This window comes from Panthera pardus, unplaced genomic scaffold, assembly GCF_024362965.1.
Source record: "Panthera pardus isolate Hobbes unplaced genomic scaffold, ASM2436296v1 HiC_scaffold_17, whole genome shotgun sequence".
NCBI lineage: Eukaryota > Metazoa > Chordata > Mammalia > Carnivora > Felidae > Panthera > Panthera pardus.
Window position 1 is genome coordinate 27,217,618 of NW_026526732.1, and position 288,358 is coordinate 27,505,975.

At 43.1% G+C, this 288,358-nt stretch overlaps 2 protein-coding genes across 7 annotated transcripts; one reads left to right on the forward strand and one right to left on the reverse strand.

Moving 5' to 3' along the window:
• Window positions 1–6,264: 6,264 nt before the first annotated feature.
• Window positions 6,265–190,003, reverse strand: ARFGEF3 (ARFGEF family member 3). Of its 6 annotated transcripts, none has more exons than XM_019420454.2 (34): window positions 189,796–190,003; window positions 180,995–181,046; window positions 145,497–145,578; window positions 141,604–141,735; window positions 123,404–123,472; window positions 110,685–110,807; window positions 106,946–106,988; window positions 104,519–104,597; window positions 97,631–97,735; window positions 96,414–96,747; window positions 84,904–85,016; window positions 83,211–84,121; window positions 68,536–68,702; window positions 67,066–67,231; window positions 62,924–63,031; window positions 62,362–62,577; window positions 62,091–62,201; window positions 60,437–60,587; window positions 58,807–59,127; window positions 56,449–56,582; window positions 54,070–54,215; window positions 52,129–52,308; window positions 43,748–43,892; window positions 42,077–42,199; window positions 37,626–37,729; window positions 35,847–35,991; window positions 30,786–30,914; window positions 28,716–28,892; window positions 26,709–26,823; window positions 25,662–25,764; window positions 25,292–25,423; window positions 22,707–22,828; window positions 17,899–19,117; window positions 6,265–13,978 (listed from the first exon to the last, which is right to left on the reverse strand). In XM_019420454.2, the coding sequence occupies exons 1-34, from the start codon at window positions 189,878–189,880 to the stop codon at window positions 13,787–13,789; spliced, it is 6,534 nt and encodes a 2,177-aa protein (XP_019275999.2). In that variant the 5' UTR covers window positions 189,881–190,003; the 3' UTR covers window positions 6,265–13,786. The 6 variants fall into 6 exon arrangements, with proteins under 6 accessions (XP_019275999.2, XP_053760412.1, XP_019276001.2 ...); XM_053904437.1 differs by lacking the exon at window positions 110,685–110,807 and adding an exon at window positions 113,564–113,695; XM_019420456.2 differs by lacking the exon at window positions 141,604–141,735.
• A 53,921-nt stretch (window positions 190,004–243,924) lies between these two features.
• PERP (p53 apoptosis effector related to PMP22) lies at window positions 243,925–259,674 on the forward strand. Its single transcript, XM_019420459.2, has 3 exons — window positions 243,925–244,291; window positions 254,386–254,526; window positions 258,195–259,674. The coding sequence occupies exons 1-3, from the start codon at window positions 244,078–244,080 to the stop codon at window positions 258,419–258,421; spliced, it is 582 nt and encodes a 193-aa protein (XP_019276004.2). The 5' UTR covers window positions 243,925–244,077; the 3' UTR covers window positions 258,422–259,674.
• Window positions 259,675–288,358: the final 28,684 nt, after the last annotated feature.

Here is a 288,358-nt window from a genome sequence, read left to right on the forward strand (position 1 = left end):
CAAACCTTTGATGAGTTTACCCCAGATTTACAGCCATCTTCCCTTATGATAAGCCTGGACAGAATTTCTTTAACTGATTATTATGGCACAGACTCTTGCACTTTGGGGGAAGTCTGTGAATCCTTTTTCAGGATAATTTAAGATATTTTAAACACCTTTAAATGCATGTGGTAAGATGCACTTTATTACAAAGAAAACAAAACCACCGTAGGTATCGAAATATGCAACTTTGAAACCGTAATACACATGTATTCTTCTCCATTAACACATTCAATGACGAGATCGAATAGCAGCTTTAGTGCTTTCCAAGTATGGGAATTTTGAGCGGTCTGCAATCGGGAAGGATCCGTGACCTCTGGAGGCCTGCGGTTATCACGGTGGTTTCATGCCTGTGTTCAAAATGGAAGGACGCGTTAAATTTCATCCAGAAGTCAGTGAAAATAAGGACGTAATTTTTCCCTTCCTTGTTCACAGACCCCTTAATTCTTTGTGAGTCTCAAGTTACAAACCTCTGACCTAAAGTGAAGCTATTGGGGCGCTTGGGTGGCTCAGTTGGTTAAGTATCTGATTCTTGATTTCGGCTCAGGTCATGGTCTCAAGGTTTGTGGGACGGAGCCCTGTGATGGACGCCGCGCGGAGACTGCTTGGGATTCTCTCCCCCTCGCTCGCTGCCCCTCCCCTCCTTGCGTGCATGCTCTTTCTCTCTCAAAATAACCTAAAGTGAAGTGAAGCTCCCTGGAAGATGGAGTCTTGAACAACTGCAGTATTTCTGGGCTTCTGCCTCAACTCTTGTATGTATGTATGTATGTATGTATGTATGTATGTATTTATTTTTTTTTTTAATTTTTTTTAATGTTTATTGATTTTTGAGACAGAGAGAGACAGAGCATGAACAGGGGAGGGTCAGAGAGAGAGGGAGACACAGAATATGAAACAGGCTCCAGACTCCGAGCTGTCAGCACAGAGCCCGACGCGGGGCTCGAACCCACGGACCGCGAGATCATGACCTGGGCCGAAGTCGGACGTTCAACCGACTGAGCCACCCAGGCGCCCCACAACTCTTGTATTTAGAGACCAGACTTGCAGCTTTTAATTTTAGGTCAGGCTGATTATACATCAGATTCTTAGAACCAGATTCTTCAAATAAGGGTCTTAGAAGAAGACTGAGCTTCTTAGAATAGTTTTCAAAGAGTGATCCCCCGGTTGCATCACAGTACTTTGGGAAGCTTGTCGCGATGCAGATTCCTGAGCCCAGCTCCTTCTTTCTCTCCGGGTCGCAGTTTCTGAGGCAAGGCCTGGACACCTGCAAGTTCACCACTCAATCAAATGGGTCTTATAGACATTACAGCTTGTGACTATCTAGGGTAGCTGAGCTACTTCAGGGGCATAAGGGCACTGGGTAGGAGGACTGGCGGTAGGTGGGGGAGATGTGTTTTTGATAGAGACTGAAGTCACTCTGTCAACGGTTGTCCTGTTACACTTCTTATCACGATTACATAACGAAGCTAGTTCTAAGCCTGCACTTGTCTATAATCCACACGGAACAGGTGGTGTCTTTTGCTGGTTAGGTAAAACATGAAGTGGGACTATTGCAGCTGCTGGCAGAAGAGGGGGTGAGGTACTTAAGTTCACCCAGAAACCAGCAGGGGAAAGGCTGTAGAATCAGGTAGAGGACATTGGGTTTAGCTGTAGCAACTGAAGCCCTGCCCATTGGGAGGAATGAAATTGCACTTTGTCAAAACAGCTCAAACATCCAAGGGGAGAGAGTTTGGGAGCCTGACGGAAAATGATCTTATGAGGCGGACTTGCTTCCAAAGGGGGCAGACAACTTTTTGACATCGAGGGCCACTGGTATTGAACTTGGGCGGGGGGGGGGGGGGGTGTCTCGTCAATTGTCAGCTCAGTTGGCCCTTCCTTGGAAATAGCTTTGCATTTGTAGGGGCAACTGTTTCCATCCCCCTCCCGCTATTCCATTGCCTTACAAAACTACACATACCTTGATTTTTAGATTATTCACTACAAAAGCAGGTATAAATCTCAGCCTGCAACTTCATGTATCAAATTGTGATTTTCTTTATTTTTCTCTGACCCCATGAAGAAGTATTCTGAGCCTCCATTCTGTCACGTGACTGCTTGCTGTGCTGCTTCCACACCATGAGGTGCGGAGATCTTTCTGCTACCCCGTGCAAGGATTGGGACTTTTCCCCAGGTTAGCTGGTCAACCTGCAGCCAAGGAACACCATGCATGCGTGTCTTGTCTGGGTTCTTACAGTCTTGTCATTGCAAGACTCCTCCCTGACCTGCAGACTTTCTGCTGTGGGACCTCTTCTCTCTCTTTCTGATAGCCCTGGGAATTCACTTCAACTCAAAGACAAAGGACTTCTTTCCCCTTATATTTCTACCCTAGAGAGTTTGTCTACACTCTCTCTTTCTATGGCACTCTTCCCTCATTTAAAAAAAAACACCCACAACCGTGTGTGTAGACACACGTGTACGTACGTGTATGTGTATGGCTTACGCTTTGGGAATACAAGAGCCAGAGAATGTCACAGGCAGTTCATTGTCATTCTGCCCCATTATATACCTCCCTTGAAACAATGAATCCCTGGCCAAGTTTGTACTTGAACAGAAAGGAATAGGGAAGATACTGGGAGAAAAGAACATAGATTAATATCTCAAATACGGTTTTAGTCACAGGATTCTACTTAATGCTTTTGAGGAAAACTTGTACTGAAGAAACGTAGCCTGGTAGCATTCATCTATGATCTTTGGATCAGAGATCTGTTCCTATAAATCCAGCTCTGTGCCCATTCCCAAATGTTGGGCAATCAGCAGTTCCTGAAAGACACAATCCCAGTTGTTCTGGTAAGTAAGGAATCCTGTGTGCATCCTATGATTATGTTAACTTCTTAGAATTGAAGGAATCGAATGGCAAGAAGTTAACATAATCATAGGATGCACACAGGATTCCTTACTTGCCAGAACAACTGGATTCCTTGGAGTGGCGTGAGAGGGAAGGAGGTGTTCACAGGTATGCTCAGAGGGGTGTGTGGAGATGGGACAGAGCAGCTCCCCTGCCCCCAGCCCCCAGCCACACATAGCAGGGGGCTGAGACCTGCTGAGAGGATATGTTCTTATCTCTATGCCATGCTCTAATCCCCAAAGTTTTTACTCAGGTTTCCTAAGTTTTTACTTAGGCTTCCCTCCCTACCCCAGCCATAGGAATAAGAACTAGTTAAATTTTTTTCAATGTTTATTTATTTATTTTGAGAGAGAGAGAGAACGAGCAGGGGAGGGGCAGAGAGAGAGGGAGACAGAATCCCAAGCAGGCTCTGCACCATCAGTATGGAGCCCGATGCGGGGCTTGAACCCACAAACAGGGAGATCATGACCTGAGCTGAAATCAAGAGTCGATCGCTTAACCGACTGAGCCACCCAGGTGCCCCAGAGCTAGTTAAATTTACCAATTTAATAATGTAAAATTTAACTCCCTAAATTTGTACTAAGGTGAACACTGCCAGTGTTTTCAGTTGGTAGGGCTTAGAACGATGCTTTTTCCAAGTACTCCATTTCCAAATGGTTTTTATCTGACAGGTCTGTAATAATATATATTCCTCCCACTTGAAAAGCAAATCTTTTCTAGGCTTTTAGAATAGCGTGACTTTTATAACCCACCGTTGTATTGGAAAACCCATTGGGTTATCCGTAACTGATTTGATGCAATATTGAATTTTTAACTATAATATAGCCAACAGCATCTTCTCCTTTATAATTGGTAAATTAGCTTGAATACTCATTTTTTTTCAAGTTGAGTTCTAATGGAGTCTTCTGCATCAAAGCATTTACCTTCTAATTTATCTTCCTGAAGGTTATTCTCTGCAAGAGACACTGGCAGAGAATGCTGTTACTTCCTCTTGTCATTTACATTTACTTGTCTGTTACAGTAGTTCAATATAGCAAATAATTAGTATCCTGCTATAAAGATGACTAGGAAACCATGTCAGTGTCAACTGAAGTTCAATTATTTGAGTTCCCAGATCTAAACTGTTGTGAATTTGATCCCTTTTCTTGAAATAGCCCCCCGCTTTTTTTTTTTTAAGAGATGATTTAGAAATTGCTTATAAACTTCTCTGGGATTTAATTATGCTGTTACTCTCTCCCAGTGTGCATGAGATCATTAAGCCAGACAGTTTGTTTCGTGGACAACAAAACATCTTGGGCAACCAGGTTAAGTCAGCAGGGCAGGCTTAGGGCACTGATGACTCAATGCCATAACTAGGGATCTATAAATAAAAGCAAACAAGGAGGTGATAAAAAGCATGCTTAGAATATTCTTTCAAAGGCTTGAGATAATAGGAATGTCGGTCAGGATGTGAAAGCCACAATATTGCATTATGCTTCAATTTTATTTTCACTTGTTTATTGAACCTACCTTTAGGCCAGATGGGAAAGTGAACTTTCTAATGAGTGAGATGAAAGAGTTATCAAAGCTAAATTATGCAAGTTTTGAGCATGAGCCAAAGAGTTGAAGCATATTAAGTCTCTACTTTTACAGAAACATCTATAAATTTATGCATGTATCATATTCGTTACTAGACATTAACAATAGAAGAACTGGCCATTGACGTAGAATTTATTTCCCAACGTTCGGTTAAAGAGAGATGCATCCGGGGCGCCTGGGTGGCTCAGTCGGTTAAGCGGTCGACTTCGGCTCAGGTCATGATCTTGTGGTTTGTGGGTTCGAGCCCCGCGTCGGGCTCTGTGCTGACAGCTCAGAGCCTGGAGCCTGTTTCGGATTCTGTGTCTCCCTCTCTCTCTCTGACCCTCCCCCGTTCATGCTCTGTCTCTCTCTGTCTCAAAAATAAATCAACATTTAAAAAAATTTAAAAAAAGAGAGATGCATCTGAGTGGCCAACCACCTCGTACAAGATTGGCACAAAATGCTTAGCTTTCTGTATTATAGTGCATGTATGGCTATGAATGTCAAGGATAGGTACGCACGAGGTCTCAAGTATAAATTCTCTTGCAAAATAGTGGGGCCGTTGATGAGATGGTTCCCCGCCCCAGCACATAGCAGTACTGCGTTTATTAATCATTAGCGTGTACAGAGCACTGCAGCACTGGGGCTTTCGTGTGCTCTTGAAGCAACCCCGAGGTTAGAATTTATATTCATTTTCTGGAGTGGGAACCTTGAGCTCGGTACTCAAGTGTTGTCTGTTTTTCCCACTCCCAGGAAGAGGCAAAGCTCGAGATGTGAATTCTGCTTTGCTGGCTAAAGCCCAAGGCCACCTCGGCTGTTCTTCTCCATCCGTGAACACAGTTGGTCACTTATGTTTGTGATGTCCTTGTGTAAAATATGTTAGTATCTATTTTAGTTTTATTTCATCCATAAGAGGGAAGTGCCTGGTGACTTAGTAGTGCAACTGTCAGATTACCAGAGTGTATGATAGAATGATAGAATCATGGTTTAAGGTCATGTGCACAGATTTCGTCTCTTTGGCAACTTGTACTTCTTTTGCCCCTCCTTTGGCCAGTTTTCCATGATTTGGGCATGATGATTCCTAGGGTTATACTGTTGTAGGCTTTTGAAACAGTTCAGAAAAAAATTTTTTAACGTTTATTCATTTTTGAGAGACAGACAGAGAGCCTGAGTGGGGAAGGGGCAGAGAGAGCGGGAGACACAGAATCTGAAGCAGGCTCCAGGCTCTGAGCTGTCAGCACAGAGCCCGACACAGGGCTCGAAGCGGTCAACTGCGAGATCATGACCTGAGCTGAGGCTCGAACTCGTCAACTGCTAGATCATGACCTGAGCTGAAGTCGGGTGCTCAACCGACTGAGCCACCCAGGCGCCCCTGAAACAGTTTTAAAGCTGCAATCTAATAAGACCATGACATTAAAGGGGTTGTATTTTCTTTTCAATATTACCTTCTAATAATAATATACCTATTGAGGGATTTGTTATGAACAAAAGGTAGTGATTTTTGTAATGGACAAATTCCATCAATATCTACAGATAATATGAATTTATTTTAGAGAAGAAAAAATATATGTAATATATATGTATCTCTTCAGATATACTTTCTAGGTATGTACCAGATTGTCAACAGTGACCTTGTCTGTGTTATGGAACTGGAAGGGGCCTCTTCAGTTATGAAATGCCATGGAAAAAGAAACCTGGTTCTTGTGGTAGTATTCTGTAAACATAAGATATTTACACAAATTATTTTGATAGGTTTTTTAGATAAGAAAATTGTTCCACATAGATTTTTTTTAATGCATTTGAATTTTTATTCTACAACACAAGCAACATAAATACAATATCTTTTAAAATATTTTCTCTTTAGAATTTTCATTTTCACCTCCGATAAAATGTACACAAAATACACTTGCAAGCTTGCTTACAGGGACCTGATAAACAATGAACAGACAGATTCTATCAAATCAAACAGTTTATCAACATATAAAGGAGGGTAGTCTCGTGTGTGTGTGTGTGTGTGTGTGTGTGTGTGTCTTTTAATAAATATGACCAAACTGACTAAATAAGAAGGCAAAATAAAAACTGTACTTCTAGACAAGTCCTTTGGAGTAAACAAAATGCTTCAAGGCTCCTGGTGAATGGGATTGCGAGGATGAATTCTGCATTTTATAGATAAAATGGTACACTGACTCAAATCATTATGGCTATACCAAGCTTCATTTGTTTATAATTTTTAATGAAAACAAGTCGATTCTTTGGCATAATATAAGAAGGGATAAAAGAACCCTTACCACCCACTGGCTTTATTTAGAGTGGGAAATGATAACAGGGAAACTGTTTATAATGTAATTTATTTTATTTCTCTTAGAAAAGCAGGAAAATAATCTCGAATAATAGTCTTTTGGCATGATTAGGGCAATAAATGTCTTCTTCTTGGCCACCCCCACCCACCCATTGAAAACAAATTAACAAGCAAAAATAACTGAAAGCAGCCTTTCCCTCTGGGCACCTGCTCCTGCCCCTATCATGCCATACCTGGATATCCTATCACATGGCTTCAACTGAAGTGAAACCCACAATCCTTGCAATCAAAAGCACTAATCCTTGTCCATTTTTTGCCTATTCAGCAGGGAACCGATTTTTATTATAGAGAACCACTTCCAACAAAATACAGATGGAAGAACTTCCATGGGAGGAATGCAAAGTAGCCTGCACATGACCATGAGGTAGCCCTGGATGACTGTTGTGGCTGGTAATGTCAGGGCTTGAGATTCCCTAGCTTGAAGAGAAAACATTTTGTGTGGTAGTTCAAAAGGTTGGCTTTTAGCTTCCCCCCCCCACCCCCGCTCCCTTTTTTGGCACCAGTTGGTAAAATAAGTTGGAACTAAATTATTCCTAGAGATTAATATTTTAAATTTAATTTGAAAACCAATGACTATTAAAAGAACTAAATGCACACAGAGTTTCCAAAACAGATTATGGAAAACAAACGTGAACTGAAACAATCATTTCCATCCACAGAGGCAAGAACTTGACTCCTTAATACCATCAACCCTTTGATATGCTTTCTGATCTCACTAACTCTCGTAAATGTAGTCATTTCTATTCATACAACAATCTAAAGTAATTTAAATGATGTCAGCGTATTTAAGCAGAAGGCTTTAGAGAATATGAAATCAATAAGAATGATATAATTAATATAATTTATACATGGATGATAATTTTAAGGTACTTAATTTTTTTCTCTTGAATTATTCCCTGATTATTCTTTTTTTGGTGGAAAAAAGAATTTCCAAAGTGAACTAATCAGACGAAGTGTTAAGAAACATAGGCCCCACCTATATTTAAGTTAACATAATTTCACTGTAGTCCCAAAGCCTGCTGATGCCCGTGAACATTTCTCCCATCACTGGAAGATGAGATAATGAATACGGTCTCCACTGTGCAGGTATGAACACAAACACACTTACCAAAAAGTCCTTCAAACAGGCACATGTACTGCTCAAAAGGGAGTTGTTCAGTTTGCAAATTTCCATGAAGCCACTTGGTAGACTCTTCACAGGTACATAAGAATTAAAATATTAATTTACACCAGACAGTTAAGAAGAAGGTACATCTAACGGTGTAATACCATTTTGAAGTGTTGATATTTGGGTGACTAATGAGAGAGAGAAACCTACTGGCAAGCAAGCAACGACTCAAAACTTCTGGAAGCCAGGAGCCAAAGTTGTGATGGAGTTGAGATGGAAATGTCTCATTAAAGCTGTAATGACAGAAGAAACTCAAACACTACATATTTAAATTTAAAATCACCTCAGTACAAGTCAAAGGGTCAACATGATACAAATGATCATCCATAACCAGTGTTTCTAAATACAAAGACGAGAAGCTTACACAGAATTCACTGTTTCATTGAACTTATACATTCATTGTCTTCTAGCTTGTAAAAAAAAAAAAAAACACCTAATTGTTGGCATAATAAACCTAGAAACTGGGAAGATTGAGTAGGAATGCTGTAGAGAATCCAATCCCAAGGTGTCTGCCCAAGATTCAGTTCGATGTTTCAATAGAGCTTGATAAGTCAGGCTGATCTCATAGGCAGTGGTTGGAAATTTTTTCAAGCCAGTTCTCAAAATGTGGTCCCCAGACCAGCAGCACTGACCTCACCTGGGTACTTATTAGAAATGGAAATTTCCAGACCTACTGAATCTGAAACCGTGGGCATAGGCCCAACGACCTGCGTTTTAACAAGCCCTCCAGGTGATCCTGATGTGTGCCAAAGTTTGAGAACCACCTAAGAGCAAAGTCAAAAGATACTAGACGACGACCACTGAAAACTTTAGGATAGGAACTAATAATACGCAGCAATTCTTGGTGGTTGACAAGCTGGAAGGACCATACCTGGATGGGATGCACCAGTAGCTGACTGTAATTTTGTTACTAAGATGGTCAGCCAGTCTCTCCTCCCTGGAACCCCCACGCATTATTACACAAAGATACAGGGGAAAGGTTTTATATGATGCCAGTGGTATTGTATTGCATTTTCCTCAACTAGTAAGAGGTGCCATTGTTTATAAGGAAATTGAATCTTGTTCTCAACTGAGTTTCTCATAAATTATCCCCCGGGATAATTTTTTTTTTTTTTGGTCTGTTTTCCCTGAAGCAATGATTGTATTTTGGAAATCTAAATGGTGTTCTAGTCCAAAACTCTGTATTAAAATTTTAGTTACTTCCACATCAAATATAAACATTATAAGCAGAGGAAGAGGATCTCCTAAAAGGAGAGAGACAATTTTCTAGATTGTTCCACTATGAATGAACATAGTTTTTTTTTTTTTTTTGATGAAGCATAATTATGAGTTCTTTACTGATTTCATTAAATCTTGCCCCATAACAAGCTCATATTTCCAATAAAAAGTGCTTAAAAAGAGTATCTTGCTTTTTCTAAGGCCACACTAAATGTCACCAGGATCACCTAAGTGGTACCCATGCATATCCAAGTTCTGTCACCCGCTTAATGTCATATGTTGGGTTTTCCTTACGTCTGTTTCCTTGTCTGCAGAGTATGTAGAAATATTGAGGCATATGGCACGTGGTGGATATTGACCTGATGCCCTCAGTACCTGGATCTTTAAACAATCTTGTCCTACCTGTCGCTTCCTTTTCAGAGAGTGCAGTGGAAAACTGGTTGGAACTGATTCTGCATATTCTCAAACTTTGATGATGACTTTTACTACCATCTACTTCCCAGGGAAGCAAGTAGAGAGGCACTGTTGGCTACAGGGCACTTGATTCTGAGTGATTAAACGGCAATTGAGAAAAGTTTACCAGTCGTGCGTGTCCTTCCGGACACAGACTGCCATGCACACCTGCAGAACGGCTGGCCCCAAATAGTAATATTCCATCACTTCCGGCTAATTTGGCAAGTTTTCTAAATTACCACTGAGGGTCTGCTTTAAGACTAAAGTTCAGACCTTATTTTATTTTCAAACACCCCAAAAACATTATATTATGTATGATCTTTCTATGAACGAACACGTTTTTAAAACCCTATTTGAAAAAATCCTCCTAGGATTGCAGATATGGGACATCAATTAAATACTTTCAACTCATTTTCACTGTTTGATTCCTGGCAACACTCATGTATTCACTCTGTGTCCTGAGAGCATTGTATTGTAGACAGAGCATGGCCTTTGAATTCAGGAACACCTCTTTTGCAACCAACGTTGCCATTTACTGGTGATCTTGGGCAAATATCTTAACCTCTCTGGGTCTGTGTCCTCATCTGAAAAAAATGAGGAAAACAAAACCTGTTTGACAAGGTTATCGTGAGAGCTAAAGGGTGATGTAGGTTCAGGTCTACGGTCACAGTGGCATTCAACAAATGTCACCTCCTCCCTGTCGTCTGTAACCTCTTGCGATTGTTACCGGCTCCAAACTCAGGTCTTCACTCTGCTTAGTCTGATAGGGCGGACACAGATGGATTTTCTTTTCTGAGAAAGAAAACCTTCCTGCAGAAGCAGCCCTGTGATGTATTTGGGGAAAGTCAGGGATCTCTGTCATATAATTGCATTACGTTCTTACAGTGAAGGCTACTTGATGGTCTCAACGGGCTCTGTATAAACCTTGAAACAACAAGAACTAAAAGCCTGGTGACACTGTACCAAGAAGTTTCCATTTAGAGGTGCTTTTGAATTATGTTAATATTCTGTCATGTTTGTTTGAAAATAATTTAGTCTGAGCCATTATATATGTTAGCATCTGCCTTGGTCATTACATAGCGTAAAGACGGTAGAAAGTGCCCTAGTTGTATATTGATGGAGGAGGCTAGAAAATAATCATAAGGGGAGAGATGGCAACATGGTGTAAAGAGGCAGCCTAAGCATTTTTAAAAGCTAATCAGGAGAGGCAAGAGCTAGGCGAGACGCTGGCCCTCCATCAAACCTATGTCCTCATGGCAAGGAGAAATCTGATGATGCGTGTGGTCTACTTGGCTGTCAGGAATTCCTAAACACTTTGAAATTCTCTAGGTATTTTCATGATGCACACTTTACCAAAATATTAGAAAAAGAGAGTACGTCTCAGTCGTAGGGTAACACACTTTTGGCAGTAAATACAGGCAACTGAAAGTGACGTGCAAAATCTTATTCTGCTTAGATCAGTAAATATATGGTCATGACTGTTTTCGCCACAAAGGCTGTCTTGACCTTGGTCTTTCAGAGACCTTGGGAGAGATGGAGTGAAGGAAGAGAGGGAGAGAGGCAGAAACCCAGACACTGGAAGTGTGTGAGGGGCCAAACAGGGAAGGGACCACTCGTCTACCGAGGGTCCCTAATTATTTCCCTTTCCTCTCCACTCCTGGAGAAGACGGACGTCATTGTGACCTGAAGTCCTATTTGTTAGAGATTATTTGTCTCCGGCGATGTCCTCTTGACAACAGCAAATACCTCTGGGAAGTATCAAGGTGAGCTGAGACCAATATGGGCCTCGGGGTAGGCTATAGAATAGATGATGGGAAAGGGCTAAAACCCTCTTACAAAATTGTGGGTAAAGAGCTATGCACGTTTTCTCACTTTTTCATTCTTCGAACCTATAATGAGTCATAGTCTCAGAGCAGTGTTTGCACACAGTACGTGGGAAATTTATTTTCATAAACTAGCCTTGGATCTCATGAGAGAGAGTCTATGGGAGAATGAATTCTGATTTCCAAACAACTAACATATTCTGGGATGTGACATTCTAAATTGAGACTGGCTTTGAATTTTTATGCTATATAAAAAGTTGCTACGTGTAAACATGTTATAATCATGGATTTGACACTCTGCTTCTCTGAAGCTTCCTCCCTACCCCACCCCATGGCCCTCACCCCCACCAAGTTAATTTTGTAGTCCTCATGGGTTCACAAAGGGGAAGTAAACCTCAGAGAAGCAGTATATCATGGTGGTTCTGTTTCTTTTTGTGGTAATTGTGAAAACAAAGGAAAAGTATCTGACTTTCCATTCTACTTCCAAAACATAAAAAGTTTAAAAGTATAGAATACTCCTAAATACATTGCTGTTCCAACAATTCACTGCTTAAGATCAAATAGTTGATCTGTGTTTACACTTGAAGTGTTGTCTAATGAGTAAAACCTGAAGGCAAAGAGAGGGTTTTGTGGAACTGGAAAAATGCCTTCTGGATTTTGCTGTGATCTCTGGATGGCATACGAAATGATGGGGTTCTTTGAGATTGCCTAAATAAGTCAGGGAACTCTGTCTTCCTTGAGAAATATGTAAATATCTACAAGGTTAAGATGAGGTTTACAAATACTAGCACTGAGCAAAGTTGTTGGTTTGAAATCCTTACTTCTGTACTGAAGAGTTGCTGTTTTATTTTTCAATGACATTCCATTGTGAACACGTTTTTAGGGGCTGGGAAAATGATAATGTATCTTAGCAACGAACTCTACTTTCTAGAATGTACACGAGTGGGCTTGATGAGTTTCAATCATTATAACTGAAGAACTATTAAGTGTACTGTAAATATGATAAAGTTTCCAAATTGATTTCCTAGTGATATCTAAAAGAAATATTCATGTAAAACAACAGCCTGGAAAGACACCAGACATAAGTAAATTTACTTGCCAGAGAGGAGAAGTGTTTGAAATTGAAAAACTTAATTTCCTAAATTTCATTATGTGTCCCCTTCTCCTTTAGTTCTATTTTCTTCTGAGACCAGAGCTTGTATGCCTGACACCCTCATTTTATGTGATGCTTGTATAATATTTTAAGATTTAAAATGACTTCGTCACAATCTCTTTTCTCACCCCTTCCAGCTGTCTCCCTACCCCACACTTCCTGCCCCGTTCCCTGAGAAGTCTGCTCACTGGATGGAGAACTGAGTCCTTTCCTCCGAAGGTGCGGATACAAAATGAGTTGCGTTTTAACGTTTTGTTTCCTTAAAAACCCAAGGTTCTGCCCTATGTTCAGATAACTGTGGAGCATAGAAATGTCTGTGCAACAAAAAACTAAGGCACCATTTTTTCTTTCCCTTTCCTGTTTTGCCTTGGGAGCAAAAGCAAAGACTAATGGGAAGCCAGGGTGGCTGGTCAGTCTGTCTCTTGGCAACATCTGTGTCAGCCAATCTGTGTGTCAAAGGCTGCCAGCCCGTAGACTTAAAACCCTGCCAGGACAGCATTTTCTTCCTTTAGAAATAGGGAAATAAAGGCACAAACGTACCTTAGAAGAAGTTGGTGAATACCAACTGGAAAATCTTGACAGTTTGGGACGACTTTGAAATGTTCTGGGGTATTTTACAAAGGAAGCCATCCCTTTCTTGATTGTGACCCCCAAGAATGTTTTTCCAGCTGCTAATCAGCCCATAATCATAATAGAAAATCTTCCTCCAGTGAATGTCTTTACTAGATGCCTGAGTGCTTACACATCAGCTTGACTTACCAGCAGATATTTCCTTAACATTTCCATTAAAAAAAAAAAAATCAAATAGGTCAATGTAGTGTTTTCAAAGGGGTAGTCCTGGAAAGGGATCCTTTTGGGAATAACATCGCAAGCAGAAGCACTGGGAAATAAACATCAAGATTTAGAAACGTATCAAGGAATGGAGACTTTTCTGCAATAATGTGCAAAATCAGAGTATCATTTGTGTCATCCAGATACAAGGTTAGTGTCCAGGTTGGCCCCAGTGTTAGGGAGCGACAGATTGTTCTCTGAGACACTTGTTTTGGTGGGGCTGGTGGTGGGGATAACGCGATCAGTCAGACTGGCAGGCACTCTCTAACCCTTGCTACTGAACTTCCTCAAACTGAGTGGTCTACACGATGATGTCGTAGACCCGGCCCACTCTGCCCAGCCATTCTCTCACGGCCTGGCGCACACGGATGTCGGTCACGTGACAGGTCAGCTGGCTGATGCACGGGAACACTGCAGGCTGGAGAGCCGTGAAGGTCTGGTCTGGAAGGATCTGAATCTGGTTGAGAACTGTTAGCATCATGTTGGTCCATGCCTAAGAGAAAGGATTTAGGGGAATTAGCGGCTTTCTCCTCTGGGTTCAGCTGAACTCTCAGGTGTGGCTAAGCCCTGCCAGTGTGCGAATGAGTTTTCTGTCTTTGGGCTGCAATAAGTCTGTCTTTACTAATTGAATGTAGCGACTAGAAATTGTCATTTTGAGTTCATCCATACAAGGAATAGCAGAAACTCCTCTGACATTAGGAATATCTGATTTTCAGCTTTTGTAGGCTAGAGGCATAACTCGTTTTATTGCAGTTTGCTTTTACTGTGCTTCCCAGATAGTGGGTTTTTTGTTTGTGTTTTCATTTGCTTACTTTGTGTCTCTGTGTCACATTTTGGTAATTCTCACAATGTTTCAAACTTTTGAATTATTATATTTGTTTGGGTGATCCGTGATATTACTATTATAACTGTTTTGGGTGCCATGAATTGTGCCTATATAAGATGGTGAACTTAATTGATAAAACGTGTGTGCTCTGACTGCCCCACTGATCAGCCCTTCGCCCGTCCCTCTCCTTGGGCCTCCCTATTCCCTGAGACCCAACAATATTGAAGTTAGGCCAATGAATAAGCCTACATTGACCTTTAAGCGTTCAAGTGAAAGGAAGAGTCACAGGTCTCTCACTTTCAATCAAAAGCCAGAAATGATCATGCTTAGTGAGGGAGGTGTGTTGGAAGCCGAGACTGGCACAAAAGCCTAGCTTCCAGCCTAAGTTAGCCAAGCTGTGAACGCAAAGGGAAAGTTCCTGAAGGAAATTAAAAGTGTGACTCCAGTGAACACACACATGATAAGAAAGAAAAACAACCTTAGTGCTGACAAGCAGAAAGTTCGAGTGGTCTGGATAGAAGATCAAACCAGCCCCAACATTCCCTTCAGCCAAAGCCTAATCCAGAGCGAGACCCTAACTCTCTTCCATTCTGTGAAGGCTGAGAGCGGTGAGGAAGCTGGAGAAGAAAAGTTTGAAGCTCGCAGAGGTGGGTTCATGGGGTTTAAGGAAAGAAGCCGTTTCCCTAATCGAAAGTATTGACTGGAAGCTGCAGCAAGTTTTCCAGAAGATCTGCTGAGATAAGTGATGAAGGCGGTTACACTAAACAGATTTTCAATGCAGATGAAACAGCCTTCTGTTGGAAAAAGATGCCATCTAGGACTTTCATAGCCAGAGGGAAGTCAGTACCTGGGTTCAAAGGGCCGGCTGACTCTCTAGTTAGGGGCTAATGCAGCTGGTGACTTTAAAGTTAAAGCCACTGCTCATTTACTATTCTCAAAATCCTAGAACCCTTAAGAATTATGCCGTATCTACTCCGTGCTCCATAAATGAAACAGGAAAACCTGGGTGACAGCACATGTTTACCCATGGCTCACTGAATATTTTAAACCTACTATTGAGAACTGCTACTCAGAGAAAAGGATTCCTTTCAAAATATTACTGCCTGTTGACAATGCACCTGGTCACCCACGAGCTCTGACGCAGATGTCCGATGAGATTCACGCTGTTCTCGTGCCTGCTAACACGACAGCCATTCTGCAGTCCATTTCTACTTTCAAGTCATTATTTAAGAAATACATTTCGGGGCGCCTGGGTGGCGCAGTCGGTTAAGCGTCCGACTTCAGCCAGGTCACGATCTCGCGGTCTGTGAGTTTGAGCCCCGCGTCAGGCTCCGGGCTGATGGCTCGGAGCCTGGAGCCTGTTTCCCATTCTGTGTCTCCCTCTCTCTCTGCCCCTCCCCCGTTCATGCTCTGTCTCTCTCTGTCCCAAAAATAAATAAAAAACGTTGAAAAAAAATTAAAAAAAAAAAGAAATACATTTCATAAGGCTCGAGGTGTTACAGTGATTCCTCTGCTGGATCTGGGCAAAGTAGACTGAAGACCTGGAAAGTATTCACTGTTCTAGATACTGTTAACAACATTCATGACTCATGGGAAGAGGTCAGAACATCGACATGAACGGGAGCGTGCAAGAACTTGATTCCAACACTCGTGCAGGACTCTGAGGGGTTCAGGACTCCGTGGAGGAAGTAACTGCGGTGTGGGGGAAACAGCGGAAGAATTAGAAGCAGAGCCGGAAAATGGGCCTGGAATCCCGCCATCTCATGATCGAACTTCAATGGATGAAGGGTTGCTTCTTATGGATGAGCAAAGGAAGTGGTTGCTTGAGATGGAATCTACTCCTGGTGAAGACTATTGAAATGACAACAGAGGATTTAGAAGATTACATACACTCAGTGGATGGAGCAGTGGCAGGGTTTGAGTGGATGGATTCCCATTTTGAAAGCGGTTCTAGTGTGGGTCCAATGCTATCAAACAGCATTGCACGCTACAGAGAAATAATATGTCAAAGAGTCAATGCAGCGACCTTTATTGTCGCCTTATTTTAAGAAAGTGCCACAGCCACCCCAGCCTTCAGCAGCCACCGCCCTGGTGAGTCAGCAGCCACCAACATGGAGGCAAGACCCTCCACCAGCAAAAAGATTATGACGTGTTAAAAACTCAGATGAGTTTTAGCAATGAAGTATTTTTAAAATTAAGGTATATGTATATATATTTTTAGATATAATGCTATTGTACACTTCATAGTATAGTGTGAACATAACTTTTATATGCTCTGGGAGATAAAAAAATTCATCTGACGTGCTTTGATATTTGCTTTATTGCGGTGGTCTGGAGCCAAACCTGCAATATCTCCAAGGTATGCCTGTACCAAAATCTTATTTATTCCTCATATTTTTAAAAACTCTCCTGCCTTCTCATAATGAAGAAACTTTATTTATTTTTGTGAGGAGGAAGAGAGAGAGAGAGAGAGAGAGAAGGGAGGAGAGGGGCAGAGAGGGAGACAGAATCTGAAGCGGGCTCCAGGCTCTGAGCTGTCAGCGCAGAGCCCGATGTGGGGCTCGAGCCCATGAACCGTGAGATCATGACCTGAGCCAAAGTCGGATGCTTAACCAACTGAGTCACCGGGGCGCCCCTTATGAAGACACGTTGAATTATCAGTCTCTATAATGCCTAGAAAACTGGAATAGGACTACCATACATCTCTGTTAGACTAGATTAGCAAAAGTCCAGTCAAAGATGATTTTTGTGGGTTCTAAAGTTTAGTACTATGTTCAAAATACTTTAGAGGAAAAAGAGGCATCTTGCAAGATTCATGCTAAGTCCAAATTTATGTTCGTCCTAAGAATACGGTTATGTGTAGGTTCATAGAATCCTAGGATCGAAGATCTAACTTATGCCTGCAACAGGGGCCCGCAATCTAAGCGCCCAGAGTATTTTGAAAGGGCTCCTGCTCACTCTAGATTCCATTTCTCTTTTCCCATCTCATCAGTTCCTAAACTGAACAAACGCTCCTGCCACCGTTTTCTTCTCAGGCTGGGTTGTTGATGCCCCCACGGGATTACAAACATTAACTATATAAAGGAACAGGAACGCTCAGAGCCCTCTAAGGAATGAGAAGATTTTGGTGCTCGGAAGGGGCTAGCGAAACTTGGGACCAAAACAGTTCATTGGTAGGACCACATAATAATGCGTCCTTTGCCTGTGTCCTGTACATATTTCCTCAGGGCATCTTCAGACACACTCAGGACTCCATGCCAGAGAAGGTATGTTCACTTTAGAAGCCTTAGCTTCATCTCATTTATCCGAGTGAGCTCCAGATTCTCAATAATATCTCTTGGAACCCATAAAACCATCCCTGAAATTATCTAAGAATCAAATTTCAGTTTCACACAGATGGAGTGAGGCAGACAGATGCTGCGTCTCAGGCTCAGGCCGTCCTCTGACTTTGGAGGGAAACGGTCAACTCTCAGAATGCGTATGAGTGTTCTGTAAGGGGGACGTGTCTGCGCTGTCACGGGGGACCCAGCCTCCCTCTTGCGCTGCCAGGCGCGCCTCCCCGCAGCCTGGGGCTGGCAGGAACCCACCTGGATCTGTGCCTCGGCGTCCCTCCCGGACACACTCAGGGAGCTCCCGGTGGAGCCAGAGCGGGGCCTCTTCTCCTGTCGCAGGAGCTCAGGGCCCGCGCTGAAGGAATGCCGCATCTGCCCTTGGTCTACCAAGTGCTGGGGACGCTGAAGCAGCGGGGAGTCCTGGCCCCGCGGACCCAGCGGCTCGCCCTTCTTCTCCGCTTTGCCCTCTTTGGGGAACGTGGGCAGGTTATGCTGCTGTCTCCTCTTTTTGTATTCAGTCATCAACTTGGAAATGGTTTTGTCGGCCGCCATGGTGTAGATTCTGTTCCCCGCGTTCTCCCACCATTCTTTCTTCCGGCTGGGATCCTTCTTCTCCACCTTGGGGCTGGGGGGCGGCAGCACGTCCCCGCTGCCGGCCCGCAGGCTCCCCGGCTCGCCGGCGTGATCCCGCGTCTGGCTCCGGTCGTCCTCCGAAGGCGTGTCTTTCCCCGAGAACCCCCCGGTGGATGGGGTGGAGGACTCCGACTGGAAGGACGGAAGGATGAAGAACGGGTCACTCTTGAAGATGGGAGCCTCCTCCACGCTGTTCTCCAGGTCCAGGTGCATCTGGATGTAGTTGGTGGACAGCTCCATGCACAGCTGGTGCAGCCTCTTGACCAGCCACACCCAGTCCGCGTTGCTGATGGGCTGCACACTTAGCGACGGCATCCGGGCCCTCCACTGCCTCTTCTCCTTGCCTCTCGGGGGGCTCACCTGGGCCGTCTCCTCAAAAATGTCTTCGTCTTCTGAAGAGCACTGCTGGGAGGAGTCCGTGCTCCTCTCGTCGTCCTCGAAAAGGACTTTCTTCACTTGCTCGGCCGTGATGGTTTCTTGGTTGGTGAGGACCGCGCAGACGAGCGCGTGGAAGTAAATGTTAAAACTCATTGCGGACTGGCGGTAGAGGTTGGCGGCGCCTCCGATCCCAGACACCTTCTTCAGCAGGCACTTCAGCCCAGGGCTGGTGTCGAACTCTCTCGCCGTCCTGTACGAGTCCAGCAGCAGGTCGAAGATGACCGCCAAGTTCTGCATGGAGATGTACCTGAGGAAGCCGGCCAGCTTGGCCTCGGGCACCTGGACCGTCTTCTCCTCCCCGGGGGAGGGGCCCTTGACGAACTCTTCTAACAAGATGTCGTACAAGTTCTGGAGCAACACTTGATGCGAGAGCAGGCTCACCACAATTTCCCTGAAAGAAACGCTTCAAACGAAAAGAAAGGGATTGATCAGTAGTCTGCGTTAGGCCGGACGTGAGGTTCGTTAAAGCGATTCGGATGTTGCACGTTTTGGAACGACGCGGGTGAAATGATAAACTTACTTGTAGTTTAATGCCTTCCTTTAAGAAGGGGCATTACGTGGTAACCATTTTCACCATCATTAATGGGATTGCTGATACTTTTTTAAAAACCTAGGAGCTATAATATTAATGTATTATAAAAACTATTAAATACAGGCATTTTATTTCCTTCATAGCTATGAGTCATGAAGTGTCAAACCAGAAAGTAACAATTTCTGGTCAATTCTCTGCATTTTAATCGGCTTTCTCCTCTGCCCTTTGGCTTTTTTTCTCAAACTCCAAGATGGCAGCAATCTCACTGAAGTCTGGCTTTCTAGGGACCGCACTTGCTTACCAGGATTAACTGTTAATGCTCTAGGTGCCTATGTGTAAAAACTCCAGTGCTGCCAACACGTGAGATGAAGAAGAACCAAACATGTGCAGCATGAAGAAAGAGGTACTTTAACTCAAGCTTTGTAAGCCAAATTGAGGAGAGAAAGCAGTATTCACTCAACACACGCAATTCTCTTTTGTGTCCTCTCCCACCAGCATGGCCAGGGGACTCCTTTGCGGGCCCCGAATGCTCTTTTGGGTCCACGGAGATACCCCTCGTGTCAGCTATGTGGGATGGGGCGAATCCTCCCTAGACATCTAGCCAGGCCTCCTGGTTGAGAAGCGGGCACCACCCATCAGTCACGAGGACAACTTCCTCCTCGTCCTTATCAGGGCACAGCCCACATATAAGGAAGCCTTAGAAATGCCCTTTGGTGATGTGGCCTCTTCTGTTTGGTTGCATTCTTATACTAAGAAAACAATTTCAATTCCAGGTACTACCTTCAGCTGAAAATTTTAATTCCCCCACGTGGCTTGTGGTTTCACATTCTTTTCATTGCTCTTAAGAACTCCACGCAAATAGCTTATGCCATTATGTTGCAAACTGATTCCCGTGATAGGATAATTATAGCAAGATGGCAACTCTTATTAATAATGTTTATTTCAAAAATCCAACCATTACGTTAGTATGTCTAGTTATGACCTTGCATGTAAAAATTACTTTTTTTTTTTTGTAACAGAAAGGAACACAAGTGCTTGTGTACATTGAAAGGCTGACCCTGCCCTTTGTGCAGTGGTACACTGTATATGCTCAGCAAAGATGGAATGAATGAGCAGCGAAGAACTGTCACCCTTTCTAACGAGTCACTTAATTGTTTTGGTGGTTAAGCGCACATGACACAAAGTTGCTATTTTGGCCATCTTAAAAAGTACAATTTGGTGGCATTAAGTACGTGCACAATGTTGGGTAACCATCACCGCTATTTCTAGAACTTTTTCATCTCAAACTCAATACTTACTGCACAGTAACTCTCCATTCCCCCTTTTGATAAGTTAGCTAATTAATTTTTAATTTTTTGTCCTCCGCCTGATAATTTATTGAAGGTATAGGAACCCTGAATATGCATTTTTCTGAAGAAGAAGGCTCGAAAAGCCACCAAATTGGTCTAATACTTTGTGTCTACAACTACAGGACACGAACTATAAGGGAAGTCCTGTCACCAATTACTCAAGTCTATACCCTTGTCTGTCGTCTTCACCACACTCTAAAGTCCCTAAGGTCCAGGGCAGTATTTGATTCAGCTGTGTCCCCAGGGCCTGGGAAAATGTCTGGTGAGAGGAGCACTCAGTAAGCATCCAAGACGAACCGAGTAACCAAAACTTATCGGTTCTAGGTGCAGGTGCCTGAACACATCCCTGCCTGGACAAAATGTTCTCCCTGAGAAATGGCTCTGACGCTCCAACCCCAGGGCCCTGGCAGCCTGGACTCCTGAAGCAGGAACCACAACCAGAGGGGTGAGTTTGATCAACCTTCTGAAGGTATAAACACCATAGCCCAGAGGACATGATCTATCACCTTCCCTGAGAACTGGAAAACCCCTCACCAGCAAACACTTAAAAAGAGGGTTGAGGCAAGGCCACGTTTGAATTCTGGAGGATCTTTACCAACCGAGATCCCCCTTTCGATGCTTTAGGATATAAAATGGCTAAGTGTGCGTGTAAAAAGAACAGAAAATCCCTTTTAGGTTCCAGCTGACTGACGTAGCAATAAGAAAACAAAGTGGCAGCAGCAATACTGAGGAGATCAAAATTTCAGAAAGATATCAAAAAAGTGACATAACTGTATAGATATGCAACTCTTAATCATCTTTTAAAAAAGACCCAGAGCAAACCAAAACCCATAGATGATTTTTCAATTTGTCGTACCCAAGCGTTTCAACCTTTTGCTCAGCACATAGCATACCCTTTAAAGGAGGGGACCGTGAAGTGTTCAGATGCCAAGTGCAAAGGAAAGTCCTCCTCCTCGAGTTAATTGCATAACAAGTGGCTGACTTAAGACACGCTAATGTCAGTATCAGCGATAAACAGATTCATGAAGTACTACTTCTTAAAGCTCTCACATTAGGTGGGTTGTGTAAAGTTCAGGGACTATCAGTGCCAAAGCGATTTAAAAACTGCACCCAGATTTCTCTTTATTCAGTTTATAATCTGAATTTGATTTAGGGCTTTTTTTTTTTAAATTTATTTCCATGGGTGATTTCACTATGGACCTCTGAGGATGCACTGGACGGCATATAAATGAACTTTCTTTAGGTCTAACTCCTCTTGCTCTCCGTCCTGTGCTAAGTTAAGGTCTGTGCTAACAGTCAAATCCAAGAATGCAAAGTGGCTCCACCCTTTTGCTATGTCCCTGGGTAGGTGGCCCAGCCGCTCTGAATGTTTCCTCGTGGATGAAACGGGAGTGGAAATACCTAGCCACTGTATTCCACATATAGTGCTCAAACACTTATCATCATTACCATTCCTGTGTCGGAAGTTTAAAAATGGAAATTTCAGTCATGGCTATTCTCCTTCAAGTCTAGGAACAATAGTTTTCAGGCAAAATGATAGCATTTAAAAAAGGCAAGGTTCTTGGGGCAGGGCAGAGATCTTTCTGTCTCCTGACAGCTGTCTTGCTCTTAAGAAGTTGACGTATTTCTCCCTGAAATAATATAAATCATGCCTCACGTTACAATTTTCTTTAAAAAAAAAAAAAAGGGTGTAATATAGTCCTAAAAACACACTGAATTGTGTCCCCCCACCAACACCACTCATATGTTGACGTCTGAACCCACAGTGTGACTGTATTTGGAGATAAGGTCTTGAAAATTAATCAGGTAGACCCTAATCCACTATGACTGGTGTCCTTATAAGAAGAGATTAGGACACAGACATACACAGAAGAAAGACCATGTGAAGACACAGGGAGAAGGCATCCATCCAGAAGCCAAGAAGAGAGGGCTCAGAAGAAACCGACCCTGCCCACACCTTGATCTTGGGCTTCTAGGCCCCAGAACTGTGAGCAAATACAGTTCTGTTATTCTGTTATCTGTTATCTGTTATTCTGTTATCCCAGAACGGGAAATAAACGAGCTCTGCTCGTCCTAAGTTCCCCACATGTTTAGGCTGGTTAGCTGCTTACCTTTTCTTGGTATGTCCATTTGGCTTCTCATCGGGAGGCAGCTCAATAATGAGCTGACAGGACTGAGCGTGGTCGAAGTTGTTTGGAGTCTTTGGTGAGCACTGGGTGTCCAACATAAACACCTGAGAAGACATGCAAAGGTACAGTTCAGAGCCCCATCATCCTCGACCTGACTCCACCAGGGATTAGCTGGGTGGCCCTGGGTAAGTGGCTTATTCTTTCTACTCATTTTCTCACCTATAAAATAAGGTTGATACTGAGGTTTCCTACCTGGTGTGTTTGCTGAGAGAATTAATATGTGTATATTACATACACATAATGTTGGAACAGTAAATATTCAGCAGAAGTTAGCGGCTGACGCTAACACTACTCACTACCTTTATCATGTGACAGTTCATTACACTCCAAACAGCAAGTGCTGCTATTCAAGGTGAATTACGAGCGCGTAAAGAGGGGCGGTGTTTGTGAAAAAAAAAAAAAAAATCTGATTTTGATGTCAGTTATATTCTATCCAACACAGGAATAAGAAATTAATCAGGACCTCCTGTCGGGACTACTAACGTGGACCTGCAATTCTACCAGACGGTGGGAGAAGTGACCAAGAAGATAGCAACTGCTTCCCAGTCCAGACCTCCGTGATCTCATTTCACATGACTTCACAGACCTTCGCTACCTGCCTTTGGAAATAGAAATAGTCTTAAGAAACTTTTCCTTTGTTGACACAATTTAGAAGGGAAAAGTTTCTTATCAGATTCTCTGGGTTCTCTGAAGGGTGGACACAGGAGGCACGTGGGAAACATCTGTATCTAGCGGTGTAATGGTGTCCCGTTAGACAAGTTATCCCATCAGAGGACCACCTTCTTGGCTTCTCTGTTACAGTGCCTTAATGCCGCAGCTGTCCACAACAGCCACGTGGATGTTAGTGGTTCTTTGCTGCAGCCTTATGACCTTTCTTCTGTTCCAGCCTCTGCGGACCGGCCATGGATGCTTCAGAGGGATGTGCTTTCTCCCTTCAGAACAGTACAACTCTCATGTACTGAGATAACACGAGTGTTGATGGCAGATGATGGGAGAAGCGGGAGGGAGGTGGAAGGTGGTCCCACTCTGTGAGGAGTGCTGGGGAAAGCCCTTTAGAAACCAGGCCTAGCCTGGAAACTTCTCAACTGATAATCCCGGTATCCTGGATTATTAATGTACTAAGGGGAGATTTTATTAAGAATTTGAACAGATCTTATAGAGAATGAGAGCCTCTGAATAAAACCCCTAATTCACTTTATTTTTCTAAGTAATTAAACGTATTTATTCAATGATTGAATCTGACATTGCATATACATTTATAAAAATTGCTTAATTTTATTTTTTATTTGAGACAGAGAGTATGTGCGGGGCAGAGGGATAAAGAGAGAGAATCTTAAGCAGGCTCCATACTCAGCGTGGAGCCCGACATGGGGCTTGATTCCGTGACACTGGGATCATGACCTGAGACGAGATCAAGAGTCAGACCCTCAACCTACTGAGCCACCCAGGTGCCCCATAACTGCTTAATATTTCAAACATACCACACACGTATATGCAAAATACCTTCTGTATATGAAGGCATATTCATATATGTCTGTTGCCATTACATAAGACACATTCCCCATAACCACTCACTATTATGAATAGATGTAAATTTAGGAACAGTGCTTAATTACTGCTGGAAGCCCATGCAGGGTTTCTTGGAGGCAGACTGACGTGTTGCTCAAGTGTTTGGGGGCATATCTGCAGCCGGTGCTAATGCGGAAGGCCTTCTGTGATTCAGTAACTCCCTGAGTCAGCAGACATTTACTAAGTGCCTTCTATATGCCCTGCTCTAGGGCCACCAAGGTGAATACACAGAACGTGCTCTCTGCTCCTCGGGAGCTCACAACCAACTTTCGTGAGTTCTCTGACGTCTGCCAGAAGAAAAAGTCATTGGTACATGGGGATCCCCGCATGAGTAAGTGTATTTTTTTTTTTTTAATGTTTATTTATTTTTGAGACAGAGAGAGACAGAGCATGAACGGGGGAGGGTCACAGAGAGAAGGAGACACAGAATCTGAAACAGGCTCCAGGCTCTGAGCTGTCAGCACAGAGCCTGACGCGGGGCTTGAACCCATGAGTAAGTGTATTTTAATTTCACTTCTCAGTGACAGTCAACTGAACTGTGAGTCTGCAAATTATGCAACTTGTAAGTGTGCCATCCTTAGGCACTCGTAGTCTGGCAGTAACATCAATATTTAAGCAAATACGGATAATCTAAGCAGTCCAAGCAAGGCAAGTAGTGTATGAAGTGGAAGTGGCCCGTCAGAAAAAGGACTCTATCTGATCTGGGCACTGGAGGACGCAACAAGCAAGAGACGGTACAGACGATCATAATGCCGTTGACTGGGTTAGTCATTCCTCTTAAAGGGTGGTATGGACCAGGCGCAGAGGAACGACGTGCACGTCCCCAAGGGAGTGGAAAGCAGTGTGGTGATGTGAGACCATCAGGAAGAGGCTTCTAGGATCACAAGCCCTAGTCCCAGCATCTAGCAGCCCCTGGGATCACAAGCCCCAGTCCTTACCTGCTGAGCCATGGCTCGAATGCGCCAGTACTCGGCCTCCGCACTGGGGGAGGAGGAGGGGGCCGCCACCCTCACCTGGCAGCCTTCCCCACTGAAGCTCTCCGTGCCATTGTGGAAGCAGCCCAGCAGATCCTAGGGAGAAACACAGCAGGCGTTCCCTGGGTGCGTCCAGGCCCCGTCCCCGAGCTGACACTGTCCCTGCGTCCGGGACGGAAGCACTGATCCGACAACTTCTCTCTCCCCCTCTGCAGGATTGCGGGTGAGACAGCCTGCTAAGGGGAGGAGGGCAGAATCCGGGTGCCCGACCTGACAGGGGGAGGGGGCAAAGGAAGGCTGGACCCTGCTCGGGCTCCTCCTGCCCGCACTTTACCTTCACCGGCTTGAGCGTGGCGGAGAACGCGTCCTGCAGGGCACAGCACGCGAGCCTCCACATCTCCTCGGTGAACACGGGGCCCGCCGTGACGAGGACATACCTGCCCAGGGAGACAAGGAGATCCTGAATCTGTATGTTTGCCGTCACACGGTGTAAGGACTTACAGACGCGTGCACAGATTTATTCCATAGCTTCCATAGCAGGTCTCACTGCCTCTCATCACTCCCGGCTTCCGCCTGTGACGTTCCATCGTCCTAACACTGTTCCTAAAGCATTTGACTTTAGAAATGTCAATGGGTCCCCAGTGTAAATAGGGCAATGTTTAGGCTTGCATGCAAGACTGTATATATTCTGTGCTAGGTTTTCCATTCTAGCTCCATTTTCCGCCACTCCTCTACAAAGGACAACCGAACTCACCCCCCTCTCCCCCCGCCCCTGTCATTGGTAACTCTGATCTCCGTGCTTATGTTTGTGATGCTCTGCTTGTGAGTCCCCACCGATCAAAAGCTTACCGACCTTGGGGATCTGACCAAGTGTCATTAATACGAAAAGCCCTTGCTGACCACCCTGCTCCCCGGCCCTCCTGTCCCTTCTTGGCATGGAGGATAAGTCTTTACTATTATCATTTTTCATGGGTCTCTCTTTGTTATGTCCTTTAGAAAAGGCTATAAGCCTCTTGAGGGTAGGGATCTTGACTTCTTACCCAGCAGAATACCTCGTACAATGCCTAAGATGATAAATGTTTGCTGATTAAACACGAAATGAGGAATTATTAGCATATATAGGTGTGTGTGTATGTATGTATGTGTATATATATATACACACATACCTATATATGCTAATAATATATATATACACACACACCTATATATGCTAATAATATATATATATACATATATATATATATACACACACACACACATACACACACACACACACACACATCTATATAGTCATTTTTACCTACAGAAAGCAATCTAATTTCCTTGGATTTTATAATAAAAACTCTTAATTTTGTGGAGTGCCAGGGAATCTTTTTCTCACCTAATACAGGAGCAGCCCACCCTGGAGATGGTCTCTGTGGGCTTGGCCACACACGCCACCAGTAACTCAAACAGGTCCTTCAGCATCGTGTTGATCATGCTCTCATACCTGATGTCTACGGGGAAAAGTAAGACCACAATTTCACTCAGTAAAGGAGGGGGTTGAAATGGCATCTGCAGCGAAAGGAGGAAGTCCTATAAACATCTGTGAGAAAAGTAATTTTCTTGGATTTTTTTAAACTCAATTTTAGCTTGTATTATCCATTTCAAGATGAAATATATGTGGTTTGCTTTCATGTGTCGGTGTGCATTCAAAGTTAAGCGTATAATTCACCTACTTTACGAATTTATTACTATTAGGCGGAATATAGCATCTACAGCCTGAAGAGTAGCTAGCAAAAAATTTAAATTCTTAAAAAAACAAAAAAGAGAAAAATGAAACGTATACATTCCTTATTGCTGATAGACTAAATTGAATTCAATGATCTCAGCAAACAAGACCTCTCTTGTCTTACCACTTCTTGAACTTCTCAGTCTGGCACACTATCCCCAGACCAAAAGTGAGACTTCCCCAAGTCATTCTATTTGTCTAATTCAAGGGAATACATCTGCATTCTTTTCCCTCAGAGTCCTTGTGATGCCACAGATTCCATTTTCAGGAGGATCATCAAAGGTTCTGGGCCGTGCAAAAACAATGATCTAGATGAGAACATCTACCCCTAGGGACAGTTATCGCTTACACGTGGAAAAATCCACTGGTTTTCTTTCGCGATTGACGTTCTTTTTTGTGGGGCAAATTGTCCTTCAACTTAGTGCAGCTACCCACTTCTTATCTTTGCTTTTAGACTCTCCCTTGGGGTGACTGTCTCAGCAGATTTTCTAATGTCTCTAACAAGGGAGTCTCTTACCTCACCTCTCCCTTTATAAAGAAAAGAGAAAGGCCTGTAGAATTATTATTTTTTAATGCTTATTTTGAGGTGGGGAGGGGCTGGGAGAGAAGGAGAGAGAGAATCCTGAGCAGGTTCCACACTGTCAGTGCAGAGCTGGATGCGGGGCTCGATCTCATGAACCTTGAGATCGTGACCTGAGCTGAGATCAAGAGTTGGACACTTAACCGACTGAGCCACTTAGGCGCCCCGGCATACAGAATGAAAACTTCTAGAGTTAACAGCGATTTTTCTTCTGTTCTCAAACTTCCAACTCTTCCTATGAAGAACCATGAGCAAGAATGTAGATTTTACAAATGGTGCTCCACTGGTACCACAGCTGACCTATTTCCCTTCAATAGCTGAACTATTTCCTAGTTCCTGCTTCAATATATTATCTACCACATACTTTGAGATCTTTTTCAAAGTGCCAGAGATATGAAGACACTTTACCCCCTACCCTCTTAAACAACTTCTTGCCTATAATTTAGGCCGGTTCTAAAATCTTATCTCCTCCATTTAGCCTCCCCAGATGAAGCAGGAAGATATACACCCGTCACTTTTTTAATGTATTCATTATATACTTGAACTTGCCTCCCCTCTCCTCATGCATACACATACTAGATGGAATTTTATTTTTAGTCACATATGTACTGCAAGTATCAATTTTCATTTTCATCATCTACTACGAGAAGGTTGGCCCTGACCACATAATTCTATTTTCGTCATTTCTGGACAAAAATCATACACTGGGGGGGGGGGGGGGGGGCACCTGGGTGGTTCAGTTGGTTAAGCAACTGTGACTCAGGTCATGATCTCGCGGTTCGTGAGTTCGAGCCCCACATCGGGCTCCGTGCTGACATCTCAGAGCCTGAAGCCTGCTTTGGATTCTGTGTCCCCCTCTCCCTTTGCCCCGCCCTTGCTTGCACTGTCTCTCTCTCTCTCTCTCTCTCTCTCAGTAAATGAATAAACATTAAAGAAATTAAAAAAAATCATACCCTGGTATTTATAAGTACATTTAAATGGTGACGCTTGCCACGAAAAGAAATCCTCAGCATGGACTGCTGTGGCACCATAGATACCTGAGTGTATAAAGCTTTGAATGTGTTCCACCACCAGCTCACAGGACAGGCCAATGGCATGCTTGAAATTAGCAGAAGCCACATCCCAGTACGAATGGTCTTTATGGCTACGACGGAGCCAAAGGGACATCACAGGGAGGAGAAGGTGAACCACCGCATAGATCCCAAACCCGGGTCCTGGAAGAGAAAAGTCAGCATGAGAACTGGGACCGCAGAGCTCTCCTGTAGTGCAAGGGAAGCTCCTGCCATCGCTTGGCATTGCCCGTCTCTTTCCCGGGCATCCCCTACCCTCTGAGAAGCTGCAAGGAAAAAGAACTTCCTCCCGATTGGGGAATATATGGTCTTCGGTGGCATTTTTCTTCTTTGTTTCTGATGATTTTACTTATGGAAGTGACACATGAATAAATTCATAAAAAAAATTCAAACACCAATAAAGCTATAAAGGATCACCTGATTGACTCCAGTCCCCAGATATGTGTGCATGTATCTGTCGGTTTATAAGAAAATACCCTCTAAAGTGTAAGTACATATGTCTACATGAAACACTGAGAAGCACATTAACATGTGTTAGAGACCATTCGTTGTTAGCAAATTTAGGTATTCCTCATTTTGACTGCCACCTTCCATGGTATGTGTATACCCAGCAGTTATTTATCCGGTCCCTTACTGATGGACATTTAAGGTGTTCCTAATTTTTTGCTTTATAAACAATGCTCTAATGAAAATCCTTGTGAAAGTGATGGATTTTTAAAGTCTGATTACAAAAGTAAGGCATCCTATTTTTTCCCCTTTTCCTAATAAACAGAAAACACATGGGAATACAAAGAAGAAAAAAACCTCACCCACAGAGATAATCACATTTTGATGTTTGGCTTCTAGTCTTTTTGAATGTACACGTATATTTATAAATGCATAACATTTCATGAATTTGAGATTGGACTCCGTAGTATATAGATTTTAAATATTCACACTCATTTTAATGTCTGCAGAATATTTATATGCTCTTACTAGAATTCACTTAACCCATGTAGGGTGTTCATAATTTTTTTGCTATTCAATATATTTCACCAAGCATCATTGTCAAAATTAATAGCGAGACAAAATGTATATAGGATTATCAAGTCTTCATCAGTTTATGATAAATATGAAACTCCTCTTACTACTAAGGAATTAACTAGTGGGTTCATTTGTGGTTCTGGTTCTGTTTGTGAAAACCAAAATTTCTAGTTTCTTGGATCTTGGGAAAATTTGCATGTCTAAGCGTACATGCTAAATTTGATTAATTCAAAAGAAGAAATAAATGCCCTCAGGGCCATTCTTTTCCTGTATTACTAAGGTACCAGGTGACCACTAAATGTCTTTTTCTAAATCTAATCACCTCTGACCTTTATACATTTAAGATCTTGCTGTCTTGGGGCACCTGGGTGGCTCAGTTACTTGAACGCCAACTCTTGATTTTGGCTCAGGTCATGATCCCAGGGTTGTGGGATTGAGCCCTGCCTTGGCCTCCGCACTGAGCATGGAGTCTGCTTAAGATTCTCTTTCTTTCTCTGCCCCTTTCTTTCCCCTGCTCATGTGCTATCTCTAAAATAAAAATATCTTGCAGTCTTAATATTGCATCTATATGTATGTATATGTGTGTATATATGTATATGTATTTGTATATATCATGGTTTGTTTATGTCACTGGAGACCCAATGAGTCCCACTGACAGCTCTGGGCCAAGAGCATGTAAGATCCAGTCAAAGAGGAAGACTGTAATCCTGGAAAAGAGCAAAGCCAATACCCTTGGCCTGATTATTGTGGGAATCCAACATATCCAACTAACTGGATAGCACACATTATTTATAAAGGGACTGCTGGGAAGACATGGAAACAATAACAGGACATATCTTAAACATCACTGCATCATAGCCATTCAACAAGTATTTACTGAGCATCTATTTTGCACGGAGCTCTGCACCGAGTCCAGGGATATAGCTGTGAAACAAGCAGACCCACAGAAATACCCTCCTAAAAAAGTTACATGCATAAGAACTCCCCCCAAAAGACAGACGTAGAAATTCTTACCAGGCGTTTTGGTAACATCTCTCAACAGCTCAAAGAGTAAATCCAGGGTTGGTGGCTGATGCTGACGTGGACAGTTGGACACAGCTGCTGTTAGCTGCTCCAGCAGGATGATCCAGACTTCTATCAGCCCTGGAAACCAGAAAGCAGATCTCTGTGAAATCCATAATACAGAATCATCATAAGACCAAACTAAACATTGTTAGTTTAGCAATGTGCCGTACGGATGTGAGGCATTGCCTGGTGGGGTAGCCCGCATTGTCCACAAGCAAGGACAGATTATGATTTACACGTTCTAACAAAGTCAAAGGGCAGAAACCCGCCAAATTTCTTCTTATTCCCCTACAGGAAGAAGGTGATATGGTAAATTCTACTATATTGAAAAAACTGTCAGATTTCTTGGGAGCTGAGAGTACCAAAACACTAAAATATCCTTTTGTATCACCCAAGTATATCTTTAAAAAAATTTGTTTTTAATGTTTATTTCTTTTTGAGAGAGACAGAGAGACAGAGCATGAGTGGGAGAGGGGCAGAGAGAGAGAGGGGGAGACACAAGGTCTGAAGCAAGCTCCAGGCTCTGAGCTGTCAGAACAGATCTTGACATGGGGCTCGAAATCATGGACCTGAGCTGAAGTCAGACACATAACCGACTGAGCCACCCAGGTACCCTTAAGTATATCTTTTTTTAAAAAAATTATTTAATTATAAATATATAACAAAAATTTGCCACCTTAACCCTATACATAATTATGCATACAATTCAGTGGTATTAATTAAATGCACGGTTTTGTGCAACCGTCTCCACTGCCTATTTCCAAAACTTTTTCATCATCTCAGGAAACCTACACCCATCACACGGTAACTTTCCATTCTCCCCTCACTCTAGCCTCTGGTGTGGCCTTTATGGAAAAACGGTTTGGTACTTCTTCAAAAGGCTAAACAGAAGGATCAGATGACCCAGAAATTTCTCTCCTGGGTCTACACCCTAAGCAATTGAGAGACGGTAGACTGAAAAGTCTACTCTACTTTCTGTCTGTATGAATGTGCCTATTCTGGATATTTCACATAAGCGGAATCACACAGTATTTGTTTCTGTGTCTGGCTTATCTCACTTAGCATAATGTGTTCAGGGTCCGTCCACGTTGTCCTGTGTGTTGTGTCATGTTTTGTTTGTCTATCTGTCGAGAGACAAGGTGAGGTTTCCACCTTTGGCTATGGTGAATAAGGCTTCAGTGAGCACGGGAGTGTAAGCATCTGTTTCAGTCTCTCAATTCCTTAGGGTCTAGACCCAGGAGAGAAATTCCTGGATCACCTGGTCATTCTGTTTAGCTTTTTGAAGAAGTACCAAACTGTTTTCCATAAAGGCCACAGCATTTTACACTCCCGTGAAGGTTCCAATTTTTCTATGTCCCTGCCAATGCTTATTTTATCTTTTAACTGTAGCCGTTCTAATGGGTGTGAACTTGTACTTCACTGTGGTTTTGATTTAGATTTCCCTAATGACGAATGACGTTGAGCATCTTTTCATGCGCTGATCGGCCATTTGTTACATAGTTTGAGAAATTCGTGTCCTTTGCCCATTTTTAACTTGTGTTGTCTTGTTGGGTTGTAGGAATTCTTTATAGAGTCTCGATATTAAAACCTTATCAGAAATAGGACTTACAAATATGTTCTATTCTTTCGACTGTCCTTTCACTTTCTGGATCATGTCCTTTGATGCACAAAAGTCTTCAATTTTGGTGAAGTCTGAGCCATCCATGTTTTTCTTTTGTTGCGTATGTGTGCTAGTCTATTTTCTTTGCTTTTCTCTCATTCAGCCCCAGTGTCTCCTTTTTTTCTTTTTTTTGCAATCTATACATCATTTTGAATTTACGGGTCCACATTGCACTTGGTGCTGCTTGCACTCTTTCGTCCTGCGTCCACGCAAATCACTGCCTGTATCGCTCACAGGCAGGGAACGGTGCTCACGGCATCAACAGAATCGTAAGCCCAGGCAGCACACTTCTCGGTACACAACTCTTCTTTCTCCTCTTCAGATTTCATTTTTATTTTTTTATTTTTAAAAAATGTTTATTTATTTGGAGAAAGAACATGTGCATGCACGAGAGTGGGGGAGGGGCAGAGAAAGAGGGAGACAGAGCGTCCCAAGCAGGCTCTGTGCTGTCAGCTTAGAGCCCGACGCAGGGCTCAGTCTCACAAACCCGGAGATCACGACCTGAGTTGAAAGCAAAAGTCAGAGGCTTAAGGGACTGTGCCACCCAGGAGCCCCTGAAGTTTCATTTTTAAAATAAGATATTTTTAGTGTTGCGCACTACTAGGCAAGGGAAAAAGCATGAGATTCTTTTTATTAGATGTAAATAATTTTAGTTTTGCCATTTACATAAGCACTACCTGAGCCAACACTCCAGTTCACCACTGCCTTTGGAAATACGTCAACCTGCAGATCAGATAACTGATACAGAGAAAGGACTCAGTTTCTCTAGCTTAATCCAAAAGGACCTAAAATAGAATACAAAAAAAGCCCACTCTCCATTTTATTTTTAATACTTCTAATTTTCCTGTGAAATGTGACTGTATCAGAAGATGGTAGCTTTTAAATACGCCCATTAAATTGGCGCATCTGGGTGACTCGGTCAGTTGAGAATCTGACTCTTGATTTTGGCTCAGGTCATGATCTCACAGTTTGTGGGATTGAGCCCTTTGTCGGGCTTGTGATTCTCTCTCTCCCTCTCTCTCTCTCTGCCCCTCCCCTGCTCATGCTTACACGCTCTCTCATAATAAATAAACTTTAAAAAATTCCCATTGAAAAAATTACTTCCAAAGTTTTGAATATGCCTATTAATAGGAAGCAAAACCAAACCCATGGCCAATAAATAAAATCAGATGACAAATGCTTATGAACCTCAAAATGTAAGCAGGTGTGAACAAGCTAACTTGCAGGAAGTTTAGAGGACAGAATCACATGTTATGCACCACTAGAAGGGGTATAACCAATAAAGTCCACATGGAAAACTCCATGGGACACTGGACCATACCTCTTTAACAAATGAATTGCAAAGGAGTGAAAAAGAGCTGAAGAGGAAAATCTAGAGATTGAAAGGGATGTAATAGACCTATCAGCCAAACATGTAGTGTGGATCTTATGTGAATCCTGAAAATTAACTGACATAAGAAAATAGGAAATGGTAACACTGAATGGATATTTGATGTTCAAGAATTATTATTTTTAGGTGTGGTCATGGAATTAATGGTTATGTTTGTTATCTGTGAAGAACACATACTGAAACATTTTCAGATGAAATGCTATAATGATTTGATCTAAGACAGAGGAAGCGGAGGGAACGGAGGGAGGGTGTGTGTGTGTGTGTGTGTGTGTGCGTGTGTGTGTAAATATACAGTAGATGAAGGTGGATGATGGGTAGATGAAGGTTCATTATACCATTCTGTCTAGTTTTAGCCATGTCTGAAATCTCCATAGGCAAAAAAAAAAAAAAAAAAAAAAAAAAGAAAAGAAATTATTGGCTCTTGGAAACCAAAGGAATAGCATCTAAGAATGCATTAATTTTTAAGACTAACTTAAAGCCTTTGCCTTTCTTTTCTCTGGTCTAGCTATATTTAGCTATAGCTACATAGCTATATGTAGTTTAAAGGCCTAATGAATTGATAACGTGGAAAACTTTAGAGAGGTGGTTGGTGGTAACTTATCCATACAAAGATGGGCTGCCTAGGAAAAACAATGGATTAATGGTTTGCACAAATGGAAAGGGGATTCCTGACAGCGACCCTACACAAACCATGTACAACTGTTTTAAAGACTATATTATAGATAAACAATGTTAGTTTCTGTTTATAATGGTCTGGACTGGAGGTTTAAGAGGCTAAGTACAAATTATTCTTAACTAATCATTAAATGAAACCTCTATTAGGCAACACCCAGCCTATTTCCACTATTTTCACTGTCCTCTCCATTATTCTTTCCTATGGTTCTTCCTTACACCTATTCTAAACTAGTGAGGTTTTAGTGTCTATAATCCCTATGGAAGACTGTCAATCCTCTCACTGCTCTCATAAGTGGATTTATAATAGAAAAAGAAAACAAAAATGAAAAACAAATAAAAAAGCAAATGTAAAAAACCTCCCCCCGAAAGTCCTTCTGCAAGGGTTTGAAACAACCTGTGATGCATAATAGACTCCTTTAAGGACATAATTTCTATTTCTAGATCTAGAACAGGGCAGGGTCGACGGACTCAGAAGACAAGTGTGAGCATGAGTTAACCCATCTGAAAATGTCCCCAAGTTACTAGACTGAACTCCAATCCTCGGGAAATTACATGGGAACTAATTTGAAACACATTCTTTGAAATTATTCTTTTAATGAGCCTTCAGTTCCACCAGCCACAAATAGATTCTCTCTTCAGTAGTGGCTTAATTTCCCCAGTCTCTAACCAAAGAGTCCTGCAGGAAGTAATTATATAATGATTGTGTTTCCTAGAAGGTATTAAAGACAATTACCAGCCAATTTAAGTACCAATGCAACCACATCCCAATTTACTAAATTATAGAGAATTCAGAGTTAGAAACTATATTTAGTGGAAGCTGCACTCTGTTCACACTGAGTTTCGATGGAAACTAAAAAGGATGGGTTTGGAGACAAGACATCAAATGATGTGTTTTTTTTTTGTTTTTTTTTTTAACGTTTATTTATTTTTGAGACAGAGAGAGACAGAGCATGAACGGGGGAGGGTCAGAGAGAGGGAGACACAGCATCTGAAACAGGCTCCAGGCTCTGAGCCATCAGCCCAGAGCCCGACGCGGGGCTCGAACTCACGGACCACGAGATCGTGACCTGAGCCGAAGTCGGACGCTTAACCGACTGAGCCACCCAGGCGCCCCTCAAATGATGTTTTTAAAGAGTCCATGGAAACTTTAGGTAGCCGTGTTCTATTAGAATTAAAAACAATAGCAACAGAAACAGATGATCATTCTTATGATCTGTAAGTTACTGAACTCATGACTTAAGCTTCTGGGAATATGAAAGTATTTCGGTCCAGTCAACTAACTTACCAGTGTCGTCATCAAAATCAGACAGGACTGACTCAATGCCATCCTCACTGCTCGCCGACTGCTCCTGAAGTCTTCGAGGCAAGCTAGCGAGTCGCCCGCTAAGGAATATTGGCTTCAACGGCATTTTGTAGATTTTGGCCAGTAACTAAAGAATGAAATATCAAATGCAATTATATATTGGAAAAAGCTGCACTCTGGGTGTTAATGAAGAATAAAATTATACACCAGCCATATTCATGTTAGGGAAAACCAGAAAAGCTCTCAACGTATGAAGGTTCTAAGGTTGGTTGGGATTTGGAGGCATCTCTCCCATGGAGGGGGTGAGACGGCATTCAGTACAAACCACAAGGTGGAGAAAAAGACTCTAGGGATACTTGCTCAGCATCTCAATTGCCTATGAATCTTATAGGCTTTTGTAAACCTTCCCAGGGAACCACAAAACAGGTCAAGAGTTTTTGCCTATGGGGGGAGTATTCTATGGGGATCACTGAGGAGAGAGTCTATAGGTAAATGGGATACTAGACTTTGATTTCCCCTTCCCTTCAGTCGACACCAAGGCACTGAGGCCAACAGTAAGTGGGGGAACGAAGGATTGTGTGGGCCAGGTGGGAGAGATGAAGGGAGAGGAAGCAGAACTGACAGACTGCCCTGGGTTCCACATTCCCCTCTCACTGCTGTGGAGCCTGTCGCCCAGGAATCCGCATTCCTGGGCCAAACTCCCCTGGAGCCTCATGAATTAGAATTGTGCCTGCTGGGCCTGTCCTGTTCCAGAAGCCAGGAAAACAGCTGTGAGGGAGACAGAAAAAATTCCTGTCCGGGGGCGGGGGGGGGGGGGGGTGTCTTACAATAATAATTTCGGACATAAAGGCTATAGAAACAATTAGGTGATACTAGAATGACCGGGGTATGTGGGAATGTTGGCAGGGAGTTGGTTCATAGCTCTGGTCTCTCTGAGGAGGTGATGTTCCTGATGAGATCAAGAGAAGGAGCATCCCACAGAGATCCAGGGAGGGGAAATTCTAGGCAGAGGAGAGGGCAGTAGCCCTGAGCGGTAAGGCACCGTGTATCTGAGGGGCAAAAAGTCCGTGTGGTTGGAGCCCAGAGCGAGAAGGAACGATCTGAGGGTGAAAAGGTGGCTGCGGTTCTGTTGTGAGTGGGGCCTGGTGGAGGCAGCTGGGGGAAGAGGCGGGGGCTGGGTATCCTTTCTAAAGTCCTGGGGCTTCATGCTATACCTGCTATCACCATGGGAGAGGTTCCACAGTCCAGAAGAGGCCTGGGGACAGAACCCGCAAAGACAGGACTACAACTACTGAGACAGGGTTTCACTGAAGCCTGTGGGGGGGGGGGGGGGCAAGAAAGGGCTTCAGGAGGGACCATCCTCTGGTCCGGCGGCGTTGGACGCAGATATTGGCAGTGACTGGATTTTGCACAATGAAGGTCGCTGTTGACTTGGATGAGCGCTGTTGCATGGGATTTCTTCACTAGATCTTGGCCGACTGCATTCCTCTTTTGTTTCTGTCTCCACTGGCCGCATCCCCACCGTCCACGTTCTGGTCCTATCGTGAGGACTTCCCGAGACCTCATGACTCCCTTCCTTACAGCCTGACTCAAACATAGAGATTAGGATGGTTCCTGCGTCTGAGTGTAAATGAGAAGTTTGAGAGATTGCAGTTCAGTTGTGCGTTCTAGTATATTTCCATTACTTTCTTCCTTTCCTTCCTGGAAGGGGTGGGGACAAAAATTTATACTAGAGCTGCGTGCAAGCACCGCCCCCGGTACCTGAGAGCAGCGCCGGAGGTAATCCAGGGCAGGCAGGCACAGGTCCGGGGACGTGGCTCCCGGTCCCGGGACACAGTCTCCTATTTCTTTACAGTCCACTTCCCCTGGCGGACAGAGATCGACAAAATTACTCTCGCCTTCCTCCTTCAACAGGAGACCTGTTGAGCCACACGGCCTTGGCTCAATAAATGTCTACTGAAATAAGAAGAAAAAGTTACCCCAAGCTCTGCAACCCCGGAGACAGTCCTTTCTCCCCTCTGCACGTGTGCATCTTAAACACAGTTGGGATCACAGCGTGCATCTTATTTTGTTGGGAACATTCCATTTTGTGAGTCTCCTTTTCAGTAAGCAATGGACTTTTTTCTGGGTTCTACCACAGTACCCACGGTGGCTGGACGCTGTTGTTTTGTACCTGGACAGCCTGTAACTCACTTCACTGTGCCCCTGCTGCTGTCGGTATGACTCTGAAGCTTGATGATTAAGGAGAATCCTGGCGACAAGCCACATGTTGGGCTGGAATGAAGCGCCAGGCCTCTCTCTGTTTGGAAAAGAACCCATCGGCTACCAGTGCTCAGCACTAAATAGTGATGATAAATAAAGGCTCTGGGATGATCTAAACATCTGGGGTTTGGGGACTGAGACGACTGAATTGAGTTGAAATGATTTTTCTTTCTTTTTATTTTTTTGGTGGTATATATCTAGAGATTTCACAGATCTGTAGAGGGCATCTAGATTTTCTATAGGTAAATACTAGTCGAGGATTATCATTCTTCTCATGCAATGAATCTATTCACATAGTTTTAGTAACTTTGTTCCACTGATACCGTAATTGTTTCCCATTGTCTACAAGGGTAGCAACTAGCACCCTCGCCCAGGGGTAAAGAGACCTAGTTACTAGGCATTAGTTAAAATTCAGACAAAAAGGCATGTTTCTCCTTTAAAAAGAAGAGATAAACACTTGTATTTTAGATCAAGGATCACCTTTTTCTGTACAGGTTAGACAGGAAATACTTCAGGCTTTGCAGGTTCCCTTGTTTTTGTAACACCTTCTCAAATCTACTGTCCAAGCACAAAAATAGCTACAGACAAATGATCATGGCTGTGTTCCGATAAACTTTATAAAATAATTTTTTTTTTTTTTGTGCCAATTGTTTGCCAACCCTCGGTTTGGATCAGCACACTTCACAACGTGAAAACACAGCATAGATCAAATTCATGTTGAATAAGCCAAGCAGGAATTAAAAATACGTTCCTTTCTTAGCCTGTTGATCACAGTGAGCCTTCCCAAAGTTTTTTTGTTGGTTTTAACCAAGGCCGCCTCGGTACACATCAAAGTCTATGCAAGTGGCGCCCCCTGGAGTCCGGGGCCGTCCACAGCCAGCAGGGCTGTACTGGAGGCCCCTGAGTACCCCCGGGGCTCCATGCTCCATGCTCCGTACAAATAACTCCACCTTATAATTCACAGAAAAAACCATCCTCCTTGTGCATCCCGATAATTCTGCATCTCCATTTGCTGCCCTTAACTCCCTCCTTAAGAGAAAATCTCACATTTGTCACACGCTGTTAGGCATCTCCCCTCGAGTGGAGTTTCACAGAAGTTCAACAGGTCCAAAGGTCCAACGTCGATACCTTCTCCTCTCCTCCACACCTAACCTGCTCTCCTTTTGAATGTCCTAACTCTGGGCAGCACCAGCCTTTGTATGAAACGTGGGGAACGGGAGCCATCCTCGGTTCCCCCTCCCCGAGCCCCCATTCGGTGACAAGCCCTACAGACCCACCTCTGCCATGTGCTAGAGCATTCTCTCCACAGTCCTCCTGCCCGCAGCTTCTCGCACCCACGTATGGGGAGATGTGCCTGCCAGAGTTTAGTGTCTAAGTGTGCATGTGACTGGAGTACTCTTTACTTAATAACCCTCCCCGCACATTCTGGATTCCTTGACTTGGCACGTGGCACCCTTTGCAACTGCCCCCTTCCTTTCTTTCCAACTGATCACCCACCATCCCTCTTATGTGGGCACCTTCAGTGTACTTTGTCTTTAGGAAAGTAAACCCACGGCTTACCCCACCAAGTTCAAATGTCACTTCCCCTTTGAAGCTTGCACCTAGCCCCCGCTACCAAACATCTGTCTCAGCGGCTTATTCATTTCAGCTTACGTGTCTTTTTTTTTTTTTTTTTTTTTTTACTAGCCTCCATGAAAATATTCATCTTACTGAATTGTAACAATCGATTTATATGTGTTTCCTAGAAGAGCCTGTGAGCGTCTCACAGGCAGGAACCTCTCCCATGTTTTATTCATCTTTCTATCTTCACATAGATGTGCCCACATAGCAGGCACATAATGAAGACATTATGACTCTTCAATGAAATATAAGACTGTGATATAATAGCAAACACATATACTGGTCTCTGCTCCCAGTTCCTGGCACATCGCTCCTAAAACCTTTGTCACTTCCCAAGTGACAAGAGTACTAGAAGCATCTTTTGTTCTGATATTTGGTCTTTGGCTCCAATTCCTGACACAGAGCTCCTACAGCCTTGGAATTTCCTGGATGGTAGGAATATCTATTGTTCTGATTGAGGCAACAGCCGGTGGGCTCCTGGGTGTGGACTGGTCACCAGAAAGATCAAGCCATGACTAGAACATCCCCTTCCTAACTCCTAAACAGAGTTAAAGATCTATCATGCCTATGTGATGAAGCCTCCGTAAAAATCCCCAAAGCATGGGGTTCCGAGATCTTCTGGGTTCGTGAGCACATCTACATGCTGGGAGGGGAGCACACCTCAACTCCGTGAGGACAGAAGCTCCTGTGTTTGGGACCCTTGTGGACCTTGCCATATGTATCTCCTTTGGCCGTTCACCTGTATCTTTTATTATATCCATCATATGATAAACTGGTACACGAGTTCCCCTGAGTTCGGTGAGTTGTTCTAACAAATAACCAAATCCAAGGGGCAGGGGTTATGGGAAGCTCGTGTTTGTAGCCGAGTCAGAGTTGTGGGTAACCTGGGGACCTACTTGTGCTTGGCATGTGAAGTGGGGGGCAGCCTTGGGAGGACTGAGCCCCTAACCTGTGGAGTCTGCGCTAACTCTGGGTAGTGTCAGAATTGAGTTGGATTGTAGGACACCCAGCTGGTGTCGCAGAGTATCACATGCTGTGAGGGCCGCCCCCTTCCCCCATCCAGTATTGGGAGTGTGGTAGTCATATGGGAACAAAGGAGATACGCAGGAGTGAGTTTTTCTCAAACAAAAACTGAATTTTCTACTACCTAATACAAAGATGCATACTTTAAGTTCTTCTTATGATTAAGATTATTTGGCTTCTATTTAACATACAGCAGAATTAAAAAATCGTATGCTGTGCTTCAGAAGAAATCTTCCTCTGAAGCCCAATTTGTAACATCAAGAAGCGAGCGGCTGCGATGGTTACCCTTCCGCTCAGTCCTCTGTTTCCCAGGGTGTACGTAATAATAGAATAAAGCATATATGATAAATAATAGACTACAACAACAATGGTCTACAGATCAGACTTGTTGCCTTCAGGCGCTATCCTGAAACTTGCATTTTGTTCCTGGTCCCTAAAAAAAAAGGGAGCGTGAGTGAAGTCACCTCGTTTCTCTGTGTCCAGTTTTCTTTTGCAAAGGAATTGTCAATTATTTAGCAAAAATTAAAAAAATATATATATTATGAACTTTATATTGCCCTTATTTAAATTGTTCTTAGCCTCCATGTCTCAGAGCACTCCAGGGCGAAGTTCTCAAAACTTTAAGATTTAAGTTCCTTCTAAAATTTCTGGTTTTAGGAACTGCTGGCAGAAACTAACTGCCCTCCCCTCTCATCCCAGGTAGCTTGCGCTTTATAGAAACCTGCTACAGCAGGTCGTGTGGTATAGCAGGACTCTACTTTGTTAAAGTATTGCTAAATTAAGCAGAAAATCAACGTAGTAGACTCTGACACCCACAAGGCCTCAGAGAAGGGGGACTTTGACATTCCAGAGAAATTTTATGATTAACAAGGCCTAGGGGAAGGCATGCTTGATTATTTTTTTTTTTTTTTTTTTTTTAGGAGGAGCTGGGAACTCAGGCGGAGGCCGCCAATTATGGGACATCGAGGATCGTAGTTCCCGCATCGGGGCAGTTACTGAATACAGTACCGAATATTCTGAGACTCAAAAAGAAGCTGGCGCAAAATAACACATAGATTGAAAACGTGCTACAAGAGTGTCCCGTGAACACGATGAATGACAGCAACCCTGGACAGAATCCAAGCTGCTTTCACAGTAAGCTTTCTGCTCCTGAGTAGACAGCACACTGCCATCTGCATCTCGCCCAGGCTTGCTTGCTTGCTTGTTGCCAAGCTTGTTCTTGGGCCTGTCTCCGGGCCCTTCCACACAAAGTCATCCAGGACGGGGCCCCCAGCTGTCACGAGGCATGGAAAGAAGACCCCACTTACCCAGTCCTTTGACAAACTTCATAAGGCACATGATGTAACTCGTGGCTGCATTGGCGAAGACCTGGATGTTGTCGGTATTGAGAAAAGCTTCAAATACATCAAACACTGGAGCTTGGCCTTTTCCTGAGGGGAGGAGGTGGTAGAATTGTAAGAAAATGAAGTCTACCCTTCAGGCTGTCCATACTCTCAGCATCTTCCATGGGGTCTTGGAAAAGACCTATTGGAGGAAATCCCTGGCCTTTTGACGGAGCGCACAGTACTGTCTTTCTCAGCTTTGCCTGCAGGGGGAGCTGCAGGAAGGCTACAAACACCAAGACCTCGGTAGACCAGAGATGAGGGCAAACAGCTGAATGCAGGGCTGAGGCAATGTGTGAGTCTACAGGGCAGTGAAACATGCGGGCCTCTGGGATTCTCCTGCACACACAATTATAGGGAAGGGAAGGTTTTAGAAAAGCCCTGATGGCGTATTCTGATTGACTCATAACTGTGCAGAAAAGAGTTCACAGGCTTGAGACTGCTATTCTTAGAAGGCCTGCTTTGCAAGATTTTTCCTTCTCAGAATATTCCCGGGCAACAGTTAACTGATAAGGGTGGTTCACGGTGCCTAGACTGTGCAAACAACATGGTTTATTCCGAATACTTGCTTTCCTTTGGGGAATCTGGGATTTTGGTGGGTGCTAGGTAGAGGGTACCCATGTGGCCAGCTCTTAGCTGGGTCTCTAATGGGCTCTGCTGGGAAGAAACAGCCTCATGTTACTGCATTTTCACTACTGGGGAAGAGTATGCTCTGTGGGACCCTCATGGGAGGCAGAGAGCACACGAAACCTGCACAGGGATGTCCCAAGATTCTCTGATTTTTTTGCTCTGATCCTCTGGCCTGTCCTTAGTACGTTGCCATGATAAATCTCGGCTGTGAGCCACGTAATAAATCTGAGCCATGCAACAAGACTTAGTATAACTATAGGCTGAGTCCCATGAACCCCTCTGGTTGGTTTCTGAACGTATCAGTAGTCTTGGGGACCACGCACTGACAGAATACCCATGGTTGCTGGGCATGCTCTATGGGTCCCCATCCATTTCCAGCCAAAGCCAATTTCCTTAACTGGGATTCTACTACATGATGATGCTTTCCTGCTTCTTACTAGCAAGTGAATAATGTTTTCCTTTTTGGCTTTAGGAATGAACTCAACACGGATAGGTGTAACTGAAACAACAAACGGGAGTGTCAGTCTTCTGTCTAATCTGTCCATAAGAGCAGGGCCTGATTCATCATGCTCAGGGTTCTTGGCCTGCTGGCAGAACTCAGGACGTGTGTCCCTGCTCTACCAGATTGTTCCCTGCTGGAAAAACATGGCTGCATGGCAGTCTTCCCTATTGCTCTGTTTCTTTAGGTAGCATGAAAACTGACATCAAGAACTAATGCTTTATAACAAGAATCATCCACATATACTTCCCTCTCACTACCCTCACTTAACAGAGGACTGGAAATGCTACCCAGAGCAACTAGGCAGGAAAAGATAAAATAAAATGCATCCAAATCAGAAAGGAAGAAGTACCATTGCCTGTTTGCAGATTACGTGGTATGTTTTATTTAGAAACTCCTCCCAAACTTTAGAACTCATCAAAGCGTTCAGTAAAGTTTCGGGATACGAGACGAACACACGTTCTTACCCATGGAGTAATCACCGACCAGATACTCCTTCACTTCAGACTTGTTCCCACTGTGCACCGTTTCCAGGGCACTGAACAAGGACCTCCATCCTGACTGGATCTGGGTGGAACACACTTCAACCAGCTCGCCGATGGATGTGACGACCTGGCGGAGGCAAAGGAAGTAGCACTTAAAACTTCTTCCTTACAAGCAGCAGGAGAATTTCTGGAAAGGGGGATACGCTTCTCTGGTCCCTATATCTGGATCAGTGCCAGTGAAAAAGAAACACCAGAATTCAGCCAAACTCACTCAAAAATCTACATGAGCAGCCACATTGCATTAATTTGCATTCTGCTAAAGACTTCCATTGTTGAGCAACTGTTCACACGCCTGTTAGCCATCCATAAATGTTCTGCTGGGTTTTTTTTTTTTTTAAATTGGGTTTTTGTCTTCTCATTATTGACTTTTTATTAATGAGTTATTAGAGTTCTTTATGTATTCTAGATTCAGGTCTTTCCTGGGGCGCCTGGGTGGCTCAGTCAGTTGAGCACCCGGCTTCGGCTCAGGTCATGAGCTCGTAGTTTGTGAGTTCAAGCCCTGTGTCAGGCTCTGTGTTGACAGCTCAGAGCCTGGAGCCTGCTTTGGTTCTGTGTCCCCCCCCCCCCCCCCCCCCGTCTCTGCCCTCCCCCTGCCCCCCGGCTCATGCTCTGTCTCTCTCCCTCTCTCAAAAATAAACACACATCCAAAAAAAAAAAAAGACTATTAGATTCAGGTCTTTCCTGAGATATAGGATTTATACATATTTGGAAATAGTTTGGCCTTGTCTTTTTATTTTTTAATGGTGTCTTTTGAAAAACACGTTTTTAATTTTGATGAAACCTAATTCATCAATTTCTCTTCTTATGGATCATGTTGGTGTCATTTCTTTTTTCAAAAATTTTTATTTTTGAGAGAGAGAGAGAGAGAGAGAGAGAGAGAGAGAGAGAGAGACAGCATAAGCAGGGGAGAGGCAGGGAGAGAGAATCCCAAGCAGGCTCTGCGCTGTCAGTACAAAGCCTGATGTGGGGCTTGAACTCACAAACCGTGAGATCATGACGTAAGCCTAAGTCAGACGCTCAACCGACTGAACCACCAGGTGCCTTCATGTTGGTGTCACTTCTGAGAAATCTTTGCCTAACGCAAGGTCCCAAAGATTATTTCTAGTAATATTCACCATATTAGTGTGCATTTTGCCTGACATCAATACAGCCACCCCAACTCCTTCATGGTTACTATCTGCATGGCATATCATTTCCAATATTTTACTTGCAATCTGTTTGTGCCTTTGAATCTAAAATCTGTCTCTTGTCACCTGCATATTATAATATCTTCTTGCTTTGTCCAGTCTTAGAATCTCTGCCTTTTGATACTTTTAGTCAATTCGTGTTTTCTAACATCTTTGAGACATAAATCACATACCATAAGATCGACCCGTTTATACTGTATAACTTTTTTTTTTTTTTTTTAGCATATTCAAGGAGTTGTGCAGCAATCTAATCAGTAGTCTAGTTTTAGAGCATTTTCATTACCTGCCTGTGTCCACCAAAGCCAGCACCTGGGGACAGTCATCCTTCCCACCCAACCCTACCCTCCACTCCAGGCAATCCTTGGCCTACTTTGTATCTCTACTGATTTGCTTATTATCGATGGACATTTTACATAAATGCAATCATACAAAATGTGGCCTTCTGTGACTGGCCTTTTTCACTTAGTGTCAGGTTTCTAAGGTTCATCCATGTTGTAGCACAAATCAGAACTCATTTTTTTTTTATTGCCAAATAATATTTTATTATATGGAAATACCACATTTATCCATTTATTAGCAGATGGAATTTACGTTGTTTCCAACTCTCTGGCTATTATGAATAACATTACTATGAATGCTTGTGTCTAGATTTATACGGATATATATTTTCATTTTTCTTGGGTATGTACCTTTGGAGGAACTGCCAGACTGTTTTCCATGGTGGTGCATTTAACCTTTCTGTCAGTGGCACATGGGAGTTTTGACTTCTCATCAAAACTTAGTATCTTTTATCTCGGAGTCATTCTAGTGGGTTTGAAGTGATATCCCATTGTGGTTTTGATTTGCATTTCCTTAATGACTAATGACATTGAGCATCTTTTTGCCAACACATATTGAATGCTATTATTAACGATGTCTTATTTAGGTCTGTCATTTTATTATTTGTTTTCCACATATAATGTGATTTTTGTTCCTCTGTTCCTCCTTTACTGCCTTCTTTTGTGTTAAACATATTTTTAATATGAAATTTATCGTCAAATTGTATGGAATCCTTTATCTACTTTTAATTTATTATGTTATTCTCTTGACTGTTGCCCTAGGGATAATATACATCCTTAATTCATCACGATATTCTTCAAGTTAATACTGACGTAATTCTGGCAAAATATAGCAAATTTGCTTCTAAATAGTTTCGTTTTCTCCCCCTTTGTTCTGTTATGGTTATTTATATTTTTATATTTAATAAATCCAAAAATACAGTGTCAGAGTTAGCGCTCTAAACATATTTTTAAAACAAAAAGAAAAAATACATAAATCTTTTTATATTTACTCACATAAGAACCATTTCTTCTTGTAAAACTGATTTACTATCTTGTTACCTCCTTTTAGTCTGAAGGAATTCATTTAGTATTTCCTTTTTTAAACCCTTTATTTTTGAGAAAAAGAGCGCACAAGCGAGGGAGGGGCAGAGAGGGAGGGGGACAGAGGATCCAAAGGGGGCTTTGTGCTGACAGCGGTAAGCCTGATGCGGGGCTCAAACTCACGAACCATGAGCTCACAACCTGAGCTGAAGTCGGATGCTTAACCGACTGAGGCACATTTAGTATTTCTTATAGGTCTGTTAGCAAGAAATTCTTTCAATTTTTGTTTATCTGAGAATGCTTTTACTTCATCGTTATCTTTGAAGGGTAATTACTCTAAATTATTCACTGACTTTTTTTTTTTTTCTTCCAGCACTTTCAATAGATCATTGCATTATCTTCTGGCTTTCATTCTCTCTGGAAAAGCAGCAATTAATCTTATTGTAGTAATGAACTATTTTTCTCTTGCTGCTCTCAAGGTTTTGTCTTTGAGCAGTTTAACTCTAATGTATCTACTGTGGATCTCTATGTATTGATGCTAATTGGGGTTCCATTATTTTTTGAAATATGTTTTCTCACCCTTTGTCTTTCTCATCTATCTCTGAACTCCCATGCCTTGTAAGCTTGATATTTTCCCACAGGTCTTCAAGGTTTTGTTTCTGGTCAAACAATCCTCTCCAATCTTTAGAATGGATGATTTCTACCAATCTACCTTCAAAGTTCACGAATTCTTCTGCCGTTCCAAATAGTTTTCATTTCTTTAGACTATTTTTGAGTCATTGTCATCATATTTTCCTTTCATTCTTTGAACATATTTATAATAGCTATTCTAAAGACTGTCCCTCACCACCAATATCTGGGCTCATTCTAAGTCACTTTCTGTTTGTTTGTTTGTTTGTTTGCCTCCCCTCTCAATGTGTCACTCTTTTTTTGTCTCTTTGCATGTTTTTTTCTTTTTTTTCCTGTAAATTTGACATTTTATATAATAGAGTGTAGGAATGCTGAATTCTGATTAATTTTTCTGATTTTTTTTTAATAAAGGGTTGGACTTACACTGTGCAACATCTCTTCCTATGTATGAGAAGCCAAAGTCTGGCTCAGTTTTTTTTTTTTTTAAATTTGTCATGTCTTAGCTTTACTATCTCGTATTCATCCCCATGTCTGCATAGGTTAGTGGTCAGCTGATGAAGCGGGAAGAAGTTGTGCTCAGATAGCTTGAGTCTTTAAAGCTCCCATTCTCTTCAACCAATCCATGTGTGTAGATTGAGGAAAATATTCCAAGGTTAACCAGTTTTCAAGTTTCCCTGGTTTTTACCTACTGATGGTGGTATTTGTATGGTCTATCTTACACCATGTTTCAGTCAGCCAGAGATGTGCAAGGAACTTATCTCGTCTTTCTATTAAGTCTCTGGTTTTCAGAGACTCATGTTACATTTCCTTTCTTTAATTTTTTTTTAATGTTTATTTATTTCTGAAAGAGAGAGATAGAGCATGAGTGGTGAGGGCGGTGCAGAGAAGAGAGGGAGACATAGAATCAGAAGCAGGCTTCAGGCTCTGAGCTGTCAGCACGGAGCCCGATGTGGGGCTCAAACTCATGAACTGCTAGGTCATGACCTAAGCTGAAGCCGGATGCTTAACTGACTGAGCCACCAGGTGCCCCCAAGACTCACGTTACGTTTCTTACCGGTTCACTGCTCGCTGCAACCTTAGGCTAGCAAAGTTGCGGGGTTCCCCTGTTCACTTCCTAATGAATTCACCACGTTTAGTTGCCAAACCAATGGTCTTTTTTCATCTTCGTCAAACCAAGTCCATCATTTATAGGAGAAACACTGATGATTTTCCAGGTTAGCTCCACACTGGTCAAACTCCTATTTTCTTGCCAATATCTTGAGAGCAAGGGTGATGGGTATGGTCTTTGCCAGGAAGTCAGGCACTTCCACTGTTCCCAACCAAAGTTGTATCAGAAACTATTTCTACACACAAATGCTACTCAATTTGTTGTCTGTCCTTGGTCAGTCTCTAGAAACCTGAAAGTGTTGCTTTTGACAATTTTGTCCTGTTTAATACTTGATTTTTGTGAGGAAGATCCGTTAACTTTTTCATGCCACCGTTGCCCAAATCCCTCCTGTCCTAAATCTTCCTCAACATATTTAAGCATAGTTATTTTTTTTTTATTTTTAAAATAATTTACTTATTTTTTAATTTACATCCAAGTTAGCGTATAGTGCAACAATGATTTCAGGAATAGATTCCTTAATGCCCCTTACCCATTTAGCCCATCCCCACCCCCCACAACCCCTCCAGCAACCCTCTGTTCTCTATATTTAAGAGTCCCTTATGTTTTGTCCCCCTCCCTGTTTTTATATTATTTTTGCTTCCCTTCCCTTATGTTCTTCTGTTTTGTATCTTAAGGTCCTCATATGAGTGAAGTTATATATTTGTCTTTCTCCGATTAACTTCACTTAGCATAATACCCTTTAGTTCCATCCATGTAGTTCCAAATGGCAAGATTTCATTCCTTTTGATTGTCGAGTAATACTCCATTGTGTGTGTATGTATGTATGTATGTATGTATACACACACACACACATACATACCACATGTATGTATATACATACATACATACATACCATATCTTCTTTACCCATTCATCTCTCAGTGAACATTTGGGCTCTTTCCGCATTTTAGCTATTGTTGATAGAGCTGCTATAAACATTGGGGAGCATGTGCCCCTTTAAAAGAGCACACCTGTATCCCTTGGATAAATATCTTGTAGTTCAATTGCTGGGTCCTAGGATATTTCTGTTTTTAATTTCTTGAGGAACCTCCATACTGTTTTCCAGAGTGGTTGCACCAGTTTTCCATTTCCACCAACAGGACAAAAGAGATGCTCTCTCTCTGCATTCTCGCCAACATCTGTTGTTGCCTGAGTTGTTAATGTTTGTCATTCTGACAGGTGCGAGGTGGTATCTCACTGTGGTTTTGATTTGCATTTCCCTGATGATGAGTGATGTTGAGCATTTCTTCATGTGTCGGTTGGCCATCTGGATGTCTTCTTTGGAGAAGTGTCTATTCATGTCTTTTGCCCATTTCTTCACTGGATTGTTTTTTGGTTGTTGAGTTTGATAAGTTCTTTATAGATTTTGGATACTAACCCTTTATCTGATATGTTGTTTGCAAATACCTTCTCCCATTCCGTTGGTTGCCTTTCAGTTTTGCTGATTGTTTCTTTGCTGTGCAGAAATTTTTATTTTGATGAGGTCCCAATAGTTCATTTTTGCTTTTGTTTTCCTTACCTCCAGAGACATGTTGAGTAAGAAGCTGCTGTGGCCGAAGTCAAAGAGGTTTTTGCCTGCTTTCTCCTCGAGGATTTTGATGTCTTACATTTAGGTCTTTCATCCATTTTGAGTTTATTTTTGTGTATGTTGTAAGAAAGTGGTCCAGGCTCATTTTTCTGCATGTTGCTGTCCAGTTTTCCCAGCACCATTTGCTGAAGAGACGGTCTTTATTCCATTGGATATTCTTTCCTGTTTTGTCAAAGATTGGTTGGCCATACGTTTCTGGGTCCATTTCTGGGTTCTCTATTCTGTTCCATTGATATGAGTGTCTGTTTTTATGCCAGTACCATACTGTCTTGATGATTACAGCTTTGTAATAGAGCTTGAAGTCCAGGATTCTGAGGCCTCCAGCTTCGGTTTTCTTTTTCAAGATTGCTTTGGCTATTCGGGGTCTTTTCTGGTTCCATACAAATTTTAGGACTGTTTGTTCTAGCTCTGTGAAGAATGCTGGTGTTATTTTGATAGGGATTGCTAAGCATAGTTATTTTAAAGTCTGTCTCTGGTAACTAAGATGTCTGGATCCCTGGCTGAGCATGCACGCATGTGTGTGTATTTTTATTGTTTTTTTTTTTTTGTTTTCAATGACATGTTATTTCCTTTTTAAAAACATTTCATTTTTATTTTTGAGAGAGAGAGAGAAAGAGAGAGAGGCAGGCAGAGAGAGAGGGAAACACAGAATCTGAAGCACGCTCCAGGCTCTGAGGTGTAAGCACAGAGCCTGATGCAGGGCTCGAACTCACGGGTCGCGAGATCATGACCTGAGAGCCAAAGTTGGACACTTACCCGAATGAGCCACCCAGGTGCCTCAACATATTATTTCCTAATGAGCCTGATTAGTTTTTGATTGAATGTAGACACTGCACATGCAAATCAAGAAGTAATCTGAATCCTTGGGACGACGTCATCTTCTAGCAGAGAGGTATTCTGCACTATGGCTGACACTAGAACTCTCAGTCATTCATCTTGTGTTAGGAATTGGGATTATTCCCCGTTATGACTAGTCTGTTTAAGTTTCACTCCTCCTCCTAATACGTCCCCCTTTTCTCTTCATGGTTCTGCCCCGAGAGATCAGTGTTTCATTAAACACTCTAATCTTGCTTAGTTTGTCAATCTTTTAGCTTCCTCTTCTGAGATTAGGGGATTCCAGTTCACGGAAAGTAGTCTCAGGCACCAGGTACAGACTCTGGGTATTCTTTTTCTCCTAGATACTGGCCTCATAGCTATCGAATACATAGTTGTATTCCAATGCCTTCCAGTGATTGAACAAAAAAATTTTTTATCCAACTTTTTCTGGTTGATCCCTGTGGGAAGTTGATCTGAACTATTTAATTCACTATTATTGAACCCTCCCCCACCCCCCACAATTTAGAGTTTAGGTATTAACTTGCATTTTCCTTGCTTTCATTTCCTTAAGCTTATTAGGCATTCTCATTTAATATTTTGCAGGCCAAGATCCCAATATTTCAATGCTCTTTAGTCCTGATGGTACCACCTGTTCCTTCGGCAGTTTCCTCTGACTGCTGCCTTGTTTCCCTGTGTGTTTTGTAATATTTTGTAAATGCTGTGAACTCACATATGCTGGAACTTTATTTGTGGGATTCTTTTGTGGCCCGATTTGAGAAGAGTTCCTCTGGAGGAATTTCTGTTGCTTCTGTCACGTGCCTGTACAAGGCTTCTCAGTCCACCAGCGTGGTCTAATTTCATATGCTGACCGTATAGGAAGCCTAGCTTGTAATTTTAAATCCTACAGAGTTTTGTTTTTTTTTTTTTTTTTTAATCTTTATCAAGAGCCAATGTTAGGGAGAGGCTGCCAGTATCCTCAGGGACGGTGATACTTGGATTTATTATTCATTTAACTTTGGCCTGAGTGAACCCCAGTTTTGTAAGGTTTGCATCGAGATCTGTCTCCCATTCCCGTGGCCTCAAGAATGTGATAAGCAGAACTCAGCTCCAGCTGATGGCAAATCCCCTCGTGGCAAAGCCAGCCTTCCCGTTGTTACTTAGTTCTGGACATCTTAGTATTCTTTACTTTCTTGCCAGAAAGCGTCAACGTGCTTCAAAGGGATTTATAAACCTTTACTTAACATTGTTGGTAGGTTTCAGAGCGTGGGTCTGTGTTCCTAGCCCACCGTCACGCTAGGCATGAAGTGTCCAGAGGGTACTGTAGTGATCAAGAGTAGGGGAGAGGTATGTGAAAGTGTAGACCGCTACAGCCAGATTGCCCCGTTTCGAACCCCGGTGCCACCCATCACTAGCCGTGTATCTAGTTAGCTAAAGCGCTTCCCCTCTCCGTCACAGATTCCACGGCGGGTTAGTAGAAAAACGGAATCTGCAAAGGCCGCAGAGCAGTGGCAGCCAGCGTAGTCAAGAAGAGCCCGCGGTGGGGCTGGCGACGCCGACTTGAACGGCACCCTGACCTGGTCCTGGACGTCCTCGTCGCACAACTCCAGTTGCATGATGCGCTCAAAAGGCCGGAAGAGGGCTTCGTTGAAGTGAAAATGGGGCGGCTCGTTCCAGTCGGTGAGGACCTCCGTCAGTATGTCGTGGATGAAGGAAACAGCCTTCTGAGACACATGTCTTTCCTTATGGCAGGCAGCCTGCGAAATTCGTGAGAGAGAAGAACACCGTCAGGACTTCGGGAAAATGGTTTCTGAGGTTCCTAACCCCCCCCCCCCCCCCCACTGTAGGGAGGTAAAGGCAGCAATTCTGTTAAAGTAAAAGAGAAAAAAAAAATCCAAGGAACAAGTATAGATAAACAGGACACTAAAATTGAATGTTTAATCATTTAACCGAAGACCAGGCACAACTCCAGTTTTACTTTAATATTTCGGGAAAAATAAGAGCTTCTAGTAATTTATTTTTTTTCCCCCCTTATAACGTTTCAGTTTTCTTGGGCGTAGAGAACACATGGACCATCGAGACACCAGAACCTAGTTCGGGGAGTTGCCCATGCTCTCATTTTTAGCCATGCCCCAGGTATGAAGATCAGATGAGACATCATCCCTCAGAGAGGCGGGCCACCTGCACCGATAGTGCTCTGATTGGGTCACATCTTTGGATCTTTAGCAGTCCTCTCTCACACGGACCCTGGGCTTGGATGTCCGACCTGCTCTGGAAAATGGGACAATACCAAACATCGCATGAGTAGAGAACTGAAAAGTGGTTCTGATTCGGGGTCTGCCCTCTTGCTTTCCTCGGGAATCCTAAGAATGCCACGTCAATGAGCCAGGGCTGGTCCGCTGAAGGGAGAAAGACCATGGAGAGAGGCCCACTTGTCCAGCCCACCTAGCCAAGGCCACCGGGAGCCAGCCGACCACAGATGTACAAGCGAGGCGAGCTGAGATCAGCCAAGCCTGGTTCAGACCAGAAGGGCCCCCCTGAGCCCAGCTCAGATTTCTGACGGACAGAATCATAAGCTAAGTAAATGGTTATTGTTTTAAATGGCTAGGTTTTCGGGGTGATTTATTATAGTGTAACAGGTAACTGATACACGGTTCTTCCATGACCAAGTTGTTATTTCCTTGCTAGAATGTTCTCAGTTTAGTGAATTAAGCTCCAAAAAAAAACCACCTTTATTTTATGACATAGCTCTACCAGATGAGCACTAAAGAAGGAGTAAGAATAGTTTTTAATGAAAAACAAGGCAACAGTTTTCCCATCAACTGAGAAGTAGCCAGTCGTCATGTGTTGAAATGCTTAGTTTGTATGACAGAATTTATCCTATGAACTGCTTTGTGGGAGAGTGAAAGGGGCCCCGGTATTAATTTTGTTGAGAACACTAGGAAGTATGGTTAGTTGCAGGGTGCTTCCCAGATTATATATAATCAGCTATCAGAAAAGGGAGGCTGGCAGGAGCAAAAGGCATTGGTGTAATCACGCATAAAACTGAAGCCTTGGGGCGCCTGCGTGGCTCAGTAGGTTGAGCATCTGACTCTTGATTTCGGCTCAGGACATCATCTCACGATTCGTGAGACTGAGCCCCACGACGGGGGATTCTCTCTCCCTCGCTTTCTGCCTCTCCTCTCCCTGTGCCCATACATGCTCTCTTTCTCTCTAAATAAATACACTTAAAAAAAAAAAAAAAAAGCGAAGCTCCAGCCTTGGTTAAAACCGGAGCATGAAGAATGAAAAACCGGCTGTGGGAGGTACCTAGCCAAGTCGCGTAACTGTAAAGAAAGAGGGTCAGGGTGACACCGTGGTGGGACCGCCCTTTGCGGTGACTCTCTAGGTGCCGTGACGGATAGAGAACCGTGATGCTTGTGCCCAGGCGCTGCTCTCGGGCCACAGTGCTCTTTGTCCGCACACTGGCTGGAACCCCCTGCACTGGCTCTGCTTTCCAGGTGCTCACAGGTGCTCACCTCCACCAGGTGCGGGGCCACCAGGCTCCAGCAGCGCATTACGTGGAGCAGCGGGCGCGATTTGCTCCGCACGATCCTCAGCATGGCATCCCCAAGGCGGAACAGGTGCAGGGCACTTTTCCGGTCTTGGGTGGATTTAACTTCTCCTGTAAGAAGGCAAGACCAGAACACCCAAACACACAACTAGCTGGACCCATTCGAGCGCAGAGAGAGGCTAAAAATACCCAGAGCGGTAGGATTAGTCAGCGGGGGGCCAAGCAAGAGGAGAGAGGACCCTGGATTCAAGACAGGGTGGCTCACTCAACAAGGCCAGACCCCACCCCTCCGAGTCACCAGCAGATGCCCAATGCCTGCTGTGACAAGTGTGAGCAAGGCTGTGGATGAGGAGGAATGATGCGGTGGTTAAGGAGGAGGGCGGGGGAGTCCGGCTGCCTGGACTCAAATCCTGGCTGAGCCACTTAGAAGCCGGGTTCCGTTGGACCAGAGACTTCCCTCTCCAAGCCACGTTTCTGGTTGTGCAAGTGGGGATAACAGCACTCACCTCTTCAAGTTACTTTAAGGATGGTGCTCATCGCGGGGCTTGGCACATACGTACCGACCCCCCCCCTCCTAGCTCGTTGCTGTCGTCACTCATGCTCTACTTTGATAGCCCTTAGTGGCACCTCTGAAGCCCCTGCCAAGCAGGTCAGGCCCCTGCCCACTCAATAACATGCTTGTTTAACCTGCTCTGTCTGGTTCCGTGCAGTCCTTGCCTACTCTGACCTTTTGCAATTTCTTTGCCCCATCACCTTGGTCTTCTCCCTTCTTGTCACTTTCTTCTCACTCATGTCTGGCTTCTCTCATGCCGCCTACAAAATGCTGATCATTATCACGCTCCTCCTTTCTAATTAATCTTGCCATATCAAATAAACTTCAAAATGACAGTAAGAATAATCGCTGACATTCACCGAATGTTTACTCGCCATCGAATGCTGTGCTGGTTCTTTAGGTGTCGTCAGTCACGTTATTTTTTTTTTTTAATTTTTTTTTTAACGTTTATTTATTTTTGAGACAGAGAGAGACAGAGCATGAATGGGGGAGGGGCAGAGAGAGGGAGACACAGAATCTGAAACAGGCTCCAGGCTCTGAGCCATCAGCCCAGAGCCCGACGTGGGGCTCGAACTCACGGACCGTGAGATCGTGACCTGGGCTGAAGTCGGACGCTTAACCGACTGAGCCACCCAGGCGCCCCACGTTATTTTTTTTTAAAGCAAGCTTTAAACAAACGTAATTATTGCCATTAAGAACAATGAAATGTCAGGAAGGTAGACTGACTCGCCCAAGACAACGCAGCTGGTAAATGGTGAAGGCAGCATTTTAACTCCCGTGTGATTCATTCCGAAGCAAATGCTGCCTTCTCCTCCTAGGTGTGCTGCCTCCTTCTGACCCTGCTTGTTGCTTTTTGTAAGCTGAGAGCTTGCTGATTTCTCCAATGCAAAACACTCTGAAGGCTGCCCCTGGGCTCAGGGATGCTCTGGACGTCTGATGGGTCTGGAGGTTAGCTTTATATAGCTAGGGTTTTAAAGTCTATTAAAAACGAGCGGGGAATGAGTTGTACTTCTCAAATCAGAATCTGCAGTAAGGATCAAAAGGCCAAACATATACACTTAGAACTTCAGATTCCTCAAGATGGAAAGGACTTCAGATGTTGCGCAATCCAACCTTGCCACCACAGCGCGTGCCCAGCCTGAACCCATCAGGACAGAGGCTCTCTGTTTCCGCACGACAACTGTGGCTGTTGACGGACAGTTGCATTTGTGAGCAACCTGCCACCCATTTGGGACCCACGGGCAGCTCAGTCCAACTCTGCTCCCTTCAGGAGGACCTTTCCTTTTCCCTTGGCCTCATCAGTGAAGACGGTGATATTGACTGATCGCTAACGAGACATGCCTTGATGGCAGGAGACTTCTGACCCTTCCGCTTTCCTCTCCCACCAGTCCCTTGTGGAATTAGGCACCGCTGAGCTGAACGAAGAGACACGGTTTGTGATATGGAGATGGGGTCCCACCCTCATGTGAAGCTATCTGCACCCTGAGTAGCCACGCCATTTTCTACATCACAAGCACAAAACTTAGTAGAGCAACTCAGCACCTGCTGTAGGTATAGTGACACCTACGGTGCCGGCAGCAGCGACATTTCCATTCATGGAGAATACTACTGTCACTCCACCCCCGCCCCTGCCACACTTCACAGCTGGAAGACAGATCGGCACCAGAACTCAGCCAGGGTACCGTGTGCAAAGGGAATGTGGATTCAAGTCTTCAGAGGGGCTGTTGCTATCAGGGATCTGGGCCGTTTCCCGCTACTCTCACAGCACAGTCTCTCCCGGGAAAGAATTACCTGGCATTGCCAGAGAGTAATCGACTGTGTCCGTGACAGAATGGAAGAGCTGGGACTGCGATGCTTTCTTCAGCTGATAAAGGAACCCTCCCAAAGCTGTGAGGTTCAACTTATCCGTAGCATCTTCAAAGAGCCTGGATGAAATAAACAGACTTGTTATCTGGAGACGATCTAGCCAAGTCTTTGCGGTAGAATCATTAGGACGGTTTTGTCAAATGGGATTAATGAAAATGTGTCAACACTGAAAATAAATCTATGTTATATACGTATTACTGCTGGGCACGAGTCTGCTCTAACTATGAGGTTTTAATCTAAGGGGCACAGATGATTAAAAAAAAAATCTGTGTATCCCCATGGCTTAGCACAGCCATGCTAGACAGTAAACATGTTTGGCAAGACGTTGAAAACTGACAAAGCGTCGCTCCCTGAAACTGAGTAATGGGGAATAGAATCCTTAGAAGTAGCTTCAGGGTCCTAAGCTGTATTATAGGAAAGCCCACTGAGTGAATCAAGGCATTTGCTGGGCTACAACTGATGAGTCTAATGCTGGGCTTGGCCTCGAGAAGGACACAAAACCCAAGTAAACCCAAGCCTGTAAGCCCCCTCAGGGTGGGGCTAGCTTTGATGTTGCCTCTGACACACACCCAGAGCCTTGGACTTGGTGGGAACTCAAGCATCAGCCAAAAGAACAAACATCCCTAACCTAATGGGCCTTGCAGGTTCCTTTTGTTTTCTACTCAGCTGGGTGCAGACATTTCTGGCAGAAGGAGCTGGGAAGGAAGAGGGGAGCACAGGCAGCAGGGCTTAGAGAAGGATCGGAGGCTCACTGGAGTTCAGAAGGTTGGCATTAAATGTGCGTTTATATGGCCAGCCTTCCACTGCTCTTGGGTCACCTGCTGCCGGCCCTCCCAGTCTGTGCTCATACCAGAAGGACAAACAGCCCGTGGGGTGTCACGTGCTGGGAAAGGGAGAGTGTCGCCAACAGAAATGGAACAAGGAGCCTCTTTTGAAGAGGTTATAGGACACGTACGGGTTTTAAGACGGCAATTAGTGGATTAAACATTCGCAAACTATTAAAACAAAGACACTTTTCCTTGCTATTTTGAAATGCCTATTTTAATATTATTGAGTTTCTGCGTCCTATTAACCATTTCTTCTCTCTCGTTCCTAGTAAAAAAAAATCAGTGGTGGATATTATGCACCACCTGGCACTCGTATACTGCTTTCCAGATGCCGAAACACTTTTACAGCCATCTTGTTGGATAAACAGGAAAAAGGGATTGCTGTACTGAGTTAGTAGATGGAGAAACTGAGTCTCAGCATAACTATTTATACAGACGTAGGGGCACCTGGTGGCCCAGCTGATTGAGCGCCTGACTCTTGATTTTGGCTCAAGTCAATCCTACTTGGGATTCTCTCTCTCCTCCCCCACCTGCCCCTCTCCCCTACTCTATCTCGCTAATACATACATGCATACATATATATATATATAACATATTTATATATATAAATTACATACCAAAATAAATAAATATTATATATATACACACACACATATATATATATACATATACATATATGTATATATATAACACACACACACACACATTACACACATACAACCAAAAACTATACAGATGTGACCTTGCAGTTAGCATCAAGGCCAGGAAAGAACTCTCCTGAGCATCAGTGATTGCTATTCTGCTCTCCTACTCCCTGGCTGTCTGGCCCCCGGTACAAACTTCACTGCACCTGTGCTGGGGGCACAATGACCCAGCGTGGAGCCTGAAGTGAGGCAGGACTACATGTGACTGGTGACCAACAGCACTTTCAACATCAGAAAGCGTCACTGCTTGGGGTTATTGTTGAGTTTTTCCTCTCGACCGTAACGTGGTCAAATAATATATCACACTCTTGGATGTGGGACTGTAATTTTCATCCAAATAATGGATTTCTCCTATTTAGCAAGCTCTCTCCTAACTGCTTCATAGTTAGTTCAACCTCACGGCTACCCTGTGAGAGAGTGACTTCGTGACCCTACTTTACGATGAGGCAATCAGGGCCAGGGGAGGTGAACCTGCCCAAGGTCACAGGGTACGTGCAGACTTCTAGGCCCAGGGAGCCTGCCTCCCGAGCCTCCGGTCTTAGTCGTCAGACGGCAAGCGGTTCATTCTAAGTGCAGGGCATGCTGGGAGACAGAAGTATGTTTGGACAAAACAAAAAATCAAAAGAGGCTTAAATGACCGGCCAGCGAATCAAATTGCCCTGGGAGTGATTTTGAGCCCAGAGAGACGGACGTGGCGCTGCCCTCCGGCGAGCAGCCGTCTGGGGTGTGGGGACCATGGCGTGCACTCATACCTGTCGGCCTGGGTGGACAGTGTGAGCACGGCCTTGGCGGCACTGCTCCCTGTCATGAGGCCGCCCCCGCGGAAGTCGGAGGCCCGGCCTCGGCTGCCTTCCCTGACCAGCTCTTGGATGGAGAGGGGCTGGATGACAGGGGCCGCGCTCAGGGAGCTCTCGGGCTCCAGGTTCTGCTCCGCAGCCGAGTCCTCACGCTCTGGGTCGCCAAGGAGTCCAGAGTCCCCTGGTGCCCTCTGGGGTTGGCTGATGGTCAGAGGGGGCTGAGGGGTGCCGGCGCTGAAATGGGTGTGTTCTAACGTGCCCACGTACTCGCAGACCCTGGACAGAGTCACAGACAAGCAGCTGTTAGGCCTTGCCGCTCAGCAGGACAGCTCCGTAAATCCCACAGTGAGAGAAAGGAAGTCCGGCCAGCTTCATAGTCCTCCCCGATCTCCCTCCTTCCTCTGGTGAGGGCCACCTCTCCCTCTCCCTGCCCCCCCCCCCACTATCCACATTCTTTTTTTTTTGAGTTGGACCAGATGGGTTGGAAGTGGGGTAAGGATTCCTCAGACTCTCACCCCATGCTGGGAGGAAGGTGGGTAACAAAAGCCCTCTTCATCCTGTTGTGCCCTGTCCAGCTTACTGGCTTATTTGGACTTCAGTTGTTGGAGGGAGTTTTCCCAAGGAGCCCTCTCCCCCTCCCTCTAGCGCTCTGATTAGGACCCAGGAAGCGCTTCTGTAGGATCCCAGAACGAGCATCCATGTGGCTGGCAGGACCTCTAGCCATAATGGGCCCTCTCGCAAGGGCTCTGTCCAGCCGTGTCCTGCCTCGCCCCGACAGCCCCATATCACTAATGCCGGGGTGGTGCCCTGATCACAGTAAACACAGAGAAGTGTCACCACGTAGAGTATAAGTGCCAACTTCCAAATTGTTCCTGCCCAACAGACCCCGGAACTAGGACGGTTCATAAGAGGCCCAGTATCACAGAGTAAGTCCAGTTACCGGTAAGGACCATCCCGGATAGTTCACTCTCGTGTTCTGTAACTGGGCAATTTTTTGACTGCGTGTAAAACGCTCTGGTACGATGTAAGTCATTTTCCTGCCCTGATGTGCTTGTGAGAGCCAGGAAGAACAGGGGGTCTCCAGCCTCCACATTAAAACCCATTTTGCTCCAGCCTGATTCACCCTGGCTTTTTCATACCCTAGTTCCTCCCAAGATGGGTTTTGGGTTTTTCGATCCTTGGATGATCTGACGGATTCTCTCTTTCCGACTCAACAGACATTTGCTGTTGGCTGCATCTGCTTTGGGGGCATCAAACTGAACCCAGATCTGGCTGGTGCTCTGGCTGGCGAGATCCAGGTGCCTGAGCCCTGCCCCTGACTCCCCTTTGCTGCTCTGCCAGAACGGAGCTTGGTGCGAGGCTCTGGGCAGGTGCTGAGGAGAAGGAGAAGAAACAGCCTGGCGCCTGGCACCTGTCCCCTGCCTTGCCCCCCCGGGCAGTGCCTCATTGTCCCAGGTCTGCCCAAATGCCTGGGAGACGGGCTTTTTGTCTTTGTCTCATGAGGACTGCGGAGCTAGTGCCGTTTGCATCTTACAGGTGCTGTGAACTCGGTCACTGACCGGGGTTTGGGGATCCTGTCATGCACCTGAACACGTGTGGCCAGCAGTCCGGGTTGTGGCTCCCCATCTCCAGGCCTACGCTGAGGATGGCATCCATGCACAAGACGTGGGCTGTGTGCAGCCAGACCCCCTGCAGCTTCCCGATCTGCTCCAGCTTCTGCTCCACTTTGAGTTTCACTGTGCCAGAGAGACAGTCATTACCATAATGGTCCAAGGAGGAGACAGAAAGGGAGAGAGAAAGGATGGAAAGGAAAGAATGGGTCGTTGTGCAAGGGCAAGAGGCAAACAGTAGATGTCACTCGATGTCACTGGCAGCAAGCTCCTCGACAGCAGGTCCCCGTGGTTCATCATGCAAGCCACCCAGCCCAGAGGCCCCACAGACCCTGGCGAGCTCAGCTCTCTGCAGTTCAGGAGTAGGGTGGGTCCTCGGCTGGTGGTTACAGTCCTTCCAGACCCATCTGTGGGCTCTAGGTCAGTCACAGCAGTGAGGATGGGCTTCATGTGCTGACCCCAGCGGAAGACCCTTGTGCCCAAGCCCTTCTCCCACCCGTGTACTCAAACCGATAAGACAGAATTCCTGGCAATGTGTAAGTTCTCTGAGGTTTATTTAATGTCACAGGTTCATGACGATGATCATCTAAACCAGGTGTATGTATGCTCTGGGCCCATGGCTACGTTATAACTGAAGATTACTGAATTGTTTCACTCCCTTTTACATTTATATTTGTGATCTTCAAATAATACTTTTTTAATTGCAGAGGACTAATGAGAAAGGATGCACAAGGTAACTTGATATGTCAGTTATAGCAAATGCCAAGGCAAGGCCAAATGACAATATCATGGACAATAGCCATGAATCAAGGTTCCAAGTCATTGGAAGATGGGTCTGATGGGATAACTGGGTGATGGTCCGGAACGCAGGAACACAGCATGCTTACATCAGAGGAAGCCGAACCATATTCCTGTTGTAACAGGCAAACTGAGTTTTAGCAAAGCATCGTCTTTCATGGATGTGATACCGACTTTAGTTTTCATTTGTGTAGCATTTGAACATCAATTCTGGTTTTATAATTTTTTAAGAACCTTGAATTTGTAAGGATTTTTATGTAACTTACGGTTGTGCACATTAAGTATATACCCTAGATGATCATCTGCTTCATTGGCTAATGGATTTTAACCAGGTAAAAGTCAACTCTTTCTGGAGTTCACAAAGCTCAGGTTTTTCTCTTATAAGAACAAAGGTTCTCTGAAGCTCCTCTCCAGGATTGCCTCCATTTCATTTCCCTACTCAGAAAACTGGCCATTCTGCCTTGCCCCACTACAACCTGAGCGATCTTCAAATGTGTACTCTGTGCAGCACCAACGCAAGCGGCTGGGTGATGACAGAAGTGTGAATAGCTCAGCCAGGGGGCCTCTGGTGTCCTACCGGACTTCTGTGAGCAGCCAAGTCGCCGGGGCCGGAATGGTATGTGTCTTGCCTTCACAGGGATCTACGATAGGCACTCTGCAGGGTCAGCCATGTAAAAGAGCCAGGCCTGTGATCCAGGCTGGGATCTTGTGATCAGCAGTAAATACATGCTGTGCATCACACAAGGAACAGGGACAGGTGTCTGTCACATGTGCAGGGGTGTGCAGACCGCACATAAGGCACCAGGCGGATTCTGGCTCTTTAGCTGTTACCTTGTGCTATGGCATCACTGGGCTCCTGGACTTCCTTCTCCTCTTTTTCTTCCTGGACACAGGAGGCAGCTGCCATCTGGGCAAGGGCCGAGGCGCAGTTAGCTGCAACTCCTTTGGAGAAAAGAAACAATTACCCCTCACGGAGTCCACCGTCTAGCCTTTTACCCAGCAGCCCTTCTAAAAGATTCGTTTTCCACGAGGGCCATTCCCACGGCGCTCCTCGGGGACACCCCGCGGGCCACGGGTCCGGGAACGTTACTCCCTCCTGTACCTAGAGCACAGCTCAGCCGTGCTGCTTTCCGCAGCCCGTCGAGGCTCATGCAGATGGCATCACGTTCCTTTTGGTTCTGCTCTTTGACGCCTTCAGCTCCCAGAATGAAGGCCAACCCTTTGGAGCTTCCTGCCATTCGGCCAGTCAGGGGAGTTGACAAAGTATCGATCAAGTTCTTCCAGCAGCCCACCAGAATATAGCGAGCAAACGCCACACCTAGGACGTGAAGGAGCAAGGATCATTCTCCGGAGACAAAATAAACCACCGGCGGTGAATGGATTGGAAGCTTCTGACAATCGAGTTAGCAATACTGAGGTGTATGCAATTCTACTACAGGAAATCAAATTTAATGGATATTGGATTGTGTTATACTTTGTGTTTATAAATAATGAATGTTGCGTCATCAGCTAGATGTTGCTAAGTAACCTCCTTCAGGCACTTTTCTGCCAAGATGAGATGTTAATTCATTTATGTCAGCACAGAAAGCTGCCACTTAATGGTTTAATTGCTGGTAACATATGGGATGTATGTATATTCATAAACTCAAGACCCAAGTCATTACCTGCCACTGTGGAGTCATCAATTCTCCTGCCCTGGGTGAAAGGAGACTCCGTAGAAGCTGAAGCCATCAGCTGGCCCCCAATCGCACTGCTCTCTAAGCCATCAATGTCTGTCAAGGAAAAGGAGGAAGGTTTTCCCAGATTGGAACACTCCAGGAAAAACCAAAACCAAAAACCAAAAACCAAAAAAACCCAAATGGCCAACACAATATTCATTTTTTTTCCCACAACAAACATCCATTGGATCTATTATGTACCAGGTATGTAAGAATTTTTTATCAGAATATTAAAATTTTTGTTTTATTCTTTTAGTCTAGTTTTCTTTCATTGCCAGAACATTCTTCATATTTTTTACTAAAAACATAAACTCTGCCCTCTCTGTTGTCAGAAAATCTATTGACTTCGAATATTTTGACGTTTGACTATTCCTTTTATCCAAAACGGTGGCATCGTTCCTACATTTTATATGCGCAGTTTGCCCCAACGTGGATTTCTCTTTCAGAATTTCCTCATAGGAATGAAGAAGAGAATAAGAATAATATCTCCTTGGTCAGATAATCACATCATCTGATTCCAATGTACAACAATAACTTGATAATCATATCTTACAATTCACAAAGTGTTTTCACATAACGTTGTTTTCATCAGATCTTCCAGATAACTCCAAGCGGGTAGGCCGGGTAGGTATTATTTTTCCCATTTCACAGAGAAGGAAATAAATGTTCAAGGCAGGTGAACTGCACAAGGCCACGAGGCCGGTAAAAGAAGGGATCAGGCTTAGGATGCAAGTCTTCTGACTCCCATCTGGGCCTCTTCCCAATGACACCACACACTTCGTGCAGCGTGATACAGGACCTTCATTCTCCATTTAAATTCTTGTTAAAACCAACTCTCATCTCTGGAATTAGCTCAACGAACCACTTCTTAATACACTGGCAAGAAGAGCCTGGGATTGAGAAGATTTAACTCTGAATTAAGTAGCCTTGGGGCGCCTGGCTGGCGCAGTCGGTTAAGCGGCCGACTTCAGCTCAGGTCACCATCTCGCGGTCCGTGAGTTCGAGCCCCACGTCAGGCTCTGGGCTGATGGCTCGGAGCCTGGAGCCTGTTTCCGATTCTGTGTCTCCCTCTCTCTCTGCCCCTCCCCCGTTCATGCTCTGTCTCTCTCTGTCCCAAAAATAAAATAAAAAACGTTGAAAAAAAAAAAATTAAAAAAAAAAAAAAGCCTTATAGCCCTGGGCTACACTGCATCTCCTGGCTTTGAATGTCTAAGTGGAAAGGAAGGAACCACTGGAGAAGTAACCATGGAATTGAAGCATATATCCTGAAGGCAACTAATATAGTTGAATACAACACAGAGAGGGATTGGGAAAAGAGGGTAGCTTAAGTTTATTCCTTGACTTTAGAACTTGACTTTCACCAACAGGATGAGAGTCCTCTGCATGGTGTTTGAATACTATTTCATTATAGCTTTGATTCTTACAGTAAGTCCATGAAGCCTAGACATTTCTGGTAACACATCTCTTTTTTCCCCCCTCACGTTTTATGTACTTCTATTTGCATATTAAAAATGGTGCATTCCAGTAATTAAAATCATACAAAGAAAAAAATGGCGCTTGATTAAACTGCATTTTACAGCCCGCAGAGTGCCTTAGACCAACTTAGGCTTTATTGGTCACCCCCAACCAGCTTCTTCCTTCACCAACATGCAAGTTCTTTTCCTTCCCCGCCAGCCAGACAAGCAGAGGGAAGAGGAGGGTTGGTGTTCCTGAGCAACATATCTCTTTGAAAAAAGTTGCTAAGATAGGTTTTAAAATTTCTCACCACAAGAAAAAAAAAACGTGACCATGTAAGGTGACTGACATTAACTAAACTTAGTGAGGTGATCATTTTGCAATGTACACATATATCAAATCATCATTTTGTGCACGTTGGGCTAATATAATGTTATATGTCAATTATTTCTCAACAAAATTGGGGAACCGAGGCAGGGAGAAATCTCAATGACTGCTCAAGTTGGAACAGGCCAGTTTCACTGAAATGAATTTGACCCAGAGTCAAATGATCTTATGACATTCCCCCAAAATTTCCAGTTACGAAAGTTATGTTTCCTATATGCTAGGTAGAGGGCTAATGGATTCAAGTAATACAAAGTTTATCTGAGTGCTAAAATTCCTCGGTTCTAGACAACACTTTTCTATGACATCAGGAACGGCCACAGTTAGTACAACGTTGATGGTAAGATCGTGGCTATTGCTTTTAGCTGCACAGGATGAAAAGATCCGATGGAAGTTTCCAAGCTCCAGGTTAACTACTGCTCAAATTCACTTGCCATCTCATACTGGGAATTTGCTACAAAGAATCGCAGAACTTTATTTTGTAGAATTCTGTGTGAAAAAGCCTATGTTTTTCTCTCAATTTTCTAGCTACAGTTAGAGAACTCTCCCGTGGATGTGGCCCACTGAGCTTACAGTTCCGTGACAAAGGGGTGGCTGAGCCACAGCAATGACTGATGAATGTGGCTACTGTGAATGACCTGTTGTTTGTTCATTTTTATGACTGCTGAATGACTCCTTTTGTTAAGGCCCAGGTAAGAGTCACAGAGATTAATTTTGGCAGAAACTACGGTATTTGAAAATTAGAGCTGGCACATTTAGGATCCTTATCCAGGTTCCGAGGCGCTTTAAGCGCTGGCCAGTACTTTCAATCCCTATTGGACGGACTTGGCAAAGACAGGTGGAAACGAAGCACTGCTTACAGGCAACTGAGTAAATGTCCCACACGTGTATGCATTCCTAGATTTCGAATGGATGTAAGTGTGACCATGGTTAACCAAATGCAAATTGGTCACCTGTCCAGTGATCCGGATCCCCAAAGTTTGGGACCTAAGCCTCGCTTCTCTCAGTTGCACCCTAGTTCGAGAACTAGGACTCCAAACACCTGCCATTGGCCGAGACTCTGCTGGCTGTGGACAGACTATGTGTCTTGACTCCCTGCCTGGTTCCTAAATAGCACCTCACCCTACATTCCTCATTGTTGGGTTCTGCTTGTCAGCAGTCTACTCTGCCTCCTTTGTAAGAGCCCCCCAGTACTAACCGAAGGTAATATAACGTTCATTTTGGACAACAGAAACGGCAGGGAAGGCATAGGGCCATGCCCCACACATCGTGTTAGCCAGAGCCAGGAGATGATTCAGATCAGAAACCAGTCTGGGAACTCAGCTCAAACATAAGATGAGCCTGGAGATCTAACATATGAAGGCTACTGATGACAAGTCTTGAGTCCTCTCTGGTCTTTACCTGACATCATGGTGAAGCCATGAAAAGCCAGGAATGACTGTGTTTGCCCACCCCCACCCAAATTCCTTCATGACCACATCCCATACTGCTCTCTATGCTCTCATGTAAAAAATCTTTTTCTTTTGGAGAGAGAGAGAGACAGAGAGAGTGCGAGTAGGGGAGAGACAGGGAGAAAACGAGAGAGAGAATCCCAAACCAGTCCTATGCTCAGTGCGGAGCCCATCGTGGAGCTCGATCTCATGGCGGTGAGATCATGACTTGAGCCGCAATCCAAAGTCGGATGCCCAACTGAGCCACCCAGGTGCCCCATGTGAAATTTCTAATGGACAGGATTTTAAAAACTCAGGGCACTGAAGACAAAGAGGCCAGGCAACTGTTTGGCATTATTTTTAACTCTTGTGCAGCTGGGAAGGGAAGAGAGGACCTCCGATATGGATAGGAAATGGGAAGGGAGCCAAGTTGAAAGTCAAGCGTTTTAACGTGTCTGGCAGCTCAGGAGCACTGAAGGATTAGGGTCACCTACTAGCACGTGAGAGCTTCCAGGAACAATTCTGGGCTTCGTGCCCAGAAAGCACTTCATATCCCTAGCAGAGGCCTGTAGCTCTCCCCTGACAGACGTGGGTGCTAAGTAGTCCTCATCCGAGGGGGCACAGTGAGTCCTCCAGGGTCCCGCGTGAAAAATGGACGGAACATTCCTGTGAGGTGGCTTCGCGACACCTCCCTGGCACCGTCACCAGCTGCCAGAGGGGGGGTTTTGCCGAGGTTGTTTCAAGGCTGCTTCTCTGAAAGGGGCTCTCGGGCACTCTCTCCCCACCGAGCGCCACACGGCTGCGTGAGGAGCCACTGACCGGTCAGCATGGTGATGAGGGGAAGGCTGTTATCCTCTGGGCTGCCCCAGTAGCCAGCTTCTCCGAGCATGTTCCTGTCGAGCACCTGATGGTAGAGTTCCTCGATCCAGGCCTGGGAGAAAACCATCAGCACCCCGCTGGTCTGCACCTGCTTCATGAACTCCTTCTGCAGAGAGGACCACACGAGAAGGTGACCAGATAGGACCCCCCCGCAAACGAACAGGCCCCTCCTCTGCCTCTTTCTCTCACTGGGGCCCTACCTGAGTCGAGGCTTCGAGAAACAACAAAACCTGTCGATTGGGAGTGGGGGGGGGGGGGTGGCAAGGGAAAGGGGAACCAAAATGGAGAAGTCCCAAACTTCATGAAGTTCCTTTTACTTATGAGATCTTAAAAAAATTTTTTTTAACAGTTAGTTATTTTTGAAAGAGAGAGAGAGAGAGACAGAGCGTGAGCAGGGGAGGGGCAGAGAGAGAAGGAGACACAGAATCCGAAGCAGGCTCCCGGGCTCTGAGCTGTCAGCACAGGGCCTGACGCGGGGCTCGAACTCACGAACCCGGAGGTCACGACCTGAGCGGAAGTCGGACGCTTAATTGACTGAACCACCCAGGCGCCCTACTTATGACATCTTTCTAAGAAACCCACATAAGGATAAAGAACGCTGCACTTCCTCTCTTTACTCTTTGATGTGTGGGGGGATTAGAAACAGCACAGAAAAAGGAACGCAGCAGCTCCCTCTCACTGCCCCAACCGCCGCAGAGATGGAGTGTGTCCCCTGAAACAGCACGTGTGCCTCGACAGATACCTGACTTACACCCACGAAGCTGCCAGTTCCCCTCGGGAGTTTACAATTTATCAAGCGAACGAATGATTGCGGATCCCCTTCCAGCAGCTCTGTGGACTGAGGCTCGTGAACCAGGATCAGGGCTATACCAGGGGGTGGCTCGCTCCGGCGAGGGAGCCAAGCACAGCGTAATCACCATCGTGCTCATTCCACAGCTCCCAGCAGGTGCTAGTAAGCTTAGCTCTGGGTCACAAGTAGGTCCGGGTACCTTCTGGAGGACAACGAAGAGGTTTCGCAACACAGCAAGCCTTGCTTTTCGGGAAAGGGGGCCATACCCTGTACGTCGTCTGATGCTACTGAACATTCTGATCACCTGTTTTGGAAGGTGGCTTACACTTGAGTGTGTGCAGCAATGCCACCGGCTGACATTACTAGGCCACCGGCAGGCGGCCGCTTCTAGGGACTGGGGGCCCTTCCCTCTCTGGAGCAAGGTGGGTAGCTGTGTGCCCCGCAGCACGATGCAAACTGTACGGCACCCCCTTCCACCCTCCACACAGCCCCGCAGGGACTGCCCAGTCCAGAGTAGCAGGGGACATCCCTGCTATCCCTCCCAGGGATCCCTCCCAGGACAGCGATGCTCGGCTTTGCAGCCACTTCTGGCCAGGTCCGAGCGGAGACCACGCACTCACTATCATGCCCGGTGCCAGGGTGGGCCGCTTCCGGTAGTAGTCGCCGTGGGAGAGCTTCAGGTTGAGCAGCAGGGCGCAGTGTGCGGCTGTGTACAGGCTGTCGGCGTTCATCAGCATCTGCAAGCTGAGGCTGCCGCTCCCATCGAATCCGGGAGAGTGCATCATGCCTGTGGGAGAGAGTCAAGAAACCTTTGGGCTTGTGAGCAAGGCACCTGGCAAGACCGGCCTGTGGACAGCCGTGGGCCAACCCTAGCAACAGGAACAGGCACCTTGTAGGACGCTCCCGGAAAGAAACTAGAGCCAGCCAGGGGTATCGTGAGGGCCGGACACATGCCTTAGCCTGGTGGGGAGGGGCATGCACTCTGGAGGGAATCTACTGGGCAAATCTTGAGGAGTTACCCACCAAATACTTCGGTAAAACCACTCAGACCCCCTAAGTCTCAGCTTCTTCACCGACGAATGGGCAGAAAAATCGACTGCATCTGTCTCTTGCTCAGAGTCTCTAACGACTTCCCATCACAATACAAATAAAACCTGGACTCCCCCTCCTCTCTCCTCACTCCCCACAGCCACCCGGACCAGCGCTGCTCCTAGACCAACACCGAGACTGGGCCTGCCTCAGGGCCTTTGCATTTGCTCTTGCCACACTCCCCAGAATGATTTCTCAGGATCTCTGGAGGATGTGCTCCCTTCTTTCAGGTTCCTGCTCAAGCATCAGCTTTACAGAGACCTTCCCTTTCAATTCCATCTGAGAGAGCCTCCCCAATACTACCACCCCTGCAATATTCCTCCTCCCCACTCTGCATTGTTTTCATTGCCTCCATGTCATTTATTCTACCCAGCATTATACTAACATGTATTTATTGTCTGCTGTCACTACTATTATCTACTTTTACGTAAGATCTATGAGAGGGTGGGGCTGTGTTCGTTTCGTCCCCTACGGAATCCCCAGTGCCTGGAGAAATGCCTGGTATAAAGAAGACCCTTGAAAACTATTTGCTCAATGAATAAAAATGAACGGACACGTTTGTTACGAGAACTAGATGTGATAAGGCATGTAAAACGCTTAATGCAGTAACTGATACATACTTTTCTAAAAGCAACAATGTTCCTCAAAAAGCAAAACCAGAATTACCACATGACCCAGTAATTACACTCTCTGGTACGCAGCATGCTCAAAAGAATTACAAGCAGGGATTTGAGCAGACACTTGTACGCCAATTTCACTGCAGCATGATTCACAATTGCCCAAAGACAGAGCCAACTGAAGAGTCCATCGATAGATGAATGGATAAACGGAATATGGTAGATACGGACCACGGAGTTCTAATGCATGCTACACCATGGATGAACCTTGCAAACATGCTAAGTAAAATGAGCCAGGCACAAAATGACAAATGTAAGATCCATGTAAATGAGGTACAGGCAAGGACAGACAAATTTATGGAGACAGAAAGTAGATTAGACGTGACCACGGGCTGGGGAAGAAGACTTTCTCTTTGGGATGATTAAAAAAAAAAAAGTTCTGAAAACAGTGGTGATGGTTTTACAACATTGTGGATACAGTGAGTGCCATTGAACCGCACACATAAAAATGGTGAAAATGGCAAATTGTAAGTTATATATATATTTTTTATCACAATTAAATAATAATGTAATATACCAAAACCGTTGAACTGTGCCCTCTAAATGGGTGAATTGTATGCTACATGAATTTTATCTAAATAAATTTTATTTCAATCAATCTTTTAAATGAGGAAACAGAGTTTCAAAAATATATGTAAATGAAGAGCTATTGGTTTTTCCCTCATTATTTTTTCTAAACATCGTTTTATGTTTAATAAGGTTTTCCTTTTGAAGGGCTCCTTGTGCTTTATACAAATTAACTGAAAGAAAACAAACAAACAAACAACTATATCCCCTGCTTTAAAGGTGGGCTCACTCAGGGGCACCTAGGTGGCTCAGTTGGTTAAGTGTCCAGCTTTGGCTCAGGTCACGATCTCATGGTTCACAAGTTTGAGCCCCACCTGCGCTGACAGTGAGGAGCCTGCTTGGAATTCTCTCTTTCCCTCTCTCTCCCTTTCTCCCTGCCCCTCCCCAGCTCATGCTATCAAAATAAATAAATAAACTTAAAAAAAAAGTGCCTCATTTTTCTCAAAGCTAGAACAAACAATCCTAAAATTTGTATGGAACCACAAAAGACCCCGAAGAGCCAAAGTTATGTTGAAAAAGAAAACCAAAGCAGGAGGCATCACGATCTCAGACTTTAGCCTCTACTACAAAGCTGTAATCATCAAGACAGTATGGTATTCGCACAAAAACAGACACATAGACCAATGGAATAGAATAGAGACCCCAGAATTGGACCCACAAATGTATGGCCAACTAATCTTTGAAAAAGCAGGAAAGAGTATCCAATGGAATAAAGACAGTCTCTTTAGCAAATGGTGCTGGGAGAACTGGACAGCAACATGCAGAAGAATGAAACTGGACCACCTTCCTATACCATACACAAAAATAAACTCAAAATGGATGAAACACTTGAATGTGAGACAGGTAACTATCAAAACCCTAGAGGAGGAAGCAGGCAACAACCTCTTTGACCTCAGCCATAGCAATTTCTTGACACGTCTCCAAAGGCAAGGGAATTAAAAGCAAAAATGAACTATTGGGATCTCATCAAGATAAAAAACCTCTGCACTGCAAAGGAAACAATCAACAAAACTAAAAGGCAACCGACGGAATGGGAAAAGATATTTGCAAATGACATATCGGATAAAGGGTTAGTATCCAAAATCTATGAAGAACTTACCAAACTCAACACCCGGAAAACAAATAATCCAGTGAAGAAATGGGCAGAAGACATGAATAGACACTTTTCCAAAGAAGACATCCAGATGGCCAACAGACACATGAAAAGTTGCTCAACATCACTCATCATCAGAGAAATATAAATCAAAATCACAATGAGATACCACCTCACACCAGAGTGGCTAAAATTAACAATTCAGGAAACAACAGATGCTGGCGAGGATGTGGAGAAATGGGAACCCTCCTGCACTGTTGGTGGAAAGCAAACTGGTGCAGCTGCTCTGGAAAACAGTATTTAATTTAAAAAATGAAAAGTAGAACCACCCTACGACACAGCAACAGCACTACTAGGAATTTACCCAAGGGCTACAGCAATGCTGATGCATAGGGGCACATGTACCCCAATGCTTATAGCAGCACTTTCAACAATAGCCAAATTATAGAAAGAGCCTAAATGTCCATCAACTGATGAATGGATAAAGAAGATGTGGTTTATAAATACAATGGAATACTACTTGGCAATGAGAAAGAATGAAATCTTGCCATTTGCAGCAACGTGGATAGAACTGGAGGGTATGATGCTAATGAAATAAGTCAGTCAGAGAAAGACAGGTATCAAATATTTTCACTTATATGTGGAACCTGGCAAATTTAACAGAAGACATGGGGGAAGGGAAGGGGGAAAAAAACAGTTACAAACAGAGAGGGAAGGAGGCAAACCATAAGAGAACAAACTGAATACAGAGAACAAACTGAAGGCTGAGTGGGGAGGGAGGCGGAGGAGAGGGGAAGATGGGTGATGGGCATTGAGGAGGGCACTTGTTGGGATGAGTACCGGGTATTGGATGTAAGTGATGAATCATGGGACTATGCCCCCCAAAACCAAGAGCACATGTATACACTGTATGTTAGCCAACTTGATAATAAATTATTTTTTAAAAAAGTGTCTCTTCTATGAAATGTAAGTTTTCAAAACTAACAAGTACATTGGAAACATAAATTTGTAACTGGAATGGTTACTTCTATCCTTGTGAATTTCTTAATGAATATGCTAGCAAGAGGATATGGACCAGAAGAAGCTTTTAAAGTTGAAAAATCTTCAAGACCTTTGCTTATTTGAGAACTGTATAAACACTTTTTTGTTCGGAGTAGGTATATATGTTCTTCCAATAAAACTACTTTATGCAAATGTTAGGCATCACCTCTTCCTTCAAGAATTTTACAGCTGCCTTCTGAAAAAAAAAAAAAAAAAGAATTTTACAGCTGCCGTAAGAGATTTTTTACTGAGGGCACTTTGTGATCAGAGGCAGAGGTGAATTTATAAAAGAAGGGTTGAGAGCAGGATTTAAAAATGACATCCTTGCTCAGGATACGAACACTGTGTTCCTACCCCTGATGGTCCAGAGGAAAACTCCATACTCTTAAGCTCCTGGTGATCTTGGTTCTAGTCTCTGGTAAATTGAAAGCAGAATTCAGTGTTGCTGGGTGTTTATTCTGGATAGAAATGAATATTCGAGTTTTTCAGGAAAACAGAATTTGCAAGTGGCTCTGATCTTAGGCACGAGTAATAATTTCTTTAAAAAACTTAAAACCAACTACTATTTACCTCGGAATATGTCTTGGAAAACCCAGTACATGTTCAGATGCTGAAAAGGAAGAAGGCAGCTGATGCGTCTGCTGACCCAGAGACGCAAATCATTGGCGGAGGGGTGACAATGTCCCGGAGGGCACTGCTAACGGGTATGCGGAGTTCTGAAATAATCTGTCAGACCTGTTAGAAACAATCCGTTGGTACTGCCCTCTCTCTCGAGGTTGGCTAAATTTCCTACATTACACGGAGCTGGCAAATTTGAGCATAAAACAAAAGGATGTATTATCTATCAGTCATTTTCTTACCGTACCAAATACAGTTCACTGGTGATGTTAAGAAGGAAAATAACACAATGGCCATTACTTTATTAAGTGATTTCTAATTTTTAGAACAAGTCTCTTCTCATACATTGTTTCATTTGACATATAAAGTATGGATCAGTTGCCTTCCTTTATTTTACCAGTAAGGAAAGTGCCTCAGAGATATTAAAGGAATTTACCTGAAGTTATATAGCTAGAAATTGGCAAAAGGCTTTTGGTCACAAACTCCAGGCACTTTGCACCATGCCATGCCATACTCGCTTCCAATGTCGTGAAGAGACTCCACTCCATCATTTCCCTCTTTAATAGATACTTTATTTTACATTCATCCTGACTGGGTTCATTGAAGTGTTCTAGATTTGGAGTGACAAACTATAGGAACTATGACCTTTGACACATTCTGGCCACTTGCTTTTTCCAGTGTTCTGTAACATTCTCTCCCTCTATAATTAAGATGTTCTTTACTGTCAGGAACGGGAGGGTGGGTCCCCTGCTTGATTGGTTACCAGCAAAAAACTGGATACAAGATTAGCATAAATGACCTTGAAATATCTCCTCCATGTCTTAGACAATTTAATGTGCCTTTTCAAATACAAATTAGATACTTATGCAAAACATTTAACAGAACAGAAAAATTTAAAAAATAAGAATAATAGTCCCTGCTTCTCCCAAGTCCCAGTGATACCCATCCCAGATCATACTACATACATTGTAGTGAAACTTGGTATTTTCTTAGTAATCTACGTTAGACCTCTCTTGATAGGAGCACTTCTAGATCTGCCTCATTCTTTTCAAATAACTGGGCATATAGCACTGCATGTTTGGACTATGATTTATTTAAGTAATGCTCTATTGGTAGACATTTATGTAGTTTCAATTACGAAAATAGCTGAAATGATGTAATAGCTTTTAGCACTTATGCAAGTGTATCTGTGGGCTAAGTACCCTAAAGCAGAATAAAGACATACATTAGGTTTGATAGATATAGCCCAGGTATCTTCCAAATAGTTTTATACCAAATGTTCTTCCTGCCAATGGTGCATAAGAATAATGTTGTACCCACTCAGCAATACTGGGCATTATCAATTTTCTAAACCTTTATAATGATGTTATGTGATTTTTGGTTGCATTTCTATACACTAATAACAAAGTAGCAGAAAGAGAAATTAAGAGAACAATTCCATTTATAACTGTCCCCCCAAAGAACGAAATACCCAGAAATAAACTAATCAAGGAGGTGAAAGACCTATACTATGAAACCTATAAAACATTGATAAAGAAACTGAAGACGACACAAATAAACGGAAAGATATCCTGTGCTCATGGGCTGGAAGCATTAATATTGTTAAAATGTCCATACTACCCAAAGCAATTCTCTATCAAAATACTAACAGCACTTTTCACAGAACTAGAATAATCCTAAAATTTGCATGGAACCTGAAAAGATCCCCAAATATCCAAAGCAATCTTCAGAAAGGTATCACAGTCTCAGATTTCAAGATACACTACAAAGCTGTAGTAATCGAAACACTATGGTACCGGCACAGAAATACACACATAGGTCAGTAGAACAGAATGGAGAGCCCAGAAATAAACCCATGCTTATATAGTCAATTAATCTGCAACAAATGAGGCAAGAGTATACAATGGGGAAAAGACAGTCTCTTCAGTAAATGGTGCTGGGAAAACTAGACAGCTACTTGCAAAGTAAAACGGGATCGCTTTCTTATACTATACACAAAAATTAACTCCAAATGGATTGAGGACCTAAATTTGAGACACAAAACCATAAAACGCCTAGAAGAAAAAGAAGCAGTAATCTCTTGGACATTGGCCTTAGCAACATTTTCTACATATGTCTCCTCACGCAAGGGAAACAAAAGCAAAAATAAACTATTGGGACTACACCAAAATAAAAAACTTTTGCCCAGCAAGGGAAACCATCAATAAAACAAAAAAGGCAACCTGCTAAATAGAAGAAGATATTTGCAAGTAATATATCCGACAAGGGGATGAAATCCAAATATATAAAGAACTTACACAACTCAACACCAAAATCCAAATAATCTGATGAAAAATGGACAGAGGGCCTAAACAGACATTTTTTTTTTCCAAAGAAGGCACACGGATGACCACCAGACACAAAAAGATGATCCCTATCACTAATCATCAGAGAAATGCAAACCAAAACCATAACAAAATATCATCTACACCTGTCAGAATTGCTAGAATCAAAAAGACAAGAAATAACAAGTGTTCATGAGGATGTAGAGAAAAAGGAACCCTCATGCACTGTTGGTAGCAAAGTAAATTGGTGCAGCTACTGTGGAAAACAGTATGGAGGTCCCTCAAAAAATTAAAAAGAGAACTACCATATGATTTAATAATTCTACCACTGAGTATTTACCTAAAGGAAATGAAAGGGGTGAAAAACACGCACCTCCATGGTTGCTTATTGTAGCATTATTTATAACAGCCAAGTATGGAAGTGTCCATCCATAGATCAATGGATAAAGAAGATGCGGTATACACACACACACACACACACACACGCACACACTGGATTATTATTCAGCCCTAAGGAGAATGAGATCCTGCCTTTTGTGACAACATGGATGCATCTAGAGGGTATGCTAAGTGAAGTAAGTCAGAAAGACAAACACCTTATGATTTCACTGATACGTGGAATCCAAAACACAAAACACGCAAAAAGCAGAAACACACTTGTAAACCCAGAGAACAAACTGATGGTGGCCAGAGGGAAGGTGTAGGCATAAGCAAAACGGGCCAAGGGGAGTGGGAGACACAGCTTGCAGCTACGGAATAAGTCATGGGAATAAAAGCCCCAGCACAGCATAGCCACAGAATGTCATCAGTGGTACTACGATATGTTGTATGGTGACAGCGGGTAGGTACACTTGCCATGAGCACAGTATAATGTATAGATGTGTCCAATCACTAGGTTGTACACCTGTAGCTAATGTAACAGGCTATATCTCAATTAAGATAAAAAGATTACGCTATTTTATGTGGTAACATATTTCTTTATTGAAGTCTCCGGTTCTAATTTTTATATAACGTTACTGCTTTATTTTCTGATGATAGAAGTTACGAGAAAAAAAATTTTTAAGAGGTTTGGAAAAAGGTCCCAACAAGCAAATGAAAATAAAGATAGTCTGTAATTACACCATTCTAAGTACTAACATTTGATGTTAATTTTGGATCCTTTTAAAAATTACATTATGACCATTAACCACGTCCTTATATGTTACTGGAAAGCATCATTTTAAATAGCTACATAATTTCACAAATGGAGGTATCGTAACTCAGTTAGCTTTTCCCTTATTTAGGGGCATTTAGGTTGTTTCTGGTATTTTTGCTGTGAAATACTGCTATCATATATATTTTGATACATAAATCTCTGCTTGAGTTTCTGTTCCCTTAGTATAAGTTCCTGAGATTCTCTCAGGAGCCAGTGCGGTGACAGGGTTCCATGGGTGTCTGTCTGTCAGGACTTGGAAAACTTGTCACACATTTGCTGGGCTACAGTCTGTGACTGTGCTTTTTTCTTTAAAAAAATTTTTTTTAATGTTTATTTATTATTGAGAGACAGAGCATGATCATGGGAGGGGCAGAGAGAGGAGGAGACACAGAATCCAAAGCAGGCTTCAGGCTCTGAGCTGTCAGCACAGAGCCCGACGTGGGGCTCAAACTCGCGAACCGCGAGATCATGACCTGAGCCGAAGTTGGACTCTAAGCTGACTGAGTCACCCAGGCGCCCCTGTGATTGTGCTTTTAATCCCAGCAAATCAACTTCCGAGGGTTCTGTGTTCTCGAACAGTGTCTCTGATTTGCCCATCCACTCAGCTCTCCTCCATTACCCCGCCCGCCCACCCTAGTAGATAGAGTGCGATACTAAGAACGGATCTCTGGACCCACACTTTGCAGATTTGTACCCTGGCATCACCACTTTGTAGCTGTGCGCCTTGTGTGACTTATGACTTGACCACTCTGTGCCTCAGTTTTCTCGCCTATAAAATGAGGAGAATAATACTGCCTATCCTATGGGATTATTATGAGTATTAAATGAATCAATATATGTAAAACCCTTCATCAATGCAGGGCATAAGGGAAGTGCTATGTTCATACTAGCTATTATTATTCTCAAGGATACATAGAAATGCTAAAGAATAACTTCAAGAAAAGACACCAAGATCCAAGATATTTCAGAGGCGATTTCTGGGTGGTATATAATTACGCCTTTTTGTCTTCATATTATTACATTCTCTCGATTTCACATTTCACAAATGCCAGGGTATTGGAGGAAGATTTTGTTAGACTACTTACTCCCTAACCCTGCTTCCAGAATACTTTTCTTCCTCCCCTTACTAAATTTTTTTTTAATGTTTATTCATTTTTTGGGAGGGAGACAAAGAGAGAGAAAGGGAGAGACGGTGCAAGCGGGGGAGGGGCAGAGACAGCCGGAGACACGATCCGAAGCAGGCTCCAGGCTCCGAGCTGTCAGCACAGGGCCCGACGTGGGACTTGAACCCGTGAACCGTGAGATCGTGACCTGAGCCGAACCTCAGACGCTTAACTGACTGAGCCACCCAGGTGCCCTGTTCCTCCCCTTATTAAAGCAAACCAATCAACCAACTCCACCAGTCATCGTGGTAAATGAGGAAACGTTAGGCGAAAGTCACACGTTCACAACGGGTAGGGCAGAGAGACAGGAGAAGCCATCACGGAGCGCACAGGACAGCCTACCTCGGACGTAATTTAGGGGAAACAAATGGACTCTTTTTCTTAAAGTAAACACTTGAGGTTTCCACTCACTGCAAACAAACCTAATCCTAAGCGACACGGAGGCAGGATAACACATTCACTTGTTCGCTGGAGGTCTTCTGCCTGTATTTTACCTCTCGTGTTCCACAAAGACACTGAGTTCCGTTCGTATCACCATCTCCTGGGCTGTTTAAATCCCAGGGCCCAAAACTGAAGCCGGAAAGGGCATACTTGACTTCCTGGCTTTGGATCCACAGGGCTCCTTCCGGAGACTGTGGGCCGTTCCCAGAAGGCAATGAGAGGAGGGAGGAAGCAGTGGGGCAGAGGAAGGAGACCCTTAAACGGGCAGCAGATGGAGGTCTGTCTGTGGCTTTCTGCTGCCTGGCAGTGCCAGAGGGCCTGGGCAGGGCCCCAGAGGATAACAGGCAACGGTGCCCGGCCTTGCCAGAGCAGCCCAGGCCCCACGCTACCTCCCGGGTGCCAAGGAGTCTGTGAAGCAGATAACGGGGGATCCCTGGCCATGTGAGAGGTGAGCGGCCTCCCTGTGAAGATCCCACCTAAGCCCCAGCTTCTGGTTTTACCCTGGAATGGACAGCTGAGGGAGAGCATCAAATGCCCGGCCAGCCAGGCTGGCTGGGGGCGGGGGGGTGGGGGGGGGGTGGGGGGGTGGGTCTGGAGTCAGACCTGTTGTAACGTAAAGAAACAGATATTTCTTGTATAATGGAGATTCATGATCGCTGTACTATCTTTTATGAAATCGGGTGCTTTATAAATATCAAATCGCTTGCAATGAGCCTCACATGTGGTCACGGTGAATCTCAAGATCGTAACTGGACACCGCTAATCAAAGGAACGGCAATCCCGAAGCCACACGCCCGTGTGCCTCTATTCATTGCTGTGTGAGGCTGGCTCCTGCTGTCTCGTCCCCGAGGAGCCACCTCGCACAGATGCACTCTGTTCTATGCAGGAAGAGGAAGGCGTTTCTGCAGCTGTCCCGGCTCGCGTCCACTAATCATCTTTATAAAACCCATTTTGTCTGAAGGTTTTCGAGCGCCCCCACCGTAGGAAACTAATAGCTTTCAAAGGAAAGGCTCCCTTGAATCACGTGCGATTAAGGGGGCTCATTTTAACTGTATGTTAGCTGTCTGAGGACAGGAGTCTCTGAGAAATGCCGAGCGAGTCTGATCTCAGCCAGCAGGGCAGACCCTGATAACAGGTCAGGGACAAATGCCCAGTGGGAGTTGTTGGCGCAATAAGGTTTAAAGCTTTTGACACAAAAGTAAATAATGAGCAAAATATCTGGGTTATCACTCAGGGAGACTGTCTCTTCTCCCCTTCTCCGGTTGTTACTCTCTAAACTTTGCTTTGGGTGGACAAAGGCCATCTGTCCTCTCCCGGGTCACTGCAGGGTACAGATGTTTCTTTTTTACTAATCTTCCATATTGAAGGTGATGCTCGCACGAGCACTGGTTCGGTGCAGAAGTGAAGTGGACCCAAGCCAGCATCCGGCAGCTTCGGCTGACCCACAGCGATGGTCACTGTGACCCATTAAACCACAGTGGTCACTGAGGAGAACGAGCTTATTGGTAGGGGGACCACAGAGTGATGGGGCTGTGATTTGGAAAGACAGACCAACTCCTGATTGGTAAAAGCATGGTGGAAGTCACTAGGACTAAAAAGACAAACGACTAAATCAGTTACAGGCCATTACTAAAAATTATATTCGGAAACAATGAAAGGATTTTGAAGTCTCTTTTTGATGTATGGATTCCTATGTGTAAAACTTAAGGTGACAACATACTGGGTCCGATGGGACATTTTCCTGACCTCTAGAATTTGAGGAAGTTTGCAACCTCCAAGGGGCCACATTCTGGCCAAATAAAACATTCACTCAAGCTCTGTTTAGCATGTACTGTAAATGTCCAATGTACAAGATGTCCAATGTACAAATGTACAAATGTCAATAAGCATTGATCTGAAAGGCACAAAAACACAAATGATAAAATTTGCTTTAGCGTCAAACTTGACAAAAGACTTTGCTAGGATTATATTTCCTAATTCTCATAGGAAATGAAGCAGCGCCCTTGGGAGGCCATCTTTGCTGCTATGACAACTCACTTATCTGGCACTACTTGGGGATGCTGTTTGTAAACAGGAAGTTATCTGAATGTTAGATCTTACGTTATTTAAACGCTGAAATTTCTGCAGCTGAGTTATTTTGTAACGATTATTTTCATTGTAAATAGAAGGCCCTAAATATGCTTTTACTATTTCTTGACGATTCAAGGCCATCGTTCGTGCAACCAGTGGCGATGCCGTGATCTGATCCACAGCTGTTCTTTGGGACCACTGATGTTTGCTGGCCGGTCTGCCTTGGTGCCACAGACGCCAAGCTGGTCAGGGCAGGCTGCTGGGCTCCCTCTCCCCATGAATATATTCAGCTGAGAAGAAGTCCAGGCTCAGAGGCCCTGCCAAACCCCATCCAAAGGGGAGTGAACATTCCTTCCAACTCAGGCTTTACCCATGACTCTTTCATACCATAAGGTATTTCACATGTTAAGGGACCAGAGTGCAAGCTCATGAGTCTACAGTCAATGAATATTTATTAAGAATAAGCATTAAAAAAAAACAAAAATAAAAAGGGGCGCCTGGGTGGCTCAGTCAGTTGGGCGTCCGACTTCGGCTCAGGTCGTGATCTCGCGGTTCGTGAGTTCGAGTCCCACATCGGGCTCTGTGCTGACAGCTCAGAGCCTGGAGCCTGCTTCGGATTCTGTGTCTCCCTCTCTCTCTGCCCCTCCCCTGCTCATGCTCTGTCTCTCTCTGTCTCAAAAATAAATGAAAACATTAAAAAAATTAAAAAAAAATAAGGCATGCCTGTCTTATGGCCCCTGGTTCAGAGCACAGTGAAGCTTCTCTATAAATGTTGACTGATGAAACGTGTGTGTGTGTGTGTGTGTGTGTGTGTGTGTGTGAGAGAGAGAGTGAGACAGTGAGTGAGAGAGAGACAGAGGAAGAGACAGACACACAAAACACATACTAGCAATGTTCAACAAAACAGTGTCAAATTTAGTAATGGTGGCATAAAAGATCTTAGGGAAAAATATAGTTTTTAAGAGAGTATTTATACATTGTCTTAGTCTTTCAATGGAAGATGAATTTGCATATGTGTGTGTGCTCCTTCACACAAATCAAATATCTTGAGAAAAATGTTGGATAGCCTCAAAAATAGGTATTTTCACGTCTTAAAAGAATCACAGTGCAGTTAGGAAACCTCAGAAATCATATGTGTCTCTTTCCACCCTCTAGATAGGTTGAGAAATCCAGAAGCAGTGGTCTAGGATTACAAGTTCTATATTCCTGTGGGTGCTTCCAACTTTGGATCATTCTTATATTAAAAAGTGTCCTTCCTCAGATACACCTGGATTAAAGTGTCTTTTTTGTGTCCTTTTGACAAAGGACACTCTAGTCAGTTTCTTAAAGATACTTATTAAGCTACCTCTTAACGACACAGCAGTCAGCTTCTACCAAGTTCCAGTAACTGGGCTAGAATTTGTGTGTGTGTGTGTGTGTGTGTGTGTGTGTGTGTGTGTGTGTGTGTGTATGTGATATGTTCTTTGTTGGAAGATCAAAATGAGTTAGACATGGTTGGAGGGCTCAAGGAGCTGAAAGTTCAGAGAGGGAAAGGTGGATGCATTCACAAATAACTCTGATAAATGTGGTAAGGGCAATGACAAACACATGCTCAAGGCTCAGTGATGGAAGCACAAATGGTGATCTTGATTTGTAGCAGTTCTGGGTTTGTTCTCAGGGTTAGTCCTTTCTATGTGAGCACAAGCCCAGCAGGGTCCAGCCACCTCAGTCGTCTGTGGTCAAGAGACCCTTGAATGTCAGGGGAAGACACAGCTGACCACCCAGGAGTCAGGCACTCAGTTATTCCTCCCATAAATGTTTTGCACCCATTACTTTCTTTCTGTAGTACTGTGAGAGGATAGAAAATATATATACTGGTCTGTGCCTGTTTCCTGGCACAAAGCTCCTGAAATCCTTACAATTTCCTAAGTGACATGAACACTCGATGCATCTCTTATTCTGATATTTGTCTTTCATCCCATCCTGATTCCTAAAACACTTGTAAATGGCTAAGTGACAAGAGCACTAGGGATGTCTTTTGTCCCAAGGAGGTGACTCTGGGTGGACTCCTCGATGGGGGCTGGTCTCCAGAAAGACCACGCCATGATCAGATGCTGGAAGTTCAGGGGAATTCAGACTATATTGGGAGGACAGCCTGCATCTGATCCAAGGCCTCTTTTAAATTAGTTTACAGGGGCGCCTGCGTGGCTCAGTCAGTTAAGTGTCTGACTATTGATTTCAGCTCAGGTCATGATGTCACTGTTTGTGAAGACTGAGCCCCCTGAGGGGCTCTGTGCTGACAGCAAGGAATCTGCTTGGGATTCTCTCTCTCTCTCTCTCTCTCTCTCTCTGTCCCTCTCCCGCTTGCACTCTTGCTCTTTCAAAATAAATAAATAATAAATTTACAAATTGATATACCAAAAGTGCATTGCTTTGTGATTTTTAAATGTTTGTTTATTTTTGAGAGAGAGACAGAGAGAGACAGAGAGACAGGGAAAGAGCATAAGCAGGGGAGGGGCAGAGAGAGAGAGAGGGAGACACAGAGTCTGAAGCAGGTTCCAGGTTCCAGGTTCCGAGCTGTCAGAACAGAGCTTGACGCGGGGCTTGAACTCACAAACCATGAGACGGTGACCTGAGCTGAAGTCGGATGCTTACCCCACTGAGCCACCCAGGTGCCCCACTTCGTGATTTTTAGACACTAAGGTGTAGAAGCATGCTAAGAACTCAATGTTCTGAGAGTCAGAGATTGTCATTTTGTCTCAGTCAGCAGCAGCTTTCTAGAATGCAGTCACCTCTTATTCGTTGCTCTGCACCACGTACATCTATCAACCTCCGAATATTCCAGCCATCCACTGCCTAGATTCAAACAAACCACCACCCGTGCGTCTTACGTTCCTTTGCTCTCTTCCAATACAAGAAACCCCAAGAGCCGTTAAGACGCTCTGGGCACCTGAACCTAAGGCAGGATGGCAATTTCCCAGCCAGGCCGAACGCTCTGAATACGCTTACCCACTGTGGCAGGAGCCTGTTGCACGAACCTGAGCAGAAGGTGGAGGCGAAGTTCTGGAGGGCCGAGTCCACCTCCTCCACGCTGGGCAGAGCCAGCAGGCGGGGCAGGAGGCTCTCCAGGGCCTGCAGGAACAGCCTGGCGCTGTGCTGGTCCGCCTCCTGGTTCTTCAACAGTTTCAGGGACAGAGCGGCAGTCCGCAGGGACCTGTGGCCCAGGCAGTCCCGAGGGGTCTGCTCTTCGTCGGCCAGGGAGCCGTTGTCCGACCCGATGTCCGACACGTCGGACCTGCCCGAGTCCTTCTCTGCCGCCATCGAGTACTGGTCGCAGGAGTCGAACTCGGTCCGCGAGAGGTCTTGGTCATCTACGCTGAAATTGCTCTCGCTGTACCGGGAGCCGTAGGACCTCATCCTGCAGTCCACCGACAGGAAGTTCGTTATGTCGGGGTAAGCCACCGTGTGGCTCCTCTGGACCACGTCTGGTTGGTCGACCGCCTCGGGCTCCGGCACCTTGCTCAGCGTCTCCCTGCTCTCCGGCTGCGCCGGCGACCTGAGGCTGTGCTTGTGGTTGTCGGAGCGGTCCTCGGGCGTGGTCTGGCCCAGCTCGCCCTCCAGGGTGGTCTGGCCCGTGTCCGTGGTCACACTGATGCTGATGTCCGGGCTCCTCTCGTTCCCCGCCTCCCACGGCGTGTGCTCGGAGGACAGGACGCGCCGCTGCCAGCGGAAGTCGGCCTCGTTGATCTCCATGGAGTCCCGGCTCCACTCGGCCCCGTCCTTGAGCTCCTCCAGGCGCAGCAGGAGCAGCTGCACCTGGCCTTCGCTCAAGCCCTTGCCCTGGCTCAGCTCGTCCAAGGCCCCGAGCAAGGTGCAGACGCAGGACACGGCCGCATAGCACGCCTCGATGCCGCCCTTGATGCACGCTTCGGTCATGCCATCCATGATGCTAAGGGTTCGAGGGAGAAAACAACATCAGCATAGGCAACGTGGGAGAATGCTCCAGAAGGAACAAGGCGGGTGAAGTCTGGTGAGCAGGGCAGTATGCAAAACAGATCCTCTGCTCTACATGAAGTGAAATGGTCTGGGCAAAAAGTAAAATGAAACAAACATGCTCCGGCTGGCAGAGGAAAACCTCCAGGTGAAGTGGCCCACCTTGAATCACACTGACTCTTGGTTGGCTGGTTTATCTGGAGACGCACAAAAATTCCGGATGGGAGTTTGTGATCTCCACAAGGACAGGCACTGCATAATCTCACCTTTGAATTATGTTCTTTTTTTTTTTCCCCCCGAAAGCAAACAGTTATAATGGCTCTATGATAATGAGGACATCCTCTATAAGACCAATATATTCCGGAACAGGTGCAGGTGAATACAACAACTGCAAATTAGATGATGTTCAGTTTTCTAGGGAAGCGATAAGTAAAGGAATCTTATAGCTATAGTGCTAGAATTCAAAACGTTTTTCCCCAACGTAACCCCAATGGATAATTTTTGTACATTTCATTCTGTACATTGCGTTTACTTTAAGTATGACAATATGGAAAGCTACGGGATTGTAATACATTGAGATAAGACTTCCCATATAGCTTGCGGGGACATTATTGAACAATAACATTCCACGTAAGGCAGATTCATAAAAATTTCAGGGACTTAAAAGCAAGGTCAAGTGTATTCAGAGAAGCATGGCTCGCCAAGCAATAGTAGGTGGAAAAGGGGAATGTATCATACAGTTTGAGAAGATCCAGATGAGACTTTCGTTTTGAAATTGATCTTTTTCTGGATTCTGGTTCAGTGGAGCCGGGTCCTGCCAAATCACAGAGGCGCTGTGGGCTCCCAAGTAGCTTTAAGAAAAGGGGGAAAAAAATAACAGTAAAGTGAACACCGTAAAAAAGCACAAGGTCTTAAAATTGTGAGTTCAAAGAGACATGTACGCTCTCTATTGATTGACACACTCGAAAAAAAGCCCACAACTGTTTGGAACTACAAATCTTAATAGAACTGATCTAAGTATCCATCTTGTCACAGAACACACATAGGGTTCCCAGGTCCTCAGTTCAGGACTGGCTTAGACAAAGCAAATTCTCTAAGGGGTCGTTTCAAAAACTTTTATAGCACAGAACAATAAAGCACTTGTGTCTACGTTCTTTAGTGAGAATGGCCTCTAATTTAACTTCCCTCTACTCTATTTGTCTCACTTTGCTATCGGAGCCGGCTAGCTGCAAACTGGATTGATCAAGCATACCCGGAACATTCTCCAGAATAGATCATATGGGAGGGCACAAAACGAGTCTTAAATTTAAGAGAACTGAAATCATATCAGGAGTCTTTTCTGACCACATTGGCACGAAACTAGAAATTAATTACATGAGGAAAACTGGGAAATTCACAAATATGTGAATTTTAAACAACATGCTACCAAACAACTAACGGGTCAAAGAAGAAACGAAAAGAGAAATTAAAAAAGACCTTGAGACAAGCAAAAATGGAAATATAACACCCCCACATTTATGGGATGCAGAAAAAGCAGTTTCAAGAGAAAAATTTAAAGCAGTAAATGCCTACCTCAAGAAAATAAGAAGAGTCTCAAACAAATAATGTAACGTTACACTTTAAGGAACTAGAAAAAGAACAGGTGAAGCCTAAAGTTAGTAGAAGGAAGTAAATAAGAAAGATTACAGCAGACATAAATGAAATAGAGACTAAAAAACAACAGAAAAGATCAATGAAACTAAGAGTCGATTCTTTGGAAAGATAAAATTGACACACTTTTATTAGACTCGCCAGGAAAAAAAAACTGGAAGATTTAAATAAAATCAGAAATGAAAGAGGTGTACAACTGATACACAGAAATACAAAAGACCCCAAGAGACTCTTATAAAAATGATAAGTCAGGGGCGCCTGGGTGGCTCGGTTGGTTAAGCGTCCGACTTCGGCTCGGGTCATGATCTCACGGTCCGTGGGTTCGAGCCCCGTGTCAGGCTCTGTGCTGACCGCTCAGAGCCTGGAGCCTGTTTCAGATTCTGTGTCTCCCTCTCTCTCTGCCCCTCCCCTGTTCATGCTCTGTCTCTCTCTGTCTCAAAAATAAATAAACGCTAAAAAAAAATTTAAAAAAAATGATATGTCAACAAATTGGACAACCTAGAAGAAAAGAATACATTTCTAGAAATATATGACCTACCAAGACTGAACCATGAAGGAATAGAATATCTGAATAGATCAATTACTGGTAAGGAGATTGAATCAGTAATCAAAAACCTCCCAACTAACAAAAGTCCAAGACCAGATGACTTAACCAGTGAATCCTACCAAACATTCAAGGGATTAATATCAATCCTTCTCAAACTCTTCCAAAAAGCAGAAAAGGAGGGGATTCTTTTCTAATTTTTTTTTTTTTTTTTTTTTTTTTTTTTAGTGTTTATGTATTTTTGAGAGAGCATGAGCAGGAGAGGAGCAGGGAGGGAGGAAGACACAGAATCCAAAGCAGGCTCCAGGCTCCTAGCTGTCAGCACATAGCCCAATGCAGGGCTCGAACTCACTAGCTATGAGACCGTGACCTGAACTGAAGTTGGACGCTTAACCGACTAAGCCACCCAGGCGCCCCAGGAGGGGACTCTTTCAAACTCATTTTATGAGGCTACCATTACCCTGATACTAAAACTTGACAAGGACACCACAAGAAGAGAAAATGAGAGGCCAACATCTCTGATGAACATAGATGCAAAAATTCTCAATAAAATGTGATCAAACTAAATTCAACAACGTATTAAGAGGATCATATACCATAATCAAGTGGGATTTATTCTAGGGATGCAAAGACGGTTCAAGTGACTGAGCCACAAATTAGTCAAGTGATTCACAACGTTAACAAAATGAAGGACAAAATGAGAAGATAATTTCAATTGATGCAGAAAAAGCATTTGACAAAATTCCACATCCACTTATGATAAAAACTCTCAAAAAGGTGGGTGGAGACAGAATGTATCTCAACATAATAAAGGCCATATATTACAAATAGCATCCTATTCAACAGTAAAAAGCCAAAAGTTTTCCCTCTAAGATCAGGAACAAGACAAGGATGCCAATCTTGCCACTTTTATTCAACATAGTATCGTCAGTCCCAGCTACAGCAATCAGGCAAGAAAAAGAAGTAAAAGGCATCCAAACTGGAAAGGAAGAAATAAAACTGTCACTATTTGCAGATGGCATGATATTATATATAGAAAACCCTACAGACTCTTTTAAAAAACTGTTAGAACTAACAAATGAATTCAGAGAATTTGCAGGATACAAAATCAGCATATAAAAAAAATCTGTTGCATTTCCATACACTAATGAACTATCAGAAAGAGAAATCAAGAAAATACTCCTATTTACGAGGCATCAAAAAATAAGGAAATGCCTAAGAATAAATTTAACCAAGGAGGTGAAAGACCAGTATACTGAAAACTATAAGACATTAATAAAATAAATTGAAGATGACACAAATAAATGGAAGGATGTTCTGTGCTCATGGATTCAAAGAATTAATATTGTTAAAATGCCCTTACTACCCAAAGCAATCTACAGATTCAATGCAATCTCTACCAAATTTCCAATGGCATTTTTCATGGAAACAGAACAAACAATCCTGAAATTTGTATGGAACCATAGAAGACCTGGAATAGCCAAAGCAATCTTGAGAAAGAGAAAAACAGGAGCCATCACACTCCCTGATTCAAACTTTATTACAAAGCTACGGTAATTAAAACATTATGGCACTGGCATAAAAACGGACGCATAGATCAAAAAGAACAGAATAGAAAGCCTAGAAATAAGTCTATACGTATATGTCAATTAATATATAACAAAGGAGGCAAGAATATACAATAGGAAAAGGACAATCCCTTCAACAAATGGTGCTTGGAATGCTGGACAGCCACAAGCAAAAGAATGAAAATAGACAACTGTCTTCCACCATACACAAAAATTAACTCAAGATGGATTGAAGGCTTGGATGTAGGCCTTGAGACCATAAAACTCTTAGAAGAAAACATAGGCAGTAAGCTCCTTGACATGAGTCTTGCAGATGATTTTTAAAATCTGATACCAGGGGCGCCTGGGTGGCTCAGTCGGTTAAGCGGCCGACTTCAGCTCAGGTCATGAGCTTGCAGTCCGTGAGTTCGAGCCCCGTGTCGGGCTCTGTGCTGACAGCTCAGAGCCTGAAGCCTGTTTCAGATTCTGTGTCTCCCTCTCTCTGACACTCCCCCGTTCATGCTCTGTCTCTCTCTGTCTCAAAAATGAATAAACGTTAAAAAAAAAATAAAAAAAAAAAAAATAAATAAATAAATAAAATCTGATACCAAGAAAAAACAACAAAAGCAAAAATAATCATGTGGGACCACAACACACTGAAAATCTTCTGCACAGCAAAGGAAACCATCAACAAAATGAAAAGGCCACATACTGAAAGTATTTGCAAGTCACGTATCTGATAAGGGGTTAATATCCAAAATACAGAAAGAACTCCTATCACTCAATAAAAAGATAAAAAAAAACCCCCAAACAATCCAATTTTAAAACTGGGTAAAGGACTTGAGTAGACATTTCTCCAAAGAAGACATACAGATGGCCAATGGACACATGAAAAGATATTCAACATCAATCATCACCTGGGAAATACAAATCAAAACCTCAATGAGATACTACCTCAGACCTGTTAAATGGCTATTATCAAAAAGACTAGGGGTGCCTAGGTGGCTCAATCAGTTAAGTATCTGAGTCTTGGTTTTAGTTCAGGTCATGATCTCATGGTTCACAGGATCAAACCCCTCATCGGGATCTGTGCTGATAGCATGGAGCCTGCTTGGGATTCTCTCTCTCCCTCTCTCTCTCTCTCTCTCTGCCTCTCTCCCACTCATGCATGTGTTCTCTCACTCAATAAATAAACTTTAAAAAAAAAGACTAGAAAAAACAAGTGTTGGCAAGGATGTGGAGAAAAAAGAATCCTTGTGCATAGCTGGTGGGAATGTAAATTGGTACAGCCCCTATGGTAAACAGTATGGAAGTTCCTCAAAAAATTAAAATAGACTGCCATACAATCCATCGATTACTATTTATCTGAAGAAAATGAAAACACAAATTCAAAAAAGATACATGTACCCCCATGGTTATTGCAGCATTATTTACAATAGCCAAAATATGGAAACAACCTAAGTATCTCTCAAAGGATAAGTGGATAATCCAAAGAAGATGTCGCATACCCGCCCCCCGACACAGAGAAATACTACTCAGCCATAAAAAAGAATGAAATCTTGCCATTTGTGGTAACACTGATGAAACTAGAGGGTATTATGCTAAGTGAAACAAGTCAGACAAAGAAAGACAAATACTGTATAATATCTCGTATAGGTAGAATCCTGAAAAACAAACAAAAAAATAAACAAAAGATCATGCTCATAGTTACAGAAAATTGATTGGTGGTTGTCAGAGGTGAGGGGTGGGGGATGGAAAAAATGGATGAAGGGGATCAAAAGGTAAAACAACTTTTAAAAAATTAAAAAATCACATGGGTTGAGGAGTATTCCCTCATTCTATTCCTTGGAAAAGTTCACATATTATTGGAACTATCCATTCCTTAACTGTTGGTATAACTTGTTTTTAAAGTTGTATGGGGCCAGTGGTTTTTTTTTTTAAATTTTTTAAAATTTATTTTTATTTTTATTTTTTTTTTATGGAACGATTTTTAACTACTGATTCAATTTCTTAAAAGTTTCTAGAACTATTTAGGTCCTCAATTTCTCAGCTTGTTAAAGGCTATGTTATTTCCCAGGGATTTATCTATTTTATCTAAATTTTCAAATTTACTGGCATCAGTGGCCTTATTAGACCTTGATTTCTTTAACGTTCCTAACATTTATAGTTCCAAGTGTGTTTTCATTCTTATTTCTATTTAGTTGTTTTTACCTATTCTGGGATTTTGTGATTGCTTTTATCAAGAGTTTTTCAATTTCCTCAGTTTTTTTAGAGCCCTGATATTTTTCACTTTAGTGATCCACTATATTTGCTTTTTATCACATTACTTTCTGCTTTTATCTTCTTTATTTTTCCTCTTTTCTACTTTCTTTGAATTAAATCTGCTCTTCTTTTCCCAACTCTCTAACTTGGAGAATTAGAATATTAATTGTAGGCTTCCTAACTTTCAATATAAGCATTTTAAGCTATCAATGCCCTTGTATATAGTGCTTTGGCTACATCCTACAAGTTTTCACATATAGAATTTTCATTACTGTTCAGTTTAATTAGTTATTATTTCCATGTGTTAGATGTCTTTAAACAAAATTTTATTTTGAGGCTAATTCAGGAAAAGATTGGGTTAAGTGCATTGGAAAAGACTTTCAATCACTATGTCCATTATTTTCAAAGTGATTTACACTCATGGGAAAAGGTATATTAAGTAGAAAAAATTGTATCTTAAGGGGCACTTCTCTTTCCCTCTCCCCTTCTACATTTCTTTTGGACCCCAGAAATTGGGAACTTCTACTCTCTTGGAAGCAAAGAAATGAAGCTTCCAATTTTCTCTACACATTTTATTTTTTTAAAATCAAAATATATTTACCTTTTTTCAGGAACAGAATTTAATGATTCATCACTTACAAAAAATACCCAGTGCTCATCCCAACCAGGGTCCTCCTTAATGTCCCTCGCCCATTTAGCCTTTCCCCCAACCCTGCCAGCAACCCTCAGTTTGTTCTTTCTTATGGTTTGTTCCCTCTCCGTTTTGTATTATTTTTGCTTCCCTTTCCTTATGTTCATCTGTTTGGTATCTTAAATTCCACATATGAGTGAAATCATATGATATTTGTCTTTCTCTGACTTATTTCACTTAGCATAATACACTCTAGTTCCACCCACATTGTTGCAAATGGCAAGATCTCATTCTTTTTGATCGAGTAATATTCCATTAAATATATGTACCACATCTTTATCCATTCATCAGTCGATGGACATTTGGGCTCTTTCCATACTTTGGCTATTGTTGATAGTGCTGCTATAAACATTGGGATGCACATGTCCCTTCAAATCAGCATTTTGGTATCCTTTGGATAAATACCTAGTAGTGCAATTGCTGGGTCACAGGGTAGTTCTATCTTTAATTTTTTGAGGAACCTCCATACTGTTTTCCAGAGCGGCTGCACCAGTCTGCTCTCCCACCAACAGTGCAAAAGGGTTCCCCTTTCTCTGCATCCTCACCAACATCTGTCATTGCCTGAGTTGTTAATTTTAGCCATTCTGATAGGTGTGAGGTGGCATCTCCTTGTGGTTTTGATTTGTATTTCCCTGATGATGAGGGATGTTGAGCATTTTTTCAGGTGTCTGTTAGCCATCTGGATGTCTTCTTTGGAAAACTGTTTATGTCTTTTGCCCATTTCTTCCCTGGATTATTTGTTTTTTGGGTGTTGAGTTCGGTAAGTTCTTTATAGATTTTGGATACTAACCCTTTATCTGATACGTCATTTGCAAATATCTTCTGCCATTGCCTTTTAGTTTTGTTGTTTCCTTTGCTGTGCAGAAGCTTTTTGTCTTGATGTAAGTCCCAATAGTTCATTTTTGCTTTTGTTTCCCTTGCCTCTGGAGACATGTCAAGTAAGAAGTTTCTGTGGTCAAGATCAAAGAGGTTGTTGCCTGTTTTCTCCTCTAGGATTTTGATGGCTTCCTGTCTTACATTTAGGTCTTTCATCCATTTTGAGTTTATTTTTGTGTGTGGTGTAAGAGAGTGGTCTAGGTTCATTCTTCTGCATGTCGCTGTCCAGTTTTCCCAACACCATTTGCTGAGAAGACTGTCCTTATCCCATTGGATATTCTTTCCCACTTTGTCAAAGATTAGTTGGCCATATGTTTGTGGGTCCATTTCTGAGTTCTCTATTCTGTTCCATTGATCTGAGTCTGTTTTTGTGCCAGTACCATACTGTCTTGATGATGACAGCTTTGTAATACAGCTTGAAGTCTGGAATTGTGATGCCTCCTGTTTTGGTTTTCTTTTTCAAGATTGCTTTGGTTATTCGGGGTCTTTTCTGGTTCCATATAAAGTTTAGGATTGTTTGTTCTAGTTCTGTGAAGAATGCTGGTATTATTTTGATAGGGATTGCATTGAATATGTAGATTGTTTTGGGGAGTACTGACATTTTATTTTTTTGAAAAATTTTTTTAATGTTTATTTTTGAGAGAGAGAGAGAGTCAGAGCACCAGTGGGGGAAGGACAGAGAAAGAGAGGGAGACACACAATCTGAAGCAGATTCCAGGCTCTGAACTGTCAGCACAGAGCCCAACATGGGGCTCAAACCCAGGAGCTGAGCTATGAGATCATGACCTGAGCCCAACTCCAATACTAAACTGAGCCACCCAAGCGTCCCTTATTTTTTTGACATTGAAAGAGTCAAGTTTCCCTCCCCCCTTTCCCTCCCTTTCCTTTCCTCTCCCTTTTTTTTCCTTCCTCTCCCACTCTTCTCCCTCTCCTACCTGCCTAGTCTCCTTCCTCTTCTCCCCCACTGCCCCCACTCTCTCTCATGCTACCTGCCAGGCCTGCATCCAAGTGAAGCTGGTGGGGTCTAAGTGCCTCTAGCTGTCCCATCCCTTGATACAAAGGTAAGTGCATTTCAGGGGCATGGCTGTGGGGAATCTCACTTTCTTTTTGGATCTTATTACATTCTTGAATCTAACCTTACCAGTAACAAATTAGATGACAATATTTAATTCCCACATTAATCTTGTGTTTATTTCTCAGTTGTTTCCAAATCTGGAGGGAAAGGGCACTGAGTGATTACGCTTCTAAAGAACCCTCAACAACTGCTTGAAGAAAGGCAAGACACGTTTAATCCCAGCTTCTTGCGGTGGGAATGAGGGATGTGATGTCAAGTGGCTGGGATGTCAAAGGTCTGATTAAAGATTAGGGAACTCCTTCTGAAGCCCGACCATGGGAGAGAGAAAAGGAAGCAAGGTGTACTATTGATCATTGTTCATTCTGGGGGAAAGCGGAAACAGGAAAGAGAATGTGCTTCGAAAAACAAAATGTCCTGTCTTTGATTAATGGGCGCACAGCGCATATGGCAGAGTGACAAATTACAAAGAGAACAGGGAAATAACACACCAAGCATTCAAACTCCGATAGGCTAAGCAAACATTCTGGGTGCCCAGTGGTTTTCTTTGGGTGCACAGACCGCACATTTTGGTTTCCAGGTTACCAACCTCCCCCAATTATTGGTTGTCATAGCGAGCGGAGGTCCCACTTGTCACAATAACCTGGCCCACGTCAGTCTGCTGTGCTCCATGGGGCAGCACCGTCTGGACATGCTATTTAGGCGCTGGTGTCTAATTCCAGCCTTGCCCTGTAAGATAATCTCGGGAAGCTAGAAAATCTATGAGAAGGGGAAAACATACTTCCTCTGCAGTCGTCAAGAAATGATCACGTAAAATACATGTAGACACCTCCAGACCCCGTATGCAATGTATTTACTTAGCATTCACTCATCAAGTGGATCCACCATAAGCAGCCACAACCCCAGTGCCGGTCAACCCTGAGTGGGAAAGAAAGGTTGCTGCTGCTTACAAAACGCTGTCTTTGAAGATAGTCTGTCTTCAGGGCCATCTGTCGTTCAGCCAAAATTTATCGAGCACTTATTCGGATTCAAGCACTGCAGTGTTGGATACCGGGTTGGGGGTGGGGAGAGGGAACACAGGAGAGCAACGGATACAAAAACGTATTTGAGAAGAAGTTTGCACCATGTGGAAACGTTCAGTGGGATGGGACGTACAATTAATTGCTAAATGAGGGAATTTAGAGAAGAGCGAAAGTAGTGGTTTTGGGGAGGCAGCAGTGTGAAGGAGGAGGGTTTTGACGGCAGAGAGAGCTGTTCTTCGGACATCCCGGTTCATGGGGCGGCCCTGCTACTCACAAGGACTTTGGGCAAGTAACTTCGACTCATGGAGGCCCAGCCTCCCCACCGAGAAACTGGGAGTAATGTTACCTTCCTAAGAAAGTTTGTAAATCAACTAACATGCAGTACCAGCTGCGCCTGGCACATTTCAATCAAGAGGAATGGCCCGTGGGGAGACGGGAGGGGAGTCTGAATGGAAGCAGGAGCCTGGGAGCTGAACGGAGCAAGGTCGGTCAGGTGGAACGAGGGTGATGACGGGAAATGAGGACGACGACAGAAGGGTCTAGCAACGGGGCAGAGGAATTCAGACTTGATGGAAGAGGCAACAGGAGCCATGAGAGCCCGAAAAGAAACTGTTAACAGTGGTGACTGGGAAGTCTAAGTCCAGAAGGACAAAAGGAAGGAAACAGGCAGCCGGCGGAGAGCAGAGCTACAATTAGAGCCCCACTCTAGGCAGGAGGTCATGAGGAAGAGTGAGTTCCAGCCTCCACATGTGTTTGCTTTTCCTTAGGAAAGCAATAAGCATGCCAAATGTCTGTCTGGCCCTTTATGCTTGCAGAGTACCGATGCAAACCGTATGGCATTTTGAACCTTTGGAATATTACTACTAGGCACGGATACAAAACTGTAGGCTCAGAGTTAAACGCTTTAGCTACTATAACCTAGCTGGGGAGTGGCAGAGAGAGGATCCAAACTCTGACTCTTCAACTGAGGCTTAAGAAGAGGGTAGCTGAGCCAGCAGGGGAAGGGGGGCTCCTAGAATCATTTGCATTGCAGTATCAAAGTCAAGTACGGCAGTAAGTGCGCTGTAGGAAAAGACCTTGGGTTTCATTCAGGTCAGACAGACCGGGGTGTATACCCTTTCTCTTTCCTTGGGACCTTGTGCAAATCATTTGACTCTGAAGCCTCAGTTTCTTTGCGGGAGGGAAAATTCATTTTTTCTGGCATCGTGTCTCTACGGGGAGGAACATTCAGTGGAATAAAATTCTGGACCTCTATCCTCTCTCTCTCACTTCCTCCTAATTGAGGAGGGGGAGTCTGATCTCACTGGTGAATGTAGCGGGAGCTGAACATGAGTAGCCAGCCTCTTCCTCTCTCTTCCCCTTGAAGATCTGCCTATTCAGAGAAAGCCCATTCTGCTCCCCTGTTTATAAACTTAACAAGGGTAGGGCTGGGTCCCCAAGGAAGCTGGTGGTGAGAAACTAGTCTAGTCTCACTTGCCTCCAAAGCTGTATTGTGTTCGTCAACCTGGGACTGATCAGTTATTAAAGCTGACCCTTTGTTTGTATTGCCTGAAGCTGTGATAGGGAAAAGAAAAAACATTTTTCACTAGTAAAGTTGATATACAACATCCAAAAGTTATCAAGAGTATTAGAGATAATATATATGAAGTGCTGGGCCTAGAGAAGGTAAGGATTAAAAGGTTATTATTGTGTGCTCATAGATTTTCGTAACCACAATTAGATCTGAATCACTCCTTCATTTCTAGAAATATTAAGAACTTTCCATTGTTCATTACAATCAAATCTTGTTAAAGCAACACCAAGAGGCTTTTTAAATTAAGCTTTTGAGAAACTGATGAGTAGCAAATATTACTTTAAATAAATGAATCATCAACAAGGGAAATTTGCTACTCTGGGTTTCTTGTTGTTTTGGTGTAGGTACCAAAAGCAAAGGCAACGAACACGTTCACAAATACAAAAATGTGGATCTCTTTTCTTTTTGGTTGAGAGACAGCAGAGAAATTCTTATTTGAAGTAACCTTCACAATAACCCTCATTCCTCCTCAAAACCATGAAGGAGCACATGGGGATGGCTGTTACAAACTGGACAATCTTTACCTTCTCACAGGGGTCATGATGTTTGGGATATGAGGCCTAAGAAGGAATGAGGCAAAGGGATTCCTTTTAATAGTCAGAGATTAGTAATGGTTTTGTTTTGTTTTTGGATAATATACAACATGAGTAGAAAATCACTTGGAAATCCAATTTTGGCAAAAGGGAATAAACACGTATAGCTGCACAAACAGCACCTAAGGGAACGGGATGAAATCAGCCTGGGGCCCGGTCAGATGCCTGCAGCTTGAGTTATCAATGGCTTTGCATCGGTCAGCACCCATCGACCCCTCCTTCCCCGGGCTCCCAACACATGGATACACGCCCCCGTCCTAAAGATGCTGCCCGTTACTGGATACCACGTAGTAACAAGTAAGTTTGAGCAGGTGCCTGGCAAACATTTTCCGAGTGCTTTCTGCGTATAAGACACAACGTGCAGATAATGCCTCCCGCCATCTGGCCAGCACGGTGGCGTTCTTCGGGGCCTCCTTACCTCTTTCATGATTTTGATGGCTTCCACCCGGTGCTGGGGTGGCGGATAGAGCAGCACCCGGTGATACAGGGACTGGAGCACGGGCTTCATGGAGTCCACCGACCCCACCAGCCGGACCAGCTCGGCCGCGATGTAGTAAATGGTCCGAGCCACCGGCCCGCTCAGGGCTGGCGCCGTGGAGGAGCAGCCCGACCCCCGGCCGTGGTCGGAAACTCCCGGAGATGCAGAGTCCGACTCGATGCCCGCGCCGGCGCTGCTGCTGTGAGCGGAGGTGATGGTTTTGTCATGAATTGGATTCCCCAGGATCACGATGAGAGCAGGGCAAAGGTTCTTCCTGGGAAGACACAGGAGGAAACATCCGTTCCGCGACAAGCCAAAATGATAAACTGTGAATTTTACCCCTGATGCCACAAAAATGGCTAGTACGAGTTGGGTTCTTTACTGCCCCTCTTTTTGGCTAATGTCCTGCCTCAGTTTTCCGTGCGTCTCCGTCACTTCTAGGTAATACGAAGAGAATACTTTTTCTCGGAACTCCAGGCAGAATTGACTAAAGAAAATCCCAGGAGAAGTATTAAGAAACTGTCTTACGTAAAGAAACAGACTCAAAATGCTAAATGGCTTCGTCAGAGTGACTCATTTTACTATAAATAACAAAATTATTTCTACTTCTAATTTCAGAAGTTAATTTGAAATTCTGACACATGGTACTGTCACATCATTCGATTTCCTCCCTGTGGAAAAGCCCCGGAACCCACAGTAACTAGCTGGCTGCCTGCGGGCCCTGTCACTTGTGTGTACCTCTGGCTATAATTAAGTGACTCGTCTGCACGTTGAGATGGAGAATGTACCACGGAAGGGCTAAGAATAACACTCAGTCGCTCTTGCCCCCCTGTGCAACCTTCTGGTGCCTTCGCATACTTTTAGGATAGACCGGTAACCTCGAAAACAATCCCCTCCTTCCTGAGTCTCATGATCCCGTGGTGTCAACAAAATGCAAGAGGGCCCTGGAGACCTATTTTGTTAAAAAAAAAAATCATAAGCTTCTCTCTATCCTGGTCTAGTGCATGCAAGCGAAACAATTTCCCTGCTTTCTAAAGCACGTGCCCACGGGCGAGATGACCAGTAGGTCACGGATGCCATGGGAGGGGACCCACACGCACGGCTAGAAGGGGAGAACGCTCGAGTTGGGGTTGGGGGGTGCGAGGACGGGTGCTCACCAGATCAGGTCTGTGAAACCTCTGTGCAGGTGCATGGAGGGGGAGGAGCTGCTGAGCACGGACAGGATGCACTCGGAGTACAGGAGCTGTAGCTGCTGCTGGTCGCTACGGAAGAACAAAATCAGCGTGCAGACGCATGCCAGGTAAGGGCAAAATTGAAAAGGTGATGCGTGGGAAACGATTGGAAAAAATAGCAGGCGTTAGAGAAGTCTTAATTTGGGGGGGGGCAGTTGGCATTATGGGTTGAATTGTATCCCCCTCCAAAGTTATATGTTGGGAGTCCAAACCCCTGGTACGTCAGAACATACATCAGAACCGGAATCAGGAAGAATTTAATGTTCAAGCACATATTTACTACAGACATATGATACTTTGAAGAGAATTCATTTAAGAATCCTAGAATCCTGGAAGGGAATGGTCAGAAAAAAAGGAGGAACTTGCTTTGAAAAATCTTTTGGTTGTGTCTCTTTTCTCATAACATAAAGTAAATAAATGCCAAAAGGAAGCTTTGTGCCCTCAGTTCATATAACTCCCAGGACGGTGGCGGGGGGGGGGGGGGGTGGGCTGGTGGTGGCAGGGAAAGGCAAGACCAGGGACAGGCAGACTAGAACCCTGAGACAGGAAGGAAGAGAAGTTAGCACCAGTCGCAAACTCCAGAAGGTCACATACACACACAACTGTCAAAGGGAGAAAGGTTGCACAGATCCAAGAGCAAGGATTGCAAGAGAGGGGCCCGTGGGTCCCTGGTTTAAGGGCTGTGTTAGATACCTTGGCGATCGGTCTCTGCAAAATTGATATCAACCTGGCTGGCGAGCTATACGCCAAAGGCAAAATCCTGCCCATGGCGGCCTCATGAACCAGACATGATTTTCATGTTTTTAAAGGTTATAAAACAGTAACAGAAATGAACAGTGAGCAGAGGCAGAGGCAGTATGCGGCCCTTTACAGCAAACTCTGATCATCTCCTTGTCCAAAGAGAACTGTGCAATGATTCAGATAGTGAGTAATCCGAATACTAATGCCATTATCCTGAAGAAGGGAACTCCGCTCATGTTTGGATGTACTCTACCACACCCCCTAAGCGGGGAAGAAGAGATGGGTAAAGGCTGAGTTTCCACGAAACTTATTACCATTTGCCAAGAGGAAGGTGGTGGTTGGAGGAAGAATAAGAAAGGCAACACATACTTAGCCATTTTGGGGCCAGGTCAGGACTTTCGGTTTCCATACTCCTACACCCACACGCTTCCCGACCCTTCTGAGCAAGACCTCGTTCCTGGCAGGAAGAGCGCATTCTTCATTAGAAGAGACTAGAGACTCTCTAGAGTCTAGACTAGACTAGAGAGACAAGAGACTAGAGAGACAAGTACACAAGTGGGTAAAGCACTGTGGAGGAAGTGCTACAGGTGAATGATTTAAACACAAGGTTCTAACGAGAGCACAGGAGTGGCATCGAATCCTTAGAAAGATCCAGAAAGAATTTCTAAAGGAAGTGGTATCTTCACGGAGACCTGAAGTTCAAGGAGGAGTCTTGCCTGGCAGCGTGGGGGAGACGGTGTGTGTAGAGCACAGGGGAGAGGGTGGTGGTAGTCTGTGGTTGGAGCGAAGTATGAAGATACCATCAGCAAGAGGCAGGACGCGAGTGGTGGCAGGGGTCAGATCAGAAAGGGTCTTGGAGGACTTGTCTGGACAGTCAAGGCTCCTGTGAGCATCTACAGACTGTGCCACAGCAATATCGCAAGCTCAAGTAATCAGACCCCATGACAGACAGGATGCGTTGCCAAGGTAACTGGCCTGGGAGTCTCCTTGGAGACCGAACGCGGCAGCTTTTCTGTGGGCTGCGACAGTCTGGAAAAACGGGTGCCCGTGCCTCACGTGAGTCACGTCATTAAAGGAGCTGTCTGAAATGTAAGCAAATTCCACACGCGCCCCTTGCTAGATACACATATGCGTGTGCACAGTGTGTGCGTTTCTTATTTGTCTGACCGTAGACACACAAATATGTGAAAAGCACAAGGCAGAGAGAAGCCCAGAAACCAGCCCACTCTTTCAAAACACACAGGAACAATCTGCCCACTTAGGAGGGTGGTGGGTCCCTTGGCCTGGTCTTCTGTTTGAGCATTTCATGGCTGGCAGGTTGAGTGTTGGCTGGGTTTCATTTGCTGCTCATCTCTGAATTTCTTCCCAGGCTCAAGATCCATGGGGAGCAACTCCTGTGAGTGGGCCAGTGGGCCGTGAAGGCTGAGCAACCACCCTTCCCGGCAAGGCGGCTGCAAGGGTAATCTGACGGCATGTTCTGATCTCCGGAGTTCTTAATTTTTTTTTTTTTTTTTTTTTTAATTATCAGTCATTTTGACCTTCCCTCCCTTTGAGGTGGTTCAAATTTAGTTAGAAAAAGGAGAGAGGGAATTAAGTAATTGTGTGAGAAGTAGAATGGAATTAAATGCATGATACGAACACTTGGCCTTGCCTCAATGGTTCTGAGAATGCTTTGGTGTAGAGCCCTCTCTGACACTCGGTACTGGGAAGAGAGGGGGGTAGGGAGAGGTTGGTCGGAGACCAACAGGCAAAGAATGAATACATATCTTTATGAGCCCAATTATCCTTCCAAAAACTCTTGGATTTAAAAAGCACCATGTAACTCGACGTGCCTAATACAGAATTCTATGAATAACGCATCTCCAAGACATGTGAGTTGTTCTGTGTACCTGGACGCGTTTTGTGAATCCTCCCCCGAGACTGAACATATCATGAATACATACCCTGACAGAGCGAAAGCCCTGCAAGGTATTCGGGCGTTGATTTTGGAAATGGTCGTTGAGGGGAAGTGGTGGCCATAGTGTGATTTCGGAGGAAGAGGATATTTAGAAGGTGGGAGAATAAGAAGTTTAGCTAGTAGAAATAAGAGGAGTTGAGGGAGAAAAATCAGAAGAAATTGTAAAAGGCGTGAAAACTTGACAAGGAGAATAAACAGAACCACCAGACTGAAAGCAGCCAAGAGCATGGTCCTATCTGACCAGGTGGCCTTACAGGTCTTCCGTTTACACGGCACTGAGCGTGCGGCACCCCAGCGTCCTTGGCAACAGAACCCTCATCTTGGGGTAATGGAATCATGAGGCGAAAGACTATACTCAAACACGGTTAACAGGCTCCAGACGCAGAATGATAACTGGGGAAATGCATTGAAAAACCAAGCAAGACTATGAGAATCCTATAAAAACTGTTAGGCTTCATAATGACATGCCTAAAGCCATCTTTAAGCCAATGACTAATGAGAAATCCTAGAAAAAACATGTATGTGTCACATGAATTACTTTTCCCAATGAAAGTCCACTTTAAGTCATGGAATGTTATAAATATTGCAAATATTTATCCATAAAAAATTTCATTTGTCCCAATACTTCCTAGAAAATACCAATATTGAATCTCTATAATAATTACAGCAGATAAAACCTAGGACTCCCCCAGATAAACTAGGTCATATGGTCACTCTACAGATGGAGGTCCCTAGGGCTGATGTTAGAGACATCCAGGTTTTTTAAAAAAATTTTTAATGTTTTATTTATTTTTGAGAGAGAGACAGAGTATGAGTGGGAGAGGGACAGAGAGAGAGGGAGACACAGAATCTGAAGTAGGCTCCAGGCACTGAGCTGTCAGCACAGAGCCCAGTGCGGGGCCCGAACCCATGAACCATGAGATCATGACCTGAACTAAAGTTGGATGCTTAATTTACGGAGCCACCCAGGCGCCCCTAGACATCCAGGTTTTAAAGAACCATGAACTTCAAGCCCTTACTGGACTCAGCTGAAGACTCTTTGCTGACCAGTGAACAATGGTATGTTTTAAAGCTATCATTTATAGATCTACAGATTTGTTCTGATTTTTCTTGGTGGTTACTTTTTAATTATTAATGACATAACTACCTCGAGCTTTTCTAGCACTTAAAACCTTAGTCTTCCCTTAGCAAACCACTCAGGGAAAAAATGCTGAGCTTATTTGTTTTTCCTTGCCTGCAAAGTAATGAACACAGTCTTTAAATTTTTCAAAGTTTTGATGGCCTTTGTTTTATTTCCTGCTAAGACCTAAGTGGGTGGGATAGGAGAAGCAGCATCTTTGACAGCGGGAAACCACCTGGTTGCTGTCAGTGAGCTGCGGTGTTCCCCTGGTGAACATAAACAACTTCATAGGATGTTAATATCAGATGAAGATTCTCCACGATGGTGACAGAATAAGATGAGAGCCAATCTACAAACAGGCTTGAATGAAGATTTAAAAAGAAGTCTGTACAAACACAGAAAAGACCAAATATCATCCTCCCCTAGGAGTGACTCTTGCTTCTTCTACAGTGAGGGCATTGGCCGGCTCCAATCTGCCCCCCTCCGCCAACAGCTTGATAAAAACTAAGATGCCCCATACCAGGATTGCCCCTACTTTCTGACAGCACTCAATCCTTGAACAGACCCTCATTTCCTTTACCCTACTCCAAATCACCTAACTCTGATTCCGATCCTATAGCAATCTCTCCTAAAATCCTTTGACTGGATACCATTGGCTCCCCAAAGTATACAGACTCCCTTATTATTACAGGTAATAAACCTAATTCTGCTAACCTCAGGTAATTTTTGGCTACTGGGCATCAACTCTCTTTTAAGCAAATATTCTCATTTGATCATTACAAAAACCCTAATATAGTTTATATTACTAATATTATATTACATAAAAGAAAATAATAAATGATATATTAATTAATAGTAAATAATATATGAACTATTTTATAGGATACATAAGCTTATGGTAGTTGAGAGCTCTGCCCAGGAGCTAGTAAAGAGGAGAACAGGGTTTTATCCAGCTAAACCACCAAAGATAACGTAGTTCAGCCAATAGTGGCTAAACACCATACGTGATTGTATTTTAGGAGAAAACAAGCCAATGAGAAACATATCCCAGCTCTGATATAACAGCTGGCTCTGCTATGGGGGAGAGGAGCTAGGCAGGGGTGGGGAGGAGTGAGCACTAGAAGAAATCTAAACCCTGGTCACAAACAGGTAGAGTGAATATATAACCTATCCCAGCCAGGACCGTTAAGAGTGAAGGAGGGTGATTAAAATCATAAAGGATAGGCATAACGTGAAACTCTCCCAAGGTGATCGGGTCACATGGGGACTTCACAGATGGGGTTACGGTAGTTGGTGTTAGAGCCTTCAGGTTAGGGTAACAATCCGAGCCTCAGGCCTCCTGCCCCAACTCTCCGTGGTTAGGAAAGATGGGGACCTGAGCAGAGTACAGGAGAAGCCATCTACACATGCCATCTGCTGTTAGACCCATCCCTTCTGAGGAAAAATAATGTGCTATCTAGAGTCCAGGGTGAGAGAGGCTTGAGGGTGGGGCTCTGGAAGAAGTGCTTTGCTTTTTGGCTTGTATTACCTATGGATTAAATAGATCTCTTCATTGTTTAAGTGCCTAACATGAAGAGAGCTTAATTTGGTCAAAATGTGCAGGTACAGGGGCGCCTGGGTGGCTCAGTCAGCTAAGCATCTGACTTCGGCTCAGGTCATGAACTTGTGGTTCGTGAGCTTGAGCCCCGCATTGCATTAGGCTGTCTGCCGTCAGCAAAGAGCCTGCTTCAGATCCTCTGTCAAAAATAAATTAACATTGGGGTGCCTGGGTGGCTCAGTCAGTTAGGCATCTGACTTCAGTTCAGGTCACGATCTCACAGTTTGTGAGTTTGAGCCCCGTGTCGGGCTCTGTGCTGACAGCTCAGAGCCTGGAGCCTGCTTCGGATTCTGTGTCTCCTTCTGTCTCTGCCCCTCCCCTGCTCATGCTCTCTTGCTCTCTCTCAAAAATAAAGATTTAAAAAAATTTAAAAAAATAAATTAATTAACATTAAAATACGTGCAGGCCCAGGTGACCTAGAGGAACGATGGACACACTGATGTAGAGACCACTAGGCAAAAACCTCAACGGGTCATTCTAAGTTTAGCTTTTAAAAATCCCGAGTTTATTAGAAAAGAAACAAAAATGAACAAATCAAGTTTCTGCAGTTTTTCCAGCAAAGTGAGAGACCTCATTAATATTTCAAGTAGACTATATCTCCCAACTTTTTACTATATACAAAAATTTTGAAGTAAAAGTTCTTTGAATTCTCCAGTATTCTAGTTACTAGTAAGTGAAAGTGTCTTTCATAACTCAAAGGGCATTTTAGAATCTTACTGTGTTGTGGGAGTTTGCAATTAACTATGTATGTAGCTGGTAGAGACTTTTCATCTCATCTTGGAAAGTCTAATCCTTTTACAATTTGGCTTTACTAGAAATGTATAAATTAACTTATTAACCTACTGCCTGGAGAGTTGGAGCCGTGGATACCGTCTATATGACCTAATATCAATGATTAAACTGGCATGCAAAAAAAGATGAGAGCAATGTGTTCTTTTCAGAGATATGCAGGTGAGCTCACAGGCTCAGGAAATGTTAGAAGAAATACAGAAAGACCATACAGGGCACCCTTGCCCTTTAACAGAGGAGAAAAGCATAGCGCAGGGTGATGAGAAGACTATTTAGAGTCACACAACCGGGTTACGTCAACTAGCTTTGTCACATCAACTACCTGTCAGCCAACATTCTTCTCACTCAGCTCCTTGCTCGAGAGATCAACTCTTCTTTGCAAGCTATTGTTTGCCCATTTCTCACGAGAAAATGATATCCTTCAGTCATGGTCTTTGGTAATGCGGGCTTGCCCAAAGTCACTGAATAGATTTCTCAGGAATGACAGGTGACAACCAATGGGGGGAACCATCGTCCCTATAATCTGCAATCTGAAGTGATTCTGTAGACCAAAGTTACCTCAGAAACGGACCACCGATGAATAAGAACACCAGTGTTGAAGGCACTTACTTGATGGCGGCTTGTAGCTTCTCACACAGAACGGTGAGCACAGAGACAAGGTCATCACAAAGGGACTCAACTGTTGACCCTTCAAACAGAAGAGGTTATAAGCATTAGACATTGGCAGAGGGCACTAGAAGCTTCCCCAACAGTCCTTCCCATCCTCGGCTTTTGATGTGTTTGGGAACAAAAAGGTGGTGTTCAGATGCTGAGCCTGCCTTAGGTCACCAGAATCATCATAGAAAATACAAGTATTCATTTCTGAAGTAGAATACTGAAAATACAGTTAAGAAAATGATAGATGTTTCTTATCATACATAAGACTCATTCGCACTTAACAAAAGATACTTTGATTAAGAAACAACACAACTGACCACGATTTTCTCAATATTTAGGCCAGCAGACTACCCATGTATCGCTTATTCTGACCTTTGGAATTTCTGGGTCATTTGACCACACTTGAGTGGTATCAAAGAGAGAAACGTGGCCGCACGGAAGAAACTAAGGAACCGGGGAAAGAGGGCACAATAACTTAGTCATCACCTTCACTACTTTTCCTATTTGTCTAGCATCCTCAGGGCACAGGGTTGTTAATGGAGCAACCAACGTCAGAAGAAATGATTTTCCCTCCAAACATATTCATGTCCAGAAACCAGCAACCAACTCCCACAGAAGCACCGAATGTACTGGAAAAAAGGCTGACATTTAGAGTCTGCTCAAGTACTGGTCCACAACTTGCTGACCGCGTGAGCTCAGGTAAGCTCCCGTTTTCCCTTTGGCAGAATGGGGACAAACAATCCCAACCTCACAGAATTGTTGGGCCAAGTGCAGTAACAAATGGAAGCATTTGCTTTGCCTATAACAGACACCTTTAAAGAGCTATCCAAATGCAGCTAGGTATTTGATGAACGTATAGAGGAAACAATGACCACGAGGTCAAGGAAAATGGAGGAAAATGGCAAGAGCATAAGAGAGGAAAAGACCATAAAGTTGGAGGAGGACATGGAAGAGAAATGGCTAATCGTCAGAATTCATGACCTTCGATGCAGGAAGAAAACCTGAGAAATGACAAGGTACAGTGGTAAGACACAGTTACAAACAAATAAAACCATAAGTAGCCCCAAAACTCAGGTTTAGGTGAATGTCAGTGAGTCCGTTCATTTTTCACTGATGTGTATTTTTAAAGATCTGTCTTTGACCAAGAGGACTTGAACCTCTTTTTTTGGCTTAGGAAACCAAAGTGAAGATTTTATGGGAGCTGCAATTGCCCAAAGAGGGGAAAAGTTGGGTGGGGCCTGTCACTGGGAGCTTCCACAGGTGGCAAGATGCTGACGCACATTCCGGTGGGTCTGTGGCCTGAGAAGGGAGCAAGGGGCGATTAAAACAACACGCTCGGGGCGCCTGGGTGGCTCAGTGGGTTGAGCGTCCACTTGAGCTCAGCTCGTCTGTGCCCTGCATTGGGCTCTCTGATGTCAGCACAGAGCCTGCTTCCGATCCTCTGTCCTCTTCTCTCTCTGCCCCTCCCCCACTCTCTCTCTCTCTCAAAAAAGAAAAAAACAAACAAACATGAAAATAAATAAACAACATGATGCTCAAGCAATGCCTTCAGAGATGGCTTGACATCTTTCTCATTTCCTTCCTTCACTGTTTCTCTTAATTGTGGCTGCTTGGCTGTTTCTCTCTGTCCCTTTCGTTCCCCTTTTCATCCTCTCCTCCCCTTTTCTTATTATGAACAAGCGAAAATATCAAAGAAAAGAAGATTTTCTAGTAGTTTTTAAATTACTGAATAAAATCTGAAACAAAATATAGCTCAATTTTTTTTAATGAGGTAATTTGGATATTCCATACCTCTTTCAGAAAATAATACCACCAAACTAAAAACAAAAACAAAAAACCAACTGCTTGGCAATTTTATGTAGACCTTTGTTTTTCCTTTTCCTCTGGGTCAGAAGGAAATTCCCTACCTTGATTTCGTCTGTTATTTAAACTGAGCTGTCTGTCCTGTAAGACTCCCTGTGTGGTTCCTTTCTATATATATTTAAAAAAATGGCACTTCATAAACTTACTTCTGGTGCAATAACCCTGTGCCAATCAGGTTTCCATAACCTTCCATCCAATTCTCATTTTACCAATGAATAAACCCGACTTCAAGGAGAACAGCAACAACAAAAAAACCCTAGGCTCCAACAGGAAGATGTATGAAGAATTAATATCCTTTGGATAGTTGGTACAGAAAGAGGTGTAGCTGGCATGGGGTGCAGGGACAGAAGGGAGATTAAGTAACAGCTAATGAATTGCCAGTAAGGCAGAGGTAAGCCGAACCTCCGAGAACGGTGAACCAACCTGGGAGCTCCCACTCATCTTTACACCCCCAGTGCCAAGCACACAGTTGGCACCCGCTTCTTAAATTGAACTAGCAAAAATCGAATCCAATACCTTGATTCCTGAGTTCCTGTGGGACGTCCGGGTTTTCAATAATCTAGTGAGGGAGACACACAGAACAATTAGGAGATTCAGGCGTGACAATTTCTGACTCTTAGGCAACGGAAAATTTTAGGAAACAAATGTCATTCTGAGCGCTCTGGGGCTCAACTAACTTACCTAAGTGCACCCTCCAGGTCTTGATAGGATTACTCATGGTATTTGTGAAAAGACTCTGATGTCTGGAACCGAGCTCATCAGTTCCAAAAATAGTTCATTCGAGAGTCCACAGTCTTCACAGAAATTTAAGCCCGTTATGCACTTTATTTATGATTCCAGGGTGCTGAGCTGGGACTTAGAGCCATACCTATGTAAACAGGTTACCTTTGTACAGACAGTTTGTCCCAAGGTCACAGATTACACTTTGATTGGCACCTAATGAATACAGGCTCTTAATAATAAGAAGGATCAGGTTTCTGAACTTTAAAATACAGGTTCAAAGATGACTGCTGGTCAGAAGCACTTACTTCCTATTTGATGGGGGATCATATTAACTTCCAACTGTCTGACCAGACCAACCGCTCTGGGCTGTGGCTAGGCAGGTGTAGAACTATCGGGGTAGAGACAGAACCTTGGGGGAGGGGAGAACAGGAAGGGAAAGACGTTTACTATTAATTAGGCTCACTTCCTATTGCAAAGAGAATTTAGTGACTACTAAAAGGAGAGTAGAAGCCTCTTAGGTCTCCCCACATCTGAGCACTGGAAAAGAAGAGAGCATTTTCAGGCTAATCAACTACCAGACTTGTAAATCATCCCAGGGCACTGTTTTGTTTTTTAAACTTGTTACAGGCACGCATCTTTCCTATTCTTTGTTCCTCAATTTGAAAGCTCAGCTGCTTCCATAGCATTCATTGTGAAATGCCATGTCAATGTCTACAGCTCAGTAAATGGCTAAATACAAGTGTACAACAGCATTTTCTGGAGGAAATACATCTGAATCGTTTTTAAAGGACAAGAGAAACACTACCACCTACCCCTTAAGAATTTACGTGAGGCATTTTTGCTTTTTGAAATTAGTAACTTGAAATTTCACAATGGCTTTCGTCATCTAAATAATTCAATAACAAGGCTTGATAATAACTCCGGGATCCTGACGATACAAAATCAAACTGCATAATCTTTCCTGGGAGTGGGGATAGACATTAGGTTGAAGATACATTTGGACCCTTGAACAATATGGCGGTTGGGAGTACCAATCACCCCTTATGGCTGAAAATGTGTGTGTAACTTTTGACTTCCCCCAAACATGACCACTAACAGCCTATTATTGGCCAGAAGCCTTACCAATAACAAAAATAAGTCAATTAACACATATTTTCTATCTTATATGTATTGTATTCTGTATTCTTATATTAAAGTAAGATAGAAAAAAAGTGTTATTAAGAAAATCATAATGAAGAGAAAATGCAGTACTGTATTTGGAAAAAATCTGTATATTAGTAGACCCAGGCAGTTCAAACCCATGTTGTTCATGAGTTAACTGTACATTTCATGCTAATGCTTTTGGCAGTCTAGATTTATTTTCTTTTCATTGTATTTAAGTCTTCCTACTTCTGATATGGCCCATGATGTCTTCCTGTGATGGGTCATGCTACATATCTTCCCCAGGTAATGTGAGGTTCCCATGGGAGAACATAAACTCTCCTTTGAATGAACCTCACTGTGCCTATAGACCTCTTCCCTTTAATCGCCATTCTTAGCTGACAAAACTTATATCTCTCTCTAGTTGACATCACAAATGCTACAAATATTAGGATCCTGAGAATTGTTTTTCTGGGACATGGACACATCTCCGGGGACTGCATGAGTAATAGAAAGGAAATAACAGGAAACACCAATTTTCCACCTAATTTGGGATCTTGCTTCAGGCTGGGTAAGTCCAGATGGTCAGTGATGAGCAGGACCAGAGGGCTGGTTAGACATACAATACCAGGGACAGAGGCAGATAACCCTGTCAGTTTTTATTTTCTTAAAGATTTTACTTTTAGGCAATCTCTACACCCAACATGGGGCTCACACTCATAACCCTGTGATCAAGAGTCCCACACTCCACCAACTGAGCCGGCCAGACACCTCACCATCTAAGTTTTATCCAGACCTCTACAGCTTTACCTGTTACCGTTCTTATAGAAGAACAACATGAGCTAACAGGCTAAGTCATTTTACTTGAAACCAAATACCTTCCTACTTAAAAATTTAAAAATAAGATTAAGTGAACTAACATAATTGAAATCACTTTGAAATTACAAAGTTTCATTTAACGGTTCCTCTTAAGACATTCAGATATCATTTCTATTATAGTATTTCGTCATGTTGCCATTTAGCAAGGATGAACTATGTATGATTAATATAAGATTCTCAACATCTTAGGTTTATCTCTAGTAAGATGTGTTTTTAACAATTTTTTTCTTAAATGTTTTTTCCCTTAGCATGTTTTCCATTTACAATTTGAATTTCTTCTAAACTACTATTCCCACATTATCATACTCAAAATCCTAGTATAAATGAAGTAGTTTTTAACAAAAGGTAAGCTAATGTCATGTCAAGATAAAACAATTTTTTAAAATAGAAACTTAGGCTTCGGACACAGCAAACATCGAAAAAAAATCAGTATTTGCTTTTTCAGATTAGTGTGGTATTTTCAACACTGGCTGTTGCAGTCACAGTTAGGAGCCTAGGGGTTCAGTGATGGTTCTTTCACTGATAAGCTCATTCATTTTAGATTTCAATTTCACCTCTCTGGGCTTCATCTTCCTCATCTGTAAAATGAGGGCTAAAAGAATTTGACTAGGTAAGCTGGAAGGTTCCACTCAACTCTATAAATTAGAAAATAACTGAAGGTAAAAATTAGAAATGATTTTAAGTGAAACATGAGACCTTAATTTCTATAAAGTTAATTCATGAGATGTTTCAGGCTGCCACTGAGATTCCTTATTCTAAAAAATAATAAAGTGTTCAATTCAGAATACTTCTTGCAGATTTCAAAAGAAGTTTAACCTGAATTCTTCAGAGGCAGATTTAAAAAACCAACCACACACCTATTTTGAACAGGAATCATCTCTTCATTAACATTCCCAAAAGACAGGATATACAAGAAGCCAGTTACGTTTATATTTTTCCCGGGAATGCTCATTTTAGACAATCTGTTCAAGTTTGGATCAATAAGCTCTAACCGGCTTTGATGACAGAGAGAAGTCAAATCCAGCTTCTCCCCCCACCCCACCCCAATCCCCCCATGGTACCAGCAGGTGAAGGAAGACCCCCCTCCCCCCGCACAATCTTTTAGTTAACAGAGAGAAACACAGACACCAAACCTTAAAGCATGTAATTGACTGCTATTAACTTTTCCTAATTTTGAATTCACGTCTGATACTTCTTAATGTATCAGTCCAGTGTTTTTATATAAAAGCTTTCAATCTGAGTTTTAAAAAAATGATTTAAAAAGACAAGTGAATTATAAAAGAACGACTGAAAAAAGAGTAGAAACCATAAAGAGAAACGACTCTCAAAGCTTTAAACAGGCAAAAATATACTTAAAGAGCTTAATTTATATGAATCGATGCTCTTCTAAACCAAGCAAGCCCTTCCTACTGTTTCAGTAGGAAGCAGCCCCGGCAGGGGGTGAGGGAGGGAGCGTCTAGGATGTGGAACACACAGCATGCAGTTACACAGAGACACCGGCAACATTGCTCACCGTATTTTCCTGCCTTTGTCGTAACTGTAAAGCCAAGTCACCCAGCATTTGACTGAGAGTTGCCCGCACAGCCGTGTTTATACTACGCTGGTGACAGCTACATATGTATGTTTCAATGCACACCTGGTAAAGAAATAAGATAGCAACACACACGCTCTGTAGATAACAGTTCATTACCAACATGCTTTGGAATTAACCGGAGAAGCTATTAAATCCTCCTCAAATAGAAAGTCAGCCTGATTTAGGACTAATTATCCATGAGTGCTATAAATATTTACAATCCCGGAAAATCGGTTTTTAAGCCTATAGGAAAACTAACATTTTCCTAAATATTACCACTCTTAGAAGCTTATTATTCTGAGCATCATAGGAAGATGCAAATTAGTGAGTTTTAGATATGCCAGATAATGCTATCTAGGGCAAACTCAGGTGGCTGGAAATTAATCAGGAAAAGCTCCTTCCATGGCAAAACAGGAACGGAATGTATGAGCTTCTGAGGTATGAAAGGTGGGAAATGGGTTAGTGAATCCCTTTCTCCTGCACTGTAAACAAGCTTGATCTTGGATTCACTCTCTAGCTGTGTCCTTCTGCAAACTTGGTAAAGGTGGACCGTCGGCTACGTGACTGGGCAGCATGGCTTGGGGTGAAGGTGTCTCTTAATTACTAAGCTGCATCTGAATTGGGAAAGCTGTGGATGAACTTCACAAACCTGTGAAAAGCCACAGGTTTGTGTCCCCTGGGTGAACCCTGTCATTGCTCACAGCCTCTGAGGGACATTTCCCAGCTCTGTTCATGGGGTTTTTACAGAAATTCTGGTTCTGACATAGTTGCAACATGGGAGCTCCTAAGCCAACGTGACTGCACCCATCAAGGTGGCTCTCATCTTCTTGCTCCAAGGCTGACATTTGAGAGCACAGACTAGCCTCTGGACTGTTCCAAGGACTCCTGTGAGACAGAAATGCCGGCCAGTGTCCTGCTTCTACTCCCTGTCCTGTATCTGCGAAGCAGATTGGGTTGTGCGAGTCTGAATGTCTAGTTGGACCTGAGAAGATTCCCTGGTGGCTGCAGCTTGGAGGAATCCCAATTTGAAAAAACAATATCCCTCATGTGATGATGATGATGTTTAATGTCATGACTTTTCAGGTTTTACTCCCTGTAATTCTTCCGGAAGCTATAGGAATGGGTGTCACAATAAATACATGCTTTTAATTTATCCACTTTTTTCTCTATTTAAGGTATGTCATCCTTTTCAGTCTACTAAGTTTAGACCCACAAAAAGACAAAGGAGGGATTTAACGTACCTAAATTATTTTTCTACGAATAGCTCCAAGATTATCTACAATGAAAATAAAGTGTTCTCACCTAAATGGCAAATTTAATTCGATGGATGATAAGCGAGATGGGAGAGAGACTAAGTGTTAACTTTTGTTGCCTCTACTGCTTAAGCTGGAGCTTTCTGCCGGGTGTCACTGTCATAACCTTCTGGGTAAAATTAATGATGTAAAAGTAAATACTTTCTAACAATTTATCTCTCATGAAATGCTTGATAGTCCGGTGAGCATTTAAAATTCATAAATTTATAAAAAAAATAAAACTCATATATTTATTTGGAATTTGGGTCAGATTAATTCATTTTTAGCTAAAACACAAAAGCAGATTCCAAAATATTTATTTTTCAAATTACCACTGAAGGGCATGTCAATGTTACATTCATTTTCTCAAATGATCATGGATCATAATGTACTTGAAGGCACAAGTTATACATACTTAGAAAAAAAATGGGTCTTAATCTCAGGGGGCTTTTACGTTGCATGTGATGAAAAGACACACAAACCTTGCAAAAACATCCAAGCGGGTGGTGTTTCACTTCGACGAACCAAATTCTCTGTGGTGTACGTAGGCACAGCAGTACGAGTCGTGCCTCAGAATTTAAGTTTTCTTTAAATCCTACATTCTCCCCAGAAATCTTTATAGCTGTAGATCTTTAAGATCTCTGAGCTCTGACATACGTTTAAGGGGAATTTTGAAGTTGTGGAAACAGTACAGATAAAAGAGTAGCTATTTTGAGAGCTGACCTCCTGCTCAATAGAAGCACGATTCTTTTTAATACCGAGAGCCTTACCCCCCATGCGACCTCCCCGCAAAAAATTGTATCAGTCACTTTAGACGCGTGAAGGAAAGCACAAGTGAGGAATGGGGTTTATGTAACATAAACAGTACAGGATATGGACAAGAACCTCCTAGAAACCAAATGCGTTTGAGTTTTAGCGTCTCCACCATTTCTAGTGTTTTATAGTTGCTACTATCAGGGGTACAATACTGGGAATGACTCATTGCATGTTTGCTCTGCTTTGAGACGTATTAATCCAAGAAGCTCGTTTTGCTAAAGTTGGAGGTATAAATACTTTGATAAAAGAGTATCCTTTTAAATATAACAAGACCATGTACCTGATAATATCACTACCTTTAAGTCCACCGAAGGAAACGCTCTATCAGCTACCTTGACATCTTCAGAGAAGCTTCTCTCACTTGCTTCGTGATAATAATAAACTGGTAAACCAGTAAGGTTCTTCAAACTAGGGTTTCCATGATAAACCTGACCACTATATTCAAGGCCAATGATTTTTCACTTTGTGCATGTTTTTCTGCTCTACCTTGAGGTAGTGCTAAAATGAGCACATTGAATCAGAGAAGTTAAGAGAATACCAAGTCCAAAGGCAGGCTGAGTTTCCGGGAAAGGACTCATCAATTTCTTCTTGCAGTGTCTCCAATATCATTTCTACCTCCCCCCTGCCCTTTGCTTTCGTAGTGCAGAACTGACATTCAAAAAGGCCCGGTCCTGTATCTCTGCCAGAGGCTCAAAGGGCCAAGTCAAATACCTTGTGAAAAGCCACAGGCCCCTGCTCGCCAGGGAACGCACGAAGACACAGGGCAGTGAGGAGTTCCGTAACGCACATTTTGACCATTTCATGCATTTGTGGACATCCAGCTTTACGGCATGCTAAACACAACTGAGAGCAAGACCACAAAGAGTTAATGAAGCAAAACAGACCCCCACAGGCAGAAGGGAAAAAGAACAAGAGGATGCCAGTCTGCAAGCCATACGTAAGCAATAGAAGTTTTATGCCATCAAGTAAGCGGACTGATAAATAACAGTACTAGGTTAAACCCGGGGTAGTATCACTATTATGAAATATGAAGCAGCACAGTAGAACGGAGTAGACATTCAACACCGGCCAAAGTGATAACAAATTTTAAAGAAGCTGCCACAAGAGACATTTGTTTAGCTTTGCAAAATACATGTGATATGATCTTTGGGTCCTATCTGAATGGGGTTCGTGGCACAGCTTTGTCAAAACAGGGCTTGCTACTGAGTAACAAGTTCCATAAACAGAAGAGCTAGTGTGTTTTCAACTGGAAAATTTTTGTGGAGACGGAAAATAATTTACAGTGATAAGAAACACCGAGATCAAAAGATTAAGCTACAAGAAAGCAGAAGAAATGTCTTTTTGTATAGACTATGAAAGCTTATCGATCACATTCAAAGTCTAAACTCTACATTGAATCATCATGACAACTCAGTGGCCAACCCGTTTCCAGGTCAACAGCTGTAACAGGTGGGTATGTGACAGAAGTCACTTCATCATATGGTTCCTGCTGATGCAAACACACACACACACACACATACTCACGCACACTCACAAAGCGAACTAAGATTATTTTATGATTCCTAAGAAATGCGTGTGCCAGTAAGTCCGATCGTCATGTTGGGTATGGAAATTTCCTTTTGGAAAAGCATACGCAGACAACTCTGATTGTGACTTCCCTCTTCCGCCTCCCTATTCTTCTTGGCTTAAGCTGGCATATAAAAACAGCTTAAGACATCCCAGACCTTTAATTCGTGCACCTTGATCTATAGAAGGTCTACTGAACTCTAGCCTCTGGCCTGTGAACCCATCCAAAATGAAGTACAGAGGACGTCTGCAGTGTTGTGTGTGGCTTCTAACTCCAAGTTTTTTCAAGCTATGTAAATCCGAGGTTACAGGCAAGTGTGGAAATGTGTTGCAAGAAGACTAGTTTGCTCAAATCCCATCTGGCAACAAATAACCAAAGAACAGACACCTCAAAGGAGTCAAATCAGAGTCAGTAAAGAGACGGGCCCACAAGGAAGAAAAGGGTTTCCAGAAGGAAAAGTGGAGACGTTCCTTAGAACAGGATTTCCTTCCTTCAGTGGCCTCAGCCACCCTGAGACAATGGTCTGGGCTCCCTTGACTGGTTTTCTTGCCAGGAGGTGGGGTTACTTCTCCCAGTTTTAGAGAGAACGTGACAAATAAGATGCTTCCAAGATAAACTGGCCAGATCGCCTGTGTACTTTTCTCCTGGATTATACCTGCAGACTAATCTGGTCCTTAACTGTAGAATATTTTATTTGTTGTAGGTCTTGCAAATAATGCTACCACATTAGGCTTAAAAAGAAAAAAGTATCACTGAACATTTCAGGAGTTATAAGTCAGCCCATTCTAAAAAAAAAAAAAGATATTTTAATGACAACTAGTAGCATTAAATCAGAATCTTTGGTAGCAGGTCTTCAGTCTCAATGTTTTTAAACTCCCCGGGGTAAGAAGTGGCAATAAACTAAACTATAAACATACAAACATAAACATATAAACATCCTCAAATGCTAACATAATGCTCAGAAAAGATAAATGGAGTATCACTACATAAAGATACCCAAGAAATGGCATATGCCTAACAGTCACTTGAATCTGTGGTCACACACACAAAAAGTAAAATTCATCAATACTTTTGCTTCACATATGAAAACACCATACCGCCATTTTCTAACAAAGCACCTTCGTAAAGACCCAAGGTGGGTAAGGCTCCTAAAAATTTCAGTTGGCTGCCGACATGACAATGGCAAGATTCTACTAACATTTTCTAAGACTGACAGTAGTGATGAAGCAATATAACATGGTGGTTAAACAGCCCATATTTGAAATATAAAAAGTCTGAATTGGAATGTCTCGCTGTAGAAACTTGGGCAAGCAAATGACCCTCACTTTTCTTGGGATTCTTTATCTATCTTGGTTGTGGCAAAGATTAGAGGGGAATGTACAAAGAAACCATTTTATTGACACGCCCTAGGGACTCAACAGCTAGTAGCTAGGGTTGTTAGATGTTCTGATTAACCAGTGTTTTGCAGTTGAGGGATAGATGGATAGATGGAGTGAAAGAGGAAGTTCCCTGGAACTAAGAATCTTAAAGAAAAGAAACAATGGTCTTTGAGACAGACTTTGCTTGAACTTAACAGGATCAAAAACTGGAAGTTTCCCGTGAGTCAGTAATCAAACCAGCAAATACACACTTAGGAACAAGGCTTTCTCACTTTGAAAAATCCCACAGAGGAGCCGTTAGCATGCCTGAGAATATTCTCCGAATCTTTGTAATGGAAGAACACTAACCATTTTCAAATTCGCTCCCCAGAGCTCCTGGCTATGGTTCCTCTTCTTCCTTTACCCAAAGACCTTGGCAATTTTTACTCCCACAGCTTTTTCCAATATTAAGGTAACTACCCTTGGAAAACTCAACCTATCTGCTAATTTAGGCCTCATACTAAAAGAAATCTTGGTCTAGCTTTCAACCAATGAAGAGAAGGACCATGTATCCATAGGGAGTTTTATTTCTGACTGTATTAAGAAATTGACCAGAAAATACATGTTGCATTTTTCATAATTACCCATTTTTAGATTTGATGATATTTCTTCTTCCTCCTGTATCATGGAAAACCATGTTCTGAAAAGCTTTCATTATTACAGTTTAATTAAGCAAGTTAAAGTTAGACATACAAAGGAAGGCTGCCCTCTTATTTACATTTTAAGTGCTTAATAATCCTTTGATAGTTTCAACAGTGCCTTGGGGAAATGGCCTCATTTTTCATACTGAAGTACACACCTCCATTTCCTGATCAACAGGTTTCAGGGTAAACACTATTCTTGAGTAAAAGTCAATGTACGTCAGAGTAAGAAAGAAGAGAATGTCCGGATTCTTAACATTTCCACAGGAGTTGTAAATGGTTGGTTTGAAGGTGTTTTCATAAATTGCTTTCCTAGCTGTATCAAAAGTGACAACAGGAGAAAAACTTTTTCATTCAATTAAAGACTTATTTTTATGAAAAATCCAGAGACGACTAAGAAAGCTTCCAGCAGCTAAGTGGTAGTTTTAGGCTAAAATGTCCTGCTTACTTGCTTGTTTTGTTTCTTTTTTTGAAGGAGGGAGGGTGCAAGTGAGCTAGGGGGCAGAAAGAGAGAGAATCCCACAAGATGCACAGAGAGAGAGAGACAGAGAGAGACAGAGCTCACCCAGTGGGGCTCAAACTCACGAACTGTGAGATCATGACCTGAGCCGAAGTCAGATGCTTAACTAACTGAGCCACCCAGGTGTCCCCGTCCTGCTTTCAAAACAGAGATGCAGATTATTAAAGGCTCAATGAACAAGTACAAAGCACTTTGAGAGCCTGCAGAATCACCATTTGAATAAGTCTACTGAATACTATTTTTTGTGGCAATATAACTTTCTTACATAGTTAATTCTTTTTGATGATGAAAAAGCATTTCTTTTTTTTTTTTTTTGAGGCAGTTTTTTTTTTTTTTCAAGCAGAGGTAGGCACATAGTTAGAAAAAACTCATATGGTACAGAAAGGTCAAGCAACCGCTCCCTTCCCTATCTGGTGACCCTTCCCAGTCTGCCGGTTCTGTCGGGGTTTATGCCTCACTTCCTAGCACAGTTCTTTTTTTTCTTTTTTTTTCTTTTGAAAAAGCATTTCTTAAGTGATTTCTATAGTGAAAACTGAAAGGCCGTGAGCTGTTGTTACGGCAAATTTGAGGAAATATAAAGTCTGGTGAGAAAAACGTTTATCCCTCTCTTGTGCAGCTAAATTAAACAATGATTTCAGATGACTGTACTATTATTCTTTCTTAAATTAGCCTTTGTATTATTCGCCTAATAATCTAATATTTGTCGCTACCGATCCATATGCTTATATTTATAAATTGTTGCTATGTTCTTCATATAAATAGGTGTGCTCATCCTGTGCCAGATTACATAAGTATGGGTGGGGGTGGGGGCATGCCCCTCCTTTCAAAGGCTGACAGTGGGCCTTAAGGTGAAAACACAAGGGGACAGCTCTGTAGCAGATTAAACTGTTAAAGCCTAAGAAATATATTTGATATTTATCAAGCACTGACAAATGGGAAGGGAAAAGTGGAGGTGATCTGGGGGGAGAGAATGGAAGATAAAGGGACAGGAGAACCAAAGTTGGTACTTATCGAGGGCATGCTGCTGCTGGTGGGATTCCATACATGGGGGCCGGGGCAGGGGGGTTTGAATGGCCACGCAGAGGTAAGGCAGCTCTCCCTGGGTTTTAAACCGTTTAAAATGAGAGTATACTGACATTTACGTGGGGCACTGCTTCTCAAACGTGAATATGCACATGGACCTCAAGAGGGCTCTAATTAGAAAACAGATTCTTATTCACGGGTCTGGGGTGGGGCCTGAGGTTTGGCATTTCTAACACGTTCCCAGGTGCTGCTGATGCCTCTGGTCAGCACACCTCGCTCTGAGGTTTTAGAGGACAACAGCTCATGTCATCACGGCTTGACAGAAAAGCTTGGTGGGAGGGGCACCTGAGTGGCTCAGTCGGTTAAGCGTCTGACTTCGTCATGATCGCACGGTTTGCGAGTTCGAGCCTCGCATCGGGCTCTGTGCTGACAGCTCAGAGCCTGGAGCCTGCTTCTGATTCTGTGTCTCCCTCTCTCTCTGCCCCTCCCCGACTCATGCTCTGTCTCTGTCTCGGAAATAAATTTAAGGAAAAAAAAGAAAAAAAAAAAAAGAAAAGCTCGGTAGGAGACAAGAGGGGCCATGATGGCCGTTGCTCTCTACTTGACTTCTACAGCACAATCACTGGGGAGCTGTTACAGAATGTGTATGCTCAGGTCTGCCCAAGACCAAAATACTCAATTTCTGGGACAGCCCTAGCCATCATTTTTTTTTTTTTTAAGGTTTCATCATTTTATTTATTTTTGAGAGACAGAGCCTCAGCAGGGCAGGGGCAGAGAGAGAGACACTGAATCCGAAGCAGGCTCCAGGCTCCGAGCTGTCCTCACAAGAGCCCAACACAGGGCTCAAACCCACAAACTGTGAGATCATGACCTGAGTCGGACACTTAACCTTCTGAGCCACCTAGGCACCCCTAGGCATCTTATTTTTGCTAACACTTCCCAGGTGATTCTAACGGGCAGCCTTTTGATGAGAATCACCAACATAAAAGCAAGTCCTCCAAAGCTTTGTGACTGTAAGTGTCCCATATGTGACAGTTAGTTTGGGGAGTGTAAAGAGGAAAAGCCAAAATTTACTTAAGCAACTACTGAAAATGGCTGACCTTCTAATGGCAACCTTTTGTAAGCCTGTCCCTCGTTCTGATCTTTGATCACTGTTAGCAGTCAAATGGTGATACTACTCTTTTCATCAAGACACATTTTGAAGACAAAAGGCAAGATTAGTTTAACTCCAACACTGTGTCTGCACGGTATTCATGCCTGAGCCTAGTTTGGGATGAAGCGGGGGTAGCCTCGTTGAGGGTTCCTCCCTTCACAGAGGACAGCAGCAGGGCCTCCGTGAGGTGGCCCTTCCACAGCCAAGATGGCGGTCGTGCGTGCTACACAGTGCGAGGGGACGAAGCGCAGTCATCCTGACTGGTCTCGCATCCCGGTTCCACCCCTTCCTAGCGGTCTGACTTTTGGGAAGTTGGCGAACCTCTATGTGCCCGTGTCCTTATCTGTCAAAAATGGACAACAATATTCCCTGCTTCACGGTACTGTCGTGTGGATTATAGGATTTGCTATAGAGAAAGCTCTTAAAACAGAGTCTGGCACAGAGTAAGCACGGAATAAATATTTGGGACAGCTAGATGACGTGGCCTTTGAGTTTACAAACTTGTCTCTTGCCCTAGCAGGTGCCATGATAGGTTTTCATGCGTCCGCAGACTGACCGGTTGTGAGAAAGAATGGCCACAGATGAGCCCAGAACTAGAACTTAGGCTGGTGGAACTACGTTGAGTTGGAGCCAGGCCTCGTGGATACACGTCCGCTATTCTCCGCATGGGCTGCACTCTCCAGAGTGTGTCTATTGTTGGCTTTTCGATTGGCGCAGCCGGGCAGAGTGCAGCTCGGGCCCTAGATCGGCGATGCTCATTCATGCTCGGGGGTCACCCTGCCTCTCTCAGCGGACTGGCTTGTCCTTCCCAAGGACTGGCCACACAGAAGAGTGGATTCCCACTCTCTGGAAGCTGATGTCTATGTCAGGTCTATACTAGCAATTCTGCAGGCTGCCATTTATCAAAAGCGCTTCGAAATGGCGACTCTTGTGGCTGTTACAAAGCAGCCTCCATACCCCTGCTATGCCGGAGGACGTTCCAACGTGTCCAGTCCCCAGTGCAGAGTGGCAGATCTAGTGAGGCACTGGCAGGGTCAACCATGTCCTGCTGGGAACGGGGCGGTGGAAGAATCCGCTTGTGGGTCTGCGGGAGAGGCGGGACCTAAAATGTCATCTGGGGGCCTGAACACCGTGAGGGAAGGCACCCGCCGTCAAATTCAGAATGGAAAGTTTATTTTTAAGATCTCCACCAAGCCCTTCCTTCAAAGGAATGTAGGCTCAAGCCTTGATCGTGAGTTATAAAGTCCGAGCCAGCGTGGGAAGCGACACACTTTTCTGTGATGGGCTGAAGCCTACTTTGCTACCCTCACGCTGCTGTTGTGCCAGGTGGGGGACTCTTCCCCAGCAACGGGATCGCAGAGGACATGGAAGAGGAAGCAAACTAGTTACTGTTGTCACAGGAGGCTGGCCCGATCGATGCTCCATCCTTTCAGGGTCCTGGCCGGGCCAACATGATTCAGTGGCACTTGGCCATCATCATCAACCTGCAGTTCCCTAAGGGCCACGGCATGTCCTGTGTGGCTGGACCTGCGCGAACAGCTTCTTACGTGGATTCTATCTTCCTTGCCTAAAGGGCACACCCACACCACGAGGCAGGTACTGCCATGTGCACTGCTTTCACAGGGAACAAACACCGGGTCCAGGGAGGTAGCCAAGGCAACGCGGCAGGTGGGTGGGAGGTGGGAGAGCCGGGATTGACATCCAAACACTGCTACTCCAGAGCTCGGCTTCTTGCCACTGAGCTGGAATGCCTTTATCTTTATATTGCTTTTGGGCTGAGATTTTTTTTTTTTTTTTAAAGCAAAGAGTTTTGTTTTTCCCGTATAGGTTTTGGTAGAGACCACTGTGTTTTGACCTGTTATTCCATTTGGAAAGGCCTGCTGAATCTTTACACTGGTTTCTAGATGCCCTCAGCATAAACACCCTTAACCTGGCTGGTTCATGGCCGTGTGTGTGTCCACTGTTCAGGAATGACATCTTGAATCTTTCAGATTCCCATTCACAAACTGGTTCCCGTGAGGAATGATAAAGGCAGCCTACTCTCCTTCTTGCGAGCAGCTTGGGGACCCCTGGTAGCCCCTCTCCCCTCTTGAGGGTCCCGCAACAACCTGTGCCTCCTCCCCAAGCTCCATCAGCAGGACAAGCTGCTTCTCCCTTCTTGCCCTTCACATGGCAAAGGGCTAACTAACACAGGGCTCTTACATGCCGGTACTATTTCTTGCTCTAATCAGAAACTGTCATTTTATTTTTTTAAGTATATTTATTTATTTTGAGAGAGAGAAAGACACACACACACACACACACACACACACACACACACGTGCCTGAGTTGGGGAAAGGCAGAGAGACAGAGACAGAGGGAGAGAGACGGAGAGAGAGGGAAAGAGAGAGACAGACTCCCAAGCACTGTCTGCCCAGAGCCCAATGTGGGGCTTGAACTCATGAACTGTGAGAGGGAAGGAGGGAGAGAAAGAGAAAGAGAGAGAGAGAGAGAGAGAGAGAGAGAAAGAGAGATTGATTCTGCACTGTCTGCATAGAGCCTGATGTGGGGCTCAAACTTGAACTGAGATCATGACCTGAGCCGAAATCAAGACTCAGAGGCTTAACCAACTGGGCCACCCAGGCACCCCAGCATTTGTCATTTTAAAAGGGAAGCTACATGGGGTACTTAAAATAGATTCATACAAACAAAGGGTAGGTTGGTAATTGCCAGGGGCTGTGGGGAGGGGAGAATGGGTAGTTCATTGGGTATAAAGTTTCAGTTACACAAGACGATGAGTAAGTTCTAGACATCTGCTGAGCAACATAGAGCCTGTAGTTAACATTACCACATCAGACACTTAGAAATTTGTTAAGGTAGATTTCATCTTAACTGTTCTCACCACATGCGCAACGAAAAAATGAACTTGAAAATAATAAGAACACTCACAGGTGTCCCTTAAAAATCAACTGAAAAAAACGACTGATATTCTATTTCTTTACTTACATAGAGTAAAACATATAAATATGTTAAAGAGAAGTGTTCTATCTATATAAATATACACATTTGGGAATTTATATTGTAGTGCAAGGTCAGCTAATTGCTTCTTTTTCTTTTGATAGATACATAAAAATGTTCAGTGTGCTCAAAAATAATTTTCTCCTTTCACTCTTTGATACCACACAGTACCATAAAAAGCACATGTATAGGCCAATATAAATAATACTCGTGATAATGGTAACTATGTGAGTTGATGGATATTTTATGCAGTTGCATTGTGGTAGGTTCTTTCACAATGTACATGTCTATCAAAACAGTGAGTTGTAGACTTAACATATGTATAATTTTTGTTTGTCTATTACCTCAATAATGAGAAAAAGAAAAAAGAAGCCATGTCCAAAGTGCTCAATATCAACTTGGTATCCTCAAGAAATGGTAATCATTACTGTAAAAAAAAAAAACAAAAAAAAAAACCACCCACTGATCGTTAAGCTTTTTCTTCATAATTTCAGAATTCAGAATATCACTGCCTCTTTGAGGTCTGCATGTGTACTCTTGTCAAAACACATGAATCCTGAAGATACTCGTTTCAAGAAATGGTAGGAAAAGTAGTCTAAGTGTATTAAAGTATAGCTTTGGGATGCTGACGTTTCCAAAAGCCAAAGGCATGTGCCAGGCATTCAAGAAGCCAAGATTTGTGTTGGACATACTCTTGGAAGTGCTGGAAGGTACAAAGGACTCAGTCTGCAACACAGATGGAAAAGAGAAGGCTTTCCAATGATAGTCACAGAATGTGTTCATCGGGGCTTGGGGGATGGGGATGGAATTTCATTGGTAAACATGTCTCTCACTTTTGTACCTGGTTTCTTAAAAACCATTTTTTAAAATCAATTGCTTCTCAATTACCCTTACGAAAAACGAACTGGGAAGGCAGTGCTAGGTGTGATACCTGGGTGTGGCAGTGGTGGGAGAACCAGTACTGTTATTTCCATTTTAAAGCCTCCAGTTAAGCAAACCAAAGCATGCAGAGCACGACGATCGAGCATGATGGCGCCCACAGCCCGCTTCCTATAGATCGATTCCTTAGTGGAAATTCCCCCATGGTAATGATCAGAAAAGGGCTCCCCCCACTGCCGGACCGCAGCTCCAGCCCGGTGCTTAAGCAGGCTGGGAGGTAAGGCAGCTAGCTGTGCGCATGCACCAACGGAGCAGAGCAGCCGGTGGGGGCTGGGAGCAGTGGGGCACTCACCTCTGCGATCTTCAGCACTGCGCTCCCATTCAGGTCAAAGGTCGGGGTGTAGGTTATGCAGAGTAAAACCTTGAGCAACCGGGAGGTGGAGGAGGAAGGGAGAGAGAAGGGGTTAATTTCAGAAATAAACAGAAATACGGTTTCACATATCATTTGTGCAGCCCCGCTGTTTTACGATTCCTTTGTTCTTTGCTTTATCTAATGTTTCTTCCCGGGCCGCCTCACTGCTCCCTAATTAGTGGCCACACGTCGCCGGATAAGAGAGAGACTAAATACCGTAAAAAGCAAACGCAGAGACCCTGTCCTCCCAGGGAAGGGCCACTGCAAGACTGGCCAGCAACCACATTCCTCAGCAACTCTAGGAAGTCCGTCCAGTAAGAGCAGGCTCAGTGCTAGGCACAGTGTGCAAATTATCTAGGTTGATAATTTTGAAAAAGATATTTATTTATTTTGAGTGAGTGAGAGAGAGAGAGAGAGAGAACAAGCAGGGGAGGGGCAGACAGAGAGAGAGAGTCGCAAGCAGACTCCATGCTCAGCCCGATGAGAGGGGCTAGATCTCATGACCAAGAGATCATGACCCGAGCTGAAATCAAGAGTCAGATGCTCAACTGACTAAGCCACCCAGGCACCAACTGCCTTTTTTTTTTTTTTAAGTTTATTTGTTTTGAGAGAGAGAGAGAGAGAGAGAGAGAGAGAGAGAGAGAGAATGTATGTGTGTGTGTGCACGTGCCCATGAGCGGGAATGCAGAAAAGAGAGAGGGAGACAGAGAATCTTAGGCAGGCAAGCAGGCTCCGCACTGTTAGCATGGAGCCCAATGTGGGGCTTGAACTCATGAACCATGAGACCATGACCTGAGACGAAATCAAGAGTCGGACGCTTAACCACTGAGCCACCCAAGCGCCCCTAGGTTGATACTTTTAATAAGTGTGATGACTACTGTCCTTGTTGCCCTGATAAGGAAACTGATGCTCAGAAAGATTAAATAAGCCTCCCAAGACCATACAAGTAACAAACTGTACAGTTGAGATTTGAACCCAAGTAATCTGACTCCATGCCCTGAACCACCATGTAATCTGTCTGGTCCTCCTCCTAGACCCAGGCCTCATTGTAACTTTTCTGTTCCTGTCCCCTTCCCAAATCCACAAGGGATTAGAAATTCTTTACCAGGCACTTTCCTCTTCCCTGTAACCTCCCCCCAGATGCTGCCCAGAGTTTACCTATTTATTAGTCTCAGGTTCCCCTTATTCTACAAGATATATAGACAGTGAATCGCTGACGTTTGCAAGATCTTCAAGGACCATTAAAAATTTCACTTTCTGCTTGAAGAGCTGTCAGATAACAGATTGATAAAAGCCTGTGCCATTTGAAAAATCATTTCTAACTTTATAGATAAGAGTAGATAAGAGGCCAGACTCTCCCTGTCCTTTGGCTTCTGACGCTGTGACTTTTCTCGCTGATAGCCTGAGGGACAACAGTGCTGGCTGGTATCCGCTCCTTAATCTTGAACCCAACACCCGTGTTCCGTGCCCTGCCTGCAGCTTGGCCCTGTCAGTGGGGATTGCCTGAGGATGTTTCTCATCGGGTTCTGCACACTTCATGAAAGAAGGCTGAAGCCTAGCAAATTTACCTAGTGCAGGATATGCCCCCAATCAGCACCCCAAAAAGTGCAATTGCCAGATGGGATAAGGAATCCCTCCTAACCCCTCGGTCTTCGTTACTGGCCCATCCACCCTAGGAACAGCTGCTCCTTCAAAGAAAGCAAATATGTATGCGATTAAAGAAGGAAGAGGGGATTTTTGCCCATTTTCGTTACCAGATTAGATAGGTTCATTGTGGATCGGTTCGTTAGTCTTTTGATCCTTAAGGTGCCTGCCACTCAAGAGTCAACTCCAGATAAAAATCGTCCCATGCCAGGCAGGCTGACAGAGAGAGACTGTGGGAGCAGCTGCCCTCAGGCCTACTGGGAAAAGGCCTCCTTCTGTCCAATGACTATCTTTGGGGGTTGGGGGTTGGTAGACAAGTAGTGAAAGCTGAGGACAGCAGTGTCACCACGACGTAAATTGGCCCGGGGTGGGGGAGGGGCTGGGGGGGGGGAGAGGCCACGTCTTCTAATGCCTCTGTACTTGGTGGTACCCTTGCCCGAAACCCTCCCACGCTGGCTCCTCATATGGCTTATTTGACTGGTTTCTTTCAGGTTTCCACTTAAATGTAAATCCCTCAGAGAGACATGTAGCCTCCTCGGACCACCCTCTCTAAAATGGCTGGTCACATCTTGTTTCAGGACTTTAGAGCATATACCAGTCTCATGAACAACTGGCTTGTTTACTTATTTATAATCTTTCCATTAGATTATAACATTCGTTGGGCCTCTGAAAGGCCCTCAAGGCTTTCTCATAGGGTGCTTTCTTACTTTGAGTTTTTGCTATCTCACAGTTTCCTTTCTTTGGTTCCTTCTGTTCCCCCACCTCCCCCCACCCCCCGCCGTGATTCATGGCAGGTGGGGGGGAGGTTATGAGAGACTGGCTGGTGGCGGTGGTGGTCTGTGGAGATGGGAGAGGACTTGTCCATCTGGGCTCTTGGATTTGTAAGTATTTACAATAAAGACCGGTGACTGGCAATACTTTACAATATGGAAATAATAATGGCAAGTGCTTGTCTAAACTGGCTAATTATTAATGTTACTTGTGAGACCGGTGATCGACTTTCTGCCTTGCGTTACTCTGTGCTTTCATACAAGGTACACAAGAGTAGATGTGCAATAGTCTGAGGGAAGTTCAGGATCCCCGTACCCAGCAAATGCTGACAGAGTTCAAAAGGTCTTTGAAAAAAGGCTCTGGCCATTATATCCAAAGACCCCCTGAGCTGACTGCAAAAACTAAAAGCAACTGAAAATAACGAAACGGACGTGAAGCGCGTTAACGAAGCCAGCTCCTCAAGCTCACGCACGGTTTGTTGTGTTGGGAGCACAGCAGGTTTTAATTACGGGGAGGGCAACGCTCGTGGCCCCCGTGACTCGCACAATATAGACAGAGGGCACGGTGTCCAGCGAGGATGATGCGGTAGACAGAAATGACGTACCCAAACCATCAGTGGAGAAATGGTTGGTGTGCCCAATGCCTAGCCACGTGAATTCACTGGATCAAAACACAGATTGGGTGTAGGAAATTTAGGGGGCGGCAAAGAAATGTAAAGCACGACGAGAGGGCAGAAAGCTCAGATTCACATTCTGAGCACGCTGGCCCTCCGGGAAAACAAGAGCAACTAAACACTGAGGGCAATTCCATTAAAAATCCATCCCTCACGGGGTCATTAAAGTATATTGACCACATCATCACTGAACAGCAGGAACTTGAGTGATCGGCAGCATGTTGCAATCCAGCTTGCTTGCACAGCCTCCATAAATGAGCTACGAGGATAGGAAAACAGGCACAAAGTGTTCCATGAAATGGGAAAAATCATTGCAAAGGCTAATAAAAATTCCAATCATTAAAAAACAATAATCGAATAGCTACTATGTGCAAAAAAGCAACCCCTCGATTTCAAATGTGTATACAGGGGCGCCTGGGTGGCTCGGTCGGTTAAGTGTCCGACTTCGGCTCAGGTCATGATCTCGCGGTCTGTGAGTTCGAGCCCCGCATCGGGCTCTGTGCTGACAGCTCAGAGCCTGGAGCCTGTTTCGGATTCTCTGTCTCCCTCTCTCTCTGCCCCTCCCCTGTTCACACTCTGTCTCTCTCTGTCTCAAAAATAAATAAACGTTAAAAAAAAAAAATTTAAAATGTGTATATAAACTCTGGATAAAAAAAAAGATTGGGCCAGAAAGGAGAAAGTGAAGCTGATTTATCGTAAGAACTGGGCCTAAGTGACAAGAAGCGGGGAAACGTGATCACCTTGGGAACAGAGGGGACAGATGTGGACAAATAATGATGATGAGCATAAGGTCAGAGGTATGTTCTTCTGATCATGAATACCCTGGATTAACCCTCTCCCAAGGGCTTCTCATGGCCACGATTGGGGTCTCTCCATCAGCAGACCTGGCCCTGGACCGTATCATGACACAGCAGGTGCTGTGATAATCAGAGCTAAAACACAGTGTTTTAGTAACACGACTGTGGCATTTGATTCAGTGCCTAACTGCTGGGTGACTACATTCTCTATCCCCTTATCTGTAAAATCCACCCCCCCCCCCACCTCGGAAGGATATTTAAGGAACGAATACATTAAATGATGGCGTAAAACAATAGTGTACATGATGCATCTATGTCCAGGGCTGTCTTCTCACAGGGGTGAAACAAGTCTCCATTTGATGTAACTCATCGTGGCCATTCTAACAAACGATTGGGTGCATTTTAAGTTAAAAAAACCAATCGTGTTCAAAAACATAAATCTTTTGGAGTCGGCATTCTACTAATTGTTTAGGTAGTTTTTTGGTTTTTTTTAGTTTATTTACTTATTTTGAGAGAGTGCGCACCCGTGCGTGTGCAAGCAGGAGAGGAGCAGAGAAGAAAAAGAGAGAGAGAGAGAGAGAGAGTCCCAAGCAGGCTCCAAGCTGTCAGTGCGGGGCCTTAGGCAGGGCTCAAACTCACAAACCTTGAGATCATGACCTGAGCCAAAATCAAGAGTCGGGCACTTAATTGACTGAGCCACCCTGGTGCCCCTGCATTCTGCTATTTATCACTGCCCCAGATTCCTACTACCCAAAGTCCTTGTCATTCTCATGTGGCTTCCCTTTCTCCCTCCTTTATAGGCTCCCTTCAAGTCAGTTCAAGTCATTATTCACTAAGAGTCTAACTGCTGTGGAGTCACAAATATAAAAAGCAAGCACAGTCTTCGACATCAAGGAAGCTCATCTACCGGAGAAACTCACACCTGCATACTGTCCTTCAGGGCTGGCTGCGGTAAACGCTGCTTCCGTTTTGGAGGCGAGAAGACATCGTAACTCGGAGAAGAGAGACTTTGAGGAGGAGAGTACACATGGGCAGAGCACCGATGCAGGACAGAACAGGGAGGGAAAGACGTATCGAGCCAAGGAAATGCCACGAGTAAAGGCACGGACATGCGACGGTAGAGGCCAGAGATGGTGCTGGAGCCGTAGGCTGGGACCTTGTTGCGTGTCAATTTACGTGCCCAAGGTTAAGCGTTTTATGCGTATTGTTTCAGGGCTGGCCAGTCCAACGAATCACAAATAAAAGCAGAGGTGCTGAGCCAAGCTATAAACCGGAGTGATAAAAGGAGACGCTTAACGAGGTGGAGATAAGGTTGAAGACAGAGCCTAGTCATTCCAGTAACAACGGAGCGACTGGGGTGCATTTGGCAAAGGGAGGCGAGAAATTCCCGCAGTAAAAGGCAACAGTCACCCACATGTGAAACCTGAGGATCGTCCTACCCCTGCTCTCCCCACCTACCACCTAGTCTATCTGACCGGTATCTCTCCTGTCTCCCCTGCTCTTGTATTTTTTTTTTTTTTTTTTACAAAGCTTTATATTTAGGTATTAATATAGTAGCCTATTACAGAGAACATATTAAAATACCAGAAAAATGATAATACTTTGTTCAAAATGCACAATACCAGATATCACTATTACAGACGTGATGATCCCAGAATGGGCAGGAAATGCAAACAGCATTTATACGGAGCAGCTGAGACATACTACTTAAATCTGTGTGCCCTCTCGATGCCTCATGAGATCGATAAGCTCCTTAGTAGTAAGATCGGATTTTTTGATGCCCACCACGTTTATGGTACCTCGCTGGGCCCTGGGAGCTGGTCTGTCCTGACCCATGCTCAGTCCCTCAGATACACTGTCCTCGTGAGTGATCAACCTCACAGAGTTTCAGTGAGCCTGGGCACCTACGTGCCTAGTCATTATTGTAAAACGTGCAGGTAACACGCTAAGACAGCCCAGTTGTACAGAAGAAAACTATCCTGGGAATTCGAGTGTTGGAATCAGTTGGTGCGACTGGCTAGAGGCAGATTTTGCAACCACACAAAGTAGTCACACGGGAGTTTCCCATGACTTGGTTAGAGCAATCAGAATTCAGTAAGCCTCCTTTCGGGGTGGCCAGCCGCCTGGCAGGACCTCACTCTGGGCGGGGAGAAAATCATCTCCACCAACCAGAGGGCATCTCCCGAGAGACTTGTGGAAGGAGTTGCCCTTTCTGAGATCTGCCATGCTTTGCTGAGAACCCGCCTTTTGTACTCAACGTCGTAAATGGTAAGTGGCCTAAAATTTAGGACTCAAAGATCTCACTTCTGCCAAGGTTTCACACGAGTCCTCCACAGGACCGTTTCTGCGAAGACAGGAGTGAAGAAGTGATTCTTGAACTTAGTGGGTAGCAACTACGTGTCTGCTTTGCATTGAACCGCGTGCTGTGTTACTTGGGCTCCCGTTTGTGTATTCAACAAATATTTATTGGTGTGTTACTAGGGATCTGATGTAGTGCAGGTGTTGGGCATACAGTTCTGAACCAAAAAGATACCATGACCCCTGATCTCGCAGGGCTAACAACACCTGGTGTTGAAGACCGTCATAAAGTAAGGAATTGCAGTAAGTTGTGATGGGCACGGAGACTGGGAAAATACACTGAGTTCTGGGAAAGCCTCTCTGGGTCTAACACATAGCACACGAGTTGTAATGCTGTTTTCATCTTTTTGTGGATCTTTAAATTTAACATTTTGGAACACAATTAATAAATTAAACCAAGGGAAGGAGACACGGGTTCCATCAAGAAGTGAGCTGATTTGGGGGAGTCCAGGCATATCGAGGGCATGGGGGCATATTGAACGAACAAGGAATTCTTCTTTTCCTCTTTCTAAAACTATTAAACTTGTCTTATTTACATTGAGGGGCATCTTGAGGTGACTGTAGTTTCATTTTTCCAAGTACCAGATGTTATTTATAAATCAAAGCAAACAAAATCTACTAGAGCTCAAAAAAGTAACTAAAAACTTGAGCACAGCCCACAGAAGGCCTTGCCTTTCCCGGTGCATGGAGAGGAGCAGGACTCTCTTCAAATTCTTAATGCCAAGTGCATTTCCAACCCCAGCTCTGGTTCTGGCTGAAAATCTAGCTTTGTTACTTAATGCACATTTCCTTCTGGCCTTTCATGTATCTTGGCATGAAATTTCGGAAAATTAAAAATAATTGCATAATTTCTTCTTTTCAGAAACATCCCAGTTCTTTTTTTACTCTGTCAAGTATGGCAAGAACAAGGACAGAAAATTCCGTGTTGAGCACGGAGATTCTGAGCCACCAAACGCCTTTCCCTCGGGTGCAGGGCCTGTCCCACTTCTGCACGTTCAGACTTATGCAGTGGGAACGGCTGAAGGTACCTTGACCATGAGATAGAAACAGATTCTTTCCCTCAGGGTCTGCACACGAACAACAAAGCAGACTCAGCCTCCTGAAGACAGCAGAACGGCGGAATGTGTATCTTCAGAGTGGGGCTGGGGGCGGTCACAAAGTGCATACGGAATGTCAGGGGACATTTTCTTATCATCTAAATTTAAAATGGGGCTACCCACAAGAAGCATTTTTTTTTTCTTCTTATTTTGATTAAAGTTTCTCAACCTCAATATTGTGGACATTCGGGTCAAATAATTCTTGCTGTGGGGGACTGTCCTGTGTATTGCAAAATGTTTAGCAACATTCCTGGCCTTCACCCTCCAGAGGACAGTGGCATTCCCCGTTGTGACAACAAGAAATGTCTTCAGACATTGCCAAAGGTCCTCTGGGGGACAAAATGGCCCCCAGTTGAGAACCACTGTTTGGGATCACTTACACCCCATGTGCCTTGTGAACAGAGCTAAGAACCCCTACAACATTGCTCTGCTTCCAAAGGCCTTGGAGCCAGAATCCAGGACTTTCAAAGGTGATCTGGGATGACCCATTGATCCTTCACCATGCTTCAGAGATCCTGGACTGAAGGCAACAAGAGGTAGTTGAGATATAGCCCCGAGGCATGAAACTTTCCCCCTTAGGACTTAAATGGACTTATCTTAGGCTGAGGTGACAGGTTAATTTGAGAAATCACTTTCTGGCTCAACTTGCCCACATTCTGGCAAATGGCTACTTTGAGAGATTATTCTTTTAAGTCCATAGAATATGTTGCTAGAGTTCTTGAGTACTCAGTTTGGAAAACACTTCTAATGACTCACTGGCATACGGTCATGTCTCAGGTTCTTTTCTGGCCTTGACTTGTTGCCACCAGTAGTAAGTCTGATATTCACTGATATTCATCAATACACCCTTGGCACCTAATTCTAGGAAGTACTGTACCAGTGATATCTGTAGAAAAATATGTACATATAAATTATAACGAACTTGGCTAATTCACTTGAACAAATAAATAAACCGTTCTTATTCTTCCCTCCAAACTCTCTCCCTTGGCAAATTCTCCTAACTCTTCCCTCTAGAGTTAGGAGAGCCTCACAAATCTATCACTAGAGCCAATATCGCTTCCAAGTTTCAGTCCCTAATTTCGACTTCTAAACATCACCAACAAATATACGCAATTCCATGAAAACCATGTTAACCTCATTAACTCTCTAATATGATAAACAGCTAACACTTCCCCTGCCTCTAAAATTCTAATTATGCAACCATTAAAATTATACTTGAAAGAATAAATACAGCCATGTGGGAATGTTTATAATCTAACGCAAAAAGAAATAAAATCCTATATACACAATGAATATAACTGTGAACATATAAATAGATATGATTAGAAAGAAACACAAAACTCAGTCATGTTTATGGGATTTACAACAAACTATTTTCTATTGTGGAAAGACTATAGTGGGATATTACTTGTATTTCTTTAAATTGTCCTTTTAAGACATTTACAATTCTTGGGGCGCCTGGGTGGCTCAATCGGTTAAGCGTCCGGCTTCGGCTCAGGTCATGATCTTGTGGATTGTGAGTTCGAGCCCCGCGTCGGGCTCTGTGCTGACAGCTCAGAGCCTGGAGCCTGCTTGGGATTCTGTGTCTCCCTCTCTCTCTGCCTCTCCCCTGCTCATTCTCTGTCTCTCTCTCTCAAAAATAAACATTAAAAAAAAATTTACAATTCTTTAATATCTGACAATGTGAAGTCACTGTCCCTCTCCTAAACTGGCCCCTTAAAACCCATCATTCAGTCAGAAACGTTGGCTCCTAGACCTGTAATCATCTTGGATCTTTCCTTCCCCACCTACTTACCACCTACAACACTGCCAGTGACCACCGCTCCTGATTCTCTCTCTGCAGATCAGCTCGGTGCAGCTGGGGTGAGCCTTTCTGCACTTAGTTGCATTGGACCCTTCCTGTCGCCACCAATCTGATTCAAGTTCTCAGGACCTCTTGCTTAGGCTCTTCCAATAAATCGTTTCACCAGTGCCTCTGACTTGGTTTTGCTGATTCCAGACCATCCTGCAAAACCCCGCCCCACTTTAACATCTAATACCCAGCTCTGGAATTGTCCCTTGTCTGCTTGGTCTGACCAGGCCCTAGAGAACCTCTCTCAACTAGGCTCATTGCTCACTAGGCTTCACTAATCCCACTTTCCACCCCGTGCTTTCCCTTCTGCAGGGCTTTTCTTCTCTACCGAGAATGCCCTCCCTCCTTATAGAATTATCTGAGTTCCATACACCTTTCAACGTCCAACTCAAGTACCATCCCCTCCTTGAAATGCTGATCTACCCAGCTCAACGTGGTCTCTCCTTCTGAAGTTTTCCATCTGTACTTCTGCTTACAACATACACAACTACCTTGGATTATGGTAAATGTGTACATCGTTACCTCTTTCCTGGTAGGTTAGGAACTCTCGTCTTTGAACATTTTGCTTTTAATCCTACAAAGTTTTATGTATTGCTGGTAATGAAAATATAGTCGCCGGACAAGCCAATGAAAATAAGTCTAAAAGAAAAAAAATTAAAAAGCTCAATGAATTGTCCTTTCTGGTTTAATTTGTAAGACACTTATTTTGACCTACTCTCACAGCCGAATTTTTAAGAAGTAAATTCTTAACAGACAACACCTTTACTTCTTCCTTCTCTCTTTCCCTCTCAGACTCTTCCCGGAATGGACACCTCATTTCAGACAGTGTTTGCTCATATGCATATGAAGCTTTTGATAATTTTATAATCAATACCTATAGACATGACCAAGCAAGCCCCTTGAGATAGTTTTTAAAGGGCTAAAGCCAGGGTGCCTGGGTGGCTCAGTCAGTTAAGCATCTGATACCGGCTCAGGTCATGATCTCATGGTTCATGGATTTGAGCCCCATGTTGGGCTCTGTGCTGACAGTTCAGTTTGGATTCTGTGTCTCCTTCTCTCTCTGCTCCTCCCCTGCCCAAGCTCTGTCTCTCTCTCTCTCTCTCAAAAACAATAAATAAAACATTAAGAAAAATTTTTTTAAAGGGCCAAAGCCAACTTGATTCTCTCTATGTCAAACATTTAATAATTGTAAAGCTCTTCTAGAATATCCAAATCATATGAATTCTGCCTAGTAGGGTGGAACAGAAATTTACTGGCATAAATGGTGGGGTGTTCTCTGTAGACTGTGGAATCATAGCTAATGATTAGAACCCTAAATATACCTAGGTGGACAACTGACAAATAACAATTTACAAAGCTTTTTAAAGCTACAATTCAACGACAGTAAATATGTTGAAGTCCTTTTGTAGGAATCAGAAATATATATGATGAAACACACACTCTTCCTTTCCATTACTACAGAAGAAAATTACCATTATAAGCTGCATAGAGGGAGGCTATAGAGGAAGACGAGATAGGAAGGAGACACTCTTAAAGCAAAGGTGTTTCTAATGTTCTGGTTCAAATTTGAATGAGTTTAGAGGTATTCATTTTATTATCATGCTGCACATACCCTTTTCTAGTAACTGTAACAAAAATGAAATCTAACACCAACCTTATGCCATGCATTGTAAGAACTTCTTTTATATTAACTCATTTAAGACACAACAACTCTAGGACGCATGCATCACCATTATTCCCATTTTACAGATCAGAAAATTGAGCCACAGGTAAGTGACTTTCCCAAGGTCGCCAGGCATTCTAGCTCCAGAAGCTATGCCCTTACCACTCTGCTACCAGATATTTGAAAAGAAAAACTATCAAGAAGCTTAAAAACAACAGAATCCGAAGATTGTTTCATAGGACAGTTACCCTACATGATTTCCTCCTTTTCCCGGCCATTGAAAGTTTCCTCAGTGAGTTCCTATCTACTGCAAAAGATTTCTCTTCTCTCATTAGGTTTCATTATTTTTCAGAAGCCACATTATTCACATTAACCTTGCAGTGAACTTAAACACGGGCCTGAAATGTTATCTTCTCCACCTAGTCAATATCACATATCTGGAGACCAGGGCCTTGCTACAAAGCCTTTCCAGAAACAGAAATAGTTGAAAAAGTTACTCTGCTACCAACCACTGTGTAAGTGCAGCTGAGTAACTGGACCATTATAGCTTCAATTCACCTACGAAAAGAGGGATCTGGTGATACAGGAGGTAATTTCAATTCGAAAGTGTGAACCTGGGTTGATTTTTCTCATTTTTGAACGCACGCAGATTATTATCTGTAATCGCAAGTTTAGTGTCTTTTGCTTGTCATTTACCCTGGCGGTCCACTGAACCTTCTCCTCTCCATGAGTCAATAACCATGTTAACAAGCAATTAGTAAGCCCTGTGCCAAATGCTCTGGATCGTGCTAAAGGGACACAAACAATACTAACAATATGTGATTACTTTTCACCTCCTAACTAAATTGTCTAGTCATGCCTGGGCCGATAGTTAAGGACTACCCATCTGGAGAGATTACAATGTGCGCCTTCCCTAAAGAGTCCATTGCAGGCCATTCACTGGGTCTTAAACTCCTCCCTCTCTGGACGCAAGGCCACCCCTGCCCTCCGGGGAAAGTGAAGTAAGAAAGGTAGTGGAGGGGACGATGAGCCAGCTGCCTCTAGCGGGAGGCGGGGGGGGGGGGGGGGGGGGGAATACGCCAGCCTATAATTCTCATGTGATAAGTGACTGTGGAAGACTGCCAGTCATCTTTCAACACTATCCCCTCTGTTTTTCAAGAATAGAACTCTGGCAGACAGCTGCCCGAATAAAGACTACACTTCCCATCCTTCCTTGCGATGAAACGTTGCCATACAGCCGAATTCTGGCCAATGGGATGTACTCAGAAGTGTCTCCCAGGTGGTTGCTAGGTGAACTGTTGGCTGGGGATGGGGCACCATCATGGACCACAAGATGGAGAAACAAAATCCTGGAAACAAGGATCTCAGCTCATGTGGTTCAACCAATACTGACTTAAGTTTATGAAAAAGGAAAATAAACTTCTGCCCTGTATCAACTGCAATGAATTCTAATTAATAAAGCAATCTTTTCTTTCCTTTATCTAACCCTATCCCCTTGCCCATCTGATTCTTATGCTTTAGATCGTATTTATTTTAAATGTCACTTCTTAAGAATTGCCTTCTCTGTCTTCCTCTTCATCTGCCCTCCATCAGGCCCCGTTATAAATATACTTTTAGGTCCCTAGATTTTTCTTTCCTTGTATTCATCACAATTTATGTGTATTTATGTATTTCATTAATTTATACCTCCATCATTAGTCTCCAAACAGACTCTGTTTTTGTTTGGTTTTGGTTTCATTTTCTTCACCACAGGATCTTCTGTGGCTTGCACAGTGCCTGGCACACAGGAAGTAATCAAATATTTGAAGAATAGGGGTGCCTGGGTGGTTTAGTCAGTTAAGTGTCTGACTCTTGGTTTTGGCTCAAGTCACGATCTCACAGTTTGTGGGTTCCAGCCCCGCATCGCACTCTGCACTATTGGTGCGGAGCCTGCTTAGGATTCTCTCTCTCTGCCCCTCCCCCCACCTCCCTCTCTCTGTGTCTCTCTCAATAAACAAACAAACAAACAAACTTTAAAACACAACTGAGAGGGGTTTAGAAACAGTCCTTCCATTTGGCCCATTTCTTCCTCCCCGGCCAAGGCACTGAATGCAATGCTGGTACATAAAAGCACTCTCTCCTCCTCACTAGAAGACCAGAATTCTAAATGGACATCCTGAAGCTTTGGTCTCCCAGATTTTCAGCCCTATAGCCATCAGCTCTTTTTCATCAGTTGCTCATCTTTGTATTTTCTGTAGATGTTTGGTTGGCTTTTGTTAAAAAATATAAAAATGCTTCAACAGCAAATGGCATTCTCCTTCCCTTCCCCCAACCTGATCTCTATCCTTCTCTCTTTCCCATTCTGTCTCTCTCATTCTGTCTCTCTCTCTGTCTCTCTCTAACACACACACACACACACACACACACACACACAGAACTAATCTAGTGGGAAAGAGACATCGATTCTCCCTTTGTATTTGAATCTAAGTCTTGAAACTAGTGACAGAACGCGCTGTCATGAAAGATACAGAAAACACACAGGACTCTGAACCACTGTTAGTTTTGCTCCTTATCAGCCTGTGACTTAATTTTTCTGTTCAATCATCTTTGGAATGAGAATGGTAATGGCTACCGCCTACAACCCTTTTAGAATAGGCTTAGACGGCAAGCAAGAAAACGCACTGGTTTTTTTTGTTTTTGTTTTTTTAAAATTTTTTTAACGTTTTTTATTTATTTTTGAGACAGAGAGAGACAGAGCATGAACAGGGCAGGGGCAGAGAGAGGGAGACACAGAACTGGAAGCAGGCTCCAGGCTCTGAGCCATCAGCCCAGAGCCCGATGCGGGGCTCGAACTCACGGACCCTGAGATCGTGACCTGAGCCGAAGTCGGATGCTCAACCGACTGAGCCACCCAGGCGCCCCGAAAACGCACTGTTTAAGAGCACACGCGCGGCCTCCAGCTGAATTACAGTTCAAATCCTGGCCCTGCCACTTTCCTTGATGTATGATCTGAGTATGAATGCAGAGTACTTACCAGAGTGTCTGATGCAGAATAAATGTTAATTAATTAGCCCCTGTCATTTCTCCTTTAATAATTGTAAAGCATCCCACCAGTATTCATTTCTATTACCCCAAGGTGCATGCAAAGTAGAACGGCCAATAACAGAACATTCATCAAATGCTTTCTCAGTATTCAGTATCACATCCTTCCTTCTCCACAAAGCCGGTTGCCCTCCCCAGACAGAATGCTCCCTTCTGCAACATACTTACGTGAGAAAAGGCCAGCCGCACAATTCCCTTCAGTTTTAAAGACTCAGCTGGCTCTATGAGTTAATAACCTCACTAAAGGTTATCTACCAGCAAGAAGGGTGAGGAAAAAAGTCCTAATTGCTCTAGTTGGAGATGTCATTAGTTTGTACCTGACTCCTATCAAGTCTGCATGGCATTTATAGATAGGGCAGATACCATGGGAAAATATTACCAAAGAGGACAAGTGTTGAACCTAAATATTAAATAGCTCCCTGCCGTCCACTAATCCATTTCTAAGGTAATCTATCTACAGAAAAACCTTTCTGATTCCACGGTCCTGATACTCGATTTGCTCAAGCTATAAAATTTTTATTTAGATCCCAGGGCCATTTCGATAAATCAAAATTGCCTTTTCTCCCCCTGCTGTTAGATAGTAAAATCCTGTAGAACAGGTCTTAGACTAAGTGATCTAACCTAATTTAATTTGTCAGAAGCAAGCACCACGGATTTTTTTCTTAACCCTCCAATTGCAAGTCTAGGGCCTTCTTTCTAAATGGGGACACTGCCATCGGAATCTTGAGTTCCATTATTAGTTAGTTAGTTTAATCTTAGGGAAACCTCTAAAAGAGCAAACCATATTATTTTCTCTTCAGGAATTTAATACAACTGCTACATACCTACTCTGAAGAGTGTGACACAGTTCAATTTCTCATGTTTACAAACACTAGCAGATAGCAATATGTGAGCAAAATGCATGGCGTAGCTTTTTAAAATAGAGCACCTGGGGTTTGTCATAAAAATGTGCTATGCTGTGTTTAGACAGACATGAATAAAAACTGCATGGTGTGGCTTTATCGCTCCTGAAGAGCATACCAACATTTGAAAATGCCTACCGTATTTCATGTTAAAACATTTTCTAGTACCTACAAAATATTTATCTCAAATGACTAGAAGAGTTTTACAGGAAAGGCCCGGTTTAGATAATTTATCACGAGAACGAGCTATGTAGAAGCATCAAGGATAAATATACCTTTCACATGTATTGGGAATCCAGCCTTTCTTTGAGGACTCATCCAATTCTCTTTGTTCCATGTAATTTTAGGGAGAACAAGGGGCAAGAACATTTTAATATGGTAATGGTATTGGCAAAACAAGGGTTTATTTGAGAGTTTTTACAGGGCCATCATAAGTATTATAGAATCACAAGATAAAAGGGTACATGCTTTGAAGAGTACTAAAGTGACCACAGAAATTCTTCCAGTGTAGAGACAGGGTATGAACATTATTATTATTTCTAAGCGAGAAATGCTATAATTTGGATAGGTCTTCATACACAAATAATCTAAATGTCAGAAGTAAATGACCATGGAGCCCTCCCTTGTGGGCCAAAGCAGTCAGACCGCTATCTCTAAAGTTCCATTTGGTATGAATAATAATAATATCACTCTAAAGCATGGTTACCTCATCATTTATGTTTTAGCTGCTTGGCTCAAAATGTTTATCTAAAATAAAAGTATACTATAAGAAAATTAGCTTAGGGGCAGCTGGGGTGGCTCAGTGGGTTAAGCGTCTGACTTCGGCTCAGGTCATGATCTCACGATTCATGGGTTCATGCCCCGCGTCACGTTCTGTGCTGACAGCTCAGAGCCTGGAGCCTGCTTCGGATTCTGTGTCTCCCTCTCTCTCTGCCCCTCCCTGTTCATACTCTGTCTCTCTCAAAAATAAACATAGAAAAGAAAAGAGAAGAAAATTAGCTTAAATCTAGGTTTGTTGTGAGCTGAAATTTTTTTCCCCCAAATTCCTATGTTTAAATGGTTAAAAATAACAGCATCGAGCAAAGGCCCTTATATTTTTAAGCATTTTGGAAATCTAATTATAAAGAACGGCAGGTCTGATTATGGCCTTATTTCTTCTGACAATGCCTTATTTCTTCCCAGACATTAACAACGAGTACCAACGGCCTATTATGGTGTCACTAGAAAGTCGATTAAGATAGATTTTCCAGCATTTCCAGGAGAGTTAACATGTGTCAACTCCTGTCCCCAGCAAGGCTAGCAGAAGGCACTGCTGGGCTGCAGGTAGGGAGCAAGCGTAAGTTTTCAAAACAGGTGTTACTGTTGACACAACCATTAGACATTCTGCTTCTCCAAGGCTTTAAGAAGAATACGTACTTTTAATTTTTAAGACAAATTTGTGGATTCCATAAAAAGGTATATTCCTGGGAGAATATCCAGAATAATGGGAAATCTGTGAGATATGTCTCTCAGCATGATACCACAGTTCACCCTCCAGTATATGGAGACTAAGAATAGGACGACTCAACAGACTGGACTTGGACGCCACAAAAGTGATTAATTAACACGGCAGCTGGCCTGGCCTCTCAGTGGCAGCACGGAGGAAGTGGAAAAGTAAAATAAGCCTAGAAGTGGTTACTTTTCAGTTCCTATGACTCCAGAGCTGCCGAACGTGTGTCAGAGGACAAGGCAAAACTGTACATTTTACAGAATCAAAGAGAGTTAAAGACGATTAAGATCTTAAGGATCAGTTAGCTCAGAGATTTTCAACGTTTCGGTGTTTAAGGATATTTCTAGATTAGAGCTCCTGGGTGGCTCAGCGGGGTGAGCGTCCGACTCTTGATTTCGGCTCAGGTCACGATCTCGCGGTTCGTGAGTTCGAGCCCTGTGTTGGGCTGTGCTCTGATAGTGCAGAGCCTGCTTGGGATCCTCTCTCTCCCTTTCTCTGCCCCTCCCCTGCTTGCACACACATGTTCTCTCTCAAAATAAATAAACTTTAAAAAAAAAAAAAGAATATTCCTAGATGCACCCACTGAGATTATGACTCAGCCGCAGCAGGCAGGAAGTAGTGGGAATATGTAACACTTCTAAAGCACCTGCTTTATGCCAGATACTGTGCTAAGTCCTTTACAAATATCACTTATTTAATTCTTGCAACAATCCTACTGGGTAGATGCTATTATATCCTCCATTTTATATATGAGGAAACGAAGGCACAGAGTGATGAAGGAATCTGCCTGAGGACGTCCCAATAGAAAGTGAGTAAGTGTAAGTATTCAAACCCAGACAGGCTAGCTTCAGAGTCTCAGCTCTTTGTCACTCCACTAAATCACCCATGGACTACGGGCTATGGTGAGGCCCAAGGCATTAACAAAATGTCATCACTGAAATCATCTTTTCTTTTCTGAATGGAGAAACTCACACCCAGAAGAGTGAAATCTCTTATCTAAGACAAAAATCCTTCAGTGCATTTTCGGGAAGAAATCGACCATTATACAACACCCAACTGTTCTTAAATATTTCTCTATGCTTATTCCTCTAGGGAGGAAATGAACAGATGGCATTATTAAAAGCCAGCCCAGGGGTTTCAGCTGTGATTTTCTGACCAAGGTGCTGTTCTGGACACAGACTTCCATCCTCTTCTGCCCAACTCACCGTTCATTCACAGGAAATGACACGTTCCAGAGTCAGCATTAAGGGTTCCAAATCATGGTGATTCTCAAGGGAGGGAAAAGGGCGAGGGGAAGGAGAGATACCATCCCCCAAAATGGTAAGTGAAGATACGGTTCATGTAATTTGAGGATGGAAAAGAAAGATGTGATCGTGATATGGTTCCTAAGGATGGTGTTCCTGTCCCTAAAGTGTCTATTCCAAAGCCTTAGTATGTGGGAAAACATCATTAGGTCCTCGCTGTGTTTTAACATAAACAGGCGGCCGAATATCTGGAATGATCAGGTCTACCCTAAGCTGGACCAACTCACGTACATTCTCGCAAAAAGTGATAAACACATCACCTACCAACATTAGACACGCAGGATCAGGCCCAAAATCATATGTGTCACTGAAAAGTTACCTTTTTACTCAGTTGTCATTTCTGTTCAGCAATCCAGGTAATTCTGGGGGACCATAAGCAAGGAGAACCATGCATTCCAGATGAAGGGGGTGCAAGCATGACCACAGCACAGAGACATTTTCAAGGTAACAATGAGGGGGGGGGGGCCGGAGGGGTTAGCTCGTTCCTGTTCTAATGACGTCAAACCAACCTTCATCACTTCCACCTGCAGGTCTTCATGGAGGGAAGGCGTCACTTTCACGGCATTCAGGATCTGATTGAGCAGCTGCTTCTCATCAGAATCTGTTTCCATGGATACAAACCTCTCTTCTGACAGAAGCTTCTGTAAAGAGGCACAAGGCAGTGATCACAGATAGGCTTCCCCCCCCTGCTGCCTCATTCTGTTGTATCTTAGTATGTACTGAGGGTAATTGTACTTGGGAGCCACGTAGGTGGAGGCTGGTAGGGCAGAACTCATGCCATGTGCCAGTGAAAAAGAGAAACGCATCGAACCCTTGGTCAACAGTTTGGGCAAAGACCTTTTGCTGCTACTAGGTAAGTCATTCTAAATAACACGGCAACCATTCAGGTCACGTGGTTGGTGGGGGCGGAGGATGAATGTGCCCGGGGGTGGGGGGTGGGGGGTGGGGGGTGGGGGGGGGGATCCGGCGCCTTACAAAGGTCACATTCACGCACACCCTTTCTGAATGTGGCTTTGTCACAGGAAAGGAGAAGGTCTTGTGGTCGACAAGTTCACTTTTCAGAAAAAAGTTTACCTTTTTACTTTACCAAAGAAGCGCTCGCGAATTCACACATCGTCATGCATTTTCAGCAGAAAACGAATCCCACAAAAACCGAACGAGAGGACATTCGCTTTCACGAGGTCTCTCAGGAAACGTTACACCTCACAGCTCTTTTGTATTTGGGGACAACTCTTATTTTCTATAAAATTCTATCTTCGGTTGTACCACAACCCGCCTCCCTACAACTTCTAAATCCTTCAACTTTCTCTGGAGCCACGAGGACTAAGCTAAAATATCTGAAGTCAGCTATGAAGTCCACTTCAGTCTTTTCTTCTCTATACGAGACCTCCTGAGGCATCTTTCAATGTTCGTGGTGTGATATGGTTTCATAAATACTCTCCTGCTTGAAATGCGGCCTCCAGAGTGAATGTCACACATTAAGGGTGGTCCGACATTAAAGAATAATGCAACCAAGAGTGCCCCCTAAGGTCAACTGTGAACTTTGGGTGATTGTGTGTCACTGTTAAGTGGATCGTTGGCCAAAGTGTACCATTTGGGGCACCTGGGTGGCTCAGTCTGTTAAGCATCTGACTCTTGATATCGGCTCAAGTCATGATTACATGGTCATGGGATGGAGCCCCATGTTGGGCTCCGCACTGAATGTGGAGCCTCCTCGGGATTCTCTCTCTCTCTCTGCCCGCCCCCCCCCCCCCAACTTGTGCTTTTTCTCTCTCTCTCAAAATAAATAAATAAACTTAAAAAAAAATGTACCATTCTGGTGAGTGATGCTGTTCATGGAGGAGGTTATGAATGGGTAGGGTAAGGAGTATATGGGAAAGCTCTGCACTTCTTATCAATGTCACTGTAAATCTGACATTGCTCTTAAAAAAAGGGAAAAAAAGTCTTAAAAATGTTTAAGGTGGCAGAAGGGAAAGGCAAAAAGAAATGGGGTCTTCGGTGGCACCACTGAGCCGTTGAATCAGACCTAGAACTGACCACCAGCAGAATTCTCGTTATGTGAGATGACTAAATGGGTTTATTGCCTAAAACCAAAAACTGAAAAACGCCAATGTATAATTTTAATTATAGTCTCGGATCAAATGAGCTTAGCTGCAAGTCATGGTACATTCTATGCTGACTTGCCCTGAAATCCTTAATTCTCATTCACCAGGGCTCCAATTAAGCTATTCTTCCCATTCTGTCCCGAGGCAGTCCATTTTTGAGACCCTGGTGAAAGATTCTGTATTTATCCCTTTTAAATTTGTCCTCGTCCCGTTCAGGATAGAGCCGCAGCAGTGAAGAACTTTTGGAATTCCGATTCACCTTGGGTAAGGACTCCCTCTCGTAGCAGAATGTCACTGCAGATCCAGAACACAAGTATTTCGAACCTTCTTAGGACTGCCTGACCTTCTGGCCATATCCTTTCCAAAGAGGTTTTTTCACGACCACACAGTGCATGCCAGGTACCCCAGAGTTAAAGTTTACATTCAAACCTGTTTTTACTTCAAGTGATAAAGACTGCAAAGGCCTACAAAAGTGCCTACACTTGACAGTAGGTGACAGACGGTGGTAAGAATACCCAGTGCCCACTCATTAGAATTAACAGATAAAGCAAGACCTTAAGAACGTGGTTCTGTAAGCTTAGAGTGTCTGGGGGTTAAGAAATAACTACATGGGAAATCCATACAATATTAGAGAAAAGGAAACACACAGGTTAACACAAACTCCCATTCATATTCATGGCTGGCCCAAGGAGAAAACACAAGGAGTATTTAATAACATTGACGGTGTTTAACAATGTTTAATACTGGGGCGCCTGGGTGGCTCGGTCGATTGAGTGGGCAACTCTTGATTTCAGCTCAGGTCATGATCCCGAGGTCATGGGATTGAGCCCTGAGGTGGGATCCTCACTGAGCATGGAGCCTGCTTGGGATTCTCTCTCTCTCTCTCTCTCTCTCTCTCTCTCTCTCTCTCTCTCTCCCTCCCTCCCTCCCTCCCTCCCTCCCTCCCTCTGCCCCTCTCCACGTACATGCATGCTCTCTTTCTCTCTCAAAAAAAACATCTAATATTAACATGTACATTATCTAATTCCAATCCACTGGAAAAAGAAGAGTCTTAGTTTTCTCATTCATATGTATTGACTCTTTTTTTTTTTTAATGTTTACTTATTTATTTGACAGAGGAAGAGACAGAGAGACGGGGAGAGAGAATGCCAAGCAGGCTCTGTGCTCTCAGCCCAGCGCCAGATGCTGGGCTTCAACTCACGAGCCGTGAGATCATGATCTGAACCTAAATCAAGAGTCGGACACTTAACCAACTGAACCACCCAGGCGCCCCATCAGAGGTATTAACTCTTAAGAGGCATTAGGGACTTCTCTAGACTTAAAGGATGAAATAATACATACTAATGTGAAAAGACATCTGACAAATGCTACTCATCCATGGCCACACTGCATAAACCCCATAGGCTTGAACTACACAGTGCTTTGTCACTTAGAAACCAAACTGCTTCAAAGTCAATGCATTTATATAGCCATGACCTTTGCACTGTTCAAATTAGACCTATTACATATGGTGTAAAATATACAGGAGCAAATGCTCAGAGAAGGAAAGTGTTCAAGCAATCTGACTTTTATTGTCTTCTTTTCTTTTTTTTTTTTTTCATTTTAGAGAGAGAGAGAGAGAGCATGTGAGCAGGGGAGAGGGGCACAGGAAAAGAGAGAGAGAATCCTAAGCAGGCTCCACATCTAGCATGGAGCCCAGTGTGGGGTTTGATCCCATGACCCAGGCATCATGACCTGAGCTGAATCAAGAGTCAGACTCTCAATGGACTGAGCCACCCAGGCACCCCTGGCTTTTCTGATTAGACAAAATTTCTTTTCGGCCCTCCAAGTTTGCTCTGGAAACAAAACACATGAGTTCATTCACTAACCTAACTGTAAAATGGAAAAAAGATAAAATCTTTCCAGTTTACTATTAATTCTCCTTACACAGAACCACAGATGTTGAATTTATATAAGATTTTACTTGGTATAGAACTTGAGATGTTTCTCGGGGGATCAAGAGATCCTGGGCTCTCCTAAAGCTGGCCATCCTCCAAAACATTTCATTTCTATGCGAGCCTAGCTGGGTCCCCAGGAATCAGTATCAGATGACAAAGGCTCAACAAGATAATGCGATCCACAGAGAAACGCTGGTAAATGTAAGAAAATCCTCTGTCCTCTGTGGTTATTACCTAGTTCAATCAAATTGTGGTCTGGGTCTTTGACGGCTAGTATTCAACATGTTAAGTATTTGTTCTTTCAACGCCAAAGTAGCCTGTCAATTTCTGTCACCTGACTGCACCCAGTGAGAGCCTTACCTGTATTCCTGCCAAGGCATGTTGGGCCAGTTTCACATTCTTGGATTCCAAAGCCAACTGGAGAGGTAGCAAGCATTTCTCCCTGGCAAACACATAAATAAGGACAACAAAACACATGAGCTCAGCAAAGCTGGCAGTCAAATGATTGAAGCCCTATGTACACCCACTCCCAGATGCTGTGACACACATACATAAAAACTATAACCACGTTAAAAATGCACAGGGACCTAAAAAAGCCACAGCTAAAGAAATATGAACAGAAATGATAGCATATCAGCACTTGCCTTGGCTACAGGAAGAGCCAACACAAGGACTCTCAAACAATTGTTTTGACGCACAAATTATTACATGGTGGGATTCTTACCAGTCCATGAACATGCCTTGTTCTTTCCTAAATATACTTGCTTATACCCGGTACATCTGGGGTGAACAAGTCTAGAAAGCACCATTAGAATAGATTTCTATGCCTTGCTCATGCCTCTCTCTTACCTACAAAGAGAATGCATCACCACCACTACTGTGCCTCATCAATATAAACTGAAAGTCTATTTTGTCAGTTTCTCTCCCATTCAAAATGTTGCACAATCATTTACAATTTGTAAATTTGCTTTTTAGCCTCCATCAGGCAGATTGGAATTCTGTGATGAGTTCCTAATAAACATGTTTCCAAGACAGAATGATCAACAAAATAGCAACAGCTGTGACCAATGAGAAGTACCTAGTGCCATGGGAGAGATGAAAAAGACCTATGTGGAGAGGTACTTGGGGTATTTTTAAAATATTTATTTATTTATTTTGAGACAGAGTTAGAGAGCAAGCAGGGGAGAGGCAGAGAGAGAGAGAGAGAGAGAGAGAGAGAGAGAGAGGGACAGAGAATCTCAAGCAGGTCAGCACAGAGCCTGATGTGGGGTTTGAACTCATGACCTGAGCCAAAATCCAGAGTCAGACACTTAACCGACTGAGCCACCCAAGTGCCCTGGATATTTTAAAGCTTAAAAACAAATAAATGGGGACTAAAATACGTTAGGAATAAACCAAAAGGGCTACCAAAAAAAAAATCTTTCTGTTAGAACATTCACTCTAAATAATTAAACAACTGCCCAAGAATTTTAATCAACCTGTTATTTCCCCATGGAGCTCTACTGGCATAACCAATGAAATGTTCCTTAATTTTACCAGGTTCCTCCACCCCCACTTTAACTGCAGCAATATCATTTTTATCTATTCAGCATAAACCGAAAGATTGATTGACTTTAGGGAGTATAAAAGCTATAGGGTAAGACTATAAGAGTTCATCTTTGGAGAAATAAGGGCCACTGTTGTAGAACCCAATGAAACACGAAGTTAATTATAGCTTTGATTCCTTCCTATCTGTCCGGCAGCTCTACTGCTTTTCTATGGAACCTTCCATCAGCAGAACAAAGACAGACTCCGCCACAAAGAACATCCACCTTCCCAATCCTTCTCCCCTCTCCCCTCACCAACCCAATGCTGCAATAGCCTCTTTTACGTGACAATCGATGAACTCTACAACCATTTTTCATTAGACACATCCCGTGACAGATGGGTAAGTTACCCAACTGTGTTACTTCCAGCGGGGTGGCTGGAATTTTGTCACCGTACTGTTATTACCAGCTTCACTACCATTACAAGACACACGCGTCTGTACCCTCCGTTAAAGCAGGAGTAGTTGATTTTTCCAAATTCGTTTTTTTCTTTTGTTTAATCGTAACCAGTTTATAAGCTGGAAAAATTAACCGGAAGGGTGAAAGTTGAGAAGTAGGAATGAGAGGCAGATGGAGTATGAGCCAGAATAACCACAGAATTTTCACCTATAAACCCTTGAAACAATCAAATTTCCATCAGGATTCATTCACCGTGAAAGAACTTTCACATTCGGAGTGAGATCTGCCAGTGAAGGCGCAGGACCAATGAGCGAGCATGAAGGCCCGTAACTCTTACAGCCTCGCAGCTTGGGGAAGGGCAAGTCTCTGTCGAGTGGCCGTGTGCTGAAAATCCGTAAGTATCACACAGTACTCACTAAGGGCAGCAAACAAGAGTGGAGACCACATTCAGCAAATAGGGCACACCTGGAAATGCCGAACCTTCTGACCTTGGGAAGCAGCATTATGTTTGCATACAAACAGTTGCAGACTCTGTTGTAGGTAATTGATGAATCATGGGAATCTACCCCCCAGACCAAGAGCACATTGTATACACTGTATGTTAGCCAACTTGACCATAAGTTATACTAAAACAACAACAACAAGAAACAAAACACTGCAGACTCCTATTGCTTTGCCACCTTCAGAAATAGTCCGTGAAATCCACATTCTACCTTCTCATCTAGTTATACATTCACATGATTTATCTTCAGACCTCAGCCAGGTTACAGACAAATGTGAGGGCCACCAGGTTGTACCCCGATTCTAGAGGACATCACTGATTGGCTTGCTCCCTGTGCTAGTCTTCTTGGTCACCAGACAGGACTGAAAGATATAGGTGGTTCCGCTAGGCTTTGGTTGACTTGAAAGGTATCAGAATTTGGTGGAAAGAACGTGGGCTATGGAATCACACAGAGCCAGATTCAAACCCTAACTATAAGCTGTAGAATCCCAATCAAGATACTTAACTTTGTTGGATATTAGCTTCCCATTACATAAGAAGGGCAACTGAAGACCAACCCAGCAGGGCTGCAGTAAGGAGTACAAATAATACATATCAGGGGCTGGCAAATTTCTTCTGTAGATAATAAATATTTTAGGCTTTCCTGTCCATAGTGTCTCTGTCCTAAGTACTCAGCTGTACCACAGCACAAAAGCAGTCGTAGATAATACACAAATCAATAAACAGGGATATGTCCCAATAAAACTTTATTTGTAGAAACAGGCAATAGGCCAGATTTGGCCCATAGGCTATAGTTTGCCCCGTCCTGATATAGACAAAGGCCCAGCACAGATCGTGATTTGCAGCACAGGATAATAAGATCTAATCTTTTCACAGTATGCAGAAAGATTTTGCACAGGACGTGGAGCTAATTGTCCTGGGAGGGTTTTGGCAAACCCAAGCTCTCTTCTAGAGAGAGATCTTAGACTACCAAGATGTCTCTTGGAAAATAAGTGTTTTGAGAAAGCAGATAGATTTCATCTAGGTACTGAGCCAAGGCACTGCATCCATCCAAGCATCTATTCAACCAACATTTGAGTGCCTTATGTATGCAAGGCACCATCACGGGTGCTCGGAAAAATCTGGCCAGAAACACAACAGAACAGGTACCTGCTTTCATTTCATTCAAGGAATGAAATGAGGAAAAAATAAAATTAGCACTTATTTCTGTTTAGTGTACCTGTCACTTCCACCTTAAAATAGGTGTTTTTACCCCATTTTACATTTAAGAAAATGGACATTCAGAGAGGTTCTACAGCCTGCCCAAGGCTACACAGCTAAAATCTATTAGAGACAATCCAAATGTAAATCCATCTGACTCTCAAGCCAAGTTCTTTCCAACACCCTTTGGTCTCAAAAGATCTGAGCAGAGTTAGAATAGATTTATTTCCTAACCTTTTTGGGATCACAAGCATAAAATATCTGGCACAGGACCCTCTTCCTAGAGAAATGCAGAAATCATTTCAGAGGACTCATGAGTCCCCCAAACCCCAATTTCACATGGATCCACGTTGAAGGCCCCCTGACCTCAAGGGAAAGGACCCTGCCCAACATGGCGGATATTTTGGTGTGTCAAAGAGAGTCATGTTCCCTGACTGGGCTTAGAGTTCCACAAGGATAGGCTTTGAAGTGATGTTATGCTGAGCCTGGGGCAGAGAAGTAGGTTCTTTGGGGGGGGGGGGGGGGCGCAGAAGACGGGAGGTAAGGGGAATGACTGTCTTTAGCATTCAAGGTGTCTCCTCCCCTCAGACCCAGCAGAGTCCCAAATTAGCATCACAAGCCTCAGTTCCTGACTTCAACAGGAAATGAACACATGGGAAACGAAGCTCATGGGGCACAAATGATTTCCTTGTTTGCCCTGTGATACCATCAAGATCCTGATGCCCTGGTTTTGTGTGTGTGTGTGTATGTGTGTGATTTTAATAAAAGAAAATACAGGCCTGTTAATTCATAATGGAGATGCGAGGCGGCACACAGTCCCCTTTGCACATACTGTATTGGAATAAATCATCTTTTGATCTTTCTAGATGCTGCCTCATTAGGAAAAGGGCATACCAAAAATCAATATTCAGTTACATCAAGTGATTATTTTTTATGCACAGGCATGTGCAAGGTCCCTCTTGCCTAATTAAATAAAGGCAGTGGCCCCAGGTTTCATGTCCTGACATGCGATTATTTCTTAAAGAAGAATTAGTTGTGTTGCATATGCATGAGGAAGACGTCATCCCGGGACACTGCCTGGTATGTCAAGGAGACTAAACCTAGTTCCTTTACTGTGTTGTCATGGGTCACAGACCAGCCTCACTGGGTTGGAAGATGACAATGAACAAAGGGAAATTAAAATAGGTGAATAAGGGGAAGTTGCGATTTACCAAAAATCAGCTTTCTATACTAACGTCAGTAGGGGCTTCAAGTAAAACCAAATTCCTGAAGGTGGGGCTGGTTTGTTTCTTTTTGATGAATCACAGGGGGAAGAGCACAAAGATGCTTCGGATTTCTAAAGTCTGCTGACACGCTCCAATTCTAGGATTCTAGGATCTAAGCCATGAATTCAGCAACTGTCTGCATTGCTTCACATAACAACCATGGCTCTGGCTGAGAATCAGAGGCTTGCATGGGCAAAGTCCCGTGGTCACATATTCACATTTATATTTTCCTTAGAACTTTTCAAAGTAGAGATTTCATTGTCAACAAGACGAAGAGACAGATTACCTGCCCAAGCTCACAAGTTGGTAAATGAAACAGTTGTGACTTAAGCTTGTACCATGTGGCTTCAAAACCCATAGCCTAGGCGTCTGCGAGGCTTTTACCAGCAGACAGCTCCCCACTGACGGCGGAATATGACAGACACATCATTTTGTAAATAGCATTCAAAGGTCGCCCAGGTTAAAAGACTGGGGACAGGCATCAGACAAGTAATATAAATTATCTTATTTTGAGCGATTGTTGATGAAACAACACATTGTGTTTGACAGCCGGTATGTCGTTATGAGAAGGTATCCGCAGTTTGGATGAAGGGGGAAATGTGGCTTTCAAACCAGTTGCTGAGTTCAGCCTCCAGCCATCCGCTTCTCCTCGTAGCCACAAACTTTCCTAATTTGAGTACCAGTGAAGGAGGTTTCTCACTGCTCCCCCTCCCCACTTGTGTGACACTTGGGGACATGACTGTGTTTATGAATACTGAGGCTTTAAACAGTTTGTGTGGGCACTGATGAATTTGCATTGACTACGTTTTGCCAGAATCAATTCCACTGAATCAACTGGAATTGAATTCATTCCTTAATAAATTTTCTCTGCAGTGCCTTTAAAAGAGTTTACCTTTTTGGGGTGCCTGGATGGCTTAGTCGGTTAAGCGTCTGACTCTCGTGTTCAGCTCAGGTCATGATCTCAAGGTTCACGAGTTTGAGGTCTGCATCAGGCTCTACACCCAGCCTGCTTGGGATTCTCTTTCTCTCTCCCTCTGTCCCTCTCTCCCGTGTTCTCTCCTCTCTCTCTCTCAAAATAAATAAACTTAAAAAAAAAAGTTTCCATTTTATTTGTTTTCATGTCTAATTTAATAAAATTATTTTTATCAGTATCAATCCTTTTCTATTTCATAACAAAGATTAGATTCACCCTCCAGGAACTTTTTTTAGGTGTTATGAATGCAACTATCAACAACATAAAATTCCTTCTCTCCTATGGGCTTTCAAGACCCCTTAGCAAGCCTACTGCAATTAAGTTGAGCATACGAAATGGCCATTTTTGTAGATTGGAAAGGTTTGAATATCAACAATTTTATATGATTCTATCTATTTTTTTAAATCCCAAATAATAGAATATGGTTATGCTCATATTTTCTCTCAAAATATATGCTTTCACTATCTATCGTTTTATTGTAAAAGGCTTACATGTACATAAAAACATTCAAGCAGTAGAAAGGGTTATATATATAGCAGTGAAAATCAACTAGGGCACTCTCAGGAGACCTGGGCTAAATGTTGACGATGGGTGTTTTCGGACGTAGCATGGGGGAATCTTCTGTTGTTTTATACTTTCTATTTGTATCAATTGTTTTTATTAAAAGAATTTTTTTAATGTTTATTTTTTGAAGGAGAGAGAGACAGAGCGTGAGTGGGAGAGGAGCAGAGAGACAGGGAGACACAGAATCCGAAGCAGGCTCCAGGCTCTGAGCTGCCAGCACAGAGCCTGACATGGGGCTTGAACCGATGAACCGTGAGATCATGACCTGAGCCGAAGTCAGACGCTCAACTGACTGAGCCACCCAGGCACCCCTGTATCAATTTTTATATGATAATTTTAGAATATACTTGTATAATCTGAACAGAATATTTTTTAAAGCCATAAAGCCATTGGCTCCTTACAAAGATAACCATCACTGTGTTTCCTTCTGTTCAGCTCACAAGGTGAGTTACTTTGTTTGTATGGCGGCAAAATATTAAATATAGAACTAATTTTCTTCCATTTCTTACTGGTACTTACATTGACGGGCCATGCATTCTTTAGCAATTATACCAGCTGTTCTGGTCTATAAACAAAGCCTCCATGTACAAGACAGCCACACTATGCTAATCGACTTCTTTTTGTAATGAAGGACAACTATAGGCAATGAAGTAGGCTGATCAATCATCTGAAAGCTTGTAAATATGATCTATATTCTACCTTTGCTGTCTGATACGTCTAATGGCTCTTATATAGTAGCTGGGTATATGTACGGAAGTGGATTAAATTTGTTCAAACTCTAGAATTTACCTTGAAAATCTTATTTTTCTAACATCTATGAGACAAGCTTGTTTTCCTGACATTTCTTTTTTTTTTTTTTAATAAAAGAAGGCAATTCCGAAGAAAACAAGTTGCAAAAGAAGAGAAAGCAACATAAACACAAAAACTATTTTGTTACATTATTGTGATAGGACAACGGTAAACCCACTTACCTTTTCCATTTCAAACTCTTCTACTAACATTCTGACAATATTTTAAAAATACAGAACACTACAGGTCAAGAAAACAATTCGTAAAAGAAAATACAGTTTTATTCATTTTGAAAATATTTGCCCACTTTTACTGAGAACTTATTCAGTTCTAGGTGTGCAACATAATGATATATGCATATACTGCAAAATGATTGTCGCAGTAAGTTTAGTTCACATCCTTCACCACACAGTCACAATTTTTTTCTTGTGATGAGAACTCTGACGAGGCCTTTCTTAGCAACATTCAAAATATACAACAGCGTTGCTAAAACTATAGTCACCATGCTGTGCATGACATCCTAGAACTTATTTATCTTTGAAAAAAAAAATAAAGATGCATTATGGCTTGGTATTTTCACCTACAATCTGGGATTATCAATAAAATATACACTCTATGTAATCAGGTGCAAAAACACTACAGTTTCCTTTTTTTTTTTTAATTTCTAGAGGAAAGGAGACATGAAGTCCATATTAATCATAAGGGAGGTTGCTCTGGGATTCTTTTTTTTTTTTTTTTTTTTACAACTATTGAGCATTTATTACGTTCAGGGCACTGTGCTTGGTACTGAGTACAGAACAGAGGGAGAAGCAGCCATCATTCCTGTCCAAGATACAGGCAAGTGTCAGTTCACCTTCTGATCATCAAAAGAAGGAAAATGCCTGAGAAGTGTTAGCATCGGGGCTATTAAGGTTAGTTAGCTGAGCCTTTAGTTAACTAAAGGTAAGTCCAGTAAAAAGACCAAAGCAAGTGGCCTTCTCCTTCCACCGGACACAACCTGCTGTGTTGGACACAACATATCGGTTTTCTTTGGCTCCAGGGTTCTGTCATTTTCAACCAGAGGATCCTTAATTGATACGTGGGAGAGCAGCCATGCAAGTATAGAGACGCCATTTATCGAAGCCTCTAAGGGCTTAGGCACATGATCGACTTTAAGTTTTACGCCAACCCAATGAGGAGGGACAAATAGTATCCGCATTTATCGATGAGGGAGAAGAGGATGAGAGGAAAATTCACTCCTGGAAAAGTGGTGGCGGAGTAACTGGACCCATGAACCCAAGCTCCTCCATAGCACGTGACCTTAATGGTTATCATTTGTCACTCTCAAACCCGGTTCCAAGACTGGGTTAAGCATTTTACACACAATAAACCTGTGAAGGACTTTTCATGAAAAACCAACAAAAAGCCCAACCTCCTTTCTTTCTGTCCATTGTCTATCCAACCTTGCATTTCCTCGTATTACCTCCCATGGCAATCATTTACACACTGACTTTTACATTTTTCCACTGTGAGACACTGTAAACCACTCCTCACCTCCATTAACACACTTAGCAATTCCTCATATGACCTCTTCTTGTGGCGCCATGGAAAGGTTTATTCTTTAAGACTTCCATAAACAAAAGTTTGTCAGGAGCTATCAAGAGCTTAAAAACATAACTATGCTTTCATGGAGGATCTTCTATTCCATAAAACTTTTCTAAAGAAATCATTACGCATGTAGCAAAGCTTTGGATGTGAAGATTTTTTTTACCGTCATTTTATTTATAACAGAAATAAGGTTAAATAAATCATGGCACATCTATAGAATGGAGTAAGAGACAACAATTAAAAGTATTCTGAAAAGTTTTCATTGACACAAGAAAATGCTTTGGAATCTTATGCCAAAAAATTAAAGAATGAGAACGAACAGAGAATATATACCATAGCGTGGACCCCACTCTTAAATAAACAATTACATACAATTGCAGAATGGATGGAGAAGAACGAGAGGCTGGAAAGAAATTCCTCAAACCATGTTCAGAATGTCTCTCTGCCTTTTGGGAATATGGGTGATCTTGGTTTTAGTATTTATATGTTTCTACATTAAAAAAAATTCCAAGAATATATTACCTTTAGAAATAAAAAGTAGAGATAGCCCTATACTACACTAGCAAAAACACCCTCTGATTTTCCTTCAAAGCTTCTGGTCTGGGCCTCTGAATGGCCTTATTTCTGGTAACAGCTTTCATCTAATACTTCGTGGGCTTCCTCTGTGCCAACTTCCTCTCCTCTGTTAAGTCACCACTCTTCCCTCTTTATCAAAAACTGGGTCATATTCCTGGAATAGTTTCCCTTCTCCTTTCCTCTAAGACATTCTCTTATGATTCTTTCTTCTCCCTGAAGTCTTTTTGACTGAAAATAGGCTTGCTTGGGACCCTAAAATATAGTTACCTTAGTCATATAATCTATAATCAGTATGCTTAATCTCATTTTGCTTCTTCCTATGACATGTTTTCCTTTTGGGCTTAGAGCATAAATACACCAACAGCATGAAACCTGCCTATGGGAGTTGCTCTGCCCTGCGTTAGAACACAGACCACGTGTGTTTTGTTACTTAATGATTTCTTATGATGAAAGTGTTCCAACTGGCGATTAAGAGGTAAGATTCTGCCCAGAATCTCTGCCGTGAAGAGTCAAAAAGTGATAAGCCACCAAAACAGAAAGGATTTCTAATTCAAATATTTTCAAATTTTAGGGAAGAAGAAAAAGTAGCTGGACAATACACCAACATAATCTTTTTTTATGCGCTGATAATTTTACGCAAATAGATAGCTACCTCTTCAAAAATAGCAGTTTTATGGCATAAATATCTTCCAGAAAAGTCTACGTAGCCAAAGACAGTAACCTAAGAAAGCACAACTAAATTAATCACATTGAGACAAAACTGTGATTTATGCTCTATTCAGAACTCACTGGCCTATTAAAGCTCACGAATTATATATATGTATATGTATATACATGTTTATAAAGATGCTCATCACTTAAATGCCATGACAATGAAATCCTAGGACTAAATGTAAAGTAACATTTTTCTGCGAATTAGAAATTTCCAGTTGTCATGTCAAAATGCCTCCTAACACCAGTCCGTTAGCAGATCCGCACAAACGTCAGAACTAACATTTGTATTCCTTCATTGTTAATAATTCACTTGTGAAACGTGCATAAGATTTTTTGTAATAAAAAGGTCTTTTTTAAAAAAAAATACTTATCTAGCCTACTATGTATGTCCAGACTCTGTATGAAAACAGAGGCATATAATGATAAGACACCCAGTTCCTGTCCACATGGAAGCCACGGCCTCAGGGAAGTAACAGACAAGGGAGAGCAGAAAACCATAGGTAATAAAGCAATACACACTTGTATTAAGGTAGAAACAATCAACTATGAACGTATAACAGGAATAGGAGAGATCCTGTCTAGAAAAATTCAAGTATCTTCATGGGCAAGGTGATGTTCATTTCACTTTGAAATGGAAGGGATAGTGTAGGACTTGGCAAAGCAGAGAAGGAAGCAGGAAAGACATACCCAGCTGAGGCTGTGGGTGTCAAGGCACACAGCGGGTTCGTTATGACCGGGGAAGGCATGGTGGGAATACTGACGAGAAATGAGTTTGGCAAGGTAGATCCAAGACAGTTTTTGAAGGGTCTTTGCATGCTATGCCAGAGAAACTGGCCTGCAGTCAGTTGCAAATGAGGAGCTAATGGAGGATTTTTAATCCAGGGAATAATGTGACCACAGACATTTTCTACAAAACGAATCTCTGGCTACAATGTAGGGAATGGATAAAAAGTAGAGTATCACAGAAAAAAAACTTCTGGAGTCCAACTAATCTGCGTCAAATTCATGCTCTGCCCATTATAATCTATACACTGTTTAACCTCTGCAACTCTCACTTTGCATATGGACCTAATATTGCCTCCCTGGAGAAATATTATGAGGATTAGATAAAAAGCTACATTAGAAAAATTACTGATTTCTCATCCTAACATTTACAGCACTCCTGAAGGTCCCTGGCCAGACTGCCTTCTCTTCCCACCCCTGGCTCTATCCTGCCCTCCATTGGGTCTCATGGCACAGATCTCAGACTACAAGCTAGGCAAATAGCTGCCCTTTATCCAGCCCTTGTGCCTAGAGATGCACACATCTGGGGCACCATCTGCTTTCTGAAAGATACAACCGGGAAAGAGGTCTGCATGCGGTTTCTGCAAGGAGGCTCAGCATAGTCCAAGCAGGGAATTCTGAAGTCTCAAGTGTCCAGAACATGAACTGAGGCGCTGGGGTGGGCTCTGGGTGGGAATGTTCCCTCCACTCTGGAGAGGACAAGAATGGAGCCTCTACTACATAAGCCCAGAGAAGGGTCCCACTTCTCCCAGGATGTAGGGTGGTATGACAGTGCTTAGCATGTCGTGTACACTCAACAAATGATTGTTGTCATGGTACCTTTTCTTACTTTCACCACTGTCTTGTTATTATAGTTTTGTTGTTGTCATCATTCTTTACTGGAGGTAGCAAAGCCTGGAGGAAGGAACTACACTCTGTTAACAAGGCCCAGCACTGGAAGTACAATACAGTTAAGTTATATTCAGGAATGCAAAGGAAGAAACAGAGTGGGGAGCCTGGGCAGCACAGTCAGTTAAGGATCCAACTTCAGCTCAGGTCATGATCTTGCAGTTTGTGAGTTTGAGCCCTGTGTCGGGCTCTGTGCTGACAGCTCAGAGCCTGGAGCCTGCTTCGGATTCTGTGTCTCCCTCTCTCTCTAACCCTTCCCTGCCTGCACTCTGACTCTTCCTCTCTCTCTCTCTCAATAAGTAATAAACATTTAAAAATGTTTTTTAAAGGAAGAAACAGAACCTAGAAATAGCACAGAAGAGGAATAGAGAGGACTTACTGGAAGAACAGTTTTGAGGATAGAAATGGCAAGGATAATAACTATATTTTTCAATATTTTGAGTTTCAGGTTCCTTTGGGCATCCAAGTGCTGATAAGCAGAAAATTGGATGTACTGGTTTGGAGCTCAGCAATTAAAGGATATCCATCTTAAAGTGGTGGCTGAAGTCTTAGAAGTGGATGAAACTTCCAAGGCAAAGTATAAGAAGCACAGCAGAAAGACTGAGCGCAGAAAAATCCCTCCAGCCAGCGAGCGGAGAGAGGGAAGGATACTAGCAAAGAAGCCAGAGGAAGTTGTGACTGCATAGAAAGGTGGCGGAAGGGAAGACGGCAGAAGGAAAGATCTCCTTCAAAGATATGCCCATCCAGTACGAGTACTCACCAGTCATTGAGTGCCCACTCTGCACCAGGCATTTTAGAATCTCATTTAATTGAGTACTTACTACAAAACTGGGAGAGGTAATTATTTCCACAGGATCAATGAGCTAACAGATTCAGAGATGGTAAGTAATGTGTCTGATGCCACCTAACCAATATACAGTGTTCGGTCCATGAGAAGCTTAACCCTACTGTTAAAACAGGAAACAAAGGAGCACTTGGGTCATTGCTCTAGAGGAGGAGATGTAACAAGCCGAGAAGTGATGAGCTCATCCATTTAAGCTGGGAACTTTTCCATTAGGTTATAGCTCATTTAATCCTCATGAGAACTGGGACACTGGGCATTATCAAGTTCATTTCATAGTTCGAGACATGAAAGCTCCTCAAATTATGTAAAAGGGCTGGTAAATGGAAGAATCCAGATTCTCTTTCCACAGCAACATGCTACCTCTCTATCATGAGGAAGCAAGAGCTAAAAGGAGAGGATAAAGACATCTACAATATGGAAACAAGCATAGGCATCCTTGAATATTGACCAAAGTAATAAGTTTTTTTTTTCATTTTCCAGTTGACCTATGTTCTCCCCCCAAACAATCCAGCACACAAAAGCCAATACGATAACCCCCGCTTTTCTCAGGATGGGTATAACTGAGAACTGTTTCCACCTGAATAGTGCACTCAGATATAAAAGGTACAGGCCCACAGGTCGCAGAAAATAGAAGAACCTGTGTCTTTTACTCTTTCATTGACTTTTTGTCTACAACAATAAACTCTTCAGCCTTACATTGTCAAATTTAGCCCAACATGTAAAAGCTAAGCATCAGGCTACTTTGAATCCAGGGAAAGGCCAAGGACAATACGTTAAAGCTTAGATCTCCCGTGTCAAGACAGACTGTACCATTCAAGGCTAACAATTGTTCATCAAAGGCATGCTCAGGGCTTTTAAACCTCATGTCCTCTCTATTTACACATCCATCCATCTTCACGAATGCTGCCCTCCTTCACGCTTCTGCTTGACCCTAGTAGCATTTCTAGAGCCCCTCTTGGCAGGGTCAGTGCCTTCCTCACCCCCATGACACAGGACACAGTGGCTGGTTACATGGGTGGTTAGGAAAATTGTTAACTGTCGGGGGGTGGGGGGCGGAATGTATTCACCTTTCTTGGCTCACAATTAACTGGTAATCAAGGTCTTTGTGAAATCTACTAAGCAAGGAAACTGCCCTACTCATATTACAATGGCATACACTTTAAAATTGAGACCATACCTTCAAAGAGGAGCTCTCCAGAATTTTATGCCAATTTTTAGCAATTTTTAGAATTATAACTACAATGGGGGAAATATTAAAATGACTTTTCCTATGGTACATCAATTTGATGGAATTTTAATAGCCTCGAAATGTTCTTAAAGAACTCCTAATGGCATCTAAAAAAATTTTTTCAATATAATACTAAGTAAACGTAGCAAGCTGCAAAACATTACAGGCCTTGTGACCTAATTTTCATGATATACATTCAAAAGAAAAAGCAATGTTAAGATGTATTATCCCTAGATGATCTGACTTTTGCGTCCAACTGTCAAGGTTTGGAATTCAGACTTACCAGTTATTATTGGGTAACCTGGGGCAAGTGCTAGCCGCCCCATGCCTGTCCGCTCATCTATAAAGTACAGATGTAATGAAACTTACTACATAGTTCAAACAACATGACACTAGATATCAGGAATGACGTTTTCTAGGCTTTTGAATTTTCTGCAGTAACAACATGCTTTGCCAACTAAAAACATTCTTTTTTCCCCCACAAGTGTGTTATTTGTATATTCTTTTACTTTCTAGATAATTTAAAACAAGTATACTTCATATTGTAGGACAAAATACTACCTTTTAGACCCCTCTCTTACGCCACTCACAAAAATTGACTCAAAATGGATTGAAGACGTAAATGTAAGACCTGAAACGGCAAAACTCCTAGAATATGGTAAAAAATCTCCTTGACATTGGCCTTAGCAACGATTTGTTGGATAACAACCAAAGGCACAGAAAACAAAAGCAAAAATAAACAAGTGGGATGACATCAAACTAAAAAAGTTCTTCACAGCAAAGGAAACAAAATCAGCAAAATGAAAATGCAACCTACAGAATGGGAGAAAATATTTGCAAACTGTCGACCTGATAGAGGTTATATCCAAAATGTGTACAAAATGCATACAACTCAATAATTATAAATAATCCCGTTAAAATGAGCAAAGAAACAGAATAGACATTTTTCCAAAGAAGACATGAATTTCCAACAGGTGCATTAGAAGGCTGTTCAAAATCATTAATCATCACGGAGACGCAGATCAAAACTACAATGAGACATCACCTCACATCTGTTAGGATGGCCATTATCAAAAAGATAAGAGATAATAAGTGTTGGCAAGGATGTGCGCTGTTGGTGAGAATGTAAATTAGTACAGCCCTTATGGAAACAGTACAGAGGTTCCTCAAAAAATTAAACAGGGAACTACCATGTGATCCAACAATCCCTGGGTACGCGCCCAAAGGGAATGAAACCAGTCTCAAAGAAATATCTGTGTTCCCATGTGCACCACAGCATTATTCACAGTAGCCAAGGCACGGACACAACCTAAGTGTCCACCAACAGATGAATAGATACAGCAAATGTGATATCTATCTATCTACCTACCTACCCACCCACCCAGATATAACTAGATATCTATACTTAAATACAGATACCTAGGATAAATACACAAACACATGATGGATTAGTACTCAGCCATAAGAAAGAAGGAAATCCTGCCATTTGTAGCAGCATGGATGCACCTAGAGGACATTATGCTAAGTGAAATAAGCCAGAGTCAGAAAGACATACAATGCACGATCTACTTATTGGTGGAATCTAAAACAGTTAAGTCAAAGAGAGAGTAGAATGGTGGTTGCCAGGGGCCAAAGGGTGGAAGAATAGGGAGATACTGGTCAAAGGGTACTAACTTTCAGTTATAAGATGAATAAATTCCGGGGATGTAACGTACAGCGTGGTGACTATAGTTAGTAACACTGTATCACATACTTGAAATTTGCTAACACGGTAGATCTCAAGTGTTTTCATCACACACACAAATTATAACTATGTGAGCTGATGGATGTGTCAATTAACTTGATCGTGGTCATCATTTCACAATGTCTACGCATATCAAGTCATCATGCTGTACACCTTAAATATACACAGTTTTATTTGTAAATTAAACAGTTTAATTTGTATATACTGATTTGTAAATTACTTGTCAATAAAGCTGGGAAAAGAAACTGCTGCCTTTTTATATTTTGAAGTGACAGCCTCTGTGCCACTAAACGCTCTACAGTTCTTCCCCCATAGGCATCAAAAATCACATTCAGCCATCCACGTACAGTGATCACTCCCCCTAAGCAATACATTTTGGCAATAAGCGTCAGACAGAGAACGATGATGTAAAATTTTATATTCCCATAAATAGCAACTTCTCCCAACAGTAATATGTGTGTGGTGTTTCAACTTCTGAGTATCCCAATAGATTCTGCTCTGTAAGCACTTTTTAAAAATAGGCTGTGGGCGAAAGCCAAAACGATTGGTTTGGTTCCTTATTAGCTGTCTGCTTTAAACACATTATAGATTCTATACTTCCCTCTCCCAGCCTGTAGACTCGGCTGAGTAAGATCCACATTAATCTGCCACTCGATAGCCTCATGTCTGGCACTCTCTGAAATGAAGAAAAGACTGTTTCTCAGGATAAATATAGTTTTAAAGGGTGGGCTTGTGTCTGGGTGCTAGTTACCCTTCAACCCTGTAAACTGCCTTAGAACCCAGTCACCCTGAAAGCAGCTGTATTTGTAACAATACATCAGCACAGAGCTGCTTTATTCCACTCGAGGAAGTATCCAATCTATTATACAACTGCATGGCCTTCCTAAATGAAACATGTACTGGGAGAAAAACAAATACGTGCAGTGTTTTTTTTTTTTTTTAACACACTCAAGAGAAAAAAACCAGTAGCGGACTGCTTTCCTAGGGAAATGATTAAAGATCACAAGACAGTAAAAGCTGCCTGACAACAATCCCAGCCCAGGGTATGAAAACGGGACAGCGAGGGACTGAAAGCTTGACTCAACCAGGAGGGCCGTGGTGGAGCTCCTCCCCCTTATGGGTGTTAACAGAAGTTGGCCTGGCATTAGGGTTCTCGGCACTCACAGCCGTCACGGATCACACAGAGCAAATGCAACACAGCCAAACTGCTACAGGTTTGGCCCTAAATGGCCTAAATCCAAATAGGGACTTGGTGAGTTTGCACAAGCACCTGTATGGGTACCCACAAAGCCAGGGAATCCTGCAGGCTGATAAAGATGTTCTCACGGAAGAAAGGGAAAATCGAGAATAAATTTATCAAGTATTCTGGGAATGCAAGCTGGTGCAGCCACTCTGGAAAACAGGATGGAGGTTCCTCAAAAAACTAAAAATAGAACTACCCTACGACTCAGCAATTGCACTACTAGGCATTTATCCAAGGGATACAGGTGTGCTGTTTCAAAGAGACACATGCACCCCCCATGTTTATAGCAGCACCATCAACAATAGCCAAAGTATGGAAAGAGCCCAAATGTCCATCGGTGGATGAATGGATAAAGAAGATGTGGTACATATGTATACACACACACACACACACACACACACACACACACACACACACGATGGAGTATTACTTGGCAATCAAAAAGAATGAAATCTTGCCATTTGCAACTACGTGGATAGAACTGGAAGGTATTATGCTGAGTGAAATTAGTCAGAGAAAGACAAAAATCATATGACTTCACTCATAAGAGGACTTTGAGACAAAACAGACGAACAGAAGGGAAGGGAAACAAAAATAATATAAAAACAGGGAGGGGGACAAAACAGAAGAGACTCATAAATATGGAGAACAAACTGAGGGTTACTGGAGGGGGGGGAGGGCTAAACGGGTAAGGGGCACTATGGAATCTACTCCTGAAATCATTGCTGCACTATATGCTAACTAATTTAGGTGTAAATTTTCAGAAATAAAAAATAAAACAAGTTAAAAAATCTTATCAAGTATTCAAGTATTTTAAATACTATAATTCTGTTATAATTATTATTTATATTGGCAAAATCTCACTATGTAAAGATCTCTAGCTAAGGGTTTCTTCTTCTGCAAGGTAAAAAAAGAACCCCCACTCATTTTCTATCCTACTATTGATGGGAAAGGTCCCCAAACTATGGAAAACCAAGAGTAACTCCACCACCGAAACTCTTCCGGCTACACAGATACCTTGTCTAGTCACCCAACACACTATTCACATCACGGTGTTCTTCCCTGTGTGTCAGAGGCACCAAGGCACTCTTAGTTCCAGCCTGGGAAGGCAGGAACATGAAGACCAGGACCAAAATGATGAGGACCCCTGCTGCTCAAAGACAGAGTCAGACCAACCTGGGGAAACCTTCATACTCAAGTTTATGAGCACTTCCCTACTGCTACTCTTCACAGCCCCACTGACTGACTGTCCTTTCTCCCTGGGGACTCGGAGGGACCCGATAGCTTCATGCAGGCTGGGCTCCACCCAATTGTCCCCGAAAGGCCAGAGCCATCAGTGCTAGGAAGCTGAGTCGCTGGGGCCTGCCTGACTGAAAGCCCGGGGGGTCCGGGCAGGAAGTCCCCCTGCTCTGGTTTAAGTGTGAGGCTATAAGGAAAGATCTCTGTATCAGGGAAGGCAATGGAGTCTGGTAGAAGAACTCTGGCCTGATCTGGCAATCTGTGGGTTCATTTTGGCCAACAAATGTTGGGTATAATCCTCAGCGTGTGACTTAGGTCTCTCTGGTGTGCAGTTTGTATTCACAAGATAAAGGCAGAAGCTTTCTGAGCTCCTTCAAAGGGACGGGAAGAATCAACCAAGTAGGGATATGAGAGAGCTCTGAAAGCCAACACTTGATGGAAATCTGAGGGAAGCAGAGGGAGAAGAGCAGCAGAGTCTAAGGAAACCAGCTCTCTGTCTCCGTATGGCTCAGCCATCTTATGAGCAAGATGGGGTATCTCCATCGCCTTCTCAAAGGAGAACGGCCTCTGCTTCTTTGAGGCACGTGGCTCGCACTTTTAGCAGGCTTCTTAGCAACTCGATTCCAACTGTGTTTTTGGCTGACAGCATGGTCAGCCCCAAGTGGTAGATCAAGAATGGTCTAAGTCATTGCCGACAATCCTGTTTTCCCTACTTTTTCAGCCTTCCTTGTGGCTCCTGGAGCACTTTTGCTTTCCTGAGAAAAAGGACAAGACCTGTTTAGTTTGCACTGACCTTCGGCCTTTCGTCTTGCTGCCTTCCGTCTTGGATGGGGGGTGTGACGACTGCAGCCGCAAGAGCCATTGGTGGTACAAAAAGCCACATATAATGAGGGCCAGTAGGTTCCCAGACGTGAGGAACCTAGGCCCCATCTTGTTTAAGCCACAGTTAGGCTTTCTATTACTTACAGCCGAAGGCATTCATAACTTATATACTACTAACGGCTATTTCTAGAGAAAAGCCAATATTCAGGTAATATCTCCTTCTGTCCCAATACATTTCCCGAAGGTGAAAGGGGAAATGAAGGAATAGACAGGGACAACAATAATTCCAATTTTAACATATCTAAGTGACGGGTATTTGTCAAATATCCGTTGAAGACATAGATTATATTAGTTAAAAGAACAACTTTCAGGTCAGACCCATACTTATTTTTTGTCTATTTTATTTTATTATTTTACTTTATTTTACTTTGATGGCAGGGGGGCACAAGGGAGCGAGGGGCAGAGAGAGAGAATCCCACGAGGGGGAAAGGGAGAGAGAAGCAGGGCTCGGGTTTTTACCTGACGCGGGGCACGAGCTCACAAACCGTGCACTCATGACCTGAGCCGAAGCCAGATGCTTAATGCCTGAGCCACCCAGGCACCCTCAAACCTGTATTTGAACCTCTGTCTGTCCTGTATTAGCCGTGTGACTTTAGGCAAATGATCTTATCACTCCACCCTCAGTTTTCTCATTAAAATTTAGGTCGTATGAGTACCAATTGTACTTACTGTACGATTAAATAAGATCACGTATAACGTCATTAGCACAATTCCTGGCAAAGATCGATGCTTCATAATTGGTTACCTTCAATATTGTGGGGAGGCACATTACACCACATGCCTGGGTATAAGGGTGACAGAGTTTAGAATCTAGCTACCGGCAAGCACATAAGGAAATCAGCTATCTGGGGCAGAAGAAGGCTATAATATGCACCAGTGTGCATACTGTGTGGGAGAGGGTGACAAAGCCCCACGTCTAGGCCCTCACACCTTGTAAATGCCACAGACATCTCAGCGGTCTTCCCTGACCATTTCACGGGAGTTACCAAATACTTAATGTAGAATTTCCTTACCCTTCTCCTGCAGAAGAAATAAACAGGTCAACAGAATGGTCAAAATGCGGCCAGACAATAGGAAAAGGATTCCAGCGAGAGATCTTCTAGGCTGCCAAATTCACCTAGCCCCCTCCCCTCTCGGTCCCTGAGGGTCACGTGGTTTCTTTTAACGTGGGTGTATCAGGGAGAATGCTTTCAGCTGCAAGTGACAGGAAATCAACTCCCTAAGTAGCTTACACATGGAGACAGGACAGTCAGAGGTTCAAATACAGGTTTGAGGGTGCCTAAGTGGCTTGTACATGGAGGCGGGTTGGCCCCAATTTTAGGTGATTCGGTGCTCTGATGACACAGCCAAGAACCCAGGTTCTTTCCATCTTCCTCCTGGCCCACCCTCTTAAGTGTCTGCTTCACCACAGCTATGGCCACTCCAAGCATCATTTAAATGTGGTAAGTGTCAGGGAAGAAAGAACTTCACTCTCACAAGTCTGAGAGAGCATCCCTCTCCCATTCCATGCGGATCCATCTGACGCAGGGCATACCCGTTGGCCAGACGGGAACGTCGCGCTTGTGATAGGGCAGCCTCCTCGGAGGCAGACAATAAAAGCAGATCCTGTTACCCACTCAGGTCCTGTGGGCGGTCGGAGGTGTGGTGGGATGTTGGGAAAGCAACCAAAGGTCTCTGTTCCAGGGGAAAAGGATGGAAGGCCCAGAGGCTCTACAAATGCTGACAATTGTCTCCTAAACTAGGAAACCCCCTGCACGTCTTCGGGTTCAAAACCAAACTATTACCTTTAGGCAGGTATGTGGTGTGGTGCTACTGGGGTTTGCTTCCCCTGCCCCCATCAACAGCCACCCTCATCCTGGACTGGCCCAAGAGAAGCCAGCTCAAAGAACCTTCTTGAGTCTATAAGCAAAAATGGAAGAGGAAGACAGAGTGGCATTAGATGCCAGTTTCCTTATTTCAGATGCTGGAATTTATTTTAACCAACACTTTAAACAGCCACAGGGAAGTTGTGCAGATCGAGCCTGCTCGGGCTGATTTGCTCCTAGTTCCCAAAGACCAATCAGTCCTCCCTGTATTCTTAGGAATCAGAAATAACACTACTTAAATTCAGATTCTTATCGGCTCCTTTGTTCCTGGAACCTGTTCTGCTATCTAAAAATCACACTTTGAAACTCAGCACTAACTGGGGGGTGGGGGAAACAAAAATAAACCAAAAAAACTTGAATCATGCTGCAAACTGCCAAAACACCATACGCCTATTTTCTATTTTATCAGAGTGATATTGCACTCATGATTTGACGTACGTTCTGCAAAGGACCATCTTATTTAAAATCTTATGTAATCTTCCTAAGACCCCAGTAAGGAGTATTATTTGCAGGGCTATGACAGGGCAATTTCATAGCTCTGCGGGATGACAGGTGACCCAGGTGACAGTTCTACAGGTGCATGAGACACAACAGAGGGCCACCTGTCTCTCTACAAAGCGTAATAACAGGATTGCTGCGCAGGCCTAAAGCTTGGAGCCCAAGGACAAGCCTGGCAAAGGCAGGGTTAGGAGGAGTTCCCGTTCTCAGGTAAGAGGAAGAGCTGGAGACTCTTATGAATGAAGGATTCAGGATGCTGACATCTAAAATGGGGAAGACGTGGTTCTCAAAGGGTAACCTAGATGCCTGAGACCCTTTCAGAGGGTCCACGAAGTCAAAAGTTTTTCCATTCTCAATCTCTCAGGAGTATGGGGGGGGGACTTTATCAAAAAAGAATACCCACAATTATCTGAAAAGGCAATTCAGATTCCTCTCCCATTTTAAACTGCTTATCTGTATGAGGCAGGATTTTCTTTATTGTCTTCAACCAAAGCTACGTATTGGAGCAGATGGAATGTGGAAGCAGAGCCGAGATTCCAGCTGTTTTCCTTTTATGAAGCCAGATACGAAAGATTTGCAAAAAAAAAAAAAAAAAAGTAAAAGTCGTCTCACTAAATTTTTCTTAGTTACTTTTCATAAAAATGTCATTCATATTAACATACAATAGGCTTGTTACTTTTAATGAAAATTAAAAAATTTTTAATGTTTATTTTTTGAGACAGAGACGGTGTGCAAGTGGGGGAGGGGCAGAGAGAGAGGGAGACACAGAATCCGAAGCAGGCTCCAGGCTCCAAGCTTCCAGCACCGAGCCGGATGCGGGGCTCGAACTCACGAACTGTGAGATCATGACCCGAGCTGAAGTTGGACGCTTAACCAACTGAGCCCCCCCACGTGCCCGTGAATTAATATTTTTTAAGTTTCTGTTTTAACTTATAATGTGGTAAATATTGATAGATATAATACAAAGATTTCCCTACAAAGCGCCTTGGGATCCTCAATAACTTTTAGAAGTGTAAAGGGCTTTAAGACCGAACAGTCTGAGTACTGCTCCATTAACGTGACAGCTCAATGGATAGGGAAAGTGTGGCGTCAGTGCACACACACACGATGGGGGACATTACTCAGCCATAAAAAAGAAAGAAGGAAATCGTGCCCTTTACAGCAACATGGAGGAGCCTTGAGGACATTATGCTAAGTGAAATAAGTCAGAGAAAGACAAACACCGTGGGATCGTACTTTAAAGTTCTCCTCCCACACTCATGCAAAATGGTAGCTATGGGAGGTGACGGACGTTCACTAACCTTACTGTGGCAATCACTTTGCAAGGGAAACATATATCAAATCATCATGCTGTCCGCCTTAAACTTACACAGGGTTATGTCGCTTATATCTCAATAAAGCTGGAAAAAACTATATATGCCTGTCACACGGGGGGACCTGAGACAAAGCCCTGTGGGCTAGCGGCTCCTCTCCTGCTCAAACGCTCAGCAGATGAAAGGAAGGAGGAGGTAAATCAGAGGCTCTTCTCCTGGACGGGAGGCGGCCAGCAAGCATGCTGAGCCCTTCTTTGGGGAGACAGAGTCATTCTCTGTGGTCCCACTAGGGTCTCTCTAGATCGGTTTTTCTCTGCATCTACTGGTCGGTCAATAATCACACTGGGGAAACAGAGGCACCCGGACGCCTTGCAGTGTCTATCTTCGTTTGTGGAAGCTGACAGGCAAAATGACTAGTTCAGGGTCCCGACGGTCATACGTGGGAGAACTGGGACTTGGAGCCAGGACTTAGTGTATCACCATTACCGTTTCCGTTTCCTTTCTCCTCAAACGGTGCGCTCTTAGAGGGGAGACAGTCAGTGTCCTATTCCCAGTACACAGCATGTGGCCCAGGGATGCCTGTCTCTGCCTGGCACTGCCTCTTCCACCACAGCCGAGACCCCCTCACACTGTCCTCCTACTGTTGATCACAGCTCCAGACGCCTCGACTAGAGATGCTGGCATTCAAGACCGAACGCTGCAAGTAATCTCACGAGCAAATATTTATAAAGGCGTCCCCTGTACTGGGTGCTTGGGTGCACACACCTTAAACCAACAACGGTTCTCTTTCTTAATCAAATATCCTCCTGACTTTAAAATTACAACTATACGTTTTGCGACGTCTGAAACACACGAGTGCTCTCCTCCCCACTTGCAGCAAATGTCAGGTTACTGGCCTTGTCTTCCGCAGCCAGCTTTATTTCAGAAGTGGAGTTAAGATCCCAGAGGGCACACACAGCAGCCCTCCCCAAGTCAACCCAGGTGGCCTCTGTGTCCAGGCCCCTCCCCACCAACCACAGCTGGACACGGTTTCCTGGCTTTTTTTCTGCCAACACTCTGAAATAAACATACAAAAGCCCTTTTGTCTTTGAAAGATTTTTCTCCCAGCTGGCAAATACAGAAAAACAAAATGGGGCTTACAAAAGAAAGCAAGCAACGGGGAAGTTACAGTTTCAGAGGCCAAAACACCCCCAACTTTAAAATACAATAGTTCTCTCTGGACTTTATTAAATGAAAAGTTAGTCCAGGTCTGCTCCCACCTGCACGTGATCTATGCTGGATGCGTTTCTTCAGTTTAGGCCTAACTCGGTAAAAATCAGTCCTGCACTGAATCTCCTCTCGGTAATTCTGCAGGCTCGCGCAGCATAACCCTCCTTAAAGAGATCACCTTAGCTGCTGCTTAGCAGTTTCCTCAGTCAAGTGAGCAGAAGCTCCGAGAGGTAAGGGTTAGCTAATTACGTAATGACTCAGGCTTCCCCGGTGGGTACTCACATCAATTCCAGACCAGAGTCTGGTGGGTACTCACATCAATTCCAGACCAGAGTCTTTGATCTTAAGGTCTCCTCCTGCCTCACAAGGAGGAAAAGTCAATTTAGGTCATTTCCTGGCAAAGCCCTGTCCACACACTAATCTCAATGGCTCTAATAATTCCTGGTTCTTCCCTCAGCCTGAATGTATGACACGCCCTCTTTTAAAAGCCCTGACTCCTTGGAGATTGCATTTGAAGTTGTTTCAGTGCAAGGTGATCTTATCCGTATTCCTACATTAGTACCTTGCTCTCGTGAGTGAGCAGCGGCAAAATACAGATTTCCCAAGAGCTCTTTCCAACGATGGTGCTTCATCAAGTCATTTACTGCATGAAATTTAATATTCTATATCTCAGCTTTTCATGTAAGTTACAAATAAGAAAAAATAAACCTCTGTGATAAGTCAGTAATGGTAGAGGGAATACCCCGCCAGATTTAAGACAGTAAACTCTGGAGTCCAGCACAGTCCCGATTCTGCCCCAGGCCAGCTTGAGGAGTTTGGCCGGTCTCTCCAAAACCTCAGCATCTCCCTTGCCTCCCTCACAAAAGAGCCGTCAGGATAGAGATCAGGATGCATAGCACCGAGGAGAGGCCCTGTCACACAGTGAAGGTTTTCAAAATGTTAACCTGTGTTCTCAAGTGTCCTGAAATTAGTTGAGAAAATACAAAGCCTAGTAAGCATGCCAAGAGGCATCGCATTGACAGAGTCCTGGCCTATCAAACAGGTAAAGGGAAAGCTCCAGGGTCAAATTTATTGGACTTAACTTGAAAAAGATACACCTGGGTATTGTTGTGTCATTACACAGCCGTACAGATTTATCAACAGTTCAGCTGCACACCTAAATGTGCAGTAAAACAAAAAGAGAAAAAATATAAAATATTCAACAAAGGAAGGTGTCCCAAGAAACTAAATATGATTTTAGTTTTTTGTGCCGTGCTTTCCCCAGTAGAAAAAAAGCCCTGCGGGGTGAAAAGGAGAGATACAAACAACTCACTGAACCATTTCCACCACCGAATCAATAACCTCCAGTCCCTGCCCATCTCTTGGAATCCGCTGTTATAACCCATCAATAGAAACAATTTCTCAGAGGCATACTTTGAAACAAAGCAGGAAATTTGGACCTAAATCGCCTATAAGGCACAGTTTAATTATAAAAACCAAACAGAATAAAAAGCCTACCTTCACACCATTCAAAAAAAAAAAGAGAGAGAGAGAGAGGCTTAAGAAAGAAAATTTGTGATTAGATGGTTATATTTTTCTCAAAATGGAGTTTTATGTTTCCTTGCAACACTTCCCTTTAGAACCAAGGGCTATAAAATAAAAACATCAACTGGCATAAAGGAGTGATGAGTGGCCATGGCTATTTTCAAGCATTAATAGTATCTGGTTCACATTCCAAAATATCAGCCAAGCCCAAGATCCCCTACATCCTACTTTGGGTGGGTTATCCACTCCTTTAATTGACTGCATCATTTACAGGTGCTTTTAGGGCAGGGGCTATTAACAAGGAGAAGCTTTATAATGGAGAGCTAATTGTAGGTCCTCCTTATCAAAGGGAATAGAACACAAAACCATTAGGACTGGCCTACAGGCTGGCAGATAACACACAGACGAAGGTTTTTGTAAGTTAGGAAATAGTATAGTATTGTTACTTATGCTATTTGTTGTTAAAGGTGACAGGAATACTCTTTGACTCCCATAGCAGCAGGGGAAGGAAAGAGAGAAATCAGATCTTTGGGGCACCTTGATTTCTAACAAGGATTTCAGCATCCCCGCTGCTAAAGGCTTCTCCACATGCCCCATTCCTTTTGCCAATATTTGTGGCCAACAGGGAAATATCATTCTGCTCACCTGTTTCGGGAAAGCCTGCTCTCAGGAAGCTGGAACACCAGGTCAGCTCCAGGGCAAGTCCTTGTTCCCTTAAATGGTCCCTATCCACCTCCAGCAAGGTTGACAGAGTCTCCTTCCTTCCTTTCATGACTTGCTGACGTAAAGAAGTCTCTACAACTTGAAAATGAGCCAGGCTTAGATTAACCAAACTGTCTTAAACCTCTTCTTTTTAAAAAAATTGTTTTCCTATTGCACAACCAGCAAAATATCAACAGAGCCAAAATTTACTTGCATTTGCATGCCTTTGCCAAAGGAAGTCAGCTGTACTGGGGAAGAAAGGCAGAAGCCAGAAAAGAGAGGAGCCCTCAAGATGAGCTTAAACCTGTGAGAAGCACAAATGTTTGCAATTCACCTGGAATAGCCCGGAAGCCTGATAAGCAGCACCTGTCCTGCACTTAGGCCACAGCCTCCATTCAGTTAGCACAAGCTGAACACAGGACCTGGGAATTCTACAAGAACATCCTTTGCTTCCTTCTCTTGACCATAGGATAGCAAGGGGAGCCCGACACTTCTCCAAGATACAAGAAAGGCAGAAACAACGATGAGATTGAAACTGCCTGCCGAAAACCACTATTGAGGTATTTGCGGTCCTCATCCATTTTAAATCACAGTCTTTCCCAGTTGATGTGGATACGGTGGCTTCTTCAATTAAAAAACAAACATAAATTTTGCACATCCTGTAGAAGTGGCTCCAGGGTTCAAAACAGAACTAAAACACTAAAATAGATCAAAGCAGCAGAAAGGCAATTAAAATGAAACCATACAAGGCATGGAAAGCTATTATGGATGGTTCTCTCAAAGCATAAATGCTGATGAATGTGCTCCCATCCTGCAGGAAAGATCAGTAGGGCCCCCCATCAAGATAGGGAGGAACGTGCCAACATCTGAGTTGAGAAAAGGATGTGGACCAGGCAGGCAAAATGAAGCAGAAGGCTGGGCAGAGGCTCAGCCAGGGTGGGGACAGGAGAGGTGTGGGGGACACAGACAAGGGCAAATGGGAAGAAGGGCTGTTAGAGTCTTTCTGGGAACAACAACTGGCAGGAGAAAAGTAATCAGGCTGAGATTGGATGTGAAAAATCACAGAGAAGGTAAGCAAAAGGCAGCTGGGCCATGGCCGGGGTAATGTCTGGGATTGCTGTCAAAGGGGCACTAAGAAATGCCAACAAGAGGTTCATTGCCATTGGCTGCCTTTTAACAAGACTGGCTGAGGGTTCCCTGGACTGTTTCATCTCATCGGTACCAGTCCTGTTGTAAATAACCTGGGCTAAGAGAAGGGGCAAATCCTGGATTAGAACAGGATGGGGGTGAAGGTTCTTTAGTTCTTTACAACAGGAATACTCCACAGTCAACTTCACGTCGGGAGTGTGGCAGGGCAGGCAGCTTCCCTCTTCCACGTGGGCCAATGAGAGCTGAAACCCTTGGAGAGTCAATGTCCTTTGGCCCAGCACATTAACCAACTCCCAACCCCTGATCTAATACACGTCAGGCTAGTTGGGGCTTTGGTTGACGAGAGAGGGAGGAATTTAAGACTCTACTAGCTGAGGTCAATGGATTGGGTGCTAGGCTTCTGGTTCTACTCTCTGGGACCAACCCCCTCCCCCCGTCAGCCAATGAGACCTGAGAAGTTCTATTGCCAAAGTTGAGATTCCATTCTGGTATGGATTCTTTCAAATACTATGTTTCCTCAGACTCTGGAGAGGAGGGTACAGGTCCCCTGGGATATGTACGGCAGTGTGGAGAAGCAGTTTCATCCTACAAGCATTTACAGGGCACTGAACTAGGGGATGAAAAGATGAATAATTTACATATATGAACTCCTTGAGGATAGGGTCTCAGAACAGAACCCCTAGACAACTGCCGATACAACGGGTAAGCGCCATGAGAGATTTATGTATAGCGAGGGCACAGAGAAAGATCACTTCTAGCAAACACAGCTCAGCCTTCAAGAAGAAGTAGGAGGACGAAGCGAGAAAGGCTGTGTGTTATGAGACACTCAGTGGACAATCTTGATGAAAAGGGCAGGTCAGAAAATGACCCTCTCATATTTTAGTGCCCCATATAAAGGGATTTTGGGATCGCTAATGAAACACCTCAGATCTACTGCTTTAGTCTAAGCTTTGGCATGCAGAAGAAAGATTTGTAACAAGCAAGCTTTATTTCAGCTTCTGAGATGGGCCCAGGAAGGAGGAGGAACAGGTGCTGGGAAATGCCTTCAGTAAAACATTAGTACACGTGGCAGAGGGTATCCTGGAAGTGGGGTCTTACTAAGCACACCCTTCATCCTAGGAAAGAGCAGTTTTTCCTGATAGTACATGTTGCCAAGGCTCCACCCAAAGCAGGACAGAAGAAACAGTCTGTGGAATCTAGACGAGGCAGAATAAAGCTTGATTTGAATGTGGATGGCCCCAGCAGCCACGAGAACTTTCTAAGAGTGCAGGGCTGGAACTTGGGTGAGGTGGGTGAGGCACTGGCCTTGGGCACAAAATTTTAGGGAGCATTAAAAAACTCAATCAGCAAGATCAATAATATTTTAATGCCACATTTTTTCCTTTTTAAAATCCCAGTATAACAAGCACACAGTGTTATATTAGTTTCAGAAGTACAATATAGTGATTCAACAATTCTCTAAATTACTTAGTGCTCATCATAAGTGTACTCTTTCACCCAGACCCCCCACTCACCTCCCCTCTTAGAGCCATCAGTTTGTCCTCTATAGTTATGAGTCTGGTTTTTTGTTGGTCTCTTCTCACTTGTTTTAGTTCTTAAATTCCACATATGAATGAAAGCCTTTTTGACTTTCTCTTATTTTGCTTATCATTATACCGTCTAGATCCATCCATGTTGTAGCAAATGGCAAGATTTCATTCTTTTTTTTATGGCTGAGTAATATTCCATTGTGTGTGTGTGTGTGTGTGTGTGTGTGTATTCTTTTTTTCTTTTTCTCCATATCCTCACCAACACTTGTTGTTTCTTGTGTTGTTTTCTTTTTTTTTTAACCATTCTGATTGGTGTGAGGTGCTTTAAAGCCACATTTTAAAAACTCGAAATGAATGCCAAAATTCCATGGCAAACGAAATGCCAAATTTTAAATAAAGACAGGATCTGGCCCTGCACTTCCATGACTTAGCCTCACTCACCTCACCTGCTCCTGGTCATGGGGCAGTGAACCTCTTGGAAATCTGACAGGGGAGGCAGAGTAGTTTGTCAGAGACCCAGGCAGCTCAACCAAGACATCAAACTTGTAGTGGCCTAACGTGTCTGGGCCTTGGCATGGAGTGAAAAGCATCCTCCTTACGGATTTATGTAGAGTTATATGAAGATGTCCAGATCCACAGCCACCAGAATTTGGAGTTCCAAATCCACTAGAAAAGACAGCAGGCAAGCCATTCTGGTCCAGTCTCTGGGTGAGACTGACCACACCCAACCAAAACTCAGAAGCAGAAGAACACTGCAAAACTCCACGAGACAGGGAAGAACATTTTTTAGGAATGTGCCAGCAGGTCAAGAATGATCTGGTGGGCGCCTGGGTGGCTCAGTGAGCTAAGCGTCCGACTACGGATTTTGGCTCAGGTCACGATCTCATGGTTTGTGAGATCGAGCCGTGGGTCAGGCTCCACACTGTGTGTGGGGTCTGCTTGGGATTCTCTCTCCCCCTGCCTCTCTCTGCCCCTCCCCCACTCATGTGTGCACGTATGCCTGCATACACTCTCCCTCTCTCTCAACATAAATAAACATTAAAAAAAAAAAAAAAAAGAATGATCTGGAAGAGGCAGTGACTGCATACAACAATGGTACTGAAAGGTCCACAGAAGAACCCTTTTCTTTTTCACAATTAGGGTTGGATATAATATAAACTCTTCGATATTTCTGAGAAAAAAAAGATCAGACAGAAGCAGGTATCATCTTGACCAAGCCACAGCAAGGACAGCGGGGTATGGAGAGGGGGATGGCTGATGAATCAACTTGCAAGAAGCTCAACATTCCAGAAGTTGTGGTAACTCCATGTAGGCTTAAGCCAGGGGCTCCCCGCCAGGCAAGGCTGGTGACAGCTTCACAAAACACAGACATCACACCTGAATATTCATAACAAAAACCACAGTAGCCCTGAAGAGTCCGTAAATGACCAGGCTATTTTGGTTATATCGCTTGATTCCCAAACCACAGGGAAAAAGCAAGGAGGTTTAGGGGGTGAGAAGATAAAGTAGAAAAGTGTCAGAGACCAGAAAACGTTTTGTGTTATTAGCTACTAATATTTCTTGATCAGTAGCTTCCCAGGCTAATTTATCACTTGGTTGAAAAACCAGTGGCTAACAACAATGAAGTCAATGACTATTAGTGGTGACTTGACTTGGTCAGAGATAGTTCACCAAGTCTATCCCAATTAGGAAGCACCGAAAGTTGCCTTCTGCTTATCAGACAAGTAGGACCTAGAAGTGGAAACCCCAATCAAAGGAAGAGCCTGAGCTACTTGATGACCTCCTTCCTGAGTATAGGGACACTGTGATGGCCCACGAATTCATAGGTTTTCGACCCTGTGAAGACACGGAAGGCCTGAAGTTTAAGAAGCAGCAAACGAAGAGCAAAGACAGTGAGGGTACAGGCTCCTCATGGCGGAAGATAAGGACTTCTTAAAGTTCCACTCCCAAGTTCAAAATCAAGACTTACGGCAAGAAGGTAGAATGATTCTCACGTAACTGTCTACTAACAAACTCGGGAAAGGTCACCCTGGAGCTTCCTCCATCCCTGACGTTGAATCTCACCGGCACTCTGCATGAATGCCTATCCCTGTTGCTATAGCTGCTAACTTTATAAACCAGGAGAGTGGACAGTGGCTCAATGAAGGAGCTTGAGGGGGAAACAGGCAATGCCTCTGATCACTCCTCAACTTCACCTACAATGTTTTATGGTGGGGCTTCCCCCCGACAATGCCCTACACATGACTGAATAGGGCACTGTGACTAAAATCATTCACGTGACAGTAGTCCACTTTGGACTACTGTGGTTTGTACAAGAAGTCCTCAGAGCAATCAATGGTAAAACAGAAGGAATACGACCATAGGTCTCTCAAGGTTTCAGTCTTCTTCTGATCGGAGCTATCATTCCTAATATATGCAATTGAGCGAAGCAATATTAGCAATGATTTATCACGATGTTAATGTATTTATCATAAAAAGCAATCCATCAGTGGCAAAAGAAAACTTAAGAAAAACAGCACAGCAAAAGTCCTTGAGATTTGAATTATTCCCTATTGCCCTTTCCAAAACAACAAAATACCTGCAAATAAACACTTCTAAGTGATTATCAGAAATGAAAACTGAATCTGAAATATAAAATCAGGAGAATACAAGACATAGTTAATGAATCTGCTTTCTTTACCATATACTAAATAGAAATATAACTGAAGAAAAAGATTTAAAATATAATTGAAGACAAATAATCAACGTATCCAAATTCTTATGCACAAATATTTACAGTCGCTAGATTTTTTTTTTTTTGAGCAGGTACTCAAAAATAGAAAGATGCCCTCTTAAATAACTGGACAAAGTACTCTCGGTTTAAAAATTCCTGGCAGTGGAATCAAAGAATCAAAGGAAGACTGATTTCACAACAAAAGAAGAAAAGCCCATTACAGCATATCTCACTATATCACTTCCCCTTATGATAAAGGGAAATAGGAAATCAGACAAATATTGATTCAATGGCTCTTTTTTGTCCTAATTATGGCTTATTCCTATACCCTGAAAGAGGCCTTAAAAACCTCCCAACTATTGTGAATCACAGTCAGACTGAAACCTCCTTATATATGTAAAATCTACCATAAATTTACAGTCGCTACCACAAAAACAGTGTTTTCCAGCTAGGTATTTCTTTATTCTCCTCCCTCTGACTATAAAACCTTTGAGTGCAAGGCTCACATCTGCTTTGTCTCATTTATATGGTTTAGTTCTCTGTACAAAAATGGTTGATAGACCTCACTGCACGCCTGGAATACAAACACATTCCTTTGCACACACGGATGGCATCACCAGCTCTTTATCATTAGGATAAACGCTCCGAATTATCTACTAACAACGGTGAAAGCACGAAAACACATTATAGATAAATATAGATACAGATACAGATACAGATATAGATATAGATAGAATTCATCCACAGTTCCTGGTCCACCATTCTTGCCACCAGTTTGGTGACCCCCTTCTACAGGTTATACAAGCTGGCAAGCTGGCTCTGGGTAAATCTTGAGGCCATGGGTGAAAGTAAAGTTAAATGACATGGCTGAATGGAGACCAACCATGTCCCCAATAACACTGCATTTTCTCTAACTCATCTGCCCCCCACCCCAACACACACACCAAGAGTTGGGAAAGACCAGTTGTCTTTTGATGAACATTCTTAAGCAGTAGGCCAGGAGCCTCTTCTGGTATCACTCTTACGTTCTTAGGCCTAACACTAATAGGCAGAACCTTTATCTCAGACCCAGAACCACAGAAAGCTCAGCTGTCAGGTTCAACCACTCTCTGGATTTGGAAATAGCTTTTAGAGCCTTTCTGGCTCCAATAGCCACTAAGAAAAATGTAAAGTTCTGGTTTGCACATATTTTAAATTGATATTTACATTTCTTCGTCATAATTCTAATTACTTGAAAAGGCTATAATTCTGGCATATTGGAATTATAACAGTTTTTAGTTAAAACATATCACTTATTTAAATGTATTAATGAAATCGAAATACCACACCAATTTGAAAACCAGCTTCATCCATCAAAAAAGTATATGAGCAAACTTAAAAAAAATTTTTTTTAATGTTTATTTATGTGAGAGACAGAACACGAGCTGGGGAGGAGCAAAGAAACAGGGAGACGTAGAATCCGAAGCAGGCTCCAGGCTCTGAGCTGTCAGCATGGAGCCTGATGCGGGGCTCAAACTCATAAACCTTGAGATCATGACCTAAGCTGAAGTCAGATGCTTAACCCACTGAGCCACTGAGGCGCTCCTATGAGCGAACTCTTCAGAGTAAAAGATGCTACATTGTTCTCTTTTCTCCTTGAACTTGTATTTCCATTCTGCTTCCCCAACTTAATTTTCTCTCAATATTATATGTTTTAATTATGTTTTTAATGGTTATTTATTCTGAGAGGCACCATACATGAATGGGGCAGGGGCAGAGAGAGAGAGAGAGAGAGAGAGAGAGAGTCCAAGCAGGCTCTGCACTGTCAGAGCAGAGCCCAATGCAGGGCTTGATCCCATGAACCCTATGATCATGACCTGAGCCAAAATCAAGAGCCAGATGCTCAACCACCCAAGCTACATAAGCGCCTCAATATGTTTCAATTCTTGAGAGCTTTTTTATTAATCTCCCTACTATATTTCTGTGTATAAAATGTATACAAAGTGATTTTTTAAAAGTCTCCTGTGCTCATGAGGCTTAAAAGTGTTTACTTTTCTTCTGGCTTGAGGTACCATTATGAATGCACCTGATACAAACAGTATTAATGATTATATATAAGAATGTTAATGTAGTTAACATGAAAAGTATAACTTTATCGGAAATGCATTCGTAAAGAAACAGATAGGTAGGCCTTGTTTATTTTTATCTTCAATTACTTCATATATCTATGGATGAGTATCCCTTATTGCTAGAATAAGGTGGGATTTAACATCATTTCTAGACTTTTTCACTCTTACAGATGTAAGCAGTAAGAAAACTTAGTTACATAAATAAGAATGAAGGAGACTTGGCATCAAAACATCTTTTTTGTCTATTATAACTAGAAGAGGTCTTCCTTCAATGTTGCTGAAAGCCAAGAAGTAAAAACTAACCTGCAAAAAGATGTGTGGTCTGGTCATTACATTCATCCCTTTTACCAACACAAACACTAGTATTTTCACAGTCCTTTGTTGGGGGAAGACATTTCTGCACCCCCGCAGAACATACCGCGGTAAGATTCAGAATGGGATGGGTAATGGCGATGCTTTCCTTGCTCAAGGGGAAGAAGAGGGACTATAATAGGTAGGCTAGAAAAGGAGATGTGGCAAAATCAGTTTTTGGAAAGGGCACCTATAGATAATGAGGACCAGGAAATCATCTCCCTTAAACTACCTATGCCTTCGTATCTCTAGGAGAGTCTTCATGTTCTCCTATGTGCATGGGTACCCCAGCTGGAACACCGCCCCCAGCCCCCCTGGACAAGAGCGATGCTGGCAGCCATTCTGTCCATTTAGCTTTATGCACACAAAAGTACATGTGGTTTGATAAACACATGAATTTCCTTACAATATATCAGCTTGCAGCATGATGCTATAGGAGAAGCAATAAATTTTTAAAAGACACAGAATCGTAATTCTTGTTCATTCTACTTGCAGAGATGGAAAACGCCTAATAAGTCATTATGTCCTGACAGTTTAGGACTATACTCAACAAAAGACTGTAAGTTCAACGTTTTTAATAATGTCCCAAAACATCTGGAAACCATCCAAAGGTCTAATACTAAGAAAATTACCAGGGTGCCCGGGTGGCTCAGTTGGTTAAGCATCCGACTTTTGTTTTTTTTTGTTTTTTTTTTGTTTTTTTTTTTAATTTTTTTTTAACATTTTTTTTTTATTTATTTTTGAGACAGAGAGAGACAGAGCATGAACAGGGGAGGGGCAGAGAGAGAGGGAGACACAGAATCCGAAGCAGGCTCCAGGCTCTGAGCCATTAGCCCAGAGCCCGATGCGGGGCTCGAACTCACGGACGGCGAGATCGTGACCTGAGCTGAAGTCGGACGCTTAACCGACTGAGCCACCCAGGCGCCCCAAGCATCCGACTTTTGATTTTGGCTCAGGTCATGATCTCACGCCCCACATCGGGCTCTGCGCTGACAGCACAGAGCCTGCTTGGGATTCTCGCTTTCCCTCTCTCTCTGCCCCTCCCCCCACTTGTGCACTCTCTCTCACTCTCCCAAAATAAGTAAGTAAACTTAAAAGAAACTTATTAAATAAATGTTAGAGCAGCCATATAATGGAAGAATATACAATATTTTAATTTGAAGAACATATATTGACATTAGAAAATGTTCTTCACATGATATGGGCTGAAGAAACAAGCAGGAAACAAACATAATTAAAATTTCATATTAACTTATAAACATATGTATATGTAGGAAAAAGTCTGTTAAGAAAATCTATTAAACTGTTTTTAGCGGCTACCTTTAGGTGGTGTAATTATGGGCAACTTTCTTATTTGTTCTTTCCAAATCTCCCACAGAGGGCATTTCTCTCATTGGTGAAGGATGATGGGGAATTGTCCGGAAGGTGGGGAAAATAGACTCACCATCTCAGGGCTGTTGTAGGTGGCCAGAGTTTGTGCGATGGTGTTCAGCCAAGGGGCTGGTGGGAGTCAGATCCACCCCACAGGGTGTAGGGCTGCTTCTCCCCAGTGGGGGTGCCATTTCCCGATCTACGGTCAAAGACTTTGTCCACTGGCTACATTCTTATTGAGGTTTTAGTCATTTCTCTCCTTGACCAATTTTATCCTTTCATCTCACTTCCTCAGCTGTTTCTTTCAGATTACTGACTTCACTCATTCCACAGATGCCTAGAAATCACCACAAACAGGTCCCCATCATGCTAACCTCATGATCTATCCCATTTCATGGATGTAAAAAAGCCATCGGTCCACAAGTAAAAGGCTATAAGCCAGTAAGATTATCTGGGCTTTCAGAGAAACCCAGTAGGAGATTTTTACTTTCACTATATTATACAACTCCGGTCTCCTTACCTCAGCAAGTGTGGGGGGATCTTGACAATGGTATCCACACCACCCAGGGTTTCTGCAGAAGGAAAATTACAAAGTTAAAAATAAATATGTATAGAGTGGGAATCTGCAAATAAATATCACGATTAGTTTTTTTTTTTCCCCTAGAAAATCCTATAATTATAAATTGGTCAGTTCTCAATTATCTGCATGCAAGTTATCCATACTTCAAAATCCTTCTCCCTTGATAGCTCCAAAGACGCCCTTAAAGAAGTTTAAAATTAGGATATATTTCCCTATAGAGATACAAAATGAATAGTTAAATTTTTAACCTGAACTGGAATGCCAGTTTAACCTATTGGCTAACTGGCTAAAATGCTGTATTCTTGTAATAAAAAGCAGAGAAAGGACAAAGGACACAAAAGTAAAAACAAACTCTTGGGATGACATCAAACTAAAAAGCTCTCGCAAAGGAAACCATCAACAAAAACAAAAGGCAACCTACTGAATGAGACAAAATATTTGCAAATCATATATCTCATGAGTTAATATCCAAAATATATGAAGAGTTCATACAACTCAACACCAGAAAATACACAAATAATCCAATTTAAAAATGGGCAGAGGATCTGAGTAGGCATTTTTCCAGAGAAGACATACAGATAGCCAACAGACACATGAAAAGATGTTCAACATCACTCATCATCAGGGAAATGCAAATCAAAACCACTGTGAGATATTAACTCACACCTGTCAGAATGGCTAGAATCCGAAAGGAAAGAAATAAGTGTTGGCAAGGATGTGACAAAAGAGAACCCTTGTGCACTGTTGGCGGAAATGTAAATTGGTACAGACACTGTGAAAAACAGTGTGGAGGTTTCCCAAAAAATTAAACATAGAACTACCATTCAATTCACTAATTCCACTATTATGGGCTCCTTTACTCAAAGAAAACAAAAACGCTAATTCGGAAAGATATATGCATCCTACATTTATCGCAGCAGTATTTACAATAGCCAAGATATGAAAGCTACCTAAGTGTCCCTCAATGAATGAATGGGTAAAGAAGATGTGGTATAATATATACAATGGAATACTACTCAGCCATAAAAAAGAATGTGCCATCTGTGACAACATTGATGGACCTAGAGGGCGTTATGCTAAGTGAAATAAATCAGACAAATACAAATACCACATGATTTCACTTCTATGTGGAATCCAAAAAACAAAATAGACCAAAACCAAAAATACACTCATGAACATGTACAGAGAACTAGTGATCACCAGAGGGGAGGGGTGTGGGGGATGGGTGAAATAGGCGAAGGGGATTAAGAGATTCAAACTTCTAGTTACAAACTAAGTAAATTGCAGGGATGAAAAGTACAGCATCGGGAATATTGCCAATAATATTTTAATAATTTTGCATGATGACATGGTAACCACACTTAAATGTGAACATTTTGTATACAGTGGTCAAAACATTAAGTTGTACACCTGAAATCAATACAGTATTGTATGTCGACTAAACTTCAATTAAAACATAATGGGGCACTTGGGTGGCTCAGTCAGTTAAGCATCTGACTTTAGCTCAGGTGATGATTTTGCGGTTCCTGAGTTCCAGCCACGCACTGGGCTCTGCACAGACAGTGTGGAGCCTGCTTGGGATTCTCTCTCTCCCTCTCTCTCTCTGCCCTTCCCCAACTTGTTCTCTCTCTCTCTCTCTCTCTCGCTCGCTCAAAATAAATAAACTTAAAAAAATAATAGTAAATATAGAAAGGAAAGCTATTTCCTTGAACATACTGTTTCAATACCCTTAAATGATAATTTATACTTGTGAGAGACTTTGCAATTGACAAAGCATTTTATGCGACATCTCATTATTCTCACGCACACTTATGACGTGATATATTCAACTTTTTTTAAATCGCCTATAGCTAGGGATACTGAAAGGAGGCTCACTCTTAAATCTCATGAATTCAGGCTGGATGGTCAATACTTTACCATTGTTGTGGATTATATACATTACTTCTGCCTCCAATTGTAGAGAAAATGAAACACGATTCTTTTTCTAAAAACTGTTCTTTTTTTTTTTTAAAGCTTATTTATTTTGAGAGAGACAAAGACAGCGTGAGTAGGGGAGGGGCAGAGAGAGGGAGAGAGAGAACCCCAAGCAGGCTCCACACGGTCAGTGCACAGCCTGATGTGGGGCTCGAACCCATGAAACCGCAAGATCATGACCCGAGCTGAGACAGAGTGGGGCGCTCAACCACCTGAGCCACCCAGGCGCCACCCCCCCCAACCTAAAAACTGTTCTATTTCAATAGCTCTAACAATTCTGCACCCAATTCTGATGTATGTGGGGGGGGGGGGGAGGGGGAGGGGGGAGGCTTCCCCACATGAACAAGCAATTCTCTCACACCAGCCGAGTGTCCTACAATTTAACTCAATTCTGACGCTATCTACCTGGAGAGAGTATCAGATCAGATCACGGGTTAAGGGCTCAGTCCTCCAGGACTGCACCCCCCCCCCCTTCAGACACCAATCCCAAATCCAGGTTGTCACCTGGGCTTCTGACTGACCGGCTGTAGGTTGAAGGGTCTAATGGCCCCCTCCTTGGGTTCAGTTAATTTGCTAGGATAGCTCGCAGAACTCAGAGAAACATCTCACTCACTACATTCCTGGCTCATTATAAAAGGACATGACCCAGGAATGGCCAGCTGGAGCTGGCAAAGGAGACAGAGCCGCCTAGTGAAAACATGTGGTACGCAGAGATGCATACGTCAAGGTGTGGGGAAGAAGCGTGGAGCTTCCACGCTCTCCGAGGGTCCCATTCTTCGCAAACCTCCATGTGTTTACCCACCCAGGAGCTCTCCACACTGTGTTCTTTTGGTCTTTTCATGGAGACTTCATCACCCAGAAATGATGACATCCTTGGCCATCCGAGACCAATCTCAATCTCCAGCCCTTCTCCTTTCCCTGGACGTCTGGGGTGGGATTAAAAATTCCAACTCTCTAAACACAGGGCAGGTTCTCCTGGCAACTGGCCCCCATTCTTAGGTCACTTCACTAGCATGGCACAAACCACTTCTGGTTCTCTTCACCTAGGAAATTCAAGGATTTTAGGGGCTCCGTGCCAGAAGCCAGGACAAAGACCAAATATATATTTCTTATTAGAAATCCCAATATCACAAGCTCCAATTTGCTCCCAGTTTTTCAGCTCAAACTGCGTTGACTCCTTTCTTCATTGCTTAGGGTCGACGAGCCCTGCCAACGTGAACCGTGTTCATTGGAGGAGGAGGAAACTTTCTCCCAGCCTGTTAAAAGATCAGAAGGAAAAATGGACACGAGATGTATCCCTGAGACTCAGGAGTACGAACAGTCCAAAACGTGATGATGGGATCTGGGTCTGTTGTGGCCAAAGGGACAAACAGTAGGCGTAAGCGAGAGGATCCGCAAAACAGAAAGATGGGATCAGCAGGGTCGGTTATGCTGTCGCCAACAAGGCCAACAGAGGAATGGGAAGAACTGAGGGCAGTCGTTCGGATGAGACACGATAACAAGAAAGCGAAGCCCTGAGATGCATGTGCAGGGAGCATACCCAAGACCACTCGCACCAGCACGGCCTCCAGTTAGCAGGGCAGGGGCCAGTGCTCGGGACAATTTGATGCCGTTCCCCAAGAGGAGGGTTTGACACTAAACAACCAAATCAGTGTAGTTCCCCTCATCAGAGAGAGGGGTTTCTGTTCAACTCAGGATGTTCAATAGTGCCCAGCCCTACAACTGCTAACAAGGAGCCCTGGGTCTGGCTGCGTTCCACTCCAGTGGGGTTGGAGGTAAGAGAAGAGGGCTCGGGGATAACTCCTGAGACACTCAAACATTTCGGCCAGGGGTAAGTGCTGGAGCTGGCAAAGGAGACCGAGCCGCCCAGGCGTGATAAAAATTGGCAGCAGGTGGTCCTGGAGGCCAGGGTCAGGCGTCCATGGGTATGCGCTGTGGGGCTGAGAGCGCCCTGCTGGACCGAGGTCTGTATACCTTAGCCTTCACCCTCCGTTGGTGGAATGATGAAGGAGGAAGGCAGATGGCAGTGAGCTGAAGGGTAAGTAGGAAGTGGGGATGTGGACACGATCACTAGAGACTTTTTAAGAAGTGTGTGGCTGCGCGTGTAACAGAAACTGTAGCTGGAAGCAAAAGTAGGTGGGAAGGTGGAGGGAAGGACGGCAGTGAATGGACTCCTCTTCCCCTACCCGGCGTCCCAGCCTCTCTCTAGTTTTCTTTCCCCTCCCCTCCATTTTCCAAATCCATTCTACACAAGTCCCTGGACGTATGTAAAACACTAAAAGTTTCTAAAATGAAGACATAGGCCCCTCCAGTTCTGATGTTCTGACATCTTATCCCGTCCAGCCGTTCCCGGCTCACATGCCTCTGGGATTGCCAGTTCTGGAAGGAGAATGCTATTCTCTCCTCGGTCTACAATCTGACCCCTTCCCTTATTCTTGTCTGTTCCCTAGTCAGACGCTTGTCTCCCTGACAAGAAAAATACATAACCTCGTTCACTCGAAATAGAGGAAAGATACATACCTATATTCCTTATCTGTAGTTACACAACCATTAAGAAAACTGATTTTCGGGGGCACCTGGTTCACCCAGTCAGTAGAGCATGTGACTCTTCATCTTGGGGTTGTAAGTTCAAGCCCCACACTGGGTGTAGAGATTACTTAAAAAAAAATCGTTAGAAATAAAAAAAAGAGGGGCGCCTGGGTGGCTCAGTCGGTTGGGCGGCCGACTTCAGCTCAGGTCGCAATCTCGCGGTCCGTGAGTTCGAGCCCCGCGTCGGGCTCTGGGCTGATGGCCCAGAGCCTGGAGCCTGCTTCCGATTCTGTGTCTCCCTCTCTCTCTGCCCCTCCCCCATTCATGCTCTGTCTCTCTCTGTCTCAAAAATAAATAAAACGTTAAAAAAAGAAATAAAAAAAGAAAACTGATTTTCAGATAAGTGTTCATAACAAAGTAGAAAATAAAACCAAAAAACTAAAGTTAAAAAACAAAAACAAATGACAGTCCACCATATATAGTATAACCCTTTGCAGAAGGGAAATACTCCAAAATGTGATTAATGTTCTTTTGGGTGTTGAGATTACAAGTGATATTAGTTTTTTTCTTTATGCTGTACAAACATTTTTCAACATTCTAAAATGAGTATATATAAATTTATAAATAGAAAAAAAGATGAATATCACTTAAGACCCAAACGAGTGACCAATGGACTTTGTTTATTGAACATCTGCTTCTCCTCCTACAGGGGCAGAAGCCACAGAGAAACATCAGCAACAGTCCCTATGTTCAAGAAGCACTTGTCTACACTGTCGACCTTTGTTGTTTTGGCTGACCAGCATCCACTCCCTTGTCTTCTGAAACAGCAAGCTATCTTTGTTTTTAGGAAACCATCCCTTTCTGACTCAGAGATTTCATTAAGCCTCGTAGCTTAGGCCTAGGCCAGTTAGGCCATTCTATTCCTTAGCTAGAGGACTGGTTTGGGTGCACACGTGACTCCTCAGGATCAAGAGAGAACAAATGAAACCGAAAACTGGGAGGAGTGACTCGAAGAGCCCCAGTCTCTTGAGACAATTGGATGATGGGCCAAGTGGGACATGACCTCTTTCTCCTGCGATGGTTTAGGTATGGCGATGGCCTATCTCCTATGATAGAGATGCTTTCAGTGGGAGAGGACTCCTCTCTCCTGTGACAGGCTAAATGTCATGGTGACCCCTCTCTCCTATGATGGTTCAAGTGGGAGATAACTCCTTTCTCTTGAGATGGACTGGGTGTGGAAATGACTCTTCTCTCCCATGATGGCTTTAGTGGGAGATGATCCCTCTCCCCTCAGACGGTCCAAGTGTGCTAATGTTTCTTTCTCATGATATGGTCTAAATGTGATCATTCAGAAGCCCAAAGCCATGGAGACTCACATAGAGCATGTCAGTCACCCCAAAAAGAGCAGAACAAGGTCCTTGAACAGCGTCTAATTCCTGAACCAAACTCACCCCCACAGCTAGCCTCACCAGGGATAGTGAGTTAATACAGTGAATAAATTGTTTTGCTTAAATCAACTTGAATTAGGGTTTTGTTTTCCTCTGTTCTTCATTTGCTTTTGGTCTCCTGACTACAATATTTCTCAATTATCCTGGCCCTAGAAGAGTAGCTACAGCCAACTATAATCCAAAGTAGCAGGTGCTCTAAGACAGTCATGAGGGCAGGGCTCCAAACACAGAGGAGAAACTGATTCAACTGAAGAGCTCAGGAAATGCTTCCTCTGTGAGGTGGGCCTTAGGAGTCTGGGAATGGAATTCTCAGCATGAGTAAAGGCAGAGGAGTGTGCAGGGCACAGCGTGTTCAAGGAAGTGTTTGTAGTTTATTGAACCCTTGGTAGGGGGAGCAGTAAGAAAGAACAGCCAGGGTTGGATTCTGAAGCATGTTCTAAGGAATTTACCCTTTTATCTAGACAGAAATTATGGAGGTTGAGGAGGGGAAAGTGTTTACAGTAAAAAAAAAAAAAAAGAAAAAAATTGGTGGACGGGGGGAACATAGACTGGAGTGGGAAAGAGAACAGGAAACCATATAGTCTTTGTTCATGTTGCCTTCTCCCTCTGACATGCCCTTCTAACACACTCCTTATAGGGAGGAAGCATTTTACTCGTCCTTATATCCCCACTGCTCAATACAGGGGAGGCCTTCATAAATGTTTGCTAAATAAGTGAAGAAAAGAAGGAATCCACAGTTTACCTATTTTTCAAGTCAAATCTACTTTTTTTCATCAAAAGTTTTTTAACATTTTTATTTATTTTTGAGAGACAGAGAGCCTGAGCATGAGCAGGGTAGGGGCAGAGAGAGAAGGAGACACAGAATCCGAAACAGGTTCCAGGCTCTGAGCTATCAGCACAGAGCCTGATGCGGGGCTTGAACTCACAAACTGCGAGATCACGACCTGAGTGAAAGTCAGACGCTCAACTGACTGAGCCGCCCAGGCAGCCCAGCTCAAATCTACTTTAAAAGCCCACCAGCTCACACCAATTCCCACCACTCAACCCCTAACCCCACACACATGACCTCCTCTTTTGATGTTTTCCTGATTTACTCATTTCAACTTGTAAAACGAATGCCAGGCCCTGTTACTTAACTATCTCGTGTACTGTCGTCTCCTCTTGGTAACTATAGAACAGTCACTGGGAAAGGACTCACATCCGCTCTTATAGTCAGGCTGGACTCCAGGCTCGACTCAGATAGTCTACTTACTTCCCAGGTGGGTTCAAGGACTTAAACTCAGCAACACTGCAGTATAACTTAACAAGATGTTGAGTATCAAAATTTAAACATTAAAAATACTACATTACACTTCTCTTCCCTGTTATCTAAATCTGCTTAACTTACAGCAAAATAATAACGAATACAAGGAATGGCATGTTTAAAGCGCAGTCAAGCCCTGCTTTATTATGTTACTCAGCCATCTGTGACCCTTCATTAGAGGCATTTGGGAATCTAGCTCTGAATCACTCTGCTGAATGACAATGGCAATGCAAAAATAGTCCTGTGGCTTTAAGAGCCTCACTGCTCATTTATATTTGGTCCATATTTCTGTAACAGTAAACAATGGTCAAGTTCTGCCTACGTGATAAAGTTCCTGGTAGAAAATACGATAGGCAGATGTTAAAGAAAAATGATATTGCTATGATTACTTGTACACACACACCCAACACATGTGAATTCGGATCTTCTAAGTGTTAACAGAGTTGCCTAAAACATCATCGGATTCTACATCTAGAGGCAAACCTACTAATGGCACTTATCTCTTTTCAGGTTGTGCCACATCGGTGTCATAACAAGCACTGACTGCTTTCTGGTCAAGAGAGAAAGAGATGTAATTTTATTTTGTAACTGAATGGCAACCGAGGAATCACATGCAGGCTTGGGCAAGGCCAGGGCCCCACGGGGCTGCCTTGGTTTCTCCTCGGCCTTTCCTTCTTCCCATCACTATCACCCAAGGCATGCTCCTGATCCCTCTGCATTCCCAACCAGAAACTAAATTTTGATTGCCCAAATTCCTGCTTAATTGGAACGTCTTTCGGTCTTCTCTGAGGTGGAGTTCTGCCCCCTGGGTCTGATGGGAAACCCAAATGTGCTACCTGGAACTTATTTCAATGCTTGCACAGCTCACAAATTTAAAATCCCACCTGTCTGAAGGGCAGACCACAACAGAATTGCAGACGTAACACAATCCCACCCGTGCGTAATTCTTCATGTACAATAACCATGGAAGCCAATACTCAACAAGCCGGCCTCTATCTGGAAAATCAAATCAAATAAGCCATTCCTGGCTGGTCACATTCGCCAGTGTTTCCAGAGGGGGGTTGCTGGTTCAACTTCCCTCTTCCCCACAGGCGCTTGGAATCGGGCCCCTGGATTCGCACCGGCTGGTGGTCCTAACTCGGAGATGGGTGACCATCATCCACCTTGCTGGGGATCTGGAAAAGGGGGCCTCCTGGCGGGGAAGACGGCCGTTCCCCGTTAAGGTTTACTAGAAGATAGAGACCAGAGGGGAGGCGGATGGATGCTAACGCCCGAACCAAAATTCTCATATCCCACATCTAATCACTGAAGCAACTCTCGCAAATCGCGCGAAATTCATCCATCACCGAAGCTCCGCGGAAGCACCCCCCCCCTTCCCCCCCACGCATCAGGGCCGGCTTAGCCCCAGCCCGCGCGGCCCTCCGGCGGCGGCGAGCAGGGGCGCGGGCGCCGACCGGCCGGGCAGGTGCCCCGCGCCCCGCGCTTACCCAGGGCCCAGGTGCAGCTCTCTTTGATGGCTTTGTACTTGCTCCCGGACGCTTCCTTCTGCAGCTTCCTCAGGATCTCTTCCATCTTGACCTTCGTAGGGGTCCGGCCACCGACAGCGAGAGGAGCGCGCGCGAGGCCCGGCCAGGAACGCCGCCGCCGCCACTGCCCGGCCCCGGGCGCCTAGGCGGCCGCTGCGCTCGCCCCCCTCCGGCCCGGCGCGGCGGCTGATGAATCACGCCCGCTCCATGCCGCGGGCCACGTCAGCCCCGCCGCCCCGCCCCGCCCGCCGCCCCGCCCGCCAGGGTCAGGTGCGCTCGGCGCGCGCGGCGGCGGCGGGCTGGAGGCTGGAGGCTGGAGGCCGGAGGCCGCGGCCCCCGACCCGCCGCCCGGGCAGGCCCCGAGGCCCCGCGGAAAGGTGGAGGCGGATGTCCGGAGCTGGCTCGCCGGCCGGGCGTTGGCCGGGCGCGGCCCGAGGGAGCGTCTGATCGGCGGCGGGCAGCCGGCGGGGAGGGGCCTCGCTGCGGTCACCCCGACCCCGACCCGCGACCCCGGCCCTGCGCCGCGGCGGGCGGCGTGGGGGCGGCCCCGCCGGCCTTGCGGAGCCCCCCGCGCGGTGTGGCGGCGCGCCCTAGCATCCCGTTGTCCGGCGCTCTCTGTTTAGTGAGCAGCCCTCTTGGGCCACTCTCGGTGACAGGCTCGGGCGCTACCTGGGAATAGACTGTTGTTCTGCCCAACCTTGTACCAACACTATCCCGTGGAGGGGCTGGAGGGTGGGGGTTCATATCCCCATTATACACACGAGGAAGCCAGGCCCGGAGAGGCGCACTTACTTCCCCAGCCTCCAAGAGTTAGCCTCAAAACACATTTTTGTATTCGAACCCGCTTTTAAAAATGTCTCTTCTATTTCCCAACCCCCCCCCCCCGCCACCCCGATTTCCCTTCCTCTCTTGAGCTAGATTGTTATTCTCTGAAAAAAAAAAAGGGGGGGGGGGGGGAGACGCACAGGGGCCCAAACAGGTATCCAACTTCGGTGGGGGTGGGAGAGGGTGGACAGGAAGAGCTTCCGCAATGGAGAACCCTTAGGCTGAACTTGGGAAACAGACCGGGTGGCCGGATGTGGAAGGAAAGCAGCATTGGCCAGGGCCTCAGATCCTGAGAGAGCACGCTCTCTCGGTAACTTAATGTCCTTCACTCTGGAGGCCCTGGAATAGGCAAGAGGGAAAGCAGGAATCTCATTTGACATCTCATTGTTTCCCTGTTGTGAACACCGTGACTAGGAACGAAGAAGGGATTTGAAGCATATTCGTTTCTCTTTAGAAATGTAACTGTAGTGGTAGTGGGGGGAAAAAAATGGCAAAGGAGTAACTGGCAGCCGGGAGAACAGTAATCTAGAAATAAGCCAATGGTAGGTGGAAAGAATAGAGGAAAATATAGCAAGAGATATTTAAGGAGTTGAAGCTGTACCGTTTACTGACAGATTGAGGTGGTTAGCATCTGGGATGATTTCCAGGTTTCTCCTCTGAGAAAATGGGAGGGTGGTGGCCCCCTCTTCCAAGTTAAAGAAGAGAAGGGTTTGGCTCAGTTTTGAACGTATTCAGGTTGAAAACGATAATGAGATACCCACAGGGTGTTTCATTTATGGGCGGGAACTCAGGACAGTGCCGCCTGGTAGAAACAGGATTCGAAAGCCTTCAGGTATTGAGAACGGTTGATGCCTGGGGTTTGGCAAAGGTTGCAGGAGGCAGTGGCTGGAATGGGGAGAGCAGGATGCCAGGAAGGAAGTTGCGGGCCCCTTCATTTTTTTAAAAAAAGTATTTATTATCTTTATGATTAAAAGAAAGTTTACTTACGCTACAAACTATAAAATGAAAAGTCATTTCAGAGATATAAAGTTTAAACAGCTTTGTAAAAAAGCTTTTACAGAGTATTAAGAAACAGATGCACTTGTATGCTCTGAAAAAATAGGCAGTGATTATGAAGTCAGTGCAAAAGACATGCAAATAAGTATAACCTATGAAAAGTGTTCAAGCACCTACTGATCAAAAGAGCACAAACATTGAAAGAAAATGTGATTTTTAAAAAAATCAATCAAATTGGCTGAAAGATTGTAAATGCTGTTGCCCAGTATTAGTAAGGAGCTAGCCAACTGGATCATCTCGTACTGTGGGTGCTAGAGGAAGGGTAATCCTAGAGGGATTTTTGGATGGGAATACAGCACAGAAATGGCTACAATCCAGCAATCCTACTTTTAGGAATTCATCGGAAGCAAGTGATTATAGAAGTGGGTAAATATTTTCTGACAAGGATTTCAATGTGCTGTTCAATCATTTTTTTAAAAATTGAAAACCGCCTACAATCCAACATTAGAGAAATGGGTAAATAACCCATGATGTATGTATCCATAAAGCAGCATACGATATAGCCTTTAAGAATAATGTGGGAGAGGAATATTGAATGACATGAAAAGTGGTTGCTACTGCATAGCCAAATGAACTAAGAAGGTCATAAAAAGCTACATACATCCATGCACTAAATGACCTCAGTTTTGTTACTTAAACATTTGGTGTGGATGTACATAAAAGTTTTAAAAAATAAACATACACACACAGGAAAATAAACATTTTTTTTCTTTTTAAAATTGCAACGTGTTTTATTTTAAGTGGTAGAAAAAAGAGAAGTAGTATACAGGCAATGTCTATAGAGTGGACAGAGATAAATACAGAAAAGGATCAAATGGATGTGAGAGTTTAGTTAGGAAGCCTGTCCAAGAAGAGTAACGAGGGCAGAGTTTGGTTGCAGTAGATTCAGAGCCGAGAGAAACACAGGTGTAAACAACCCGCTCTAAATGTTGGCTATGAAGGAAAGTGAGAGCAGAATCATCAAAACACTTTTTTCAAACATCAGGTCCCTAGAAAATACCCTTTGTATCCACCCACTGTATGCAGACATACATGTATAGGTAGATTAAAAAACTGAAACAAAAAAAATGTTTAAGTCGCCTCCACACCCAATGAGGGCTGGAACTCACAACCTCGAGATCAATAGTCTCCTGCTCTACTGACTGAGCCAGCCAGGTGCCCCTGAAACAAAGTGTTTATTTATAAAAGGATACTTACTGTTAAATAGAATAGAGTTACTATTAAATAGGATTTGATTCATTGTGGCGGGCTTGCTTGCCTGCTCTTAAATTCATTCCAGGCTGGAGACAGGAGGATAATGCTACATGCACAACCCAGGTGCTACATGCTTTGATGTCTCTTCCTTCCCACTAGTCTCAGTTATTTTGGTTAAAAATTCTAGTTCACACAAATAAGTTGCCATGCATGCTATTAATATACTTCTACTTAGCAAGTGAAATTACAAATTTCAGCAGGTTCTTCTTTAATCCTCAGCTAAAATGGTGATACATTTATATAAATTCTTCAGTGTATTTGAATCACAAAGCATTGGTAAGTAGTTTTCTTCTTTGGGCATCAACGTTAACACAATTATGGATTCAGGATTTTGAAAAACAAACAGATCTTTTCTTTAAGTGCTTTTTCTTGGTATTTCAAAGGTCTTTATTGGAAATGTTTGAAGTTTGACACAGAGACTTGTAATATCATTAATATCTTTAATTTTATTCCATTCAGGGCGTCTTTACTAATGACGCTCTCTTCCTGTGCTGCAAAAATGTTGAGAACATATAGTAACCATGGTGATTACTTAAAATGTATTTTGTAACTGTTGGATATATTCAGCATCTTGAAATATAGTGTTACTTTTTTTCCTGTAGATCCAACTCCAGTTATTAAAAAACGTTAAGTTATATGTGCCAATTTTGTTGCTAAAATACCATCTCCAAAAATGTTAGCCAAATGAGATAGCTTTTAAACAAAAATGTGAATCCCATTCCTGAGTTCATATAGCTTAATTAATATTTCCCTCATAACAACCAATAATTCCAGTATGATATAACATATACATATGTTAGTTCATGGAAAGGCTAAGCTAATTTAACAATGACCCAACAAGACAGTGGTTTACGGAACATAGATGGACTTTTATTTATCATTTAAACTACGTCCTCAGTCCCAGGGCAGGTCAGCATATACCAGTTCCAGGAGATCATTTGAGGACGATGTACCTTACTTACATCTCACTGCTCCACCATCCTGGAAGGCATTGTTCTCCCACAGTGGGTCCTAGGCAGGTTGCATTCTAACTGATAGGAAGTCAAATAGAGAGTATATGAGCCCAGGCGTCAGATAGACGTGACGGAAGTCACGCAAATCCCTTCTCTATTCCATTGGTGAAGGCTGCAGAGACCCACTTGGATACAATGTAGTTTATCTGGGCCTTCAAGCCCCCCCCCCCCCCCCCCCAGATATCCTCCAGAGGCAGAGGAAGAAGAATTTGGTGGATGACCACCCCTGTCAGTTATGGTTCCGATGTGAACAAAACGTAACAAAAAGTAAAGGTTCTCTTAATGAAGTTAAACAATTATCACTACATTTGTTTTCAAGAGACTCGTGAAGATTCAGTAGAAGTCTTAGGATGCCAAATGTATGAACAGTCTGTGAACAGTGTTTCCAAGTAGCAATGTAGGTGGTGATTTCTAATAACATTTGAAATTACTCCGCCAAGTTTCCTGGTCACGTTTACTTCTGAATCACTTGCAATTCTATTACAATTTACCGGCTTAATTTATATTTTTCAGACAGTATTCCTCCAATTCTATCAAGGTCCTCAAACCAGTTATATTTTAGCTTAAATTTAAACAGAATAAATCCTTCATAAAAATTGGCATCTACATTTGACATAAATTGAATGTATGATAACTTGAAATATCAGTGCTCCCATTAAGTAGAATCATAGAACCTGTGTCTGCTCGCACCTTACTAAGTATTAATTCTATTCTGTATATTCTCTGGACCTATAAATTTGTGAAGAGACCGTATTATCACTTAGCAGTATCGTTTTAAGTTTCTCTGATGATTTGTCATCAAGGATCGTATTCACCATGACCATACACGCCAAGAATAATTTTTTTCAACAACTATGTGGGTAATTTTCTCTTTGTCCACGCATATACAACTAAATACAAAACTAAATAGTAACAATTTCTCATAACCAATGTAAAATGGTGAGATAATGTTGACAAATTTGTCTTTTTTCCCCTACTTTGAAAATATTTGAGGGCCTTATCAACAAGTTTGACTTACTGTATTTCCAAGTTTGTGTTTCCCTTTTTGTAAGATTTTAGATTTTCATTTGCAATGATATCATTTCTTCTTGAGAAAGAAGAACAAAACTGGAGGCATTGCATTCCCTTATTTCAAACTATGTTACAAAGCTATACTAATTAAAACAATGGGGTTGGCATGAAAACAGACACATAGATCAATGGAACAGAATAGAGAACCCAGAAATAAGTCCTTGTGTGTATAGTCAAATAATTTACAACGAAGGAGGCAAGAATGTACAATGGGAAAAGGACAGTTTCTTCAAAGATGGTGCTGGGAAAATTGGACAAGCACAAGCAAAAAAAAAGAAAAAAAAAGAAAGAAAAAGAAAAAGAAATTGGACCACTCACTGTCTTACACCATACACAAAAATAAACTCAAAATGGAAATAAAAACTTCAACGTAAGACCAGAACCTATAAAACTCCTAGAAGAAAGCATAGGCAGTAAGCTCCTTGACATTGGTCTTGGCAATATTATTTTGGAACTGACTCCCAAGACAATGGCAACAAAAGCAAAAATAAACAAATGAGACTACATCAGACTAAAAGGCTTCTGCATAGTGAAAGAAAACATCAATAAAAAAGGCCACGAGCTGAATGGGAGAAGATACTGATATTTGAGAATCATACATCCAATAAGGGGTTAATATCCAAAATATATGAAGAACTCACATAACTCAATAATAAACAAATAAAAACGAAATAATCCAATTTAAAAATGGGCACAAGATGGCTCGCCTAGGTGGCTCAGTTGGTTACGTGTCCAACTTCAGCTCAGGTCATGATCTCGCAGTTCATGAGTCTGAGCCCCATATCGAACTCTGCACTCTCAGTGCAGAGCTTGCTTGGGATTCTCTCTCTCTCCCTCGCTCTCTGCCCCTCCCCCACTCGCGCACACATGCGCACGCGCTCTCTCAAAAATAAATCAATAAACTTTAAAAAAATGGGCAGAAGATCTGAATAGACATTTTTCTAAACACACACAGATGGCCAATAACACACAAAAAGATGCTTAATGGGTGCCTGGGTGGCTCAGTTGATTAAGCGAAGATTTTGGTTCTTTGAGTTCGAGCCCCGCATGGGGCTCTGTGCTGAGACGCAGAGCCTACTTGGGATTCCTTCTCTCCATCTCTCTCTGGCCCTCTCCCATTCACACTCCATGCATACTCTCTTTCTCAAAAATAAATAAATAAACTTAAAAAAAAAAAAGATGCTTGATATCATTAGTCATCAAGGAAATGCAAACTGAAATCACAGTGAAATATTACCTCAACCCTGTTAGAATGGCTGTTATCAAAGGGACAAGAAATAACAAGTGTTGGGGAAGATATGGAGAAAAGGAACCCCTAATGCACTGTTGGTGGAAATGTAAATTGGTGCAGCCACTATGGAAAACATATGGAATTTCCTCAAAAAATTAAAAATAGAAATACCATACGATCCAACAATTCCACTTCTGTGTATTTCGCTGAAGAAAATGAAAACACTAATCGGAAAAGACATATGCACCCCATGTTCACTGCAGCAATATTTACAATAGCCAAGATGTGGAAGCAACCTAAGTCTCCATGAGCAGAAGAATGAAAAAAAGAAGATGTGGTATTTACAGGGTGGAAAACTACTCAGCCCTATAAGGGAATGAAATCTTGCCATTTGTGACAACATGGATGGACCTCAAGGATATTATGTAAGTGAAAAAAGTCAGACAAAGACAAATACCATATAATTTCACTTATATGTGGAATCTAAAAAAACAAAACAAATGAGCAAAGAAAACAAAACAATACTCATAGATACAGAGAACAGATTAACGATTGGCAGAGGGAAAGGGTGGGCAAAATGGGTGAAGGGATAAAGAAGTACAAACTTCCAGGGGCACCTGGGTGGCTCAGGCGGTTAAGCGTCCGACTTCAGCTCAGGTCATGATCTCACAGTTCATGGGTTTGAGTCCCGCATCGGGCTCCGTGCTGACAGCTTGGAGCCTGGAGCCTGCTTTGGATTCTGTCTCCCTCTCTCCCTGCCCCTCCCCCACTAGTGCTCTGTCTCTTTCTCTCAAAAATAAACATTAAAGAAAAAAAGAAGTACAAACTTCTAGTTATGAAAGAAATGTCATGGGATGTAATGTACAATATGGTGACTATAGTCAATAATATTGTATTACAAATTTGAAAGATGCTAATAAACTATATCTTAAATGTTCCAATCACTAAAAAAAATATATTTTGTGATTTTGTATGGTGACAGATAATAACTAGGCTTCTAGTGGTGATCATTGTGCAATGTATACAAATGACAAATCATTATGTTGCACACCTGAAACTAATACAGTATTGTATGTAATTATACTTCAATAAAAACAAATTATAAAAACACTAATATATTAATATATACTTTCATTAGCTAATATCTGGTTATTAATTTTTTTAATACCTTCAACTATCAGGTAAAGGTTAAATAAATTAATGATCTCTTAAAATAAGAATAATACTGTAAATAATACATTTTTAGTGGTTTTGAGTACTTGACAAGTTATACTTAATCCTTGTTTTAATTTTAAGGTTTATTTATTTATTTTTGAGAGAGCGAGCACAAGCAGGGAAGGAGCAGAGAGAGAGGGAGACACAGAACCCAAAGAAGGCTCTAGGCTATCAGCGCAGAGCCCGATATGGGGCTTGAACTCACGGACTGTGAGATCATGACCTGAGCCGAAGTCGTACTCTTAACCGACTGAGCCACCTAGGCGCCCAATACTTAATCCTTTTTTAAAAGACTAATCGTTTTTTTTTTTAGATTAAGTTCAAATTTAAAAGAATGTATTGATTAAAAGAAACATTTTTCCCATTGTTGTTACTATGTATATAAGTCCAAGACAAAATATGCTTCTGTTTTTTTAATGTCATCATCCTTATTTCTTCTAATAATAAAATAAACTATCTTAAGAAGATTTCATGCAGTTGTTCTTAAAACGTACAATTATTTGCAAAATCAAAAAATGCCTAATGATTATGCCCAATCCAAAATTTCACACTGAAAATTATGAACTCACAACCAAAAGTTAATAGAAACTCTTGCTGCCCTTGGCAACAGTGGATGAATTCTTCTAACTTCACAATTAACCGGTAATTACACTGACACAAATTAAACTTTTAAAACATTAACTCTCTTGATATAATTATGATCAAATCCAGAAACTCAAATGAGGTACCAGTGAATGGAAGAGTGAGTGGCCTGCTGGCTCCCAGCCAATGTGCATAGTCATTACAACCCCTCCATCCGCTGTCACTCAACTCAGTTGACCCCAGTATTTGCTGCAATGCGGACGGCGTGACTTAGAATGCAAAATGCCATGTTCCAATATTGAAGATTTCATACTGTTTCATTTCTAAGAAGAACACACTCTGGTGAAACAGACTAGTTGATTTCACAACCCACTAACAGGGAGACCTGAAATTTGAAAAACACGAGACCAGTGGGAAATTTAAAGACTCTTTGTGGGAAAGGTAGAAGGTAGAAGTTGAATAGGTAGGAGGCAGCCAGCCCAACAGGTGAAATAGCCATCGTAAGGAGATGGGAAAGGTAACGTTTAGCCTTTTAGCATACAGATAGAGTCACTGGTCCAGTAAGGGTCTGATGGCCAGTCTCCAGATACAGAGAGGAAGATGGAAACCGGGGTTTTGATAGTGTTCAGTTTGTTGATGTGGAGACAGGGATTGGCGGAAGTTACACCTGATGGTTTGTTTTCCTTGTGAAACAGAAAGATGTTTGGTGAGTGTAGATGTAAATAGCAGACGAAAAGCATGGAAATGGAAGAGAGGTGACCAAGGATGCATAGAAAGCTTCCTTGAAGTGCCCTAGAAATTTCCTGTTTATGAATGTTGAGCAGTCCCAATGCAGCATAATTTCAAACTCTGGTAATATCTAGTGAATTTGTTATTATTGCTTCAGATGTGGACCATCCAGGTTGACGACGCTAAATCCAAATTTCCAGCTCGAATTTCCCTTTCAAGCTTACTTCGCTGATACTCATTTATTCGGGTACCTAATTCACAGTCTACTAACGAAACTTGTAGGCAATACTGTTTGACCCAAACATGCACCAGTATAATCTGAAAGTAAAATAAGCATAATTTTGAATTAAATTCAGTTTTGTATGAAGTTCAGCCTAGGAAAATAGTATCTAAGTTGAAGGTGGTTTATAAAATCCTTTGTGATCTTGAACATTTAAAAGGGCACATGACAATTTTTAATACACTTTAAGGAGTTTGTATATATAATATGTATAATTTATACACTATAAAAAATAGAAAAAAAATTTAAATACCTCCCAAATAGATAACATTAACAAATATTAACATTGAAAAATGATTCCTTTATTTGCAAAAAAAAAAATTCTTTTTTAATATTAACTTTATTTTTGAAAGAGAGAGAGCGTGTGCAAGCAGGAGAGGGGCAGGGACGGGGGTGGGGGGACAGAGGATCCAAAGCGGCCTCTGTGCTGACAGCAGAGAGCCTGATGCAGGGCATGAACCCATGAACGGAAGATCATGGCCTGAGATCAAGTCAGACCCTTAACTGACTGAGCCACCCGGGTGCCCCAGGTTCGTTCTTTCTTTCTTTCTTTCTTTCTTTCTTTCTTTCTTTCTTTCTTTCTTTCTTTCTTTTTTAAGTTTATTTATTTTGAGAGGTGTGTGAGGGGCAGAGAGAGAGGAAGAGACAGAATCCCAAGCAGCTTCCATGCTGGAGCCTGACACAGGGCTCTATCTCACAAACTCTGAGATCAAGACCTGAGCCCACATCAAGAGTTGTTTGCTTACCCAACTGAGCCACCCAGGCACCCAGTTTCTATTTCAGTAAAAATTAATATGTACCGGGACGCCTGGGTGGCTCAGTTGGGTAAGCATCCAACTCTTGATTTTTGGCTCAGGTCATGATCTCAGGGTTGTGAGATCGAGCACGCCAGGCTCCGTGCTCAGCGCCGAGCCTGCTTAAGATTCTTCGCCCTCCCCAGACCTCTCTAAAGCAAAAAGAAATATTAGATATGGTACAACTGAACTTCTGCTTCTGGCTATGATTGAGCACCTGTATCAGAACAAACTTACTGTTGAAAGAAATCATAACACTGGATTGACAAAATTAAGAGGGGTTGTTCGAAGGCATCAGAAACAACCAGGGTGGCCAGAACTGAAGGGCCAAGATCTTGGACAGAAGGGGAAGGCACAGAAATGAACCAGATGTTCTCTACTCGGAGCATTCATTGGTACATCACAGGGCATACAGGCTGAGTTCAAGATGGCGGCCTAGAGATGTCAGAGTTCTCAAAGTCTGGGGGAAACAAAAAAACTTGGTCTTCTGCGTTACTAAAGCAACTAGAAATTGAGGAACTAGTTCTCCTAGTTCACCTAGAACTTGAGGTGCCAGGGAAAAGGGAATCACACAGAGTTAAGGCTACAGAAAATTATACATAACGTTGTAAACAATAAAGTAAATGAGTCAAAGGCTTGCTGCCTGCTCATTAATAAAATTTTAATGAAGAGCCTTTCTCATAGTTATGATATGTCTATGTGTGTGGATGTGTATGTATATATATAAATGCACATATTCATATGCCTTTATGTAAGTGAGGTAATGTTATATATGCTCTTAAATATTCAGTTTCTTTTCACTCAATGGTCTGTCAAGACAAGTTTTCCCTTCATTGAAAAAAATTTTTTTTTTTAATGTTTCTTTAGTTTTGAGAGAGAAAGAAAGAAACAGAGTGTAAGCAGGGGAGGGTCAGAGAGAGAGGGAGACACAGAATCTGAAGCAGGCTTCAGGCTCTGAGCTGTCAGCACAAAGCCTGATGCAGGGCTCGAACCCACGAGATGTGAGATCATGACCTGAGCAGAAGTCAGACACTTAACCAACTGAGCTCCCAGGTGCCCCTAAGTTTTCCTTTTAAATGACTGCTTATTATTCTATTGTATGACTCTAGCAAATTTTAATCAATCCATATTGTTGATTCCACCTTTTATTGTTATCAAGAAGTTTTTAATGAACATTTCTGTGGTTATTATATTACTTCCCTATTAGAATATCTTCCCAGAGTAACCTCTAGGTTTTTTGAGCCAAAAAGCTCACACAGTAAAAGTGCTTGCCCACATTGGCAGACAATTCTCAAGGAAGATGGATATTTGTTTCCACCAACAATGCACAGGAGAACTTGGATTTCTCCTCTTCAGCATCACAACATATCAGAAATCTTTTCCCCCTTTGCCAACTTATGCGGTGAAAATGTTGTATCTAGGGGCGCCTGGGTGGCTCAGTCGGTTACACGTCCGAATCGTCTCAGGTCATGACCTCTCAGTCCGTGAGTTCAAGCCCCGCTTCGGGCTCTGTGCTGACAGCTCAGAGCCCAGAGCGTGTTTCAGGTTCTGTGTCTCCCTCTCTCTCTGACCCTCCCCCATTCATGCTCTGTTTCTCTCTGGCTCAAAAAAATAATAAATAAACGTTAAAGAAAAAGTTGTATATCTAATTTTAGTTTTAGGATATAACTAAACCTAAAAGATGAACATCTTATTTTTATTGTTTTCTCTCTGCCTGTTCATGTCTTTTGCCCATTTAAAAAATTAGGATATTGCCTCTTTTTATTACTTTCTGAGAGCCTGTTTTATAGTAGGGATAGTAATTTTGTCAAATAGAATGTGAATGTATTTTTTAAATTTGTCATTTATTTTTAAATTTTGTTTATGATTCACTATGCAAACATTTTAAATTCTGTTACTATGTGTGTGTGTGTGTGTGTGTGTGTGCATGTGTGTGCAGTTGATGGCAGAATCCTCTTTATTAAGTCTTTCTCATTGTTGCCAGCAGTAATCTTCTAGAACACCATGAAAGGACATGAACTTCTTCACAGATGTGAAAGCAAAGGAGATTGTGTCCCATCCATCAGTAACCCAGGGAGAAGACAACATGGGTGCTGCTATAGGCTATGCGGTGGAGACAGAGGTAGATACATCCTTGGGAGAAGCGGAAGGGAATTACTGAGGATGTGACTTTGAAAAGTCTCCTCTGGGGTTTTATAGTAACAGGAAATTCTGGTTCTTTAGAATGCTCCATACTTCACCCTCATCCTTTCCAAGTCTTAGCTTCTTAAAGACCCTGCAATAGGCTACAGCAACTTCCATTAATGATTTAGAAGGGAGAGAATCCCCAATTCTGGTGTCATGTGTGCAGCAAAGGGAGATATGCACTCAGACGAAATAAAGAATAAATTCTCCTATAGGCACATTACGCCCGCTGACTAGATTGTTGGATGGAATCTTATTGCGACAAAGACAAGCATCCGGACATTTACAAGTTACTTTGTATTATTCAGCACCTGAACATTCTTCCCATTTAGCAGCAATTACTCTGAAGGTTAGAGAAAGAGCCCTGTGTCATCCTATGGATGCTAACGTATGGCATCTATTTTTCCTCCTCAATGTGTCTGTTCGAGGTTCTGATTCTGAAGCAAACACCAAAAAGAAGGAAATGACATAGGTCCATGACAAGAATGCTCCCATCACCACCTCTATTCAACAGTGGACTAAAGATTACAGGCAATACAGTGAAACAAGAAAAAAAAAAAAGAGGAACATGAGTTAAGAAAGAAAGAAAGAAAGACGTCATTATTTATGGATGATATAATTATCTACATGGAAAATTCTAAAGAATCTACAGAAAAGTTGTCAGAATTCATGAGTTTAACAGAATTTCTAGATGTGCTATTAATATAAAAAGACAACTGCAGTACTATTCCCCAGCAAAAGCAGTTTTAGTAGAATAAAATAATATAAAGCATCTAGGAATGAATATAAGAAACTATGCACGGGGCCCTTGTAGAGAATACTCCAAGTCTCTATTGAAGCATTTTGAGGAGATTTAAGTGGATGGAGACATATCTTGCTTCTATAAAGACAAAATATTGGATGACAAACAATTCTAGTGAAATTCCCAATGGGTATTTTCATGGAACCCAAAAGGCTTACTTTATTTTATTTTATTTTTTTTAAAGAAACATTATTTTAACGTTTATTTATTTTTGAGACAGAGAGAGACAGAGCATGAATGGGGGAGGGTCAGAGAGAGGGAGACACAGAATCTGAAACAGGCTCCAGGCTCCGAGCTGTCAGCACAGAGCCCGACGCGGGGCTCGAACTCACAGACCGTGAGATCATGACCTGAGCCGAACTCGGCCGCTTAACCGACTGAGCCACCCAGGTGCCCCCAAAAGGCTTACTTTAAAATTCATGTGGCTCTTTTGTGTAAACTAGTTGACCATATATGCATGGGTTTATTTCTGGGCTATTATGTTCTATTCATCTATGTGTCTGTTTTTATGCCAATATCACACTGTTTTAACTAGTTTAGCTTTGTTATATAGCTAGTGTAGGATAGCCCAGACTACACAATGGAGAAAGGACAGCACCTGCAATAAATGATGCTGGGGAAACTTCACAACCACCTGCAAAAGAATGAAATTCGACCACTATCTTATACCATACACAAAAATTAACTCAAAATGGAGTAAAGACTTGAATGTAAGACTAGAAACCATAAACTTCCAGAAAAAGACACAGGTGGTAAGCTCCTTGACAGAGGTCTTGGCAATAATTTTTTGAGTCTGACAATAAAAGCACGGGCAACAAAAGAAAAAATAAACAGATGGGACCACATCGAACTCAAAAGCTTTTGCACAGCAAAGAAAGCCACCAACAAAATGAAACGGCAACCTTCGAAATGGAAGAAAATATTTGCAAATGGTGTATTTGATACGGGGTTAATATCCAAAACATGTAAATAACTCATACAACTCAATAACAGAAACAAACAATCCAATTAAAAAACGGGCAGAAGATCTGAATAGACGTTTTTCTAAAGAGGACATACAGATGGCCAACAGATACATAAAAAGATGCTCAACATCATTAATTATCAGGGAAACACAAGTCAAAATGACAAGGAGAAATCATCTCATACCTGTTAGAATGGCAATTATAAAGAAGACAAGGCGCACCTGGGTGGCTCAGTCAGTGAAGCATCTGACTCTTGATCTCAGCTCAAGTCTTAAGCTCATAGACGTGAGTTCAAACCCCGTGTTGGGTGTGAAGGCTACGTGTAAAAAAAAAAAAAAAAAAAAAGACAAATAACAAGTGTTAAGCATGTGGAGAAAAGGGAACCCTTGTGGGAATGTAAATTGGTGCCGCCACCACAGAAAACAGTTTGGAGTTTTTGCAAAAAAATTAAAAATAAAACTACCGCATGATCCAGCAATTCCACTTTTGGGTATTTATCCAAAGAAAATGAAAACACTAACTCAAAAAGAGATATATGCACCCCCATGGCCATTGCAACTTTATTTACAATAGCCAAGATATGGAAACAACCCAAGTGTCCATCGATGGCTGAATGAACAAAGAATTGTAAAAGCGGAGGGGCCAGACTCCGTGAGTTCTGGCAGCCAGCGGGACTTAACATCTGGAATGTTGAGAGTCAACCGCTCTGCTCTCGGAGAGCGGGGAGGGCGAGAGGACACTGGGAGGGAGAGTTGTTGAGCCCCGGAAGACAGAGTTCAGCGCGGGGGAACAAAGGTGCTGGCAAGCACCATTTCCCTCTCTCATCCCCCAGCCGAAATTCCAAAGGGAACCAGCTCCCATCACTGAACTTGCTTGCACCGCGCAAACGCCCAACGCTGTGCTTCTGTGGATCCATCCCTCCGACGGGCCTGCCTCCCTCCCGGTGCTGCAGGGCCCTTCCTGCAGGGGACCACCTACGGCAAAGCGAGCTAAGCCTGCCCCTCCTGCCCCTGTGCACCTTGCGGATCCACCCCGGCTAATACGCCAGATCCCGTTGAAGAAGCACCACAAGTCTGGCAGTGTGCAAATAGCCCAGACAGGGACCACACTACTCCACAGTGAGTCCTGCCCCTGGGAGAGGGGAAGATAAGGTACACACCAGTTTGACTGTGGCCCCAGTGGTGGGCTGGGGACAGACATCGGGTCTGACTGTGGCCCCGCCCACCAACACAAGTTACTCCAGACAGCACAGGGGAAGTGCCCTGCAGTTTGGCCCACCCCAGGGACTACCCAAAATGATGAAACGGAAGAACTCTCCTCAAAAGAAACTCCAGGAAGAAGCGACAGCTAACGAATTGATCAAACATTATTTAAACAACATAACAGAACAAGAATTTAGAATAATAGTCATAAAATTAATCGCTGGGCTTGAAAAAAGCATAGAGGATAGCAATCTATTGCTACAGAGATCAAGGGACCAAGAAATAGTCATGAGGAGCTAAACAATGCTATAAATGAGGTGCAAAATAAAATGGAGGTGGCCATAGCATGGATTGAAGAGGCAGAGAAGAGAATAGGTGAATTGGAAGATAAAATTATGGAAAAAGAGGAAACTGAGAAAGAGAGATAAAAAAAATCCAGGAGTATGAGGGGAGAGTTAGAGAACTAAGTGATGCAATCAAGCGGAACAACGTCTGTATCATAGGAATTCCAGAAGAAGAGAGAAAGGGGCTGAAGGTATACTTGAACAAATCATAGCTGAGAACTTCCCTGATCTGGGGAAGGAAAAAGGCATTGAAATCCAAGAGGCACAGAGAACTCCCTTCGTAACTTGAATCGATCTTCTGCACAACATATCATAGTGAAACTGGCAAAATACAAGGATAAAGAGAGAATTCTGAAAGCAGCTAGAGATAAACAGTCTCCAACTTACAAAGGTAGACCCATAAGAGTAGTGGCAGACCTATCTACTGAAACTTGGCAGGCCAGAAAGGAATGGCAGGAAATCTTTATTGTGACGAACAGAAAAAATATGCAGCCGAGAATCCTTTATCCAGCAAGTCCGTCATTCAGAATAGAAGGAGAGATAAAGGTCTTCCCAAACAAACAAAAACTGAAGGAATTCATCACCACTAAACCAGGCCTACAAGAGATCCTAAGGGGGATTCTCTGAGTGAAATGTTGCAAGGACTGCAAAGTACCAGAGATATCACTACAAGCATGAAACCTACAGACATCACAGTGACTCTAAACCCATATCTTTCTATAATAACACTGAACATAAATGGACTTAATGCTCCAACCAAAAGACACAGGGTATCAGAATGGATAAAAAAACAAGATCCATCTATTTGCTGTCTACAAGAGACTCATTTTAGACCTGAGGACACCTTTAGATTGAGAGTGAGGGGATGGAGAACAATTTATCACGCCACTGGAAGTCAAAAGAAAGCTGGAGTAGCCATACTTATATCAGACAAACTACACTCTAAATTAAAGGCTGTAACAAGAGATGAAGAAGGACATTATATAATAATTACAGGGTCTATCCATCAGGAAGAGCTAACAATTCTAAATGTCTATGGGCCAAATACGGAAGCCCCCAAATATATAAAACAATTACTCATAAACATAAGCAACCTTATTCATAAGAATGTGGTAATTGCAGGGGACTTTAATATCCCACTTACAGCAATGGATAGGTCATCTAGACACAGGATCAATAAAGAAACAAGGGCCCTGAATGATACATTGGATCAGATGGACTTGACAGATATATTTAGAACTCTGCATCCCAAAGCAACAGAATATACTTTCTTCTCGAGTGCACATGGAACATTCTCCAAGATAGATCACATACTGGGTCACAAAACAGCCCTTCATAAGTTTACAAGAATTGAAATCATACCATGCATACTTTCAGACCACAATGCTATGAAGCTTGAAATCAACCACAGGAAAAAGTCTGGAAAACCTCCAAAAGCATGGGGGTTAAAGAACACCCTAGTAAAGAATGGATGGGCCAACCAGGCAATTAGAGGAGAAATTTTAAAATATATGTAAACAAATGAAAATGAAAATACAACAATCCAAACGCTTTGGGATGCAGCGAAGACAGACCTGAGAGGAAAATACATTGCAATCCAGGCCCATCTCCAGAAACAAGAAAAATCCCAAATACAAAATCTAACAGCACACCTAAAGGAAACAGAAGCAGAACAGCAAAGGCACCCCAAACCCAGCAGAAGAAGAGAAATAATAAAGATCAGAGCAGAAATAAACAATATGGAATCTAAAAATCTGTAGAGCAGATCAATGAAACTAAGAGTTGGTTTTTTAAAAAAATAAACAAAATTGATAAACCTCTAGCCAGACTTCTCAAAAAGAAAAGGGAGATGACCCAAATAGACAAAATCACGAATGAAAATGGAATTATTAAAACCAATCCCTCAAAAATACAAGCAATTATCAGGGAATACTATGAAAAATTATATGCCAACAAACTGGACAACCTGGAAGAAATGGACAAATTCCTAAGCACCCACACTCTTCCAAAACTCAAACAGGAAGAAACTGAAAACTTGAACAGACCCATAACCAGTGAAGAAATGGAATCAGTTATCAAAAATCTCCCAACAAATAAGAGTCCAGGACCAGATGGCTTCCCTGAGGAATTCTACCAGACACTTAAAGCAGAGATAATACCCATCCTTCTCAAGCTTTTCCAAAAAATAGAAAGGGAAGGAAAACTTTCAGGCTTATTCTATGAAGCCAGCATTACTTTGATTCCCAAACCAGACAGAGACCCAGAAAAAAAGAGAACTACAGGCCAATATCCCTGATGAATATGTATGCAAAAATTCTCAGTAAGGTACTAGAAAATTGAATTCAACGGCATGTAAAAAGAATTATTCACCATGATCAAGTGGGATTCATTCCTGAGTTGCAGGGCTGGTTCAACATTTGCAAATCAATTGACGTGATACATCACATTAATAAAAGAAAAGAAAAGAACCATATGATCCTGTCAATCGGTGCAGAAAAAGCATTTGACAAAATTCAGCATTCTTCCTTAATAAAAACTCTTGAGAAAGTCGGGATAGAAGGAACATACTTAAAGATCATAAAAGCCATTTATGAAAAGCCCACAGCTAATATCATCCTCAATTGGGAAAAACTGAGAGCTTTCCCCCTGAGATTGGGAACACGACAGGGATGTCCACTCTCACCGCTGTTGTTTAACATAGTGTTGGAAGTGCTAGCATCAGCAATCAGACGACAAAAGGAAATCAAAGGCATCAAAATTGGCAAAGATGAAGTCAAGCTTTCACTTTTGCAGATGACATGACATTATACATGGAAAACCCAATAGACTCCACCAAAAGTCTGCTAGAACTGATACATGAATTCAGCAAAGTGGCAGGATACAAAATTAATGTACAGAAATCAGTTGCATTCTTATATACTTATAATGAAGCAACAGAAAGACAAATAAAGAAACTGATCCCATTCACAATTGCACCAAAAATCATAAAATACCTAGGAATAAACCTAATCAAATATGTAAAAGATCTGTATGCTGAAAACTATAGAAATCTTATGAAAGAAATTGAAGAAGATATAAAGAAATGGAAAAACATTCCGTGCTCATGGATTGGAAGAATAAATATTGTTAAAATGTCAATACTACCCAAAGCTATGTACACATTCGATGCAATTCCAATCAAAATTGCACCAGCATTCTTCTCGAAGCTAGAACAAGCAATCCTAAAATTTGTATGGAACCACAAAAGACCCAGAATAGCCAAAGTAATTTTGAAGAAGAAGAACAAAGCAGGAGGCATCACAATCCCAGACTTTAGCCTCGACTACAAAGCTGTCATCATCAAGACAGCATGGTATTGGCACAAAAACAGACACATAGACCAATGGAATAGAATAGAGACCCCAGAATTGGACCCACAAAAGTATGGGCAACTAATCTTTGACAAAGCAGGAAAGAATATCCAATGGAAAAAATACAGTCTCTTTAACAAATGGTGCTGGGAGAACTGAACAGCAACATGCAGAAGGATGAAAGACCACTTTCTTACACCATTCACAAAAATAAACTCAAAATGGATAAAGGATCTGAACGTGAGACAGGAAACCATCAAAACCCTAGAGGAGAGAGCAGGAAAAAAACTTCTCTGACCTTAGCCACAGCAATTTCTTACTTGACACATCTCCAAAGGCAAGGGAATTAAAAGCAAAAACAAACTATTGGGATCTCATCAAGATAAAAAACTTCTGCACTGCAAAGGAAACAATCAACAAAACTAAAACGCAACCGGCAGAATGGGAAAAGATATTTGCAAATGACATATCGGACAAAGGGCTAGTATCCAAAATCTATAAAGAACTCACCAAGCTCCACACCTGAAAAACAAATAATCCAGTGAAGAAATGGGCAGAAGACGTGAATAGATACTTCTCTAAAGAAGACATCCAGATGGCCAACAGGTACATGAAAAGATGCTCAACATCACTCCTCATCAGGGAAATACAAATCAAAACCACACTGAGATATCAGCTCACACCAGTCAGAGTGGCCAAAATGAACAAATCAGGAGACTATAGATGCCGGAGACGATGTGGAGAAATGGGAACCCTCTTGCACTGTTGGTGGGAATGCAAACTGGTGCAGCCGCTCTGGAAAACAGTGTGGAGATTCCTCAAAAAATTAAAAATAGATCTACCCTATGACCCAGCAATAGCACTGCTAGGAATTTACCCAGGGATACAGGAGTGCTAATGCATAGCATAGGGGCACTTGTACCCCAATGTTTATAGCAGCACTTTCAACAATAGCCAAATGATGGAAAGAGCCTAGATGTCCATCAACTGATGAATGGATAAAGAAGTTGTGGTTTATATATACAATGGAATACTACCTGGCAATGAGAAAGAATGAAATATGGCCTTTTGTAGCAACGTGGATGGAACTGGAGAGTGTTGTGCTGAGTGAAATAAGTGATACAGAGAAAGACAGATACCGTATGTTTTCACTATTATGTGGATCCTGAGAAACTTAACAGAAGACCATGGGGGAGGGGAAGGGAAAAAAAAAGTTAGAGAGAGAGGGAGCCAAACCATAAGAAACTCTTAAAAACTGAGAATAAACTGAAGGCTGACGGGGGGTGGGAGGGAGGGGAGAGTGGGTGATGGGCACTGAGGAGGGCACCTGTTGGGATGAGCACTGGGTGTCGTATGGAAACCAATTTGACAATAAATTTCATATTAAAAAAATAAAAAATTTAAAATTAAAAACAAGAATTGTTGTATATACCCATAATGGAATATTATTCAGCCATAAAAAAGAATGAGATCTTGCTACTTGCAACAACATGGGTGGATCGTGAAGGTCTTATGTTAAATGAAAGAGATCAGAGAAAGACAAACAGCTTATGATCTCTCTTACACGTAAATCTCAAACAAACAAACAAACAAACAAACAAACCCTAGCTCATAGATATGGAGAACAGATTGGTGATTGCCAGAGACAAGTGGAGGTAGGAGAAAGGGGTAAAAAATTTCAAAAAGTAGAAATAAATTTTTAAAAAGTAAAGGGAGGGGTGCCTGGTGGCTCGGTTGGTTAAGTGTCTGACTTCAGCTCAGGTCATGATCTCAGAGTTGATGAGTTTGAGCCCCACATCGGGTTTCTGCTGTCAGCACAGAACTGACTTCAGATTCTCTGTCTCCCTCTCTCTCGATCCCTCCCCCCCATCACACTCTCTCTTTCAAAAATAAACATTAAAAAAAAGTAAAGGGAATTTGTGAGGTCTTGTGATCAAATTAAAGGAAAATACTTTCTCGAATTTAATTAGCTGTGCACGTTGCTTTAAAAAAATAAAAGTCAGTCTGAAAACCCACAACACTTCTGAGATTCTCACATGTACAACAAGCAATTCACAGATGCCAGCCAGGTGTCTGAGAATTCAGCTCAATTCTGACACCGTCTACCTGGAGACAGCATCAGATTCTACAGGTCAAGAGTTCGGTCCTTCAGGACTGCCCTGCCTGACCCACCCCACTTCAGACACCGGTCACAAGCCCAGACTGTAACCTGTGCTTCCAGGTTCCGATGGAGGTTCCAATGACTCCCGCCAACTCAGGGTGCCATCACAAGTCCAGGTTGTTACCTGTACTCCTGACTGACTCCTAATATAATCAGATGTTCCCATGAACCCCTCCTTGGGTTCAACTGGTTTGCTACAGCTGCTCACAGAACTCAGAGAAACATCTTACTCACTAGATCACCAGTTCATTGTAAAAGGACATAACTCTGGAGCATCCAGATGCAGAGGTGCACAGGGCAAGGTAGGTGGGAAAGGGCGCTGGGCTTCTGTGTCCTCTCTAGGCATGCCGCTTGCCCCAAATCTCGACGTGTTCTCCATCCCAGACGTTCTCTGAACCCTGTCCTTCTGGGTTTTTATGAAGGCTTCACTACCTAGGCATGGTTGATAAAATCAGTGGTCATTGGCAATTGATTCAAATTCTAGCTTGTAGCCTCTCACCCCACCTTCTTCTCAGATGACCAGAGGTGTGGGGGAGGATTTCCAGACTCTTCCGCTTACCCAGGGGTGGGAGGACTTCAAGTTCTCACCCTCCAGTCACATGAGTGGGTCTCCGGCAACCAGCCCTCATCCTTAGATGGGGTCCAGAAGTTAGGCATGTAGCATTAATGTAACAAAAGACACCTTTAGGGCTCTCATCACTTAGGAAGTTCTAAGAGTTTAAAGAGCTCTATACCAGAAAAGATATGAGGACCAAAAATCTATGTATTTCTTATTATAAGTTACAATCTCATAATGGTCACTGACGAACATGTAAGTGTGATTTCACTTATATAAAATAAAAAAAAAAAAACAGGCAGAACTAACAAGCTGTATAGAGTTTGGGGACTCAAATAGATAATAAAATTATACAAAAAAGCAAATTCAGGATCTCAGTTACCTCCAAGATAGGAGAAGTTATCAGAAAAGTACTCAGGGGGTTTCAAAATCATGATTTAGCAGTAGCTACAAAATTGTTCACTTTATGATTCTTTAAACTGTACATAAATGTTCTATCCCTTCTTTTCTTGGGTCTGATTTCCCCCTACAACTTAACAAAGTAAAGGAGTGAGGGACAGTTTGGAACTCATTCCCGCAGTGGTATGCAATGCATCTGGTAGCAAAAGCCGTAATGGAGTCAGGTGTGGGGTGACTGGTTAACCACCCCCACCCCCACCCCCACCCCCACCCCCACCTGGAGACTTGACCTGGAAACTGCACTCTTCTTCACTTGGTCTCCTTTGGATTTGACCTGTTTTCTAAGCCTGAGTTCTTCCGTCTTCCCGTTAAAATTCTGTGAACTCTCAGATATCCTTCCAAAAAATTGTCTTTCTTCTTAAATTTATCAGAGTTGGTGGCTGCTATTTAAAATCAGTAAGGAAATATGGTTATTGCCATGAAGGGAAGAAAATGGTGCATGGAGGGGCGCTTACCCAAGATGGGGTTGGGAGCCTTCCCAATGTAGTGCCATCTAAACGTTGACCTAAAGGATGAGTAGAAGAGAGCCAAGTGACCAGAGGGGAAGGTGAGGGTTCCAGGCTCCTCATGTTAAGCCTCTCCAATGCCTCCCCTGCCATGTGATTTGGTTTATTGCCATCTCTGCCCTGCCCTTCCCAGTACATCTCTTTTGTTTCGATACCTTAGATAAGCCTTCCATTATATTGTATCTCTTGGTAGCATTTGATATCATTGACCACTCTTCATGAAACACACTCCTTTACTGGATTCTGTGAAACCACATTTCCCTTGTTTCCTTTCAAGTTTTCTAATGATATGTTCTAACCAAACTTCTAACTATCTTCTTTACAGGCTCTCATTAGAGTAATCTCACACGTCAATCCTAATTTTCTTTTTTTCATGGTTCTCTCCATTTCTCTCACTCTTTATCTTTCTCCCTCCGTTTTCCCTGCCCCTTCTCTCTTCTATCTTTCCCTCTCACCCCGCAGAGGCTATCACGTCTCTTTTTGGAGCTTTTAGTAATTTTTAAAAGTTTATTTATTTTTGAGAGAGAGAGAGAGGAAAGAGAGAATGGGGGGAGGGGAAGAGAGAGAAAAGGAAAGAGAATCTCAAGCAGGCTCCATGCTGACAGCACAGAGTCTGACTCAGGGTTCAACCTCATGAACCGTGAGATCAGGATCTGAGCCCAAATCAAGAGTCAGACGCTTAATCGACTGAGCCACCCAGGAGCTCCTTTTCTCAGAGCTTTTAACTCTATCGCTTTGCTGATCACTTTCCAGCTCAGGTATCTCCTCTGGGTCAAGGAGAAAATAACCATGTCTATTTTGCTCACTGTTAAATGCCCAGTGCCTAGGGGCGCCTGGGTGGTGCAGTCGGTTAAGCGTCCGACTTCAGCCAGGTCACGATCTCGCGGTCTGTGAGTTCGAGCCCCGCGTCAGGCTCTGGGCTGATGGCTCAGAGCCTGGAGCCTGTTTCCGATTCTGTGTCTCCCTCTCTCTCTGTCCCTCCCCCGTTCATGCTCTGTCTCTCTCTGTCCCCAAAATAAATAAATAAAAAAAAAGTTGAAAAAAAAATTAAAAAAAAAAAAATAAATGCCCAGTGCCTAACATGGTGCCTAGCCCATGATGGTTATTCATTCAAATATATATGAATGTTTGAGTGAACCAATATACTTAAGTTACTCCAGGCGTCTGGAAACATCTATCTTTATGTTTCTATTAGGTGTTCCAGCTTATATTGAAATTTTAAGTGTCCATTTACTATGGGAACAAACAAACCATATCATCTCTTTTTGGAGGTATGTATACTTTTAGATAAAGGATTGCATTTGGTTAGCAAACTCTGAGAGACTCACTGGGTCAATAATTTAGTGGTTGGAAGAAAAGCAATTTTCTCTCGGGCTAAGGAGTGGATACAAGAACCAAACAAAATGAACTTCTGGGGAAGATGGCGGAGTAGGAGGACCCAAATCTCACCTCATCCTACAGATACAACCAATAACACTCACATAAGTGCAAATAACCCAGAAAAATGACCTGAGGGCTGGCAGAACAAACTCTACAACTAAATGCAGACAAGAGGCTACCCTGAAGAGGGTAGGAAGGGCGGAGATGTGGTGGGAAGCTAAACCCTGTGGGTCTGGCCACTGGAGGGAGGGAGCCACAGGTGGGGAGAAGGGTGACAAATAGATTCTCACGCTGGGAGGCTAAACAGGGAACACAAATCCCCACAGCATTTGGCTTTGAAAATTAAAGGGGCCAGATTTCGTGAGTTCTTACAACCAGCAGGACTTAAAGCCTGGAACTTTAAAGATCAACAGGCTTGGCTCTGGGATAGCCCAGAGGGTGATAGGAAGCTGAGTTCCTGCCCTTAAGGAGACAGTGCAACAAACAGCCCTCAGAGATACAGCTTAGAAGCAGCAGTTTCAAAAACACCCAGAGCAGGGCGCCTGGGTGGCTCAGTCGGTTAAGCGTCCGACTTCGGCTCAGGTCATGATCTCATGGTTCGTGGGTTCGAGCCCCGCGTTGGGCTCTGTGCTGCCAGCTCGGAGCCTGGAGCCTGCTTCGGATTCTGTGTCTCCCTCTCTCTCTGCCCCTCCCCAGCTCATGCTCGCACTCTCTCTGTCAAAAACAAAATTAAAAACAAAAAACACCTGGAGCATATGGGAGGGAGGGTTAGTTACTAACCTCAGAGGTCACTGAGGGACTTCTCCAGGAACAAAGGAGCTGGCAGGTTCCATTTCCCTTCCCCTGCACCCCCCACCTCCAGCATAATCACCCTGTCACCTGCAGGAAACAGCCCCCCAGAACATTCCCTACCTAACATGCTATGCCCTCTCTGGCTGGGCCTGCCTCAGTTCTGGGGCTGTGGGTCCCCTCCCCCAGAAAACTGGTGCAAACCTTGCCGACACTGTGTCTCCCAACCTCCTGCAGAGGACACAAGCACCTGGTTAAAACTGCATCCTCTGCTTGTATGCATGTGCTTGGCAGAGTGTCCCTGGCCTGCCCAGCCTCTACAATGGCTGTGTGTCCCCAGTGGAAGAGGATCAGAGACATTTTGTTAAAAGTGTGCGCCACACCCACTGCTTTCGGGAGCAAGAGACGTAGCTGACTTTCCTAAGACACAGAAATGGACACAGAGAGGCACAATGAGGGGACAGGGGAATCTGTCCCAAATAAAAGAACAGTACAAAATCACAGCAAGAGGGGCGCCTGGGTGGCTCAGTCGGTTGAGCGTCCGACTTCGGTTCAGGTCATGATCTCACGGTTTGTGAGTTCGAGGCCCATGTCGGGCTCTGTGCCGACCGCTCAGGGCCTGCAGCCTGCTTCTGATTCTGTGTCTCCCTCTCTCTCTGCCCCTCCCCTGCTTGTGCTCAGTCTCTCTTTCTCAAAAATAAAGATTTAAAAAAAGTTGACAAAAAACAAAACCACAGCAAGAGACCTAAGCAAAACGAATGTTAAGTAATATGCCTCATAGAGAATTTAGAGTAATGATTAAAAAGGTGCTCACTAGACTTGAGAAAGGAGTGGAGGACATCAGTAAGACCCTTAACTCAGAGATAAAAGAGAGCCAATCAGGGATGGGGAACATTCTAATTGAGATTAAAAATACACTTGATGGAGTAAACAGCAGGCTAGAGAAAGCAGAGGAATGAATCAGCAACCAGGAAGACAGAGTAATGGAAAGTAATGAAGCTGAGAAAACGAGAGGAAACAAATGATGCAAAACGAGAATAGACTTAGGGAACTCGGTGACTCCATCAAGCACAATAACATTTGCATCATAGGGCTCCCAGAAGAAGAACAGAGAGAAAAGGGGGCAGAACATTTATTTGAAGAAATAACAGCTGAGAACTTCCCTAATCTGGGGAAGGAAACAGATATCCAGATCCAAGAGGCACAGAGATTCTCCAACAAAATCAACCCAAGGAGGTCCACATCAAGATACATAGTAATTAAAATGGCAAAAAGTCACAATAAAGAAAAAAAAAACTTTAAAGCAATAAGAGAGAAGAAGAGAGTTTTATACAAGGGAAACCCTATAAGGGTCTCAGTGGATTTTTCAATAGAAACTTTGCAGGCCAGATATATTCAAAGTGCTGAAAGGGAAAAATCTGCAGCCAAGAATACTGTTTCCAGCAAGGCTATCATTCAGAATAGAAAGAGAGATAAAGAGTTTCTCAGACAAACAAAACTAAAGGAGTTCACGGCCGCTAAACTGGTCCTACAAGAAATATTAAAGGAGACTCTTTGAGTAGAAAGGAAAGAGCATAAGTAGGTGTATGGAAAGTAAGAAACACAAAAGCAGTAGACATAAGCATATCTGTAAAAATCAGTGAAGGGATTCACAGAACAAAAGGATTTAAATATGACACCATATACTTAAAATGTGGAGGGGAGAAGGGTAAGGAATGGGTTCAAACTTAAGCGACCATCACTTCATATAGACTGCTATATGCAGGAGATGTTATATAACAGACCTAATGGTAACCACAAATTAAAAACCAGCAATAGATACGCAAAGAATAAAGAGTAAGGAATCCGAGTGTATCACTAAAGAAAGCTAACAAACCATGAAAGAAAGTAACAAAAAAAAAAGGATCAGAGAAAAACTACAAAAACCACCAAAAATGAATAACAAAATAACAATAAATACATATCCATCAATAATTACTTTTAATGTAAATTTTTTTAACCTTTATTTATTTTTGAGACACAGAGAGACAGAGCATGAACGGGGGAGGGTCAGAGAGAGGGAGACACAGAATCTGAAACAGGCTCCAGGCTCTGAGCTGTCAGCACAGAGCCTGACGCGGGGCTCGAACTCACGGACCGCGAGATCATGACCTGAGCCGAAGTCAGACGCTTAACCGACTGAGCCACCCAGGCGCCCCTACTTTTAATGTAAATGGACTAAACGCTCCAATTAAAAGACATAGAGAGACAGAGTGGATTAAACCAAACCAAACCAAACCAAACCAAAACAAGATCCATCTATATAGTGCCTGCAAGAGACTCCTTTTCAGACCTAAAGATACCCGCAACTTGAAAGTGAGGGGATGGAGAAACATTTATCAAGCAAGTGGTTATCAAAAGAAAGCTGGAGAAGTAATACTTATATCAGACAAACTAGACTTTAAAACAAAGACTGTAACAAGAGACAAAGAAGGACACTATATAATAATAAAGGGGATAATCCAACAAGAAGATGTAACAACTGTAAATATTTATGCACCCAACACAGAGGCACCCAAATACATAAAACAGTTAGTAACAAACATAGAGAAATAATCTATAGTAATACAGTAATAGTTGGTACGTTAACACCCTACTTACATCAATGGACAGATTATCCAAACAGAAAATGAATAACGAAACGGTGGCTTTGAATGACACCCTGTACCAAGTGGATTTAACTGGACATCAATATGCAAAAGAATGAAACTGGACCGCTTTCCTACATCGTACATAAAAATAAACTCGGGGCGCCTGGGTGGCTCAGTCGGTAAAGCATCCGACTTCGGCTCAGGTCATGATCTCGCGGTTCGTGAGTTCGAGTCCTGCGTCGGGCTCTGTGCTGCCAGCTCAGAGCCTGGAGCCTGCTTCAGATTCATGCTCTGGGCACCTGGGTGGCTCAGTCAGTTAAGCATCCGAGTTTGGTTTAGGTTGGGATCTTGAGATCCGTGAATTCAAGCCCCGTGTCGGGCTCTGTCACTCATATGTGGAATTTAAGAAACAAAAGAAACAGGCAAAGAAAAAAGAGAGCAACAAACCAAGGAACAGACGGTTAACCATAGAGAATAAACTAATGATTACCAGAGGGGAGTTTGGGGGGGGGGGGCCACGGGTGAAATAGGTGATAGGAATTAGGAATATACTTATCATGAGGCGCACTGAGGAACGTACAGAATTGCTGAATCACTATACTGTACACCCGAAACGAATTTAACACTCTATGTTAACTACACTGAAATTGAAGTTAAAACCTGAATAAAAAAAGAAAACGAAGCAAAATGGACTTCACCTCTCTAATCGCCAAAGGTTCTGACCTGGGGGCGGGGCAGAGGGAATGGGAAAGAGAACTGCAATCAACCAGACACACCTGACCTGGAGGAACTTGCCCAGCAAGTGCTACTCCAGATTACAACTCCCCCAGGCTCCACTCGGTGTAGACTCCGGGGGGTCCCTGACCAATGGTCACACAGGGCGTGCACTCCGAGTGGCTGGCTGAGCTGACTGGCTGGTGGGGGGAGGACAGGTTCTGAAAGGCAAGAGTCCTAATCCTGGGCCCGCTGTCTAAAGAAGACACTGCCGGTGCTAGAAGTGGAAGGAAATGAAAACTGTGTGTTAGGTACTAACACCCTGCAGGGATGTTCTCTAGAGCAATACTCTGATCTGCCTCTGTCACACTTAGAAATTTGTGCTGCAAAAACATTCTGTTTCAACGAACCTTGAAGAGAGTTTTGAGGAGATTCAGAAGGGAGGAAGGCTGAACATTTCTCTTCTGTGACTCAGTTTTTTGTTGGTTTGTTTTTTGTTTTTTGTTTTTTTTTTGCTTTACTGGGACTATTACAGGTATTGTTTTACAAGCACAGGTCACGTCCCTCAGAAGCTTATGGCCTTACCACGCAAATAAATGGAGAAAGGAATGAACAAGCAATGTGTTTGGAGGGGAAAGAAATTCTGCTTACCATTATGGCTGGGAGGTACCTTGAGTTCGCTGCAGGCATGCCCAGAAAGGAACACTTTCCTTTTCATCTTTACAATTGGATGGGGCTTTAATGTTAAAGATAAAATATACATTTGATTTAATACTTTATCAAATGAAAATAAAAATCAAATTATTATTACTATTAATGGTCACTCTACAGGTTACCCCAACCTATGAATGGCTTATAACCCAAAAAGTATTTTGTTAGGTCTATGCTTGGAAATGTTATAAGTAGTGGCAACATTCTCACACTCTCAAAATCTTATTTAATCCATCATGAGGATGAAATATTCCTAAGTGTAGTGCCTAGTAGTCCCAGAAAGACAGACGTGACTACCACCTTATACTCTTAATCCTAAGCCCTAAGACTCTTGAGTCCTGAGACCCCTCGAGTCCTGATGGTTTTGTCCATAGGGAGGAATGCATAGAGGTGCCATTGGCTGAAGAGGCCCCAAATAGGAATTCCTGGTGGTCTCCCCAGCAATGGTAGGGAAAGATTCCATGGATGAGGGTGTCAATGATGGGGGAAGGTCTCTAGAGAAGGGGATATTAGTGACAGGAGAGGATTTGTGGGCACATGGTAGGAGTCATTTATTTGTAAGTATTACTGTAAGTCAGAAGATGTCATAGAGTAGTTTTTAAACATTTCATTCTTTTAAAAAAATACCTGTCACCATACAAATTGACTACAATATTATTCACTGTATTCCCTATGTTGTACTTTTCATCTCTGTGACTTACTGACTTTATATGTAGACATTTGTACCTCTTAATCTAATTCACCTATTTCACCCGTGCCCTTACCCCCCTCTACTGAGGGATATGTACCACTTCTCTCAAATACCGCATTTGACATGAGTAGAGCAGATAATTGGATTCGGAGGACTTTGGTGAGTATCCGATCTGGAAGAATGAGAGACTTCTAACTTATTTATTGGAAAGTTACCCATATAGATTAAACACCATGTGAAAAAAAAGGCAAGTTGACATTTCTCATGAAAATTCAGGGGCGCCTGGGTGGCTCAGTCGGTTGGGAGTCCGACTTCAGCTCAGGTCACGATCTCGCGGTCCGTAAGTTCGAGCCCCGCGTCGGGCTCTGGGCTGATGGCTCAGAGCCTGGAGCCTGCTTCCGATTCTGTGTCTCCCTCTCTCTCTGCCCCTCCCCTGTTCATGCTCTGTCTCTCTCTGTCTCAAAAGTAAATAAACTTTAAAAAAAAAAAAAAAAGAAAATTCAACTGCTTCACCTTCTTGTGTACAAGGTTATCCGTCCATGCTTTCATGGAGGTGAGCTCTTTTTTTTCTACCTATGCAGAGAAGATTTTAAAAATATGGATTCCTGAGGTGCCTGGGTGGCTCAGTTGGTTAAATGACTCTTGGTTTCAGTTCAGGTCATGGTCTCATAGTTTGTGAGATTGAGCCCTGCATTGGGCTCTGGGCTGGCAGCACAGAGCCTGCTTGGGATTCTCTCTCTCTCTCTCTCTCTCTCTGCACCTCTCCTCCACTATCACTCTCTCAAAATAAATAAGTAAAATTTTAAAATATGGATTTTTGGGATAAAGATTCTTATTGACTGTTAACTCCAATGAAATCTTTTGTGATGTCTCTGGGTTCATTTCCAAATTTTAAATTTTAGGCAATAATTTATAATGTTTAAACTTCATAAAAATGTTTACTTCTATAGAAAATAATAAAGATCTGGGGTGCCTGAGTGGGTCATTCGGTTAAGCGTCTGACTTCGGCTCAGGTCATGATCTCACGGTCCGTAAGTTCGAGCCCGGCGTCGGGCTCTGTGCTGACAGCTCAGACCCTGGAGCCTGCTTCGGATTCTGTGTCTCCCTCTCTCTCTGACCCTCCCCCGTTCATGCTCTGTCTCTCTCTGTCTCAAAAACAAATAAACGTTAAATAAAAAAATTTAAAAAAAAGAAAATAATAAAGATCAAATGATCAAAAAATGATAAAAAAATATATGACAAATTGAAAAAAATTTGCAATATGTACAACAGTTGAATATCTCTAATAATGGGGTGTTATGTGGGTAAGAAAAGGAGTAACACCAGAGAAAATTGGACAAGAAAGGAGAAAATGAGATCATATGAGAAGAAACACAAATGAACAACAAACCTTTGAAAAGGTGTTTAAGCTACAGGTTCAAAATTAAACACAGAAAATGGTAAGAATTGACATCTTGCCTTTTTCTTCATCTTAGAGGTAATACATTCAGTCTTTCACTATTCACCATGATGTTAGTTGAAGGTTTTTTGTAGATGCCCTTTACTGGTTTGAGGAAGTTCCCTTCTGTTCCTAATATATATTTTTAAATTTAGTTTAATTAATTTTTTAAACTCTATGCCCAACGTGGGGCTTGAACTCCTGTCCCTGAGATTAAGAGTCACATGCTCCATCCACTCAGCCAACCAAGCACCCCTGTTCCTAATATTTTTGAAGTTTTTTTTATAATAAATGAGCATTCAATTTTTTCCCAATGCTTTATTCACACTTATTGAAATAATTATATATATATATTTTTTTTTTCTTAGCTTTTAGTATAAGATATTACATTGATCTTCAAATGTGAAATCAATCTTGCATTTTTGGGATAAATCTCATTTGGTTGTGATGTAATATCCTTTTTATGTATTGTTCAATTTGATTTGTTAATATTCTGTTAAGAATTTTTGTGTCTATATATATTTAAGAGACATTGGTCTGTCATTTTCTCTTCTTGAAATGTCTTCTCTGGATTTGTATCCTGGCATTGCTGGCCTCATAAAATGAGTTGGAAAGTATCCCTTTCAACTCGCTTTTCTAGAGAAGTTTATGAAGAATTGATATTATTTCTTCTCAAATGTTTAGTTGAATTCACTATTAAGTTCATCTGAGCCTGGTCTTTTGTCTGTAGAAGAGTTTGTAACTATAAATATAATTTTTTAATAAACATGGGGCTCTTCAGATGATTTCTTCTTGGCTGAATTTGTGTAACTTATGTTTTTCAATTAATTTCATTTAAAGCAATTAATATAATTTGATTGTGCACTTTATAAAATTTATTTTTTAATAATAGCTTTACTGAGATGCCACACAACTTACCCCCTTAATGTGTAAAATTTACTGGCTTTTCATTTACCGCATAATACAATCATTACTATAATCTCCCAGGAGGAGGAAATAGGGGTGGAAACTGCCCCGTTTTGGCTCAGCCTCTTTGGGCTTCTGTTCCTTTGGATCCAGCCCTTCTGCAGGACACATTCCTTCTCTGTCCCTCCATCTAATAAGGCCCGAAGTGGCCCCGTGACCACTGACTTAGGTGACAAGCATATGAGGCCCTCTGCTCTGGCTCATGAGAGCTACTTTCACTGATACTGATTACTATCAGCAATCAAAACCCGCTTTTGCCCTCCATCTGTCTGCTTCCTGCACTGGTCACTCAATTGTTTACAAACCCAACAAGGTATGAAGATAGTGTTGTTTATTAATCTCTTGCAATTCCTAGTAAGAATGAATGAGAAGTCAGAACGAAAGCTCAGCTGGGGTGTGGGGGCTAGGAGGCACACTTTGAAAAAAAAAATGACTAGCTTCACTGAATATATTTATTTTACAGAAGAGATTTGTAAGGCACAAAGATGTTACAGAAGTTTTAGTTTACATAGCTAGTGACAAGAGAGTTTGAGAACCTAGAAATCTTGACTTTTTGAACCACTGATCTTACCTTGTCATTTTCTAAATATTTACTATACTGTATGCAGGATCCGAAGTTCGTAAAATTCACCTGTGTGCGTGGTCCTTCCTTCAAAAAAAATATTTACGGAGGAAATTTATTGCCACATCTGAGAAAACAGAAAAGTCCTTAGGATATTATATGTCTATTTCTCAGGTATATTTGAAACCCTCTTAACTTCAACTTAAACAACCTTAAATTAAATCCCGAAAACCATGACTTGGTTCATATATAGGAAAAAAAAAAAAAAAAAAGAAGATTACAAGTGCCTCAAATGATCTATTTTTCCTGTCACATGAAGAAATGCCAGAATGAACTATTATAATATCCTTCTAAGAAGTTAACTTGACGGTGACTTAGTGACCGCTTTCATTCCATACATTAAAGAAACTATTTTTTGGGGCGCCTGGGTGGCTCAGTCGGTTAAGTGTCCGACTTCGGCTCAGGTCATGATCTCGTGGTCCAAGAGTTCGAGCCCAGCGTCGGGCTCTGTGCTGACAGCTTGGAGCCTGGAGCCTGCTTCAGATTCTGTGTCTCCCTCTCTCTCTGCCCCTCTCCTGTTCATGCTCTGTCCCTCTCTGTCTCAAAAATAAATAAACGTTAAAAAAAAAATTAAAAAAAAAAAAAAAGAAACTATCTTTTGAAGTCTTGGATAAACTATAAACCGTTTGAAAGTTTAAAAGAAAGTATACACCTACTTCATTCAGTAAGCTTTGCAAGGTGCACCGTGCGGTAAAGACCCCGTGTTGTCTAGATCATTCAGAAACTATTGAGGATGGTGATGGCACCTGCTCTCGCCGCTGGGGATCCAGGCAGGGGCGGAAATCCCTGCTTCTGCAGTCTGTATTGGCTGAGAGCTGCCACCACACCTGGAGCGTGGGGCCAAAGAGCTGTAACAAGAGCTCGACAACTTTTACCCCCGAGTTGTGCTGCCTATGGCGCGTTCCTCAGGCGCATGCGCACAGGACTGCCTAGCGCTCTGCATGATGTCTCAAACTTGTACAGGTGTAGCCCTGCCTTCCCTCCCAATTCTTTCTCCGGTGACCTCTCTCCTCCTTAGTCTCCACACTACGTTCTCACCCCTCTCTGGGGACAGTCTTGTTCACAGATAGCTGATGGCCCAACAGGAGAGGAGAGCTAACAGACTCACTGAGGCTTGCAGTAAGAGGATAGTGTTTCCAGTAATGAATGGAAGACAGCTTTGTTATTACTTAGGGAAGCAAGCCCACCAAATACCTTCACTTCAATGTTTTACTAAGCTCTGCTCCTCTAAGCTTCTGAATGGACCAATCCCTGCTGACCACTGCAGAAGTCTTGGGAATAAATGAGTTCATGAGAACTGAGACCCGGCTTCTCTTAGAACAACCTTGCGGAAAGAAGAGTGACCTACTAATGTGTATCACACAATTATTGTGAAGACAGATGAAATAATATATGAGAAGTACTTAGTTGAGTTGAATGCTTAATAAATGGTTAGTTGCATTCTATTTTTTCCCCTCTCAAACTCCAAAAAGGTATGCGAAAAAACTCAGTTGCCTTCCTGTTCAGTATACACCTCTTCGTTCATGTTCGAGGACCTAAGAGCAAAACTCTGTAAAGGCAGAGTGTTGCCAAGAAACATAATTCAACATTTCAGATGGTGACACCGCTGCCAGGTTGCCTCCAGCTTTGTGTGTTGGGAGTGATGTTGGTCTTTTCAGGGTTTTGAGCTTGTTATGGGAAATGCTAAATGCGGACCTCTGGGTAGGCAAGTAAATCTCTTTGAGTAGGAACACTAGGTAGAGGAGTCTCCAAACAAAAGGGACGGCAGGAACCATCTCTGAAAATAATTAGTTCTTTTTCCCATTAATGTAACTTATATGCTGGACTGAGTTTAAGAAGTTCCCCCACCCCCTACCCCACCATCTACATTCGCTAGAGGCCAGAATGAACCCTTACTTAAAAATAGGATCTCTGCAGTTAAGATGAGGTCATACTTGATTCCAGAGGGCCCTAAATCCAATGGTTGGTGTCTTTACAAGAGAAAAAAGAGGGAGACTTGGACGCACACACACACACACACACACACACCCCACAGGGGAGATGGTCATGTGACAATGGGTGCAGAGTTCCTAGCTTCTGGTGGCTATCCACGGTCCCAGACTTTTCTTGGCTACCAGAAGCTGGGAGAAGGCCAAGAAGAATTTTGTTCTGGAGCCTTCGGATGGCCCTGCCAACACCTCGACTTCAGACTTTCAGCTTCCAGAACTGTGAGAGGATTTCTGTTATTTTAAGCTCCAGTTTTAAGGTACTTTGTTATGATAGCCCTAGGAAACTAATATAAACACTCAAAAAGGCAGGGATTCTGGCATACTTTTCTCCCTTTGGATGGAAATGCTCTTCTGCTCCTGTGAGAGTTCTCAGTTGTCATTCCGAGGCTCTGGAAAAGCTACTTTGCTACTTTGCCTGGTTCCCTGTGATAGGGTGACCAACACATCCCTGTTTGCCCAGGACTTGGTTTTAGCGCTAAAAGTCCTGTGTCCTGGGAATCCTTTCAGTTCCAGGCAAACTGGGACATTTGGTGGCTCTATCTGAAAGGCCCTTCCTCGTTACATGGCAGGTGGTTCCCTCCAGGCAGAAGCTCTTCCTAGAAGTGCTGTAGGTCCTGAGGGACAGAGGGAGGCTTATTCTCTCAGGAGGATTCCCGTTCCCTCCTCACGTGAATCATGGGGAGTTCTCGGTAAATATACACCCAGGCCTGCTGTCGATGACCATATGGCCCGATTTGTCCGGGACGTTTCCTGCTGGCCCAGCTTACCGTTTAGGAGATAAATTTTACACACGCCTCCCTTAACATATATTCTATAGGCACGCAGCCTAGGAAGTCGTGATTTTAATAAGCCCCCGGGTGATTCTTATTATTATCGAAGTATAGGGTCAGCAGAGAGTCCCTTGTACCCGTATTTGACTTAGCAGGGTACAGCAACCCTCTTTCCAAAAGCAAGGGACCTACACTTGCTTCAACAAGAACAGTGCGACTCTCATGAGACTTGGCTTTAGTCAGGGCTTCAATTCGTTGCCACAGTAGGATTTATGTTCACTATGGCAGGATTTATTATTATTCTGATCGTGCAGATCTTCTTAGATGCATGGATCCTCAGTTCCCATTGTCCTTCTCCCGCCCCCTTCCGGTTTCATCTCAGAACACAGATTCCCACAAAGTGGATGCAGTCAGAACTATTTATCTGTGTCATCAACCCTGCCACAAGCACCAGCCCTTAAATAATTCACTTTCTGTTGTGCCTTAACGCAGAAGATGCTACCGACATTTAAATGCAGTCATTCTCCAGTGTCCCACGAGCATGAAGAAATCTTTAGTCCAGGAAATAAATTGCTCTGTCGTGTATGACCAGTTCGCTTTATAATTTGTGCCTGAATCATGAATAATCATGAATAATAATGTCTTCTTAACAGCATTTTTTAATGAAAGAAACAGATACAGGGATCTTAAATCATTTTTATCTCTTGCATGTTTGTGAGTTATTCTCCCGTCATGTATAATTTGTGGGCAGAGCAGATGGCAAGAGCTAAGTATCAGGTAATGTAATCATAAAACACTCTCCCACCCCCTCAAAAAGGCAGAAATGCTCTATATTGAAAACTTGTTTCATTTATTGAAGGATTTTTTTTTCACTCCGCTGGAATGCACTGCAAAAAATTATGACATTAGTTAAAAAGATATTTCCACATCAGGAAGTTCAAAAGATTCAGATGCCACTGAAATGTAAGTTAAAGGAATTCATAAATGTTTCGGGAAACATTATAGTAGAATTATTACTATCATTTGAGAGTAGGCAGCCTCTGCAATAAAGTGAGATTCATTACAAAGCCAAAATTATTTGTCAAGCCTCTGACATATTTAGATAGAGTTCTCATGCCAAGTCAAATAATTATGAAATTTAAAAATTGCTTGAAGGTATGCTTGGAGTTGCGTGCTAATAAAGATTTAACTGTGGAGGGTTGTTTTCCTCTGTGAAAATGTTACGTTTCACAAATTTCTTCCAAGCTCTCGAGGTGTACAAGAGTGACAAAATTCCTTTGAGAAGCAGTGGTTAAGAGGAACTTACGGTAAATACTTCTTCAAACGTTTCGCTTACTCATTCAGTGATTCCGTCACCGAATTTCTACTGACTGTCTGGCGCTGGGCTGATTTCCACGTGTGTAGCATTGGGGACACAAGACAAGGTCTTTCTGCCTTCATGGAACCATCTTCTAAGGAGGGAAATAATCCACAAGGAATGAGTGAAAAACAAGACATTTCAGACTGTGTTTAGCTCAGCAGGCCCAGGTTGTTCAAACCCTGCACCCTCCAAAAAAGGCCTGTCTTCATCAAGACTGACCCTTGATCAGCTCGTAGGAGGTAACCATTGAGCCCTTAGAATACCTTGCCTCATAAGAGTGTTTTCACTTGGTTTGTGCTGTGTCAGTTTGAGCACGGCAGGGCCGGAAACTCAATTACAAGGTTAGTCACATGGGTAATATGAGCCTGTGAGACGGGTCTGTAATAAAAACCCTGCACACCAAAACTCAGCGCACTTCCCTGGCTCGCCATACTCACACATACCGGCACGCATTGTTGCCGGGACTATTAAGGGCATGTCTTTGTGTTCCCACTGGGAGGTGCACCTGAAAGCACGCGCCTGGTTTCTCCTTGACTTTGCCCCTCAGCTGTCTCCCTTTGCTGATATTGATCCGTATCCTTTCACTGTAATAAACTACAACCATGAATAAAACAACTTTTTGAAGGGCGCCTGGGTGGCTCAGTCAGTTGTGCGTCCCATTTTTGATTTTGGCTCAGGTCATGAGCCCAGGGTCACAGGATGGAGCCCAGCATGGAGCCTGCTTGAGACTCTCTCTCTCTCTCTCTCTCTCTCTCTCTATCTCTCTGTGCCCCTCTCCCCCACTCGAGCACGCTCTCTTTCTCTAAAATAACATTTAAAAAACCCCAAAACTCCTTGAGTCCCGTGATTCATTCCAGCAAATCACTGAGTCTGAGTGTAACCATTTTAAATGAAAGAAACGGGGACTGAGGGAAGATGCATAGTGAAGAGGGGGAATGGACTGGAGCCTGAGAGACGAGAGTGTGCTGGGCACGTGAACCTAGGGAGGTGTGTTCCAGGCAGAGGGAATGGTAACTGTGAGGGCTTTGGGACAGAGAAGTAGGGGGTTGGAGGGACAGGAGGAGACCAGGAGAGAGGAGAGGTAGGATTAGCAAGGGCCAGATCAGGAGAGGCTTTTAGCTCTCAGAAAAGAGTTGAGGTTTTATTATAAGCAAACGAGTCTTGCCTGGTGAGGTTACACCCAGTTCTGTTTCTGCTACGTTTTACTACACACAAACTTAAGGCGGGCGAAGTCGTTTTTACCAAGGGGCTCACGGTCATGTTGTAGAGGCATGTAAACCTTATAAGAAGTAATCACCAAATAAATCGAGTGCTTGGGCGTAGAATATGGATTCAGAGAAGGAAGACATGATTCCTTCCCCATATATTCTGCTCTGAGTAGTTGTAACCCTAAGCTCAGTGCTGGACAGTCTTAATTTTAAATTATTACGAAATACAAATGCCCAATATGCACATTCCACTTCAGCTCATGAGCTGAAAATCAAATCAAGGAGACACCATTATTTTTTTTTTTTTACTTATCAGACTTGCAAAAATGAGGAGCATTTATAAAATGCAATGTCGGCAAGCACGTGTCAGAATTTTCATACGCTCTTAGTGGAAATGAAAATGGGTGCTGCCTTTTTCAAGGGCAATTTGTTAATATCAGTCAGTTGGTATATCACCTTTGATCCATTATTTCCACTGCTAGAGATTCATCCCAAGTGGATACTTGCTGAAATACACAAGAGGAAGTTTGTTGTGGCATTGCCTATGAAAAGCGAAAAGCTGGTCGCAATCTAAATATCCATCAATAGAAGATTGGTTGCCTTAATTATGGTTATTTTATATCATGGAATTCAGATGCACAACGAAAAGAGAATGAGGTAGAACTGTGTCTATAAGTATTAAAAAAATTAAGTCACAAAAGCAGAGGTTTATGTCCCATATCACACCGTTGTGTATCGTGTATTCCTATGTGCCGAAATGATCTCTAGAAGGAATCGCATAACTTGTGTTTCTTTCTCTCTCTCTTTTTTATTGACAGAGAGACAAATAGAGGGAGAGGGAGGTAGAGAATTTTAAGCAGGCTCCATGGCAGCGTGGAGCCCAACACGGGGCTCAATCTCACAACCGTGAGATCATGACCTGAGCTGAAATCAAGAGTCAGATGCTTAACTGACTGCCCCACCCAGGTGCCCCTCATGTTTCTTTCTCTTAAAATTAATACATTCATCCTTGAAAATACAGATAAATTTAAATTTAAAAGTGAAAATAAACATTATTTTAAAAATTTGAAAATCACTTTATACTTGTAACTTACCAGCCCCAAATGACCATTGTTAACATATATCCTATATCCTTCTAGTCCTTTCTCAGGCATATAAAGATACAGCTTTAAATTTTAAAACAAAATTCAGAAAATGTCCCCAGACTCAATGAAAAGACAAGATTCAGTAATGGTGGTAGAACAGACTCTCTGAAGCAAGGGAAGGGAAGGTTAGGTAACAGTGCCCCTCCGATGCTTGGGCAGAAAATATGGAGAGACGCATGTAGGGCACGAGCAGGCTCAGGGGTCATCAATCTCTCAGACGATGTTCCTCTTGAGTGCAATGGGGCTTTAGAGAGTGTGGCCGGGAGTTGCCACTACATCCACAGGAGACAGAAGTACTTAGAGGTCAGTCTTCAGGATGGATGGGTCAGGTCTATTGCCAAGCCTTGCAGACGTAGGGCACCTGAGGTCCCTGCCTTGGCCTGGCTTTCAAGGGCCGTACACTGGCCATCCCTTGACTATGCCCTCCATGTGGGATAAAGAATCCAAGGGCACGTGACCACCCATTGCTTTCATTGGCCCTCTCTGGACCGTGTTCTGAGTACCCATGTCTCTTAAATTCCCTATCCAGTCAGCCCAAATTTGGGTACACCTTCCCAAGGTCCAAATGTGCTTCTGGCATGTGTACCCTTAGGCCTATGTGGTAGCCAAGGGCAGCTGTTTCCAGGGACTTTGGCCAGAGCGTGGTGTGTGGGATGGGGTGTGCCCACTGGGCCACACAAGGGGTTGGCAATACAGGAAGGAGGCAGAGGTGGGGACAGAATGGGGGTGGGTTGGGAATCAACATTCCATGGTTTCTAAATTCAATCCTGTCCTGCCAGATAATTAGGAAGGCATATTTGTCAAGATAGGAGGATAGAACATATTTTATTTCAGTTTGTTGTCTTAATTTGTAACTTTTACACATTTAGAATATGTTATTTGGCCTCCATTCTTAGTATCAGCACAGGCACAGGCTCCCCAAATATTCAGAGATGGGCCTGTGGGGTGTCACGTTTCTTATTTCCATCAACAAAAATGTCACTGTATTGACTGTACATAAACATGTAAGATATGGAGGTAAATTTATGTAATCATCTAGAAGCGTCTCAGAAATCGTCTCCGACATGTTTGTCCTAATTTTCTCGATATCTCAGGGGAAAGTATTTCAGCCTAAGATTACCTGGATAATTGACTTCACCTTACATTCCATTTTTATAACTCTGTGTTAGCAGAGTGTTTTACAGATGAGGCAAATGAATTGCAGAGAGACTTAGTGTGTTTTCCAAAGGCATAGAATTAGCCGCAAAACCAAGACTGAAATTCCAGCTACTTCCCGGTCCAATTCTCTCCATTGCGTTGGCTCAGAGATCAATCAAGAAGGGTGAAATCCAGGCTACTGTTCTGAGACTTTGGGACAGAGCTAAATATGGTGTGGAATCTGCATATAAGGGGATGGTCCCATCGGGAACCTTAAAAGGGGACTGTAAATCCATTCTGCCATCACTTACCAGGTACACTGAGAAAACATCTCCTCCTAACCCCCTCCCTTCACCTCTTGGCTTACCTTCACTCTTTAATCCTTTTTCCCTTTGGAAGTGCTGGGAACGTTTCTCAGAAGATCTCTATCCTGGACCCATTCTGGTCCTCATACCACCATGGGATAGCCGTCATTCAGGTCCTAGAAATTCTCAAATATTCTGGGAAAGTCGACAGCCAGCATACTAGAACCCCAAAGGAGCTATATCCCAGATTACCTAAGTAGTCCGATGTTTTGGTCCTGGTGTTTGCAACACACAAAATGGGCTAAGTCCCAGCATTTCTCTAGTGACATTCTTGACAGTTGGAATTGTCCTTTTCACCCCAAATTATTTATATTATGCTCCGATCAGTAAATTCATCTCCAACATTGCCACTAAGGCAGCTAATAACATAGGTCATATGCTGTTCCGTAAGTTTTTAGATAGCTGAAAAATTAGAAATCATAAAAAGCACATTTCATCCTTTTTAAAGCATGATCTCAAGTGGCAGTGGTGCTTAAGTTAAAAGACCAGAGGCTTTACTTAACAGACCCAGAAGAGTCCTGGCTACCAGTTCTTCTCTGTGAGACCTTGGACGTGCTACTTAACCTCTCTGAGGCTCAGTGTCCTTATCTGCAATACGGGAGTCATGGTGTCTTAGGGTTTGGAGAAGGAAGGCGTGCAGAGCATGTAGGGAATTGCTTTTCACAGCCCTTGACTCACCATGGACATTCATGAAATGACACTTCTTATTAGCTCATCACCTCATTGTATTTCCAGGGAAAATCTGAAACAAATGCTGAGCGTATTTGCCTACGACCTGTATTCCTTTGAGGCTAGAGAAGTGTCATTATTTACCAGAACACATTGCCGGACCGTGACAGTCTTAGGACATTCTCTGCATGCAGTTACTGCAGCGGGATGGACGTTCCTGCTGAGACCTTCTCCACCTGTTTCCGCAGACCTCCATCCTTGCCCCAGAGGTTCGTCAAGGGCCATTTTCTCCCTCCGTGCTAAGCTCAGTCACATGTGCTCCACACCAAATGTAAATGTAGCCCGGCTCCCACGCTGCCTGTTCACATCAACTTGTCCCAGGGTGCCTGCTTGCCAAACAGGAGGCTGGGTGGGATGTGATCTGGGTGCCACCACCACACGTGTGCAGAGCCACCGATCCCCCTGACTGTGCGATTCAGTGTGGGGACCAGCCCAATGGGCCATCTTTCTTGTCTTGGCAGTGTTTTAAAATTCAGGGTTTTGTTGACCTTCCCTGACCTGACAGTGGCTTAGGATGGGGGTGGCCAGCTCATCTGGGCAGGTTTTAGCAGCTTTAGGTCTCTAGAAGAAAGGTTAAGTGTCTCTATTTTTTCCTTTCAGAAGCCACTGGGCTGCTAACGCAAAATTCCGTGCTTCACCCTAAAACCTTCAAGTGTCCACAGCTGTGCCTTGTCTTACAAACATACCACATAACTCCACACTCTCTTTTTTAAAAAAAATTTTTAATGTTCATTTACTTGAGAGAGAGGGAGAGAGAGCGAGCAGGGGAGGGGCAGAAAGAGAGGGAAACACAGAATCCGAAGCAGGTTCCAGGCTCTGAGCTGTCAGCACAGAGCCCGACGCGGGGCTCGAACTCACAGACCGCAAGATCATGACCTGAGCCGAAGTTGGAAGCTTGACCGACTGAGCCACTCAGGTGCCCCACACTTTCTCTTTTTAAAGGAATGTTTTCTGTCCCCCAAACTGTGGACTGCTCATCGTCCCTGAGCACAGCTCATGCAAATCTGTCTGTGGTCACGCTCTTCTGTAAACTTCATTGGGCCAGGAATCACGTCTTCTTTGCTCATCATTTTAATCCCAGTAATCGGATATCAATATATTATATAAATATCTGTTGGATGAATAAATGGCTCTTCTCTCTGGACTAAACCTCTTAGTACATTTATTTATCTAGAACGTATCCCTCCTTTAAGGTGCATTCTGGTCCCTCCTTCTGTGTGAACTGTTCCCTAAATTCTGAGAGTGGCTCCCAATAACCTTCATTTTTGGATAATCCTCCCCAGTGAGTGTGGGGTGGAACCTGTGATCTGTGATCGTGTTGCCTTATATGGCAAAGGAGAGATAATCTGGGGGGGGGGGGGTGATGTAATCAGCTTCCAAGCCCGTTGGAAGCAGAGTTTTCTCCAGCTGGCAGCAGACGAAAAGTCAGAGAGATTGAGGTCTGAGCGGGTGCCAAGGCACTGTTGCTCTGAAGGACGACTTTGAAGATGGACGAGGCTGAGGAATAGTGAGGGCCCGCCTGACAACCTCAGAGCTGCGGTCCCCGAGCACTGAGTTGTGCCCACCCCGTGAATGGGTGTGGCCGCACACTTTTGTCTGGAGCTCTGTCATAGGAGCTTCATCCGACCAGATTTCGCCTTGGGAGACCCTAAGTAGAGAACGGTCTGAATAGTAGTTTGTTCCCACCTGGACTTCAGAGTCACCCATCTGTGAGCTCACAACTGGGTGTTGTTTGAAGTCACTAAGTTTGTGGTAATTTGTTACAGAGCAGCAGAAAACTAATATACCTGCCTACCCATAATTCTCTTTCCAGCTCTCCTCGGAACGTCTACTCAATATATCTCCACTGAGCACTTACTCATAAATACTTTTTAATGCTACTTGTTTTCATGTATATTCCAGTATAAGCTGTCCTCCAAATTAAATTGTAAACTCCAAGGAAACAGAGGTGGGGTCTATATTTCTTTCTAATTGCCACAAATCCACCCGATAAAGTGCTTGATGAACTCATGGCTGTTTTTAAAAGAAACACTGCTTTAAATCTTTGGAAAAGTAAAAGAGCGATCCTCTTAAAAGAAAATAATTAAACTACAAATGGCTGCATCAATTATAAACTATTTTGTGACTCATAAAGTGGTTTGGAAACACCAAAAAATAAAATCCAAAAAGCCCATAATTATTGTTTACCATTTGCAATTTCAATGATTTCTTTCAATTTTTATTTTAGGGAGAGAGAGAATGGGGGGGGAGGGGCAGAAGGAGAGACAGAGACTCTTAAGCAAGCTCTATGTTCAGTATGGAGCCTGATGCAGGGCTCGATCCCATGACTCTGGGATCATGACCTCAGCAGAAATCAAGAATCAGATGCTTAGCCAACTGAGCCACCCACACGCCCTTCAGTGATTTTTTTTTAAAGACCTCTAGGATTCTCCAGCTATATGCCAAGATCATATGGGATAAATGAAGATTTCTATAAATTTCACGAATGACATAATCACCAATTTATTAAATTTCTCAAACCAGAAATCCATCACTGGTTTACCAAAACAAAGCATTTCTATTTCATACACCTTGTGTGTTGCATAGTTGTGTGTACAGGGCACTAGGATTAGAAAAAGGATGAATAGATTTTGCTTTACTTAGGGAAGTCTTCATGTGAGTCCAGTGAATGGAAACAGTGACAAGGATCCAGTAATGGACAAGTAATGTCATTCTGCTAATTTCATCTTTGGAAAAATCCATCTGCAAATTTGTCAGAATGATTTGAAGATATCCTTGTATTCTATTTAATATTCTACGTGGGCTCTAAGAGCCAACACAGTTCTTTCAACACTCTCTAATTGAACAATAAATTAATAGCCCTCTGGACTGCTGCTCACGTCACCTCACTCTCTGCATGGCAATGCCAGCTGACTCAGACGCAGATTCTGGGAGTTGAGGAATGACTGTTTTGTCCTCGACAGAGATATGAAATAGTACCAAAGATTCATGTTTTTAAGAATATATTTTTCTTTCTAATCTCTATCTTTAAGGCAACTCAATTTATTACTTGGCATTTATATTTCCAGAAATCAAGAGATATGGAGCCTGGCAGATTCCATAGATGCTAAAAGGCTACAGAAGTGCAAAACTTCCTCTGGTGGTTTTTAAGTTCAGTTCGAGAGATAAAGGCGGAGACCCGTGTGGAGAGGAGACAAGGCCAAGTGGTCTCTCAGAAGCCATTAGGGGCTGGGCTGAGGTGGCCTCACCTAACGGATCAGTTGTAAACAGGGAAAAACTCACAGAAAACTTCAAAAAGAACAAAATGTCCGTATCAGAAACAGACTGAAGTGTGTGAATTTTTAAATAGAAGAAGTCTCCCAAACACTGATGGTTCCTTCAATTCACTAAAGAAAAAAGTCTGTGTAACTTTTAAAATTTCTTTATGTTTAAAAAAATTTTTTAAGTTTATTTATTTTGACAGAGAGTGAGCGTGAGTGAGAGAGGAGCAGAGAGGGAGAGAGAGAGAGAGAGGGAGAGAGAATCAGAGGCAGGCTCTGCACACTGTCAGCGTGGAGCCTGATGGGGGGCTAGATCTCAAACCACAAGATCATGACCTGAGATGAAATCAAGAGTCTGCCGCTTAACCAATGGAGCCGCTCAGATGCCCCAGTATAACCTGGGGCCTGCTTTTCATCCCTTTCTGCACAGCCTGGGACCGTGCTTTTCATCCCTTTCTCTATATTGTGAGTATATTTTTTTAAAGTGTATTTTAAGAGCATGTCTGACACATTGAGGTCTTAGCTGGATATTTACTGGAAATTTTCCAGGATGAAATAACCCTAGAATATAGTGATCATCCTGGGGCACAAAAACCATGTTTGTACTAGTGTGGGGGTGGGGAGAGGGAGAGACAGAGCACACTGGGGCACTGGCTTGGAAAGATAAGTAGTCTTTTTTTTTTAATGTTTATTTATTTTTGAGAGAGAGAGCGTGAGCGGGGAAGGGGCAGAGAACGAGGGAGACACAGAATCCGAAGGAGGCTCCAGGTTCTGAGCTGTCAGCACAGAGCCCGACGCGGGGCTTGAACTCACAAACTGTGAGATCGTGACCTGAGCCAAAGTCAGACACTTAACCGACTGAGCCACCCAGGCGCCCTGGAAAGATAAGTAGTCTTAGAATATATACCAACGACTGGATACGCTCTACAAATTTTAATTGCATCACAACAGATTGAAGAATTTGCACACTAAAATTGAATTTTAGGAGTTAACGGGGCAGACTCCGCAGTAAAATGTCTGGATTTGAGCCCAGCTCTGCCCCTTACTAGCTGAGATATCCAGGAAAAGTCATTTAGCTTCTCTGTGCCTCAGTTTCCTCATCTGTTATGTAGAAGCAGTCGTTGTACATTGCTCATAATACTGTGAGGACAAGACAAATTGATGTGTGCTTGAAGAAGGCACTGGCACGTGGTAAGTGCTAGTATATTTTCTTAACATTTATTTATTTATTTTTGAGAGAGAGCAGGAGAGGAGCAGAGAGAGAGAGAGAGGGACAGAATCCCAAGCAGGTTCTGTGCCATCAGCACAGAGCCTGATGCGAGGCTCCAACCCACAAACCGTGAGATCGTGACCTGAGCCGAAACCAAGAGTCGGATGCTTAACGGACTGAGCCACCCGGGCGCCCCAAGTGCTAATATTATTATTCTTGTGGTCGTTAGGGTGCTGAGACCTTAGACCGAGAAAGCTGGTCTGGGCTTTAATCCCAGCTAAGCCCAACTTGCTGGGCGATCTTAAACGAGTAATTCAAACCATCTGTTTTGGCATCTGTATCTCCAGAGTGGATGCGACCATTGTACCTACCTCATAGGATTGTTCTGAGAATATAGTAGTTAATACCTATCATGTACAAATAAAAGGGCCACATACCTTGAGACGCCAAAAAATGTAAGCATTTATTATTTCTAATTAAATTTTGGGCTCCAGATGACATGATTCGAGCTCCCTATTTCATTCTCTGTTTATTCAATGACATTCAAAACTCGGAAATGATGTTGAGGTTGAACCTCTTTCTATACAGAGTGTGTGTCCATGCTAACCTTTCATGAACACTGTTCCCTTGTTTGTTCAGAATGCTGTGCTTCCCTAAGAAACCACTTATGGTGGAGGGGACATGGTATGGACACGGCGCAAGTAGATCGGGGCTCGAACCCCCTTATTTACTAAAGAAGTCTGGACAAGAAATACATTTGAAAGTTTCCAGCATAGCGTCTAAGCCATGAGAAAAGCGGCGAGAATGATTTACTCAATAGCTCGATTTCAGTTTTCTTCATCTGTAAAATGGGCCTAACAGAATTTAACTTGCAGAGGGTCGTGAGAATTCAAAGGGAGGTTACTTGCAACGTGGTGGAGGCCTTTGGACCCAGCATTTCCAACAGATAGTCGTGGCCCCTACCCACCGGAAGGCTATCAACTCGTCCCTTTTGGCAAGTTGTTACGTTGGTCCGAGGGAGGGGTGTGGAATTGGGATTTAGGTAGCACTGGGTCACCGAGAATCCCTGGGCTTGAAACGAGCCCTTGTCTCCCACTCTTAATGAATGTGCCAACTGCTCCAGGGCCACGAGTGACGCCCACTCCTCTCTGTTCCCACAGGCCCAGGCACAGCCCTGCATTAGCGCAGTGCACTGCAGTGACATCAGCACCACTTGGTGGCAACATCTTCCCCAGACCCTGGGTGGTTCAGTTGGTTAAGCAATTCTTGATTTCGGCTCAGGTCGCGATCTCATGGTTCATGAGTCTGAGTCCCACGCCGGGCTCTGCGCTGACAGCGTGGAGCCTGCTTGAGATTCTCCCTCTTCCTCTACCCCACCCCCACTCACACTCTCTCTGTCTCTCTCAAAATAAATACATAAAAACTTTAAAAACCAAAAAAAAAAAAAAAAAACAAAAAACGATCCAAACAGGGGACATCATCAAAGGTAGACAAGGCCGGACAGGTCAGTGCTTATTGGTGGCAAAAGTAAAGGGCAATGTGTATTAAAACTTCAAAATATTCATACTTTACCTATCAAGTGAAAAAAAAACCAGGCTACAAAATTATAGAGTGTAATCCTAATCTTCTAAAAACAGACATATATATAATATACTGTCCATACATATAGATGCAGGAGTGTGTCCATGTAGAAAGAAAGAGTAGAAGTAGAAAGAAATACATAAAAACATTAACTGTGCTTATCTCTGAATAGGTGACAGCACTATGAGGATTTAACGTTTTCTTTCTTATGTTTTCGATAATTAAAAATTGTATCAGAGTTCTATCAGGAGACGAAGGCACATCAATTCTTTAACAGGGGTGGGCAGGGGCCAGCCAGCTGCTGACCGGGCAAATTTTAACTCAAGTGTCGTGGGCATTGCTGTTTTGTTAAAACCTTAACTAGGAAAGTGATGTGTATCTTTAAACATCTCTCTGGCTGCTCTAAGGGGATAAGAATGGACATTAGAAAATCAATTAGGAAGCTATTACAGTAGTCTATTACAGTATGGTGGCTTGGAGTAGGGCAGTGATAATGAACTTGCAAAAGCTGCATGGACCTGAGATGCACCTTTACAGGTGGCAGCTAATGATTTTCTGTTGGGTTGGATATGGGACAAGTGGCTTGAGGATGGCTTCTAAGAAGCTAGAAGATGCTGGTACCATTTATTAATATGGATAAGACAAAGAAGGGGGTAGAATACACTTTGGGGATGAAAGTGCTCAATTTGGGCTGTTTTATGTCTGATATTATCTGTGAGAGATTCAATTTGAAGCTTAGAAGAGATGTCTGGGCCAGAAATAAACTTGGAAGTTTCCAGCACAGCATCTAAGCCACAGGAATAGTGGCGGTCATCTAAAGAGACAATGCAGAGGTTGAAGAAGGTGCCTGGATCAAATCCTGATGAACCCCACTGGTTTGATACAGATGCTAGGGAAGAAGGCTGAAGCAGGGTGGGAGGAAACCAGAAGAATGTGGGCTGCTAGGAGCCAGGGGAGAAAAAGTCTAAAACAAAAGGTCGAAATATTAGCAGCCATTGACTGTGGTTGAAAAGAAAGAAGCAATCGTCTGTGGGTGATGTATTCTTTATACTTCCCGTCTTCTTCAGATTTTCTAAAATAATGCATTCCTAATCACAACAGGACAGTAAAATGTTAAATGAATAGCTTTTATTTCTGAATATCTGACGCTTATGTTTAAAACTTAAATTAATTATTGATTGGGGTTTTTTTGTATTTAATTTTAATTTTTTTAATGTTTATTTTTGAGAGAGACAGAGCATGAGCGGGGGAGGGGCAGAGAGAGAGGAAGACATAGAATCCAAAGCAGGCTCCAGGCTCTGAGCTGTCAGCACAGAGCCCGACGCGGGGCTTGAACTGACGAGCTGTGAGATCATGACCTGAGCTGACGTAGGACGTTTAACCGACTGAGCCACCCAGGCGCCCCTTGTATTTAATTTTATATGAGGAAATGACTGTTATTTGGGTTTTCATATTTATTTTTTTGTATGAGAAAAATTATATACTAAGAATATAGAGGCATTTAAAAATAATAGTTTAGAATAGTTCAGTTTTATAGAAAACTTGTGATAGTAGAGTTCCCATAAACCCCTGCACCTAGTGTTCCTTATATTAACATTTTCCATTAGCATAGCACATTTGCTTTAATTAAGAAACCAATATGGATGCATTGCTATTAACTAAAATCTAGAGACATTTTAAAAATCATACTACTCTTTGGCTACTAGTTTTTCTATGGGTATTTGATCAATTTTAGGTCTTGCAAATGTTATGCTGAAGAATAGTATTCCACTGCCATCTACTGTTCCACATAAATACATATTCTTTCCATTTTGAGTCAGAATTTTTTTCATTTATCTATACTTTCATAGCATTTTAGAGTTATAGGTTTCCCTGAAGTGACAGGTCGAGGAGAACTGACAAGATAAGAAAGCGAGTAAAGGGGACAGACGAGGTTGGAGAAGCAAAACGGGCCAGACCACAGAAGAATTTGTGTGTTACTTTTAGGAATCTCATCCCCGATGGCAGAGGTGATGGGGAATCAGTGAGGGCTGCATCAAGGAGCGTGTCAGAGTCAGACCCACATTTAGCTGGATCACTTTAGTCTTCTTGTGGAAGACGGACTAGGGAGAGGGGCGTGTTGAGAACTGGAGGAGGGCACAGCCCTGGCAGTGAGGGCAGGGAGAGGGGAGGAGGGGTGGAGCTGAGAGTCTGCACTGCAGAATGTCTGGGGGCTGGCAAAACTTTTAAGTTACTGCATTTTTTTTTTTTAATTTTTTTAACGTTTTATTTATTTTTGAGACAGAGAGAGACAGAGCATGAACGGGGGAGGGGCAGAGAGAGAGGGAGACACAGAATCGAAAGCAGGCTCCAGGCTCTGAGCCATCAGCCCAGAGCCCTACGCGGGGCTCGAACTCACGGACCGTGAGATCGTGACCTGAGCTGAAGTCGGACGCTTAACCGACTGAGCCACCCAGGCGCCCCTAAGTTACTGCATTTGAACGGGATCTAAAAGAAAGAGTCCAGGATGATCTTGGAGGTTTAATTTTGGTGACCAAGATGACAGAGGTGGTACAGGGGCTACAGGGAGAAGAGTACGGGTTGATTAATGCGGTTGAGAATCCAGGTGGCGCCACTTGCTGGACGTTGGATATAAAATTCAGAAGCGTAGATAGGAAGTGGGTACATTTGCAAGTCATGAGTAATATAGAGATAGGGGTTGAAATCCTCAAAGTGGACGACGTAACACAAAGAAAATGTCTAGAATGAACCGAAGGGCGACACAGGAAAGAATCCCAGAGGATCCAGCCTTGGGTGAGGGCAAGGGTCAGAGGAGGACAAGCACATTAGGGAGAAGGGGAAGGGACGGAGGGAGAGATTCATGGTGACCCGGGGAAAGAGACAGAAAAAGCCAGTCCCTGACAGTTGGTGATTGTTCTGGCAGCCAGGAGCTGGGCCAGGACGATCCAATGTCAAGCGTAAGTAATCTCACAGAATGTTAACATCAGACAAGGTCACTGTATCATTACGATAGAACAAAACAAAAACAAGACCGCTCCGTGTTCACGTCTGGACACAGAAAAAAACGCACCATGCAACTACAAAATAAGATAGCACTCCTCCTGGTATAGCATAACTTAGAACAAAACATGAAACCAATTTGACAATAAATTTCATATATTGAAAAAAAAGTGAAAAACAAAACAAAAACAAAAACAAAAACAGAACAAAACAGCCACATCCCTGAACCCTCTCCAAAATCACCTGGCATCACCCTAAATCGTTTTTTTTTTAAGTGTATCTATGTATTTTGAGAGGGAGGGGGGAGGCAGAGAGAGAGGGAGAGAGACAATCCCAAGCAGTCTCCACACTGTCAGTGCAGAGCTTGATGTGGGGCTCGAACTCACAGTACCGAGAGATCATGACCTGAGCCGAAACCAATGGTCGGATGCTTAACCGACTGAGCCACCCAGGCGCCCCACGCCTAAATCTTTTGACTGAGCTCTCCTAACATCCTCTGAGACACTCCCAGATTTTCCCGTGGCGTGCAGTGTTCTTTGCTGCAGAGTTACTAAATCTAACTTCATTTGACTATAGGTGTGTTCCTGATGATCTGTAGGCACTGGGCTTTAACATCTTTATAGAAGCCCAGAGAGCAGACAGTTTTACAGAGGGAGACATCACAGTATCTAGTGGAACGGAGAGGCTAATGATCGCCACTGAATTTGGCAAATATGAGCTTACTGGTGACCTCTGCGCGAAGAGTTTTAGTAGGATATTGGGGGTAGACGCAGGGGTGTGCTTTTACTAGCGTGAGAGAGATGATTATGTATATTTCTTCCAAACTCTGTGTTCAGTGACATCAAGGCGGTAGCTGGATATCAGCTTTGGGGGAGTTTTACATGATGGAAATTGGCAGATGCTACAAGTTGAGGATTGGGGGGGGTGGTCAGAAAGTTGGTTGTTAAACATTTACGATCACACTACTGGGTAGAATAGACAGGAAGGAATGGGAAGGGAGAGTGGAGAGACAATTAAAAGTTTGCATGAACAGGGGAAGGGGAGAGATGGGACAAATATTAGAGGTGAAACACAGAGTCAGCCAGAAGTGGACTTCAGAATGCCTGGTTTCCTGTGCATTGCTCGTTCTACACCTGCACGGTTATCACTTTGGTTTACTAGTGAGGTCATGGCAGCTTCTCTGGGACCGTTTCATTACAGCTCAGGAAAGAATTGGTAGTGGGTGGGATGTTTACAAGGGTAAAGAGGAGGGACGAAAGAAGGAAACTTTTGGAGAAATATTTTCCAAATTCTTACAAATGGTTATTGTAAATAGCACTGGCTCTGGTGACGAACGGCTTAGGACGACGTGTGGGTTTGCCACTCGGGGACTGTGCAGTCTTGAGCAAGTTCCTTAACTTCTTTGTGCCCCAGTCCTCTGGTCTATATGAAGGTGATGGGAGGACATGCCTCACCAGGTGGGATGTGGAATACCTTTCTGGCACATAGTTGACTCCCAGCAAATATTAGTTAGCTGCTATGACCATTAGAGAAGATAGTAAAACAACTACATGTTTTTGTTTTTAAATTATATATTCACGCAGTTTTGTTTGTGATATTTATTGCTTTTATAACCATAAAAACCCCAATTGATAAAAATAAAAACCTTTTTCAGATACACTTTACATTGTCAAGTGCTCTGTGATCCCTGTGTTATCCAGCAGGGGGAACTATTTAATTGTCTATTATCCACTATCAGCTATCATTTCACTAATAATGATTAGGATGAATGATTGCATTGTCTGCGAAAACGTAACGATTTACAGTTGGTATTCGTACAAAGAATTTGTTCCTTACAAGCATGCAAAGGCCCCTTTCTAATCTTATTAGAGTGGGAAACCTATGAACATCATCACCATCAACCCTTTTATTGTGGCTTACGATGTGCAGGCACTATTCTGCACACTTTACATATGTTAGCTCTTTTAATACTCATTACAACACTATGGGGTGAGCACTAACCACTTTACAGATGAGGAAACTGAGGCACAAAGAAGCTAAGTGTCCCCGTATCACACAGCTAGTATCAGAAAGGATCTGAACCTGAGCCATCTGGTTCCACAATCTGAGAGACATATGTTAGGTACATTATCCAGACAGGGCGGGTTTAGTCTCTTCCAGGAATTCCAAAGAGCTACTCTGCTCTCTTTCACCTCATTAATACTCTCTTTCCCTCAAATCTATTGGAACAAGAGAAAGAAGGTATATCTAGTCCCAAATCATTTAGAGATATTAAGACCAATGAAACTCTCGTTTTGTCTAAAACCACTTTGCTCCTGATGAGTACTCTATTTGATTTGTAAGAATCTGATTTCTTCCCTCACAAATATACTATAGATACAGCTACTCAAACAAATATTTGCCTAACTTTTGAAAACCCTGAGAACTTATTTTCTTTACACAATCTCCACCGTAGGCAGTTAACTCTTGGCAGAAGCCCTCCCCCCACCCCCATGCTCTTCTTTCAAAGTGAAAATATTGGCCTCTAAGGAAAATATGTGAATTCGGTTCATGTAAAATTAAGGCTGGGGAAATTTTTTTTCATGTGGTTTCAAACACTAACTTTCTCAGCACTTTTATTTCATGAGTCCTCAACAATTGTCGGAGAGCTGCTTAAGGCAAAATAGTCCTCTGTTTCTATCGACAGTACCGAAGTGAAACAGAGGACTAAATTTTAAACATTGTGAAGTCTTTTATAACAAATGGGTGGGATTCAGCGGAGATCTGTGGAGGTGAAAGGTAAGATGTGACCCTCGTGGGATGTTTTTCGTAATTTGCCCAAGGCCACCGTGGGGCCTGACACTGAGAATCTGTTTCCCCTCAGTGCCACTCCCGGCTGCCACCCCACCCTCCCTACCACACCCGAGTCATGGTGGTGACAGAAGCAGGGCCGGGACACTGGAGGTGGGATTTTAGGCGCTGGCTGCATGCTGACCTATGGCTTTCATTTGGAGAAACCTCAAAATAGTAAAGGAAAAGAGGAGATTAAGTGGGGCTTCCATAGGGACAGGTTTGTGGCAGAGAGTGGACTGCCGCAGATCGGAACCTGAACCTATCTGGGAAGCCAAGACAAAGCGCTTCCAAGACTGGGGTGGCATCTGTTAAATCCTGTGCGTTCAGACATTAAATGTTTCTTTGAGCTCCCCCTAAGACCCAGACACAGCGCCAGCCACTGTGTTGAATAAAACCTGGCCTCTGCTGGCGAAGAGCTCCAGACCCAGCAGGAAAGGCGAGTACATAAACAGATAAAAGCGAGCCACGGTACAAGGTACAAAGGTGGAGAGCAAGAGGAAGTGCCCACCTCTGCTTAGGAGGGTCAGGGACCGGCTCCTGGGTTGCGCACGCGTTCAACCGGAGCGCGGCACTGACCCACAGGTACAACGTGGACACCCATGTTAAACTGCCTGAAACCTGAAGGCAGGATTGTTGAAAATCAGACCATCATCCGGCCTCGGGGATGAAATATTTAGCTGGTTGGCTCGGATGAAAACGTGCACCCGGCGAGGCACGGAGAAGAACCACATTTGGGGTGAGAGGCTCAAGGAGGCCGGGGAACGGGGCAGTGGGGAGGCGCAGAGGCGCGCGGGGCTGCAGCCGGGACCCCCCACCCTCCCCCGGGCCCCCTTCCCTGGCCGGGCGCCGGCCCCCCGCGGCTCCAGGGCGGCGCGGGCGGGCCAGGCTCACCCACGCCCGGTGTAACCCGAGCCCGGCCCCGCCTCTCCCCGCGCGCACCCCGGCCGGCCGGGCAGGTCGGGGCGGCGCGCCGTGAGTCACCGGAATCTAGGTGGGGCCCCGGCGCCCCGAGCCGCGTCCTCCGGGAGCCGCCTCCCCGCGGCCTCTTCCCTTTTGTCGCGCTGCCTGCGCTCGCGGGCCACTCTCCGCCGGCGACCGAGCCCCGCGCGCTCCTCTCCTCCGCGCCGCCACCGTCGAGATGCTGCGCTGCGGCCTGGCCTGCGAGCGCTGCAGGTGGATCCTGCCCCTGCTGCTGCTCAGCGCCATCGCCTTCGACATCATCGCGCTGGCCGGCCGCGGCTGGCTGCAGTCGAGCGAACACATCCAGACGTCCTCCCTGTGGTGGCGATGCTTCCACGAGGGCGGCGGCAGCGGGTCCTACGAGGATGGCTGCCAGAGCCTCATGGAGTACGGTGAGTGCCGCCGCCTCCGGGAAGCCCTCTGGGCTGCGGCTGGGCGTGCGCGGCCTCCGGCCTTCGGAGGCCGCCCTAGGCGAAAGGAGTGAACCGGGGCAGAGGTAGTGAGTGATTAAAAAAAAAAAAAAAAAAAAAAAAATCTATTTAGAGCTTAGGTTAGGCATCCGACCCGAGCAAAAGAAAGCAGTAGCAGCTTTGAGTGGCCAAAACCAGGCTCAAAGCGGGGCGAAAATGGCCCTGGTTCAAACTATTTTTTTGTAGGGTTTGTCGGTGACATGCAAAAGGTGATTTTTCAGCCATCAAAGAGGTTTAGATGAGTAAATACAATGAACAAAGTCTATTTTCTTGAGACCTAGTGAACTCTCTTGCCATTATGCCACCGCCTCCTCTGATTCCTTGTAAGATGAAAATATACGCGCCTTCCCCAAGGTCGGTGTATTCCTTTGGCTTGAACTAAGTGAAAGCAACTCTTACTCGATTAAAAAAAAAAGGCCTTTCTGGCGAAAGTGTTAGCAGTTATGATTTCAATGGGTACTGCGGTTCTTTTAAGGAGCAGGCTAGTTCTGGTTCTTTTTTTGTTTTTAGGGGGTGTCTTTTTGACTTAAGTACGGCATTGCTGTTGAGAAAACTCAGTTATTTTCATCTGATTTGAAATCTACACAGCAAACACATCTTCTACACCAGCAAAATGAAGCAGCGTTGACAAATTTAATATACTGCAGTTGGAGTTAACTTTATTTTTCCAGCATGGAGCAGCCTGGATGTTTTACTTAATTGGCGCCACTGGAAAGGGGCACATTCTTGCCCGCTGCCACCCCCCACGAAGGGTAGTTGCCAAAAACGGCTGGGATCTATTGTGATTAGCCGTGTGTGCCTGGGGTGCTGGAGAGGAGGGTTTAAGTACGAGCCTAATTCCCAACTGAAAGCCAAGTGCTCTCGAATGGGGCTTTAGCAACTGAGTTCAAAACCGAGGAAGAAGCCTGCCCTGCCTTTCTCCATTCCCTGCTAGGGCGATTGACTTGATTCTTTACTCTGAAGTGGCCTAGGACTTCGAAGTACCCAGTTTATTTCTGGTTCTGGGGGCCCGTATCCAGAGCCTGGTGCTGTATCTTATCTACTGCGGAATTGTTTGGAAGTTCTCACCATGAGCTTGCCCCACAAAGGGAGGCATGGTCCTCATTAGCAGGTAATAAAATGTAAAGACCGCAAGGAATTCCTGCTTGCCTTAAAGTCTGTGTTTTCCCTCTCTTAAAACAAACAGAACGCCTGACAGGGTTTCTAGTATCTCAGAGCTTTTAGGGTTTTAAAGGGAATTAATTTCTTTGAAGTCATACATCTGTATCTTTTAGCCAAAATGCTTTGGAACTCAGTCTCTCCGGGGGACTTACGAAGACTGCTTATACAGATGTGTTCTTTTAAACGGACTTGATGATCAGACGTCAGAACAGAGACTAATACAGACCCAGAGAGTACTCTGCAGTCCTCCGCATGTGAAGGTTAGGCTGGAAGAGAGGTGCTGCCAGAACGGCCATCAGCACTGCTGCTGGGACATGATCTAGCCTGCACGGCTCTCCCTGGCTGTGGCTACAGCCCTCTTGTGAAACTCACACAATGCAGTTCTTATTTTTTCTGGACTTGGAGGATGAGCTCACCTTCCCAGGGCGTGGCTCCTCCAGCCTCAGAATGATACAGTGCTTTGTATGTGGAAGGGAATAAGCAGGTTTTGTTGGTGCAATTTTTTAATTAGAAGGCTAAAGCATTAACTTTTTTTAATTGTAAAGACAACACTGATCCAGTCCATAAACTATGTTTCGATTTGATATAGAAATTGGTTTTTGGTGGGGCGCCTGGGTGACTCAGTCCGTTGAGCTTCTGACTCTTGATGTGGGCTTAGGTCATGATCTCACCCTTCTTGGGTTTGAGCCCCCAAATCAGGCTCCGCGCTGACAGTGTGGAGCCTGCTTGGGGTTCGCTCTCCCTCTGCCCCTCCCCCACTCACGATCTCTCTCTTTCTCTCAAAATACATAAACTTAAAAGAAAAAAAGAAACTGGTTTTTGGTAAAGTTCAGTTTTCCAAGCGGGTCTTGAAAAATCAAGATGCGGCAAGACTGATTTGTATTGTATGATGCGGCAGGACTGATTTCCGTAAGGGGGCAGTGGCATTAACATCTCAGTTCAGTTATTCCTGTGACGTTTGCAAAGAGAAGTAAGTGCCAATAACGTGTTCGATGCAGCTTTTGCTCTAGACCTGGAATCAAATCATGAATCCAGGATCCACGGTCATGGTCATTAGGCAACCGTGGGAAGAAGAATACTGATGTGAACTCTCAAAGAGAGGTCCATTTCAGGCTATTCTGGTCAGAGATGAGCTGGAGTGTTTATTACACTTTCACTTCATTTTCTGCCATGGATGTTGGCTTCCTTAACAGGTGTAAAAATTGTGTATTCCTACACTATAGGGCGATTATCTAGGCATCTCTGAACCCTGGAGATTTTCAGATAACCCCAGTAAGGCTTTGTGGAAAACAACGTGTTTATGGGAGGTTTATCTAAAATGTAGTGAGCAGTTTACACACACTCCCACGTACGTATAAACACAACAAAGAGGAAGGTGGATGGCTCTAATTAAAATATCTCAATACAGAGGATTGACTTTTGTACACCCACTTTTTAAAAACTTCTTGAAATGTACTAGAACATCAACATGACTTATTGTAACTTAAAACAATTTTTTTTATTGTTTCATTTATTTTTAAGAGAAAGAGAGAGAGACAGAGAATGAGCAGGGGAGGGTCAGAGGGAAAGGGAGACACAGAATCCAAAACAGGCTCAAGGGTCTGAGCTGTCAGCACAGAGCCTGATGCGGGACCCGAACTCATGAACCTCAAGATCATGACCTGAGCCGAAGTCGGATGTTTAACCTACTGAGCACCCAGGTAACTTTAAGCCACACATGTAACTACCATCGTAACTTTTAAGAAAATATACCTTTTTATTACAAAGCGCTTGACCATCTCTTCGTATTAATATTCATAACATTAATATGCTCATTTTGATATTAAAAACAGATTATTCTTCAAGTATTGGCAATAATACTAATAACATAGATGTTTTTATAAAGGGAGATAGTTCCTTAGAACTATGTAAAATGCAGAATATTATATTCCTCATGGTTATTGACAGATTTTTAAAGAATTTCAGATTGCCACATCACCTCATTTTTCCTTATAAATCAACCAAATTATAAGCTGGATATTTGTTTTTACATGGTATTAACAACTAAATAGATACCCAGCTTAACAGATACTTGTTTAATTTTTTAAAACATCATGAGCATGTAGAGCATAGAAAGAACCTCACATTTATATTTCTCCAAACAGGAAAAGAACATTTGAAATAATTGTTCGAATTTCACATGTAAATAAAATGCAAAATTAAATTGGAATGCATGTTCATGCAGACTGTTTTTGTACCGTCCGCACCTTTTATTCCCCGTCTTTAAGAAAAAAAATACATCAGGAAGATATTTTAAGTGTCAGTGATACAGATTCTAAAGCCCAAGCAAGCTCTGGCTTGTCAGGGTGGAGACTAATGGAGTTGGATTTATGCACCGGGATAATGGCGATGAGTTTATGCACCAAGAATGGCAGTGGGGAGTCAGTACAGCCAAGTCCAAGAGTGCTTGCTTTAGATCTGAACTCACAAGTTCAGAGCTTCATTTTACCAGACGCCCTTCGACTACCACAGAATGCATTGAATGGTTTTTTTTTTTTTTTTTTTTTTTTTACATGAACTCAGTCTTGGATAAGTCCAAGAATCAGAGTATTTATTATGTGAATATTTTTAGATCATTTAGCCCTATGGTTCTTAAAATGTACAGGAAATGAGAAACATAAGTACAAAGTGAATAGGTTTACATTAGGCGAAATTGAACGTAGAAGAGTTCATTTTGAGACTATGCTCTTGAGGCCTTTTTGCAGAGAGGTAGGGTGAGATATTGAAATGTTATTGTTTTATGAAATTAGGCATTAGTAGGTAGGTTACTCTTTGTGGGTGTGTGTTCATGTCTTTACACAGAAAAATAAAGGTTGGCCACTCCATTGATTTTCCGAATTAAAGCATAGATATGTGTGTTCATTTATAAAATCCAGACGTGTGGGAACTTGTGACCTAGCCATTTGCTGCACTTAGCAGTAATCGCCCGAGAGCCTCACTCCCTTTTTAGTGACCTAACTTGTTTTCTCCGTGCAAGCGGGCACAGACTCACAGGCTATGAGAATTAGAAGGGCGTAAGAGTGCACCTGTTCACACTTTCACCAAAGCCTGTGCTCATCAACACCACCCACGATGAGCGGAGCCCTCTTCCCTTCGTTCGCAACTTAATTCAGTTCCCTGGACGCTGCTCTTTGTTTAAAAGTATTCGTCTTACGCCGATGGAGCTCAAATGTGCTTCCGTGTAAATTCTCCTTCCCAGCCTTCTTCATCTGACAGACTTTCAAATATGTGACCGTTGATCCCCAGTTCCCTGCTAGTCATCTTGTCCAAGTTGAGGGAGCAATTCTCCGTTTTCACATCTTCCCGTATGGGATGGATGGTTTCCCCACGGAGACTTTCAAAGAAGACCATAACGGGGCAAAGTATCATCATTCTGTAAAAACACAGTGGTAAGTAGTTATCATCTGGCTCAGTTTCAGGAGAAAATGTAGAGCACGTAAAGAATCTCACACCAACTGGATGCTGTCGCACGTGCCTCTGACGTTGCTTTGCTTGTCTTCTAAAGCTTCTGCAAAATCACTTCTTCCTATGTAATTTTTTTTGGAGGTCTGTTATGAGTTGCCCGCAAGATTTTTGCTACTCAAAGTGTCCAGACCAGCCGCATCAGCATTATCGGGAAGGTTACTGGGCACTCAGTATCTCAGGCCCCACTTTCTGAACCAGAATCTGCATTTTAACAAGGTCCCCAGGTGAAGCGTAAGCACTGTATAGTTTCAGAAGCACTGGTCCATATTCCTGCAGATTACCTCCTCATTGGGCATGCACCAGGCTTTTTGAATATATATTCCATCTATGTGTATACTTATTTGTAGACAGGAACTGTGTAATTTGTAATCATGGTTTTATCCAGTTTTCAGTCTATGACATAAAGAGTCTATCTGACCTAAAGAACTCTATACAAATAGTATGAGATCTGATCAAAGCTCAGATTTATTAGGTAGGCCCTTCCCTATTAATAGATGGATCTTTTGTTCTGGAAAGGGATTCTACTTTAATTGGGCGACAGGTGGGCATCTGCAAGGTACTGAGTAAGGGGCTAGCTAGATCAGACTGTCATGGTCAGTGTTGGGTGCCCACATGTAAAACTACTGAAGAATGCAGCAAATCCACTAAAAGAAAAATTAACTTTGGAGGAACAATTAGTGACCGTCTCTAAAATATTACCCACAATGCTAAAAATATTAGTAGTGCTCTCGTCTATAAGTTGTTTTTTCTTTTTTTTTTCCTTTTCACAAACTTCAGTTTGATTTATGGCTTCCAGCGTGGCATTCAAGGTATTTATTTTTCCTTTTTTTTTTTTTTCTCGCTCCTTTCTTATCCGTTGACCTTACTGGTCTTTTCCTAGCTGTATTTGTCTTGTAACATTGCATTTTCAAATGTCATCCCTGGAAAAAAGATAATAGCATTTTTCTCGTACAAAAAACTTAAAAGCATTTTCTAGGAAAAACTCAGAATTACATTAGTGACCATTGGTGTCGATCTGATGTTGAATCTTTGCAAGTGAGAGCAAAATTAGGTAGGCTGTTCTTTATCCAAATGGGTCTTTAATGAATCTTATTTAAAAGTGGGTTTATAAAGTGGCTGGTCTCTTTAACAATATGAACTTCTCCAAGTGGCACTTAGAAAATAAATTTAGGATGTAATAGGTTATATACAACACCAAATTGGTCTTCCCTTAAGGAGACAGAACAAACAAAAAACATTCCTGCACGGAAACATAGCATCCGTGTACCTGTAGTACTGAGTGATTTGTGGTCTCTGTTCGGCGAGGGCTAATTGACAGTGAGAATCCTCCCTGCTGTCTGTCGCAAACCATAATTAGGAAAGACAATAACATTTTGTGTACAAAATAATAATGGAGAACAGACTTGTCTTCAGAATAAAGATGGACAGTCTGCCTTCGAAGAGCCAAGGACCATCCATCTGTACATTCATGGAAGAAATAGCTTTAAGATGTTTTCCTCTTGGGGTTGGTAAATACGGTATAATTTAGACCATGGTATAATACAAACATAGAAATCCTTCCTAAAAGGGTTGGATATATTTGTAGGTATTAGGCTCATTCTGGGTAATTAAGTGAAACCAAAAGTACTCGGGGTGCAGACTTAACTTTTCACAATGTGTGTCGGGGAGATTTGCCATGTTATAAGTCTGCATGGCTGTCGGCCCCCTTCTCGGGAGGAATGTTGGGCTGGGATGACCTTGATCAGACCAGGTGGGGTCCATCTCATCATTTTACAGCAAAACAGTCATTGATAGGAGAGGGCAGATTGCCTTACTCATCGCTCATCAGCCAGGTCTTCAAAACTGTGCCAAGGTTTCTGTCTTCTGTGATAATTAAATGATTCAGTGTGGGTGTTTCCGTGCTGCAGGAGCAGGTTATCACATGTTCTGCTTCCAGGGAAGCCTTTCTCAAGACAAAAGGCCACTTACTTTGCCATTTTGATTTTCTCAGACTCAGCGTTTAAAGTAAACAAGACACTACTGGATTATTTCACACAGCTTAGGCAAAGTTCTTAAAATGGGCTGTGTTCATATTTGTGTTCACCTGTTGGCTTCAGGGTAGGCGAAGGGGCTCACTATTTTCTAAATTCCTTTCAAGTACGTGAAACAAAGTGTAAATTACGCTTCAGCTATCATGTTAGAGGGAGTGGGAATGGGGATAATCTGTGTTAATCTTCCCCAAATAAACAGGAATAATTATTAATACTACTCGTCATAGCTACATCCCTCATCATTTAGTTAGCTATACTTTTCAAACCTTAATCTGTGACTGTCAGAGTTTGGTCAGCAAAATATGTTCCTTGTTAGGAAGGTTTTTTTGTTGTTATTATTGAAGACTCACATTCTGCTACGCAAGTTTTCATTATGTTTGCTCTCCTCCATATGCTTATACAGATTGGTTGCCTTTCATGGCAGTTTCTAACCTGTGAACTCAACTTAAAAGGCAAAATCAGTGTCTGCTTCTTTGAATTTGATAATTGGATTTAGCTTTGAATTAGGTAATTGGATAATTGGATTTAATGATTGACAGTAGCCATAAAAATCCGTAGAAATGAGACTGTAATCGACAGTGGGTCATATACCGAAAGTTACATGTTTTTTTTTTTGGCAGTGCTCTGTTTTTATAAGGAGATTAATCATCTCTCTTAGTTCTTCTCAAACTTTAGTATGGATGTAAGAGATGTCAGTAAGGCGCAGATTCCTGGGTACTACCTCTTGAGTTATGATCCGTTGGGCTTGGAGGGAGTCACGGGAATCTGTATTTTTAATAAGCACCACTGATGATTTTGACACCGTGATCTATGGGCTCAACCTTGACATGGTCTGATTACTATTCTTTCCATAGCACAATCCCACTTCTCTTGCAAGTTACCTTACTTGAAGGACGAGGAAAAAGTGAGAACATTTCACATTCTGGCTTTATTCATTTCTGATTTAAAATAAAACATTTCTATTTTATCTTGCCCCTAAGACCTCCGATCGATCTCCGGAAAGAGCAAAAAAGGTCTGGAGGAAAGTAATGAAAATTATAAATATAAATAAAAAATTATATATAAAATATAAATAAAAAATATATAAAATTATAAAAAAAATTTATAAATATAAAATAGGCCCACTCATGCTCTGTCTCTGCCTCATCTTGCAGGCCACTAAGGGATAGTTTGTGGGAAAACATGGTATTTCTGAGACATATAAAAATGTGTTCTCTTCTTAATAACCTATTACGCCCCAGTCATTCCTAAACCTAGAGGAAGATCTGGAAGGAGCGTGGTGGTTGGAGAAAGTTTGTCTATAACAGATGATGATGTAAACATGCAGTGGGTAACTGAGGAACGAGAACGAATGGAAAGAAGTGCAGAAGTAAAGAAATACAGAAAGAAAATGGAGAAAGGTGAGGTACTGGAGAAAAGTCAGAGGAATAATACGCAAGGAACTTTTCGAGTGGTAAAGGCTGGAGCCTTCCTAGCTCCCTGACTTTTCACACAAGGGCTGTCCTCCTCACAATAATGTTGAAAGAAGGCATTTTTAGCCCAGGTTAGCAGATGTGTTAGCCCAGGTTAGCAGGCTGATGGTGGCTAATTGGTGACAGAGGCAGGGCGCACATGAAGTCTGGCTGGCTTCCGAGCCCCTGTTGCTTTTGCCCCCTGTGTCTTCCACTGTGACCAAATGACCTAGAATTAAGGGAGGATGAAGTTGTCAGCCAAGCGGTGCTCGAGGAGGAATAAAACCAGGGCAGATGAGCACATGACTCGCTTTTTTGAGTGCAGTAAAAGAGTAAATCAAGAGTGCGTGTTCGTCTATCAGTGAATGGATGGATAAATAAAATGCAGACTGGCCACACAATAGATGAAAGAAGACAGTCACAAAAGGCCATGCAGTATGGATTCCGTGTATATGAAATGTCCAGAACAGGAAAATTGATAGTGACAGAAACCAGATTAATGGTTGCCAGAAGCTGGAGGAAAGGGGTGGGGGTGGCACGTATGGAGCTTCTTTTGCGGGGATGAAAATTTTGGAATCGTAAGCGGTGATGGTTACACAACCCTGTGAATATAGCAGGAGCATACTTTGAAAGAGTGAATTTTATGGTATGTAAATTATAGATCTAAAAAGAATCATGTTTCGGATTTAGACAGGCTGGAAATCGAACTTGCCTGAAGCACTTATCAGCCGTGTGGCCACGTGACAGGTTATTTGAACTTTCAAAGCCTTCGTATATACTCATTTCTAAAGAAATGATGATAAAGATCTTTGATTTTTAAGTAATCTCTACACCCAACGTGGCGCTCAAACTCATGACCCTGAGATCAAGAGTCCCATGCTCTACCGACTGAGCCAGCCAGGCACCCCGCTAAAGAAGTGATGATAGTATGAACCTTAAAAAGACTGTGAAGATTCTGTGAACTAAGGCATGTCAGGTTCTTAGCACAGAGCCTGGCACAGAGCGATTACACCATCAGTGTTAGGCCCTCTAGAGAGGTTGTATGTGAAGAGATTTGAGAAATTCGTGCAGGTTGTGCGGTGGGAATTATTGGCTGGGGTTGTTGGCCAGGGTATCATGGCTCTCCATATTTCCACAGGCTCAAGGTAGAACGACACGGGACTGGAGGTGCCCGTGCAGATTTTCAAACCCAGAAATCAATTGTCACTTCATCCTGAGGCCTTTGAGGGCCAATATCAATAACTAAGAGCTCTTGTGCAAATACATCCTGAATAGTTCAAGACGTTAAAATTTAGACTAGCAACTGGGTATATTTGTACCTGAACTTGTTATGAAGTCACAGCTTCTTCATAATTAAATTGTTCTATTTCACATCTCGGCCTAGTCATGAGGCAGATGATTTCAGTGATTATTTTGGCACAGAACCAAACATTAATACGAAACAACGATGTTTTGTCAAGGTATTTGAACCATTTCCTAACGGGATTCTAATTTAATTGCTCAATATAAAAAAATGTTTACTATAGTTGCGTTGTGTTAGAACTTGAGTGAACCTTTTAAAGATACCTGTTTATGTGGCCTTTTTATTACGTGAGAAACAGTTTGATGAGTTTGAACTTTCATTTCAGAGATCTAAACATTCGAACTCTGAGGGGAGAAGGCATTATTGTGTAGCAACGTGTCGGGTACCCTCCGCACGAATTGCCTCTTCTTCCCTTGAGATACGGAGACGCTTACGTGCTGTCAGAAAAGCTGTCCTTGCGCCCAGATATAATGAGCAGAGAGCAAAAAACTCCTACTGATGCTTCGACAAGTGATTTTTAAATTTGGCATGTCTGTCTTATTAATTACCGTTTCTTTTCTCTTACAGCGTGGGGACGGGCAGCTGCTGCCATGCTCTTCTGTGGCTTTATCATCCTGGTGATCTGTTTCATCCTCTCCTTCTTTGCCCTCTGTGGACCCCAGATGCTTGTCTTTCTGAGAGTGATTGGAGGCCTCCTGGCCCTGGCTGGTAAGACTATGTCAGCAATTCATACCTTCAGTAGGCATCACTATCGTACTGTCTCTCCCATGACCCTTGACAATTACACTTCCTGATCTGTTTGCAGAAAATGTGTCACCAAGGGCAGAAGTAACAGTCACATGTCTTAAGATCTAGGTCCCCTTCCTCCTGTGGCTCAGACGGTATTACATGTCCTCCATCCAACGGAGGAAGGTTGTCACTCTGCGTGCTGCTCTCGCTTATAGATGACCCCATGTCCAGCGACACCCCTACCTTGAGGGACCAGGGCTGAGTCAGCCCTGGAAGTGTAGTGTTTCCATAGCGATCCCAGTGCTGGCCTCCTTGATCCCCTTGCTGAGGGGGCTGGAATGTCCTGGAGCCATTTTACTTATTGAAGGATGTTACAAGCTTATGATATAGTGGGGCATAGAAAGGGTTTCTGTGGTGGGACGGGAGACTCTAGGAGGCGCCCGGACTGGGATTGCCATTTTGTATCTTAGAGCCAGTTCTGGGGGATGGGAATTTAGTTATGTAGGTGAGTGCGGTCAGAGTGAACATTTATTAATGGAATGCAAGAACTAGGAGTCTAGGAGCAAGATTTATTTGAAATTTTAGGTGGGATCCTGGCACTAGGGACCTCAGCCGCAGAACTGAATTTAGATGCAACACTGGATTTTCTGAGGAAGAGAAAATCCACAGGTCTTTTCTCAAGGTACCAACTTAGGCTCGAGGGACCAAAGCAGAAATCCAGCTACAGACCTGGAGTACAAGTACAGAGTGAGCAGATGGTCTTGGAACAAGTCAGAAGCCTTGTGATTAGAAGAGGTGCATAAGATCAAGCGTGAGCCTGGAGGGAGACCGCCCCGTTCTGGGTTCCCTGAGCTTAGGGAGGGTAATCGCAGAGCCTGGGCAGAACAAGTTGGGGGTGAAAAGGGTCCTGACTGACAAGAAGGAGGTGGCCTCAGAGAACCAGCCCGTACAGGTCTGGCCCTCACCTTTACCTTGGAGAATTTCCCTTGATTGAAACATAAGGTTTACTCCAATGTTCCCTATGTCTCAAAGTTTGCTTTTCGAATACTATTTTAAAACCAGAAGTGGTTTGGAATCACAAAACATGAAGAATCTTGTTGAATCCTATTTCCGCTTCTATTTGGCTTTCGTAGTTAAATTTATAAGACTTTATCAAACCAACACACGCGATGTGTCTTCCTTTCACATGCCTTAGAAGACTAGATGGGCGCCTATTTTAATCACCATTAGAAATAACACTGGGACATTCATGTTCATTGCAAAACCCTAGTTGGTACCATATGACCCGACAATGCCTCTTCTCCGTATGTATCCCAAGGAACTGAAAGCAGGGACTTGAACAAGCAGGGACTTGGACATGTTTGTCCACCCATGGTCATAGCAGTATTATTCACAACAGCCAAAAGGTGGAAACAACCCAAGTGTTGCAGGAAATGTTAAATGAAAATGTGGTATATCACATACGATGGAGTATTATTCAGCCATCAAAAGGAATAAAGCTCTGATATATGCTACAGTGTGGATGGACCTTGAAAATCCTATGCTAAGAGAAACAAGGTAGACACAGAGGGCAAGTATTTGATGATTTCACTTATGCGACGGAAAGTAGATCCAAGCTCACCAGGGGCTGAGAGAGGGAGGGGTAAGCAGAGTTTAGGTTGGGGATGTTGAAAAAGTTTTAGGTAGAGATAGTGGTGATGATTGCCCAACTTTGGGAACGTATTTAGTGCCGGCGAATGGTACACGTAACCAGTGGTTACATGATAAACATGATGTTGTATGGAATTTGCCATCATTTAAAAAAAATCCCAATTAAACTCTTTCCTCCATGTTAGCGTTAAAAATATTACGATCTGGGAAGGGCCAGCTCGAGCCGACAGGGTTGCAGGAGTTTCTGTTGTAAGGAAGACTAATTCTGGCAAACTCCCACAGCTTCACTGCATACGGTCCTGCTTAATTCTGCCTTCTCACCTTACGACTGAGTCCTCATTTTTGCCTTGAGAGTGTGATAAGTAGAACGGGTCATGTTTATAGAAGAGGGAAAGGCCTAGGAATCTTCAGTGTACTTTTAGTGGTTAGCAACGTTCAGTTAGGGCCTACTGGACTTCTAAGAAATATTTCGCAGCAACAATTATTTTTAATTTTATGTATGTCTTGGGGTTACTATCTGAAAAATTGAGTACCGATACAATAAAGATTGTGCAGAAATGGATCCAAATCATCGTAAGAACTTTACATATGATGAACTGAAACAGGTAGTGAACGTTATTTAACATTTATGACCAGGGGAATTTGAAGATAATATAGGCAAGGGTTGCTTTTATGTCTTACACAATATTTTGCAGTAAATAATAAACTTAACAAGTAAGAATTTGCCATTTAAAGCATATAAGAAACAGAGAAATGTTAAGATCTGCACCGAGATCGCTCTTCTTAAATTGCCAGAGAAGGGGAACATTTCGAGTTGAAAAACGGAAGGAACAAACCATGATGTGGAAACACTGATGGCCTTTCTAGCAATAAAAAAACAAAAAAGGAAAAGAAAATGACTTTGAGGATGCATTCGTGGAGCTGGCAGAAAGCATTTCGGTGAAAGGAGGAGGAGTGAGCACTCTCCGGTCTCCAGAGCACGGCCAGCTGGCCCCTCTGGGTGCAGACTGGTGTCTCAGTGTCACAGATTGAAAATGCGTTCATGCCCAATGACGTAACAATGCACGGGTGAACTATGGCGTGAGAGAATGCAAGAACGCAGCATAGCGTGTGGAGGCTCGTTACAGCTTTGTAGAGTTATGCATGTTCATTGGGAAATAAGACAAAAATAGATTTAATCAAGTTTGTATTTTTTTAAATTTGCTTAAAATGCCAATATGATGAATAATAACTGTAATAAGGTGACTCTTCTACCAAAGAGCTTAGAAATCTTCTGGGTCTGTGCATTCTTTCTTATATCTTCCTTCCACTTCCCCAAGGCACTGACTCTTCCCCTCTTGAATTCCCATCCCGCCATCCTGGAACATTCTTGCCTCCGACCTCCATCTCTCCATTTCTATTTATTCTTCAGATTCCTGCCTCCTCTGCAGGCTTTTCTGGTGCTTCCCTACATTGGTCATTCGCATCATTGGCTTGCTGTGCCTGCCACTTAGTCACTCGTTTATTAAATGACTATTCCAGTGGTGTAGTATTATCAACATTGTCTCACGTATGTGTTGTGTGCACACATGTGTGTATATGCGTACATATTACTGTTGCTAACACGGAAAATATGAACTGTGTTTGGCACAGGAATTACCAAGATGAAAAAATACTCTTCAGTACCACCCTGCTTTCTACTCTGTACTATAGTTTTGCACCTTTTATTTTAGTAAACGTAATGCATACACAGGTACTACCGAGAGAGTCCCTAATTGTTCTCTGTATTTTGTATATTCAGTGTTCTGCTCAGTGCCAGGTATCTCTGACATACAACACTCAATAACCTGTGTTGGCTCATGATTAACCGCATTCCCCCGGTCCCTTTCATTAGAACGAAGTGGATTTAACGGTTATGTAAAGGCAAAGACATCGTGGAAGAGGGAGTTAATCTGTTGTTACCACGCATTCATCCATGCGTCCATATTCACTCTTTGGGATGTTTTTCTTCCCTTCAGCTGTCTTCCAGATCATCTCCTTGGTAATTTACCCCGTGAAGTACACCCAGACCTTCGACCTTCATGCCAACCCTGCCGTCACTTACATCTATAATTGGGCCTATGGTTTTGGGTGGGCGGCCACGATTATCCTGATCGGCTGTGCCTTCTTCTTCTGTTGCCTTCCCAACTATGAAGATGACCTTTTGGGCAATGCTAAGCCCAGGTACTTCTACACATCCGCCTAAGGTGGGGAGTGAGCAGAAGAAACTCGATGCTGCCAAGATGGATCCCAGAGCAAGAAACTGTCTTCCTCAGCGTCCTTCGAACCCATTTGGTGGGCAGTGTACATATCATTAAATTAGTCAATGCTAAATAACTTGGGAGAAAATATTTCTTAAATGGCGGTACAGTTTCATATTCACCTTTTATATATGTTTGTAAACAAAACTTACTTCTTTTAATTAATTACCTGTAATGTGCCCGTATCTCCTTATTTCTACCCATACCATTTATACTGCATTTGTAAAAGAATATGAATATGAAACGTAACCCCTTTATACGGTAAAAAATGAGAAGGCTTCAAAGATTGGTGTGACCTGATCAGGTTTCTGTTTTTCTCAGGTGGAATGGACTGGGTCTATTAAAAGCCAACGAGAAGAGAGCGGTATTAGTAAAAATTGTCAGTGACCAACTATTCTACAAGAAATACAAAAAATATATATTTTTCAAGCCTTCACCTATTTAAAGAAGCAAAATAGTTTCCTAAATGCATACCATTTGTGAGAATTTCTAACTAATATCCTGATTTTTTTTTTTTGCAAAACTTCATGTTAACTTGATATGACATCTACGAACGTTTTCTTTCATAGCCAAAGCCTGCTGCCGTAGTCAGGCCTCCTTACGTAGTGAAATGTTAAGACGAAATTTTCTCTTTTGAAGTGGCTTGTAGGGTTGGGGTGTGGGAAAGTGCTGAATTCATAAATCTATACTCTTTTGTGTCTATATGTTCGGGAACACAGATCTGATTGAAAGCTGGGCTGGGTCTAACTCATCGCGGCTGACAGGTGTGATTTGGTTGTTTATTGAAGCATCAGGAGGGCCATTCCTATCACAAAGTAGCATGAAGACAGCGTCAGGAGAAGAAATGGCTTGAATTCTTCATCTCAGGTTTGACTGGGCTCTAATCATATAGACACAGCTTCTGATAGATGGCAATTGTAAACAACACCTTAAATGTAGTTACAAACCTGGTCTTCCTTGGAAAAGAGATTTAAAATATTTGATATAGAACATACAATGGGAGAAATCAGGGATGTGAGGTTTCTCTGAATGGCAAATATATGATATATCGCGTTGACTATTATTATTTTTTTTTACCATTTGTTCTTACATAATGAAAACCAATTCATTTTATATACCAAATTATTATTTTGTAAGTTTCAGAATAAACCATTGCTGTTTTCATTATGAATTTTCCCCAATAAACCAGGTGTTCTAATCTTGTTTCTAGTTTGTAGTTTTTGGCTTTGCTTTTTTCTTTTTTCAACTCTGGGCAAGGGAATATTTTTTTTAAGTTTACTTATTTGGAAAGAGAACACCCACACAGGTGGGGGAGGGGCAGGGAGCGAGGGAGAGAGGGAATCCCAAGCAGGCTCCACATTGTCAGCTCGGAGCCTGACATGGGGCTTGAACCCACAAACCATGAGATCATGACCAGAGACAAAATTGAGAGTCAGACGCTCAACTGACTAAGCCACCCAGGTGCCAGGAGAAGGGAATTTTTAAAAAATGCTTTGAGTGGGGCAAAATAATAAGAGTGTTGGATAAAATGAAAAGTAGCTTTTTCTTAGTTTTAAGGGTCTTGCTCATTTGAGGTTTCCAGTAACAATTTTTGAATGAACTTTAATGGATTCTATTAGTCTCCTCCCCGGACCTCTTTAATGACTAGCACCCGGTACACAGGTATCTATCCATTGTTGCCACCAGAGGGAAATGGACTGAGAGATTTCCCATAGCTCCAGATGCCAGGGAACATTTGTGTGGTTTAGCTGAAGGTTCATCCTTCTCTCATCTTCCTGCTTGAGATACAATCGTCTTCCATTCAGGTAGTGGGACAGCAAGGAGTTTCTTTACTTGTTTTCCCCTTTTCCACCTTCCCCCAGTTCTCCACCATGGATTGTAGGTTAATTCTCCTATGGTGTGTGTAGATGTGAAGACGGGTTGCAGAGTGGCATGGTGGGATATTGGAGATACTTCTCGGTGCTTCTGTTGGCCGGTTGGTTCTTGGCAGGCAATTTTTTTCTGTTTTTCAACATATGAGCTGAACGTTTCTCATCATAAATTTAGAAGAATGTAGTCTGGGTGATTATTCACACCAAAAATTTTAAAAACTTCTGTGACAGGTAGAGGAGTTGAGGTGATAATTAATGTTAAAAATGTCATCTTCTGAAATAATAGCACAGGTAACTCAAGAAGATAATGGGTAGCTAGAGATTACGAAAACAACTTGTGTACCTGAAAACGACTCTCAGATACACGGTTCTCTAAAGCAAGCACTCCTGTCTTGGATTTTCCCTGTCCAACGTTCGCCTTTCCCTCCTTAATAAATTACATACTATAGTCTAATGGTGCACATGTAGGAAAAATATGGCTTCCTGGGACCTATGGTCTGTATTAACGGAAGCATTTCAATCCGAAATGTTTCTAACAAAGACATACTAAGTGTTATCTTGGCTTACATGTTCTACTTCTTTCAGCCCTGTTCAAGCACAGAGATCCTCTGTTCCTTGTTGGTTCATATTCACCAGGACAGATACCTTTACGTCATAAAAGGGGCAGAATTCCAGAGAGTTCTAGAGAGTAATGAAGAAGTTGACTAAGAAGCCATCTAAAGACTAACAGTGCATTGCATGATATTTTCCCTAGTAAAGCTGAGTGGCTTTTGGCTCTCTAATTATATTGAGTCCCCACCCTTTAAATAAGCAGTTGTAGGTCCCCAAACACTTTCTCACGCTCACACTGTAAGTAGTCAGATATGCCGGGTGCCACTTACTGTTGAGTGCCACAAAGAAGTAATACGTCAAGGTCCTTCAATTGTCACACAAGGTTAACTATGGAGTGTAATTATTTTAGTTTCAAAACCATATATGACAGGACTGACAATAAAGTTTGATAGGCTTTCCTTTTCTAAGAAAATGAAAACAATGGGAGAATATAGCCATAATATCTTGATTATGTTGACTTTTGCTACCAACTCCTGCTGAAAGACAGCCCTATTAATATAATAAACATAAATGCGGGATCAACTTATTCTGTTTTCCCAGGCGTATCCGAAAAGGCCATATTTGAAGTGCATCCAACTTCGGCTCTTGTTGGCTGTGTAGGCTTGGGCGGTTTACCTCTCCACTGGCCTCATAACCTAATTCATAAAATGATTGCAAATTATCCTTTTTGTTTCCAAATTCTTTGCTTCTGTGTGTTTGTATGTGTATCTACTCATTTGTCGATTTACTTAAATATTCTTGGGTGAAAGAAAATAAGATAAAGTGATCGTATTTTTTGTGTGCTTTTTTTTTTTTCCCCAAGTTGACTCATAGCTAGAGACAATGATTAAAATCCTAATACGGTGATGGATTTTTTTTTTCTTTAGTTGAAAATGAAAGAAGATTCCTTTAGTTGGAAGAACCACTAAATAAGTGAATATAAACTCTATCATAAACATAAGTCAGCCTAAAGCTTAGAAGAAAAGCTTTATTTGTATTCTAGGGAGCTTCTGATTCAAGGTGGTAGAGTGGACTCCATTAAATCCATCACTTCTGACCAATATAGAGAAAAATTGTAGAGTAATAAACAAGTACCAGAGGGATTAAATCCATAACAAGGGAGGTGTCCATCAGCTGACCAGAGGCTTTGCCAAATTTGAGAAGATGAAAAATGTTGACTTCGTCAACAGTGGAGTGAAGCTACCACCCAGAATAAACTCAAGCTGGCTGTTGGGAAATTAACAGCTGTGCTGCTTGATAAGGGGCAAAGGCGTGCCAGTCTTGGAGTTGGCAGAGGAAACTGGAGTTCCCAGTACTACTGGGAAAGGAGGAGGGTAAAGATCAGGGGAATTGGTCTGTCCCATGAAGATTCTCCAGTTGGCCTGGCCTGGCCTCCCCTTCCTCTCATCAGATTCCTACCCCTTAGGGAGGGGAGCAGTTGACCTAAAGTGCTTACCTATAGGCAGAACCCAGAGATGACGATCGTGCTTATTAAACAGTATGCTCTAAGTGCTTCCCGTGTGCTAACCCATACAAACCTCATCCAGACCCTCTGATATGGGTTTAATTATTCTTAACGGTTCAAAGAAAGAATGGAAACAGGAACATGAAATAACTTCCTCAGGATCAGACAGCTGGTAAATAGCAGTAATAATAAGTGCAAAATACAGCGTAACGGTATTTGGTGCAGCAGGGAACAGTACAGTAAGTCAAATTACCATGCAAGTATTCTCTGGCTTGCCCCTTCTGCCATTATGTTGGTGTGGGTCCCTCAACATCTTCCGCTTCTCCAAGCTCCAGGGAAGGTTGAGCCTTCCCAGTATGCTGGTAGGCGGGTATTGTATAATGCAGAAGTGTAGAGCAAAGGAGAAGGTGGAGGGGCAGAAGTATGAAGGGCTAGACCTGGGTGGGGGGAGCTAAAGGGCATAAATGGGAGAGGAAAAGACAGGATTTAAACATCAGTTTCTAGGATCTATCTATCTCACTGCATGGAGTTTAAGAAACCCAGTTCACACTGTTTTGAGTTTTCATGACCATACTCTCTTCTGGATCACTTCTCTATGATGGGACCATGTGAGTCGTTCCTTCCTAAGTGTTGCAGGTATAAGCCACTGTCCAAATTATCACAGGGGTCTGAATGAAATGAGAGGGTCCAGTCTTGATTTGGTGCCTTGATGGAGAGGGCCTTGTAGATAAAAACCCAATAGCATCTTTCTGAAGCACTGATTTTCAGTCTTCAGAAAATGTACTACTTTTGATAGTACAGATTACTGGCCTTAACTTTTTTTTTTTGACATTAGAATCATCCATACACTATAAGACGTTGTGAGTCTTAACTGTTGCTTATAGACTACTTTGAAATATATATTACAGGGGCGCCTGGGTGGCTCAGTTGGTTAAGCGTCTGACTTCAGCTCAAGTCATGATCTCATGGTTTGTGAGTTCAAGCCCCGTGTCGGGCTCTGTGCTGACAGCTCAGAGCCTGGAGCCTGCTTCGGATTCTGTGTGTCCCTCTCTCTCTGTTCCTCCCCCACTCATACTCTCTCTCTCTTTCTCTTTCTCATTCTCTCTCTCAAAAATAAAATAAACATTAAAAATTTAAAAAAAAAGAAAAAAAGAAATATATATTACAAAGAAAAACCACATGGTGAACACGTGGTGTTCTCCTAAAATATAGAATACACAGATATAGGGGCACCTGGGTGGCTCAGTTGGTTAAATGTCTGACTTCAGCTCAGGTCATGATCTCATGGTTCCTGAGTTCTAGCCCCACGTTGGGCTCTGTGCTGAGAGCTCAGAGCCTGGAGCCTGCTTTGCATTCTGTGTCTCCCTCTCTCTCTGCCCCTCCCCTGCTCATGCTCTGTCTCTCTCTCCCTCTCTCAAAAATAAATAAACATTAAAAAAAATTTAAAAAAAGAATACACAGATATAGATATACCATATCTCATCCTTTTGGCTTTTGTTATGCTATAGAATATTCCTCATCAGAAACAGAAACAAATAGAAAAAAGGGCTCCTTTTCACTCTCCTACATCACTGTGTCTAAATCGTTCTCACCCAAGGAGTCTAAACAGAAGAAGGTGAATGCACGGGTCCCAGTTTTACCTTACTTTATACACAACTATTTCATCTAAAATATAGCTATGCTCATTGTAATATAACACATATTTTAAATTACAATTACTTAACCCTCCACCTCCCATCCCACAAATCTTCAAACCAAGTGGAGCAGATATGAACAAAGCTCGACATATTTGTGGAAGTCATCGTCTCCTTAGAAACAATTGTCTGAATTCTGATACCTTGACTTTAATTTAGGTGGAAGATACAAGTACACGTTCTTAATAGTCTCACATACTCAATTCCCTTCTGTAGAAAGAAATTCAAATGTTACCAGGAACACCATAACCGAAATCCCAACAATTTTGAAATCGAAGTTGCTGTGAAAAAGGGGTGACCCTGAACAAGAATATTTCATAGAATTATGCAGTGAGGAGGCAAACACCTCTGTCAGGGGTGAGAGCAGATTGCTCTTGGACAAAGACACTGAATTCCAGCTCCTTCTTTTGAACTCCCCCCTTTGCCTCGCTCTTTCCAAAACAGTTACTTAAAAACAGGTCTACTGAAGTCAAAAGATTGCTTTATGTCACCTCTGTGGATGCGGTTTCAGGTTTTAAAATGCCTGGGGACAGACTGGGATGGGGACCTGTCAGTCAACGTTCAGCGTCTTTTGCTGTGTGAGGTAATTTTTCGGGGAGCCGGGCTTGCCTTGTCACACGTACAGTTCATTGTTCCTGGATTTCACAATTCTGCTAAGTAGCTGGGTGTATGTTCTGGGTGTGACAGAAGTGAGGTGTGGGAAAAGACAACCCAAAAAGAAAATTAAAAGAGGTCCAGATCCTGTCATGTTAAAAAATGTTCCACTTGTAGTATTCTGTGCTACATTGTTGATCTCAAGAACTTACTCTCTTTAGCTGTGGAAATAAAGGAAAATTCAGAAGTGTGTGTGTGTGTGTGTGTGTGTGTGTGTGTATGTATCTGGTGTGGTGTGTGGAGATAGTTCTCTGGTGAAGAAATGGAACCCTGCTGATTTAACTGGTGTAAGATTGTCTTAGTGATAATGAACCACGAAATAATCATAATAGCATAATGGTTTGCCCGGCCTGTTTTTCCAGTACAAAGATTCAAGGTAATTAACCTGCTATTATCAACTGCTTTTGAATTAGTTACTTTTGGGAGGGAACACTTAGATTTAGAATGGAGACTGAATTAAATCACTAAAAGTCAATTTAGTGAGACTTTGAAAGCGAGTTCCATATGCAAATCTTCTGTTCCTCTGTTCTAAGCTTTCTGTTTTGATTACTCCGTGGACATTCTTCAACTGCAGCGCTTTAGGGACAATTCATATTCCGAAATGCCACCCCACCCATTTCCTAGTCAAGTAACACCACAGCGCCTAAACATTTTTTTTTCAAACGAAGCAAAACAAAAAACAAAAAGAAAGACTGATCTCAGTCCAGATAGAAGACTGAAAAACTGAAGTACGGATAGGAGGCTGTCCTTGGCCACGATTACGGTCACATTGATAGAGTTTACCAGTGGAATAATTAGTTGCCTCTTTGGAGCACGTCTAGGTGGTCAGAAGGTGGATTCATCAAGACTAGAGACGGCATCATGAAAAGATGAGTTCTTGGCAGACGGCAAAGAAATAGAAATGCCCGCCCTCTGTGGCGGGGGTTCTCTGTGCGGAGGGCGCTGTACCTCAGGAGAAGGACTGACGCAGCCTTCCTCCAGGAGCACGTGGGCTGGGTGCCCTTGTGCAGGGTGCAGCTGCACGGCCCCACTGAGCAGCCCTGGGATCCGGGCATCCGGACATCACTCCAAGGTGGAGCCCCAGGAGGGATGAAAATTGCCACCAGGATGGTTTTGAGAAGTTAGTCGAGACTTCTTCCATTCCTCCCTGCACACCTCACCCCTACAGCCCCCCCCCCCCCCCCCCGCTGAGATTCTCTTCTATGTGGCTCCGAAACAGAGGCAGCTTTCACCATCAACATCCAGGACTTAGGGCCAATGTGAGCACACTCCCCGTTCTCCATTTATGTCTTTAAAAGGTAAATTCAACCTTCGGACACATCACTGATTAAAGTGGAAGCTGAGTCAGATGATGCTTGTCATTTTCTGTTCACACGTGCTGCAAATACACAGGCCTTATGGGAAACTACATATTAAAAAGTAAGAAATACCTCATTGAAGTTCCTCAGCTCAGAAGGCCACTTGTGTGCTTCCTGACTGAGCAGACTAACCAGAAGCTCCCAGGGACAACTGGCTGAATACTGATTGATTGATTGATTGATTGAGAGAGACAGCAAGAGTGGGGGAGAGGGGCAGAGGGAGAGAGAGAGATCTCAAGCAGGCTCCATGTTGAGCCCAACACGGGGCTCGATCCCACGACCCTGAGACCATGACCTGAGTTGAAATCAAGAGTCAGATGCTTGGCCGACTGAACCCCCTACCATTGGCTGAATTTTAGCCTAATTGTCCTAGCGGGCTCTCTGGGGATCACTGGATGAACTGTCTCACACATGCACAGGGGCGCTGACCTGGAACCACGGGAAAGCCGAGTGGTTGAAGGAAAAGCCATTTCAAGTGGCAGAGCCAGCTTCTAACCTGCCACCTGAGTCCCCTCAGTTTAGCTGGCCTGGCACTGAGCGGCTTCTGGATAAAACATGGCTAGTTGTTGTTCACATTCTTTTACACGACGGTTTTTTGTTCTAAGAAGAGGTGAGAAAAGAGGTGAAAATCGATGGCTGTGTAATCCTAGGGCTGCCTTGGGAAATAAATGAAGAGTGAATATTAAACACAGGCGGCCTGTTTCTGTGGTCTTTCTCTTAGCAGGTCTGCAATGAGGAAAGCAGTTTGGGGACGTATGTTTGTTTTGGTGACAGAGCAGCCCAATCTGTCCTTCCACCTGGGGGTGAATGAGTCATCACAGCATGAGTTAGGACTGGCAGAAAAGAGAAGACAACTTCTACATACTAAAGCACAACTTTCTCTTGAAACACCTTTTCCAGTGAAAAAGGAAGTTTGGAGGAAAAAAAAAACCAGGCAAAATGAAATCCTCAGAGAGGCATCATAAGGTTTATATTCTGTGCCAAGCTGATATTGATATGTTAACATAGTTTCTCATTTGTAGGGATTCACCGCTGGGAATGCTTTTTTTCTTTTGAGTTTTACAAACATATTTAAGATTTTTGTAAAAGAGAAGTCATCATGTAGAATTGACCTAATATTCTCTGCACAAGATGAGAGGTCAGATTTTCACAAGAGAAATGCATACAGAAAGTTCCAAAAACTTCGTGTTTCCGATATTAGCAGCTGTTACTAAATAGGATTCTACAGTCAGGTAATAGCAATAATATCCACCTTGTGTCCCCTTCTTACTGTGCGCCAGGCTTTTATTTGATGACCATAGTGACACTCCCGTTAGGGAGATACATTATCACGTCCATGTCAGAGTTTGGGACACTGAGGTTTAGGGAGGGAATAATGGAACCATCATTCAAGCCAGGTGCATTTGATTCCAAAGCTCCTTCTCTTAACCATACACAAATATGTTTGGGAAATACAGAGGTAAATACAGTTTAAAGAATTTTGTTTTGTTGTCTGCTTTTTAAAATTATTATTATACAGATTTCAGGACCGTTAATGTGCTAAAATGAATTCTAAGTCATCAAGAGGTTTTGAAATCAGAACACTTCCTTTTTTTTCATGGCACACTGCCACATTTGGATTCCTGAGACAAGGACTTGGGGATATGGAGTTTATTCGGGAGGTGATCCCAGGAAGTACAAATGAAGGGATGAGGAGAGTGAAACAGCTGAGGAAAAAAGACAGGTAAGTGTGTGCGTGTGGTCGGATCACTGCCGCCGAGGCTCAATATTGCCGAAGAGCCGTGGAGAATATACCTCAAAGTAGTCCTACTGAAGGACAAGGAGGCTGGGCTATTTATCTAAGGACTTTGTCTTTCATTGTTGAGATTTGCTCCTGGCATGTCTGGGCTGACCTGTCTGCAGGTTGAGCGTGCTCCAGACTTGCCAGGTAAAGTGCTCAGGCCAACAGGAAGAAGGAGAGATGTTTGGGTGGGAAGCAGTCAGTGTGTAAGGCAACTGTCCACCGTGGCTGCAGGTTAAATCGGGGAGGAGTTCGGGAGACATGGGTGGACATCTACATTGTCTGCCGTAGTCCCTCACTCCTGGCTTTGCTTCGATCATCCTGCTCTGCTTTGGGTAGACTCTGGAATTCATGCTTCAAGGTAGTTATGGGCCATAGTCTCTAAGCAGAATCTAAAAATGGGAGGATGAGTGGGACACCTGGGTGGCTCAGTAGGTTAAGCGTCCCACTCTTGATTTTGGCTCAGGTCATGATCTTGTAGTTTGTAGGGCTCCACACAGACAGCATGGAGGCTGCTTGGGATAATCTCTCCTTCTTCTCTCTGCCCCTCCCCCATTCACACCCTCTCTCAAAATAGATAAACTTAAAAAAATGGGAGGATTAATAAAATACATTACAGTCTTCATAACTGCAGCTGCGGCCAAGGTTTTCAGATATTTCATAACATCAACTATATCCCCGTGTGGTGATCAAGGTCAATGAACACCAGTATATTAACTCTGATTATTGGCCTACTGGTCTACCTGCACGAGGGACCCAAAATGACCAGTGTCTGTAACTTTAGGCTCGGCGGAACCCTTATTGTATCCCCTGGTTGAAACTCCTCCCACCTTTTGGAGACCTAGGCCTCTAATTCTGCAGAGCCAAAATTTTCTAGTAGAGGCGGGGCAATTTCCCACAGTTAAGATACTGGGAGTAAAGGTTCCAGGGGCTGATCCCAGCCCTGAAACATCTGTGAGCTGGTATCTTAGCTGGGACGGTAAAAGGCTGTTTTAATACTTTATCAGTCTGGCAGCTTCTGAGAGAGTATAGTATATGGAAAGACCTCATGGTCATGTGCCCATTGTCACACCTTGGCTCCCTTAGTTTAAGGAAATATTATACAGGATCTCATATCAATAACTCAACAGCTCCATAAGCCCTTGGATAATGGGGCTCGAAGGGGCATTGTAGGCAGGGAAGGGAAACAGAAATAAACATCAGCCCTGGTAGGATGAATTACGACCCCTTCCGGGATGGAAGGATCTGATGTCTCTAAGTGCTTTAAGTTTTTGAGGGGTGGTTCATTCCAACAACTGTCTCTCAATCTAACATCCTCAAGATCCATTCCCACGTGTGTTCCCTCAGTGCCCACTGGATAGACCAACCAGGCTCTGCAGTTATTTTGGTGGACAGACCATTTCTTCCCATGGCATGAACTTCACTGGCCCATTCAGGATATCCTAAGCCCTCACCCTAGTGATTGGTCTAGAAGCACTGAGGGAAGGAGCCATGATAAGGACACTATCACTTTGTGAGGCACCTGCTTCAAGCAAGGAACTTTATGTGGTTCCAGGCAATGGGAGGTAGCTTTTCTCTGCTAAGGGGTAGGGAACCATTCAGACACTATGGCGCTTTCCACCCCATGCCCCCACCCCAGGTCTTAGAGTCCAACTCATTCCCTATCAGCACCTGATTTTTAACATGGAAGACCTCCTAGAACTGTTTTCAGTCTCCTTCCTATGTTTATCATCCTTGTATCAGATCCTAGGTTGGACTGTCAACACAGCTTGCCTTCTAGATACAGGAGGTAAGGACCTCTTTAACATGCTTCCGCGGGGGACCTCTGGCTTTCACGTTGTGCCACAGCGAGTTGATGCTTGGTGGACCCAAGAGTTTTGCTCCCGCTCTCCGGTTAAGAATCCCACCACCCTTATCATCACTATTAGCCCCCGTGTCTTTCAAGGGCGACAGAGAGCACACAAGCCAGTGCTTCCTCTTCTACCCAACTATCACAGAGAGCATTTCAGTAATCGGGAACCTCCAGGCTGTCAGGAGTTGTTACTACAGCTGCCCATACCACCAACAGTGCCATCCTGCCTGCCATCCTCTGACTGGAGTGAGCCAATGGCCGGCTCTGTCCTGAGACCCCTCCCAGAACCACTTGTCATAGATCGGTTTTTCACCAAACTAGAATGTGACACAAGGATTCGTATTTAGGGAGGTGATCCCAGGAATCTCAAGTGGGGAAGTGAGCAAAGTAATATAGAGAAGGGAGAAAAACCAATAAAGCGGATGTTAATGTTACTACTCCTGGTTACTACCGGAGGGAACGGGGACTGGATCCTGCTCTAGACCCTCTGCGCAACCACGCAGAACTGTCCCATGGGGAGAGGCAGAACCTGGAGTCTTTATCAACTGACCTCCGTCCCTTAAATGGTTGAGGATTAACTCTTCGGTACTTCAGAGGAGTGCCGTGCTGGGGCTGAGCAAGCTGGTCAAATCCCTCGGGCAAAGAGGCAGAGAGACACCACGGCTGCTTGGGATGTGCGTGGGGACCATCCGCCACAGCTGTGGGGGGCACTGAGCAGCTTTCAGAGTGGACGTCAATAGCACCAGCCCCGCAGCCCTATCGTCATTCAGCAGAAGTCTGGCTGGGAGACACACCCTCTGGATTATTTACCCCACACACTTCCATTGCTTCTCATATCCCGTAGGATTACATTGCAACTCAACAGCATGGCCTTCAACACCCTCCATGATCTGGCTCTGTCTGCTTTTTCATCTTGAAAGGTAGATATCTTGAAAGAAATTCCTCTTTCAACCACTGTCTTTTTTTTTTTTTTTAATTTTTTTTTCAACGTTTTTTATTTTATTTTTGGGACAGAGAGAGACAGAGCATGAACGGGGGAGGGGCAGAGAGAGAGGGAGACACAGAATCGGAAACAGGCTCCAGGCTCCGAGCCATCAGCCCAGAGCCTGACGCGGGGCTCGAACTCACAGACCGCGAGATCGTGGCCTGGCTGAAGTCGGACGCTTAACCGACTGCGCCACCCAGGCGCCCCTCAACCACTGTCTTTATCCTTCCCTACCCTCTTGCTTTTGGATTCTCCCCAAAGATCTAGGTTCTTTATTTTATTTTATTTTATTTTATTTTATTTTATTTTATTTTATTTTATTATTATCTAGAGTTGTGTCTCCCTTTCTCACAAGTCCTGGCGCTAGCTATAGCCACCAAGGTCTGGCCCATCCAGGCTCGCCAAAACATTCCTATGTCATACCACTGCATATTTACAAAGCAAAATAATACAGGGATTGTGAGTAGACTCTGGTGTCTACTAATGACATCTTTGCTCATTACTAGCCATGTGACATTCAACAAATATTTAATATCTTTAAGATTCTGTTTACTAATCTATTAAAAGGGGATAATTATAGTTGCTGTGAGAATTAATTGAAAGGCTATATGAAAAGTGCCCAGCACCATGCTTAACACACTGAGTATTTAAGACATTGGAGCTGATGTTATTTGTGTATATATGGAGATGAGTTTTTGGAACGCTTTCTAACACTGCTTGCTCCCCATCAACCTTGTTTTGCTGGGGCTCTCCTTGGGGTGAGAATAGGAATCAAGGAGGGGTAATAATCAAAGAAAAACAGTGAAGCTAATAACGTGCAGGGGTGGGTGTGCCATTCACTCCTTTAGAGAGAGGATAGGGAACACTAAAGTAAGGAAGCAAGTTCGCCAGCTTGAAATCTCCAGGCTGACCTTCTTGAGTCTCCTCAGTTGTGAAATCAGCCTAACTGAAAGAGAAAAGGAATTTCTATATTCTAAACCTTCCCTTACATAGGAAGAGCAAAGTGGGGAGGTCTGATTGCAAAGTTTCATTCTCAACCTTAGATAGAACTCAGGATGTGATTTATATTAAGTTCCCACTAAACAGGGGGAACAAGAAAACCTCCTGCCACAAAAGAGGAATTGTGGGTGCAAGCAGAGGGTGGCTTAAACATCCTACTTCTCATCTTAGGATAAAACTCTGGGTTAAAACGAGGAGTCAAAGAGGGGTAGAAGTCACAGAGAAGTAGAGAGGAAAGCTAGCGCGTGCAGGCATGTGTGTGGTGTCGTGTGCCCAGCTTCCCACTGAAAACTTTAGAAAGAAGCCATCTCTCTCCGCCTGCCAGGTATGGGAGTGATCCAGATCCTCCCCACCCCACACCCCCCTATGCGCCAGTCAGTGCCAAGAGTGGATGAAAGAACTATGTGATTATCTGAGGAGGTCGGAGGCTAGAAAAATGGCTCACATTTGTTGAGTTTGGGTTTTTTTTTCCCAAAGTGCTTGCCTTTCTTTATCCTTGTATCTCTGTGAGAGACAACAGACATTTTGACATCAAGTGGGTGTGTGACTTGTACAGAATTTACCTGAAACCAGGGAGTGAGAGCCAGGTCTAACTTCTACCTTTTGACCCGATGATTAACGTTTGGCCGTCTGGTCTTCATTAGTGAGGTGTCTTAGAGATATCAGATCGCCCCTTTTGAGACACGTAATTACCAGAGAATGAGCTCAGCATGTCGAGGAAAGGAAGAGACGACACGACGATCTGGTTGTTCGGGATCATGATGGTCAACTGTCAAGTTTGGATTTCCGTCTTTCATATGCTTTAAGAACTTCCGGATTTCCACACTAGAGTCATCTGTCTCCAACCAGAATGTCTTTAAGGGGCCATCATTTTGCTTGAAAGCCTCAGAGAGCACCACTATTTCACTCTGCTCCGAAATATTCTGGCCCCGATCCAGACTTTCCAGCCCCTCATTGCTGATGAGAGCTGACGCATGAGCCTGACAAAAGAAAGCAGGGCTGGAACAGTCCCAAAGCCCCAGATCCTGTTCTTTGTGCCTCTATAGGATTTATTTCTTCTTTCTGATCACCCAACAAGATAGACAATGTTGTTTTTTTTCTCCTAGCCCCATTTTTACAGATGAAGAAACCAAGGCATAGTGAACTTAAGAAGTTTGACTAACATCACAAAGCTAGTAATTAGTTGGACTGGGACTGAACCTCAGGCCATCTGGCAAGACATCCTATACTTGTAGCTTCTCTGTCACATCACCACTTAAGGGCTACAGTATCCTCAGCACCCCCTGAGGCCAAGGAGGGGCCATGTCAGCAGCAGTTGCTAGCCAAGGTCCCCGAGAAATGGCCTCTGTGCCTTGCTAGAGCAAAGGAAACAGACCATTCATCACTCCAGGGATGAGCCTCTGCCAGTGGAGACAGAGGCCAGTCCGACTCGATGGGGGAAGATTAGGATTAATGCATTATGAAGTCCGTGCATTCCCACAAAGAGGTAAACACTCCCTGTTGTCTTCCTCCGGAGGAGGAGATGGATGGAATGGATGGAAGATGTTTGGGGAATGGCTGAGACAAGAGTGTGAACTTTGGACAGCTAAGCATGTACTCTAAAGGAATTGAGGTCACCAAAACCAGACTTGAACCCAGAACAAGCTAAGTTTCCTTTCACTGGCAACTTCGAGTGCACGGCTACCCGCTCCCATCCCCCGCCATCAGCAAGGAGCAAACTGGGATCAGTTGTGGAAAACAGAAGAGCTACGTTTTGTTTTGTAGGGCCCCCCAGCATATCTCCTCCTTTCTGCGCCTAGACTTCAATTTCATCATGCTAACCTGCCAGCTCCCTAAAGGCAGAGAGCACGCTTGTTTTTTATTGCTGGCACAGAACATAAGACAGGGTGCATAAAGGTGCTCATTAGAGCCTCCCGAACAAATGAATGAGTGAATGAATAAATGAATGAACGAATGAATCCCTTACAGCATGTGCCTCTTGGGCCCACAAAAAGTTACTTTAATCAACTTCTTGTTGCGTTAGTCAACTACCATCACCGTGGATTGCTTTCATTCACTAAAGAACTAGTTTGTTACGTAGCAACAGCTCTAGCAGGGAATCAACTTGACAGGGCACTGATTGTTAGTTTCTCCCAGTTGCCTGCACCATGAGGGGTGTCTTCGTAAATTATTCCCTTATACTGGAGCCTAGGTTTTTATAATGTTTTTGTCATTATCAATAAGTGTTGCAATACGTGTTTTTGTGTATTTGTATTTATCTACTAGATTTATTCCTTTGGGAATAGACTGTTAGGAGTGGATTGTATCTTTTTTTTAATGTTTATGTATTCTTGAGAGAGAGAGAGAGAGAGAGAGAGAGAGCATGAGCATGAGTGGGGGAGGGACAGAGAGAGAGGGAGACACAGAATTCGAAGCAGGCTCCAGGCCCTGAGTTGTCAGCACAGAGCCCAACGCGGGGCTTGAACCCACGGATTGTGACATCATGACCTGAGCTGAAGTCAGACGCTTAACCAACTGAGCCACCCAGGCACCCCTGGCGGGGCTGTGAAAAAGTACAGACTTTGTTATCAGATAGAATCCTACCCTTTTCACTAGTTATTGGCATGGCCCAAGCAATTGGTTTGACTTACTGACCTTTAGTTTGTTTATATGCAAAATGAAAGATATTCCAACCTCATAGATCTACTAAAACAATTAAATGAGATATTCCAGCACCTGCCATGTAATAAAGACTCAGTAAATACTTACAGTTTCTGAAATATATGGCTATATTGCTTTCCAAGGCCTTATGGTGCCACCTGTTCTAGGAATTATTAACATTTCTTTGTCATGCAGTCATTAAAAAACCAAAAGATTACATAAATGTACATAAATATTATTAGTATTATGCAGAATATATTTTTAAAGATTTCTACAAACGAATTAGAAAAAGAAAGTAACCCCAGAGAAAAATAGGCAAAGAGTATTAATAGGTAGTTCAGAAATTGAGAACCTGAACGGCCAAGAAACATAAGATGGTTAACTTCACTAATTTTCAGATAAATGGCAATGAAAACAATGATATACTATTTCACTTACCACTAGACTGGTAAGATCAGAAACCTTGACAATACTTAAGTAACTCCACGGGCTTACTTAGACCACTCATAAACTGCTGCTGTGAGTGCAAATTGCCTCAGTGCCTTGGAAGAACAATTTTGTAACACTGACAATTTTTGTAATACTGCAAAAGTTGAAGACGTGCATATTCTGTAACCAGAATTTCCACTTCTGGGTTTAAACTGCAGAAAAACTCTCAGCTATGCCTATCAGGAGACACATCCAGATACTTCCATTTATACAGTTTTTGTGATATTGAAATATTGGAGGGGCGCCTGGATGGTTCGGTCGGTTAAGTGTCTGACTTCGGCTCAGGCAGGTCATGATCTCACAGTCCGTGAGTTCAAGCCCCGCATCGGGTTCTGTGTTGACAGCTCAGAGCCTGGAGCCTGCTCTAAATTCTGTGTCTTCCTCTCTCTCTACCCCTCCCCTGCTCATACTCTGTCTCTCTGTCTCTCTGTCTCTGTCTCTCTCTCTCTGAAAAATAATGAATAAACATTTAAAAAAAATTTTTATTAAAAAAATTGGAAACAACCTATGTTGTTTGTCCATCAATAGGGGAATAGATAAATACATTTTAGATAAACCAATCTTAAGCAAAGGAATACTATATAACAGTTGAAACTAATGAACTAAATCTGTATCAACATATATAAATTTAAGGAGTTTTATGTAGAAAATGCTGTCACAGATTAATTCACACAGTAAGAAAATATTTACACAAGATTAAAAACCCATCAAGCATATGTATATTCTTCATTGTATATGGATATTATTGTATATAATATTGTATATAAAACATGGGCTGATGCATAAAAATATGCATCAAATTTATGGTATGATTATATCTAGGAAAGGTAAAAGGGAGCGAGACTGAGGACAAGAATAAAAGAGGTTTCAGATTTATCTGTAACATTGTCTTATTTACAAAAAAGCCTGAAGCAAAAATGACAAAATGTTAGATTTTTTTTTTCTTACCTGTGGTTGGAAAACAGAAATATATGTATTGCATTCTTTATATTTCTTTAAATAGTTAAAATGTTTCCAAATAAAAAATGAGTTTCTATAATAGACAAACTGGAATTTTTTATAGTTTACAATCACTCTCACCCCTCAAAAATTGTGAAAGTCTTTCCATGACAGCTCTGTAAATGCACACACATTAGTATCATTTATCTGTGAAACTTAATGCCTATTAAGAGACACTTATAGGGGCGCTGGGTGGCTCAGTTGGCTAAGGGACTGATTCTTGATTTTGGCTCAGGTCATGATCTCATGGTTCGTAGGTTCGAGCCCCACATAGGGCTCTGTGCTGACAGTGCAGAACCTGCTTGGGATTCTCTCTCCTCCTCCCATGCTCATTCTCCCTCTCACTCTCTCTCTCTCTCTTTCTCCAAATAAGTGAAATAAACTTAAAAATTAAAGAAAGAAAGAAAGAAAGAAAGAAAGAAAGAAAGAAAGAAAGAAAGAAAGAAAGAAAAGAAAAAGAAACAAACAAACACTTATAGAGGAACCTGGCTGTCTCAGTTGGTAGAGCATGGCACTCTTGATCTTAGGGTTTGTAAATTCAAGCCCCATGTTAGGTATAGACATTACTTAAAAATAAAATCTTGAATGAAAGGAAGGAAGGAAGGAAGGGGAAAAAGCAACACTTATTCTATTTAGAAACCCTGCAAATATTTTCACAAGTTCTTGTGTCCTTCAAAAAAACAAGTCAAAATGATACATAGCTGAATTTAAAAGTCATACAATTCAGGGGCACCTGGGTCGCTTAGTTGGTTAAGTGTCCAACTTTGGCTCAGGTCATGATCTTACTATCTGTGAGTTCGAGCCCCATGTTGGGCTCTGTGCTGATAGCTCGGAGCCTGGAGCCTGCTTTGGATTCTGTGTCTCCCTCTCTCTCTGCCCCTCCCCTGCTTGCTCTCTCTCTCTCTCTCTCAAAAATAAATAAACATTAACAAAAAGAAAGTCATACAATTCAAAAACCTTATGAATGAAAACATGGGCCCTACCCATTTTCTGCTTGCTTTTTGTGTCCAGGCTTCTAAAAGCTATTAATAACCATGGAAAACTGTCTTACTTGTCTCTTCTGATACCTACCTCCATCCTTCAAATAATGTCCTTTATTCCCTTGAGTTTTTTATTTTATACTGACCTCTTACCATGGAAGAGAAAGATATGTCCATCCATATTTTATATCCATCCCACTCACTCCTACACATGCAGGTATATGTGCACATATGCACACACACACACACACACACACACACACACACACACACACGCATGCAGATGTACAGACACTTCTCTTCCCAAGTTCCCAGTGATGTTATGTCACTAGTTTTGGTTACATCACGTTCATATTTTATTATTATGGTTCTGTAAGCATAGTTCTCAGCTGAGTCTCATAGTGAATGATTTCATGTCCTCATCCAAATTTTTGCTTTTATTGGAATGAATTCTTGGCTCATTTTTTCACTTGCTGAGAATTTTAGGTTGGAAATTTCTCTCAGGATTTGAAGGCATTTCTTCTAGATTCCATCTTGTTCTTGAGAAGGCAAATGCCATTCTGATTTCCTTTGCTTGTAACTCATGTTTTCATCTCTGCCAGAGTTTAGTATTTTCTCTTTCCTCCCATGTTCTGAAATGTATGCTGTGCCTTAGGGTTGGTTTTCATCCACTTGTAGTGTTTCACGTCTCTGTTCTCACTTTCTGTAACTCCTAGCAGTCCTCTCTTGGACCTGTATATGTTCCATCTTCTAATTTTCTATCTTTTTCATTGTTCCATCTCTCTCTTTTTTTTTTTTTTTTACGTTTTATTTTTATATCTGAGACAGAGAGAGACAAAGCTTGAGTGGGGGAGGGGGACACAGAATCCGAAGCAGGCTCCAGGCTCTGAGCTGTCAGCACAGAGCCCAACACGGGGCTAGAACTCATGAACCGTGAGATCATGACCTGAGCTGAAGTCAGATGTTTAACCGACTAAGCCACCCAGGCGCCCCCATCTCTTTTCGTTTTACTTTCTCTTCTATTTTCCATCTCTTTGTCTTTTTATGCTTCCTTTGTAGGGATTTTCTCAATATTAATCTTTCAGTCTTCCTGGATACTGAAAAGTTTTCTTTGATCATATATTTAACTTCCAAGAGCTTTTTCTTATTCCCTAATTATTCCTTTTCTAAAAATAATTATCCTGACTTATTTTGTAGAAGCAAAGTCTCTCCTTTCCCATATTTATAAGTTTCTGAAGTTTATTTCTGGCCCCATCCCTGTCTCTTTTTAGCTCCATTTTTAATTGCCTATATTTATGATTTGATGTCTGTTTTTCAATTTTGAGGCTTTTCTTGGATGTCTGACGATCCTTGGTTATTCATATATACCTCAGAGTAGGACACACAAAAAAATGTTTAGTTTGGAAGCTCCGTGTTGATTGAGCTCAACTAGTGGGATACACCATTGGTTAAGGGGGTGAAGCTGGTCTGAAGGACTCCAAACAGCCAATATATGTAACTCTTGTTTCTTGGGCAGATCAGTTTTCTTGGAGCAGAATTTTCCTACTGGCCCAGAAGGCAGGCTGGTTGTTGTTATTCTAGGAGCCAGTGGGAGAATGAGCTGGAACATTCACCATTGAGTATGTAGACTTTAACCCACCTGTGTTCGACATGTGCCTTATTTCGCCCTCAGCTAAGATTTGTCCTCAATCCTCTCTGGGCACATTTCTAGTCTTCTGCCAAGGCTGAGAGTGTCAACTATGTGGTGGGGAAGGGAAACCGGGCTGCAATACGCTTCCTGTGAAAACTTTGAATCGGTCCTCCTATGTTCACCTTCACCCCGACTCCTTCACAGATAGCATTTGTCTTTAATTCCTGAACCTCTCTGAAGCAGGAATCGGCTTGTCTCTTGTTGGCTTACCTCTCTCCCCACCCTGCAGCCATTTTAAAGATTAAAAAGCCCTTAAAAATTTCAGCATGTGCTGACATGGGAAGATCTTAATATATCATGAAATACAAAAGGCAACTTTGGGGCACCTGGGAGGCTCCGTTGCTTAAGCTTCCAACTCTTGATTTCAGCTCAGGTCATGATCTCATGGTTTGTGACATCGAACCCTCAGTCAGGCTCTGTGCTGAGGGTACTGAGCCTGCCTGGGTTCTCTCTCTCCCCCTCTCTCTGCGCCCCCCCTGCTCACACACTCTCTCTCTCAAAAATAAACTTAAAAAAAAAAGGCAAGTTTGATTTCTGTGATCTTATTTCTCTTTATATTAATATACATACACATATATGGACACGCATATATACATACATATGATATGTTATATAACATGTGTGTGTGTGTGTGTGTGTGTGTGTGTGTGTGTGTGTGTTGGTGCGTATGTTTAATAGACAAAGAGAGAACCATGGAATAATGCATACCAATCTTAACAGCTGTTAATTCCATTAATTCTGGGTTGAGTGGGGTATGACTTTCATGATTTCCTTTTAAATCTTTTAAACAGGCACATTCAAACTTCATAACAATTACTATTGTTATGGTATAGATTTAATAGTTCTTTCCAGGTGATAAAAGCAGGCTATAGAATAGTATGTACAAGATACATATTTTATTATGTAAATACTCACATACAACCAGGGAATGAGAGAGGCAAGGGAGAGAGAGAGACAATAGAGAGGTTAGAAGAACAAGCCTGAAAATATACAAAGAGGAACTACTTCTGGATAATAAGGTTAAACATATTTTTTGATGATCTGTTCATTTTGCCATTCGTTTCCTCGGCACATATTTATTACATACATACTTTGTGACAGATCTCCAGGCACTGGAGATCCAGAGGGAAACAAGATAAGCCAAGTTCCTACCCTCGTAGGACTGGCATTCTGGCCCCTAAGAGCGTGTGCACTGACTTGCTTTCATTAAAAAGCTGTGTCTTCTACCTAAAAACAAAGAAACAAACAAAAAACACTGGCATTCTGATGTGTGGAGACAGCAAACAAATCAAATATGTTGATTTTAGATAGGGACAAGTGATTTTAAAAAACAATTTTGAGGAGCACCTGGGTGACTCAGTCAGTTGAGCAGCTGACTCTTGGTTTTGGCTCAGATCACGATCTCATGGTCCATGAGTTCAAGCCCCAAGTCTGACTTCGTGCCAACAGCACAGAGCCTGCTTGGAATTCTCTCTCTCTCTATCTCTCTCCCTCCCTCCCTCCCTCTCTGCCCCTCCCCTTCCAACATTCTTTCTTTCTCTCCCTCTCTCTCAAAATAAATAAACTTTGACAACAACAACGAAAACCAAACAATTTGAGCAATGAGGGAGAGGATGTTGGGACTGTGGTGACTTCTTGTAGCTCAGAGAAGGCTTCTCTGAGAAGGTGAGAAAAGAATGTTGAGGAGTAGAAAAGCCCAGAAAAAATTTCAGGGAAAGGTGTTCCTGGCAGAGGAAACAGCAAGATGGAAATGAACTTGGCATGTATGAGGAACAGACAGAACGCCAGTGTAGCTAGGATATAATGAATAAGGAGAAAGGGGTAGGATAGGAGTTTAGCAAGATAGTTGAAAGCCAAATCATATCGATTTTAGATTTCATTCTCCTTGCAGTGGGAAGCAATGGAGGGTGCTGGGGAATGATGTTGTCTAATTTATACTTTTAGCTTATCATCTGTCTGCTAACTGGAGAATAGACCAGGACCCGAGAAGTGTGCTTGGGATAAATTGGAGGCAGAGGGACCAGTCAAGAGAGTGCTTCAGTAGTCCAGGACAGAGAGGATGGAGGCGTGGACTAAGGCGGTGGTGGTGGGGGGGAAGAGGAGTGATTGGAATCCAGAGATATTTCAGAGGTAGAGCCGGCCGTACTTGCTTGGATGTAGTTATGGCTGGTGGGATGAGGTGAATAATGAGGGAAACTGGATAATAAAGGATGATGCCTCCATTTTTGGCTTAAGCACCTGGACACTGGTGAGATTGAAAGTCTAAGAAGCAGATCTGGGGGAGAAAACTAAAAATTCTCTTCAGATATATTCCGTTTGAACAGCCCACTAGACATCCAAGTAAAGAGTGAACAATTGAGGAGATCTTCGTGAAGTTCAGAAGTGAGGACAGGTCTCATCAGCATAAAGATTTTATTTAAAGCCATGGGTCTGAATTAGATTCTATAGGAAAAAAAAAAAAAGACAAGGACAAGACTTTGGAGTCGATCAACATCTAGAGGTATAGAGGAGGTTGAGAAGGGGCAACTAGTGAGGAAGGAGGAAAACTAGGCGAGCAGTGTCATGAGAGCCAATTTTTTTAAATTGAAGTCAGATGTGAAAAACATACCTAAATAATGTTTGTATTTAGTATGTTTAAAGGCTGTGTAGCAAATTCTAATGCAGAATTTTTAGGTAACATTTTTTTTTTAAATCAAGGAAACAACAAAGTCATGAAAGCCAGTTACGAGTCGAGTAATCTGAATTTGAATGCCATGCTTTATCATTTGTTCTACGTCCTCTGGCCAAGCATTTCATCTCTTGGACCTAAAATGTACTCCTCTATAAAAGTAAAGATACCTTGAGGCTATGTGGATGAGCCAATGATTGGTATATAAATGGAGAGTTGCTATTTTCCTTTGAGTTGCCTTTGGACAGTCACAAAAAGAGCAGCGCTGTGTACAGAGGACACACACTTCACCTCTATTTATAAGGCCCTGTCCATTTTGGAGATAGTGCTATTGATTCTCTTTTTATCTATAATGCATCCTGGACCATAAGATCATACATCATGACACCAAGATTCTTTTTTTAAAAATTATGTATGTATGTATGTATGTATGTATTTTGAGAGAGAGAGAGAGAGAGAGAGCACTCAAGTGGTGGAGGGGGAGGGTCAGAGAGAGAGAGACGGAGAGAGAGGATCCCAAGCAGGCTCCATGCTGTCAGCACAGAGTCCGATGAGGGGCTCGAACCCACGAACTGTGATGTCATGACCTGAGCCGAAACCAAGAGTCGGACGCTTAGCTGACTGAGCCACCCAGGCTCCCCATCAAGCTTCTTAATTCCCAATTACTCATGACTCAATCAATTCTCTTGAGCACAGAAGGACCCAAGATGAAGTGGCTCAGGCTCCAGCTAAATCTATTAAGATGTCCCTGAGAAACATTCTTCCTACTCGTTGATGAATCAAATGGCAGCCATTTTGGTTTTATTCATGTACTTTGCTTTAAAATGGTGACACCTTCCACAGAGGTCAGAAGTTAAATTCATATAATTATTCAGCTTACTAAGGATAGTCCAAATATTCTTAGGGTTCCAATACTCTCCATGAAACACTACACTGTAGCACCGTGGTATGCACCTGACATATGCAGGCACCCTGGTGCATCACAGTCCTGTCACTGGCTTCCGACCAAATTTTGGTCGGTGCACAAGTTGGCATTGTTTTTGCCGTAATGAATGGCATCGAAAGGTATTTCCAAGAGGTAAAGGAACAGCAGACTCTGGAATACGACCCAGCCTTAAAAAGAGAGGAAATCCTATGACATGCTCCAACATGAATGAACCTTAAAGACATTATGCTAAGTGAAATACACCAGTCAAATGTTAGAGAAATATCTCACGGTTACTAAAACATGCATGAGCTTTAATCATGTTTTTAAGGCAATCTAGCTGAGAGCAGTGAGTGCTTTCTTTCCTTTTTTTTTTTTTTTAAGTTAATTGTAATCTGTTATCTACAGGGAAAAGAAATTTGACTATTTTTTAAATTATATTTTGAGAGAGAGAGAGAGAGGGAGGGAGACAGCATGAGTGGGGGGGGGGGGAAGAGAGAGAGAGAGAGAGAGAGAGAGAGAGAGAGAGAGAGAATCCCAAACAGGCTCCATGCTCAGCACAGAGCCCAACATGGGGCTCGATCCCACGACCCTGGACTCATGACCTGAGCTGAAATCAAGAGTCAGATGCTCAACAGACTGAACCATCCAGGCGCCCTGTGGGAACTGTCAACAAGGGTGCCAAGACCATTCATCGGGGAAACGAGACTCTCTTCAACATATGATGTTGAAAAAAAACTGGATATCCACAAGCAAAAGAATGAAATTTGACACTGACCTTATGCCACATGCAACAATTAACTCAAAATGGATTAAAAACCTAAACGTAAGACTTAAAACTATAAAAATTTTAGAAGAAAACATAGGGGGAAAGTTTCATGATGTTGAAATGGTCAATGATTTCCGGATATGACACCAAAAGCATGGGCAACCAAAGTAAAACTAGATAAATGGGGCTACATCAAACTTAAAAACTTGTATGGATCAAAGGACACAATCAATGGAGTGAAAAGGCAGCCTACAGAATGGTAGAAAATATTTGCAATTCACATATCTGATAAGGAGTTAATATCCCGAATACGTAAAGAACTCCTACAGGTCAGTAACAACAGAAAGAACCACAACAAATAAACCAATCAAAACGTGGACAAAGAACATGACAGACGTTTCTCCTAAGATGATATACAAGGGACCAACAAGCATGTGGAAAGATATTCAAGCCTCACTAAGCATCAAGAAAATGCAAATGGTAACCACAATGACCATTACGATAGTTACTACAAAAAAAACCAAAACCAAACAAACAAATAAAACACCCAGTAAATAAAAAGTGTAGGCAAGAATGTGGAGAAACTGGAACATTCATACACTGTTAGAAGGAGTGTAAGGTGGGGACAGCCACTATGGAAAACGGTGTGGTGGTCCCTCAAAAAACTCAAAATAAAATCCCTGTATGATCCAGTGGTTCTGCTTCTGAGTATATACCTAAAAGAATTTGAAGCAGGATCCTGGAGAGGTGTTTGCACCCTTATGTTCATAGCTGCGTTATCCACAGCAGTCCAGAGGCAGAAGCAACCCTCGTGTCCACTGGGGGATGACTGGAGAAACAAAAGTGTGACACTATATACTTAAAACGGAATACTATTCCTTAAAAAGGAGGAAAATCCTGTCACATGCTACAACATGAGTGAACCTTTTATGCTAAGTGAAATAGCCAGGCGGATAAACACAAGCACTGTATAATTCCACTTATATGAGGTATGTAATGTAGGCAAATTTGTAGAAACAGAAGATAGAATGGTGGTTTCCAGGGGATGAAGGGATGGGGAAATAGGGAGTTATTTAATGGGTACAGTTATACTTTCACAGGATGATAAAGTTCTGGAGATCTCTTGCACAACAATGTGAATCTACTCAACACTACTGAACGGTATATGTATGGATTTCTCTATAATTAAAAACAAAAGATTTTTAAAAATGTGCTATAATCTCCTGAAGACTGAAAACCACTGATGAGAAACACTAAGTGATACAATTCTCACTTTTTTTTTTTTTTTTTTGGTGTGAGAGCAAGAGCCTGAACTACAGTACAGAGTGCTTTCTAGAACGTATTACTTTTACAATCAAGCTTTGGTCTCTGCTGATCATTCAAGACTTTTGAAAAGTTCCCAGGTATCTACATTCCTGATTGAGAGAATCAGAACTTTATGGGTGGGGCTCAGGAATTATTTTATTTTGTTTTAAGTTTTTTTTTTTTTAATGTTTATTTATTTATTTGCTTTGAGAGAACACAAGTGGGGAAGGGTCAGAGACAGGGTGACAGAGAATCTTTTTTTTGCTTTTTTTTTTTTTTTTTAACATTTTTTAACATTTATTTATTTTTGAGAGACAGAGAAAGACAGAGCATGAGCTGGGGAGGGGCAGAGAGAGAGGGAGACACAGAATCCAAAGCAGGCTCTAGGCTCTGAGCTGTCAGCACAGAGCCCTACGCAGGGCTCCAACTCACAAACCGTGAGATTATGACCTGAGCTAAAGTCGGACGCTTAACTGACTACACCATCTACGCGCCCCTACAGGGTGACAGAGGATCTGAATCAGCCTCTGCACTGACAGCAGCGAGACCCGTGTGGGGCTTGAAGTCACAAACCATGAGATCATGACCTGAGTCGAAGTCGGACGCTCAACCGACTGAGCCACGCAGGTGCCCCTACCCCCGCTTTTTGAAGTAGACTTCATGCCCAGTGCAGAGACCAAGGTGGGGTTTGAATTCGTGACCTCAAGATCAAGACCTGAGCTGAGATCATGAGTTGGACCCAGGTGCCCTTATTTTTTAGCTCTTCTGGTAATTTTGAAGTGTAGTAATTAACTACTGGTGTAACCCAAAAGACAGACCCTCCTTTAGCTTCAAAACACAGTGTTCTTAGTTTCAGCTTCCTTTCTGGTGCTCTCTACCTGAAGATTGATGCCAAATGAGCTATTTAGAGCAAAGATAGTTTGAATGATACTATTTATGAGAAGCTTCTAAAACCAGAGGCAAAGATAATGACTAATACTATCCTCAGAAACAGGACCCAACATGTTTTTGGCAAAATGTCTTCACTGAATGACACTCGGGACCTTGCCCGGTAAAAATAACTTTCAGTGTGGAAGAAAAATTAGTATTGGGTATTTATGGGCAGATGTTTTGTTGCGTAGTTGAACGAAAATAATGATAGGCTCCGAATGAAGCAGTTCTGGTAACTGGGTGATTTGCGTACGATGGAGAAATGCTTAATGGAGTTTGACCAATGTATGACTATAGATCTGTGTTGTTTTTAGTTAGTTGCTATTATTTCGTGAGCTCTATATCAGGGCCTACTGGGCCCAGTGACTTGTGTTGGAGGAGGGTCCTTGCTAGTATGATAGAAAGAAGGCAGGGCTCTGAATGCCAACCCAGCACAGTTGGTATTTCTTATGATGCCTCTTGACTATGATTCAGTGATAAAAGAAATGTTTCAAGATTGGCTCAAAATCAGTCACATCAACAAAATGGAGTCAGATATTTTTAGGGAGTTGGGGCCTAAGCTCAACATGCAAGAAAAAATACTGGATAATCAAATTATCCTTGAAAATTCTTCACATTATCCAAACAGGGAAACCGAGAAGCCAACTTTGATTTTCCCTTGTATTTTAACTTGGCCTCCATGTCTCTATGGCTGTGCAGTCCAACTGAAATGGATGAAACTACAGAGTTAATGAAAGGCGAATTTTTCTTCTCTGTTTTTTTGGGTTCTGTTTTTCCAGTTCAGATGGTTTTGCTTATGTTGGTTCTATGCTCCATTTACATACCATCCTTCTCCTTCCATTTCCTTGTTCTCCAGTTTTGGAGAAGCAGATCATTTAGGCCCACAGGTCTTGGAGTCAGGCTTCCCAAGTTCAAATCCGGGTTCTACAACGCATCCACTATGCTCTTAGGCAAATTACTTCATCTGTACGAGTCTCAGGTTGCTGATTTGTCAAGAGAGGGTGGTTAAGTGTGCCTGTGTCATTAGGCTGTGAGGATTAAGTGAGTCAATACCTGGGGGCCCCAGAGGCAGCGCCTATGAAAAGTGCTCAAGGATCCAAGTGATTACTAACTGGTGGTGGTAGTGGGGGTTGGGTTGACAAGGCAGTGTCCAGTCTTGAGAGACCTACAGTAGGACTGGGAGAAACCTACGTACTTCCTTAACAGAGGTGTTTTCCTCAGGCTATAGAGTATAAATGTTCCTTTTATGACTCCAGTTATTATTACTTGAATGTTACCCTCTGCAGCCTCAAAAGCCATGACATCAGCCTCTGGCTAAAGGAAAACCCAAAGTGAGTGACCGTTTACTCTTTCTTGAAACTCAGTTGATTATGAAGAGGCAGTGTGGCCGGAGTCACAGAGCCTCCCTCAGGGCATTTTTAAGACCTCCTCGTCATCCCTCTTGAGTGATACATAGGCTGGAATGTTTTCATTAGAGCGAGTAAGTAGCATTTATTATAATTGTTTCCAGGAAAATAATGTGTTCTAGTATCTAAGATGTATAAGTATTGCTTGAGTTTCTTACACGACGGTGACACAATCTCGAAAGTACATGAATACTCACTTGTGTGAACTGCACGCAGAAATCAGCTGATGAGAAATCAGATGAACTGGCTCTTTAAATAGAAGCTACCTCGTCCTTTGGTTAGAACACAGAATGACTGACAACCCCTGCAACAAAGGGGTGGCTCATTCAATTCTAAGACCAAGATTTTGTCTCTCAGAGTCCCTGCTCTCAGGACTTCTGTGGGGATTTTATTACTTGTGATCAACCTACATAGCCTCCAAATTAGCAAGTGAGGTCAACTTCTGAAGGCCTCTCTTTGAAATTGGGAAATCAGTTGGCTGAGTAGATTGGGCCAGATTGAGGAGGGCCTCAAATGCCAGGTAAAGGGACGGGATGCGCGAGAGGGGACTAAGAGTAAGTTTTTAGGTTGGTCTGGTAGTCCTGAAGCACTCTAGCTCTGTGCCCCCTCTGAAGCTTCTCACATAGTACATAGCTCCCACTCCCGCCTCTGGTCTAGGACACTGCTTGTGAGAACCAAGTCCACAGGCACTTACAGAAGCTGCAACGGCCCCTCCCCACCCTACCTCGCCCTTCCCCACCCAGCTTTTGAGAGTATTCCGGCCCTTCACCTGGGGCCCTCCACATGGGCCACACCCTTGAGGTGACTCAGGAAAGCCGGCCTCAGCCCTCTCTGGAGGCTTGGGAGGATGGCGGCCCCTCTGCCCAGGGCTCTGTGTCCTCTGCCCAAACAAGCAAGGCAGCAAAACATAACTCACTGGCTTGGTAACTCTCTTGTGATTTCTCCCAAGCTGCGATGGGTATTATTCAGGTGGTAGATAGCCGTCTCTCAGGGGTAGGAAAAATATACAAGGACGTCTTGCATAAACTTTGCAAGGCAGACGTGCTTTCAGAATAGATGCAGTGATTTACCAATTCACAACTATTTGCTGAGCTCCTTCCGCGTGTGAGACCAGCACTGTGTTAAATAAAGGCTGAACAAAGATGGATAAGATGTGGTCTTTGCTGTCAAAGGGTTCTATGCCTCATAGAGGAGGCACGCGTTACTCAGATGTCAACTGCCTACTTCCCACACATTTCTGACATTTGGTAGGAGTGCCTTGACCTTCAACTCATGGTTGGGGAGCCTTAGATCTCCCCAAGATTATCTATCTGTCTGTCTATCTATCTTTCTATCTATCTATCTATCTATCTATCTACCTGTTGACATATAGATATAAGAAGATATATCTATATATCCAACTAATTTCAAAAGTTTCCTTGCAATCTCGTGATTTCTCTGTCTCTGGGTCCATGTCTATACATGTTACTTCTGATTCCTTTCAGAGACACCAAAATGACAAACCCAAACGCATTGCTCCGAACAACAATCTACTTATTATACAGTTGTTTGGCTTTTCCAGGGCGAAGGGTCTCATTGTAAAGCGTGTGGCCTTTTGTATCTTGTTAGCTATACTCTTTCTCTCCATGTCCATGTTTCTTCTTCCTTTATTCTCCCCACCTGCTCTGAGGATCGAGTGAAGTCCTCTCCTTGTCTGACGTAATCTTGACCTCTTCTCTGAGGCCTTAACACCAGATATTTCTGGCAAGAGACTCACTAAATCTAAACAATGTTAAGATAATATTTCCCAGGGTGCCTGGGTGGCTCAGTCGGTTGAGCATCAGGCTTCGGCT

Coding starts and splice junctions, on each gene's coding strand:
- PERP (XM_019420459.2), top strand. CDS start 244,078: ATGCTGCGCTGCGGCCTGGCCTGCGAGCGCTGCAGGTGGATCCTGCCC. Junction 244,292..254,385: donor CCAGAGCCTCATGGAGTACG/GTGAGTGCCGCC, acceptor TTTCTCTTACAG/CGTGGGGACGGGCAGCTGCT. Junction 254,527..258,194: donor AGGCCTCCTGGCCCTGGCTG/GTAAGACTATGT, acceptor TCTTCCCTTCAG/CTGTCTTCCAGATCATCTCC.
- ARFGEF3 (XM_053904437.1), bottom strand. CDS start 189,880: ATGGAAGAGATCCTGAGGAAGCTGCAGAAGGAAGCGTCCGGGAGCAAG. Junction 123,473..141,603: donor TGCAGGTGGAAGTGATGAAG/GTTGGTTTGACG, acceptor CGGTTGCTCAAG/GTTTTACTCTGCATAACCTA. Junction 52,309..54,069: donor TGGCCCCGCACCTGGTGGAG/GTGAGCACCTGT, acceptor CGAATTTCGCAG/GCTGCCTGCCATAAGGAAAG.